The sequence below is a fragment of the Leiobunum rupestre genome, chromosome 11 (assembly GCF_980474605.1).
Source record: "Leiobunum rupestre chromosome 11, qqLeiRupe1.1.hap1, whole genome shotgun sequence".
Taxonomy (NCBI): domain Eukaryota; kingdom Metazoa; phylum Arthropoda; class Arachnida; order Opiliones; family Sclerosomatidae; genus Leiobunum; species Leiobunum rupestre.
In genome coordinates, this window is record NC_143394.1 from 51,872,016 (window position 1) to 52,116,014 (window position 243,999).

Sequence of the window (243,999 nt, forward strand, 5' to 3'; positions counted from 1 at the left end):
AATCTGCCAGCCACTATGTCTCGGCTACCGAAAAACACGATATTTGATTATATTCCGTTTATCCCCTCTGATTGGCCAGATTTTCGTTTCATTCCAATTTCTCCGGAGAACGATGCAGACTCTTGTACAACGACCAATAATAAAACTATGACCGCAGATAAAGATGTGTTTTCTACGCGTCGATCGACAAAAACTACCGCATCACCATCACTGTTTATTGACGCAATAAACTCTAATAATCATCCATCATCGCCGGATATTGGCGATGTATCAGATGATATTAAATTGGCGACTATACTAGGTCCTGATCCATTAAAAATCCCAATCGATGAAGTGACTAAGTTGTTGAGTACCAAATATACAGATTTCGTAAAAATTCTTAACTTAATGAATCCATCTTCGAGTATTTGGGATAATACGAGCGCGGCTATGTGCGTAATTAATCACTTAAACATTGACAACGGAGCTATTAAGGCCGTTTTAGATGGGACTAATAAACATATGAATAAGCAAACTGTTAAAATTGGGATCGCTATTACTTTAGGAAACAACATGGGTCCCGCCCAAATTCTCAAGTTGAATGAAGCGGGTTGCAGAAGATTGGCCATAATTATAACTGAAGCCGTTGACCGATATAATGAAAAATAATTAACCACCATAAATCGTATATATGGAATATATATATATATATATATATATATATATATATATATATATTTATTTTTTCTCAATTAGTTTCATAATTGAAATTATACGTTGGCGTATATGCCGGGGTGTCTGGATACGGAAACCCATCCGCTCTGAATGGTGAAGACCCCTCAGCGTAATCATTTTCCATTTCTACGTCGTCATTATTTTCTACGATCGAGTTCGGATCAATAATAGCGTCCTCTGATAGTGTAGGTATCAAATCGCGCATCAAGTTATCCAGTTTAGCGTACGTTTTTTCGGCAGAGGCCGACCCTACCACAGTATAATGGTCCAATGTGGTATTCACCGAACTATGATTGTTTAAAGATTGAGCTATTAAATGACCACCACCTTCTATCAACACGCTTGTAATATATTTTCTGAACACTGTAAAACCCAAGATCATATTCGGTATAAGCAAAGACGCAGCCAGCTCGTGTAATTTTTTTCGCATGTACGCTTCGGAAGATATTATAATATACTCTTGATCAAGTTTATTTTTTTGGTATTTCGTTTTACTATCGTACTTTCTTTGGTCGATATACTCTTTAACTTTTGGACGTTGCAGTCTTATGGCGGTAAATAGGCTCAATAATAAATCGTTCGGAGCGATCACTCTTACGTTTCTATTTCCTTTACTTCGGATGCCGACTGGTTCGTTAGATTCAATCGTAATCATATGTTTCATTTTTAACTGCTCAATCTCGGAGACACGCAGACTAGTGGAAATAGATAAAAGAATTACCAAACACGCGTCGTACATACCTAAATCGTCGATGCTAGTAGTTTCGTATGCCAGTTTTATAATCACGGATGCGCGTTCTATCATACGTTTTATCGTTAACATAAATTCATCCGAAGCCATCCGCGTCGATTTTTTATCTTTGGCTCTTCCGAAAGGTTTTAAATTTATATCTACATCGGGATACATACGTTTTACGGTCATACCAATTTGCCGTTTATATTGATTTTGTAATTTTTTCCCACGACGATCTCTTAAACCATTCAACACTTGAACTGTATTTGTGGTTAACGTTTCTTTATTCAGTGGTATATTATTCCGTTGTAACGTTTTAACGTGAGACGCTACGCTTTTCAACGTAGATGATGATAACTTGCTAGGATCAAATGATGAAGCGACTCCCAAATCTCGCAAGGCAATAGCAAATGACGCGGTAGCCATGCCTTTGTTTTTCTATTTTTTTTTGTGTGTTCTGAAATAGACCAATTTCGAGGCGTATAATATAGTGGCTCGTTATATAATTTAGTTAAAATCGTAATTTTCCAACATGATTATTACTATCGACTCGAATGTGTCTAAAATACCAAAATTAGTATCATCTATGCTGTTTAAAGAAGGATCTCCTTGGTGTACGGCCGCGCGCAAATGCAATAGGCTTCAGGCTAATGATATCTATTACGATACTCCTATATCTATGGAAGACAATGTTGCGGATCGATCGCCTGACACGTTTTACAGTTTTATTTACGTGGATTTTGGAGTACCGAATCATAGTTTGAATCGCATTATTAAAAACTTGGATAAAATCTCAAACAGAATAATCATCTCAAATGGAGAATATTTGAAAATGGGTACGTATCAAATTGAAGCCGGCAACTGGGACTACAAACTTATAGCTGAATTCATAGCTTTAATCATCAACACTTTTAAATATTATGGTCGTTTATTACACCCTAAAGATATGTTGCATTCTTTACGTCAAGAAGAACTGGAAAATATCGAAGTCGATGATGCCGTGACATGTGATTTATATCAATTTTCCGCGTACAAGTATAAATCGGACCAAAAAGAACGGCCCGATTGCGATTATTGTCGAATATAAATGATTTGATTTTCCAAAAACCCAAAACCTCACATTTCAAAGTGGAAATACATAACGCAAAGCCAAATTAACTATACCGTAAACGCATTTAAAAAGTTACATTTTATAATATCACGTGGCGTATTAAGTTGCAAATTGAATGCTCTTTTATTTACACCATTAAACGTATAATAATACAAAAAAAAAATAAAAAATAAAAGTCAAAAGATATTATTATTTACTAATAATTAATAACAAAGTTACAATTTTTTTTAACTCTCCGAAGGATCAAATATGCCCCCCCCCCCTGGGAGGGATTTTTTCACAATCACAGTGTTGGTTTGTTTGTGTGTTCGCACTTTAGTTTTCTGTGAAATTGTGAGAAAGGTGTTTTCCAATAACCGTTCTTTCTTCTATTTTGATTATAGTACGTGCGTACGTGAAATTTTTGAGTTAGTATTGTGTGGTGACATATGTTGGAGCGTTCATATGTATTAAGGCGTAAGTTGGTGTGTGCATGTGCGTGTAATTTGTGTTGCCGTGGCATATGTTCCGGGGGGGGGTGGTGTTTCAACTCTCAGTCCGCTACAAGTTATAGACTTTTGGGACGGATTGAGCGCTAAGGGCAACGGTAAACCTCTAATTAGCATCCCACTGGCAGGGTTTCCATCAAATGCTAACGGTAGACGTTATATTACCAATATGCGGAAGCCTTTTTTTTAAGTTAATGACCGAGCGCTAATTAGCATCCCAGCGTCAAGGGCTACAACCCAATGCTCGCGGCATACGCCTGATTAGCCATTTCGTAAGCGTAACCGTCGGGCGGGATCTGAACCCGGGCCCGCCTGATTGAGAGGCGAGTGTTCTACCATAGAACCACCGACGCTTATGACGCTTCACTAAAAAATTAGAAATTGAGCCCAAGCGGAAGGGTATATTAATAGTTAATATAGTTTTAACATTTTGGTTTTTATTGAAATATAACGAGTTTTTAGGTTCTATTTAAATTTTTTGCGTAGAAGATATTCAATAACATTTCGGCCGATCTATTGAATAGAAAAAAAAAGAAAATCAAAACACAATTCGACACGCGATCGCGAGTTGAATTCGCGCCTTCTTGCTTGCCAAGGCAAGTGTTCTACCACTGAACAACCGACACACACATATTACGCTACGAAGATATTTAGAAAAACACACTTTGGCCGAAAATCCGTTTTCCTTTACGCTTTCATAAACGCATCAACGTCAATTTATTTTATAATATTTTTAATATTTATAACTTAAATTAAAATTAATTAATTACTTTAATATAAAACTCGGTCGTAGCCAGTAATCAAACCCGGGCTACATAATTTTAACAATCGGAGTGCTAACCACAGAGCCACTGACTTTTATCGACCCTACAGGCTTCCCGTGTAGTTGAAACTTTGGTCAGAAGTATCGCCGCCTACCGACTGAGTTTTAAATTGAATGTGCGAAAGCTGTCTGCTCATTCAAAATTCAGTCGATATAAAAGCTGAACGTTTCAGCACGATTTATCTACACAGGTTAGAACTCAAAAGCGATATAAGGGGGGGGGGGGCGTTATGAACTGCAATCCCGCGGCCCAGGGAAATTATGTCGCTCGACGCGCCATCTATCTACGAATTGTTGAAACTATTATTTTATCTTGGTTTCTTTTAATTTACATTTTCATTTCAGTTTTCTGTAAATATTATTAATTATTTGTAATAATATAAAACACATGAAATGTTTAGGTCTTAATATTTTGTATAATTCAATTATTTCTTTAAAATTCGAGCTATTTGCGCCTTAGGAATAGGGGCCCGTTAGTAGCGCCACCTGCATCCTAACTTTAATTATTGATAATTAAAATATAATTTTAATGAGTAATAAAATTTTATTTTAAAACATAAATTTTTATTTTAGCTATTATTAAATTATGCTTACATTGAAAATAACATTAATAATAATTAGTATTTTTTTCGCAATGAAGGTGGCGCTTGGAAACCTATAATTCCAATGGGGATAAAAGTTGCAGTACGTAACGGTCCCCCTTCTTTAGTATAGGCGAAAGTACACCGAGTTCTAACCTGTGAAGATAAATCGTGGTTTCAGATAAACAATATTCATATCCTAAAGGCACCGGCTATTTCTTCACATAGTTAGCGCCATCTACTTTAATACCTGGAAACTATATTTTCTGAGCTCGAAGATTATATATCTGTCGCCTACCGTCTGAGTTTTTAAAATTATTCCTGCGCGACAGCTAAAATTTACTACCTAAAATCGTAGAAATTGAAAAGTCGTCTCCTATTTCTTCCCATGTAACTAATTGACTAATAATAAAGCAGATGGCGCTAGATTTCCTAAGCTCGAAGCGTTCTTGCTTGGCAAGGCGAGTGTTCTACCACTAAACCACCGACACACACATATTCCGCTACTAAGATATTTAGAAAAACACACTTTGGCCGAAAATCCGTTTTCCTTTACGCTTTCATAAACGTATCAACGTCAATTTATTTTATAATATTTTTAATATTTATAACTTAAATTAAAATTAATTAATTTATTAATTACTTTAATATAAAACTCGGTCGTAGCCAGTAATCAAACCCGGGCTACATAATTTTAACAATCGGATTGCTAACCACTGAGCCACTGACTTTTATGGGCCCACAGGCTTCCCGTGTAGTTGAAACTTTGGTCAGAAGTATCGCCGCCTACCGACTGAGTTTTAAATTTAATGTGCGAAAGCTGTCTGCTCATTCAAAACTCAGGCGATATAAAAGCTGAACGTTTCAGATAAACAACATTCATATCCAAAAGGTGCCTGCTATTTCTACACATAGTTAGCGCCATCTACTTTAATACCTGGCAACTATCTTTTCTAAGCTCGAAGATTATATATCAGTCGCCTACCGTCGTCCGAGTTTTTAAAAATGGAATATATGAAAGCTGTCTACTCGTTCAAAATTATCCCTGCGCAACGGCTAAAATTTGCTACCTTAAATCGTAGAAATTGAAAAGTCGTCTCCTATTTCTTCCCATGTAATTAGTTGACTAATAATAAAGCCTATAGCGCAAATATAAAATATCGCAGGATCAGGCTTGGAAATAAAGGTTTATTTCTAAACTGGTCTATTTGTACAGTGACTTCCAACTCTTGAATTATTTAAGTGGGCACGTAGACCATTTGGTTAATAATACGGTAGATAATTTTGAATTATAAAAAAAACTGGAAACTGGACCAGTGAAAAAAAATGGTCCAAGCAATTAATAAACTGGTCTTTGACCCAGTGACCACCGCTCATTTCCAAGCCGGCACAGGACATATCTTACGAGGAGAGGTATATTTGGGCTTGCCAATTTGTCTCTTAAGTATAATTGTCAAATATTTTTTATTCCCAAAGAAGAATTCATAAACCCGAACTTTCTGGGATTTCTTCCGGTAAGCGGCTCCGAGTATACAGCACCACGCATCGGGCAAAAACGGAAACTATATCGATATAAGCGCCGCATATTGGAGAAAAATGGAAACTTACATTAATGAAAATAAAAAAATTACCAAAAAAAAAACTAAACAAAAAATTGGAACCGACACCCAAACACACACATACACACACGCAAACAAATAAAAAATGAAACATTCTTCTACGACTAACTACCGCTACCACCCCCGCCCCGCCCCACCCCACCCCTCTCTGCTGAGATTAAAATTGAATCCTATCCAATATATACCTTTTAACAAAAATAGGTGGTGGTGATGGTGGTTAAACCGGGAGGAAATTTTAAACATTTTTCGCATTAGTTACGTCTACGCCTTTTCGAATAGTTTCTGAAGCTTTCGTAAAGAACATTCGTTTCAAATTCAGTTTCTAGTTCCGCGTCGTTGTTATTGTTGATGACGTTTACGCTCCACGACGTACTACTACTACTACTACTACTACTACTACCACCAGCACTAGTACTTGGCTCAATTTCTTTCCCGGAGCCCCAATTATCCTCTCGCTCTTCCCACTCAATATTATGATTATGATTATTATTATTATTATTATTATTATTATTATTATTATTATTATTATTATTATTATTACTACGCTTCTCTATAGAATTCGGATCGTAAACTTTTACTATCGTTTCGATAAAACCGAGAAAAGGATTTTTTTTTCGTCGACGCGTCTCGCGTCGCCAAAGAAATTCACCGAGATGGAGGTCGAGTTTTTGGTCCGGAATTCCACCTCGAGTCAATCCTCTTTTCAAGGCTCGCCAGTTGGACTCGATCGTTTGCGTGTTAGCGCCGGTGGTCGGATCGACGAAATTTTCGGAATGGTTCACCGTTTGGTGGATATATCCGATTCGGGAAAGACCCAAATAACCCTTCCAAAGGTCCGTTACGATGGTGGTTCCCTTTTCCACGTGTTCTTCGATAAGAGTCGTTAAAGTCGCGGCGTCGCGTTTATTCTCCGGGAGGATTTCAAGCTTCAATCGCCCTTTGACGCCGACGCCGCCGCCGCCGCCGACGCCGTCGGGTTCATTGCGTTCGATCATGCCTAAAATCCAATGACCGTCGACTTTGCGTCCTCGATGATATTTCATTTTGCCAATTTTCGTTTCGTCGATTTCCACGATTTTACCCGGGCCGCCTATTTTACCGCGTTGTTCGAAATGTTCGATTAGCCACGTCACGCACGCTTCTCGGCAATAGCTTAGCCAATCGGCGACGGTTTCCGTCGATGTCCGGGTATTCTCGTCGGAGGTTTCCAAAATTAGGTCTTCGTATTTGGTATGCCCGTTCGCGAACATGTAGGTGATTATTAGGGTTTTGTCAATTCCAAATTTGTGATTGGAAAACCAAGAATTGGAAAACAGACTGCGTTTAAAAAAATGGCGTTGCTTATTGGAACTTCGTTGACACCTGAAGAACGCGTCTCTCTTTCCTCCTCCTCCATCATGAACGTCATTATTATCATCACCATCATCACCACCACAACCGTGACCACGATCATTATCACCAGCAGCATCGGTCGTCGCCTTCGTCGAATCGACGGACAGAGTCGTTGGTTGAGAACAAATATCGCAATTGAGTTCCGATAAGATAATTCCTCGTTCTTGCAACCATTGTATTACTCGTTCTTTTCCTTGAGAAAGAACTTTCATTAGCATTCTAAAATTAAAATGCCGCTGATCCATCTATATATATATATATAAAAAAAGCGCGCGCGCGTTCCTTAATTTGTTGGCTTTTTTTCTTCTTCTTCTTTTCATTCGTCTCTGCGCTCTCTATGCTCTATGTGTGGTAATAGGCTCTGTGCGTGAGTACACTAAGTTAAGCGGAGTGTTATTAAAATAGATTCGCATACATATATATCCTAATTCAATATTTTTTCCTTTCAAATATCGAAATTGGAGGGGGAGGGGGGGGGGGGTAAGATTATTCTCCCCCCCCCCCGGTACGTCTCTCTCTCTCTCTCTCTACGTATTAACCCGAGATATATAAGTGTAGTTGGCGGGGGGGGGGGGGGAGGGGGTCGATACGGGTGCAAGAGCGCGTGTAGGTAAGTAAGAATAGGCACTAATTACGCATGTAATTCCCCCCCCCCCCTTCCCCGAATAGAAGAGATAATTCAGAGCTAACTTATAATTTAAGTAATAAAACGCACGCCTTTATTCAAGATCATATGTGTACCAAGCAATATCACAATTAAACTTGGGAGTTATATCAGCTTCTCATTTCAACCAAATAAAAAATCGCGACATTTTCATCTCACCCCCCATTCGCGTGCAAAAATTAAAGTGGCCGAGAAGTAACGCCCGGAAAACCGAGAACACAATTTCATATTAGTCATAAGGCCGAGAAGCACGATACTTAACAGAGTATAAGGTTTAGTTTCGTATTCGAGATATGGTTATAATTGGCACGGACGATTTCCGTTAATATGCCTCGAAACGCGAAACTATCGAACCCTATAAGAATGACAGAAAAACGTTATTTTCACGAGAGTATATCCCAGAAACGTACAGTTTATTCTTAACGATTACGTCGGTTGATACAACGTCGAGGAAGTACTTGAAAAAAAAATCCCATTCGACCAATTATACGCGTCACTGTAATATATATTTATATATATATATACAACCCCTTTTCATATTTTACGTGAATATCACAATTCTTATAGATTAAAAAAATCCTTCTCTCTCTATATCTCTATCTCTCTAGAGAGGGGAGGAGGTGGGGGATCGAGAGTTGTCGTTTTTGGAAAGGGTTCTTGTCATCGCGAGGCAGAGAGGTGGGGGGGGGGGTGGTTCAATTGGAGGGTTTTAAATCGCCTTTACAAAAATATCGGATTGTCCAGGACCTGGGAGCGTCCTACGCGTTTCTCCAACACGTAAAACATCCTACGGGCGCAACTCCCACGCCAATTACCTCCTACGCAGACCTCTTACGCGTACCTCCTATACGCGTAACGTGTGTCTATCGAATTAATTCCTCCTTTCCCCCCTCCCCCGCGCTGGTTAGTTGGCTGGTACGTTAATTTCCGTTCCTACCAACTTTACTTCGTCCTTTGGGGCTTAATGTTTATACTTTTTTTTAATATATCAACATCGGTAAAGCGCGAAAAAAAAAGCCCCAAAAACAAAATCAGAATAACTTTCCTCACTTCCATCCCCTCCCCCCCCCCCTCCCCCAAATTGTTTTTATTTGAATATTTACAAACATAAAAAACCGCAACGATGAATGAACGCTTTCCGGAAAAAAATTTAAACGTAGGTATTTTTTAAAAAAATAATAATAAAATAATAGTGCTCGTAATTTCCGTGAAGTGGCGCTGTCGACGCTGAGCCGTGATACGGAAGGACCCCCTACTTTTTTAATATATCAAAAGAAATTCGTGGAATCTAAAGTGGAATATTTTATGGGCTGGCCAAGTCTTAATTAAATATACCAAAACCATGGTAGAACATTGGTGTTTTGAATAGCAGCGGTGAATTAAATATTCTGAAATATAATTAAGAACATTTTATTTTAGAAGGTTCGGACTTTCAATGGCTTTGCAAATTTCTAAATCTTCGTCAGTGAATTGTCCTTTACCTTGCAAAACCCAATGGTTATCATATTTGGACAATTCTTCATCATGGTCCTAATCCCAGTGAACAGGCCATTTGAATTAGAAACACTTTGCCTGCAAATTTTTGCAGCTAAACTGACTTCCATGTTAGAAAATGGTGGTAACTTGATATGTTTACGTTTCAGCTTATGTGTGCTTTGAAACTTACCAATTTCTTGGTCTATTTTGATAAAATGTTCTAGGACTGCCCAAGAAACTAGATTGCCTTCCACTATTATGGGATACCGTTTGAAATTGTTCCTCACACTTTTCAAGAGATGTGGAGGATCAATTTCAATGAATGGCTTTTCCACTGATATCCCCATACTTTTGAACACATTTTGATTGCCTGTTCCTTGGTCACAGACTACAGCTTTGACAATAAGGCCAATACGTTTCAGGTGAGTTACACAATCATGAAGCAATATCTACAAAGTCTATTCGTGACAAGCATCTTTTGTGAGGAAGTAACCAATTGGTGGTTTGAATTTCAGTTTTATGTCATTCACCATGAATAGTAGGGCCTGATTTGCGTACTATTTTGACCTTCCATATGGACCGAAGTCTACGAAACCTTCAATGTTATGGTTTTCATTATTGTCAAAATGTTTAGTTGAATGGCTATAATTATGTTCAGTACAAATATATTTAAATGGAATAGAATTCAATAGAAAGTTCTGGGTTTAAATTCATAGGAATTGACTTTATCCACTGTAAAAAAAAATTCATTTAAAGCTAGTGTTCATCATTGTGAATATTTTATATAAATTATCATTTTCTTCGTTGAATTGATTTTGGAGGGCATAATTTGGCATTTGTAGTGCTGCGTTTACCTTACACCAGATTGTAGTTGTAACATGATCTTCAGGTGCATTTTCATTTGCTACTATTTGAATTAATTATAAATGAACATAAGGCAGTAAGAGACCATGGCGGGATATGTTTTTGCCTTCAGTTTACCTAGGGAAAACCGTGGTTTCATTGCAATTTTCCAAAAAAAATAGTAGGTGTAGCTAATGGTGTAAGCCTGTTTTTGGTTTTGATATGCATAAAACAATCGTCGGTGAAATGAAGACCGCAAAATACGAGGTTAAAGTGTAAGTAATCTGTAGTTTTATTTTGGAGCTGTTCACTGTTACATTTTGCAGCCACTGCAGAACTATTAAGTTTTAACTTTTTTAAGAAATGTTAATGTATTAGAATAGGCTTATTAAATCAAAACGCGTATTCACCGGTCTTTATCCCTTTTTATTCGATTTACAATTTTAAGCCGAACAAGACATTTCAAAATAAATTAAACTCGCAAAAATACCTAAAACACTCTTCCTTTTTTGCGTCTTCTCAAACTCTAATCTAGCGCGCGCCGGAGATACTACTAGCGCCATCAAACGCCCGGGAATTGTGGACATTCTCGGCGAATAAAATCGTACCACGGATTTTTTAAAGAGCGGCGCCTCTCTGTAGCGAAGCGACTTTACACTCTCTGGTTAAAGTCTCCTATTAAGGATGTTGCCGTATTCTCCCAGAAAAGGTTTAAATTTAGTACCTGGTCTATAGATTACACATAAGCTAATGTTATCAATTTTAATACCATACGATTCTAGATGTTCATTGTTTATACTGACACTGTTAATTACATCGAAATTTTTATATCTTTTAATATAAAAGCCCACACCTCCCCCCGTCAAGTAAATACGCCCCCTACCGGAAAAAAGGTAATTTTCGTAAAAGTCACCATAATCTTTGTTAAACCCAGTTTCGCTTAAGGCGTATACATCTATAATCTCAGGGATGTAAATCCGGCAATTACCTATTAATTTCGGAAAATTAGTTGAGGTGCTTTTAGGGCTCGGGGATTGATTAACTTTTATTCATAAATAAGGAAGAGCGCCTTTTATCAAAAATAAATTATTTGAATAAAAATAACTTCCATATTTTCCGATTAATTTTATCCGAATAAATAAAACATTATGTATTTTTAAACATGGTGCCCTCTTATAGGTTTTTTATCAGTTCATACTTTCAATTGCTTCGGCTCTGTGCAATCTTTAATCATATACAAAAATTTCGTCTACATACTTTTTTCCGCAAACGAAATATAATAGTTCTACAATTTATAGAAAAAATCATCATTCAGTGATTTTCCTTTTTGATTATTTTTTTACTAAAATTGAATTATAAAAATATATGTTTAAATATTAACGGAAAAAATACCTACTGAAGTTCAGCATTTTTTATTAAACGTTTAAAACCCGAAACTCGCGCAATCGAATTGACTTATCATAAGCGCCTCGCTATTTCACAAATATTTTTCGTATAACTTTCGTGATTAATCATGATCGAAGCGGCTGAGAATGACGCGTCTACCGTAGCCATAGAAGGTAGGTCTCGCAAATTAAGAAGCCTGGTTTGGAGTAACTTCATCGTGCTGGAAGATACAAGCTGTCAAATATTGTGAAGTAAGTTAGTAATATTGCTCAGAAACTCATCGCCGAATTAAGGTTTTATTTTATTTTAGGGTATATCAAACCCCGGCGGACAGTAAGATCATAGGAACGAGTCATCAACGCTATCACCTTGAACGAAAACATCCAGAAATCTTCTGCGCGATTAAGGAGCCGTTCACGGTAACTTTTATATTTTATTTGAAGTATTTTTATTTATAGTAAGGGGCGTTGAAGCGGGGTGAGCTGCGAGCTGTTAATATCGAAGACATCATCTTTACTATCTATTTCAGGCTAGCAAAGCCGAGACGGATTACGCTATGGCATGCCTTAAAAAATGGGTGGTTGCGACGGATCAACCCTTTGCTTCAATTGAAAACGCTTCGTTTAAGCAAATGCTATTAGGAATGAGTCCGAAAAACATGACTATTATAAACCGTGTACCGCAAAGTGCTCGAGTAATCAAAGACGAATTATTGGATTCTTATGAAAAAGAATTTTAAAGGATCGTTAAAACTAGCAGCAACAAACACAACAACCCATACAAGGAGAACGCAACCCGTCAAAAGTCGTGCATTTTCTTTTGTACATTTTTCATTGGCTAGACACTTTAGCGCCTGCTGCCGTCGGAAGGGGAAAATTCGGAAATTGTCTTCCCCCCAGCCCGTAAAACGTTCAGCGTAAAAGCTCGTGACGCTCGTCCAATGAAATTCGTACACAACCCTTCGTTAGCGTGTTTAAAGGCTAGCTGCGTTCTCCGTGTGTTTGTTGCTCCTAGGTTAAAATATGCTAGGTATGTTTGCCATTCAAAGATCTAGCACCCTGTAGTGGCAGGCCCGTAATTACGATAGGGCAGTGGCGTAACCAGAAATTCGTCCAGGGGGGTTCAAGTATGTGAATATTAAGAGGGGGTCGCGAAGGGGCGCAAATTTAGGACCATCAAAGGTAGGCCCAAGGGGAAGGGGTCTGTACCCGGCAAAGACTATATATACGCTACGCTTACTAGACAGCCGTTTCCATAGAAAAATACTAGGAAGAATGTTTATGTCGAGACGTTTTTTAGCGTTTCTTTCGATCTACCCGTCAGTACGCTCCGCCGTTTAAAATAAATCGAAAATTCCGAGTATTCCATTCGCTCGGTAGCAGCAAGAGGAGCCGCGTTCGATCCCAGCTAGTGGCATTGGGTCCAATTCCAGAAACTCTCCTTTTGCTTAGAATTCTATCCCGATATCTTCGGTTTACCGTTCCCATAAAAACCTTCTCAGGTTAACGGTAATAGTAAGTGTAGGGAGCTGATGGTTATCTCGCGTGGCATGAAGGGCTTGCCACCACCCTCCTATGCGTTGTAACCCAGTCACTGGTTAAAAGGCAGTGGCTGCTTTCAGCAGCACTCATCGGACTCTCCGATTACTAATCAGTAACATCGGCTTCCTAATGTAGGTTTTTTCGCGTTTCCGGTTATGACGTCTTGATAGTCATCGGGTACTCACGGAAGTCATCGGCTGGAAGAATCGGTTTTTCCGATGACTGACGTCATTACTGACGTAAAACTACAATTAAAGCTACGCCATTTAAAAAAAAACACAGATGACTGAATAAAAGCGTTCAGCAAATTACGACGTCATTTTGACGAAAAAGCTCATCAGTGGAAATTATCAAATCCATCGGGTTTTTTCCGTTGACTGCTACTGAACGTACCCCTTATAAGTTGCAAGCTTTAGTGGTGTATGGGGTATTAGCCTATGTCTGATTATGATTATTGTTAAGTTCCACGAGATATCGAGCTGAAACTTTCGAAATATTCTGACAAAATACAGAAGAATGTTTCTGTGCAATTTGTAGCCACGCATTTGTGCGCCATTTTGAGATATTTAGGGTTAAAGTAAACAGAAATGAACAAATTTCAGTTATTTTCATTGCAAGGTTCGATGACGTCCAAATACAACGTTACTTCGTGTAAAAAAACCTTACGGTAGGTTTATCATATATCAATAGAACGAACTTGTAGCGCCACCTGTAGACGAAGTAGCTACCAGGTGGCGCTATCGTCTTCAAAGTTATATTTTTGAAATCATAATAAGTGTAGGGAGCTGATGGTTATCTCGCGTGGCATGAAGGGCTTGCCACCACCCTCCTATGCGTTGTAACCCAGTCACTGGTTAAAAGGCAGTGGCTGCTTTCAGCAGCACTCATCGGACTCTCCGATTACTAATCAGTGACATCGGCTTCCTAATGTATGCTTTTTCGCGTTTCCGGTTATGACGTCTTGATAGTCATCGGTTACTCACGGAAGTCATCGGCTGGAAGAATCGGTTTTTCCGATGACTGACGTCATTACTGACGTAAAACTACAATAAAAGCTACGCCATTTAAAAAAAACACAGATGACTGAATAAAAGCGTTCAGCAAATTACGACGTCATTTTGACGAAAAAGCTCATCGGTGGAAATTATCAAATCCATCGGGTTTTTTCCGTTGACTGCTACTGAACGTACCCCTTATAAGTTGCAAGCTTTAGTGGTGTATGGGGTATTAGCCTATGTCTGATTATGATTATTGTTAAGTTCCACGAGATATCGAGCTGAAACTTTCGAAATATTCTGACAAAATACAGAAGAATGTTTCTGTGCAATTTGTAGCCACGCATTTGTGCGCCATTTTGAGATATTTAGGGTTAAAGTAAACAGAAATGAACAAATTTTAGTTATTTTCATTGGAAGGTTCGATGACGTCCAAATACAACGTTACTTCGTGTAAAAAAACCTTACGGTAGGTTTATCATATATCAATAGAACGAACTTGTAGCGCCACCTGTAGACGAAGTAGCTACCAGGTGACGCTATCGTCTTCAAAGTTATATTTTTGAAATCATCTCACGGAAACAAAGCCAAATATCTATAAATATTGTAGGTAATTACGCTGTGGATTTTTAGCCACAAATTTGGTCTCCCAGTACACTGTGCAACGTCACGGTGCCATGTCCTTATACTGACACTGTTTATTGATAAGCTAGCTTTTTTTTGTAAGTCGAATTTACGGCACATTTTAAAATCGCTTCCCTTTTACCATAGATGAATAGATAGAAGTTTATCGTATATATATTTTGGGTTTCATTCCACTTTATTTACTTTCGGAAAAAGAAATATTTGAAATTTACTCTTAACCATCGAACAAGTTTGATAAAAAACATCTGCTGTTTTCCGAAAATATACAATTTCAGTTGATTTAAAAAGCTTTAATTTCGTCGTTTTTTCTTTGATTAAAAATTAATTCCCTAGTCCAATTGCTAAAACCTTAGAATCATTTTTATGAAAAATGTATTTTTGAAAAGGTTTGGCGATGTCGTACTTCTAACGATTAAAATGTCGGATGTATTTTTTCATACTAAAAGTTTATTAGATAAAATATTTCAAGATTTTATTGATAAATTTTATGTAAAATTTTAGATTAATCGTATAATCAGGAATTTTCCGAAAAAAACGATCAGAAATCCCCGAGCCCTAGGCGCTTTGAACGATACTCTAGGCTATATTTATCATGATTGAGAAAAAAAAATACCAACATTAAAAAACCAAACTATTTGTCTAAGACTACCTTCTCCTGTTGAAAGTCATATTTAAAGGTCTCATTGCCTATACTTATTTTTGTAGCTCCTTTAATTTTAGTTTTCTCGGGGTGTTTAGACTTGGAAAATACTCTCGCGTGGTATCTGGCTGAAAACTAATACGCTACACACACTAGATAAAAAAGACTGAAAAAACGAAATAAATTACAAAAACCCAGCGGGTTCTACCCGTTAACCATCTTATCTGCTGACTGCGCTAAAACAAGATTTGACCAATACATTTTCATACGTAAAAAATTTAGACTTTAAAAACTATTAATATACTCTTCCGCTTAAACTGAGCTTATAATTTTCTTCGAATCGTAACATGTATTGGTGGTTCTGTGGTAGAACACTCGCCTGTCATGCAGGAAGGCTCGGGTTCGAATCCCGCCCGATGCGATCGCATATTGATACTAAGACGAATACCGTAAACAATTGGTGGAAACCCTGCCATTTGGACGTTGTGACGTTTATCGTAACCCTAAGCACTCGGTCCGTCCCAAGAGTCAATAAGAAGAAGTTGAAGAGGAAACACCCGCACAAACACAACAAACTCATCACCCACAACCGCCATAACACAAACTCATAATTCCCACACTAAACATAAAAATTACAAAAAACAAACTTTGCAATAAAACTGAGTTGAAACCGTCGCGACGGTGAGCGTTAACGAAACAAAACAACCGCACCCAACGTAAATGCAAAATCGTCCGTTAACGCTCACCGTCACACCGTGGTTTTGCCTCCCTTTAAACTGCAAACATGGTTTTTGACTTTGCCCAATAGTCCAGCGACCACCGGCATTATTTAATATGAATCGTGCGTTTGGTGATAAAAGCGTGAAATTTTGCATATTATTAGTTTTTGACGGTAAAAAAATATCTAAGATTGAAGGCACTCGCTATCGGCTAATTGTAATTGACATTAGTTATACGCGTTTAAAATTAATAGAAACTTGGGAATTTACATTTATGAATTCTCCTTCAATTTTAACCGGCGCGATTGGCCTGGCGCATTGAGATCCCGAGTTCTCCGTGGTAGCTTGTTTTGAGGGACATTACTAAAGCGGATTTTTGGACGCACGCGGCTTAATATTGGCGGTGAAGTAGCTATAACTTTTAAAAATATCAAACCATTAGTAGTAGAAAAAAGCAAGATATTTTTCACGAACCACCTAATCGAATTATCGGTAGACGTAAATGAAACCTGGAAAAAAAATTACTTGTCTTTAGAAATGCTGGGACCAAGTTAAAAACTAATAAAATCTCAACTATGAAACAGAATCGCAACCTTTTTTCGAGGCTCTACATTGCGTCTCAAAATTAATGTGGAAATCTCGAAGACGTTTTTCGACAAGAAAATCAGCCATTTCCGCCTTCGATTTCTGAAAACGGGGATTTGAGATTTGGAAATAAAGATGATCTTGCTCATTGTCTAGAAGCAGTTTGCCAAAACGATGCAACAGTTCCTGAAGTAGACATAGTTCTTGGCGGTGCAGTAATTGTGAACTTTATCGAACCAAATAGTTCGCAAACATTTAATGACTACGCAAACTCGTTTATCAGCTACATTAATCAACAATATGTCGGGAGCGTTCGACAAATAGACATTGTTTTTGACGTTGCAAACAGCTTCAAGTTAACAGCTAGGAAAAAATAGAGGAAAGGGCATAAGGAGTTGAAGGTCCAAAAAATGTACCGAGAAATTGGGCAGCGTTTCTCCGCTTGGACGAAAATAAATCAGAACTCTTCACATTTCTCTCTTCCGTTATTACCGAAAAAAACTACCCAGGAATCGTGATAGCTACAAATGAAAACGTATTTTCTAGTAATTCAAACATCGATGTGTAACATGTTTCCTTGTATCAACTCCAAATCTAGTGTTACGCGAAGCTCTCGGTCTAAGTTCAAAGCGGCGGTCGAATACCCTGTCGCTTTGCTCTCGCCTGAACGCAAAGCTAAGCTCTAATCTGGGAGACAGGCATCCCAATCCTTATGTCGAGCGAAATTATCATTAGCTAAATAGTTCGATTCATCCACTCAGTCCGATTTGCCTGAGCGTGATAAGGGCCGTCGTTTTAGGGCGTATGCCGAAATCCGAACAAGTCCTTTCGCACTTTTTACTCGAAAATACGCAAGCATTATCATTTATCGACTGAAATCTTCGTACATTTTCTCCCATAGTTTTTTTTTCAAGTCATTTCCGTAAGTGGATAGAGTTCTGTCCCCTTTGTAAAATGATCTACTATGACGAATAGGTACTGATCAGCGGTAACCAATTCAAATGACCTTTCACTGGGGATGCTAGAAAGTAACCTGGGCGTTAACTGCTGGGATGGCTTAGTTTTCTGGCACACCCCGCCACCCCTCAAATACTTGATAACGTCGTGCTTCATCCCTGACCACTTGACTCGGCTAACGGCGTCGGGACTTCCTTTTTCACCTCTCCGTAGAACATAGCTATTCTACGGTATCTTCATCAAGGGCGAGTGTTGAAATAAAATGAGCGAGAAAAATACAAATACCCTCTGTAGATATTTCTTTCATTAAAATTTGCTTCGTATTATATTTAAATGATAAACTTGTTCTGTAAATAGGGTTAAATTCCATTATGCATTGTTTTAGTACGGCTAACTCGCTGTTGTAACTACTTAATTTATATTATTCTGAATAAATTAAACTCGGTTGTTTCGTCTCAATTATTTTAATTAAAATTAAAATTTTATACCGGGCGGGATTGAACCGGGATTACGTTTTTAGTAAATATATCTTTAAGGGTCATCTCGAGAAATTAATACCACTAGGGATAATTCTTCCGAGGAGAGGTATATTTTGGCTTACCAACTTATTTAATTATAATTCGATGGTAATAAATAGGGCTTCGTGTTTAAGGCATAGTGTTTATTATGTTATAGACATAATACATAATTTTAACATTCACCATTCCATTTGTTATAGCATTAAATTACAGTTGTAAATTTATAAAAAAAATTATTGTTTATGTTTATTAAAGAGGAATAAGGCGAGTACAGTCTTCTTGTCGGTACGATTTTAGCTCACTGGTTATGCTCGAATAATTATGTATTCCTATGACTTTAAGCTGAATATTTAGAATAAGATATTTAAAAAAAACCTTCGGTCGCCGGAAATTCGATAAAAAATGATTTTGCTATTTCTATAAAACTTAGTACAACTTCGCTTTTTTTGCGTCGCGAGTCCTTTTATAATCCGAACTAGTTAAAATGTGTATTTGCAGTGTATATTTATTAAACAAATGTTATAGCAGGATATTTTCAAAAATATCTCTATTTATATTTTGATTTTTCGACAAATTTAAATAGCAATACTTTAGAAAAGGTGTCATCAATTATCAACTTTTGTATGATACGAGTGTCTTATTTAGGAAAAAATATTCAAATTGGGCTAGTTCCGTGAGTTCGAAATACGAGATTCCTGGGTGGCGCAATTTCAAAACGAAGGGCGGTTTTTTTTCAACATTTCCAAATATCGTAAATTGGCTTTTTATGGGGGAGTTATTGGATTATAACTTTCTTTGCCATGTTTTGGAATATCGTTACTTGATATACTCTAAACACTACAAAATATCCTTAGTTCTCGGAATTCTACATCGCATCTGCCTTTTGGTTAATAGTATATTGTTATACCTACTGTGAAACAGCTGTAAGGTCGTTTCTAATAAATCGTAAGATCCTAAGGACCAGAATGTAAATCGCGTAAAATGTTGTGCCTCGTTTTGTCACGGAAGTTGGATTTGCAAATGTAAGTTTATTGTTAGCCAAGACTTCTTAAAGCTTTGCTTTATAGACACGAATCAGAGTGTGAAAAATCTGTTAACACTCTTTGAATTAAAACTTTCTGTGAATACGAATTTAAAGCGAATAAAATATTATCAATTTCTTTACCTTACACACCGGTCTACGTAACGAAACAACGCAGTTGTATTTGTCCCATTTATCTGTCCCAAAAATTTCACTATTTAACTAGATTATTTTTTTAAATATTTGAAAAATGGCAGCTGTTGTACCTCAAATTTCAAAAATCTGGGTTTTTTATGTTGTCACTTTTGTTAAACATGTTTCCTTCCAAACTTAAGGTTAATTTTCCCCAACAGTGCGTGAAATATAATCAAATTGATCTCAACTCGACGCCGTTGCTTTTGCATTTGAAGTAGGTTTAATCCCTTCTCCAAATGCTATTGATATTGATGCCTTGTGAATAAAATGCAAGTGTACCGGTCAAGGTAAGAGTGAGGACGATTCTCTTATGGTTGCTGTCCAAAACACTTCCCTTTCATTTGGATATATTTTTCGGTGTAAAGCTTACCAAGTCCGTTATAAGTAACGGAAAAGTATGACGTCTTCGAAATCGAAAATACCAAACTGGTTGTTAGAAGAATGTTCCAAGTCATTCTTTATTTTCAACAACACCTGATGCTCTAATCACTGTGTTCGTGTGAATGAAAATGTATCTATGGGTTTTGAACAAACCTGTTTCACAGGCTATCGTTCACTCCAGTTTATTCCCGAATACTGTTGTGAACTTTTATTCATATTGCCGAGAACTAACGGAAATTATTATTTCAAACCGTACAGAGAGTTCAGATTGGGGGTAGTGGGTTAATTGTAGAGGTTGATGAGACCTATCGCACCAGAAGGAAGTATCACAAAGGCCGTAAATTTTCCGGAGAAAGTGTATGAGTTTTCGGTATTTACTGCCACGATACAAAAGAAGGTATAATTCTAAAAGTGAAAAGTAAATCAAGAGCAATTGCTCCCAAATGGCGAAATTTCAAGAGCATTTGAGAGTAAATCACTCGACTAATTTTGTTAATCCTGTCTTAAGTCGTGCTCACATCAATAATATTGAAAATCGTAACCGGTATGTCAAAAACACCAACAAATCGTTTTGCACTGACCGTGCCTTAAATAGCTATATAACCGAATATTGGTATAGGGCACTGTTCTTTAAAAACCAAAACCAAGAGTGGTTTTCTACAGTACTCAATTTCAAATACTTTGTAAGTGACATTACACTTTGTTATCCAGAACATGGAAAGAAAGACATGCTTTGAGAATAAGGTGTTTCTGAGAAAAGTTACAAATCAATGGACCCTGTAAATGAGCCTGCTTTCATATTGCAAGGGCAATCAGAATCCAACAATTTTTCTGAGGATGGAAACCTTAAAATACAGTTTTGCTTGCTAATTAAATTTGTTTAAGAATTGTATTGTACTTTCTTCGAATAAAAAACCGGATGAAATATGAAAAACTTTAATCTCGGAAGAGATTGAAAATCGTAGAAAGAAGAATATCGGTAAATATGACTTTTAACCACAATCGCGTTGCAGCCATAAGAAGGTTATTAAATAGTAAGTATGTGTGATTATAGTTCCGTTCCTGAACATATACTTCAGGCGTTTTTTGACGATTGCATCTATTTAAAAAGAATGCAGCTCTGGCATTCGGTTTATTAAATGGCATTTCAGAATTCGTTGGAGAAGTGGCTCTATGAAGGACAAATACAAGGGGCTGACCTTTTTATATAAATGCAAAAACCCGAACATTGTGCAAGATTTTATACGTATGATAATCATTCCAGGCTTATTAAATATTTCAATGGTACAACAAAGTTTTTTGGCACTCTAATGCATAACGGTTAATTGTCAACGGTTTTTTTCTTTATTTTTAAAAATATTGCTATTAACATTTAGTTCCTGCCAAAACAAATTACACCTTTTCCAAAATATTGCTATTTAAATTTAGTTCCTTCGACAACACATGACACCTTTTAGAAAATATTTATATTTAAATTTGTGGAAAAACTAACCTTAAACTAGTTTAGATTAAAGTAGGACTCGCGACACTTAAAGAAACAAACGAAATTGTAATCAATTTTATCCAAAAATTTTTATAATTTTTATCAAATTTCCAGCGAACCAACATTTTGTTTAATATTTTATTAGGAATATTGAGCCCAAAATCGTTGCAAAACGTTATAATTGTAGCTGAACTAGTAAACTATAATCCTACCTTCATGTTCAAGACTTTTAAGATTGACTGTGATATCAATTTGGCATTTAATGAATATCTCTCGAGTTGCCTTTTCTCTGGGGCAACCACAAAATCTTAAAAAGGCCGTGCATTTCTGTTAAGTTTTCCAATCGGTATTCGCAAGTTTAATTTTTTTTATTTTAATACAGCTTTAGCAGAAAAGTATTAATTTTGCAGTAATTATCACATATCCTACATGCACAAATATGGGAAAAATATTTTGTGTTTAGGAAAACCGAATGGTTAATCCTCGAAGGGGTGAATGAGTTAAACGGGTGCAACCAATATTTAATCGATATGATACTTTTGTTTCAATTAGAGGTAGCTTTGTCATTAAATACTTTTTTATTTTGACATCGACTAGATATATTTCGTGAACGTTTAGTAAGTAACGTGTTATTGCATAATAATAATTTTAAATATTTAAACCTTTCTATATAATAAATTCTCTTTGCATTAAAAGTTTGGAAATTCTATTCAACTAAACTTTCAAAGAGCCAAAATTTTAAAGTTGTCCAAAGATAAAATGATGTAAACATTTGAATTTAAAAAAAAACAAAATGTAAAAAAAATATTTAATTAAAAATCTTGGTGATGATTTTTTTAAATAAATATATATTTAGAGTATTTTTTAATTATTGTTTTAAGAGTTTATCCTAATATGAAGTAGTTTTCAAAACGAATGATTTAATTGGAAGTAGAGACGCTGGACAAAAATTCCGATTGAAAACCGTTTTTACCCATTCGGGGCTTCCCATTGTGTGGTAAGAACTGTGACTTTTTCTCGAGAAACAATCTCTATTATGTTGCCAACTTGTACGACGTGAGCGGTCTAATTCAGAATTTGCTCAGCTTATCACACAGTGCAAGTTGTTTATATTTTTATAGTAAACTAAACATAAGATATTTAAACACCGCATAGAGCACATGTAATCGGGTAATCTATTTAATGAAGGTTTAAGAAATTGCAAAACTACTTCTTATACAATAAAATAGTTTTATTAAACTTTAAATTTCAAAAAAGTTAAAAATTAAAGATTTAATGACGGACGACTAGTTTCGCCTCCGTTCGGAGGCTTCGTCAGGTCAGACGCTGTTGCTCGCGTTACAGAGTCTTATATAGCTTTCACACGGCTTGTTTTTTAATACAATTGAGCGCAAAGGGTAATTATGTAAGTAAATAAACATGAAGTTAAAATATATTCTTTAGCCAATTCTGGGCAATGAAATGGCCCGGGCCGTCGTCACGGTTGAGTATGTTACCATCTCTACGCCTTTTTTGGATTTCCAACGATTCTCTAATGTTAAGTTTCAGGTAATGGTCTGTTTTATATATTATGTCTATTTCATGAAAGTTAATTTCGTGACCCGTTTCGGTGACGTGCTCGGCTAGTGCGGATGTCGTAGTTTTTTGGTTTCGGACTGCAAGTTTGTGTTCGTTAACTCTAAATTTCAGATTACGTTTGGTTTGACCAATATATACTTGGTTGCAGTTACAGGATATTTTATATACCCCATAATTTTCAAGGTTGTTTATAGGGTCTTTAATGGGTTTTAATTGAGAGTTTAATTTATTAAGGGGCTTGTACACTGGTTTTATATTATTTTTACCGAACACGTTGCCGATTACATCGGAGACGTTTTTAATATAGGGTATTACAACGATTTCTTTTATGTTAGGCTTGTTTTTGAAGGCAGTATTAGATTCGATTTTATTTCTGTGTACAATGCGGTCTATGCCTCTGTTTAAAATGTCACTATTAAAGCCTCTATCGGTGGCGATGGCCTTGATGAATTTTAATTCTTGGGTTAGAGTAGTTTCGTTTGAACACAATTTAACTGCACGATCGATAAAAAAAAAATACTCTAAATTATTTTAATAATCTATTTAATGTACAAGCTCTAGTAGTTTATAAAACTCATTTTAAGTATACGGCTTTTATTTACTAACGGTGCGTTAAAATACTTTTGGTAAATGTGTTATTGCGAATTGGATTTATAATTTTTACTATACATTTCAAAATGGAAACAAAAGGAATATTTCTAGAGCAAGTGCGCCGATTGATGTGATCCATCCGCCTAGTAGGAAGGCGAATACATAATACACCTTTCTCAAAGGTAAGGCTTTAATATTTAGATTGTCATGAGCGAGTAAACTAGGAATTACTGAAAATATTCGACCACGAATCCAGTTTGTAATTCCATTTTCCGTAAAACGTTCAATCCTAGGATAAAAAAAAATATAATGAACAAATCAAAAACTTAAATATGTCATTTAGAATTAATCTACGAAGAGTAATAAATTATATTACACCTTAATTTCGTTTCCCTCACTAAAATGGGTTTGTAAATGATAAATTTATTTTTACCGTGTATGCTCTTAGCGAATACTATATGCCAAATGTCAAGAAGCACATCCACTTCAAACTGAATTTTTTACGATGTTTTTTGAAATATTTAGAAGTCAACCACTCTACATGTATAGGGCATGTATGTCATACGAGAGATGGTATAAACCTCTATCAGTAGAGGCAGTGATTAATGTTTTAATGATTAAAGTACAATTGTATTAAATAATAAAATACCATTTAAAAAGCTTTAATTAAATTAAAATAATTCATAAAATTTAAAAATAAAAAAATTATAGCCTATAGCGATGCATAACAGGAAATCTCATCCAATCATTCGTTTTTAGAATAGAACAATATATAAAAGATGTAAGACTTCCAAAAACATGATTATCGTTAAATTCGGAACATAAAATTTTTATAATGAAAGTTAACAAATCGTTTATCACAGTAATTTATATAAGCCGCGTTCGCACATACTCTCTGCAACTTTGCGAGTGCTCCGGTCACGTTTGTATCCCGTCGTGTGAACAGGTACCCAGCGTTTCAGATCGCTTCGGCTGAACTGCTTCGTTGACCATTTTGGCAGTGATTCGTGAGGTCATGGAGTCGGGTTTTGTGAATCAATCGTGGTTTATATTGCGCCTAATAAAATTGTTATGCCTTTTCTTAGAAGAAAAAGTCTTGCAACTTTTTGTCTATTTGTTTAAAAAATTCAACAAGTATCTTCTGGGTGCATTCATTTTGAAACGTATCTCAAATGCGTGAGCAGACAAACTTTTAATTATATTTATATACTACGCTTTCCCAATTTTCTTCAAAACTCCCTGGAAATCAAACGTGTGAACAAACAGATTCCCAAACGCTAAGAACCGCAGCGAGATCGAAACGAGGCAAAATTTTTCCGAGGATACGTGTGAACGTGGCTATATATACTACAAGAATCGTCATAGTAAAAACGTTTATTGTTTATGATTGTTGTTTCCATGACTGATAAAAGAGTAAAGACTGGAAGCCAGAGTACGAGTGAGGAGTGATTCGTTGATACCGTATTTATACGAATCGTAAACGGGGTACAGCCAACAGATAAGAGTAAATAAGAAGTAACATGCGAAGTTCCTTACAAGGGACGTTCCTAACAAGAGGGGTTCCTTACAACGGACGTTCCTAACAAAGGAACTGTCATAACAGGAACGTTCCTTACAAGGGAATAGGGACATTCCTAACAAGGAACTGTCATAACAAGGACGTTCCGGAAAAGGAACATTACTAAAATGGCACTTTCTTTACAAGAGTCGTTCTATACAAGGGGCGTTCCTTACAAGAGACGTAATAAACAAGGGACTTCCTTTGCATAGGACTTTTCATAACAAGGGATGTTCCTAACAAGGGTCGTTCCTAACAAAGGAACTTGCATAACTACGGATATGCCTAAAGAGACGTTCCTAACAAGAGACGTTCTATACAAGGGACGTTCGTTCCCAACAATGGACGTTCCTAACAAAGGAACTTTCATAAGAAAGAAACTTTCATAACAAAGGATTATGCATAAAATAGGAGCTTTCATTACAAAGGAACTTTCATAACAACGGATTTTCATAAGAATGAATGTTCTTAATAAGAGACGTTCCTAACTAAAGGATGTTACTAACAATGGAAATTCCTAACAAGGGATGTTCCTAACAAGAGACGTTCTAAACAAAAGACGTACAATTCAAGGAACGTTCCTTACAAGTGTCGATCGTGGAAAGTGACGTTGCTTACAAGTGTCGATCCTTACAAGAGACGTTCCTTACAAGTGACGTTCTTAACATGGAAAGTTCCTTACAAGTGACGCTTTAAACAAGAGACGCTCTATACAAGGGACTATCCAAACAAAGGAACTTTAATAATAAGTTACGTTCCAAAAAAGACAGTTTCTATACATGGGATGTTTCTAATAAGAAACCTTCCTAGAAAAGGGGTTTTCCGAACAAAGGAACTTTTATAACAAGGGACGTTCCATACAATTGGCGTTCCTTACCAGGGACGTTCTATACAAGGAACGCTCCTTACAAGGGACAATCCTTACAATGAAAGATCTTAACAAAGGACGTTTCTAACGAGGGACGTTCATAACAAGGGTCGTTCCTTACCAGGGACGTACCTTGCAAGCCGCAAGGGACGTGCATTCAAGGAACGTTCCTTACAATGGACGATCGTTAGAAGTGACGATCCAATCAAGGGACGTTCCTTAAAAGGGATAATCGTTATAAATAACGTTCCATTCAAGGGATGATCGTTAAAAAGTGACGTTTAATTCAAGGGACGTTCCGTACGAGGAATGATCGTAACAAGGGTCGTTCCTAGCAAAGGAACTTTCATAACAAGGGACGTTCCTAATAAGGGACGTTCCTAATAAGGGACGTTCCTAATAAGGGACGTTCTAAACAAGGGATGTTTCTAACAAGAACGTTCCATACAAGGGACGTTTCAATCAAGGGCTGTTTCTTACATGGGACGTTCCATTAAACGGACGACCGTAAAAAGTGACGTACCATTCAAAGGACGTTCGTTATAATAAACGATCGTTACAAGGGACGATCATAACAAGGGACGTTCCTAACATTTTAACTTTCGTAACAAGGGATGAACGTTACAAGGGACGTTCCATTCAAGGAAAGACCGTAATAAGGAACGTTTCTTACACAGGAACTTTAATAACGAGATACGTTCCTAAACAGAGACGTTCTATACAAGTGATGTTACTCATAGTTCCTAAAAAAGGGATGTTCCTTACCAGGAACGTCCCTAAAAAAGGAAGTTCCTAACCAGGAACGTTCCTAAAAAAAGGATGTTCCTAACAAAGGAACTTTTAAAGCAAAGGACGTTCAATAGAATTGGGACGATCTATACACGGGACGCTCCTTACAAGGGAGATCTTAAAAAAGGACGTTCCTAAAGAGGGACGTTCTTAAAAAGGGACGTTCATAACAACTGACGTTCTATACAAGGGATGTTCTTAACAAGAGAAAAAGGAACTTTCATAAAAAGGTACGTTCCTCAAAAGAGACGTTCTATTCTATGAAGACATCTTCAAATTACATAGAAAAGTCCAACACTTTTCCGATATAGCAGTTTCAGTTGCGATTTCTACACTAGTAGTAGATATGGAAAAACATACATTTCGTCCATTTCAGACCGAAATGACACCTTGAGGGAATTTTCGTCGACGGGAATGAAATTATGATACCACTGCGTGCCTTTAATTGTCTTTGTTCGGGAAAATCGTTCTTTCAAGACATCTGATGTCTCTTTGACTTGGCCATCAGAAACATACATGAATTCAATGTTTTTGAAAGACTTTTCGCAGAAGTTGAACATATCTTGTGGCGTTAAATCTGGTCGGAAATAGGTCTTTGACTCCAAAGACCTATTTCAGTTCAGATTTTAACGACGAAATGAAAGTTTTCCATATCTACTACTAGTGTACAAATCGGGTAAAAGGTAATTTGACTTAAAAAACCTTGGCGGGCATTTTTATAATTGGAACCATTCTCCTAATCCTAATGGTTCTCGAGATAAATTTTGAATGACCTTGAACTAATGTTTCAAGGTCATCATATGTTACAAATTACAAACTCCCTCACTCAGTTTAGAGTTTCACGACAATTTTGATCCATTAGATCTGGTAGTTTTCGATTTATAAGCCCTTAAATGTCATGTCTTGATTAGAATACCACACACGACCTTATGGTTTTTGGTCTAACATTTCTCAGCTTCCCATAGAACAAATTAGATCAGGTCAAAATTGTGTAGACTTAAAATTAAACGTAGAACACATTTCTCATTGGAACCATTTTTCTAATCCTAATGGTTCCCGAGATAAAATTTGAATGACCTTTAAGGCCTGGTTCAAGGTCATTAAAACTTTCATTAACATGTGTCCCCCTGCACCCTCTATGTAACCTGCAAATATAAAATTCTTACTCAAAACACATGTTGAGTAATTGGCTCTATATCGTTTTTTAGTTAACACCGGGTTTATATTTTTTAAATTTCAATATATTTTTTAAGGAGGGGTATACAAAATAATCTTTCTCGAAAACAAAAATTTATTAATAAACTGACAAATTCAACCATTACCACTACACTATAGAGGGTTTTATTAAAAACAATTTAAAACCACGTAAAAAAATTATTACCCTCGCAGTTTTTTGACTGCAACTAAAGCTCGTATAGGGAATGCAGAAACAAAATAAATTTTGAATATTAAAAATGAGCTATTTTCAGGGTCAAAGTTCAACTATTTAAATCTTGATTTATTGTATTTTCTCTTATACATAGCATGAACTTAGGTGCTTATTTATATGGCGCTAACCATTAGGATTAGGATTAGGAGAATGGTTCCAATTATAAAAATGCCCGCCAAGGTTTTTTAAGTCAAATTACCTTTTACCCGATTTCTACACTAGTAGTAGATATGGAAAACTTTCATTTCGTCGTTAAAATATGGACTGAAATAGGTCTTTGGAGCTAAGGACCTCTTTCCGGCCAGATTTTAACGCAACAAGATATGTTCAACTTCTGCGAAAAGTCTTTCAATAACATTGAATTCATGTATGTTTCTGATGGCCAAGTCAAAGGGACATCATATGTCTTGAAAGAACGATTTTCCCGAACAAAGACAATTAAAGGCACGCAGAGGTATCATAAGTTCATTCCCGTCGACGAAAATTCCCTCAAGGTGTCATTTCTGTCTGAAATGGACGAAATATAAGTTTTTTCCATATCTACTACTAGTGTAGAAATCGAAACTGAAACTGAAAAAGATTTCTTGACTGCGGCTTACGACAAAAAGTGCTACATCGGAAAAGTGTTGGACTTTTCTATGGAATTTGAAGATGTCTTCATAACGTTTATGTATCCTGCTAATTTGTATTGGCCCAAAAAAATGGACCGATGCTGGGTTCCACTTGAAAATGTAAAAGGCAAAATACAATGCCCATCGCTAATCGACCAAATCGGTAGTAAATACTGTTTGAAAAAGGAAGGTACTTCGAAAATAGAACAAGCTTATTTTATGTCTCAAAATAAAAACATTGCATTACTCTAAAATATATATTTTTTAAATTTCAATATATTTTTTAAGGAGAGGTAAACAAAATAATTCATTTTCTCGAAAACAAAAAATATTACCCTCGCAGTTTTTTTTCTGCAACTAAAGCGCGTATAAGGAATGCAGAAAAAAGTTAAATTTTGAAAATTAAAAATGAGCTATATTATAATTCCTTTAAAATGAGCCCTCGTTCGAATTTTTCGGTTAAGTAGAAGCTAAGATAAAAAATGATAAATGGTAGGGTTCAAGGTCATTTTCAAAAATGTGACTACACCGTATCTCAGCAACCACTCAACCAATCTGAAAATTTTAGAATCGACTTCTACGGCCAAAATAACCCTAAATCCAAGTTTTCACGAAATTTGGCGATGGTCGTGTGAACAAGTGGGAAAATCTGCCCTGGAATGACCCTAACAAGGGACGATCGTAAAAAGGGACGGTCGTAACGAGTGTCGTTTCTAGAGACGCTCTATACAAGGGACGCTCCTAACAAAGGAACTTTAATAACAAGGTAAGTTCCTCAAAAGAGACGTTCTATAAAAAAGGGATGTTGCTAATAAAAAACGTTCCTAAAAAAGCGATGTTTCTAACATTGGTACTTTAATATCACAGTACGTTTCATACAATTGACGTTCCATATAATTGACGATCCTTACCAGGGAGTTCTATACAAGGGACAATCCTAACAAGGGACGATCTTTACAAGTGAAATTCCTAACGAAGGACGTTCCTAACAAGGAATTTTCCTAACAAGAGAAGTTCCTTTCAAGGGACGATTCTAACAAGGGACGTTCCTTACAAGGTATGTTCTTAACAAAGGAACTTTCATAACAAGGGTCGTTCCTTACAAGGGACGATCGTTACAAGTGACGTTACTAACGAGGAACTTTCCTAGCAAGGGACAATCCTAACAAGGGACAATCCTAACTAGGGACGTTCCTAACCAGGGTCGTTCCAAACAAGGGACAATCCTAACAAGATATGTTCCTTACAAGAGCCGTTCCTAACAAGGGACCATTCTAACAAAGGATCTTACATGACAATGGACGATCCTTACAAGGTTTGTTTTTAACAAAGGAACTTTCATAACAAGGGACGTTCCTTACAAGGTATGTTCTTAACAAAGGAACTTTTCTAACAAGGGACGTTCATAACAAGATACGTTCCTAACAAGGGACGATTCTAGCAAAGGAACTTACATGACAATGAACGATCCTTACAAGATATGTTCTTAACAAAGGAACTTTCATAACAAACGTCGTTCCTTACAAGGGACGGCCGTTACAAGTGACGTTTCTAACGAGGGAGTTTCCTAACAAGGGACAATCCTAACAAAGGAACTTACATGACAACGAACGATCCTTACAAGGTATGTTCTTTACAATGAAACTATCATAACAAGGGTCGTTCCTTACAAGGGACGAAGGTTTCAAGTGATATTTCATTCAAGTTACGACCGTTACAAGTGACGTTCCTAGCAAAGGAACTTTCATAACAAGAGACGTTTCTAATGAGGGACGTTTCTAATAAGGGATGTTCCATTCAAGGGAAGTTCTATTCAAGCAACGATCGTTACAAGTGATGTTCCATACAATGGACGTTCCCTACAAGGACGTTCTTAACTAGGGACGTTCATAACAAGGGACATGAATTCCCAACAAGAGACGTTCCTTATTAAAATTTATGTTAAGAAAAACTAAACCACATCAACATTGAATATTTTAAAATTTAATTAAGATTTTATAACAATAACATTATTGATTACAATTTTTAATTTAAGAAAAAGGTAAAATATAGTAACATTCTTTAACGGTGAGGGATTTGAACTGTAAACCCCATTGTATGATATATTACCAAATAGTGATTGCAACCTCGTGCTATCACGCAATAAACGTTCTCCATTATAACTATTATAATTATTAAACGTTTAACCAAGGCTTAGCTGGAAATGAAGCTTGTGCATCAAAGACGGCCATTTTATTTTTCGCAATGGAGCAAGGGCAACCAATTCTAAGAGGCTTGTTCAATAATAAAAATATTTTTGTATGTTATAGCACCATTCAAATTGTACACAATATTTTTCTTCAAAAAAGTTTTGGTCGCTTTAATTAAAATTAAAATTCTTATAATTAAAAATCCCCTTTGACCATGTCATACAGAAACTCCAAAAGAAATTTCAGCAGTTAAACAAAACACTTATAGAAGGACAAACTCACTAATATTCATACCGCATACCCACCTTAATAGGTCAGACTCTCCCACTTCCAAAGTATTTTAAATTTTAGTCCTTCTACAAGTTCCTCCCTCGCTTTCGGACAAAATTGAAACTCATGCTAACGCGGTTGCATCCATCAATTCCCTAGACTCGGTACGTGATGAGTCTGTCTTTATTGCATCCCGCCGCTCCAACATTATTCTATTTAATTTTGCTGAATCTACAGAAACGAAAGACTTCACTGACGTCTCTCATTTCCGGTCGTTATGTGTTCCGTCTCGGCAAAATTGTTCCATCTCCTACCTCACGACCCAGATCTATCAAGGCTGTTCTTCACTCTCCTCACCACAAGGAAAAGGTATTTGCCTTCATTCGTCTTCGTTCAATTGAAGACCCAAGCTACCCATTTGCTGCGCGTAACGACTTAACCCCTCTTCAAAGAGGGAGATATGCCAAGGCTAGGGCCAAGTTAGCAGAGTGTCAAAAGGACGGTTCGAATGACCTGCCTTCTCTTCAAGATTCAGCTCCCCATAACCCTGCGGACATCTCTGTCCGCCCAAAGGTGCGGCCTAACGTGTGGGCTAAAGTGTGGTCAACAGTGGAATTTAAGGCTGCTGCATGGTCTCGGTTCCTTCGGGCTAAAAAGAGTCTTGCCTCTCTTAGTGTTTAAGATACCCTTTAAAACCTATGTCTGAAACGCTCGTTAGTGATAACACGAAGTCCTTCTGGACCCATATTAATAAATCCCGCTCCTCTCGTGTCCCCATCTCCGAGCTTAAGAAGCCAGATGTTTCTATAACTACTACTTTATCTGAAGCAGCTTGAGTGCTGTTACGACTTTCAACTTAAAGAAGCATTTAATTTTAAACTTAATTTCAAACTTAATATTTAATTATGAACTCTAACATTTTCTAAACTTAAGAAGAATTAAAACTAAACTATGAACTTTATATTATAACATTATATCTTGTCGTGTGCCGAACCCTTATTTTACGACCTCTGACCACCCGTGGTGAGAGTTTTTTCTTAGAAGTCCCCTTTTGTGAGTCACGCGATTCTATGGTGCTTCCCGGCCCAATTACCGAAAGGGACGTTGGAAAGGGAAGGGGACCAAAGAAGTCCAAATTTTGTAAGAAAAGAAGAAAGTCGCACTTCGCGCTAAAACCTGTATCCGTTGTCATTTTTAAAATTTGAATTGTTGAGTTTGATTAAATTTGTTGTTTTTGTGCGTTAAAAGTCTCGATTTACTCGTATAAATACAAAAAGTGCTTAATGATTTTTTTGCCTCCACTGTTGGAACCAGTGGCCCTTTAGCTCCACCGCTAGCTCATTGTGCTAATGTTAATGTACAATCTCCTACTCTTTCTAAATTCTAGTGTGAACCTGCTGATATTGTCATCTTTTTGGGTAAATTAAATGCTTCTAAATCCCCAGGTCCCGACGGTCTTCACCCTCATTTCCTAAAATCTCTAGCAAATGCCCTATCCTTCCCACTGTATCTCCTTATTTCTCGTTCTTTTACTCATTGTGAGCTCCCCCCTTCCTGGAAGAAGGCTCATATTACCCCATTCACAAAACGTCGTCGGAGCGACAAATCTACCTACGGCCGCCAAAGTGTATAATATTTAAGTTTTACAATTTCCTATAAATTTAAATAAAATATTTTTAACGTCATGAGTTTATTATTAATTAAACTAAGTAAAAGTATCAGTGATAACTCGACAAGAGTATCGCAATTGACGTACATATAGAAAGGTATATGCTAAATCCTTAAATGTTGTTAATGTCAACACCAAATATTTATGATATATAAACGAATTTAAGGGAAATTTCCATTACTACGGGTGGTGTAAAATAAAAATTAATTTCAATACCTGTAGTCAATCGTCTCTTTAAGGTGTGATGGTATTCCTTTGGAATACAAACATCCACTTAATTCATTACTTATTGTTTCACTTGAAAGATAAAAATCACCATCGCTGCCAATGTGAAATCCAGCTAACACTGAAACGACAATAGTTTCCGAGCCTATTACAACCGCTTTGCCGATCTTTATGTCATCGAGTTCATTCCATATCTGATCAATATGTATAATGCCTCCTCTCCTTAGGCTCTGTTGAACAACTTGGCGGTGAACAAGGTTCAAGCTTTGCTAAAATTTTAAAACACGCGAATATCTTATTAAAAATTAAATTAATTTTTATGTGTGAAACCAACTCGTTTCAAAAAGGTAACGACTATAGCAGAAATGACAAAAACTACTGCTTTTAATGGATATCGGGTACATGAACCACCAATGACAGATTTTTTGGGTCAGATCAGATATCGGATTCGGATTTCGACATCATTATGCACAGATCAGATTTTCTTTTAAGTTTGAAAGTTATAAATATTTTTCTTTTAAATAATAGATACAGTATCACAGTATCTGTGGCACTGTCGGATGAGATCTAGAATATGATTATTAGAAGGTTTAGGCCATTGACCTTGACCTCTATATTTTTCGACAACTTTTTTTTGAAAGAAACCTTGTATTATTTTATTTATACCTGCCGCAGTTTTATAAAAACTTTATAAAAACAGTAGTCTGTTCAGATATTGTTTTATTGCAAAGATAACAGCTAAGAATGTCTATCAGTTATCTCTAACGGATATTTAAAAGTTACCGAATTAGATAAAGATTTCAAAATTAAACTTAACTGTTTACAAGTTTTAAAAGCAGCTATCAAAATAAGATGTAGTATTAACTCCAAAAGATAAAATTTTAAGAACAATCGAAAGCTATCACTAAACTGGAGATAACAAACCGTAAAGAAAAAGGACCAACAATTGATGTCGAACTAAGCTTTATAACGAAATGAACGCTGAATAATTCAGCCGAATAAATTTCCGAACTAATAAAAAACGTAACACTTTGTAATTATGGGAGAAGTTTCCCAAATTCAACAAATTCGCGTTTACCTGGTCAGAAGTTTTGTTTCATCAAAAAATTATCCCAAATGGTCTTTATTGGGCTTTAGTTGAACCTTTGGGTTAACTTTAAATTTTTTTATGAACAGCAAAGATTTAGTTTAAGAAGACCTAGCAAAGTGAAGCGATTTTAGAAAGGATGATTAACTTTTTAACATTAACTAATTTATTTAACGTGCACCTTATTAACTCACGCTAGGGAAAATAACTCTCGTGACGTAAGTATAATCCCATTTAAATACAGCAATATTTAATTTTTTTAAACAAAATGCTATTGGCTTATATACTAATATAAAGTCGATTAGCCCGTAGTAGAACGCCTTGCTCGTTCGAACTTGTAATTTGTGTATTGAAAGAAATAAAATGATGAGCAGTAAGATTACATAATACCACCTATCACTTATAAAATGTGTTGTCGGCTTTTATAAGATATAAAACCACATAAACAGTAGGCCAAATCCTATATAAAATTTAGTAAATCATAACAAAACATTTATCCTCGGATCGATTTTACCGTCCAAAATTAAAAACATAGCAAGTAGCTTTTCATACAGGTTTACTTAAACTAAACATCTTAACTGAAAGAAATATTAAAACTTCCAGGTGTTAGGAATTGGTCTGTCATTCGAACTAATTAATTTCGAAGAACTATGGACCGTAAGTTAACCGTCTTCGAGATATGGCACCTTTCCAACGAAGAGTCGAATGTTGTTTAACCATTTGGTTGCAAAATTTAAATGACCATTTTAATTTCTTTCTAACAAAACAAATGTTTTTCTAATAAAACCAGTCAGCCAAGGCCAAAATTTTACCTCTCCTCAATTTCATAGATATAGGATTTCATCGATAAAAATTCCTCATAGTTGATAGCAAAGCGTGCTTAATGGTTGATTAGATAAGATTCTAATCCAATACCTGTATTATCAACGAAGAAATGTCACCAGTTTGTCGCCGTAATTCCTGGCCACATTTTTACGACAGTAATGATGGTGGAGCTTACAGAAGCTGCAGGGTTCATAGAGTGGGAACAACTATAAGTTTGGAATGAAGGTACTGTAGATGAAGAAGGCTGGGCTTATTAAATCGTCAAAGAATAATTAACCATCCCTCTTATTTCTTCGGTGGGCGCTAGTGCAGCAGACAAAGGAGAGTCTGTCAAGAAAATGGTCACGCAATCGACCAGGTAAGGTCATCATAGCAAAATTGGTACACTTGAGCTATTTTCCTATTAATAGAAGGCATTCTCTCGGGATTTCTGGCTTGCTTCACATATTACAATTTGCACCACCTTAGGCTTAAGTCATCAAACAACAATTGAAGCCTTTAATTTAAGTGGCTGGGTTAGAATGCAAACTCAATGCCGAAGGAGTTGTTCCGAGTATTCACCCAGCTCCTCTTGCTGCGTGGCGAAAGTGCTAACCACTCTTCCATCCCACTTTTTCCAGTTTTGGTAGTCAAATGTAGAAAGTAATGGATATTGCACACGTACCTTCTGTAAGGCATTTTCAGTAGATCGCTATCTCGGATCTTGTCTTCTACTACTCACGGCGGAAGTAGTTCAATAACAGGATGACACATTAACTGGCAATAGAAATACATCCGTTCAGAAAAACAGCGGAGCTTGAAATGCTTAAACATTGTCAATGTTTTTGTCGGAAGTAACCCAGCAAAAAACATCGACGCTGCAAGCAAATAATTTCCATATGAGGTGAATCCAAACATTGGCTGGCTCCTCCACTTGAAAGTATGGCCATCCAAACACTCAGTTGTAATTGGAGCATTGATCCAACCACTCTTCGTTTTATACTAATTACGGGTTTTTGATGGCTTATATAGCACATATTGAACAGTAACAGCAAGCAAGATGAAAATACTATATATTTTTCTTGAAGGTGTGGGGGACGATATCATCTTTTTTAAAATCATCCCTAGGTGAGTAGATTATTTTATATTAGTGAGCCTATAATTTCGGTTATTATTTTCAGTACTCAATCTTGAGAGCTTCAATATCTTCGTGTTTTAGACTAAATTCCACACTTTCACTCGACGGATCATAATATGAACCAATCAGGAGAGTGAGAAACTTCACTAAAACTCGAAAGTGACAATAATGGAGAATTTATGGGTTCTGCCACTGGTCTAGGAGTTATAAACGGACTTGCATCATCCTCTGAATCATAAAAGATCTCTTCAGTGCGACTAGATTTACTTGACTTTGTAGGAGAGGAAGTTGAGCTTCTCAAAATATCACAATGGGTACTATGCGACAATCCTAAATCTAATAAAAATTCTAATTTTTTTAAAATTAAGATTACTATGCAAATTTCTAATACTCTGAATATTTTACCAATTGTATTCACTTGAACACCAATATCCCTAGTTTTAGGTTTGACTTGTGACGCAGTTTCCATAGTGAGTTTCTAAAATAAAATTTATCAAAAGATATATCTAACGAACAATTAACATCAAATATTTATAACCACTTACTTTAGTAGCGTAGGTATGAAACTGGGTTGGACCCAGGGCCGGACTTAGAGATCCTGGGCCCATAGGCAGATAAGGAGTCTGGCCCCCTTTCATGCGCTGCATTTACTCTTATCCCTAGAACTTTGCTGTGCCTGAATTTCCATGATTCAGAGTAGAATTCTGAGCTCTACGGTTATATTACTAAATAAAAGCTCAGAACAATCGTCGACTAAATATGCAATAATTATGCAACATTGCGATTTAAGGCTGCGTCCGTAATCTGCGGGGCAGGAATTTTGGTAATTTTAAAACAAAATCTTCTAGCTAGGAATTTCTCCAATATAAATTACGAATTATATTATAGATTTAATCCTTCAAATACAGTAATTACGGTCACTGGAGGGCCCCTTCCGAGGATGGGCCCCTAGGCCACGGCCTAGGTTGGCCTAGGTGGAAATACGGCCCTGGTTGGACTTGGACCCTCACTTAAAACTAATTCGGGAGCACCTGGTGCTTCTGAAGATGTACCACCTAACTCAATTCCTTCCTCTCCAGGAAAGATTTCAGCATCCAGAAATGTGCAGTCAACTAATCTGGCTCTTTTAAAATCATTTGGATTGAAAATGCTTGGAACTGCATTTCTCTTTATCCGACGTAGCTTAGCAGTACGCGGATGAAAACTATCTGATGTGAAGTGAGCAGAACATACTCTCAAATTTGGAGGGGATTGAAAATCATCTGATTTTCCTTGAGCTTTAAGCCATACCGCCCTTTTTTGTTGATTTTTCGGAAATGAATGAAATGTTTAACCCACGACAATTGTCAAACGTATTATCGCGCAGTCCTACAGCACACACTACACTGCTCGCCATTTACTGTCAATTGTCAAGTGGCAATCAAAACGCTTCTATGGTGGTTCAAATCTATAAACAGGCCTAAAAGCGAGGGGCTAACCACTCTTAGAAAGTCTGTACACCGGATTACGCTTAGATTAGCACTGCCAAAGGCAGGGACTTCAGAGATTACTCGTAATCCCATTAGTACAGTCAAAGGTACGGCTCTGTACACCGATTACGCGGAGTGATCAGCCCCTCGCCTAAAAGCCGGCTCCTGCTAGCCTGAAAACCAAAACCCACATTAAGCCTTGGCCTTATATATTGGAAATCGTGGTGAAAATGATTGTATGATAAATGTAAAAAAAATATTTCTACAGTAGAACAACCGATCAAAACGTTTATATAAATTAGTTATCCGAATTTATTTATGAAGAAAAGTGTCATAACAAACATTAGGCTAAAAATCGCAAAATGAGTGTGCGCCTAAATTCTCTATCATTGGTTGGTGTTATAAAAGTTGAAAGAGGTTTCTCATTCAACGCTCGTACAGCCGCGGAATACACAAATTCCCGATAACTTTTTGGGTCGACGCGTTAGGCCCGAATTTCTCAAAGTTTTTATTTTTAAAAAATGGATTTAAAGTATTTTAACGAATGAAATATATAAATAGGCTTAATTATAGATGGGGAATCGAAGAAGAGTAAGTTATTTATCGTCTTCAGCATCCCTTTAAGACCCAATGTTTGATGGAAATTTCGATTATTGAAGATCAAAACTAAATAATGCAGATATGATTACTGAAAATAACATTTACAAAGACTTTTTGGCCTCACCAGAATGAATGAAATTGGTCTAATTTAGACAAGTTCAATTTCTGAAGGTATTGAAACATTCCATTGATATCCATCACTGTTGATGAGGGCCACAGCGTAGTAGGTAGAGTACTTGAAAATAATTTTGCAAACCATCCTTTGGTCGAGATGCCAGAAACTATTGTAACCGCCTCAGTGGTGCCCCCTTGTCTTGTTATGTAATATTTTATTATTTTCATTCCGTTTTATATTTTATGTAAAGTGTTTCTAATTTTTGCGTACTCCTCGGGAAGTAAGGCTTTATGAATGAACCCTCGAACTTTCGTCAGTATGTGTTTAAGGTGAAGCTGACGTAACTAACGTAATATCGCTATAATAAATTAGCTTCCTACGCAATAATTCTATTTTTATAAATAAACTAGGTAAAGTATCCCCCCTGTTATAATATGGAAATATCTAAGAAATGTTAACTATTTTAAGTACAAATTTAAGTTTAAGTCATGTATATAATAAAGGTTGGCCCCCTAGTCATTTCTAAAGTATAAAGTCCCTAAGGAACTATATGACCTGATGGCCCTAGATTAGAAATGTAATTTAAGTGTGATACCCATTAAAGTAATGTATATTTCAGTGTTAAGCCTAGGCCCCAAAGAATTTAATAAAAGGAGGCAGGGAGGAGAGTTTTAATTGTCAGTTTTAGAGAGCCCCACGCAAAAAACCTTGAAACTATCATAAACTTCTAAAAATAGCCATAGTATAAATCGTGCATTGGATCCCTCAGCAACAAGGCCAAGGTTACCAAAGATGCGATAAGATGAAGGGACCCCCAACTCCGCACCGACCTCAAATTCGTCAAGTCACGTAGACCTGAAAAAGCGTAAGCCACCCCCCTACGTCCTAGGGACCCAATGCCCAAAAAGAGCACCATCATTCAGGAATGAGTGACAAGACCGAGAGTATAAAAAAGCCCCACACCCTAGAAACAAAAAAGGATACCAGAAGGGAACCCCTAGAGACTCGCAGACGGAAGCTCTGCTCCGCCATGGTCCGACCCTTCACTTAGAAACTTCAAACTTTAAACCAAAACTTAGAAACTTTAGCGAAGACAAAATGAAATCATGAGGTCCCCTATCATTTAAAATTCATAAATAACGACGTTCAGCAAGTCCCCAGACGTATCCAGCTACGAAAATCAATGAATCCAGAAAGAAGGCCAATCCAAATCCCAAGAGAGTGAGAGTCGTAAATAAAATCCAGAGTTCGAGAGTCCCGTTCATGTCCGAAAGAGTTATCCCGACGAAGACTGCTGGGAGCCTACTTGCGTAATCCGGAAATCCCGTAACCCGGAAGCTCCCGTAACCCGGAACCCCGTAAACCGAAGAGACTACAGCAGAGTCGTCAAATTCCAGAGAAAGAGTCCACAGCCTACCATTGCAAATTCGAGTCAAGTGACGCATCGTGAACCAGGAGAGAAAGAGGGCTCTGGGAGCCGCTGCGATCTGATGCCTGGATTCATCCCTTGCCGTTCAGGGAGCGTGCAACCCTTCCGCGTGCGTTTGAACGAAGTGTTGTGACTGTTTGTCCCCCCCCCATCGTACTGTGAGAACGAGACCCCCGCGCGAAAGAAGAGAAGAAATCCCTCCTCTCCAAAGAAAAAACGAAGACGCCGGACAAAAGGACAATTAATAAGTAGTAGATTCTCCTTAGTTTCCTTCTAAAAATTCACTGGGTCAAAAAGCGAGTCAAGTAAAGTCCCCCACCTTCAAACTGACAAAATCAACCCAAATCTATGGTTTCCCTTCTAAGACCCAACCAAACAAAGCAATCAAGTCCCCTAACCCTACGTAAAGTTCCATTTTACCTGCGAGTTCCCGAGCTATCAGTCACTAAGGCCGAGAACCGAAAGAAAAGAGTAAGTTCCCTTTAAGATTTTGCCAGGTCCCCTCGTTTTATTTCATTATTTTGGATTATGTCTCCATTACATTATTTTTAAGAGTGTATTTTTGTTAAAAAGATTAATAAAGATAATTTTGATTGAGATCATCTTGTTTTTCCGTCTGAGATTCCACAACCTCCCCTTTCGCTTTAGCCCTTTTATAATCATTATCGGTGGGAGCGTATAACACCGGACTAGTAACATCATTTGATTACTTTCCATCTAATCACCAAAACGCTCCGACCGGAGAGGGGTTATACTATATCTAGCGCATATCCTTTCGCTGAATTCTTAACAATAATTAACCAGTTTAAAATTTGCCAAGGTTTTAAAATTGTTAGACCTATTAAAGGCTAGATCTCGGAGAAATTACAGCTTTATTTTTATGCGAGATGTTACTTGCATAAAATAAAATAAAACATGTATCCACTGTGCCAAGCTAAGAAGTTACGCGTTAAAAACCATTACTGAAGGAGATAACAAACGAAATCAAAGGAAATACAAGTCACTATCTAAAGAAGAACTCGAAGACAGACGAAAGAAAAGCAAAAGGCAAATTAAGCAAAAAAAAAGCAAGGATCCATATAGAAGCTACCAGTGATCGACTAGAGAACGAAGAGGATAACAATTTTTAAGAATAAATTTGGAAACAGTCTATACCGAACCCACAGGATAAATAAACCGAGTGAAAAATCGGAACAACTCCTTCTGCGTTGAGTTTGCAAGTTCTCTCCCCACTGTTTTAAGGGGTTCTTTGGTTTCCCCTTCCATAAAATTTTGTGGAGGTTAAAGTTAATACTAAGTGTAGGGAGCTGTTTGCTCACGTGGCATGAATGGCTTGCCACCACCCACCCACGCATTGTAACCCGGCCACCTGAATTAATGGCTTTATAAGTCGCTTGAGGACTTAGGCCTAAGGTGGTGACTTGAGTATTAGCTTAGCTGACTATTATTATTATTATTTTTACGAGAACAACTCAAAGTCATCAAACGAAGACCCTCGTTGACGAAGTTGGCATTCTTACATCATCCAGTGTCTTTATCAGTATCATTATCATCATGAGAGGCACAACGACCCATGAGAAATACCCATTTGCGCATTGTGCAACCAACGGACTAAACTGAATTATATCGGAAGCAGTGGAGAAACTCGAAGCAATTGTGATTAAAGTGTTAAGGGTCATCGGGGATGGTGCAGAAACCAATCATAGAAAGCAGCGGTAAATAACCTTATTTCTCAATCCATTTCGTGTGGATGAAGAAAGGCCATTTTTTTCTATTTTGATCCACCCGATCTACTCAAAATGTTCAACAAGAAATTGTTTATTTTCAAGTAAAATATCGTGTCAAGTTCACCTGATGCAAAAAAATGGACAGAATATCACTTGGGAGCCGGTTAAAAAGTTAAACTAAAATGAAATATCCATGCGTAGCAATATTAGAAAAGCCCACAAACTAACAATAGATCATATATTTCCTAATTCATACAGCAAAATGAAAGTTAGATACGCTGCACGAGTTCTCAATCAAACAGTTGCCAACGCAATAACATCCGAGTTTGGCACTTATAGTAATTGGAAACTGTTAAGTTTATAGAGATGTTCGACAAACGGTTCGACATTTGTAACACAACCAATTTTGACGAAGCTTACCACAAGCGAAAACCAAAAAAAAAACCATTAAAGACAATCAATAACCAACGAATGCAAGTAAATATTCCATTTTTATGTACTTAAAAATAAAATATGATAACTTTAATCGTTTTTAGTGGTTCGAAAGATATTTCCTGGGATACCTGGATGACTGGGAAAAAGAAACGCTGGCTAGACCTGGTGATTTTACAGTTCAAGGCAGGAAAAAAATGATTATTTCGCAGGAAACTATACCTCGCTTGAGACAAACAAGTAAGGAAAAATCATTTGAAGTATATTTTAAGTTAATGTATTCACTATTCTTTTCTTAATGCAGCGAAGGCAATGGTTGCCATGATACAATATATCCTCGGAAAAAGTGCTCGAACAGGCAACTTTAAACAAGACCCTCTTGAACTTGAATTTTCAAAGCGTCGTGGAGCCAATAGGAAAATTGATAATCCAACAATTGAAAATGTTAGAAATAACCGTGAAGCACTTCTTACAATGAGACGTTACAAAATCCCTACGCTTGATGTTAACGGAAACACAACTGTGTGAGCCCTCGTACCAGCAAAAGCTAGAGTGAATAATTTTGAAGCTGAGTAATATAAGAACCCTTACATAAAAACACAATTGTATTAAAGTATTGTATTTGCTTATAATTTTATGCAATTTAGAAAAGTAAAATACATCTCAGTTCAAAATCTCACTAATAATCTGGTCATCACAATATTATTCATTACTTGAAACTTTTGTACGAAATTTCATAAAATAGTTTTTCTACTTCGGAAATTGCCGTGAAGAAAGTTGTTGTAACTGCTTTCTTAATCTCGCTTTAGAACTAGAATTTAAGAGATATCAATCTATTTTTGGTTTTGAATTCCTCTTAAGCTTTTTGAGATGTCCATTTACGAAATATTTCAAGCAGTGTTCGAACAACTTAGGCGTTTCACTTTCTGGAATGCAATTTTCGCACAACTACATCTAAGATCCCATAATCATTACATTCGCCTTAATAGCAGTTTTGGCCTTAAGAACTCTATTTTCAACGTACATTTTGCTATAGAATGATATAACAATTTTGTATATTTCTACAAAGAGTTCGTAAACCTGCTGCATTGGATATATGAAATCCCTCTGTTTTGATCATCTACCATTTTCTAAGAGGCGTGGCAATGCTTTCTTTGATCGTTCGCATCTTTGGACTTAGCGCAATTACAAACTCTGTCTTTTTGCATAGTGATTGAATCGCCGAGCCTAAAACATACATGAACACCGAGGGCCATTCTTCAATTTGGTCATTTACATCAATTGGCACGATAGCGAACCACTTTCAAATACTCACTTCAAAAGAAGGTTCACCCCCATTATTCTTGCCCTTTCGTGGAGGTCAATGTTACCCTGGAATAACATAAAAATATAACATTTCACTAAAAAATAAGTAGAGTCATCTTATCGAAGTATGTTTGAGGGAAATTACAATTTGTTCCTATTGTTTTTGGCCATAGTTAATCAGTTGCATTACCTTTGGTCTAACTTTGCTTTCAACTGTCTTTACCAAAATTGGTCTAACAACCTTTTAAGTTTGTTCAAGTCCCTGAAGTGTAGCTTTGTTATCCACAAATAGGTTTTCTTATGGCTTTAATCATCGTTTAATGATCCTAATTCTTAAATTTGTATTTCAAAAACCAGCCCTTTAAAGGTTTCATCGAAGTCTTGATCTAAAGAATTATTTGGTATTAAGTTATTTAAAATATAAACAGTCATTAAAGCCCAAAGTAAACCATACCAGCAATCATAAAATTTCTTGGTGCGGAAATCCGAGTAACCGTCTTTCTCTTCTTCTTGACGGGTGTTTTTTGCCAATTGGCTGAATGCTAAAAGTCAATTGTTAGTGGGAATTTCTAGCATTTTTGATTTATTGTTGTTGAGGGTTTACTTTGTTATTGTTCCTAGATGATTTAAAGTGGAAGCGGAAGAAACTTGTAATACTGGATTTAGGTCCAATAAGGCTATTTCGATGGCATCGTCATCAAGCATTTTTTCGAGTTCATCCTCTGAATCACCTTCGCTACTATTTGTACTGTTTTTATCTGACGAATTAAAATTAAAAAAAAATTATACGTATATGTTAAGGCCTAAAACACATACCGTAAAAAATTTCTGGGGGTGTAGTACCATTTTGTATAGCAGTTGATTTGGAATTTCCCTCACCTGTAATTAATAATTGTTATTTGAAGGATTATATAAAAAGGAAGATGTTGATAAAATGCTATACCCATCTTCGGAGTCTGATCCAGAACAACTACATTGTTCGGATTAGCCTAGGGTTTCATTCGTATTTAATCTCCAAAAATCCATTCTAAAAATTATTCATAATTATTTACGGTAATTAATAGAAATAAATGTGAACTATTCATACTTACTTTCTATCATAACTTGCCTTAGACCGTACATCAGTTTTAAAAAAAATTAAATTCATAAATTCTGCTAGCGAGAATGCGCGAAATATCCGTCGCGTAATTTCCCCCCAAAAAAGGATGTGACGTAGCGCCTCACTTTCGCTAAAACGACAATCATCGTTACCAGATGGTCCAAGTTGACATGACGAATTCTGTGTATATTTTCTCGGAGTGCAATATCTATTACTTTCTACATCCATGGTGAAAGACCAATCGCAGAGTACATCACGAAACTCCCAGCATTTACCAATTAAGTCGACGGTTTACAAATCAAGTCGAACGAAAACGGTATTTAAGTGAAGATTCTATATCACCTATATGCGGAGTTTAATAGGGAAAATTAACTCTGTTTCACCAAACGAACATCTCTTAGTGGTCACAGCGGATAAAAAATAGAGTTTGAGCACAGTGCAACGAGCAGGAAAAGCCGTTTAGCAAAGAATTTTTTTCTGAAGTAACTACTGTATGCAAAAGCGGCACTCAATTACTAAGTAAAAGTTTCGATCAGATCGCAAGTAGTACAAACAAATCATCCAAATTGGATTTCCAGTCAAAAATCTACCAGCTGAATAATTTCTTGGCACCTGGATCCATCCTTTGTAAGACGCGTCTCATTTTGTCAATCAAGAAATTTATACGAAGAGAATATTGGAAAGATTCAAATGGGAACGTATCAGAATAGCATCTACATCGTCAGCATCCTGGACCATTATCTGGCTATTTGACCGAAGCGAGAAAGCACGTTTGCTGTTGACGTCCTTGTCACCTGTTCTCAAGTGATTTGGAAAATGGTCACAATTTCATTGCGTTAGTACAATGATACGATGCAATGAACTATTATCTTAAAAAATTATCCGTAACCAGGGATCTTGGAAATCTTTAACCATTCTGATTATTATGGCAGTCGATCAGTTAGTGGTATGGCGTTCGTGTACAGTAGAGGAGTCATTCTAGGCAAACCATAAGCAGACGCCACACTCAACTTAAACGGCGGGAAAGGAAGTAGTTTGGCTCTCTAGACGCTTTAGTCCCATTCGACCGAAATCCCATTCGACCGTGCGGTTTTTATGTGTCCCATTCGACCGAACGCTGCTATATAAATTGGCTTTTGCTATGTTTTCAATTTAGTTACTGAAGTCGTTTGCAATGGAGCGGATAGCTAATAAAGGAAGGTATTTATACATCAATAATAATTATTTATTCCGTCTTAATAAAAATAAAGATACAAATTGCCATTTTTCTTGCCGAAACGCGATGTGTAAAGTCAAGAAAAGTAACTGAACCAAAACTGAAATAATAAACTTAACCAACTCTAACCTAAAAATGGATATTCGATAGTACATACCTTATAAATAAAATACCAAATCACCCCGCCAATTGGGCTACATTTTAAAATTCTTTCGTTCGAATGGGATTTCGGTCGAATGGGAATAAACGCTCTAGACAGTTTACAGAGATGAAACCTCTAAGAGACGTAGAAATTTACAAATTAAAGTTTTAACTGCAAGATTAATTAACCATAAAAATTACGCAAATTAAGTTTTTTTAAAAGTGTGACACTATTTTCATTCCCTTGTACTCAATACGGTAAATAAATTGTTTTACTAAATATCACTTAAAGTTTTTAATCCAAAGTTCCGCTATAACCGCACCAGGCCCATTGTCTCTATTTAGTATAGTTTTTTCTTTACTGTGTTTTATAATTTCCAAAGATTCGCGTATTTTTAATTTTATAATATTATTTTTTACATTTATGAAGTCAATTACGTGACTTGGGTTTAAATTATAATGTTCAGCAAGCGCGGAGGAGTAGAGCTTTTGGTTTTTTACGTCATTTTTATGTTCGTTGGTGCGGAATTTCAGATTGCGTTTTGTTTGTCTGATGTAGGACAGGATACGGTTACAGCTTATCTGGTAGATGCCAAATTTGTTACAGACTGAAATTTTGTCTTTCTCGACCCTACTATATCTTTAATTTTATTAATTACACAAAAAAGAAAATCTTGATAAGTATAATCCAACGTAAACGACGGGATATCGCTGTACTTGAAAGTGAAACCTACCAAATGCACCTGGCAAATTCCCCCAACTTCAATATCGTAAGTTACGATGATTTCTCTCACTTATGGAAAGACAACAATCTATGGCATAACTTAAGGGAAATTGATAATACAACACAACTTACCCTTAGTGCTAAATATGAAAAGTTAGCCCAACCTCAAAAACCATACAATGACGATAAGTCCTTGACCATCGCAAAATTATAGACAACCCTAAAATTATAAACATATCTACTTTTATTCTTAACGAATACCGTGAGTCTATATTAAAAAAAGGTCTACATTTTTCAATTTCCCAAAAAATGCCTAATAGAAATGAACTCATAGCTGAGATTGAACTGAACCTGAGCTGCCTAAAAGATACTAACTTAGTTCAAAAATTACGCGCTGATTGCATAAAAATCGTCAATAATTTTTCCAAAAGAAATTAACCCGGAACATTAATAATAAAGAATATAATACCCTACTGGAACTTAAAAAGAACCAAGATCTTATCATCACAAGATCAGACAAAGGCGGTTGTATTGTCCTTTTGGACAAAATAGATTATGAAAAGGGAATCAACTAAATACTTAGTGATAACACCAGAGCAGTACCTAGTCCAAATGGCACCCTTGGCCAAAAAACAAAATGGCGCCCCCAGAAACTTAAGTAGAAATTTTTAAATTTTTAATATCTAATTTATAAATGAAAATCATCGATTTTGCGCCCCTAAAATTTTGGCGCCCTGGTCCCCTGCCCCTCTCGCCCTACCCAAGGGACGGTTCTGGATAACACCACCTATACCGAAATTAAAAAGGACCCAAGTTACATTGTTCAAGATAAAGTGAAAAAAATGTTAAAAATTGTTTTACCCTAAGTGTAAAAATCAAAAAACAATAATTGCGACACATTTTACTATACCTCGTATGTATGTATGTATGTATGTATGCCTTACCAAAAATTAACAAACCAGTTCTAAAATTCCGGCCAATAGTTGACAGCATGAACTCATCGACCCATTAAATAGCTAAACACCTAACCAAGACGTTATCGTATTTGAGCGCAAAGCATGAACATACCCTTCATAATTCCTGCTAGAATTAGAAAAATTGGAAATTGGCCCTAACGACATTTTCGTCTCTTTCGACATCGTATCTATGTTCACAAACGTTCCAGTAGATGGTGCTATTGATGTCCTTAAGGGGGAAGAGTACTCAAAAATATAGTTTTTATTTCTAGTCTTACAGCTATAGTTTTATTTTTACATATTTAATCTTGCTTTTTTTCTGAAAGAGCAACCGTTTACCTAGAACCTAAATATGTTTCATTAATTTTTACTTAATATTTATTTAGTTATAATTTTAATTAGTAGACGACGTTTAGTTCCAGTACAGCTCAAAATTGACCAAAAGCATGAAGTTACTTTTTTTGTAACACATAAAGCGTAGACAAATCTAGGACCTAAAATATTTTTCATTTCGAAATTTAATTTGTGAATGGTAAACAATCAACTTTATAAGCAATTACTCCAAATCCCACAGAGGGCGCTTGAGAGATGGTTCAGCAAAACGAGGGCATTTCTCAAGTGCAGTAGTTTTATGGTAGGCCGTTTTCCTACCGTGGGATGGAAAGCAAGAAAAAGGGGAAAGGTCCGACACGAATCTCTTGAACCCTGGGGCGTAAGAGCTTCGATAGATACAATAGAATTTACTTTTATTTTAGACAAGCCTTACCCACGAAACGATCGTCGGTATACACTCTTTTTCGCGCCTTTATTTTACCCCTCTTACTTGCCCCCGCTCGTTGGCCATGGCCTCTGCCCTCAACGGGGAGCCTAGCAAACACTCTTTGGGTATCCATAATGGAGGATGGGGCTGAAAGGGGGAAAACCAAACATGGAGGCGCCCAGGAAACACCGCGAAAAAGAGTGTGGATGAATACGTACATTGTAAATAGCAGTGTCAGTACAGTTACCTGAAAGTGCTAGTTTAGGCCGGGGATAAGGCTGATTGACGGTCTTTCTCAAGTAACTAGTGAAATGTGTTTGCAAAGATTAACCAAAAAATTGACTTGCTATAAATTTACTATTAATTCATGTTTTTTGTCTATAAACCTAAATATACCTTAGAGCAATTATGTTTTCAAAGTAAATATAAAGTTAGCTATTTCTATCGAATCATTACTAACCATACGACATCTTGGAAGTTAGTTCCGCGAATCTAATATTGTTATAGTTGGTTGATTTTGTTAAAAAACGACATAAATTGAACGAATAAATTTTTATTTACTGGAAAAATGACCCCAGCTCACTCCGTATTTAAAAAATCTTAGGATTTCAAACAAACCAAAATTTAAGAAATTTAAACCAAATGTGAAATTTTAAATATATTGATCAAATATTTCGATAAAAATTAACAAATTTACATTACTGGTAATAAAAACTAACTTTTTACATTTTTAAATGGGAATAACCTTAATTCGCTTGACTTTATTTATTGGGGCTGTTTCGGTTTTTCCAGTGTCATCGGTCAATTTTCGTTTCTTAGTATTTGCCAATTTTCGTGTTTGTTTAATTTTATTTACTGACACGGTTTCCAATAAACAAGGCGTTTTCTCTATATTTTTCGATTTCTTACTTTCTTTTACAGGGACAGTTGATCCCGAGGTTGATTTATTATTTTTCGTTCCTTTGATTGAGTTCCCCTTTCTAACTCCTCTCTTATTCCGTTCGGTCGTTTTCCATTCTCGGTTGCTACGTTTAGTTGTTCCTTGGTAGTGACATCGTTTGATTTCTGTTTCTTGTTGGATTTTTCCAGCTTTTGTTTTTCAATTGCATTAGTTATAAATTTTGGCTCCCTATATTCCATGTTTCTCGTTTGACGAGGGTCAATGATTTCCGGTAGAAGGCATTCGATATAAAACCTTTCTAGCAATGGCAACATCTTATCTTCCCAAAACGTATCATTTCTGTATATTCTTTCAATCGACATTCCCTTTGGGCTCCAAACGATAAAGTCGCAATATTTTTTTCGTTATGTGTAATTGTCCAAGAACTTGGTAATAATAAATATGGGATCTTTTAAGCTTTAATTCATTGTTTACTTTCGTGCACATAAAATTTCTAATGAAATCTGGCGCATCCAATGGCTGCATTTTCTCAATGGTTTTTGGGCATTTAACTTCAATTAATCCGTCATCTTCAGTAATTCCGTCTGGAGAAGCAGCCAAGAATCCAGTCTGTAAATCAATGAATATTCCACATTCTTTAACACTTTTCCCCGTTTCAACTTCGTATTGCGCAATTGCAATTGCTTCGTTGGCTTTGCCATATTCCATGGCGTCTGTAATAACCATCGGAGAATAAAGCAGACGTTTTACCATGTTTTGGCTAAGAGTTGTAACCCGTCTTTTACATACAGTACCGAAATTGGATGCTGTAAGACGGTGTCTCCGTTCCTCCATCCAAAATGTCGTCGGAAATAAGACGGTCAGATTTTGCAGCCAAGGTACTTGTTGAAGAAATGACCTTCAAATAAAGATTTCGTGGTACTTTCTGTAAAACGTCTTTATCTTGATTGTCGTTGCCTTTGCAAAAATAACTTCGACACTGAGTATGGTTCCCAAAACAGTGTTTAGGGATATTGAGGAGATCAGCTTTTAAGTCTATGGGTGACTCCTTATTCTTGGCCGCGTGGAAAATAGCCCCTTTGGCAGCTCTGGTCATTCCAGGGCCGTAGCTAGAGAAAATGGCGCCAGGGGCGAGCTGCAATTTTGGCGCCCCCTAATATAATAATATGGACCAAATTTGGCGCCCCTATACCCTATCTCGCGCACGGCGCCCGGGGCGACCGCCCCGGCCGCCCAGCCCTAGCTACGGTCCTGGGTCATTCTTCTTATCCTTGCTGGATTCAACCACCTTTTGAAATCTGCAGATAAAGCTGAGTGTTTGTAGAGGTTTTTCGTAAAACACTTTACTGCATGATTGGAACATTCTATCTTGGATACCGAAGTGCCATACGAAACGCCCTCCATAATCTTTTTGTATACGGAGGAGTCACCTACAAATTTTCTATATTGCAATCCATGCATTGCTTCACTTTGTCGGAATCCTTCGACAAGAATGTCCGCCTCCATACTTGCTGACGGACCAATTCAATTTTTGTAGCAAACATGCTTAGAGATGTCCTTATTCTGTCTTTTGGCAAATTCACAAGCCGCACAGTATTTATTTCTGACGCCAATGTAAAGAAGTTTGCCAGTTCTTTTGCCAATAATTACTGCTACGCCAGAGTTGGCCGTATACCTGTGACCGTGGCTCCTATGTGACCATCCACCGTCAACTATAACCGTAATATACGGTTTTCCATTGATGTATATGTCTCTCGCTTCTAATGCTAGTCTAAGTTCTTCCCTTCCAGCAGCTAGCATCTCTTCATAGAACACCTGTTCCCATTTCTAGAAAAAAAATACAAAAAATATTAATAAATACGGATGATCGAGAAAGCTGTACGGAATTTAAATTAGTAACCTGTGAAAGCTTTCCTGCTGTTTTCATAAAGGCTTTTTTGGATAAAACTGGAAGTCCAATAATGGAAAAGGATTCGTCCACTTTTGAATGTCCTCCGCCGCTACTCATGGCACCCCAAACTTCACCTTTTTGTTTTAATGGTATTGGATCAAATGTAACCATTTTAATTTCGTGACAAAATGGGCATTGATATATGAAGGTGGAATAAAAGCCGTGCTGCGTTTCTTCAAGTAGATTAAATGACCCTCTGGTGTCTTTGACGCAATGATGCCTTTCTAGAGCCCTCATTTGGTTCATAAAATGCTTTATGTCGACAATTCTTCTTGCTCCTTTTCATCCTTAGTAGCATCAGGAGGAGTCAACTCGACCGACAAATTTGGTAGCACTTCTGTTGACGAGAATTCCTTCTCGATGGTTTGAAAATTCAATTTTCTAAGCGGAGTAGAGACTTGATTGTAGAATTTCAAAGTAGACGGTGTCATACAGTTAGTTGTTGATGGTACAACATTATTGGAAGATTTTGGGGTACTAGTAAATCAAGACGGATTCCTTGTGTATTTTTTTGCTGATTGAACTACCATTGATGTTGAATACGTTCCTTTGGAAATAGTTCGTGCGAGTAAATGCGTAGGGGATAGCGGGAACGACGTTTCTTCTGAAGTTGAGGCACCACCCACAATATCGGAAACACTAGTTTTGGCCCTAAATAATGACGATTCTGTCCCATTATAAGCGAATGCGTCTCTATCCGGTCAATTCAGCATTGTTTCGGAGGAAACGGTTATATCATTTGGAAACGATGCAGTCATATTGGCGCTGGCACCCTTATCGTGTAAGTCCAGCGTGGCTTCCGAGGCAGAAGACACACGTAATGATTTAGTGACATCACAATTCATTATGACATTTGAGTACAACGTAATATCAGCATCACTAGCGGTGAGAATCCTACAATTATACATAAATCGTTTCCATTTTATTTCTTAATAAACATTCCTTATTATACTAGCAAAATAAATATATAATTATCCAGCGGTAGTTTAACTGACCCATGATTAAGTTAGTAAAAGTAAGAATGATAAATAACCCTATTCCTAATAACTAATCCAATATTAATTTTAACAATTTAAACAGAAATTAAAAGGGAATCAGTTTTATTTGTAGAAAATAAAAACCACGTAAGGTAACAGAAACAAATAATTATTTGGTATAACAATAACTATAGCACTCGTTCATTATACGTCAAAATATTTTAAATTAGATTAACCGAAATATTATGCTTACTTCTTATCCAAATTGTTCTTCCTAATATTTTGGTAACGCCTTTTCCTAGAATGTGTTTTACTTGGAGGACGCGGTTTCGCTAATCTACCCATATTGTTAATAACGTTTGATTATACAAATTCAGATTTTATTTGATGAAATTAAGTTAAAACGCGATATATATTTCTAACTCGGAAAGTCAATTATAGAAAATATATGCGAAAGTGAAAAACTGGACAACTGTTAGCTAGCTGAGAACACTATGAGAAGGACTATGCTTATTTGTAGGTGTGTATAGGCCTCAGGGTCTCCCACTTCTAGATGGACATATATTACTTAGAAAAGGATTATCTCTCCAGGGGTCCCCCTTCCCTTGGATTCGAGCGCTTTTGAAAACTTTCTGGACCCAACTTAGTTCCGTCCCTCCCTCGATAAAATAGGTAGGCTTCAACATCTGAATAGACTTTACTTTATTTTCGCCTTTGGTGATTATACCAGCTTGCTTCTTGAATTTATCTCATCTTGGAAAAAAATTTTAAAAAGGAGTATTTAGAAAAATTCCCCTAAACAAATCTCCTAACACGTTTTCGAGAAAGAGGGTAAAAGAAGTTGATACTAACGCTATCTAGCTTCAGAGAATCGAAACACAGTAGTACTCTTCCCCCTTAAAGAAAGACTATTAACTAATAACACCAATAGGTTAGAAATCTCGGACATTGTTTCTCTAGTAGAATTATGTGTTGTTAACCCCTGCTTTAAAATTAATAACCAAATTTTTATCCAAAAATTAGGTTTAGCAATGGGTAGCCCCCTCTCCCCACTCTTATGTGACCTTTATATTAATAAATTAGAAACTATAGCACTTCTCAATTCACCCTTCATAAACGACTTCCGGAAGTGATACGTCGATGACGTTTTATCGCTATGGAAACACGCCCTATGTTACATTAATAATTTTCTTACCTATCTTAACAACTTAGACCCAAATATACAGTTTACCTTAGAATTAGAAAATAACAATAAAATCACTTTTCTTGACATTTTAATTTCCAGATCCAATAATATATTTACAACTAGCGTCTACAGAAAACCCTTTTCAGTTGCTATGCCCCCACACGCTAATTCTTGTCACCCCTACTCCCAATAATTAACTGCATTTTTTACATATATAAACAGAGCAGCGATAATTTGCTCCAACGATAACATACTTAAAAATGAATTGTGTCTCATCAAAGCTATTGCTACCGAAAGAGGTTTTAATCCTACGATTCTTAATAGAGGTATCGATCGAATATTATACCGAAATAAAATCCTCAAGCAAACTAAACTTCAACTAGATTTCAAACTGAAAGACATTGCAGTCATCCCTTTTATACCGAAACTAGCAGACTCTTTAGGAAATGTATTTAAACAAGTAAAATTGAAACCCGTTTTCAAACCCCTTAATAAAATTAAATATATAGTGGGGTCCTTAAAAGACAAAATTTCAGTCTGTAACAAATTTGGCATCTACCAGATAAGCTGTAACTGTAACCTGTCCTATATCAGACAAACAAAACGCAATCTGAAATTCCGCACCAACGAACATAAAAATGACGTAAAAAACCAAAAGCTCTACTCCTCCGCGCTTGCTGAACATTATAATTTAAACCCAAGTCACGTAATTGACTTCATAAATGTAAAAAATAATATTATAAAATTAAATATACGCGAATCTTTGAAAATTCTAAAACACCGTAAAGAAAAAACTATACTAAATAGAGACAATGGACCTGGTGCGGTTTTAGCGGAACTTTGGTTTAAAAAATTGTTTGACGCCCACTGTGCAATCATGTGACGAAGTTGAAAACGGAGCTTCCACGGCCACTCCAGAATTTAGACCTCAAGATGCGCCTGTATAGACGCGAAACTAGTCGTCGTAATTAACTGCATATATACATATATTTTTAATTCTGTTTGTATTGCGTAAATAAAGTTGTCCATTATAAAATTGTGGTTAACATATAATATCTTCACGATAGATGGCAGAAAAATTTCTATCAAGGCCTATAATGCAAAGTGACACTGGAAAAAATGAAATGAGTTATTTTATGGAACGCAGATACGAACTCTCGAGACTTAAGCTGTTAACTCCTTTTAATACCATTCTTGGATAGCCACGATAATCAAAAGACTAAGTCAGATCGGAAACTGGCGAAAAGAAAATTGAGGAAACTACTCTCACAACCGTTACCATTGACAATAATTAATTGTTATTAAATCTTCATAAAATATAACATAGTTATTCATTTGACAAGATTTTCTTGTAAGCAGCTAGAACCAACAGAGGTTAAAGGTAAATCATTGGTGCGAATGCAGGTTAATCGCTTGCTTTTACAGAAATAAATAATAACACGGTGTTTTTATTCGTAAGAGGTAGTATTTTACTTAGGCCAAAGTGGCTTTTTTAGTTCGAATGGGAGTATTATAAATGTTAGAATAGTTGAATTAATTGTCTGGGATGTAATACCCAAAAAACCAGGCGTTGGCAAGTGCAAGTTTTGTTGAAACAGCCAACATATAAATTCAGACTATGCATGTAGCAGTCAACCAGGTAGGACATTTGAACTCTTCAAAAAATAAATTCTTAACACCATTAGGGTGACTAGGGTAGGAAAACCTAAAAATTCGCCGGTAAAAATAATGAAGAACTTTCCCTTTCAAAAATATAATTCAAATATGTAATTGTAAATACAGAAACGTTCAGCTAGAACGAAAAAGATGCTTTGACTGTATTCTTCCCCCTTGAATTTCTTACTTACCTGAAAACTAGAAAATTGTTCATGAAGAAAAATTGGTTTGAGCTCCGGATACTTCAGAACATCTTCTAAAGTATTAATACGTTGTGGTTTTCCTTGACGGGTAGTTTCTTCCACGAAAGAAGATTGGAGATAGCTGAGAGTCAGCAATTTATAAATACACCAAGCGGCAAAAAGTACTTTTCCAATTCCATATCCTGGAGTGCTAGTGCTACCTAAAAGAACATATAAACAGTTGCTTAAAATGAAATTAATAACCCAAAAATATCTGACCTGGTATAAATATAAAGTAAGCAAATTTTATGTTAATTTATTAAAATTCTCCAAGATGGTAAGAAGTGTAACAATACTGATTAGCATTTAACACATTTTAGTCAGTACTTTATTCAGAAATGTGGGTAGACAAACTTTATGGGAAGTGACTTCGATTTGATTTTAGGATCTGTCTATTTCAGCGTAGGGAATTATATACGAAATAGGTTACCAAAAGTTTGTGTAAGTGAATATCTCGGAATATTGAAATATATTTGAATTAAAAATGGTATTTTTTGGAGTATATTTACTTTTGAAAAACCACATTGGAATCCATATGTATAAAGTTTTGCTAAATATATTTGCACATTGAAAGCTACTTGAATTGGTTTTCGAAATGTCGTGCCTCTCTGAGTACCTATCAGAACAGTGTGTAATCGTCGTTGACACCAGAACTATAATAATTTCGAAAAGTATAATCTAAAATTTTGAAAAAAGGTTCTTAGTAAGAGTTTTCATTTAAGACACTAACAATTGTAAATGAGAGCGCATGGTGATTAATCGTTCGGAATTGGTAAACAGCTCTGAAAAAAATAAACACGTGCCTTGAACTAGAATTTCGACTTCCTAATTTATATTGTTCAAAAAACCTACTGGAAAATAACCCGCTTGTTGCCAAGGACTCGCGCATCTTCGTTAGTTAGTGTTTTTACAATTTTACAGTCTAAGTTGACATAGCATCTTCGCAACTTAACGAATGAAATTGGTAAATGCAATTATTTCTTTTAAATTAAAAAGTTACAATTATTATAAATTTATTAAACATTGTAACGAAAAATTTGGTATATAACGTAAAATTAGGACTAAACACCGAACTTGGAAATTATAGTTTTAACCAAGATTTTGAAATCGTTCTAGAAGGAGTTTTTATCTCACGCCCTCCTTTGACCATTGGTCGGGGACAACTCCACCTTCAGCCTAATAATTAAAAATCACATTGACGTGACCCGTAGGTCACGTGGTCTATTGGTACAGAACCATGAAGCGTGCCCAGAGAGATCACCTTTTTCAAAAACTTCGTCTCTGAGGTTTGTCAGAACAACCTTTCGATTGTCTACTGAACCACAGCCAACTTAGATCTGTTCTCGCTGTACTCGCACAAGAAGGCCAGCCAGCTTCAAACGACTCAAGTAGGATGTGCTACCATCTTTGCCAGTTTTCCATGTAGAGGTACACCGAAAGTCCCCGATTCCTCCTCCCCTGTGGCCTTAACTAGGTTACCCCCACAAAGGGGGTCGACATTGTGGGCGTGGCCACGCGGTTACCCCGCGGCGCGTGTACTTCACGCTGATTAGCTGGCGCGAAATTATTAAAAATGGCGTCAGTGGCGCTGACTTGTTGGTGTTTTGGCGCGAAATTGTAAAAAATGGGGTCAGTGCTCCTTTAAAGGAATGCCCGTCGCATAGCTATACTCGGGCTTTTCCCCGTTTTCCATTGTTAACGCTGTGACAGGTTTTGATTGATTAAGAGCAGGTGTTTACGGGGAGACTCGTGGAATGCGCCGTTGCTAGGATACTCCGCGCGCTGTAAGAGGAACTTCTAGATTTTTATTCGGAGCGATTTCGTTGTATTACGTAAATTGCGAAGGAAAAATGGCTGCGTTAAATAGTCACGATATTCCTTTAAAATTTCTTTCGGAAAAAAAACGATTACTGAGTTTCGTTAATTGGAAGGTACCAAGTGTACATAAATCAGACTTGGCCGCGCAAGGGTTTTATTCGTTACCGGACAGCGTATTGGTCAAGTGCGCCTACTGTCCGCTAGTCATAACCGATTGGAAAAGCGTAACCCTCATTCGACACTTGGAAAAGACACCGCTTTGCCCTTTCATGAAAGGAGAATCTGTAGGAAACGAAACGAATGTCGAGTAGGGGTACGGTAGCTTACTTGGTAGGACGAACAACTTTGTAAATAGCAAATTAAAATAGTCACGAGTTCGAATCCCCTACAAATAAGAGACCGTCATTCTTTTTATAAAAATGGACGACTTTTACGTAACTCTACCGAGTAACGCCTCTAGCGACCTCTATCCGGCAAATACTCAGTCAAACTTTAAAGTAAACTTGGGTCGTTCTATAACACTACCGGACAAATTTGTTGTTGGCGTGTCGGAAGTAATTTTGCCTCCCAACTGGGAAAATATCACGGATAAACCTAATAATTTTCAATTAAAAACGGTAGCCGCTGACTATTATAAAAAACGACCTTACATTTATAAAATCTCATTAAAAGTCGCTAAATTGGAAGCCGAAAAGACACTGCCGGATACGTCATCAAATATAGTCTGATTAAAAAAGTTGTACGCGCTATTAACGAAGGAATAAGGGAAAATGGACTTAACGCCTAAATTTCGTTCAAAATCTGGGAAAAAACCCGATGGACTTTATTGGATTTACGATCCGACAATACATAACCCCGCGGAACCGACCAAGAAGAAGACCAATTTCGACTTATTTATTCCTGACGGACCTTTGAAAGAACTGTTATGTTTCGAGGGCAAGGATGACACGGGGTATCAATCGGGGGTATATCAGCCGTCAAAACCGGTAAACCCCTATACGAGGAGTATAATTTTAAATCATCTAAATTATATTGAAATCAAAGAAAATCATCTACGCGATATGACTTTTACACGCAACGTAGAAGTTGACTGTAATATTCCGATTGGAACTTATTTAAGTATTTAAGCAATATTAGACGCTATGTCAAACGCTATACCCAATCACGTGAGGAACCTCGTTCATTTCAGTATAAACCCCAATGGCACAATCCATGTAGGAGTTGATCACAGGGCTGTGACTATTTTCTTCAAATCGAGTAAGAAAAGTTTAGGCGAATTATTAGGATTTACGGTTTTCGATTTCGACCTGGTTGGTCACGACAGTACTTATCCCGCCGATTTATCTAGAAGAGCGAGTACGCTTTATCTGTATTCGAATTTAATATACCTCCAGTATACTGGAGATACTTTCGCTCCTCTCATGAAAATTATACCGTAAGCGAGCAATGATAAGCCTCGTAATAATTCTATTATATACGACAAAATAGACTATTACCCGGTTAAATCTAGAGAGTTAGAGTTGATCGAGATAGACTTAAAACTGATTTTGGAGAAAATTTGATATTTAACGCGGGGAAGACGGTCGTTCGACTTCATTTCAAGAAAGATGTCAGAGAGTGACAGTTATTTCCGTTACTATAAGTCTCAATATGGAGGAGGAGTGTTTGCCGGCCCCGTTTACCAGAGCGGGCGTGGTTAGGGTGGAATATTTAAGAAATTAATGAGATATATTACACCTATGGTAAAAAATTTACGCAGCGAAGCGCTAGGTGTCGGAAAGCGTATGTTCGGTGATTTGGAATCCGGTGTAGATCCGAAATTGGCTATCCGCAACAATTTACGATTAGCCGGAAGCAATTTGTTACATAAAGCCGCTGACAGAATGAGTAAGCCCCAGTCAGGCAGTGGAACTCGTAAGAGACGCGCGCCTCCTAAACAACGGAAAAATAAAACGAAAAAAGCAAGGACGAAAGACGATTTTTTGGGATAAGACACAATGGCGCTACGAGAAGGCATGCTAAGTTCGTTAGACTTGTTCGAGCGACCCGTGTTAAATACGAACATACTAGCTACGACCGAAATACGATATCTACCCACGAATAACTTGACCGACAATGGAATTTTTTATTCCGGCATCTGATGATTTATACGTTGATTTATCCAAAACTATGCTCAAACTAAAAATGAAACTCGTGCATTTCGATGGTACAGACGTACCAGCCACTGAAGTGAAAGTCAGGGTCACGAATAATCTTATTGGAACTCTTTTTCGCAAATCGACGCTTATCTGGGCGACACGTCTGTACAATCTACAAATAATCTTTCGGCGTATAACGCGTACTTGGCAAAATTGCTGAATTTTGGTGAAGACGATAAAAAAAACGCAACTGGAGAATGGAATGTTTTATATGAATTTGACTTCTAAACCAGAAGACATGTGGGAACCTCTTTTTAACAATGATCGTAACTGAATGCTGAAGAGATGCGCGCGAACGAAAGAATCGACCACGTTTGAGTTAATGGGCCATTTACCCCTCGATATTTGCTACATGAATAAGTTTATTGTCAATCAACTACCCGTAAGATTCCGCTTAGTAAGAAGCCCTCGTTTAACTTGTATAATAGCTTTAGAGCAGGGAAAAGATTATAAGCTAATTTTAGAACAGGCGTATTTATACGTTACTAAAGACAAGGTGGCTCCGCAGATAAGTTTACCCCACGCTAGGATGTTAGAAAGCGGAATACCAGCGATTTATCCCATTACGCAAACAATTGTGAAAAGTTTTTCTATCGCTCAGGGTCTGAAAAACGTAAATCGCGATAACGTAATACTCGGAAGAATACCAAAAAGTGCCGTTGTAGTTTTTTTTTTTCAAAGAAAAAGCTTTCAATGGGTCATTCACCACAAATAGCTTGCAATTTGAACATTTAAATATCACTGACTTATCTTTGTTAGTCGGACCGGATAGATACCCTCCTGACGGCTTTCAAATGGATTACGCAAATTCAAATTACTGTTTACCTTATCAATGTTTATTCGAGTCAATGGGCATAGCTTCCGAAGATAGAGGTAATTATCTAAATTGTGCGAATTTTAAGGCGGGTTATACGGTCTTCACTTTCGATATGACGGCGGACAAGAACACCTCGGCTGATCATACGAGTATTACTCGACAGGGGTCTCTACGTTTAGATGTTCAATTGAAAGACCCCCTACCGACTAATGTCGTTTGTATAATGTACTTTGAATTTGATAACGAGATTTTAATTACCCGGGACAGAAAGGTGATTTATAGTATCGAATAAAATGAGCCACCCTATTTTCTATTCGATTAGTTCAACGCGCGCTTTTGTTTGAGAATGACACGCCCCCATTTTCTCTCTAACCAACTCGACATTTTTTTATCGGCGAATCTCGCGGAGCCTGAAATTTTAATTAACCGTAAAAAAAAACGCGAAAAAGTAGATTAGTCCATAATTAAAAGGGATAATATAGCTAAATCCTAAACAAATTTGAAGAAATTAAAAAACTTACTAATAACTCGTACCAATAGGTCTTCGAGCAAACGCGAAACTTCGAGTAATAAACTATTAAAAATAAGTAAAATAGCCAGAAATTCCAACGGTAAACCGGTTTCGTTCTATTTGGAAATCATCAGTACCGTGCGGGAAATCTGGCTGGCGACTGTCAAATCTAAAAGATAAACTAAGCCTAAACATTAAAAATTTCAAAACGCGTTGCATATAGCAACGGAAAGCCGAAAAGGGGGGAGTGTGGTGGAGAATAGTATATACGATAAGTTAAGTTAGAAGAAACCACGTATGGACTGTGAGAAGGATGATAAAAAACGCGAAAAGGTAGATTAGTCCATAATTAAAAGGGATAATATAGTAAATCCCAAAGTAATTAAGGTGTTTTACGTGAACTTTCCCGACTATAAACTGGGGGTAGAAAATTTATATCATAATATCATGCAAAATGAATCTGAAATTTTATCAGAGTTGATGTATTAAAAATTTCCATTAAAATGTATAAAAATGTAAACTTTGCTGGTCTTTCATTTAATAATGTAGCACACTTTGAACTGTTAAGACATGAATATAGAATCTATTTATTTTGACCCAGAAAATCCCGGAAGTCTGGGAGGACTAAAACCTTTATCCAAACAATTACCCTCTATTTCCAAGAAAAAAATTAAAGATTGGGCGCTCACCCAAGACACGTATACGTTGCACAGAGATAGAAAATTTAATTTTCCTAGAAATAGGACTTGTGTCACGAGCTTGGACGAAGAACATCAGGCTGATTTAATCGAGTTAAACGAATTAAAAAATATTCATAAATTAAATTATATTCTTACTAATATCGATATTCTGTCCTATATTTATTCTCTATTCCCGTGAAAACCAAGAGAGCGAGCGATATCTTGGAGGCTTTCAAAAAAATCCACAAACAACGTAAGCCTTTGAAAATTAGCACTGACCAAGGCTCTGAGTTTTTAAATCGTACCGTGCAACGCTATTTCAAGAACCATGGGATTAAGCATTTCGTTTGTTACGGCGATAAAAAAGCAGCGTATGCGAGAGAGTGAATAGGACGCTTAAAAATAAAATTTACAGATTTCTTACCAAAAGTAGGTGACAAAAATTTATAAAAGAACTACCAAAAATTGTAAAGTCCTATAACGACAGCGTTCATCGCACGACGGGGTTTAGACCTAGCGAAGTAACGTTTGCCAATGAGCATCTTGTTTGGCAAAAACTATTTGGAAAGAAAGTGAAAAGAGAGGAACCGAAATTCAAGATTTGTGATCACGTGCGCCTATCAAAAACCAGCAAAGTATTTCGTAAGGGATTTAGAGGATATTGGGACAAAGAGGTTTTTACTATAACGAAGGTGATAAATAAAACCCGCCCACTCTACCATATCAAGGACAAGAATAACGAGAAAATATTGGGTTCATTTTACCCAGAAGAAATTCAAAGGTTTTTGCCGTGAATACTTTTCAATTGGACGCTTTTTTAAAATGCGACCCCAGAACCAAACCTTTTTTCCTGGGCACATTTTAAAAAGATACTTTACCTCGAAATTGTCCGAAAAAAAGGCCCTTTTGTTTGGTGGCCAATGTACAAGACTCATCCATGCCGGGAAGCCATTGGATAGGAATCTTCGTCAGTGCTTAAAATAAGAAAGGACAACACACGGGAGATTTTTTGTTCTTTCGGTCAACATTTTGATGTCTACGGTTTTAAATTGGATCATTTAGCTCAGAAATGGTTTTATAATAAAAATATAATTCGAGATATGAACCAAGAAACTTGCGGTTTGCACTTAAGTTAAGTGGGTCTGCGGGGTTAAGCTATAAGAAAATTTTAAAAATGTATAATAATGAAATATATATGAACGAAGTAATTTCGCTATTGGCATTGTGTGTACATTTATTTAATCACGAAAACAGATTTTGTAATCAATAGTGTTTAATTCACGATCTTTACAATACGCCCGGCGTCTTTCTTTACGACCTTGGCGGGTTGGCAATTCTTTTCTTGTCAAGAGCGGTCCTACGAAAGGCAAGGAAACAGGTTCGGTCGTATTACGAAGGCTTGATTCCGAGGGCTTGTAGCTGCTGTCTTTGAAAATTGGCGTGCTATATTCGTCGAGACTCGTTTCGCTTCGAGATTTACGTATCTCAGCTCGAGCGGGCGAAGTAAAAACGTCGCTGGCGCCGTTCTTCCATTTCCCATTTTGGTAGTCTGGAGTACTCGCAAAGTCAAGCTTGAATGGAATATTTCGTGACGTCACGAGATGCAATTAAAGTTTTATGGGCGTAATCGGGCGATTTACTTTCGTCCAACCCCGAAATGCCAGAGACACTCTGCCATGGTGTAGAAATTCAAGGATTTATCGGTGATTCTGGGAGGGGCCTGTTAATAGCCCTTTCCAGTTCGCGGAGAGGTTGACGACTCTTTGCACCTGTTGTACGGGTGGCGTGGCCAACAGTTGATGGAACTGATTTGGCGTTTGCGGAGGCAAAAAAACACTTGGCGAGGCTAGCGGCGGGTTACCGAATAAAACGTTAGGTACAGCGGGAGGCTGGTAGATCGAACAGTGTGGAAACTGTATCGGCGCTAACGTACTCGAAGAAGGAGGCAAAGGGGGCGGTTTTATTTGAACGGCTGGAGCGCCGTCGTAGTCTTTAATTCTGAGGTACCGCGCCAACATTGCCAGATATTCTCGTAGTTTTTCTTCTTCACTACCGTCTCGAACGGATTTGTTAAAATACTATTCATGTGTTCTTGTATTAAATTAAGCAATTTTTCGGTATCGGATAAATAGCTATCAGCGGGTAGCAAGACAAATTTCTTCATCGCGCCGTATTAATTATACGACCCAAGATTATTGGGATAAGCGATGCGAGAATCGCCCCCCCCCCCAAATCCGCCCCCCCCCCCAAATCCGCCCGTTTGCGAGACTAGAATTCTTCGCCGATAATTATTACTGAGATCTCTTTGACCTAGTTTTCTAATAGATTTTTTTATAGCGTTGCAATTGCCGTCGTTTATTCTTGCCAATGGGTAAAGCTCCGCGGCAAATATTATGACAGATATTCGCGATTGAGCCAACCTGATCTCGCGTGGCGTTCTTTAGTAAAAATCTTCTTTGATTTGGGGAAGCCTTTTTCAATAGGGTTAGATACGGGCGGCTTTCTATAATTGACCTAGGCAAAGGCATTTTACAGAATGACGGAAAATTCGAATAAACACTTTGTTATATATTCTGATTATTACAATAATGTACATTTTCCTCCACCAAAAATGATAAAACAATACATAATACAAAAAATACAAAAATTTTAATTTTCGGTAAATACTAGCATCGGTCCTTCCTCAATTAGGCATTGCGTTCTAACTTTTAGAAATTCGGGAGTTTTTTGCTGTAGGTCAACAACCACGTTAGAATAGGGCATATCCGACGTTACGTAATTATTATTAAAAATTAGGGTTATGCGGAAAAATCTGTCGACTTAAATGTTTTATTTGTGATGGATCACGAGGGCTCCGGAACAGGACTATAAATGAGGCGTTAAGCGAAATGTCGCGCGAAAATCTGCCCTGACCAAAGACGTTCTGGCAAAAGAATACAATACTCAGATTCAGATGATGCGAACACACGCGAAAAAGTTCGGACACCAGTGCGTTGTCTAAGCACTCGCTCGAAAGGTCGTTTAGCCAAAGAGGTTGTTTTGTCTTTTGTCAAACTAATCTTCGGGTTTTTCGCTAAAGAGCCCTTTATGGAATTCAATTTCGGGGACGAGGGTTTTTAATTCGTCAAATTCATCGTTCCAAAGATTGCAGCAATATAAAAATTTTTGGGGTGGATTGTCGAACATTAAATTTTTTTCTGGAGATTAAAGGTCCAGTGACTTTTTCCCGACTTACTGGGGCCAGCCAAAAGAAAGGTACAGGGGGTTTGAAATTTTAGGCGTGTGAGGGAAATGAATATCCGTAGGGAATAGAAGTACCGTCTTTGAAAAATATACGTTTCGTCGACGTAAAGCCCACGACTTTTTCGGTTTGTCTGAGATACAAGTGCCCGGTTTTTTGTCTTTTTACGTTAAAGGGAATCTCGACTCGGTATTTTAATTCGCGGTTCTCGAGCGCCAACTGCTTTATCGTGTCAAAGTTTAAGATGGCCTGATTTGTTTTAGTAAGAGTGAGGCCTTTTATCTTGGTTAAAATTTTGCCCGATTCGAACAAGATAGAGTAACCCTTGGGGGCTATATAGATCTTGGGGTGGGACAAGAGTCGCTTTGATAAGCCCGAAATAGAAATCGGGTTCGTAATTAAAGTTGCTAGTTAAGATTTCGGGGAGCCCTTTAGGGTATCGGCAATTTTTGGACATTGAAACGGAGGGATACATGCTGTTAAAGTCGTAAAATTTAATAGGCCTCTCGGGGGTGGATTCTATATACAGTAAAAAATTTCAACGCGCCCGCCCCTCAGAGCGCTTCGCGAATTTATCGGGTCGGAGAAAGCCAGTTCATCGCAAAAAGAATTTATTTCGGGAATTTCTTTTAAAAAAGCGTCCCATTCACACTCCCATATGGTAATTAAACGCGCGTTGGGGTAATTTTGACGATAAAACTCGTTTTTAAGTAATTATTGATATTAGATTCTTTAAGTTCGTAATTGTACCCATTATGGTCAGTGTGATTGGACACCCGTGCCAGAAACACCCGAAAAATTCCCCAATTATTAAAGGGTCAGCGCTGTAAATGTCGGGGTGGTAGGGGGCTAAAAACTTTTCGCCCTCCAAAGATCGCGCCGTTTGAAACTTTACGTGCATTTTTTGCTCCAAGTAAGCCGCCCATCTGAGAGCTTTAACGGAATGCTTACCCCTGTACCCTGCTGGCGGGATAATAGCTATGGTATTTGGTTTCAGATACCGACTCAAAAATAAATCGGTTAAAGCTTCTGGTAGAGTCACGCTTTTTCCCGCCAAAATGTCGAAATTGACCTTTTCTCTAAAAAGATTTCTGAACCGGTCAAAGCCCCTCTGTAACAGCTTGACGTCATCAATTGCGTACTTTGTCAATACTTCTTTTAAATCAAAAACGATAAATTTTTGGGTGTCGTACCAAGTTTCGAAATTTGCCAATTGGTCTGGAGTGGATTTACCTACTTCGAAAAAGGATTTTTGAGGTACGACGCCGATATAGTCTAAGGTCTCTTTTTTAAGAAGGAATACGGGAAAAATCCCTTGCTTTCGCTTAAATTAAAGGTTTTGGAGAAGCTTCTGAGAGGGGCTGTAAAATAAGAAAATCTATCTATAAATCGTATATTGTGTTTGGGCAGAAACATCGCGAGAAGTTTGCAGCCTTTAAAGATAACTTCGGGGATTATTGACCGGGCCAGAACACCTTTTAATACGAGTAAACTGTCAAAACCACACCCAAAATGCGAAATGCACGTAATGTTTTTAAATACTGGTTCGACCTTTGAATATTTTGTCTTACCCTTTTTTGCAACGACCTGACTCTCCAATAAGTAATCTAAAAACGTCTCGACGCAATTAAAGCCGGTAACGGTACGGTAATCGTACGTTTCAGAGTAAGGACAGTCTTGCATAGTGGTAATTAGCAGAACGGGCTTGATCTCGTCATTGTCGACAAAAGTTTCAAAATCAAAGTAAAGGATTCTGGTGGAATTTTCTGGTAAAGTTATAGGTTGAACAAAACACGAATTTTGCGGGTACTCAATTTTGCAATAGCGACATTTCAAATCGAATACGTGGTCCCCTTAACTCTTTCCCGCAAGTCAGGCAACGTTTGAGTTTGTCGCACGTGCCTAATTCTATATGCTTTTGGAAGCACGTATCCCCCGAAAAATATCTAAAGCAGCTGGTGCAACGTTGACTTGCTTCGGTATGGGAAACATTCGTGTCGAGACAACGCTTACAACTAGCGGGAACCTCGCAATTGTGCTTTTTTTTTCATTGATATTCCAAAAACTTTCAAACAAAATGGGCAGTACCCTTCCCCCGAACATGGCGGCGTAAGACCTCACTACGTGGACGTGGTTTCTTAATTTAAGGATAAAGATTTTTTGGGTTGAAAGTGGCCTAAATAAATGGGGTCAAAATTGGAATCGGAATCGAGTAAGATAATTTGATAATCTGGCAAGACATTTTGGAATTTAGGAATATCTTTTATTTCAACAGGACCTGGGGGAACGTTTGACAATCTGTGTAACGCCAAGGCCGCTTTTTTTGTTTTGGATGGTTGACATTACGAATGTACTTTAGATCATAGCTATTAAAATTTTTGGATTGGCCTTTATTTTTTAATTCTTGGTAGTCTGCGAGGCATTTTCCTACAGCTACAGCCCTGGCAAAGCACAGATTATCAGAATTGCGAATCGGAATAAAGGTATTGCCCTGTTCAATGTAATTCTCTAAGCACTCAATAGTCCTGTTACGAATACTTTTTCGACTATCACTCATATTGGTGTCTTGCAGAAGAATTATGTCGAATTTTAGGGGGGCTTCAAAGTATAAATTCTTATGGGATTGGGCTACCTGCTCGATACCGCTTAAAATTCTATCGGCCGTAAACTCGTTTAGGTTCATAAATTGGAAATTAATGGGCTCTTCGAGTTCGTCCGAACTGACCGCTATTCTGATTCGACTATAACCCTGATTTTCATCTCTAATTTCGTTTAATAAGGATTGGAGAATTTCGTTTAATTGAGTTTCTATTCGCGCGTGGTTGAGGTCGTCCAAGTTTTTAAACTCGCACTTGAATTCTAAAGTTTTACATTTGTATTTTTTGGAAGTCCGAGAGATAATTTTAGTAACCGAATAAAAGTTCTCAGGTCGAAACCTGGTACTTAAATCGAGAGGGGCTTCTTGAGTCATTGTAATTTACGAATTTCGTCGTAGCGTTGAGTCACTTCCCTAAATAACCGCAGGACGTCGTGAATGTCTCTTCTTCCATATAGGGTCAGCGATTTTGCAAATGAGAAAACAGAATTTTTGGTCAAGCAAGTGTGACCGGTGGCCTGGCTATGGCGAATTTCTAATTTATCGCCCTCAATTAGGTAAACGGCGTCTTGGTCCTTGACGTCTTCTAAGGCTGCTTTAAGCTGGGGTCCTGATTCTAGTTTAACGCATACACCCTGTTTAGTCGATTGCGGACGACTGGATGCTACGTGAGAGGCGTAACGCCTTATATCTATATATATTTTTTGGTCAAAGGTCGTTATTTTAACGCCCAAATCTCCGAGCTCGGAGAATTCTAATACAACATCGTGCCAAGTGGTATTCTTTGTTAATTTTTCTTGGTCTTGTTTAGCCCCTTTCCCCGCGAATAATTGTCGAGGTTTTTTTTTTTTTAATTACTTCACCGACTTTCGATTTTCTAGCGTATACTTCGGGCAACTGCACTGGTGCTGTTGGTGGGGTGTCATAATCGAGCTTAATGTCGTCTCGGGCTGCCTAAGACATATAGAGATTAAAAAACTAATCTTGCTTAAAATTAATAAAAACATAATTACCATCTTGCTGATCTTCTTGAGTCTCTGAGTCGTTGGGGAGAGCGATTCCGGTGTTAGTCGCTTCTGCGAAATTGACCGTTGCGCGATTTCTTTTATACTGTCAAGGTAAGGGGGTAGGAACAATATAATCGCGTGACAGTTAACGAATGAGTCATATTAACAGGTGTTTCAATAACCATTTGAGCTGTCAAAATGATTAATTACTTAACGGTCAACGAAAGGGGAATGAACCGGTTTCTACCATGACTATGCGAATTTTGCGAAAGGATTGCTCACCAACGCGGCCATTTTGCCTAATTTCGCTACAAGCGAATAAAATCGCGCGACCTCAATTTGACAGACGTAATAATTCGAGAAATATGACATAATTAATAGGTGTTTGCGATTCTCTCGGTATTGTCACTAAAGGTATTTGCTAAGTTTCCTCTTAAACGTCGGGCCGAAGTCACCATAGCAACGGGGGATCCTCGTACTTTCTACACCTGTTCTAAATCAATCAAAACCTGTCAGAGCGTTAACAATGGAAAAGCTCGAGTATAGCTATGCGACGGGCATTCCTTTAAAGTAGCACTGACCCCATTTTTTACAATTTCGACCCAAAACACCAACCAATCAGCGCCACTGACGCCATTTTTAATAATTTCGCGTGAAGTACACGCACCGCGTGGTAATCGCGCGCGCCACTTGGCGGCGGTGACCCCGTGACCACGCTCACAATGTCGACCCCCTTTGCGGGGCTGACCTAGTTAAGGCCACAGGGGGGAGGAAGCGGAGACTTTCGGTGCCGACCCCCACGTGTACCTCTACATGGAAAACTGGCAAAGATGGTAGCACATCCTACCCAGGTAGCAAAATAACGTTTGTAAAATGGTTAATATTTGGTTTAAGGTCAAAATAACGTTTAATGGTTATTATCCCACTACTTATAGATGTTTATATTTAGTAAAATATTGACCTCTTTTATCAAAATAGTTAGGTTAAAAAAAAACGTTATTTAAATTATTTTCACCACATTCAAAAACGTAACTTTTAATATGGATATTTAGGTTAAAATAACGTTATATTATTTAACTTTTTTAAGGGTATATCTTTTGGCAAACATGAGACGTTTTTATGTTTGTTAGCTATCAACTAATTTTTAATTCCACTAATAATAAAATTTTATATTTAGTTAAATATTAACCACTTCTTAAACATGTTTTAATAAGAATATTATAATTAAAACATGTTATAGAAGTGGTTAATATTTAACTAAATATAAACTTTATTTATTTGTTTGTTTGTCAGCTATGGGAACCTACAGTTTTCAACTTAGGTCGGCCACATTTGGTATACTATCTCATGGTACCCTAACTGTGGTTTTCGACGGTTACGGTCGGCAAAACATCTTTAATTAATCGGATTAATTTAATAATTAGGTATATCCGCTATACACAAGATACTACACTTTGGTCTTAGCCAAAAGACCGAGTTTCTTCATTCTTTGGCCCTACACACGGAAAACGATTAAAGTATAGTAATGTGTTTTAAAAGCCTTCTTCTATAGACACTAGGCCGTTTGATAAAAGGGAAATTATTGTGTAATCAACGTATAATTGTTTGAAATTTGCATAAATCAGTTGGTTATATAAAATACGGTGCAATACGTGGAGAGAGTTATGGCAGCGGTGTACTTTCGTATTAAATGCGAAGGTGTTAGTCATTGATGCTATTAGTGTTAATTATCTGCACTGTTATAAAACAGGTATGCTACTAAGGGTAACAAGTGCTTTTACTCCGTAACAGACATACTTCCCGTGAGAAATACTGGGTTGCTTAATAGTTTTAAAAATGTTTATTACCCATGTTTAATAGACGTTAATCCTACAACTCTAACACTTGGTGAATTTGACGTCATTAAATTGTTTGGTTTTCGTTTAATATATACGTTAAATAAACGTCAAATCATATAACGTTTATGCTTGGGTTTCTGTTAGTACTAAAAGACTTAATATCAACCGTTTTATAAACCGTCTATTTTGGTGACATCGTCAACCATTTCATAACGTTTATATCTCAACATAGTTTCAACGATTCACAAACGGTTTATCAACGAGATTTTGCTACCTGGGTACTGACTCATATGTTATCGAGCGTTTGAGAAATTCACGTTTTACGCGAAAATATTCCGATTGGAGCGCCAAAATACGGGAGTACCTTCGTAATGCTTTCCCATGGGAAAATATTTGGTAAAGTGGATCACTTCTCCGAATCTTTTTCGTAACTTTACCGATTTACGTCATTGCCGATGTTCTTATATGATTTCAAGTAAGTTTCATTAATAACTTCAAGCCTAATATCGTAATTTTCCGTCATTTGGTTCGCTCACAATCTATTTTTGAAATCGGCGATATTTTTAAGGCGAGGAGGCGTTTCCGCATCGGATTTTAATACAGACGAGTCGGGCCCACTTTTTTTTTCGGCCCAACCCGACCCGACCCGACTCGAAAAACGTAAAAATAAATTTTGCGCGATCCGACCCGACCCGAAATAATTAAAATAAAATTTTGCCCGACCCGACCCGACCCGTAAAAAATGAAATAATTTTTGCCCGACCCGACCCGACCCGATAAATTAAAAACTCGATTTTGCCCGGCCCGGCCCGGAAACCCGACAAGACCCGAAAACCCGACCCGACCAGGAAACCCGATAAGACCCGAAGAACCACCGCAACCCATAGCCGAGGGGCTAACCACTCCCCGTAATCGGTGTGCAAGCCTGTACCTTTGACTGCACTAAAATGATTACGTAAATGAGTACAGATTTAGCACTACCAAAGGCTGTACTCATTTTCATATTTATGTAATCGGTGTACAGATTTTCAGAGAGTGTTTAGCCCCTCTCTAATAGCATAAAGCTTTTTTTATTTTATTATATAGTGTAGATGTAGATATGCAATACAAAATATAACAAGAGGCATTTATTTATTTAAACAATTGAACCTTTTAAATTCGTTTTTCGAGGACCACGTGTCAGTCCCGTGGTGGAAAATTCACATTCGTCACTCGTTTGCGACGCGGGAATATCTAGAATTCTTTTAGCTATATTTTTTCAAAGTACGCCGAGACACAATTTAACGCCGTGAAATCGAAAGTAAAACCAAAACAAAACGTAAGAGTAGTTTAGGCGAATCGGATGACCTTGAAATAGACGCTAGTCGCGCTGCTCGCAGAACTCATTACGTCTATCTCTCTCCCAGCCCCTCTCTCTTCCTCTATCTCTCTTCGTACAACACCCGAAGGGCCGAAACATTTCACACGACCTACGCAGTACGCAGTCGCGGGTAAGGGTCGGTCGGGTCGAGCCTTTTTTAAAAGCCCGGCCCTTTTGAAAATTGGCCCGGCCCGACCCGGTCCATTTAATTTTAAAATATTAAAAACCCGGCCTGACCCGGACCCGATTGAAAATTAGCCCGGCCCGAAATTTTCAAAAATTAAATTTGCCCGACCCGACCCAACCCGTAAAAATTTAAATTTATTTCTGCCCGAATCGTCTCTAGATTTTAAGCCTTGGAGTCGTCTCGCGCGTATCCAAAATTCCAAATTTCCTAGATCCTATACGGTGCCTCCCAACGGGAACTTTGTAATTAATTCAAACCAAGTAATTTAAACTTTAAAATAAAATTTAATAACTTTTATATTACATTAAATCTCCTAGTTATGTTATATATTAAATCTCCTAGTTATGTTATATATTAAATCACCTAGTTATGTTATATATTAAATCACCTAGTTATGTTATATATTAAATCTCCTAGTTATGTTATATATTAAATATCCTAGTTATGTTATATATTAAATCTCCTATAGTTATGTTATATATTAAATCTCCTATAGTTATGTTATACATTAAATCTCCTTGTTGGGTTAAAAAGTAAATCCGCTTGTTGGGTTAAATACTAAATCTCCTTATGTAATATATTAAATTTCACCTAATATATATTTTATTTTTAAGTTTCAAGACTTTTGGTCTAATTGGTTTGTATTCGATTTGTTTAACCTTTTCAAATTATTTAGAGATGTTATGCATCAAATTGTCCAAAAGAGGGGGAACTAGCTGATTTACAATATTTCGGTGTGTTGGTGAATTTTGGAACTCTTCTACAGTTTCAGGATTTTGGGTGGTATATTTTATATATATATATAAGTTGGCTATTCAACGACATCTCATCAATTGCGATTGATACCACTTTCTCGTGATTGTTTAATTTTTCCGCTTCAAGAGTTAACCTTGCTTTAATTAGATCTGTTATTCCACTCTCTCCATCTATCTTGCCCATATAAGTCTTTAAAGTTGAATTGTATGGTAGCTTTAGCAATGTTCTAACATATCTGTATATCTTCGGAGAACTATAACTCCACAGAATAAAAGTTTTGAATTAAGTCTAATAAAAATTGTGCCTGACTAGAATCATCTTCATTGGCTGCCCTCTCAATAGTTTTTAACGAATCAATATTGGTATTACTCTTAAAATGCTCTAATTCAGATTCTTGTTGAATTTGTTTCTCATTATTATGTTTAGTCTCTAAATTGTAGAATTGAGTTTATTTACAGTTTTCTTTAAAAGCCCACCTGAGGCTTAATGAGCAATTATTTTTGTCATAAATAAATAAATATTCTATGGTTTCCTCAGTGGTTTTTTTATGAGGAACACCCTTCTCAAGTTCTTTATTTAATACTTAAATTGAGTGTGCTTCTGGATTTTCAATGATAAAAACTTTTGAATTGATCGTAGTTTTTTCACTGTTTTCGGATATAATTAGAGATAAGTCATATCTCTCTTCGGTTTTAATTGTGTTCTTGTTTTCAGTTATCTCAGTAGATGTGATCTTGAGACTTTTTCCCCTTGCTTTTTCTAGACATACTTTTCAACTCAAATCAAATTTATTTTATTTATTTTTTCTTTGGTAAACTATTTTCCTTGCAATGGATTTAAGCCATTCATTACATAAGATAGGATCGTTAGGAAACTCATGGAAGGACCCAGTGGTTTTATTTTTATCTGTAGATTTAAAAGAACGGTACGCAACAAACTGTTACCATTTTAAATGTTTAATACGGGTTTTTTATTGAAACATAATAATTGAAGTTAAAAAAAGAGGCAAAACTGTGTTTTATTTACTATTTTATTTACTGTTCTCAGTTTTATGTTTTCAAATCTCGCGCGCGCGAGACGACTCCAAGGCTTAAAATCCGATGCGGAGACGCTTCCTCCCCTTAAAAATATCGCCGATTTCAAAAATAGATTGTGAGCGAACCAAATGACGGAAAATTACGATATTAGGCTTGAAGTTATTAATGAAACTTACTTGAAATCATATAAGAAACTCGGCAATGACGTAAATCGGAAGGCATTAGGAAGGTACTCCCGTATTTTGGCGCTCCAAGCGGAATATTTTAGCGTAAAACGTGAATTTCTCATACGCTCGATAACATATGAGTCGTTTCAAGCTGGCGGGCCTTCTTGTGCGAGTACAGCGAGAACAGATCTAAGTTGGCTGTGACTGAACCACCGAGCTCGAATATGCTCTAAGTCATTTCATCGGTCGGAAAATCTTTATTCGGGTATTAACATCCAGATGGCTTCGCCCCACGAATCTTCGACGTATCTCGCTGAACGAAAAACTCACAACGCTCCGAGCGTCGCCTAAGACGTCTACCTCTCGAGCACAACGTTGTCCCTTCCCCGTAATGGGTTTGGCCACCCCTTCGATGGACCTCGCATCATAGTGAGAAGACTTGTGATAATTGATAAGTTTAAACCGAAGATCTAATATCAAGGCAGATGGCACACCATTAGGTTAGGTGAAAATGGCATCTAAATGGGGTTTAGCTTAGAAGGTTTATTAGTAGTTTTTAGTGCATTTAATAGTGTGCATGTTTTAAACCATTTCTATTTCGTGGAAGTATTTCAAGTTATTTCTCAAGTAGTAATTAAATTTGGTCTTTTGGTATGGCAAAATATATTTCCTTATTTCATCCCTACCCACAAATTCGAATAGTAGCGTACTCCGAGTGGTCGGTTATAGAGATTCGCAGTAGTAGTAAAATAATAGTAACAATTGGCAACTGGTAGGCTGACCCTGATCTAATAGAACGGTCAGGGGATAAAAATTGTTATAACATAAATATGAAAATATTGAAATAATTATTTTGCATTAAGGGAAACTGCATTACTTGAAAATATTCTACGGGTAAGACAGAATGTAAAATGTTCTTAACTATCACAATTTCCTCCACTCGCGCAAAAAACGGTACATTTGAGGTAAGCCTTCGCACATTTGCCGGTTGTGTACGAGTAGGCCTAACCGCAATATTTGTCTAAATCAATCTCGCAACAGCAGTTTGAAAACAGCGGAATTAGGCTAAGTTATGGTTGACATGGAAATCTGATTTTAAAAAATCAAATTAAAGCGGGAAAAAAATGGAAAAAAATTAAATATCTCGATGGGGTTCCATATCAGGTTTTAAGTAGTACAAAGATAATTCAATTCTTAACCGCCTTTACCACCCGAGCTTCAAACGATTTTTTTTTATTATTTAAGTTGTGGAGAAAAGCACGTCTTCGGCAGCAAGCTGGTTATTTATTTATAAACCTTTTTTCAGAAGGTTTTTTTAAATCAAAATTAGGCAGTCGAGAATATAATTCAAGGCACGTGTATATCAATTTTCAAAGCTGTATACCAATTACGAATAATGCGCTCTCACTATTACTATATTGTGGAATTGATTCAAAATTGTTTCTATCAATTCCAATTTTGAGGTCAATAGATATTTTCATTTAGCATTTGCCCTATTAATAAAATTTTAAATTATAATATACCCTGGAAAGTGAAGTTATTTATACTAGTATACCACCCAGCAATTTAAAAAAAAAATTTAATTTCAAAATTAATCTTACGGTGAATGGATATAAATGTATAATTGCCCACAGGTCGACGACGAAACCTTGCGGGCGTCCTGAAGTTATTTTAGTTGCGCTATCAAATAAATTTGAAGTGAACGACCAAGCACTCAAATTAAAACTTTTTTGGACAAACATAACCGGATGAAGATAAACAACGAATTCCTGAAAGTATCAGAATCTATTATAAATTTGCTGAGCGGGATTATAATATATTTCATGTCTTCTCGCGGTTGGTTTGACTTTGGTGCTTCCATTGAAATTATTAATGTTAAACGTACGCTTTTATTTTCTAATTTACTCACATTTTTATCTTCATTTACTTACATTACTTTGTGCAAATTGTTCGTAGTAATTGATATCGTATTTACCCCAATTAGTGGGTATAGTTTCAATACTATAATTTTGGAAAAATATTTATTATAAATTTAATTTTTAAATTTTCAGTATTTGGATACCTCATATTAATTCCTTTAATTAGTGAATTCATCATATCAGAGAACAATAATGGGTCTTCATAAGTTGAAGGTACAAATGTATTGCTTACTACATCCATTTGTACGCAAAAGGGAATCTACAAAAAGTTAAAATATCAAGCAGTTAAAGGCCTCGAAAACATTTAAGGTTATATCATTTTCAAATAATTGTAGAATTAAATTAAATCCTTCTCTAGTAAACAAAAAAGCAAATTTTACACATTTTACCAACTGGATATTACCTTTCTTATTGATTTTAAGCGGTTGGTCATTCATAGTGGCCGATAAAACAATATAATGAGTAATTCTAAGCTCGAAGTGATTCTGATGGGAGCGTGATAAAAGGGACCGCTATTTTGAACAATAGCCCCGCCACCTAATTTCCACTTTTTTGTTACACATTACCAACGTACTTATTAAGGGGAATCTAATGGTGCAAAAATTATTAGCCGTAAATAATTAATTTTAAAGATATACGAATTTTAAAGATGTACGAACCGAACAGACGCCACGGGGGGGGGGGGAATGACGTTACACTTTTCGTTTAAGTAACCATAACTTTTTTAATAATGCTTTGCGGGGAAAAAAGTACTTTAAGGGGGGTTCGGAAAAGGGGGGGAAAGGGAGTGGCGGGACAATTGTTCCAATTTACCGTCAGGACCTAATAAAGCTGAAGCTTAGGATCCCATTTGGAAGTTTATCCTCCTCTGTTGGTTAAATCGCTTGTTCTTCCTTTTAAAACGAGCAACATAATATTTTCTAACTCCTGTTAGTCCTATTAACTTATTGAAACCTTTCCGGCTGCGTTAAATCCTCGTTCGCTAAATACTAGTCCATAGAGTAATTCACTAACATAGAGCGAAAATTGTTCACACATTTCGTGCGCAACGTCTTGGTTCCGAGGCGTGAAATAAACAAGTGGGACTAAAGGTCATATACAATATCTGGATAAAAAAGTAAGTTTATAGTCACCATCGCTCTTCGGACTATATTTATTCATGCCTCGAAAACCAGTTGGGCCCGTTAGGATTAATTTTTCATGCGCTTCAATAGGGCCTTCCACTCTTAGTGAGTGGGTTACTCTATGTACTAGTCCTAGCACATCTATTACTACCGGTTATAGCCAAAGAGTTCAATTGATTATTTCCAAAAAAATAAGTTTTCGCAATTTTGGGATTTTTATTTTTTTACCGGTACGTGGTTAACAAAACTTTTTAACCACAATTTTGTAGGGTATACAAAACCTACAAATAATCTGTGTTCATTCAAAAGGGTGTCTTCAAACTTGGATATTATGGAAACAAAACAAAAATGTACTACCTAAAATCACCGTTACCAAGTATTAAAAACAAGTTGGCAAGCTTGCCAAAATATACCTCTCCTCGGAAGAATTTGCCCTTGGGCGTATTAACTACTGGACACGGCGGCTTGAGTCTATTTGATCGATTCCCAAATGATTGAACGGGTCCCATTTGATCGAATTCCCATTTTATCGAATTGCATTTGATCGAATGGCATTTGATTGAACGAAATTTGATCGAAAGCTTCTGTAGGGTAAGACTACTAGTTTTTGGGAGTAAATCAAAGAGGCAACGGTGCATACGCGCCTACGATGCATACGCGCCTACGGCGCGCGTACATCAACCTAACCTAACCTGACCCTATTTATATATATCAAAAACAACGGGCCGTTATCGTCGATGTCATAAAAAATTCCATCATATAGTGTATAAAGTAAAAATCTCTTCATCTTTGTGACTTAATACAGTTAAAGCAATGAATTATTCCATCATTATTCATTCTGCACTTAAGCAATGAATTATTCCATCATTATTCCTTCTGCACTTCATATTGACATTCGGTAAAATAAAAACATACCAACTGGTACTATAAATACTTTTGAATTCGATCAAATAGTATTCGATCATTTGAAGGTTCGTTCTTATGAAACAAATGACAAATGGGATTCGATCAAATGGAATTTCGATCAATTGCAACGTATAATGATCGACTGTCGATCACATATTTTTCGATCAAATGGACCAACACCGACACGGCACTCAACGATACTTCACTAAGCGTCCTCCAGATAAACCCAATATTACAAATTTATGTTATTTCCTTAAACAAATTTCCAATAATAGGTAATAAAAATATTGTTATTTTAATTTCGCAAACTATTGTTAAAGAAATGAAGTTCAAAAGTTTAAATAAATCGAAATAAAAAGCCTTCACAAGTATATAATAATTGCCCTTTATGCCTCGATGCGGTATAGGCACGAAAAAGCATATTGTAAAATGACTTCATATCGGGGGTTCGGAGACCGCAATGTTTCTTTGGTTTAAGTCATCAAAAGCCATGACATTCGTTTAGATAAAGACGCGTAGAAAGTAGTCGAGTGAGATCTCGTCTGTCAATTTCGCTGACCAGTGAACTAGATTATTTTCTAACAAACATCAGACAATAGTAGGAGACACGGGTAATTTGGATTTCCCTGAGACATGTTAATAAGCCAAATATAAAGAGGTTAATTTGCTCGATATCCCTATCATAACGTCGCTTGGTATAAACAATAGTGGTGACACTTTAGAACTATTCACACATCCCTTAAATAGGGAACTGTTATTTGGCTGAAAAGTGATCAATTTCAGCCACTTTGCAGTCTGCGATTTACAGACTACAGCAGCCAAAAGTAACTTTATTACAGTTTTGTTGAAGTCTAAATACAGCTAAATAGCAATTGCTTTAGAGCAGAATTACAGTGAAAACAGACCTGTACTACAGGTCAATTGCAGTATCATTACAGATATTCTGCAGTTTACTTGTAGTAAACTTGCAGCGCTAAAACAGCGAAAAAAATAGTTTAATTACAGACTTAATGCAGTTTAGTTACATATAAATAACAGCCCCTTTACAGTAAAAATAAACAGACTTGTATTAGTGACATTTCAGGGCAAATGCAGTCCCATTACAGTTATTCTGTAATCAAATTGCAGTCGCAATTCAGAATCACTACAATTAAAATGTACTAAAACTGCAGCTTTTGAATACAATCAATTTGTATAGTTGCATTACAGTTAATAAAATTTTTACTATTGAATATTTATTTTCAATTTGATTATTATTTCATTTTAAAATAAGCTTTTATGAAACTTCTTTACAAATGTGGTTATTAAAAAATAAAAACAAATTAAATATACTTTATTTAATTTAATGCTTGCAGTTTTATAATCTGCAAATGCAGCTTCATTACAGTCGTTTGTGAGGCATCAAAATCTTTTAATAATATAAGAACCGATTTTGCAGATAACTTTCAGTCATATTACAGCTCATACTAAGACTACATTTGTAAGCTATTTACAGTCAAGTTGCAGAATTAATCATAGCAATTTTCAATCTTTTTTTAAGCCAAATTACAGTCATATTACAGGCTTTGTGTTATTGCAGTCAAAAATCTGTAATTGTAGCTCGATTACAGTCTCAAATTTGGTTTTCGAAATCTCAACTGTAATTCGAGACAATTCCATCTACTTTGCAGTTTACGTTTTGGACTGTAATTAGACTGTACTCCATTGCAGTTCATTGTAGACCAACTGCAGCTAAATTTCATACAGCAGTTATATAAAAGCCAAATAGCATCAAATATACAGCCATAAATAGCACCTAAGCAAACCCAAGGCATTATTCATTGACTGATTATTGACTGGGGTAAGCGATTAAGCAGGCGAAAAGGGTATCTTCAATTTTATTATAAGATAACCTCGTCCACGGAACCTCAGACTTCTATTTGTAAAATATTCAGTGTTGCGATAGGGTGTGTCATTACAAAAGCCTTTTAAACAAATGTCTTCCTGTAGTAGCGTTACGATTTTTTCTCAAAAAAAAAGACGCGCAGTATTCGAAGTTTTAACAAAGCGTACTTGTTAAGAATTAATAGTTAGTGAGAATGATTTTAAATACAGGAATTGTTTTTAATACTAAATTAAAAACTGATAAGCATTACAATGCGCCAAAATATGTTAAACGTTTAGCATAAAATTAGCAATAACATGGGCACGTTTTACCGCCGGAAAAATGTGGTAAATAGTCTTTATCGCGCTGGCAAGAATATTTACCACCTTTCTTCGCTGCGAGATAAAATTTGTGGAAAATTGCAATTGAGAATATTTACCACCTTTTTTCGCTGCGAGATAAAATTTGTGGAAAATTGCAATTGAGAATATTTACTACCGAAAAAAGGGAGCCTCTCATTTTCGGTGGTTGATTGTTCGAGTAGCGGAGCAGATGCAATTTTCCACCAAAATTTGGCAAACACCGGAAAAAGGTGGTTAATTGTGTCTACTAACAAGGAAGACCATTTAGCACAATAGATGATGGCTATTTCTGTTTTGATGGTAAATGGTCTGGGCCGCGTGAATTTAGCTATTAACAAACTTAAATCGGGGCTGTCGATTCTATGAAAAATAAAGTAAATGGTGAAATCAAATATATTTGCCAGTGAAATTCTAAAGGTTTTTTAGTTTAACAACCTAATTATCTGCCTTCTAAACCATTAGTTAAGTAGGGGGACATCATTTAACAACTAATTATTTTTACTTTTCACTATTTATCTGTTAAAAATTAGTCGTTAATATATAATTGAATTCTGTACGATGTGTCATATAATTAAAAGCCCATTAGGGGATGTATGAACAAAAGCAAATGGTAACTGTTTTCCCCAACACCACCCCTTTTAAAATAGCCGTAGCCCCTTTTCAAGCGTCTTGTCGACAAGACCCTTGAAAAGGGGCTATGGCCCGAAAGCTTCCGTAGTTTTTGAATAAAAATAGTACCATAAAGTATCCGTCGTTGTGAAAAACTTTTATTACTTTTAAATCACATGAAATTTATTAAAATGCGAATGAATGGACTTTGGGTTTTTAGCAATAAGGGTAGTAAGGGCAGCCTCCGATTAGCTTTTTAAATTTCGTTATTGTTTCACTTGGCCGTTGCGACCCTCGCAAAATGTGTCTAGTTGAAAAACAGAAGGGGGGAGAGTGGCACGACGTTTTTTGGAAAGAGCGAGGCGATGCCAGGCTAGCAATTTGGCTTCACGACATAATAACGATCGTCGGAGAACTTACTTCGATGTTTGGGTTGGCAAGCAGGGATGAAATATACGATACAAGCTTTAAAAATAGTGTGAAATTAGCTCCAGGAATCAGTTAGAAACAACTAGAGATAATAAGGGACCAGTTAATCGAGGCAAAAAAGTAATTTAGTGGCCTTTGAAAATATTTTGTTTCGGAAGAAAAATTGGGGAAGCACAAGACAGAGTGGTCCCTTGTACCGGATGGGGTTGAATCCTGGTGGTCGGAAAAAAAGTAGATTTTTTCACGTCATAACATACCTTCAAAATTGAGTGGAGAGTATAACAAATTGGGAGAACGAGTTATCATTAACACAGTCAAGAAAAAGTTAAGATTCTGAGCAAAGTTTATTAATAACAGATATAATGTACAGGTTATTGCTATAATGTGTATTATTAGAAAGGTACAAGACCCAAATCATAGAAGTTAAATAAGGGGAAGTACTTAGAACAGCCACAATTTCGACACCATAACAATCAGTACCCTCATAAGTCTGGAAAAATAATATAACTCACTTATTTTAAAAAAAGGTTATTTACTTCTGGTAAAATAAGCCTAATAAATGCAAAACAACAGTAAACCTCATTTACTTCTGCTAAAATAACTTAACAGGGGTGTTTCAGAGAAGTCTGGCAGAGAGTTAACGTCGCGTCGTGTTCTTTTGGTGACAATGGAGTGAAAAAGGTCCTAAGAAACATTTTCCTAAATCAAACCGTATCCGGGTAATAGTTGATTTTAAAAAATAAGCTCTTTAGTGGGAGAGAAAACGGATCCACAGCTGAAGCGAGGAGGCAACATTTCAACAATATGGCCAAGGTTATTTTATAAAAAGAACTATTGGCCTTCAAAATGTCGAAAAACGCGCAAACGTGCAGTTTCTATTATTTCTTCAACGCAATTATTTCCTTTTACTAAACATTTGGTTTTTTATCGAAGAAGATAAGAAAACTATCACTAGTATCAAAAGTTCGTTATAATCTGAAAGAAGTATTCACGTTTAAAAATTAACAATAACAAGGTGTCAATTGAAAGAAGGTGACTTATAGAATCACGGTTTTTTTTAAAATGCCATAAGTACAAATTTGTCTGAATTTCAAAAAATGTACAAAATGATCACCTGGCTCAAACGCAAATAATTTTTAAACCCGTTCGAAGATTCGGAGGTGGGTGGAACTACTCATCGGAGGTCAAATTTTATGTTCTGGGGAAGCTAGCAAGTAAGGAACTAAAGCACGCGCTTGACGTAATTAGACCCCTTATACGGTTCGGCACCGTTGCGTCATTTAGACCCGTGTCGGTTGCGGAAAGTTTCACAGCGATTAACAATGCGTTGTCGTAGGTCTCAGTGTGGTGGACTTCAGTGTTGTGTACCAATTTTTTAAGATGTCCCCAGAACTAAAAGTTGCGTATGGGTAGAAATTAGTGTTATTTGAGTGAAAAGGAATCAAAGCTTCTTATGAGATATGTGAATAACAATTGCTACTAACAAAAGCTTATTAAGCGTTCGCATCTAAAAGAATGCTATCGTTACGATTTAAATTAATGACATGGTGATTTAAATTACCAAAAGACACAGTAAAAAAATCCATATTTTTGTATTATGGTTTCTCAGAGGTTACATGTAGTGGTACATAACAACATTACATTGATCATTGTATTTAAAAAAGTTGTTCGAAATGTTCCCCATTGGCGTTTAGGCAAGCTTGAACGTGTCTTTGGAAAGATTCTCGAACTCGACAAAAGATTTTTGGCGTATTTTGGATTGTGTCGCAGGCGTCAATTATGCGTTCTCGTAGGTCTCCAACCAATTGTATACCAAATCCTTGATATGGACCCAAAGATTGAATTCACATGGGGTCAAATCAAAAGATCTCGCTGGCCATGCAACCGTTCCACCTCGACCTATCTACCTCTGAGGAAACTCGGCATCAAGATAAGATCTAGCCCGAAGGATAAAATAAGGTGGTGCTCCATCGTGCATAAACCTCATTCATTGTCTTCCAAGTAGCTCTGGTTAAGTGTCTTGTAGAAAGGCTAAGTACGACTCATCTTGGTGGTACAAAAGGGGTCCAATTAAATGGTCGGCAACAAATGTGATCTAACTTTAGTCGCGTGGAAATTTTCTTGTTTCCACTCTTGATGATAATGTAAATTGAAGATTCTGTCCCGGGAAAAATAAGCCTCGTCAGAAACTAGGAACGTACTTAACCAATTGCCGTCGTTAGTCTGCTTCTGAAACCACTGAAAAAATTCGACTCGTATTAGATAATCGGCCTCATTTAAAGATTGAACCTTTTTTAAATGGAATTGGTAGTACTGGTGTCATCGAAGGATACGTTAGATAAGTACGTGGTCGATTCGTTATTATCGTCCAACTTGTCTCGTACTTGTCGATGGAACATCCCACATTTTCTGGGACTTCTTCTTCGATTTTTAAGCTGACTTTGAGGAAATTGCTCACTATACAAGTGCCGCGCTTCCCCCGCATTTTTTGAGCGAGTCCATACATAAAATGCAATTCGGCATATTCTGCATTCGTGAAGTACGCCATAGCATAGAATGTTTAAGATACGAAAGAGGATTTAATTATTGAGGCCCCTCAATTTATTTTAAATTCGAGCCTAGTACCCGTTCAAAAAAATATTAGAACATACGTTGTAGACTAGACATGAGGATTAAAAACACTGTTTTGTGGGTGTCTATTTAATGAGACCATTAATTACACAAGCCAACTACATTAAGTGTACTAGCATTCGCGGAAAAAACACAGAGATACATAAGTTCGAAAACGCCTCACAAGGTGTTAGATTTGTACTTACTTATGGCATTAGAAGAATATAAAAACGAAATTCAATAATTCCCTTTTTGTAATAGGAGTAGTCACTTAGAAACAACATGTTATTGTTAAAAAGTATTTCTACACGTAGCTTACTTCTTTCATTTTAATAACGCACTTTTTATAATATTTTTGGTATTTATCGAAAAAGATAAGAAACCAAATGCTTAGTTAAAAGAAACAATTGGTTCCAAGAAATAACATTTGCGCGTTTTTCGATGTTTTGGAGGTCGATTTTTGACGACCAATTACTTGGAAACGGTTCAATTTAGGAAAACGTTTCTTAGGACCTTTTTCACTCCTTGTCACCCAAAAAAATTCATGAATAAATTGGTGTCAGACCTCTCTGAAACAGCCTGTATACTGATGGGGAACTTATACGAACCAAAGCTTTTGTCCCAATGACCAAAAGTAACGATTTCGAATTAACCTCTTTTTAAACAATATGGTGGAGGCATGTATGCAGACCCGTTCGAGCCCCTATACCGTCGGAAATCAACAATCAGCACTTGACACTACGTACGGAGTAGTAAACAAAACAGGCCCATCGCTGATTTGAGCTATAGGGGACTTAAATCAAATAGACGTACCATTGTAATTTGGTTTTTCCGCACATGAACAAGATGAGCGGGATAGCCTCCTCTTTTATACTAAGTTCACATTTGTTAGACATCTAAACTTTCGCATTCCAAATTTCCAATATGGTTACGAAGAAATATTTCTATTAATGTCGTATTGCTCCGCGTTTAAGAGTTAATTAAATTTTTTTAACATTTATTTTTTATATTCTGGCAGCCATAATTAAATTAGCCACCTTTTTTATCTATTACCGGTCACATTCCATTCTGGTTACGAAGAACTTTTTTATTGATGTCGCATTTTGAAGAATGATTGTCGCATATTGGTTCGCGTTAACGATGTTTTTTTCATTTTTTATCACTTTTTTATATTCTTGGGGCTACTATTAAATTATCCCCCTTTTTTATTTTATCTATAACTGGTCACATTCCAATTTGGTTAACATAGAACTTTTTAACTTTATGTCGCATTAGTCCGCGTTAACTGACGTAGTTTCTTTTTCATACTTTTTTATTTTCTAAGCAAACTTGTCGCATTCGTTAAAAAGAGTGACACATTAATTCGCATTGACGTCTTATTATAATAAGGGTGATTAAAATTACTAACTATTTTGTGGGGGCTACCGTTAGACCCTCCTTTTCTCCCCTTTTTTGCATTCAAATTTAAATATGTCGCATTTATTTGCATTGTTGTGTAGTGGCTAGGATAATGTGTCCTTTTTATTGAACGAAATTATGGGGCTGTCGTTAAATTAGCCCCTCCCCCTTAGTTTTAACTATATCTAGTTCATGGTTAAGTCGGATCTTTTTTTTCGTTGTCGCATTTTGTCGCATTGTTAAAGATAAATTTCCCGGGAAAAAAGAGGGGCCAACCTAAATCTGTTTAAAAATATTGAAAATCAAATTAACTGCTTTTGAGGACAATTTCTTGGAGTCACTTACGCTGAAATCAGCGAAATCACAAATGGGCTTATGTAATGGAACTTGGTTTGGCAGGTAGAGGGAAGCCATTTAAACAATTTCAGTTATCAGTTGTGTTGCAAATGATGACGACTAACGCAATTTCCAAGAAAACAATACTTCAACTTCCAAAAGCTTATTTTTTTTCAAAAGCTTGAATATTGAATTTTTATGGTAATTGCTTAAGCCATAGTTTAAACGTTGCTCTGTATTATGTAGAGGGCAGAAGAAATCTAACCTTTGTGTGCAGAATGGCGTCCAAATAGGAAACCATCGGTAAGCGCAGTATTATGGTAATGTGCAACCTACATGTATGTTTCGTGGTTTTGTACAACGTGATTTTGACTTGGAGAACACTTTTCTTGCATATTTTGCTGCATACCCTCGCAGTAGCTGTTCCGTAGCAAGTGATGATTTGGATTGTTATAAATCTCGTATTTGGAAAATATTGAACAAAAATCACTACCACTCCTACAGAGCTACGCTGCATAAAGGCTAAGGAGATGAAGATATCCCACTGGTTACTCAATGCTGTTGACTACGATCTGCAATTTTTCAGCAACCATTTGTTCACAGACGAGTGTTCATTTTCCAAAGATGGACCTCACTGGAGATTTTCAAACCACCACCAAGTGAAGTTTGAACGGTTAAGTGTTGGCGATAGTATTCGTAGAAAATTTCCTCGTTGCTCCCAGATTTTAACCTCGAAATCTCAAGGTCAGAGCTACTGTTTTTGTTTACAGAACGAACTAGCAGAAGAAATCGATGACTTCCTTTAGCTCAACGGCGAAGGCTTTGGTTTCAATACGATGGTGCCCGGCCTCATTATCAAAGAGACGGGACCAATATCCTGAACCACGAGTTCCTTCAACGTTAGATCGGAAATAACGGTGCTGTTCATTGGCCACCAAGGTCCCCATAACTTACGCCACGGGATATGTTCCTTTGGGGATTTTTAAAAGAAAGGGTTCACGCAACTCTTATTCAAAGTCAAGAGGAACTTCGTCAACGAATAATAAATGCTTTCCAGGAAGTAACCATAGAAGATATGTAACGTGCGTTTAATTACAAGCCTGTGTGGCAACCGATGGGGGGATAATTGAACCGTTGTTGTAAAATGCGGTTAAAATTGTTAATAAACGATTATCCAATGTACGACCAAATAAAATATCATGGCCATTTACTTCAATTATTTCATGAACTTACTTTTCAACACCTATTTTTAAGAAAAAAACCACAAAAGTAATAGAAATACAAATGAATCTTTCAAAAAAAAGCTAAGTGATTTCTGAAAAAGGAGTTTGAAAGAATGGTTAAAGGAAAAGTCCATGTTGGGTAAAACTTGGGTCTATTCGAAAGATCATGTTTAAATATACTCAAAAATATCAGTCGTAAAATTGTATCTTTTTTTAATGACGAGAAATTAATTTTTAAACGAGCCAAATTTACCCGCCAAGCAAGCTGCCATTTTGTTTCGCAGTGACGTTTTAGGACTTTAATCACGCGCTGTTCGCGCTATAACAGCGCTCTGTTCCCTGCGCGCGCTTGCTCCGCGTGCGGTCTGTCTGAGGGAAGGCGCAAGAAAATGGCCGCTCGCTTGGCGGGTAAATTTCGCTCGTTTAAAAATTAATTTCTCGTCATTTAAAAAAGATACAATTTTACGACTGATATTTTTCAGTATATTTAAACATGATCTTTCAAATAGACCCAAGTTTTATCCAACCTGTACTTTTCCTTTAAGTCTATCTTAGTCAAAGTGTTTAATCGAAAAGAATTAAAAGTGTACTTCGGTTTGGCCAACCTATTAATTTTTCTAGTCGTGTTTTTTCACTAAAAAATTCGTCTCTTGTCATCACACTAAAGATATTTGTACGTTTTCGATGATGCTCTACAACTTTATCGTTTTTAAATTTGATTGATCACCGAGTAGTGAAAAAACAATTTGAAATTTGTGTAAATATTTTGAGAAATCGATGAAAAGTTTGAGCAAAATGACCCCCGCATATCAAACTTTTAAATTCTAAATTTGTTTGTTTAAAAGTTGTACTTGAAAAGTTTAACTGTTATGTTTTAAACATTTGTTAAACGACAAAAATAACCATTTTTATTTACCTGGTATAATTAAAAACATTATCTAATTAGAGTGTGCATAAACGTGTTTTTACTTACCTGCTCATAAATCACTTTTAATGTCATTTTCTCCAAGAACAATACTAATTAAACCACAAAAAAACATTTAGTTAAAAGAAGTACTCTCAAAGTACCTTTTATTCTAATTCGCGGTTTCATTGGTAAAAATGATCTTTGACCTATAAATTCACATTCGCTTAATCTTTTTAGCCTAAATTTTATACTTAAGCTGAAATGAATATCAACTTATTAGTTAAGTTAACATAATTAATTGAATTATTTCATCAATTCCCTGACAAGGAGACTACCCGAGTTGTTTATCTACGATTTCATTCAAACTCGGGGGTAGGTAGACCTTCGTGTATATTGAAAATCCCAAAAAAGGTGGACAAGATTGGGCTTACCTAATCTTCAGAAATTGATATGGGAAAAGATTTGAATATTTAATTTTATTTATTAGAAACATAATTCACAACATGCGTAAAATTGGTAATGTGATAGTTAATACATCTCAATTTAGGTAAATATACTTAAATTGGGTAAATTGTGGCAAACACACATGAAATGGGTAAGTTTTGGTAAAAATATAACAAATATATAATATATAACAAATATAATATATAGGAAATATATAATATATAACACATATAATATATATGAAATATATAATATATAACACATATAATATATAGGAAATATATAATATATAACACATATAATATATAGGAAATATATAATATATAACACATAATATATAGGAAATATATAATATATAACACATAATATATAGGAAATATATAATATATATGAAATATATAATATAACACATATATAATATATTACAAATATATAATGTATAACACATATATAATATATTACAAATATATAATGTATAACACACATATAATATATAACACATATATAATATATAACACATATATAATATATAACACATATATAATATATAACAAATATTTTTATATTTGTTATATTTTATATATTTGTTATATTTTATATGAAAAAAAATATAACTTAAAATATGTAAAATAATATGTGTAAAATAAAAATAAACCAAATAAATAAAACGAATAAAACGAAAAAAACGAATAAAATAAATAAAATATATAAAGTTGCTGCTACCGCTCCTACTTCACAAAATAGAGCTTTATTTAAAGAGGGCATTCGACATAGTGTAATTTAGATATAAATAATCCATTTTGCTTTGCATTTTTGAATATCAAAACAAAATTAACCAAAATACAAGTTTCATTTTTGTTTATGTTTAAGAACGATCTTATAGCTAACAGACTTGTAATGTTATTTCACGCGAAAAGATTTTTACACCATCTAAAGTGAGCAGCCTAAGGATACTTAACAAAAATATATTTTTAATGAATTGCTTAAATACAAGCCACGCATTTATTTTCTCAGAATATAATTCGTTTACTGCTCTAATTATAATACATTGTTAAGAACCCACCCTACTCCAACTAAGCACATATGTCTCGTTAGGAAAACGTACAATTTCTTCGTTTATTTTTAATTATTTTCAAAAGCGGTAATTATAGCATATTTAAAATACCGTTAAAAGTACGTCTGTTAATCAATCCGTACCTGGTTATACATAATTAAATCGGGTTAATTACGTGAAAACGTAGAAAAGTTCATAATAATAGAGGGCAAATAAAAGCTAAACACTAACAAATTTATTACCTTTATTTTTAACTATAATTAAATCAACGTACTTTCATACAAGATCCAATCTGGTTTCCTCAGAAACAATACTGATTTCTACCAAAGTTGCACTTGCTTAAGATTCACTTTAGCTTAATAAATCTGCAATGCCTAATTCTTTTACCTACACTGAGTTTTTGTCGTGGAATGCAACCTTAAAGAAACCACTTAATCGATTAAATAGTAAAAACCTTACTTCAGGCTCTGATTATTTTCGATTATTTTTACGCTTCGAAAATTTCGCGACGCGAAATGCAGGAATTTGGAGAAAATAGCTCCAAGCTACTAATCAACATAATAAAACTCTAAGCCCTTTCGTCGCATTTTTTTCTGACTTTCATTCGCGACTCTAACGTGGCATCGCCGCAGGTACACGGAGGTACACACCGAAGGTATACCTAACGCTTCGCCTTAATACTAGGTCATTGAGTATATTTTAGAAATCGGGTCTAACGTGACATCGCCGAAGGTAATTTCTCTGTGTATAACCCGTGGTCGTTGCGCTTCGCCTTAATACTAGGTCATTGAGTATATTTTTGGCATTTCGGATCGGATTTCGCACTGGCGCGAATTTCGCATGTAAATTGGGACTTAAGGACGAGCGTATTTTTATTTGTTCGTCATGAGAGTAAATCAGCCATTGGATACAGGGGGTTTAAAGGAGTACCGAGGGGTTTGGGAGGCCTGCGAGGTTTTGAGTTATTTGTGCGGGGAGAAGGGTACCACGGAAATTCTCGCATGAGAAAAGGGTAGGGGAGTACCACGGTAACTATCACATGGGAAAAGGGGGGAGGGGGTACCACAGTAATTATCGCATGGGACAAAGGGGGAGGGGGTCCCGTGGTTATTATCACCAAGATAAAATAGGGGAGAGTGTAGCTCCAGTGGCGGCCTAAGGGGGGGCGGGGGGGGCGGTCCGCCCCGGGTACCAGGGCAGCAGGGGGTGCCATTGGAGAAGCTCGAGGGGGGGTGCAAATCAGAACGATTAAACTTGAAGAAGACGGACCCGTGAAAACCTCTGCACGGTCCTGGGGGGTGTCAAAAAACACTGCCGCCGCCCCGGGGACCCAGCCTTCTTAAGCCGCCACTGTGTAGCTCTTAAAGCAAAAATTACCTTTCCCTTCGCTTGCTACCTTGTTTGAGGGGCTCAATCTTTTCAAACTTCCCCCCCGCGAGCGAGAACCAATAAAGACGCGCGTAAGTCATGGGACCTCAACGTCATTCTTCTCGGGAATATAGTGCCGACCGAGGTAGTCTGGGATACGTTTACCTCTCGTTTTCTATGGAAAGCGCGCTAAAATGTCCGAAATTTAACTCTTGGTTTCATGGTTTTTAATATTTACTTATGTAATAAATAATGCACAAAGTGTTACAAATTTTTTTTAACGCACCAAAATGAGATACTTATGAAAATGTGAAGAGGCTTCTGCGGGAGGGGGGCCGACAGCTATTTTTTGCCCCTCAAACAATCGCGCGTTGGGCGAAGAGCTACACTCTCCCCTATTTTCTCTTGTTATCACATGGGAAAAGGGTGGAGGGGGTACCACGGTAATTATAACATGAGGAAAAGGGTGGAGGGGATAACAAGGTAATTATCACATGGGAAAAGGGGGGAGGGGGTACTACGGTAATTATCACATTTGAAAGGGGGGGGATACCGCGACAATTATCACATGGGGAAAAAGGGGAGGAAGGGCCTTACTGGGGAGGTTCGACTATGGGGATAAGGGTACCACGGTTATTCTCACATGTGAAAATGGGGGAGGCGGCCTTACTGCGGTGGTTCGAATATGGGGAAAAGGGTGCCTCGAAACACACCACAAGCTGTAAGGCGGGCTTCTCAGCTAGTATTTTATAAAAACCTTCTTTCACTTCGCTTTCGTCACGAAATATAAGCTTCACCTAAGTATTTAACACCAAGTTATTTCTTTACTATTTAAAATGATGGAACGTAAGAGGGTTAATGTTCAGTGTTAAATAAATTTAATTTTAAAAATTTTTGTTTTTATTTTTTAACCATTTGAGATTTTTAAGGTATCCAAGTAAAGTAATAAATGCCAAATTTAACATAATTTTTATAGTCCTTAACAATTGCTACAATTTTTAAGTCATATGAGATTTTCTCGTTTGGGCATATGACCGCTTATTGCGCTACATTGACTGATATTAAAACGGATAAATCCTACTAACTTTGAGAAAGGGGCCTTTAATTGAAAATGCCGTTATATTATTAACCTTAATTTTGGTATAACACATACTTGGGACGAATAGCGTAGCTCCACATTTTGTATCCATCCAGTGAGCCGTTGTCGATTTCTTAGCAAAATACAAAATTACTTAAATGAGACTTATTCTGCTTAAACCAAGATATTCGCGGGAATTCTGTAGATTTTCCCAGGAAACTTTTCATCGTAATTTTTCACTGGGTGTGACGTCACACATTACGTTACGAGTGAAACCATTACAAAAAGATAACTTCAGTAGACGTTTTGTTTCCCATTATAAATTATTAGAACTTTAGCAGAAGACAATCCCGCCTCTAGAATGCGTTGTCAGGCTAAGATTCATAGCTGTTCCTAGCTACACTTCAGCCGTTTTCAAAACAAAAGCCTCAAAGACATTATCTCTGAAAATATTAACCAATACAGAAAAATTACAAACTAATTGCCAATTACAAGTTTCACTCTGGTATGGAACAATACGCAGAGGTATTCCTTGATTAAAATGAAACTTGTAATTATATAAATTCCTGCGTAACAATAAAAATAAATTCTCAATGTTAATTGCCAATTATTGTATTTTCAAAACATCAACATGGATGACGCCGTTCTAGCCTATTTTGTTGCGTATCCTCGAGCAAGCGACGATCACGGATTATCGACGAACTACGTGTGGACCACCCTTCACAATCACAACTTCCATTCGTATCGAGCAACCCTCCACCAAGCTCTGCATGAAGGAGATATGGAACGTAGATTTGATTTCTGCAACTGGCTAATAACCATGTCTAATGAGAACCCAAATTTCATCAATCAAATGCTGGTGACCGACGAGTGTTCCTTTGGGAGAGAGGTACCTTTCAACCATCAAAACACCCACATGTGGTGTGACGAAAATCCTCTCTGGGGTTTTCTTCACCATCAACAACAACTCCGACTGACTGTTTGGGCGGGCTTGCTCGGGGATCGAGTTATTGGGCCATTTTTTTTCCCAGCGCGTCTTAATGGACAACGCTACCTGGCGCTTTTGCAGAACGAAGTAGCAGACGCCTTAGAAGATATTCCGCTGGAAGCTTACAGACAAATGTGGTACCAACATGACGGCGCACCAACCCTCGTACCTAGATGTGTAGTGGAGCGTCTTAAACACGAGTTCCCTCAGCGTTGGGTTGGCAGGAACGGTCACGTTCGACGGCCTGCGAGGTTTCCGGACCCAACTCCAGTCAGAGCAATTCAAATCACCCTGTATAGGTTTGTATTCATTGGCAGAAATGGGGAAATTGGGGTTTAAGAGGCGGTTGGAGGTGGTGTTGGTTTTTACGTAAAAACGGGAATTAATTTTGAGATAATAGACGATCTGTGTAAAATAAATGATGCCATTAAATCATTCGTTATCAAAATTGATCGAACGTACATAGGTGTTATTTACCGACCATCGGGTAGAGGTGTGCAAATACCAATTTTTTGGGGAACGAATCGAATATCAAATATTTTTTTCGAGGCCAGTCAAATACCAAGTCGAATATTTAAAACGTCAAATAATTTGGTCGAATATTTTTTGGTCAAAAATCCAAGCCAGTTAACGGATCAAATACGAAATAGTATTTCTAATATCAAATAATTCGTCGTATTTGGTTTTCAAATACCCAAATAGTTTGCATATTTGTCAGAAAAAAATTAAAAGGTTATTGAAATCGCAGGACGTTTTACTAGTAAATAGCAAAATACTAAACCAAAAGTATAATTTTTATTTTATTTATTAAATGCTCAGTAGCGTAACTAGATTGAGGACCAGGGTGGAATTTGATAAAGGTGCCTCATTCAAACATTTTTAACCTAAAATCCGAGGGCTGAGTATTCTCCGTAATAAGTGTCTGTACTAAATTAATTACCATAGGTGTACTTAACTGATAATGTAACTGATCCCAATTTTATTCGTTTCCCGCCAATTGACGTATTATACGTAATCCAATGTATTTAGTTTTATCCACACAGGTAGATAGAAAATATGTTTCTATCGTTACTTCAATACACCACTTAGGCTTTACATGCAGCGCTCGCGGCGGCAAGTTCGAGAAACTCTAGTACGGGAATGTGTATTGCGGGAAGCTTAATTAGCAGGCGATGCCTGACGTAAGGCTGGTGTCTAAGGCTTAGCCGACACCATTTTGTGTTTTTCAAAAAAAAATGCCTGACGTGAGAGAAAACATTTAGGGGCCTTAGACAACCACCAACTTCCAAGGCTTAGTAAACAAAGTTCGTTAGTATGGCAACCGCTGTATCAGGTGGTTATTCTTGTTGTGTGCGTACTGTATTTGTAGAATTATAACAAAATTAAACAAAAGCTTAGCGTGGCATTCCTTTCCAAACGATCGTCCATTAAGAGATATTTTGTTGAGTAAAGTAAAAGGAAAATTCCATGTTAATATCAATATAACGAAGCATACTAGGGTATGTTCATAATATTTTCTTGAAATAATTAATGTCAAGAAAAGGTTTCTAAAAAAAGGATCTGTACCTTGTTTATTTTCTTTGAATACCAATGTAAGTTATTTATAATTATCTCTTGTGATGTAAACAAACCGTTAACGTTTTGTCTCATATTACTTAGAAGACTGTTCCGGTACCATTGGTAGTTTTGGTACGCAACAAATCAGTGAATCTGCTCCCCCACTGATTCTCAAGCACTACTGGTAACAAGGGGAGAGATTTATTTCTACTTGAAGAAGAGTATTTACTTTCGGGTTATCGAGAAGTAAATCAACAAGATAATTGTGTCAAAATTTAAAAACCATTGAAATATATTTATTTTGATTACTTGTCAACATTCATATCTTGATAAAAATTCATTTAAATAGTCCGTTTTGATAACCTTCTTATACGGTAAAAATACTTCATTCCCATTTACTTCATTCGTTCTTTTTAACTCGTTTTAAAATTATCTCAGGTATAAATGCATTCATGAATAAATATGCTAAACTTTGAACCATGCACTCACAAAAAATGTCATATTTCACTGTTCTGATACATATTTGTTGATCTTTTTGATTTCCAGTGTACACGAAAAAATCAAGGGCTTTCAAAAGTTGTATAATAGGCACATGTGTTATTATGAATCGCTAAAGTTTTAAATAACTGAACTATTTTGCCCACATCGAGATATCTACGGTTTATTGGTCTTGTGTCGTACCGAATCTTGAGCGAGTTCTTTACTTTTGTAGGTTTTCCTGGCACACGTTTAGTTATAATTAAATCTTTTATTGACTTGGGGTATGAAACAATGTTCCCTCCTGGGTTTATCCATTTACAGAGCCTCCCAGTACAAGTTACGTCATCAGGCAACTCCTTTAAACCCATGTACTATCTTAACGTATAGAAGGTGGCAGCCGCATGATGGCATTTGCCTGTAATGTTGTAATGATAAATTTAGATTAATGTTAGTCTCACAAATTTAAGAAATGTTGTAATTGTCTTACCCCGCAGGACATTCGCAGTAGCTATGCAGCATTTGCCCTTCTGGCTTGGACAATCCGATTACAATAATGTAGTTGCCCTTCTTCATTGACGGAAAGCAATTTGAACGAATTGCACATACCCTATTACTTTCTTTAAGAAGCTGGTCATTGTACTAGAGTTTTTGAATATAGCCTTCTTCAAAGAACCTAAGCCCCTTAGCTTTTCTGTTTACATCGAATAATTTGGTAAAATAATCTTCACAAGTTCCAGCAAAACGAGGAGGGAAACCGTTTAAACATTTAACCCACGATTTATTCTTTTTATAATTGAAATCTAAAGTCCTCCATTTATTTGTGTCTAATACACAATCTGTAAAACTGGTACTCGCCATAGAAAAATAGGTTTAAACTAAACTTTTATTTCTTTAAATAACTAAGCCTCGGTCAAATTAAATTTTCTGCAATAGACGTTTACTCTAGAGAGCAAAACGCAAGAATGAGGGAAAAAATTTCAAAAGCAAATTCCCGTACTATAGCTTCACTTTATAGGTTATAGATGGCGCTCGTGTATTTTGCTCATGCGCAGAGGATAATTCCGAATCGGTGTATTGGTGAGAAACGAGTAAATACCAAGGTTGTTGACGCCCCCGAATTTATAGAATTATGTTACTTTTATTTAGATAAAATTTATACAGTAGATTTATTATCGTTCATAGATTTTCGGGGTCTTTACCTTGAGGTGCCCAGGAAAACGTATCCGCCTAGCCCCGTGGAAGCAACGCTACTGTAAATTATTGACTTAACCATTTAAATAAGTTCAAAATGTTAAACAAAATGCACTTTTTTATCACAAAGTTGCTTTAACCTTTCACCCAGTTTCGTTTTAGTTTTACTTTGTTATTCTAGAAAATTCGAAAACAAAAAACAAGTCAATAATCTAGCCAATTATAGATGCTAAAATAAATAGCATCTGCTTTTCGCCAGAAGTGTTAATTCACAGACTATGGACTTCAAGGTACTCTTTATATATGGTCCTTGCCGCTGTGGCCTAAAGAGGTGTTAGAAATAAGGAGTAGTTCGAAATTTTCATTGTGTTCTCCTTTGATGGCATTGAAACTCAACAAATTAGAAAAAGACCCGCGGTTATTCGACCAGTTTGCAGACTATTTGAAAATATAAAATACTTTTTCATTCCCTTTTCGAATATTCGACTATTTGATCAGGAAAAACGAATATTCGCGAACTTTCCCAAGTGCTATTCGATTTGACGAATCGAATATTCGATTTGGTATTCGATCGAATTATTTGGTCTAACCAAATATTTTGCACTCCCCTACCATCGAGTAATACAAACGAGTTTTTAAAAGAATTCGAAAATATTATTCATTACTTAAAGCCAACTAATGCTAAGAAAATTATTTTGGGCGATTTCAACATAGATCTCTCGCGCCGTTATACCGATTCGTTAGCACTTGGCGACTTAACAAACTCGAAAGGCTTAACCCAATTAATTAATTCCCACACTAGAGTAACTGAAGAAACGGGTACCTTAATTGATCATGTCTACTATAGTTCATACTTAACTACCAACATCATCGATAATTGGGACATATCGGATTATTATCCAATCCTTATCTTCCTCGACAACCCAATAAAACCTAGCCAGCCCGCCGACCCCACGCAGAAGTTTTTAAAATCTAATATTACTAATTTATTGCTAGCGTTAGCAAAATTTCATTTGACGCACTATACGACATAAAAATATAGATGAAGCCTTTGCCTACCTCCTAAGCCGAATTCTAGAAGCGTATGATATCTCGTTCCCGAAATCTAAAAAAAAAACAAATGATTGGTTTTACCATTAATTAAAAAAGAACTAAAACTCAAAAATCGGTTAAAAACCAAGTCAAAAAATTTTCCCACAGAGGAAAAAAAGCTTATATATAAAATTGCTAAAAACAAATGTGTAAATATAATTAAGAACGCACGATTTACCTATTACAAAAAAACTTTAACGGAGTGTAAAACTATAAGTGATACCTGGAAGTTTCTCAACCGGTTTTTAAACAAAAACAAACCAAAAAGTGACTTAGACCCTTACCCGAGTGTAAAAAACCTCTCAAATTCGCTATTCAGCCGTGACGTGGACAAAGATGAGATTAATAAAATTATCAAGAACCTCAGAGCAAACGCTGCCCCTGGCGAAGACGAAATTCTCCCCAAGTTACTCAAAACAGTGAAACCTTCTATAATTGACCTACTAGTATATCTCATTAATTTAAGCTTTACCTCTGGTGTGTACACAAATTTGTTTAAAAAAAGGTGTAATATGTCCAGTGTACAAACAGGGAGATAAAAATGACCCAAGTAACTTCAGACCGATCACTATCTTATCTGTATTTGCCAAAAACATTTATACTTGTTTTTTAACCCGGCTAACTAACTTCTGTAATAAATACAACCTTATTTCCAATAACCAATTTGGCTTCGTGTCTGGTAAAGGTGTCAAGTATGCGGTTAATTGATTGTATAAAAAAATAATAGATAATTTAGATACTAGTAAATATGTATTGGGTCAGTCCATGTCAAATCGAGAGGTTGGGAGGCACTACCTCACCGATTTGTAGATTAAATTTTGGTGCGTAAGTAGCCTTAAATAATGACAATTTTCAAAATTTTGGCCCTCTATCGATAAAATTGGCCATTTTATGAACAATTGAAATTTTCCCACACCAAAGGCTCCACCGACTCAAAAATCAAAATATTTGGCGATATCTTCCAGCGAAATACCTATAAACTATCGCAAATTTGTTTTCTAGGTGTATTTTGGACAAGAAATCGTATTCTTGCTTCAAAAATTACCTGCAGATATTGGTTTGGAAGATATTAACGTTTTCGGGGGGTCTAAGAAACCCCCAAAAAACGGAAATGACGTAACCTTCGATTTTTTAATTTTTTTATATTTTTTAGCTATTGACCAAAGAAGCACACATTTAATGTTTCAACAATGAGAAATGTTTGGTTAAAAATTTATAAGAAAAATTCTAGTTCGAATTGAATTTTTAATTCTGTTGATAATAGAGATAATTTGTGAATGACCTTGAAAAAGGTGTTGAAGGTCATCAAAATTTACATTATCGCTGAGGCTTTTAAATGGTTAATGCGCCCCGAAAGTTTCATTTACTTGACATTATTAGCTTTAGAATTAGTGACCCTTCTTCTTGGACCATGTCTGTTTAACATAAACTGAACAATGTTCATTGTAAAGAGTTTATTTCGAAATTATATTAACTCTAAATGAATAATGTCTACGACCAAATACTTCAGGTATAATAAGTCTGAAACTACAAGTGCCATATAATTCAAACTTTCAGGTCACATTAACAATTTAAATGGCCTAGCGATAAAGTAAATTTTGATGACCTTGAACACCTTTTTCAAGGTCATTCACAAATTATCTCTATTATCAACAGAATCAAAAATTCAATTCAAACTAGAATTTTTCTTATAAATTTTTAACCAAACATTTCTCATTGTTGAAACATTAATAAAATGTGTGCTTCTTTGGTCAATAGCTAAAAAATATAAAATAATGAAAAAAAACGAAGGTGACGTCATTTCCGTTTTTTGGGGGTTTCTTAGACCCCCCGAAAACGTTAATATCTTCCAAACCAATATCTGCCGGTAATTTTTGAAGCAAGTATACGATTCCTTGTCTAAAATACACCTAGAAAACAAATTTGCGATAGTTTAAAGGTATTTCGCTGGAAGATATGGCCAAAAATGTTGATTTTTGGGTCGGCGGAGCCTTTGGTGTGGGAAAATTTCAATTGTTCATAAAATGGCCAATTTTATCGATAGAGGGCCAAAATTTTGGAAATGGTCATTATTTCAAGGCTACTTACGCACCAAAATTTGATGTACAAATCGGTGAGGTAGTAACTCCCAACCTCTCGATTTGACATGGACTGACCCTATTAGGAGTTTTTTTTAAACCTCAGAAAGGCGTTTGATCTTGTTAGCCACGAAATTCTACTTAAAAATCAATATACTTGGCATTAGACGACCAGTTCACAACACGTTAAGTAGCTATCTAGATAATAAAACTAGAGTAAAAAACGTTCTATTCAAATACACAAATGCGGGGTTCCTCAAGGATCCATACTATCTACACTGTTATTCAACCTGTTTGTTAATGACATTTTTAGTCTTGATCAAAATGACAGCTTGACTCTATACGCGGACGACTCTTTACTTCTCGATGCTGACTTAAATGTAGATATATTAGTAAACAGAATTAACTTAACCTTAAATAAAATAAATGTATGGCTTGAAGGCAACGCGCTGGAACTTAATCTAACTAGGTCTATACGATTTTCTCAAACAAAAACCAAAATCTAATTCAAAATAGTATGTATGTATAACGGACTATACGTTATAGCTATTTCAATTACCTTGGCGTCTGGTTTGACGAAAACTTAAACTGGAACTCGCAAATGGATAAGATTGCAAAAAAATTACTTTCGGGATTTACTTTATATAAGTAAAATCAGAAAAACTATCAATGAAAATTTATGTCTACAACTTTATTACGCTCTAATTTACCCTCATATAATATTCTGTATATCAGCCGGGGGTAACACGTCAGATACCAATCTATCTAGAATCCACAAGCTACGGAAACGAATCGTACGAATAATTAAAAACAAACCATACTATGAACCTACTAAAACCCACTTCATGACACTCGGTCTACTAAATGTTAAAGAATTATATACGTATCACTGCTTAATATTTAGTTAGAAATCCAAACAACAACCTATTAATGTGTTTACGATTGCGTCTAATGTTAACTAGCAACTAAGGTCAAATTATTCACTTTCTGTACCGGTTGTAAACACGACCAAAAAATTAAACTCTTTATTTTATTACGGTATTAAAACCTTCAATAATCTACCCTAATTTGTGCAAAATTCCCCAAATGTCAATATTTTCAAAAAAACGCATAAAAAGTATAAATAGTATTATATAATATGTAAATATCCCAATATTATTTAACTAGGCTATATGTAAATCGACTATTGTATCTATGGAATGAATTGTTTTTAGCTTTTTCATTTTTTCCTTTTTGAACCCTGCCTAATACGAGGCCTAAAAGTCTTAACAGACTTGGCCATATTAACTGACAGTTTCTATATGTATAATGTTTAATAAATAAATAGATATAATTCAATTATATGTTAATTTAGATAAATTTAATCCAACAACGTTCTTAAGTAGATGCAATTTATATTTCGCAATTAATTATTATACTGTTATTTCTTCATTTCCCAAAAAATTATCTTTAAAGTCAAATTAGGCTGGTTAAGGTTAACTAATCTTGGTTACTTTGGTTTTTGAGTGTCTACAAAATAATTATTCAAGTAGGTGAGATCATCACAGTTGTATTACATTATTTATATGTATTAATAGCACAGTTTCAAGTAACACTTTACTTATTTGTAGGTTCTACGTGCAGAGCCCTCTATATTTAAACCCTACGAATTTTCCATGAACTCTAATAATGTAGTTGTGTGGCCCATAAATTTCCCTTTACCAGATTCACTGAAACGTGTACCATTCGTACCTACACTTGTAATGCTTTATTTTTCATTATTCAGAATTAAATATAATATCGAAAGTCATTTAATTTTTCGCAAGGGTAATCTTGGCCAAACGCGAGCGCTCGTTTTAGGCTCAATAAAATTGTTCTTTGGCACGAAATATCAATCACGGATTTAAAACGTTCTGATCATGCTTTATATATTATTTTTTGTGTGTTTAATTTTATCCCGTAACGCTTCAAATATTGCAGCGGAAGATTTTTTTCTGTGGTGGAGTAGCAATTGCTTCGAAGCATAAATAACTTTTATAAGTTGCGCGCAATAAAAATTGGGGCTGTTCGAAGAAATGTTTGATAATCAGCAACGTTTTTCTAAAACGCAATTTTTTTAATTCTTGTAGGCTTTTAAGAGCTGTCTGGAATAGGAAGATGAAAAACCTCTGTTCAAATGCTCAAAATCACTTTCGTCTGTTCAGTACTTCGGTTTCCATGTACCAGCAAAACTGGAATGGCTAGCGACAACCCTCTAACCTTGCAATACAGGTTAAAATCATAGTTTATATTTATTACCTGATTATAAGTGGCAGTTATAAAACCTTATATGGATGGATAAATATATTTTACTTCATTAAATAAAAAAAATATTGGGAAATTGAATAGAGACGTCATATAAAGTACCATAAAACGAAACCTAAACTTTTTAGTATAATCCTATCAATTTTAAGTCTTTTAAGTGGATGTCCAAGTCAACCTGCACATAGAGCTTGAATTAGAGTTCATAATAATGCGGTGGAATTTTGGAAAATAATGTACAAGTTTCTAGATTTTAATCAATATAAAATGTCTTATAATTTATAGTCTTTTTCCATTACTTAAGTTTAGTGAGACGTAAGTCCTTTATCACTTTTCTTCTTTTAACCAATAGAGGTTTAAATAGAACCTGTTCAGCGATAAGCCTAGAAGTAGTATTACGAAGAGCCAGGATATACGTGTTAAAGTATTATATTTTAAAGCGCGCGGTTCTTAATATTTAAATATAGAAGGGCTCGTAACTTTCCCATGCACCTCCTAAAAGAAAACGATGCGCGCAAGCTATCAACTTACAAACAAAACTAACAAATTAACTCAATTAACTCAATGAAGGACAAATCTTGTACATAATTTTGAAATTAAAAATAAGAAAAAACCACTGTTGTACAATTTAAAAAGTTTTATTATAAAAACAGCTACGGCCGTTTCGACGCCAAACCCCAGCGTCGTCGTCAGGCTTTTTTTTTAGATACACACACATCGGTGTCGACCCGAGGCCTTAGACACCAGCACACACACAATAACTGATTAATCAGGGCGAGATATGTGTAACGGCCACGCCAACGGGGGGATACGTGGGGACAGGGGTGGGGACCCCCTTGGCGGAAGTATTCCGACCACCCGTTAGGGGATTGGTGGTCGTCCTCACACGGCCATCCACAAACTCTGCCTCCCGGACGCCTGGGATTACAGGAGTGAGCCACTACTCCCGGCGTCGTCGTCAGGCTAATTACCAATTTAAACAATAACAAGATTTCGTCTCAGGCGATAGACAGAGTAAATACAATTTGAGTAACACTCACAGTGAGTTAACCGTCAGAATAAAACCGCAAAAACCGATGTAGAACGAGAAACCCCCACACGGAATATATTAGCGTTTGGAATTGAACAACATACTATATTGTGACACCAATTCGTGCGCAGGGCCATCTATGTTATTAATGAGTTTGTTTTCTAATTTCAATTTGATGATTTCCACCGATTCCCTAATATTTATTTTGAAAGGGTTATGTTCCCTCGTGATTACTTTTACTTGCTCCGTATTAATGGAATGTAAAGGACCCCCCAATACATGTTCTACAATCGCCTTGGGCCTTTTGAGTCTTAAGTCTGATTCGTGTTCTTTAATTCGAGATGCTAGCATCGTTTAGTTTGTCCAATGTAACCCATTTGGCATTGACATCGGAGCGTTAGCTCATTCCCCTTATGAGATTCAATTTTGGAGAAGGTACGTAGATGACATCTTTGCGAAGTGGAGTTTCGGCCCCAACGATTTGAATGTGTTCCTTGAATATCTAAATTCCATTAATATAAATATCAAATTCACAGTTGAAATAGAATCGGGGGGAAAAATTCCATTTCTAGATATTTTTATTTATAAAAACAACAATGTGTTATCCACAGCGGTGTTTAGAAAACCATTTTCTATCGCAGCGCCACCACACAATAAATCAGCGCACGCTTTCTCCCAAAAGAAATCCGCTTTTTTAACATATACGGAAAGAGCCCTAAATTATTGTAGTGACCAAAACAAGTTCAATTATGAAATAAATTTCATTAAACAACTAGCTATAAACAGAGGTTTCGATCTAAATTTTATATAAAAAATCATTAAATATGTACAAAACAAATTTAAAACATTCAACAATACAAAACTTAAACCCTTCGATAAAAAAGACAATATCATTATACTACCGTTTAGCACCCTTACGGAAAAAAATTGGACATATTTGCTACAACAATGGAGTACAACCCATATTCAAACCCATAAATAAAATTGCAAATGTATTTCCAACTAGAAAGGACAGCGCCACCAAACTTGAAGAAAGCGGTATTTATCAGCTCCGATGTGAATGCCAAATGGGTTACATTGGACAAACTAAACAATGTCTAGCAGCTCGAATTAAAGAACACGACTTAAGACTCAAAAGGCCCAAGGCAATTGTAGAACATGTATTGGGGGGTCCTTTACATTCCATTAATACGGATCAAGTAAAATTAATCACGAGGGAACATAACCCTTTCAAACTAAATATTAGGGAATCGGTGGAAATCATCAAATTGAAATTAGAAAACAAACTCATTAATAACATAGATGGCCCTGCGCACGAATTGGTGTCACAATATAGTATGTTGTTCAATTCCAAACGCTAATATATTCCGTGTGGTGGTTTCTCGTTCTACATCGGTTTTTGCGGTTTTATCCTGACGGTTAACTCACTGCGAGTGTTACTCAAATTGTATTTACTCTGTCTATCGCCTCAGACGAAATCTTGTTATTGTTTTAATTGTTAATTAGCCTGACGACAACGCTGGTGTTTGGCGTCGAAACGGCCGTAGCTGTTTTTATAATACAACTTTTTAAATTGTACAACAGTGGTTTGTTCTTATTTTTAATTTCAAAACTAACAAAAACACGTGAATATTTAATTCAGTTTCTGGCGCGTAGGGCGGGGGAGTAAAAAGGAGCGGGAATTATTATAATTCTATTTATACACGGTGTCCCCTAAAAAATAAACCAGGGCGAAAATCTCAAAATCTGTTTTAGGTACGAGTTGGAAATTTTCAGGTCGCATAGAGCGTGTAGGTGGAACACCTACTATGAAAATGACAATGACCTTGAACCATGTATATGATTAGTTATTAGCTTTCGTATTTAATGTAAGATAATTCTTAGAAATAACTTCATTTTTAATATAAAACTAATTCAACTAAATCTTAATTTAAATCAGCGTTCTTTAATCTTCAAGTGTCGATTACAAATGTAGTCCACTGTTAAAAATATTCATTTAATTGAATTTATTCAAACCATCCGATTCAATATTTAAGTTACAAACGTACCAATGGTTCGCCGCCGTAAAGGTTTTTTCATTGGTTCTTGGAAAACCATTTTTTCAAATTGTTATTTTTCATAATTATTTTGACAAAGTCTGAAATCGAGTGCGGCACTAGATAATGTGCGGGAAAAAAGTCAGAGGGCCATTGTATTTTACTTGGGAGGATGTGCCAACTGATATAGATTAAACAACGTTTATAAAAAATAATTAGACTAGTCACCATATTTTCAGAAGCCTATTTCAATTTTAACACTTTCAATTAAATCGAAAAATCAATAATTGTGGTCGAAACAAGGCGAAATTTACAGTTTTTGATTTACCAGTAAAACGATTTTCTACAACGTAAGCGACTAACCTAATGTTTACAGTAATCCAGCAACAATTAAGAAAATAACTATTTTTTGTTTTGACACTAAAAATTTATTTATCTTGTCATTTATTTTTAATGAAATTGAAATTACTTTTAATATTTAATCTAGACGAGTTTAGTTTGGCACTATAAAAACACATTAACAATTTGATTTAAATCTCACTAATTAATATCACTCAAAATAATAACTGAATATTTATTTAAAAATGTATCATGTTTTAAAAGATTAACCGAAAAATTCGTCTTCAACGTAATCAAAGTCCTTTGTATTACAACATATTTCACCGCACCCACAGAGATCCGTACATTTTAAATTATTCTTAAAACATCCGCAAGCTCTTGTTTTGAACAGCCACATTTTCTTAGAGCTAATATGGCTTCAGGTGCAGGAGGCAAATTGCATTTTCGGGGTAAAAACGTCTATCAATTTCATCCCAGCCAAACTTATTTGGTGGCGGAAAAATTGGCTTACTTTGAATCGACATTTTGATTACCAATGTTTGAAAATAGGCTCTTTCGGTGTGAGGTACCGAAGTAGCCGATGTTGGTGGTAGCTGGCGGCCTTCTTTTCCTGACCTGGCAAACAGATCCCGTCTCAGTTCTTTAATTGAATGGTATTTTTTGTCGTTGCTTTTGTAAAGCAGACCAACGTATCGCTCGATTTGTTTAGTATATTTTGTTCCAAAGAGACTAAAAGCGTTTAGAATGTCGTAGTCACTAGCAATGAAGGCTTTAAAATTGGATTTCAATCCTTTAGAAGCAAAGCAACCAGTGTTATCACAACCTTTAAAAATATACCATCCAATGAGAGCGTCTGCTCTCCCGGTACCAAGCCTGTCGTACATTTCACTAATTTTGAAAATATCCTTGTTCCTAATCATATTTGTTTTCGGTGGAATATGTTTGAAGAAACCTATTAGATAAACTAAAATATCTGTGTCTAGTTAATACACATCTAGCTTTATGTCTTTGCTTTTTTCTGCAACGTCTATGGAGTGAAGAATTATTTGCTGATCCGCCTCTTCTAAGTAATGGTTTGATTGAATTTTTGTGACATTGACTTGGCGATAAGATGAGAAACAATTAAAGTTTTGGAACTTTGACTGTAGTAGTTAAGGAGGCCCTAAACGGGTTAGAGTGTGCAATAACTGGTGGCTTTACCGGGGAGTCGGGGTCCGGCTCTTGTAACCCATAAGGGCGGTGGCGCACTGGGAGATGTTAGCTCTGATCAAATGGTCCTATCTCCACCTCCGACTTCGGTCAGGTTTGGGCTGGATACTGAACTTCACTGAGAGAAAAAATTCTGCTAAAATTACAGAAAATTTCTGGCAGCACGTGATGCCAGAAAACTTCCGTAAATTTTACTGTTAAGACTGCTAGTAGAGTTTTCAGAAAAGTACTGTAAAATAGGCCGATGGGCCGTTTTTCCAAATTACAGAAAATGTTCTGTAGATTTTACTGTGTGCTTCTGTTTTTCAAACCTGTATTTCTTAAAGTATCAACTGCAGATTTTACTGTGGGCTTCTGTTTTTCAAACCTATATTTCTAACAGTATCAACTGCCGAGTTTACTGTGGGCTTCTGTTTTTCAAACCAGTATGTTTTACAGTATCAACTGTAAATTTTACCATTTATATTTGTGTAGGTGTTCTGTATTTTTTACAGAAACAAATGCACATTTGACTGTCTTTATCGCATTGGTATTCTGTGATTAGGACAGAAACAACTGTCAATTTCCCTTTTTTATTTGCGTTGTTATTCTGTGGTTTTTGCTGATACAGTTGTAAATTTTATTGTTTATATTTACATTTCTTACATGTTTTTGTGTTTTTTTTCTTACTTTTTTTCAGAACTATTTTACATTTCACAGCTTTGATCTGTTTTAATTTTACTGATTTATATTCTGTTAATAATTGTTTGTTTATAATAAATACAACGAGTATACTATACTGAAAGTTTTATTTGGTTTTTAAATTTTTGTTACAAAATCCATTTTTTTTCCATTTCCATAATCACATCCACTCAAACTGAACAATTTTATTGGTCAGAAATGTAATTTTTGTATTAACATCTGTGCGATTTTCTGGGACGATCTACAAAAAAAATCAATATTATTACACTGACCATGTAAACCATTTTACGTAATAAATCTGTCCCAGCCTAAAATAGATATTACGTAGAAAATAATAGAGCCACAATTTGTGTAAAAAATGACAAGACTATTAATCATGATGTAGTAAAAAATTACCTCAAAAACTGGAAATATTGTTTTAGGGCACTCTTTGAAATGGTCCATAATAAGCAATATTACAGTAGAAGCTACTGCTTGTTTTTTATCGCTATGCTCATCTTCTCTAAGCGTGGTAAAGAAGGCTTGTAGACTTTTTTACTTTTTGAAAAGAAACCCAAAATTTTAGTGCTAATAAATCGTTCTTGGATATCTTCACCAAGGAGTTTCTTTAAATGGACACTTCTCTCAAAAAGAAACGGCCAATTAGACTTTAGGTCTTCAACAGTCATGTTATCATTAATGTGCTTTCTTTGAAACCCGTAAATGTAAAAACAATATCTGATCTAATCAGCACTATAGGTCTTATTCTTACATAATAAAATTTAAATTTTTGTTATCTATATCATGTACTAACGTAGTATATCCAAGCCAGCCGTAAATTTAGATAATAGCTTTTGATGTATACAAATCTTCGATACCGGCAAGCGATGTTTTTAAAATTTATTTAGAAATACAAAGAAAAACCAAAGTTCATTTGTTATAGTAGATATATATAATTTATATTCGTATTCATATGAACTAAAGGGACTAAAAGAATAATAAATTACTTACCGTTTTATCAGCCATGATTAAATTAGAACTTTTTATCGTCCGAATGGAACTTCTCAATGCGTGTTCAACCGACCGAAGGAGATGCTTATACCATTGTAGCCATTGTTTGAAGAGTGAAAATCCCACAGTCCAGTTACCAAATTTTCAGCCAACCCCCCAAAACGTTTTAAGCTACGCCCCCTCCCAAATCTCAGCGGAAAACATAAAATATTTTCTACTTTCGTAGGCTAGCGCGGAATAAAAAATTATATTACATTTTTTTTTATAAAATACAAAAATCTTAAGGCGATATAAAATACACAAATAGGTAAAATTGATATTTTTTTCGGAAATAGTGTTTTTTTCAAATAATTTAAAGCAAAATTTTTAATGTAAAAAATCCCACAAAATCAATGATTTTCACTTAAAAATCCCTTTAACCAACAAAGCCCAATAAATCGCAAAAAATCCTTTTACCCCACTCACTTGAGTTTGTGAGTTATCTGAGACTTGTGAACGCAGGGAAGGAACGGTCTCATACCCTTTACAAATAGACTTACAGGTAAGCTGACAGTGACTGCGAGTATTGGTCAAGAACGAAATTGGGTTGAACAACGAGTACCATTTTTTTACAAACATTGTTTCATTTATTAACAAACATTGCATGCAATTGTAAGTAAAATTGGCCGATTTCCCATTGTAAAATACTTTTTGAATGGTAAACTATAAAACGTCTGTTTTCCGGGTGTCCTAATAATCTTGTCTAAAAATTTAATTATTATTTAACCATTTTAAGTTTTATACTGCCAAAGGTACAGATTTGATGTTAATCAGATTTAATCATACTAGGGTTTCCTAATAATCAAGGATCGGCCACTCACCCGCCATGTCCTTTCCCCCTTTTTTGTTGCCCCTGAAGTACTTATGAAACTTAAATTACATATATATTTTAAATTATTTGCGGTAAATATAGAATTTTTGTGCCAATAAATTTATTTTAAAAAGTACTTCTATAAGGCAACTAAAAGAATTTTAAAAGGAAGTGGCGCCCCTCTTATAATAAATAGCCATAACTTCCGAATAAGTTTGAAATCATTTTAAGTCAATGAAATATACAAAAGTAATTATTGCCTGCAATGTTTCCGTAAAATCTACAGAAAAAAACGCTTTGACGAAGAAAAAAGTGGAGCTGTATTTTTTACAGTACTTATCTAGTAAACAATACAGTCCACCTGTAAAATATTTATGTGATATTAACAGGATAAAACTGTGGATTAAAGATTACAGAAAAAGTTCTGTAATTCTTACACAATTTAGTGAAAATAACAGTCCCATTGGTAAGATTTACAGACGTTCATTGTATTACGGTAAAAACGACTTTCCTGTTTTTCTTTCTTACAGAAAACACTGTAAAAGTTATTTACAATTCAAAACTGTAAAAAAACCACTGTAAAAACTACAGGAATTTCTCTCAGTGTTCGGTTCAGGCTAACGGAGAGGGTCCAGGCAAACTGGCCGCCTCGGCGGATTGGGTAGCCTGCTGTGGGGCGGCGAGCCTCCATATGCGGGCACGGCGGTCCTGTTTCCCGGCCTTTTGGGGCCCACCGGGATCTCCGGTGCCAGCTGTGCCGGGTTACTTGGGCTGCTGTGTGCTCGTCGTTCCCCTTTAGGAGCTCTTTCCAAAGGGTTTGGCTCCTTACCTTCATAGGTAGGGTGTCGGCTGGAGTTGCTATAGCATCCATTCTAAATACCACTGCTGTGTGCGAAGTGGGGATTGGTCCACCCATTGCTGCACCTTCTGCTGGGTTGAGTGGCTTGCGTCAAAGGTGAGACCATCAGTAGTGGGGTTCTGCTACCCATGCTGGATTTGTCACCTGTCCGGGCTTGGGGACGCTGGCGTAGGGCACTATGATGATAGGCCTCCGGTGGTATGGTCTTTGTTACTAGGTACACCGGGCTATAAATTCTGACACACTGTAGTAGTTAAGGAACTTCTGCGCAATATAGCTGGTAAGTTCCGATGAAATGATTTTACGTTTTGAATCTTGGTGTTATAATCAACAGCTACATTTTTGGCGATTCTCTTCTCACGGGTTTTTTCTTTGAACGAGTTTTCCAAGTACTGGTCAAAAAGAATTCGAACTTCGTCGTATTTTTCAGTCAATTTTCCTTTTTTCTTAAGGAATTTTTCTGAAAAGAGTAGCGCTGAGCTTATGTCTTTCTTAGACTGTGATGACTGAACAACGCACATTGCGTCAACGATTATAACTGAGTAAATGCTATTAATGTAATCAAGAAATTATTGATTCGATAGTGGAAGCCTCAACAATTCTTCAACAAACTCGTGTTTACCAGCCAAAATCAGCATAGTTCCATCACAATTGAAATTAGAGGGAGGAGACACCTGGAATTCATATTCTCCTATCGCATCCTTCGCTGCAAGTTCTGGCCTTGATTTTACAATTACCAATAACCTCGATATTACATTTCTTTCTTGTTTCAGGTTAACGAGTTCTCCCTTCTCGTTAGCTCTTACTTGCGATCCAGCTTCTTTAAAATATTTGTACTGGTTACGTTTCAACACATCCCAGAAGCTAACTTTGCGGACGATTAACCTTTCATTGACAAATTTCTGTAGACTTACTCCCCAAGACTGTCTCTTTTTGGCGTGTTTTGAGTTATTTCTGAATAAGCCACCGCAAAAGTCATTAAGTTACGAAGGTCTGGTTTCGAAAATGGGTTTCCTTCTTTGCTTAGGAACGAAGAGATTGATGATGCATGCTTGGCCATTTTGAAACCTTTGCTACCGTAACTCTCGTGATGTAGTAATATAGCTTCTCTATCACCCGCCCCCGAGTAGTTTATTTTTTAAATCTTGAACTAAGGAGCTAAGTACTGGTGCGATGCTTGCTGAAGTATTGGTCAAGAGCAGTTTGGTTTGTCGTAATTCCAGTTACGCCGCCTCGTATCTTCATTTTTTTATGTTCTTGTTCAAGGGCTTGATCAGGGTCTATGGACGTAAATGGACTTTTTTTAGAAATGGCAACTTCGTTGTCACGAAAAATAAAATTCCAATTACGTCAATAGACAAAGTTGCCATTTTTTAAAAAGTCCAAGAATCAAGATATTCAGTTTGAAGCTCTCGCGTATCAGCAATGTATAATGGTGCCCAACGAGCGTATATTAATTGATCGTGAGCGTGGAAATATTTAGACATTTCTTCAAGACTTGATAAGTGTAACTCCCAATTACCGCTTCGAGTGGCGTATATGAAAGACAGTAACTTTCGAACCTGTTTCATATAGTTCTGTAGAAAGATCGGTGTCGTCGAGTTTTTTTAAATATTCGAATCCTTTAACACTTTCTGAGCTGCAGAAACTTCAGATTTTAGAGATGATGCACTTTCATTGATTTCGAAAACCTTATGAAGGTCATCAGTAAGCTTTTGGGTTTGAAGTTTTTCTTCTTTTGAAAGAATGTGGTCAGTGAATAAATTGAACACATCAAGTCACGTTATGACGTGCACCTCTATACCTCTGTAAACATGACAACCTTCTATTATTGGACGTAATGTTGCCGAACCATATACTTCGGCAACCTCCGAGGCCACATCTATACCACTGCCTTCTATGTACTTCCCTAAACATTTAAGTTATGCAATGATAACGTGAAGAGCTCCAAGGTAAATAATCCAAAGCTTTTGGTAATCTTTTAACTTGACAGCTTTGTCATTTAAGTCACCGTCGATAGTAATTATTGGTCTACTACCGTTTCCAATAATGCGGTTATTAATTTCTTCAGCGTGGCCAAGAATTGTTCGTAAAACACTCAATTCGGTGGAGCTGCGGTTGTACAACGGGGCTACACTGCCAATTTCACATTCGTTCATTGAATCCATGATTTGAGAGTGAAAAGATGCCCAAGTAGGAATTTTTTTGACGCTTATATCAAAAGGCGACTGATGGATTTTTTTCATAAAGGAGACCGATAAAAGGAGCCATAGAAAAGTTAATTCTGTACTTTCCGTGCTCACTGATGTTTCTTAACTTGGGATATCTATGGGTCCAGTATGATAAATTTGTGGATTAATTTATTTCGTGTACTGTAAATACTCTATTTTTATAGAAGATTGCAAGCTTTTACTTCTTTCCAAGTTGTCGAAATTAAGCTTGTCCGATAGTAGTGGGGACGCAGATGATGTTGTTTCAGCAATTAGTAAATCAGCCGGTTTATGCCCACTAGCGCAGTTCCCATTTGCGCAGTTCCCAATAGGGCGGTTTCCCAAAAGCGCGGTTTCCAGTTTGCGCACTTTCCCGAAAGCGTGGGGCCTCATGTGGTTTTCCCATTAAAAAAAAGAGTAAAAAAATTTTCAAGTTTAATCCCTTATTTTATTCCCAAAAATAAACTATACACACCTAACCTAACCATTCCACATTCAAAGTTATAAATACTGAAATTTTTATAATTAATCGAAATTATCGAAATACATTTTTGAACTTAATTTCCACAACGGAGATTCGAACTCGGATTTCCTAAACAGAACTCGCACGCTTTACCTCAAGACCATGGGTGGTTGGAATCCCCTTTAAATTTCCTTTGGTTTATTTTCATTAATTTTTATATACATATACGTAATAATCGAAACCACGCTTTTGTGAAACCGCGCTATTGGGAAACTGCGCTTTTGGGAAACTGCGCTTTTGGGAAACCGCGCAAATGGGAACTGCGCTAACGGGAACTGCGCTAATAGGCATATACCAATCAGCCAAGTGAAAAGATCCAATATCACTTCCAAAATCAATATTGTCTGAGGCAAAAATTGGCCTAACTCCTTTTTTGATAAACTTCGGTATTAACACGCCGGTGGTTTGTTTTTGAGACTCGCTAATAACTAAGTTTCCAATTTGCGTCGTTATCCTTTCAACGTGTTCGTAAGTCGTGGACAGATTCAAATTGTGAAAAAGTTCTAAATCTTGCTTTGATCGGTTATTTTGGTAAAGCATTAAACCATTACATACCGTGAGCGGTGTTTGACGATTTTTCCTAAATTTGTTGTCCGATGACGGTTGGTAGTGTACTTGGCGTTGAGTTTTGAAAGAAGAAACGACCTGCTCAGCCAATATTTTAGATAATAAAAATGCTTCATTATTGCTTCTGCATACCAACTTTTACCGAATCCATAAGTTGTCGTAGTTTAAATGGAGTTTGAAAGTCTGAAAACATAGCTCTGAACTTCCATTCTTTCATTTCGCTTATTTCTCGTCTAATTATTCGAGACGTTTTTAAAATACATGCCATGTCGGTGTCGGGATCTTCACTCTGATAATATTCTTCCAAAATTAGGTTTTTCGTTTCGGAACATAATATAATTTCAGGCTTTTAAAAATTCCAAGTCTGAAATACTTTCCCGAAGAACAGTCTTGATATGACGTTTAAAATGTTGTTCTGTTGAATACGATACGTTTTTTTCGTCTAGTAGAGATTTATACTTCTCGTCCAGAGTGTTCATGTCTATACATGGCTTCGGGCAACTTTCAGTCGGTGTAAGAGAATGTTTGACTATATTTACAACTTCCAGACAGTGTTCAGCGATATCTTGATTCACGATATCTAGATAGGGATCTAGCTACGTTTTTGGGTACTTTTTTTTAGGGTCAAGATACAATTGTGGGTAAAAGATACTAACTTTTTTCAGAAGAACACGGATAAATAAAAAACTGTTACACATACCTTTTTCCGTATCTGCAAATAATGTACCTTATATATCTAAATTATTGCCCTTTGGTATCTATCTTTTTTTGAGGGGCTATATCTGCGACGTTCCTTATCTGTATCTTTCTTGTTTTGGGAGTAATATTTTAATACATCGATAAATAGATATACCAAGTACAAAGAGTGAAAACGAACGTAATTATGTTTTAAGTTTGAAAAAGCATTATCTGGGTTTCTTTGAGGCATCTCTTCAGGGGGAATTTCTACCTCCAGGGCGTTCAGAGCTTGCCAATGGCCATCACACACACGTTTGTCTGGTAAAAACCACCCTGAGCTTAGGTACCTTCCCCAGAGGAATCTTTTCTGAGAGAAACACTGAGCATTAATAACGTTTGTAGCGCAAGAGTCAGACTCAGGGACGGACCGTGCCTTTTTCGTGAAGTGGGTACTGTAGGCTTGCGGCCCCCCAAAAATTACTTTTCAAGCGGTCCCCAGTCGAACTAAAGGATAATTTGGTCGAGGCCACGTGAGATAACGCTCACCAGCCCTCCGGCCCAATCCACCCCTGGTCAGACTTTAAAAGAAACACCTACTCTTAACATGACGGACATCGTCATTTGCCGTGATGAATGTAATTTAATTAGTATTTCGCATAAATGTGTCGGTACTATTAATACGGAAAGTATGGTGACTACCGCTGAGTTCAGTGTTTCTCCATCTTTCCGCTACTATCCTATCATAAAGGAAGAAGCATTCGACGATATGTCGTAGGGGAAGTAAGGTCGGCACTAGGTACAAATATATTTTACCTAGTATCTTTTATCTTTTACCTAGATACCAAATCGCTGAACACTGTTTCCAGATCACATATCGCAATTTCGGTAGCAGAATCTTCAAAAATGTCTTGTAACTTTACACAAATTTCCATATCTTGCATTATCATCGTAGGACAAGCCGTTTTCATTGACATGTTATTTACACTTAAAGAACGTTCCTCGGAATAACACAATTCAAAGTTTTTTATCCAAGCCTCCCAAAGAAATATTGACAAATGATCAAAATATGACATCTCTTCGCCTCCGTAAATCATATTTTCAGAACCACGTCCCTTTAGCCTTGGCCAAGTCTTTAGAAGTAAATAATCCCGGCCATGTCTTAAAAATGGCTTATCGTCTAAATAGTTGTTAAATTCCACTAGTACCTTTTCCTTTGGTATTTTCTTTAGCAATTCTAAGTTATCAATAATTGTAGTGTGCGGCTTTGAAAAATTATCAATCAACTTCTGCTTTTTGGCAGACGAAGCCATTCTTGTAATATTGAAGTACAAAAATCCCTCAGTACATGGCGACGTCGAATGCCCAAATACGAAACCCCGCCCATAAAATAAAACCAAGCAGTACTTGACGCCTAGAAAATATGGCTCCTAGATCGTTCTTCTACATAAACTAGTTCTTTGTATGATTTCACTTTTTTAAAGGGATATAGTTCATTTTTATATATATCATAATAAACGTAAATGTTTATGGCATAACTTCTTCTGCGAAAAAAGCAAGTGTTTATATTTTTTTTCTAATTTTACGGCGACCAGACCAAGGGTTAAGATATTTTTTTAACTATTATACGGCAAAAAAACCAAGGGTTAAGGTATTTTTAATATTTCGCCACGTGGAGAGTTAGTTAAAACATTGTATTCTGTTAATTTTTATTGTTCAATAATTAACTTCATGGCAATTCTATAGTACTTTTTTGGGCTAAAAAAAGTACTTATTGTTAAAAAATCCCGTATTTTCTTGTTAGATTTTGTTAAATCCCTTATTTTCTTTTTCGATTTTGTAAATCCCTTATTTTCTTTTTCGATTTTGTAAATCCCTTATTTACTTCTAAGATTTTGTTTAGTCTGCATTTTTTGTATATCAGGAGCTACCTTTGTAACCGAAGCTACCTTTGCCACCGGAGCTACCTTTGTCACCGGAGCTACTTTTGTCAAAGGAATAGTCTGCTAACAAAAACGATATACTGACGTAGCAGCAGAAGACGTAGGTGCAGATTTATCGGAGAAAAAACGGAACTAATAAAAAAACAATACATCCATCGCAGATATAATCGCTGGGATCGAGCCTGGTGAAACGTTTTTGAAATGTCTCGTTCCGTTGTATTGTGATACTTTTGGCGAGCTAAGCGGCAGAAATTTACATCAATCGCGATTGTGTAGTTTGAATTTCCACCATTGGGATTGGTTGTAGGACATCGGAGATTTAGTAATGACATATCGAGACTAGTCAATTTATTTACTTTTTAGTCAAAACGTTTTTAAGCGACACATTTCCGAACTAGTGCCGAATTCCATACGGGAATTGAGACACCTTTGGCGTACTCGACTACAGTTTTTAACTAGTCCGGAAGTTTTTGACATGTTCAATTTGTCGGGGGAGGGGATAAAGGCATGAGATTTTTTAAGGAGGTAACTAAATTATTTCACGTGACACGTAAAGGCCAATAAAGGCTTTGTATAAATTTTAATAAACCAATAGAATGGCGTTTTTAAATAATTATGTTAATTATATTTCTGCCCAATTACCGTTAAAGACCTCTAGTCCAATGACGATGCGTAAAGAAATTGCCTAATCGAAAGGAAAAGCATTAGTCGAAATGAAGTTTTGACATGTCTAAAATTGATTTTGGATGACATGTATAAATTGTGTCGAGTCAAGTAAAAACGGGACTCCTCCCCAGCTACGCCCAAATGAAGCAGCCAATTTCTAATGGTTGACAAAATAATGAATTTAAATCGTCATAGCTTCGAAGTACGATGGGATTCGCTTAACCGATCCTTCGATTAATTAAAAGCAAATGAATGGTAACGGAATAGCACTAGTCAAATTTTTGACATGTCCAAAAGTGTTGCCTTTTATATTACCAAAGAAGCTTTTCGCTGTTTTTTGACCATTGAAGTAATTGAGCACGTTGTAGGGGTCAATAATAGATTTCTACTATTTGATATGACTACGACCAAAACATGGATGGTTTAAAAGGCGCTTGTGGATTAGATATCCTGATATGCAAATATATTTTGAAATAATTAATTTCTAGTAAATACTAGGGCGTCTCAAAACCCGAAACGGAGCGCGCGTAATGGCTGTCACGAGTTTTTCTCCTTTACTTTGATTCAAACATTTTAAGTATGAGAAAGCTACATTTTATAATGGACAAAACCACGATTACAACTACAGAGCCGGTAATCGACTTTCAATACATACGGAAAAACAAGAATGAAGACGAAAAAGAATTTTTTTTCAAAATACGAAACGCGTCGCAAAACTGACAAAAGTTTTATAAACGAAGAAAACAGAGAAAACTGATGCTTACCTAGTACTGTTATTATAACTATAACCTACAGCTCTCGCCCATAATGTGAACGAGTCGATAATAGAACAAAAGTGGGGAAAAGAAGTTAAGGTCAGTCATGGCATTTGAGGTTTCCTCTCTTACCAAAACAAAATTCGTGCAACCGATGACAATATATAGGCCTAACCCTAAACGGGGGACCTCTCTTTCATACCCATTGATTTGGTACTTTTCTACTGTTTTACATTGTTTTTCAAAAATTGGCGACAACCAGGTGACGATCATATGTGGTTTGGTTAATTTTTGCTGTACGCAGATACGATAGAAAGAGGTATACTCCAATGCTCGCTTTCTCTTGATTCCCTGCAATATTCTCTTTCTGATCAGTTATCGGGATCCTATGGGAATTTTCCGGCCAGAAATTTTATTACGGCTTTTCGCAAGAGAGACGTATCTCTATACTATACATTCTCTGCTATTAACATCAACAAATTTTTATAGAAGGAGAAACCGAAGAGCTCTGGTGAAAAATACCTTAAAACAATGGGAGAGAACTTGCAAACACAACGCAGAAAACATTGTTCCGAGTTTTCACCCAGTGCTACAAGCGGGGAACGAATCCGGCTACTCTTGCTGCGAGGTCCAAAGATTCTATAAGTAATAAGTCGCAACTCAATAAATACATTACAAAAGGAACCGAACCAGTGGAACTGTTCATTTTATTGGATAAATTTTAATGCCGTGGTTGAAATCTGAAAGCCCTTGGTCAGCCACCAACCAGAACAGTCTTCGCAATGAACAGCCTTTGAAGAAAACAAGGTAGACTGGTAGATTATTTCACCAGATGCTTCCTCAGAAGTAGCAGCCATTGACTTCGATTCTGGTAGATTATCTTTTTTATTAAGAGTCGAGGGCAACATAATAGACCGATACACACATAAAACAAGGAAATACGATTTTCCAGGGGTAAAGGCCATGTTTGGCCGATCTAGTAAATACGCCAAGCGTTACTAGATGGCGCTACCAGTCGAAGATTTAAAAGTCTTTTTATTGGCTAAAAATCGCGAAAAAACTTTGGTGTAACGGTGTTTGATGTTTGATTATTTCATGTAAGAGTTTAACTTTTAATTTTTATTTAAAAGATAGCTAAATATAAAGTTTAATAACCTTTTTCAATATATATATGTGAGTATCTTTTTAAAGAGTGCCTTTTTTACCTAGTGTACTCTTTCATAACTTATTTTTATGCAGTAGCAAAACTATGGGAAAATGTTGTGTCCTGAATTGCAAGGAGAAAGGAGTATCAGCAAATGTAAAGACAATAATTGCTCTCATTTTCTATGTTTATAAATTAAATGCATTCTAATTATATCATATCATAAAGTACCTTCCTGCAATGACGAGCCAATGAGACAGCTATGGCTGAAGATAAAAAGACGACGTGATTATATATATAATCCAGTTAGTTATATCTAAGACCGTGGGGTGGCGGAGTGGTTAGCACTTTCGCCTCGCAGCAAGAGGAGCCGGGTTCGAACCCAACTTGTGGCACTGAGTGAAAACTCGGAACCACTCCTTCTGCGTTGAGTTTGCAAGTTCTCTCCCCGCTTGTTTAAGGGGTTTTCCCCCGAGCTCTTCGGTTTCCCCTTCCATAAAAACTTGTTGAGGTTAACGGTAATAGTTAGTGTAGGGAGCTGTTGGCTCGCGCGGCTTGAAGGGCTGGCCACCACCCTCCTACGCATTGTAACCCGGCCAACTGAATTAATGGCTTCAAAAGTCGCTTGATGACTTAGGCCTAAGGTGGTTCCTTGGGTATTAGCCTAGCTGATTATTATAAGACCATTTACACCTGGACTGCAATGAAGGTAGGCGTTGTTGTTAGGCTAGTGTCGCCGCTACCCCAACGCGACCATCGTTATTTAGAGGCAACTCTCGTCCACAAGAGAATTCGGGCAGAAAAAAAGCGTTCACTTCGCGCTCCTCTCCCGACATTTTACTCGGTTGCCCCGCGAGTCGTGACCAATTTTCGCCCGTTATTTACGAACCGTTCGCCTCCTAAAGAAGGGGGATAAAAAATTGGGGGTTGCTGCATGTTTGTGGATTATTATCGCGGATTTTCTCCACTTGGTGGTGTTTTGTAGCGGACACTCTGAAATCGGAGTTATAACGTTGGCATTGTAGTCCAAAAAATTTCAAGGACTCAGATTTTACATCAGCTAGAGTTAATGGTCGAAGGTACTTGAAAGAAAAGGCAATACCATCAAATTTTGATTTAAATTATGATATACCGGAACGCAACAACATTGCCGATGAAATCGTTGTTCAAGTAGGGGCTAACGAAGAAGAAATCAATACAAGACCAACTGCAAATAACATCCTTCTTGAACCTATAGCTGAAAATACAGAACTCCAAAATAATGAACAAAATCTGAAAGAAGAAAATAATATTTTGCTGGCAGAAAATAAAATTGTGAAAAGGAAAATTGAGATTTTACAGGAAACAAAAAAAACTTAATTATTGAGACAGCTGTTTTAAAGAACAATATACAAGATCTCAAGCAGAAATCGGTGAAGGACCTGCATGTCTCAGAATTAAAAATACGACAAATACACAAGTTGGCAAGCCAAAATATACCTCTCCTCGGAAGAATTGTCCCTAGTGGTATTAATTTCTCGAGACGACCCTTAAAGATATCTCCGCAATTATTTACTAAAAACTTAATCCCGGTTCAATCCCGCCCGGTATAAAATTTTTATTTTAATTAAAATAATGAAGACGAAACAACGGAGTTTAATTTATTCAGAATAATATAAACAAGTTCACCAAAATAAAAATATCGCCGTATCATAATATTTCCTTTACTTCAATATTTTGCCTGTGATGTGTTTTGATTTCAGGGAAGTTAGTAGCTCAGCGGTAAAACATCTGCTCAGTACACGACAACCTGGGTTCGATTGTTGGTCATGATCGTAAACAAACTCAACACCTACACCCGTCATAACACAAATCACAAATAACCATGTTTAAAATGACTAGAGCTGAGATACAAGTATAGCCGGCTGCACACATAGCCATCGCGAGCAAATCGAATCGATTCGCGTGATGTTGCGCGCATGATAATACACACCAGACGATGTGAGCGCGCGAACTTCGAGGGCGACGCAAAACGACATCCAGAAAAATGGACGACGCTCGGAATAAGACCATTTTGCTTCAAAGACGTAAATTATTGTTATTCATGATTCAACAACGCCGGAAAAGAGTTCAAAGGGCTACATGGGTTCGTGGTATATTTGTGAGAAGAGAACAGCAAGGAGATTATCATAATTTAGTTGCAGAGCTGAGGCTTGGGGATAAGGAGGGCACGTTTTTTCATTATTAATTTTTTACTTACTTTTTAATTGCTTTCTGGTTTTGTATATAGGTTATTTTAATTTTATGCGCATGACTACAGGTATTTTTGATGAGCTTTTAAGGATGGTTGGACCATTAACTACCAAAAAAAAATACTCGGTGGAGAAAATGTATTTCTGCACCAGAGAGGCTGGCTTGCACTCTACGGTATTTATATTGAACAGGGTGTCCACTAAAAAATAAGCAGGCCTAATATCTCAAAATGCGTGTTTGCTATGAGTTTAAATTTTCGGTTTGTATAGCTTGTTCAAGTGGTCAGTGGGTGGTGCATATTTATATTATCTTGAACCATACTTTCATGGTCATTCAAACATCTCGAACCGTTAAGTTTATCTACTTGGTTTCAAATAGAAATATGTTCTAAATTCAAATGGTTTGAGTCAGACCCAATTTGGCCAATTAGGAGACGATAAATGAAAGGTACGTGAAAAACAAGGATATACATAACATTTAATGCGGTCCTTAAGATCACGTTTCAGTGTTTATAAGTAAAAATGTATTCATCTTTTAGCTAATTTAGGACGGTATTAAGTCATTCGGACTTCAAATATGCAGGGGAACAGTTTTCTCATTGGAACCGTGTCGATAAGATTAATGGTTCCACAGATAGCTTTGAATGGCCTTGAAGATATGGTTCCAGATCATACAAATTTCCACCACCCAATGAACCTCTGGAGGAGCTATGGCTCCCGAAAATTCATAGGAAACACGCACCATTTTTCTGGGTCGTGCAGAGGAGAAGGCAGCAGAGGCAAAATCCCCGGTTCCCGGCTGAAAAAGGGCCCGCTAGGGACTGAGAGGTGGCCCAAAGTGCTAGGGCCCATCGAGAAAGCCCGAGGGGAGAGCAAATCAAAACGTTTTAATGGTTGAAAATGTCTCGGGGCTCGAGGGGGAGGTGTAAATCTAAGGGCCCACGAACAACTTGGCTCAGGGCCCAAGAACACCTCCGCACGGCTCTGCCATTTTTAATGGGTATTCTATATTTCTGGAAATCATATAATATTTTTATGAATATTATATTAAATGGTCGTTATTTTGATAAACAGATTTTTTGCCTCGGGTGATTCTATGATCGACATTAGTTATAGTTTCAGCATTAATCATTCAACCGTTTCCAAAATTGTTAGGGAAACCAGTGAGGCAATTTGGACTGTATTGCTTCCGAAATATTTAAAAGCACCGAATACTGTGGAGTGGAATCAAACAGCCAAAGATTTCTGGGAAATTTGGAATTTTCCAAATTGTATCGGCGCCATTGACGGCAAACATTGCGTTATGCAAGCTCCTGCAAATAGTGGTTCTTTTTTCTACAACTATAAAGGAACTCATAGCCTGGTTCTAATGCCAGTTTCTGATGCCAATTACTGTTTTTCTCTGGTGGATATTGGCGATTCTGGACACCATAGCGATGGAGGCGTTTTCGACAATTCTGAATTTGGAAAACGCTTAGAAAGTGGAAAACTAAGTATTCCAAAAAATTTTATTGGATTTAGGGGACTGGAGATACCTCATGTGTTGGTTGGAGACGAAGCGTTTCCTCTCAAAACGTACCAAATGAGAATATTTCCTGGATCTGATTTAACCTTCGAGAGAAGAATTTTCAATAATAGACTGTCTCGAGCTAGAAGGGTGATTGAAAATGCATTCGGAATCTTAGCATCTAGGACGATAATATTTAGAAAGCCAATTATTGCCGATCCCCGAAATGTAGAGAGCTTCATAAAAGCATCTATAGGACAACATAACTTTATAAAGAAAACCGATGATAAGGAAAAACCAGATGAAAGAAGATATTGTCCACCGAAGTATGCCGACTATGTAAATGCGCTTGGTGAAGTTCAGGACGGTGATTGGAGAAGAGAAAAAACTTTGGGTTTGATTAATGCTGGTCAATTAGGTTCAAACAGATCATCCAAGGACGCTATCAAGATTAGGGAAGAATTTGTAAGCTTTGTAAACAGTCCAATTGGTGAGGTAAAATGGCAAAAAGAATATATTTTAAATGGAACCAAACCACCCTATAGGTCAAAGTAGGATTACTGAAACTACTGCCTGAGAGCTAAAGTCAAGGAAGTCAAGACACCTGATTTTGAAATGAAACCCGAAATAAGAATCCCTTTCAATTGTTTAAGTGCTTTTATTTTTTTGCGCATACTAACATTATTCAACGTTTTCGTTTGGAAAACTGTGATAGTTTTACTTTAAATACTAGGGCTAAATCCAATTTTGAAACTAAATTGCACTTTTATTTGCAGTAAATATTTAATTTCTCGAGAAATAAAAGTACGCATAAAGTAATATAAACGGAAATATGTATACTTAAAATTAATAGAAACACATGAGATAGTAAATAATCGAATTTCTCGGTAGACGTCAAACCATTCAAAAGGGAGAAATTCCCAAAATTAACTATTCTGTATCTCAAAATGGCAGTATGGATCGTTTTGAAAATCTAGAATTCGGATTCTACGATCGAAATAACAGTAGAATTTGAAGGGAACCGGGTGGACAAGTGTATCAATTGTACAATGACCCGTATTATTCAACTATGAGACTGTATTAAAGGGAATATCACCTCTGTTGCCTCCCAAAAATGGTTAAATTTCGCACCCACTTATGGGTTTCGATATTAACGGCGCTCCTTAATGATTCGTTGACGGGGCCGCGTTCCTGCCTAGGCAATATCGCAAAGGCTTCCCAGTCTCTTTTGCATATAGAGAAGGAAATATTAAACGATAATATCAGTTGTGATAAAATGACCGACATTTTTGTTGAAATTAACGCAAGAATACAAAATAAACTAATTTTAATTTTGAAATTGTTATGAAATAATTTTAAAAGAACTACAGTTCTTTTAAAATTATTTATTATATTAATAATATATTAATAATAATAATAATAATAATAATATTAATAATATATTAATTATCGCTATGTGTGCAGCCGCCTTAACTCATAACATAAATGGTAAATAGGAATCAAACACCAAATACATCAGGTACCCTTTCACAGTATGTATCACAGCTAATAATTTTAATTTGCTTGAGAATAATGACTTACTCAAAGGCCAACCGTTTAAAAAAGGAACCAAACACCAGTAAATACCCATAATAAAAAATCCAAAGTAATTTTCAAATGCCAGAGTTAAAAAAAGTAATTACATTTCAAATATAGATTCCTCTAATCTGTAACTTCAGTGAGTTTTTGAACATATGGGTAAAGAAAAATTTGTTTAAAAGCGGTTCCATAGCCCTGCACTTTTCACCGTTAAATCGAATCCTAATAATGATTAATCCCGTTGGGAAGTAGGTAACGTAGTCACACCACGTAAGGCCTGATAATCCCATTTGACCAGTTACTTGATAATGGTGCGGGTGGTTTTCTTTTGGGTGGGGTTTTCCATTAATCATTTTTATATGAAAATCTGGTGTCAACGCTTCTTTAGGAGTGCAACTTTTAAGAAAATAAGAACTCTTAATTTCTAAAAGCCCTCGGGGGAACTCTTCTGTAGGGTCATAAACTAAGCCATCAGGTGATGTACCTAGCCAACACTTTCTCGGGTCAATAATGTTGTGTCCTAAAACTTTCATCTGTTCTTCGCACTTTTGCCTTGCCACTATTTCGAATGTTTTCCCATATTTTATGGCTGCGTTGTGTCAAATATTTTTTGGCGCTACTATATTCCTAACCCCCGCAGATGTCCATTCTTGGTTTCGTCTTCTGCAGACAGTGTGAATTTTAGACTAGCTTAACTAAGTTGAGCGTGCAATTTTCCAAAATTTAGATTCCGCTTGAGCCCTCGTTTTTTCTACTAATTGCTTGACAGCGTGGTGTGCTATTTCATTTCTCTAAAAATGATATATAAAAGTTATAAAATGTAATTAAACCTAAGAGGGATTCCCACTATCATATCATACCTTCATTATTTCTAATTAAGAAGAATTAAATGCTGGCCCAGAGGAGGCTGTTTTCCAGGCAATAAGTCCATACCGTTCAGAGTGAGTGGGTATTTTAAACACTGGGTCAACATCGCTGCTCATAGACTAATAAGCATGCACAGTGTGGTTGTGAATCGTATCAAAGCAAAGTCATTAAGAGAAACTTGAAAACTCAATGTAGAGCCTTTTGGTGCACCGTCAAGATTTGTTTCAACCCACTCTGAAAACTTCGGACCTGGAAGAAGTGCTGCCCAACCATCATCTTCCTTTAGATTTTCAATAAATCTAGGTGTGGACTGAGCCAGAGCGTTTTGATCCCGATAGTCATTTGTGGAGTTGTACATTCGGCACAGAATTGGCTTTGAACTTCCACCTTCCTTTGGTGCACGGGAGTTAATGTCTATGACAGATAATGGCATAATTTTATCTCATCTCGGTCGCCTCCACTGTTGTGGTAGGTCAGTGCATGAGAGCTCCATTGGTGGAACCTCCATATCGTTCATTCTTAAATGAGACAGCAACCGAAGCAATAATATTGAATGGTTGCATGTGCCATTACCTCCAGCCGCACATTCACAATATCCATCTATAATGTTTGGTCTTGAAATTTGCAAAGCAGCAACAACCATATGGGGCTTTTAAATTTTTTTGCAGCTACGAAAGCACCTTGTTTTGACAAATACAACATCATCCTTTTTCCTAGAACAAAATTGTTATTAGCGATTACTTCTAAGTATGAGTAAGTTATTAAACTTGCATCTTACTTATCTAGGTTAGTCATCAAACACGATGATTTCACATAACTTTGCACAAAATACTTATAGCTTTTGTCAAAATGCTTTAAGTGAAGTTTTTCTTGCTGTAATATTCCTTAATATCTTCCATTTTAATTTTTGGGACATGTTTTATACTACTAGAGTAGTTTGTTATGGGAAATATTAAACCCTTATTTAAAGCCAATTTAATATCCATTTGACTTAACGTTTTCACCTAATTACATTTATAGAAAAACACAACGTGACCACGCGGCAGTCGATTAAGTACTGTAACTAGCCAGTTCTAAGTCTATAATAAATAATATAGATCTTTTTATTTGGTAATTCTTTTACTTTAAATCTTTTTCCACGAAATTATTTGGTTTTTGTAGTTATAAATAAGCCAGTATAGATGTTTTAGGCGGTGGCCTACTGGCCTTACCTTATCCAAACTATTTTTTATCAGGGGTAGCTTAACCTTGACCCTGACCCCGAAAACCCCCGACCCCGACTAATTTTTTTCGGGGATAGCTTAACCCCGACCCCGACCCCGACCCCGACTTAATTTTGACCCCGTACGAACACTAGTTAACACTAGTTAACTTTTTTTCTGAGAGCAAAATGTAGAGATTCCCATATTTTATGGCTGCGTTGTGTCAAATATTTTTTGGCGCTACTATATTCCTAACCCCCGCAGATGTCCATTCTTGGTTTCGTCTTCTGCAGACAGTGTGAATTTTAGACTAGCTTAACTAAGTTGAGCGTGCAATTTTCCAAAATTTAGATTCCGCTTGAGCCCTCGTTTTTTCTACTAATTGCTTGACAGCGTGGTGTGCTATTTCATTTCTCTAAAAATGATATATAAAAGTTATAAAATGTAATTAAACCTAAGAGGGATTCCCACTATCATATCATACCTTCATTATTTCTAATTAAGAAGAATTAAATGCTGGCCCAGAGGAGGCTGTTTTCCAGGCAATAAGTCCATACCGTTCAGAGTGAGTGGGTATTTTAAACACTGGGTCAACATCGCTGCTCATAGACTAATAAGCATGCACAGTGTGGTTGTGAATCGTATCAAAGCAAAGTCATTAAGAGAAACTTGAAAACTCAATGTAGAGCCTTTTGGTGCACCGTCAAGATTTGTTTCAACCCACTCTGAAAACTTCGGACCTGGAAGAAGTGCTGCCCAACCATCATCTTCCTTTAGATTTTCAATAAATCTAGGTGTGGACTGAGCCAGAGCGTTTTGATCCCGATAGTCATTTGTGGAGTTGTACATTCGGCACAGAATTGGCTTTGAACTTCCACCTTCCTTTGGTGCACGGGAGTTAATGTCTATGACAGATAATGGCATAATTTTATCTCATCTCGGTCGCCTCCACTGTTGTGGTAGGTCAGTGCATGAGAGCTCCATTGGTGGAACCTCCATATCGTTCATTCTTAAATGAGACAGCAACCGAAGCAATAATATTGAATGGTTGCATGTGCCATTACCTCCAGCCGCACATTCACAATATCCATCTATAATGTTTGGTCTTGAAATTTGCAAAGCAGCAACAACCATATGGGGCTTTTAAATTTTTTTGCAGCTACGAAAGCACCTTGTTTTGACAAATACAACATCATCCTTTTTCCTAGAACAAAATTGTTATTAGCGATTACTTCTAAGTATGAGTAAGTTATTAAACTTGCATCTTACTTATCTAGGTTAGTCATCAAACACGATGATTTCACATAACTTTGCACAAAATACTTATAGCTTTTGTCAAAATGCTTTAAGTGAAGTTTTTCTTGCTGTAATATTCCTTAATATCTTCCATTTTAATTTTTGGGACATGTTTTATACTACTAGAGTAGTTTGTTATGGGAAATATTAAACCCTTATTTAAAGCCAATTTAATATCCATTTGACTTAACGTTTTCACCTAATTACATTTATAGAAAAACACAACGTGACCACGCGGCAGTCGATTAAGTACTGTAACTAGCCAGTTCTAAGTCTATAATAAATAATATAGATCTTTTTATTTGGTAATTCTTTTACTTTAAATCTTTTTCCACGAAATTATTTGGTTTTTGTAGTTATAAATAAGCCAGTATAGATGTTTTAGGCGGTGGCCTACTGGCCTTACCTTATCCAAACTATTTTTTATCAGGGGTAGCTTAACCTTGACCCTGACCCCGAAAACCCCCGACCCCGACTAATTTTTTTCGGGGATAGCTTAACCCCGACCCCGACCCCGACCCCGACTTAATTTTGACCCCGTACGAACACTAGTTAACACTAGTTAACTTTTTTTCTGAGAGCAAAATGTAGAGATTCCCAATTTTTTTTACATCAATTTAAGTTAAAAATTGGTTTTGGTTAATTGCTTTTAATCCATTCCTGCCTAAGAATCTCGATAATCAGCTTTTTTTAAGTAAAATTCACCAAGATTCAATTAAGAGTATTGGATGATATAGGAATATGCTCGATTATGTTGATAAACATTTTCGATTCTGACGGTAGTTATATTTGCCGGGGCCGCTTTCGTCGCGAGCAGCGTGAGTGCGTGCAGGGGGCCGTGCCCCGGCAAAGAATTTCCTCCCCATGTATTTTCGCGACAGCGATTTTCCGTCGCTTGGAGCGCTGGTGTAACAACCGGAATCTATCAAAGAGGCGGGAAGTCCAACATACGTTTCAATGGCGATGAATTTGCATTAGTGAAGTTTTTTCAACTGTTTTATCAAATTTGGAGAAGTTTGCAACAACCAATAAGTAATAAGTAGGTAAGTTTTCATTTAAATTTTTTTTTAATAAATATTTCAATATTTTGAGTGGTAACATTTATTGCTAAGCCTAACCATAAATGGTTCAAGTTTTGTATTGGCAATGAGTTTACAAGTTATTAAAACTGTATTTAGTAGTTATTTAAGACTATAATTATGATAACTACTCATAATTTTTGTCATATTCTCCAAACATAGTTGTTCTTTATAATTTGCCAAAGAAGGGTATGAAAAACTTTAGACGGGTCTCTGTCTTACCATTGTTTTCAAAACCTATCAAACATTTTGCGATTCCGCAAATATATGAATAATTCGAAAGAAATAATCACCTTTATAAACTACAATTGGGCTTCAGACCAGGATACTCAACAATAACAAGTATTCTCTATTTAGTTGAATCCATAATAAACGAACTTAACAAAGGCCATTACGTTGGTGTAATGTTCGCTGATCTTAGCAAAGCATTTGACACAGTGGACCATGAAATACTTCTATAAATTCTACATCAGAAAAACTTTACAAAGATATCACTAAATTGGTTTGAATCTTATCTTACAAGCCGTTGCTTTAGGTGGCAAAATATCCGGAGATAAAACTGTAAAGAGAGGTGTACCGCGAAGGAGTATACTAGATCCAACCCTGCTCAATACATACACGAGTGATAATTATAAACACTTGTCCCTAAGTATGTCCAAGGAATATGCTGATGATAATGCACTCTTAAATTTAAGAGCAAACATCGAGGACCTAATGAATGATCTACAGTGTGAAGCAAAATGCCTCAAATCTATTCTCACTTCTAGGACACTAATACTAAATAAAGTATCATAAGTTCATGATCTTCTGCCCAAATGGAAAATCTTTTAATCAAGTTGACTATCCCAAGATCAATGGGACTGAAATTAAGAAAGTAAGTCACTATAAATATCTAGGGGTCAATATTCCCACTGCTGTGTGCGAAGTGAGGGATTGGTCTTCCCATTGTTGCACCTTCTGCTGGGTTGAGCGGCTTTCGTCGGGGGTGCGACCATCAGTAGTGGGGTTCTGCTACCCATGCTGGTTTTGTCACCTGTCCGGACTTGTGGACGCCGGCGTTAGGCATTCTGATGATAGACCTCCGGTGGTGTGGTTTAAATCTTACCGGTACACCGGGCTAAAAATCTTACACATGGCTCTGAGGTCTACATTTAGCGTTGAAATAATACACAATGTATATACTAATTTAAAGTATTAAATATAATTTATTATTCGTTTGATTCGCTCGCGTTCTACATGTCGAACAGTCTCATCCGAGTCGTGTTTTCTTTTCAAAGCATTGATACTGATCTTGTGAATTTAATCCTTACGGCAGTCAATATGAACTTAAATTGAAGTGACCCATTATTCCGATTTTCCCATCAATTTATCTCACACAACCTTCACAATAGCTTCATTTTAAGTTATTTATTTAAGTTATTTATTTATTTATTTATTAACAGAAAAATATCTACCAAGCCAGCAAGGCTTTTGTGTAGATTTCAAATACATATGCGTGAAAAAGATACAGTAGGATAAACTATACAGAAGGTGAGATCATAACGCGCGGTTAAAATGCTCATTTAAAAGTGCACGGAATTTAGGGAGGGAGGGTTCGGATACAATAGATTGGGGAAGGGCATTCCAGTCATTGATTACAGAATTAGAGAATGAGTTTAAACGAACAGTTGTGCTTGCCCTGGGTTTTGATAATTTATAAGAGTGGTCTCTAGTACGAGAACCCTCATTTAAAACAAAAAAATCAGAAAAGTTGTGCACGATACTTTTATGGAAAAAATTGTGTAAAAGGCATAAGTTAGTTATTTTGTGGCGAATAATGACTGGAAGAATGGACAGGGATTTTAAGCGCGACGGGGCTGGTAGCTTATCAATTTTAGTAGCTAATTTGGTAAAACGGTTTTGAGCCTTTTGCAATGCCAATTGGTCAGAAGCTAAATGAGGGGTCCAAAAATTGGGGAACAAAAATCGAAAATCGGGAGAACTAGGGCATTATACAAAGTTTTAATTAATTTTGGGGAACGGAAGTTTAGATTACGGCGGACACACCAGCCCAAACCACAACAGCGTCCAAATCCGCCTGAAGCTCCCGGCAATTAGCATGAGAACCAATCTTATGAAAGAGCTTAGAATCATCCGCAAACAACAGAACAACCTCGACAAGAACAGACTCAGGCATAGAGTTGATGAGAACATTGAAAAGGAGCGGCCCCAGGACAGAGCCCTGAGGCACACCCCTGTCCAAATCAGCCCAGCCAGACTGCTGCCCGCCGACGACCACCCGCTGCTTACGCCCACATAAGTAGCTCTCGAGCCACGCCAGAGCATCGCCGGAAATACCAGCCGAACGGAGAGCGTTTAGAAGGCATGAGTGGAGAATAGAGTCAAAGGCTTTTGTGAAATCAAGGTAAATGACGTCAACACTAAACCCCTCGTCGAGCCATTTGGACCATAAATTTGTGGCCTCCAACAGGTTAGATAAACATGAACGATTCTTAAGAAAACCATGCTGGGAACGGGAGAAAAAGTTAGTAGAATATAAAAAGGCAGTAGTTTGTTAATTAACTAGATTTTCGCATAGTTTGGGAACTTGGTTCAAGTTACTAATGGGCCGGTAAGTAGTGGGGTCAGAACGGGAACCAGATTTGTGAATGGGGGTGATATTAGCAATTTTCCAGGAGGGGGGAGTTCAGATTGGTCAAAATAGCGCGAAATTAAAAGATAGAGTGGGAACGTAAGCGCATTGACAAGAGATTTGAGGAGAAAGGGGTGGATACCGTCTGGACCAGGGGACTTAGATACCTTGAGAGTATTTAGCAGACGAAAAATATCTGCAGGTTCACAAAAAAAGCGAGAAAGAATATGGGAGGGGGAGACGCTGGCGGGAGCGCCAGAGGAACTAACGGGAGCGCTAACTGAACTAGGGGAAGGGCCGGTGACAGATGGAAGAGTAGTGAGGGGACCCTGAGTACGAACCGTGGAGGCGAAGAAGTTATTCAGAACTGAGGCAGCTTCAGCGTGGGAAGAAGTGTAGGTGCCGTCTGGCTTAATAAGGTCAGATATACCTACCCTAGCGGAACGAAACCGGTTTATATGAGACCAAAAGGACTTTGGGTTATCACTAATTAAATCTGAGAGGCCAGCCTCATATTTCCTCCTAATATTTCGACAATGGGAGGTATGTGCATTGCGAGCCCTACGGTACTGCTCGTGGAACCGCCCTAAAATTGGGAGTTTGGCCCAGGCAGAAGATTTAAAGGCCCTACTGCGGGTGGTACGAGAATTAACCAATAGGGGAGGAAGGGAGCTTACGAAAAGGGACAAAGGAAGAGATACCGGCATTTAAAATTGTAAGAAAACTGGACCAGGAATTAGACAAGTCTGAACAAAAGACCAGTGACCAATCAATTTGAGACAAAAAGACATCAAAGGAGGCGTAGTCGCCTTTGAAAAAGTTGGGTCTAGGAACAAAGTGAGGGGATGAGCCCCTCAACTGAACATTAAAGACAACAACACCATGGTCACTAGTACCAAGAGCAGCAAGAGGTTTAGGGTCAGAAACCAGACACTGGTCAGATGTAAAAACTAGGTCCAGCACATTATCGGAGCAGTAAAGACCACCGTTTCGGGTAGGGAAATCAATAATTTGAAATAAGTTGTTATCAAGAATACATTCAAGAAAGTTCTTAGTATGACGACAGGCTAGGGGAGCTGGTACAGCAGAATTCCAATGTATTTTAGGGTAATTGAAATCACCTAGAACCAGTAGTTTAAATTTGAGGTGAATACAATAATCATTAATTGCAGTGATAAAAGTTACTAGTAGGTCATGGTTGATAAAGGATGGGTTATTTGATCTATAGATAATTACAACTACAGTAACAAAAGAAGGGGAATCGGGGTGATTAATCGAAATAATTAGAATGTCAAGACCATGCGGGCTTGGATTAAAGTTCAGTAAATTAACATCAGATAAACTCAAAACTCGCGTGGAAAGGAAATTACTAATCAGAACCCACAACAAAATTTCAAAAATCGTTCTAGTTTGTTATCCGATTTCTATGGGTCAGCGCCACGCTCGGTTTTTATATTGGCTTCAATGTAAAAGCTATTCTAAAAATAATAATCCGCTATGGGCGCTGACGTCATACACGTCTTTTGCTCATAGGTTAGCACAGAAACGTCAACGAAAGAGATGGCCGCTGTAGCGCGAGCGATCAAAGTTGGCCGTGCTATTGACTAGCAGACAACGGAAACAGTTTCTGTTGGGAAAATATCCTCATCCAAGTTTCATACTTTCTTCCAACGTTCAGAAAAGTTGAATATTTAATAACCTTCTTCTTACTATGGTAGTATTAAAATTGATTAAGAATTAAACCGTATTATAAATTTTTAGGTCGATTTTTACTATAAATTATGCCGTTTTGAGCCCTAATGCAATCCATTTCCTACCTTTTTTTTAATTTTAAAAACAAGGTATGAGATATTGCAGTCATTTCGAGCACGTGAATAAAGTTGCATGGGTTCTTATCTTGGGAGTATTACATAATATATGAAAGGAAATGGAACGACTTTATAATTTGGTAGAAGGAACAAAATACCCAAAAATAAATTATTAAGATAATTTAAATATCTGCAACCAATTATTTGATCTTAAATCTAAACTTACTTTTTGCTTGTAATTTTCTTTGCTACCACATTCTTGATAAAGAAGTCTACTCACAATAAAATAAATTATTAATTTGAAAAAGGCTACTGTCTAAGAAAGGTTTTATAAACTAAACTTTTATATTGGAAATATTTCATGGTATTATAAATAAATCTTTAATATTTTAAATTGATTTGCATGAGCTTAGCTGTGTGTATTTTTTTTTAAATTGTGCTTTGTATATTACATAATCCCTTCCTAACCATTGTGCTCTTTAATTGTTTATTTTGAGATCTATTAAGGAAAGAAGTTAAATTTCTAAGTGTTGTCATGCTGCAAATTTTAGATTCAAAGTGTGGTTTTCCTAATGCTCTATCATAACTTTTTTTAACTAATATATTGAAAGGAACCTCATTTGTTTCATTTTAACAAATGTTTTTTCAATAACTACATTCGTAACTCTTAATTTACGTTTCCTACTACTCTTTTTCTTTTCGTACATGTTTGAGAAAGACCACATGTGTTATGTTTTCTATTTTGATAGTTCGCTACCTAATGAGTTAATCTTGACTTGTTAATATTTTCATAGCTTTTCTTATCAATGTATGAAAGGGGTTTTCTCTTCGGATTCCCCTTCCATAAAAACCTATTGAGGTTAATGGTAATAGTTATTGTAGGAAGCTATTGTCTTGCATTGCATGAAGGGCTTGCCACCACCCTCCTACTCATTGTAACCCGGCCACCGGAATTAATGGCTTTAAAAGTCGCTTGATGACTTAAACCGAAGGTGGGGCCAAGGTTATATATTTCTGTTAGAACCAGAGGTATTCATATTTCAGATAGACCTCATTTATCATGACAAGTAGTGTAAGTTTTAAATTGTACATTGCGAGGCTATACACATCCACAGTTGAAAATCGCTCTAATTAAAAACTACCTTGAACCTGTGGAAGTTTGTTTCATTTTCATATCTTAGATGGATACTTCTCTCATAAGAGATATATTATATACTTCTTTATCATTTAATTTTTTGTTGGGAACCATAATAGTATGGAAGCGAGTAATGTAAGAAACTGACAGATAAATGGAACATTTCTCAAAAAAAAAAAATTATTAGCGTGAAAATAATTTTCTAGTTAAATATTACCAATAAAATATTTTATTTATACAGATGGATTTTGGGTGGATTGCGTAAACGCTTGTGACAGTCAAATTTGAATATTATGGCGGGTTGTTTGTTTGAAGATATATTTGATGTCAAGGACATTGATCCGGAGGGTAAAAAATTTGACAGAACAAGTCGACTGCATTGTGAAAGTGAATCTTTCAAGATGGACCTTATTTTGGACGTTAACACTCAGCTCTATCCTGTTGATTTGGGTGACAAATTCAGATTAGTCATTGCTTCTACATTAAGGGAAGATGGATATCCTGATGATGGTGATTGGAATCCTGTTGACAGTGGCTCTTCCAGAGCTGATAGCTTTGAATATGTAATGTATGGTAAAATATACAGAATTGAAGGAGAAGATACTGCTGGAGAAACAACAAAACTTTCAGCATATGTGTCATTCGGGGGACTTCTTATGAGACTGCAAGGAGATCCGAACAATTTACATGGCTTTGAAGTAGACAGTCATGTTTATTTGTTGATGAAGAAATTAGCATTTTGAAATGTATAGTATGAGTATTAAATGTTTTTCAGTTTCATAATATTTTGTTCAAAAATATACTGATTGACAGGATTTTACAACAAAAATCCATCCATAACCACTATTTCAATTTCTTTTAAGGGCAACAAAAGTAGTGTTTGCAGAAAACTTGCAAAATAAGTGTAACTAGCTAGGACTTATTAGGTTTTTTTTTTTTTAAATTTAATATGTGGAGGTTTAGTTGTAATACTAGCAAGAGATATAGAAGAAAAAGAGTCTTCCCCTAACTTCTACCATGGGTTTCCTGGAAACTTCGCCTACCTCCCTCTTACCCCCTATATCAGTGGGCCAATCATATTGTTCAAATTTAAATCATTTTTTTTTAAATAGTACTCGCGACACTAGTAGGAATTTGGGTTAACTCACAAATAACGTATTTTCAAAGTGCTACGGCTGTCAAATGTAATTATGCGCAAGGGGGGGAAGAACACAACGGAGAAGTTGGAAATTTTCATGGCACACAGAGGCAGTTTCTGAGACACTCGTTTTCTTCTGTCTCTTGATACTTGCCCTAAATGGGTTAGAGTGTGCAATAACTGGTGGCTTTACCGGGGAGTCGGGGTCCGGCTCTTGTAACCCATAAGGGCGGTGGCGCACTGGGAGATGTTAGCTCTGATCAAATGGTCCTATCTCCACCTCCGACTTCGGTCAGGTTTGGGCTGGATACTTAACTTCGGTTCAGGCTAACGGAGAGGGTCCGGGCAAACTGGTCGCCTCGGCGGATTGGGTAGCCTGCTGTGGGGCGACGAGCCTCCGTATGAGAGCACGGCGGACCCATCTCCCGGCCTTTTGGACTCCCACCGGGATCTCCGGTGCCAGCTGTGCCGGGTTATGCGGGCTGCTGTGTGCTCGTCGTTCCCCTTTAGGAGCTCTCTCCAAAGGGTTTGACTCTTTACCTTCATAGGTAGGGTGTTGGCTGGAGTTGCTATAGCATCCACTCTTAATCCCACTGCTGTGTGCGAAGTGGGGAATGGTCCACCCGTTGCTGCACCTTCTGCTGGGTTGAGTGGCTTGCGTCAAAGGTGCGACCATCAGTAGTAGGGTTCTGCTACCCATGCTGGATTTGTCACCTGTCCGGGCTTGGGGACGCTGGCGTAGGGCTCTATGATGATAGGCCTCCGATGGTATGGTCTCTGTTACTAGGTACACCGGGCTATAAATTCTGACAAACTGTCTCTTGATACTAGCATATGTACCATAATTAGTGATTATGTTACATATGATACTAGTTACGGTGGTTGGCATTAATAATCATTCTTATAACTTCATTATCATATAACAATAAGTAAGTCAATTAGGAAAAATTATCATCAAACTGATTTTCAGAGCCATTGGGCAATCTAGGGTTAGTTTTCTGCCCAGAGCCCTGTGTTTAGATAGATGAAATATACTACTACCAAGGAAGATATCACACTACTCAGTTTGAGTGCAAGTAAAAGAAAGGCCTTGGCGGGCATGTCCGTGTCGAGAAAAGGTTTGTTCAGGAAATTAGCATTTAAACAGTAGAACGTGTCATACTTGTTGTTATGGAACTTATAATTTTACTAAATGGAATTAGTTTTAGCAAAAGTGACATATATTTGCTGCTAATTTATTTATCCAATAAGCGTCTTCCATTTTTGCCAAAGAATGTGCTGTTTAGCGACAGGGAGCAGCCAATAAAAGGAAAAAATGGCATAACTTCAATTCAATAGTTTAACCCCGCTCGTGGTAATGCTGGCCAGGTATTCCTTAATAGGTATGGGCTAGGTGGTGCTAGTCCGACTCAAATAGGGATGATAAATTAAAAGGTTCGCTACAAAAACTATTCTTAGCCCTCATGCATCTCAACAATTTATTTATAAAATAATTATACATAAAATTTTGGAGGGGGAGGGGGGGGGATCTGATTCCAATAGAAATTTTGTAAAGCAATTTTTAAAACACATTCTGAAGCATAAATAAATTTATTTACCGTTTCACTGTGCCCATTGATACAATAATGGTAGAGTTATAATTTGATTAGAAATTGGCTGTTGTAATGGAAATCTTATTTAAACGCTTAAGAAATTTTGCTGTCCCCACCTTCGCATGTTCCTTTTCTGTGGCTGGCCTTAAAATAGTTCCAATTAGCATCTAGAAGGAAATCCAACTCATGATTTCAGAGGTTCAAAAATTGCTAACAATTTTTATGTTATGATACTACACCATCACTGAAATAGTGGACCTGCTCCAAATTTGGTAATTTAGTTTTCAGATATTCCCAAAATTCTTAGCCAAATAGTAAAGATGATCAAGTGCTTTCACTATGGATAGTGAAATTTTTTTCAGAATACACTTACCATCTTGATGTCCTTTATTGTATTGTCTCTTCTACTTTTTGCTTCTCATAAACTGGTTGTTGACATTGAGCGATCGAATGAAGATTAACAGGATAGTTAGTATTTCCTGAAGTAATTGAAATTTATGGGGGTTCAGAAAATTTACCCTAATTAATACAAATTTACATCAATAAATTTTTCGGGTGAAGTGTAGTACAGCGGCCTCATCGAATTTGATATTAATTTTGGTTGCGCCTGATAGACCTTGTCACGTAGATGCCGAGGGTAATTTTTATTTTGGCCGCAAATGAGTATTTAATTGTTTAATTTAATTTTTTTAATTTAAAAAATTTCTCATTTTCATTGAATTTTATATTAATTTTGGTTGCGCCTGATAGACCTTGTCACGTAGATGCCGAGGGTAATTTTTATTTTGGCCGCAAATGATTATTTAATTTTTTAATGTAATTTTAAATTTCTAATTTTTGGGCATTTGCACGTGTTTTGTTGTACTTATTTCCGTCGTGTGTTCGCCGGCAACACAGTTTCGGTGTCCTAATGAATTCCACGTGATATTCCCTTTTTATATAAAATCAGTTACAGTTTTTGTTCATTTTCTCGGTGTTTTGTATTTTTGGGCCACAAAGTGATATTCCCGTACTTTATCAAATCTTTTACAGTTTTTGTTCATTTACTCGGTGTTTTCTATTATTGGGCCACTTTGTTTCTGGTTGAGATTGAAAGTATATACTTGATGCGTAAGGCTTGGTACTGTCCTCTAGGTCGCGTTATAGATGGCCCATCGCTTTTTTTAGTATGGGGTTGGGGAGGCGCTGCGCGCCCCCAGCGCTTGAGCGAAGCGAGTGCGCGGCGCCGTCAGGCGCCAATACGGGGAGTTTAGTAACGTCTTTTACGTGTTTTGGAAGTAATTATCTTCGTCGGGTTGTCGCCTACACCACGGCTTGTTACTGTTTGTTTAGGTTTCCACTATACTAACGTTTTAACATTAAGTTAATTAATTTAATTATCATTTTCGACCCAAAAACAAAAGTTTCGTAATCAACGCGTCACGCGTCAAGTGCTACATTCTCCGCCACCCAAAAATACAAAACCACGGTAATTCCCTAAAATTAGTACATTTTTAACATTAAGTTAATTAATTTAATTATCATTTACGGCCCAAAAAAATTAGTTTCGTAATCTACGCGTCAAGTGCTACATTCTCCGCCACCCAAAAATACAAAAACACGGTAATTCCCTAAAATTAGTACATTTTTTACATTAAGTTAATTAATTTAATTATCATTTGCGGCCCAAAAAAAATTAGTTTCGTAATCTACGCGTCAAGTGCTACATTCTCCGACACCCACAAATACAAAAACACGGTAATTCCCTAAAATTAGTACATTTTTTACATTAAGTTAATTAATTTAATTATCATTTGCGGCCCAAAAAAAATTAGTTTCGTAATCTACGCGTCAAGTGCTACATTCTCCGACACCCACAAATACAAAAACACGGTAATTCCCTAAAATTAGTACATTTTTAACATTAAGTTAATTAATTTAATTATCATTTGCGGCCCAAAAAAAATTAGTTTCGTAATCTACGCGTCAAGTGCTACATTCTCCACCAAAAAAAACCACGAAATTACATGAGGCCGCTGTAGTGCAATTTTGCCAATTTTTCTTATTAAAGATTGGCTTATTTTTTATTAATATTGACCATTTTAACTTAAATGAAAACCATGAAATGAGTAACTCTGTAAATCTTAGTTTTATTTTATCTGGCAACTCATGTGAAAACCTGGATTTATCAGGGAAATCAGGTTGCCAATGAACCCTACCATCGTGGCATGACTGGTCAAAATGATTAACCGGGTACATTCAACTATTAGCAAACCAATTTCCATGCTACAAAATCACCCATGTTTTAAGATAAAACGTTAGTTTTTTTAAGTTATGTCACAAACACTTAACAGATTTGTTAGCAATACAAATTAATGAACAGGTATAGGGTTACTCATTTCATAATTGACATTTAAACTAAAATTGGTTCCAAATTATTATGTACAAGAGAATTAAAGGCAATTAAGAAAATTTATAAATGAAAATTTTTTCTCTTTAGTCAACATTTTTGAACTCCTAAATTTTCCCAATTATGCCCCAAAAAAATAAATATTGACTTTTGTTGACAATTTCATTGCTTGCAGGTATTCCACATATACAGGGTGTTAACTAAAAAACGACACAGAGCCAATTACTCAAAATGGGTTTTATGTAAGAATTTGAAATTTCCAGGTTACATAGAGTGCAAGGGGACACATTTCAATGACCTTGAACCAGGTCTTCAAGGTCATTCAAATTTTATCTCGAGAACCATTAGGATTAGAAGAATGGTTACAATTAGAAATGTGTTCTACGTTTAATTTTAAGTTTAAACAGCTTTGACCCGATCTAATTTGACAAATGGGAAGCCAAGAAATGTTGGACCAAAAACCATAAGGTCGTGTGTGGTATTCTAATCAAGACACGACATTTAAGAACTTCTAAATCGAAAACTACCAGATCTAATGGATCAAAATTGTTGTGACACTCTAAACTGCGTGGGGGAGTTCGAATTTCGTATTTTATGATGACCTTGAAACATTAGTTCAAGGTCATTCAAAATTTATCTCGGGAACCATTAAAAAACATTGGCGGGCATTTTCCTAAGTGAAATTACCTTTTACCCAAGGTAAATAAACCAATATAACTCCAAAGTAAACGGTATGTTTTAAATCAATTAATTAACAAGTATTTTTACTAACTTTTTTAGTTTAAATGTTTTAAAAACAAAAGAAACTAAATAATTGAAATAAATAAGCAACTAATAAACGTAAGAATTATTTACAAATAATTTAAATAAATAATGTAACAACTGAAAATTAACTTTCAAATAATAATGAACATAACAATGATAATGTAATGTTTCAAGCTCCCTTAAATTCTAGACTTATTTTATGAAGTGTTCAAAAATACCTCCATTGGCTACTACGCATGATTGCGCTCGTGTATTAGTTTCTTACATTTAAACTAAAAAAACTTAATAAAAATACTTGGTACGTCTTAAATCAATATTCTGGTAGTTTTCGATTTATAAGCCCTTAAATATCGTGTCTTAATTAGAATACCACACGACCTTATGGTTTTCGGTCTAACATTTCTCGGCTTCTCATTGGTCAAATTAAATCAAGTCAAAGCTGTTTAGACTTAAAATTAAACGTAGAACACATTTCTAATTGGAACCATTCTTCTAATCTTAACGGTTCTAGCGAAAGATGATTTTAAAAATCTTAACAATCAGTTCCGAAACCTCAAAATCAGCGTAAAAAAACCGGAATCAACACTAAAATAATGCTCTGAAATCACATTGATTCAAAATTCCATACAAAAAATTTGCTGATGTCAGACCTCTCAGCATGAACCCTGTTTAAGTGGTTTTTGTCATCAACCCTTTTCACCAACCCTCTCCCTAACTAAAATGTATTGTCCGTTTTCAAAGAAGAAACGGCAACCTATTGGAGAACATTTATAATTAGCCAGGGTCCCATCATATATTCTTTCCAGCATAGCTCTGACCATATATATCCAGCAATCTCTTGATCCATCAGCCAGAAGCATGCTTATCTTTGGCCTAATCTGCTACTGCTAGTTATTTCTCTTCCTTCCTCACTATTGTTGGATATATATCACCCATTCTTATTATATAAAATTTTACTCCACATAGCCTTTTGACAGTTTCTCAATTAGTCAATTTTTTTGTCTCCAATGTCACTCTGTAAAAAGATCGGCAAAATTGCACTACAGCGGCCTCATGTAATTTCTTTTTTTTTGTGGATAATGTAGCACTTGACGCGTAGATTACGAAACTATTTTTTGGGCCGCAAATGATAATTTAATTAATTAACTTAATTTTAAAAATTTTGTAATTTTCGGGAATTACCGTGTTTTTGTATTTTTTTGTGGCGGATAATGTAGCACTTGACGCGTAGATTACGAAACTATTCTTTTTGGGCCGCAAATGATAATTTAATTAACTTAATTTTAAAAATTTTGTAATTTTGTATTTTTTTGTGGCGGAGAATGTAGCACTTGACGAGTAGATTACTAAACCAATTTTTTTGCGGCCGCAAATGATAATTTTTTAATCAACTTAACTTTTAAAAAAGGCGTCATTTTAGGAGTTTAGTAACGTTTCTCTAATACTTAATTCCCCGTATTGGCGCCTGACGGCGCCGCGCACTCACTTCGCTCAAGCGCTGGGGAAGCGCAGCACCTCCCCAACGGGCCAGCCCCATACTAAAAAAGCGATGGGCCATCTATAACGCGACCTAGAGGACAGTAGCAAGCCTTGCGCATCAAGTATATACTTTTAATCTCAACCAGAAAAAAAGTGGCCCAAAAATAGCAAACACCTAGAAAATGAACAAAAACTGTAATAGATTTGATAAAGTACGGGAATATCACTATGTGGCCCAAAAATAAAAAACACCGAGAAAATGATTAAAAACTGTAATTGATTTTATAAAAAAAAAGGGAATATCACATGGAATTCATTAGGACACCGAAACTGTGGTGTTGGCGAACACACGACGGAAATAAGTACAACAAAACACGTCAAAATGCCCAATTATAAATATAAAATTACATTAAAAAATTTAATAATAATTTGCGGCCAAAATAAAAATTACCCTCGGCATCTACGTGACAAGGTCTATCAGGCGCAACCAAAATTAATATAAAATTCAATGAAAATGATAAATTTTTAAAATTAAAAAAATTAAGTTAAACAATTAAATAATCATTTGCGGCCAAAATAAAAAATACACTCGTCATCTACGTGACAAGGTCTATCAGGCGCAACCAAAATTAATATAAAATTCGATGAGGCAGCTGTAGTGCACTTCACCCTAAAGGATCAATAAAACATTTCGTAAAAAGCACACCTATACCATGTCAATACTATTAAGTTTTTTGCTATAAATTTATCATCCACTTTAAGTAGCACTTTGCATAAGAATAAATAAACACTACTTATGACAACTACTGTTATCAGTTTAATTTTTTAAGATTTGATTTAACAAGAAAAATAAACAAAATTTCAAGCAATTTTTATTAAAGAAAACCCACACTTTCGAAAGATTAAAAAACCATTTATACAAAGTAAACTAAAAATTTTGAAATAAAATGAATGAAAGTTAAAATTTGATAATTAAATTGTTTCTTGTGTTAGTTAAATTTGTCCTTTTAAAAAGGTCGACTAATATAAAACCTTCTGGATATATTAAAATGGCTCAATTTAGTTTAAAGCGCTTAAGCCTTTTATCTGTCTCAAAATCTGGAGTTTGAGGGATGGTAGATTCAATTAAACCTTTTTTTACATGCACAGGTTTGAATTGTCTTATAGGATTGGCTTTGTGAACTAACTGAGCTCTTATTTCTGTCATTTTGACTTTTTCTTCTTCTGCTTTTTCCAATTCCTTTATTACTCTTTGATGTTCCATTTCTTCTTGTTGCTGTTTTATTTTCTCATCAAATTCTACTCGTTCCTGAGCTCTTATTTCAGTATTTAGACAAATGTTCAATACCTCTGTAAAAAGAAGATATTAAGGTCTTAGTCTACAAATCCATTAAGTCTAATCTTTTCATTAATAGATGTTTTTAGATTTTGATAAACACTCTGAACCATGTTTCCATTAAGTACATTATGTTACGATATGCTGACTTAAAAAATTTAAATAACTATTACGCCTAGTTTTTTTAAAGTTATTCGACATATTTTAATTTAGATTTTAGATTTAAAACAATTACGTAGCTCTAACCATTTGACACTTCATATGGTGGAGAGAAACAGATGCTAGCTTTCTCCATTGTCTGAGGAATTGTAAGTTGCTAATTTACTGCATACAACATGCAAAACAAAAGCTTACAATTGTTTAGGACAAAAGAAGAAACATGGGATACGGTTTGGGGATCAATAATAATTAAGACATCTGCTAGGAAACAATTAGGATGGTAAATAGTTTGGCAGCATGCACATATACACTCCATCAGTATCCCCATACACCTTTTCTAAAGCACAGCTGGCATATATCATAAGTAAACCAAGCTTTTGGTGAGTGTGCTTGGTCGGCTCTTTCTTAAATTTCTAGCGAAAGCTAGAAATTTTACTTTTATACCATGTGTGAAAAATTTAAATACTATGAAAGAAGGGTTAAATCTAGTATATCGAACAAAACAATTAAGATTCTGTTGAATAGTATGAAATCCCGCAGTTGCCTTTTAGCAAAGATTTACCGGTAAGAATGGGTTTTTGAGTGGGATAATGAGGATGAAAACATGCAAGGATAGATTTTGTGCCTCCCTGTTCGTGTGCAATTTCCTTTTTCTATATTTGATTTAAAAAAATTGTAGCTCAGATTTTTAATTTCTAATAAAACCTATTTTTTGACATTTTCTATTAAAATATATTGTACGATTTAAATCACTATACCCTGGTTTTTGGCATTTATAATAGTATGGATAACTTTCAAGGAAGAAAACTATATTTGATTTCAAAAAATTGTAGCTCAGATTTTTAATTTCTTAAAAACCTATTTTTTGCCATTTTCTATTAAAATATATTGTACGATTTAAATCACCATACCCTGGTTTTTGGCATTTATAATAGTATGGATAACTTTCAAGGACTTAATTCTAATATAGAGAAATTTAATAGTCAATGTTTGTAGTACTATTATAATCAAGGGTAGTTTTAGTTTTAAGGGGTTGGCCCAATCTTTCCAATTTGTAATTTGTGATCAACCCTTAGAAACCATTTTGCAGCTAAAACATTTATTAAATATCAAATGATTGGGGAAGATTATAATTGACAGCTCTATATTCTTGGTTTTTGAACAACCTTTTACTATCATTAGTAAATCCTGTGGGTTAGATTAAAGGGCGCAAACCATTGTTAATGGGATAAAATCCACTTGGCCTCTTGACCTTTTACGGATTAGGGGGTTTCAACCAAAAAATTGACATACATTTATCACTGCAGGTAGGAAAACTAAACATTTCGCAGAGGCGGAACGAATGAGGCAAGCAGCCCTTACCAAAAAATAAGTTGGATTTCAGTTTGTATTTAGTTTGTATACACATTATTAGTTGATATTAACTTGGTATTAAGTAAGCTCAAGTTGTCAGCTTATTTCAAGTTACTAGTTGAAGGGGTAATAAGTTGTTATTCAGTTGGTAGGAAAATACTTCTTTTGCTAAGTTTGTAATTAGTTGGTTTTTAGTAGTCAGGAAGTTACATATTATTTTTAAGTTGGTTTTAAGTAGTTAAATGTAAAAGTTGATTCTGGTTTAGTTGATTAATAAAGACGATTTAAGTTATTTTTTAGTAGGCATTTGTCCCAAATACAAACTGAAAACCAAGTTGAAATACAAGTTGTCGTAAGTGGTTTTTAGCCAACTTATTTTTTGGTAAGGGAGCCTATAAGTGAATTAGCTCAATCAACCATTGTCACCCACCACTATATGTCCAGCCTCTTTAAAAATTATTGGTCTTTTAATCATTTAGCAGGAAATTCCAAAGCTAACATCCATATAAGCTGAGCAGCGACTGTCATAGCTGGTGGAACTATTTATCTTTTAGCACGTTAAAGAGTTAATTATCCAGATAAGGGTATAAGTACAAATTCCTTATTTGGCATTCCAAACAGTCATTTTTACCCCTGAAATATTTAAACTTACCCGTCAAAGGTTTTTCAGGTTTCCTTGGTTTAAAACTTGGTTTGTAAACCACTTCATTTGGTTGAGCTTTAAATTTCAAGGCCTCTTTCTGGTTCTTCATTTCTGCCTCAACCTGAAATGAATTAGGGACTATTTTATAAAGTTTACCTCCATTGCTTTACATGTACCTGCACCCAAAACAATTGATCAAATTGGACAACACAGGTCAACCTTGCCAGTGTTACAATTTTGGTAAAATATCTTATCAGGACAATAGAATAAAACTATCCACGACCTAGTAGCCATTCCTACAGGAGTCAAAAGGTTACATAACCGAAAGAATCATTTATAATAACATTCTTCTAAAATCTGCCATTTGACTGAATTTTTATGGTGGTGTTACTAAGCTAGGTAAGCACTGCCAATAATATCGCCTCTAAGATTATTGAACTTGAATTTCATAACTAACTTCCGAGATATACCTATTCAAAGTGTGTTTTGCGGCTAGGCATTGTCCCGCATGATCGAAACATTTTGGAGATAGGCCTATTCTTAGCCAATGGCGTTTGAGGATCCACAAACGCCATTGGCTAAGAATAGGCCACGTGGTCTAGTTATAGCTTTTCTCTTTACGGATCATAAGGAAAGACAAGGATAGTAGAAGACAAATTATTTTTTAATTTAATAAGGATGAGTTTATCTTATGTAAGGAATCTTATTTAAGGAGAGTTGCATAATTGCCCCAGATTCCTGAAGTTTGACTTAAACTTTTCATTTTAAAAATTTTTTGCTTACATTTCAGTATAATACACAATCAAGAATGTATTTATTACTCAGGGAGAATGAATATGTCCAATTCCACCCGTTGGGCCCCCCGGTATGCTCCTCCGCTTTAATAAAATCAAATAATATTGCAATCTCATTGGTTCTTAAAAATTACGCTTTTCGACGCGATTAACGCTGCTGCGAGGACGCAAAAAATAAGACCGCCTCCTTTTCCCCTCCCCCCCCCCCCTTAGCGTGACGGGGTTAGGGCCTCAACGTGTCCGTCGATAGTCTCGACATATTCTTTCTCCCTGAGTATAAATAAATACATTCTTGACACAATCCAAAGAATTATCATCTTAGATCAACAAGATTGTTCAATGTGAATCCAAAATTCCTCTTAACATAATATTAGATGACATAATTGAGTATTTAGCCAATTTCCAAATAATTTATTATTACCTGTCGTTGCCACTTTTCAGCCAACACCTTTCCTCTGCGATCAATCATAAGGTCAAATGGCACTGGTTCTGTGGATGGGAAAATTCTTCTTTCGGGAACACCGAATAAAGTTGGAGATGGCAAAGGATGGGCTTGGAATTTAGGGATCTATAAAATACAATAGGTTACATTGTTATACTGCTTTGGACAGTGATAAAGGGGACAGTAAAGGGGCATAACAATTATTTGTTGGGCAAGATAAATATTGTGGGCAGTGTCTGATTAGTGCGGTACCAGAAAAAAAGTTGAGGACAGCCCAACTAGAGTTCTAGCTCAAAAACTTAACAAGATAAAACTGGTATAATGCATCATTAACTGAGTCGGTATTAATCTCATTAAATTTGTTTGATCATTTTTAGCTGTGGTTATTTAAAAAAAAATATTTTGATTGGTGACCATATTCTTCTAACTGCATTTAATATTTTACCCATATTTTGCACTCCTGTAACTATTTGGCTATTTTGTTTGGATTTGTTCATACTTAAGAGTGTCCCCATTACACGTTTTCAATACATATGCAATCCAAAACTAAAAAGATGGAAATTATTTCATCGGAAATAACGTTATAGTTTCCCCTTCCATAAAAACTTGAGGTTAATGCTAATAGTGACTCAGCGAGCGTAGGGAGCTGTTGGCTTGCGTGGCATGAAGGGCTTTCCACCACCCTCCTACACATTGTCACCCAGCCACCTTAATATTTATCTTCCATCCTAGCTTCCACATGTACAACTAAACTTGCACAAAATTCTACAATTTATTGTGTAGCCATTTCATTTTATTGATAAATTATAGCAAATTTGAAACTAATCAAGTTCAATTGTGGTGATTTGGCTACATCAAAAAGGTCTAATTTTCTCAAGCAAAAGTTTCTAGCAGAGCATAATTTATTTAATGAAGAGGGCGAGAGTTTGAAAAAATTGTATTGTGTTCTTAAACTAATTTATTAACATGTCAACCACAATGGAAGCTAGAATATGTTGCCAGTTCAACACTTCCTCAACCTTTTCTCGTTTGGACACATTTGGAAATACTTGATGGTTCGTTTTTAAAAATAAAATTAAACTAGCTACCTTAGCAGCTTCTTCCAATTCCAATTTTATCCTCTCATCTTTTTTGGCAAACCTTTCGAGATCTTTCTGATGGAAACTAAATGGTGCCGGAGCAGTTGGTTTTTTGTCAAATGACTGTTGAACAATGGAGTTATGTTGATTTGAGGTATTTTTAATTTTTGGCTGGTTTATTTTCTTAGATTCTTTTCCTCTGTCAGCCTTCATTTCCCGAATTGTCCATTTACTCTCACGTTCTTTTAAGGCAAATGGCGGAGTTTTTGGCTTCGTTGGTTCAATTTTCAGTTTTTCAGATAAACCCTATAATAGAATTAATTTGTAATGTATGTTATTATGTCTGAAGTGTATTTGGGGCTCGATAAGAGTGTGTACATGAACAGAAGAGGGGAAACATAACTATAATATTATCCTAAAAATTGATTTATTGGGTAGAAAGACTATGTTGAGACAATCCACAGGTATCATAGTCACTAGCATAAACTTAGAATTTCATTGGATGAGTTGGGTTTTAGGTAAGTTTTAAGATACCAGGCTGATTTGATTTTTTTTAAGGGGAAGGAGCTTACTTTTGGTGCATGAGGGAGATTGGGCGCTGCTCTAACCATCATCTCAACACAATCATTCTCCCATATTATACTATAAGTATAACTCTTTGCATGGAAGTCAAAAGGTGCTGAAGCTTGTTATCGCATCAGTGCCAGAAAAAAATCACAGCAAAAGTTTGAAGAGTAAAATAATATATGGTGTTAATAAACATTTTTAGTTGGAGTGTTGTAAAACACTATTTTACATCAAAGCAAACATTGGATACTTTTTCTGAACGTAATGAAATACCAAATTGAATATTTTTAACGTGTAATTGTTTGCTCATATTTTAAGAGAAAAGCTGAAGAAATACTAAACAGTTTTTGAAAAGCAAAGAATTTACCAAATAGTCTACAATTTTTTTATAAAAATTAAAAAAAAACTGGAAAAATTTCAGACAATTACACAATCTGGTTCAGTAATATCTAATTGTTATTGGCTTGATGTACCTACACAGGCTCTTTGTAATTTTTCAACAAACGATTGGGGAAAAAAAATAGTGCCCGGTGAGGATTTCTTAATTACTATTTCATTGGTAGAATATTTTTTATCATTAGGGAAATTTTCCCTATATACAGTGAAATTTTTACACCTTTAGGTGAAGTAACTGACCATGGACGAATTAACAACAGAAACGGACCAGCATGGGGAAAAAAAGTAAAAAGGACAAGCAATGACGCACTCTGGCAGTACTCGCATAACAGGAAATGCTTGTATAGGCTTGTGATTCAAAATAAGTTGGGGGGAGTAAAATAGGGGGTGCTAATATATATTACTCTTTTAAATTAAATGTTTTTAAATTTTCATACGTCAAGCTTTTCCGATTATACTTTTAGTCAAATTTTCTGCTTACCACCCTGAAGCAATTCGCAAATTTGCTACGGTAATTAAAATTATCATCATAATATAATATTATTCATAAATATTAATGACTTTACGCCCATTTTAGTTCTCATTTTTCACCTATAGGCAGTGAACCTTAACTATATGCAACTACAATTTCTGTTGATATCCAAAGATTTAGTATTCATATTTGTTCAATGAAATCGATGCATATCAGATTCTATAAAATTGGTGCTATGGCTTGGCAATAAAAATAGCCAAACAATTTATGTGCCTACCAAAACCATTATTTACCAATCATAAGATAAATGCCCTATCATTTTGGAAACCAACCAGAGACTACCTATTCAGTTCAATGTTCATAATAAATCATGCAACAGGCCTAGCAGTAGATATTAAGTTAAGTAAATCGAAATAATCCCTTGACAATATTGTGTGTACTCTCCGAAAAGTTCATTACAAAAGATTGATAAAAAAATTAACGGTTGTAATAAATTTAAAGTGGTATTTGATATTCAATTGATCCCTATATTTTACATATGAATTAGAACACAAACTCATATTTTACCACAACATGATCTAAAATATTCTTCGGAGCTGGTCTTGCGCGGAACTTGTATTTTCGCTCCTTAATAATTGGTTTTTCTGGTTTCGTGAGTAACTTCTCCGAAGGAAGTTGAAAGTCTGGTAGAGTTAGTTTTCTCTTTCGTGGAACCATTGCATTAAATTTAAAAACCTTGGTATTTACAGGTTGTGCTTTGAATTGGAATCTAAAATAAAAATATATTAGAATTAAATTAAAATGACATTGTAAAAATACAGCACAATATTAATGTGACTGACTGATGGTGTTAAGATTATTTTCCAGGGAAATAGCCTAGTTTCACTACTATTTGAGCTTAAACATTAAACTAACAATGTAAATGCATGAGTGATCATACATAAAATAAGTCAATATTTCCTTAGAATTTAAAATTGCAAAACGATCTTTTAGTAATTGAATAATAAAACATAACTTTCCATTCCTCATGCATAATTTTTTATTTCACTAACAACTTTGTCGTAGTTTTTCACCTTACAAAGCATTGATAATATTGCTCTAACAAGCCTTCTATACAAAACAAATATAACATACTTTTTCATTTCCTCAGCTTCCATAGTTTCTTTTTCTTTTTGACTAATCATGGTAACTTCTCTATGCCGAGTCAGCACTCTCAATTTGGGAGAAATTGGCTTTGTTACTCTGTAGCTTGAATTACTTGACACTAAGGATTTAATAAAGGGTCATTATAAGCGCGTCTATATTTAACAACTACACATGCTTAAAGGGAGTAGAAGCTAAATAAAAAAATTATCCGCTAACACGAACTTTGTTTTTAACGTAACTAGCAAAAATCACTAGTTTCTTAAAGCTGGGGGTGGAAATTTAAAACTGGTTCTCCCTTATATTGCATAAGAGGCCTGGCTCTTAGTCATTCCATTTATTTATTTATTTATTAACAGAAAAATATCTACCAAGCCAGCAAGGCTTTTGTGTAGATTTCAAATACATATGCGTGAAACAGATACAATAGGATAAACTATACAGAAGGTGAGATCATAACGCGCGGTCGAAGGGCATTCCAGTCATTGATTACAGAATTAGAGAATGAGTTTAAACGAACAGTTGTGCTTGCCCTGGGTTTTGATAATTTATAAGAGTGGCCTCTAGTACGAGAACCCTCATTTAAAACAAAAAAATCAGAAAAGTTGTGCAAGAGACTTTTATGGAAAAAATTGTGTAAAAGGCATAAGTTAGTTATTTTGTGGCGAATAATGACTGGAAGAATGGACAGGGATTGTAAGCGCGACGGGGCTGGTAGCTTATCAATTTTAGTAGCTAATTTGGTAAAACGGTTTTGAGCCTTTTGCAATGCCAATTGGTCAGAAGCTAAATGAGGGGTCCAAATTGGGGAACAAAAATCGAAAATCGGTAGAACAAGGGCATTACACAAAGTTTTAATTATTTTTGGGGAACGGAAATTTAGATTACGGCGGACACATCCCGCAATTGAACGGACACGCTTAGTGACTTTATTGGAGTGGCTGGAGAATTTCAGGGTGGGGTCCACAATAATACCGAGGTCACGCTCCGAAAGGGTGGTCTTAAGGGGGTTGCCAGTGATGGAGTAGATAAAAATAGGGTTCTTGGGACCTAAGTGAAGAACCACACTCTTAGCATCGTTAAAAGAAAGGCCATGATCACCAGCCCAAACCACAACAGCGTCCAAATCCGCCTGAAGCTCCCGGCAATTAGCTTGAGAACCAATCTTATGAAAGAGCTTAGAATCATCCGCAAACAACAGAACAACCGCGACAAGGACAGACTCAGGCATAGAGTTGATGAGAACATTGAAAAGGAGCGGCCCCAGGACTGAGCCCTGAGGCACACCCCTGTCCACATCAGCCCAGCCAGACTGCTGCCCGCCGACGACCACCCGCTGCTTACGCCCACATAAGTAGCTCTCGAGCCACGCCAGAGCATCGCCGGAAATACCAGCCGAGCGGAGAGCGATTAGAAGGCATGAGTGGGGAATAGAGTCAAAGGCTTTTGTGAAATCAAGGTAAATGACGTCGACACTAAACCCCTCGTCGAGCCATTTGGACCATAAATTTGTGGCCTCCAACAGGTTAGATAAACATGAACGATTCTTAAGAAAACCATGCTGGGAACGGGAGAAAAAGTTAGTAGAATATAAAAAGGCAGTAGTTTGTTCATTAACTAGATTTTCGCAGAGTTTGGGAACTTGGTTCAAGTTACTAATGGGCCGATAAGTAGTGCGGTCAGAATGGGAACCTGATTTGTGAATGGGGGTGATATTAGCAATTTTCCAGGAGGGGGGGGAGTTCAGATTGGTCAAAAGAGCGCGAAATTAAAAGATAGAGTGGGAACGTTAGCGCATTGGCAAGAGATTTGAGGAGAAAGGGGTGGATACCGTCTGGACCAGGGGACTTAGATACCTTGAGAGTATTTAGCAGACGAAAAATATCTGCAGGTTCACAAAAAAAGCGAGAAAGAATATGGGAGGGGGAGACGCTGGCGGGAGCGCCAGAGGAACTAACGGGAGCGCTAACTGAACTAGGGGAAGGGCCGGTGACAGATGGAAGAGTAGTGAGGGGACCCTGAGTACGAACCGTGGAGGCGAAGAAGTTATTCAGAACTGAGGCAGCTTCAGCGGGGGAAGAAGTGTAGGTGCCGTCTGGCTTAATAAGGTCAGATATACCCTTACCAAAAAATAAGTTGGCTAAAAACCACTTACGACAACTTGTATTTCAACTTGGTTTTCAGTTTGTATTTGGGACAAATGCCTACTAAAAAATAACTTAAATCGTCTTTATTAATCAACTTATTTCCAACTAAACCAGAATCAACTTTTACATTTAACTACTTAAAACCAACTTAAAAATAATATGTAACTTCCTGACTACTAAAAACCAACTAATTACAAACTTAGCAAAAGAAGTATTTTCCTACCAACTGAATAACAACTTATTACCCCTTCAACTAGTAACTTGAAATAAGCTGACAACTTGAGCTTACTTAATACCAAGTTAATATCAACTAATAATGTGTATACAAACTAAATACAAACTGAAATCCAACTTATTTTTTGGTAAGGGTACCTACCCTAGCCGAACGAAACCGGTTTATATGAGACCAAAAGGACTTTGGGTTATCACTAATTAAATCTGAGAGGCCAACCTCATATTTCCTCCTAATATTTCGACAATGGAGGTATGGGCATTGCGAGCCCTACGGTACTGCTCGTGGAACCACCCTAAAATAGGAGTGGGAACGCAACGTTTTTTAGCTTGTAGGAGTTTGGCCCAGGCAGAAAATTTAAAGGCCCTACTGCGGGCGGTATGAGAATTAACCATAGGGGAGGAAGGGGGCTTACGAAAAGGGACAAAGGAAGAGATACCGGCATTTAAAATTGTAAGAAAACTGGACCAGGAATTAGACAAGTCTGAACAAAAGACCAGTGACCAATCAATTTGAGACAAAAAGACATCAAAGGAGGCGTAGTCGCCTTTGAAAAAGTTGGGTCTAGGAACAAAGTGAGGGGATGAGCCTCTCAACTGAACATTAAAGACAACAACACCATGATCACTAGTACCAAGAGCAGCAAAATCTATTTAAGATTACCAAAAAAGTGCATAATATATCTCTTACAAGGCAAATATCCATGTAGTATTGAAATATATACCAAAACACCTGAATTCCCCAAAAAAGGGAAATCATAGCCATTTTAATCACTCCGATTTGGAATTTAAAATTACAGTGTAGCCATATTTACTGGTTTATAAATCATCTTGCCTCAGTAACGGCTTTAGAACATCACTATATGACACTTTGACAGGCACATTTTTTTTTTCAAATTTAATTTAAAATAGCAAAATAAGTGAAGGTAATATAATCAATTAAAGTTTATCACATAATACTAATATAGGGTGATGGTTACTTTGCTTTAAGAGATATAGTATGCACTTTTACTACTAGTTATTACATTACTGGTATTGCAAGTGTTACAGCAGCTTATGTATAGCTTTCATCACCTTTATGTCATTATGATAGAATAAAATTTTTGGAGATAAATTACGATCTATATTCATGAAATTTGTTAAGAGCATTTTTTACTAACCCTTTAGTTATTTAAAAAAAAATCACTTGAAAAACCATCTCAAAACCCAAAAATTGAGAATTTTTAAATAAATTTATTATAAGAATAAAGATAGGATAAATGGATGAGAAAAACATGAGGCCGCTGTAGTTTAATTTTGCCAAGATTTCTTAATCTGTTTGTCCTTATACAGTGTCGTGTCTCCAATCCTTTGTTGGAGAAACGACTTCCAGACTCTTTGAATGGCTTCATTTGCTCTTATGCATTCTCTGACTCCCACAGCCATATGGGTTAAAGGTATTCTCAGCTTCACTTTGATCAAGTAAGATTTTGAGATTTTTTCAAATTTAGTAGTATCAGTCCAGTTGAATGGAATTATAGGAATATGCCAAGAGTTCAACCAATATGGTAATTAGCAGGGTAACTACACGCTGCTTCCAAAAATATTATTCAAACTATACCCTTTATTTTAAAAAATATATGTAGATTAAATCTGCAGTTTAGCCATCATTTTGATACTAATAGCAAGTAATTTCTAAATGCAGGACAGCTTATTTTTTATTAGTTTATTTAAAAAAAAACTTTCAAAGTGTGCAGAATTTTACTATGGTTCAAAACAATTCATTTGGTGTTCAGAAATTTATTACCAATACCTGAGCTATGTATTGATGGTTTTATATCAGGTGTTCCTCTTTCTTTTTGGAATTTTAAAACTCTTTCTGCCATAGAAATGTATGGTTCAACAGGCTCTTCTAACTTCCGTTTCCTGGTTTGAGTAAATGTGAAAGGTTTCGTGACAGTCACCTTTCCTTGAACTTTTGGCTGTCAAAAAATAAATTCAAATACAATAATAAATACATTTGATCCAAGACAGCTTTAACTTGTATTTGCAGGCAAGCAAATAAATGGGGTTGTGGTTTCTCCTGCACAAACTTTAAATTATCTGTCAAATCCTCCTGATTAAATTTGGTCAGTGTTTTAAATATTTTGTTAACAATTGTACCATAAAATTCTTACCATATTTCCTTCTTGCGTATTACTTCTAAGCATCGCTTTGAAATCGATTTTAGTGTAAGGATCAGTGCTTTCTGTTACAGTAAACCTTGATGTTGCACGCAAAACACTTTTAGCATATTTGTTGTTGAAGCCTTTTTTTCTAGATTATTGAAATAAAATCAATGAATAAGACTTCTCATTTTATTACCGATATAAATTTTTTTAATAATTGTCATGTAGTCTTGATCAAGGACATCTGTTATAAATTATATTTATATTAATAATATTCAGTTTGACAAGAAATGATAAGTTAATTAAATAAGAAGCAGATGGTGAAAAAAAAAACAAATATTAATGAGTTGTAAAAATCGGTTTTCAAAATTAAAAATCCAACAATTCTTCTTTCAGGCATTTTGAAATAGATTTTGTAGTAAATTTTTAGTGTGTACTTTATTTCAAAACACAAGTGACTTTAGATCTATGATTTATTGATTAAATTATTTTTGGGAAAAGATTCAGATTAGTTCCAGGGTTGTAATTTTCTTATTTAAAAAATAATTTTTGATTTTTATTGCTTTCATACTTAAACATTTTATGCTTCTTTCTTAAACATGATTGATTAATATTTGAATATAGTGGTTATGTGAACAAAAAATTTAAATATTAATATTAATTCAATTTTATTAGTACTATAGTAATTTAGTTTTCACTGAATTTTCATTGACAGAGAACCAACATTTTTAACTTTTCATCAATGATTTAAATAAAAATAACTTTAAATTACTAATAGTTTTAGATTAAATTGCTCTATTCAATACAGAATACAAAATTGCCTATTGTGCATTTTTGTGGACAGAATCCTGCTTTAAGTATGATTTTTCAGTAAAAATTCCCCCAAAGAGCATCATATTTTAGTTTCCACTAGTTTCGAAGTCAGTAGGTGCGACTTTTAAATACACCCACGATGATGTTAGAGAATTTGGTTAGGTGGAGCTGCATGCCTCCAGCATGAGAAAGAAGATTCTTTGAACAATCAATAATTTCATAAGCTACAATGCTGTTTAGCTGTATATACCCTTTCATACGTTAATCCAAATACTAATTAAGGGTAAATAAAGAATCAAAATAACTGCAGACAGGGTTGCCACAGTTTATTCCCATTAAATTCCCTGACCATCTCCAGAGATTTTCCTAGACTTATTTTTTGATAATATTGAATTTTTTTTCTATCTATTAGACCAATATTCAAATTTCCTGACTTTTCCTGGAATACCAGGTTTTCCAGTTACTTGGAAAATATTGACTTCCTATTTTCTGTTAAAAGCGAATTGGCTAGTATAGTGAGGTTGAAAAGGGGTTGGTGGCCACTGTGGGAGAAAAGTTTCAATAACTGCCCCACCATCTATCAGGATGACAATTTTAACAACAAAGGGAAGCCTAAATTGATGTCAACCTCATCTGCTATTTTTTGCCTAACTGCCCATACACTGAATAGTATTTTAACTCACTAATTGCTGGAAAGGGAGTGACTTTCTAAAGGCACCCAACCCCAAGTGTAAATGTGCAATGATTTGCATCAGTTATGAGAAACATGTAGCCATCTAGGAGCAACAAACACAGCACACCACACAAGGAGAACGCAACCCGTCAAAAGTAAAGCTTTTTCTTGTATACAGTTTTTATTGGTTAGACGCTTTAGCGCCTGCTGCCGTCGGAAGGGGAAAATTTGGAAATTGTCTTCCACCTTTCCGTAAAATGTTCAGCGTAAAGGTTTGTCCAATGAAATTTGTACACAACACTGCATTAGCGTGTTTCAATGCTAGCTGTGTTCTCATGGTGTTTGTTGCTCCTAGTTACCATCAAATTATCATGGGATAAAACTAAATTGTGCAGAAAGCAGGCTGTAACTTAATTCACTCCAGCTTTTTTGGCTCCATTAAGTTGGCCCCCCCTCTCTACAATCTTAAAAACTTTCATTTGCGATCGAATGCGACCTCGATGCGACGTTATGCGAAACTAAAAAAAAAAGATGCGACATAATTGTTAAGTTGGAATAATTAAAACAAAAGGGGGGGCTAACTTAATGACAGCCCCCCCACTTTCAACTATCAACCCGGAAACACAACCAATAGAATGCGACCTCAATGCGACGTTATGCGACACCCTTACTTTCGAATGCGACATCTTAGTTAACGAGATAATCGCTTTCGTAAGTGGGGGGGCTAACTTAACGCGAGCCCCCCCTATAACAGTTGAGGCCTCCAAACACCTTTATTCGATTGCGACCTCAATGCGACGTTATGCGACACCCTTACTTTCGAATGCGACAGCTTATTTAACGAGATAATCGCTATCGTAAGTGGGGGGCTAACTTAACGCGAGCCCCCCCTATAACAGTTGAGGCCTCCAAACACCTTTATTCGATTGCGACCTCAATGCGACGTTATGCGACACCCTTACTTTCGAATGCGACATCTTAGTTAACGAGATAATCGCTTTCGTAAGTGGGGGGGCTAACTTAACGTGAGCCCCCCCTATAACAGTTGAGGCCTCCAAACACCTTTATTCGATTGCGACCTCAATGCGACGTTATGCGACACCCTTACTTTCGAATGCGACATCCTTACTTTCGAATGCGACATCTTAGTTAACGAGATAATCACTATCGTAAGTGGGCAGGGCTAACTTAACGCAAATGAATGCGACCTCCATGTTAAATGAATGCAAATGAATGCGACCTCATTTTAAATGAATGCAAATGAATGCGACCTCATTTTAAATGAATGCAAATGAATGCGACCTCATTTTAAATGAATGCAAATGAATGCGACCTCATTTTAAATGAATGCAAATGAATGCGACCTCATTTTAAATGAATGCAAATGAATGCGACGCCATTTTAAATGAATGCAAATGAATGCGACGTCAATGCGAAGCAATGCGACACCATAATTATCGAAATAATCACCGCTATTCGAATGCGACAGCCGTGTTAACGAGATAATCGATTGAACCAGATCGAGAATCATCAAATATAAATACGGAAACACAGGTCGATTAAGTTGGCCCCCCCTTTTTTGATTTCCCAGAAAATTTCTCTATCAATTTTATGCACCCACAATGCGACAGCAAGTGAAAGAGATGTGACTTAACCATTATCGAGATATAATTAAAATTAAAAGGGGGCTAAATTAACGTCAGCCCCCATAATTTCGTTATTCAACCAGAACAGAATATCATAGCCACTACATGGCAATGCGAAGAAATGCGACAGATATAATTTTGATTGCGAAAAATAGTTTATGAGAAAATTAATAGAGAAAGGGGGGGGTGGCTAACTTAACAGTAACCCCCCATATTAATTCATAATTTTAATTAACCTTAATATAAAGAGACGTCAATGCGAATTAATGCGACACTATTTTTAACGAATGCGACAAATTAGGTTATGAGATAATAGACAAATGAAAAAAGGGGGCTAATTTAATGGCAGCCCCTCCCCCCCGAAATATAAAAAATAAGTTCTATAAAAAAATAAGTCGTCAACGCGGACCAAAGCGACAACCATTTATCCAAATGCGACATCAATAAAAATAGTTCTTCCTAACCAGATTGGAATATGACCAATAATAGATAAAAAAGGGGGCTAGTTAAACGGCAGCCCCCAAAATATAATGAAAAATTAAAAAAAAATAATTTGCGAGTGTAACGCTAATTAACACGACAATCGTTTTTTCAAATGCGACATCCATAGAAAGAGTATTTCCTAACCAGAATTTTTTTTATCAGATTTAGAAAAAAAAACAATCTAAGGAGACGGCGATCAATTTAATGCAACACTGTTTTACACGAATTCAACAAATTAGGTAAAGTAAAAAGCTAATTTATTGGTAGCCTCAGAATATTAAAAATTTAAAAAAAAATTAATTATGTTTTTAACGTGGACTAATGCGACAACACCTTTATTAATTGTGACAATATTTCATACCTGCGAAACTGACTACTAAATGCACTCCATTTATGTTTTAAAAGCGATAGTTTTATTCAAGAAAACTGATAGTAGCGACTGCGTATGATTACGAATCATCTCTTTTTGATAGCAGCATGTGGGTGACTGCTTGAGACATAATTTTAATGAATGCGACATCAATATAAATGAATGCGATATCAATATAAATGAATGCGACATCAATATTAATGAATGCGACATCAATATATATGAATGCGACCTCATTTTAAATGAATGCGACCTCATTTTAAATGAATGTAACCTCATTTTAAATGAATGCGACCTCATTTTAAATGAATGCGACCTCATTTTAAATGAATGTGACCCTATTTTAAATGAATGCGACCTCATTTTAAATGAATGTGAATGAGTTTTTCATTTAAGCCTGGTTCATTTTTTAAATAGCGATTTAATTAAAGGCATTGTAAAGTTACAACATTATTGTGGCTAACGGAATAAATTTGTTTGTCACAAAAAACGGGCAACCAGAGGTGGTGCTAGTATTTTAAAATGTTTCAAGTATTTTTATATACAAATTTGGCCCAACTTCCAGGGGGGTTGGGGCTTCACCATATCAACTTTCTGGGCCTTCTAACAGTTAATAACTGGGCCCCAATTTAAATTTAAAGTAATATCCACTATTTTATTTTAGATCGTTCTTTATAATCTCGTAATATTGCAGGGGAATCGTCAAGCGAAAACCACGCTAAAAACATAAAGCGGTCGTTTTTTAATTATTTTTTATAGTTTTCTTATTTTCACTTCTGAGCGACTGCAGCGTCTTAGTTTGATTTTGTGATGAACAACCATTTGATCTTTGAGAGGGTCTCTGCAAGGAGTAGAGGTCGGCGTTTGAATAAGAAATTATACGATTGTTAATATTTATCCATAACCGAGAATTATTCAGAAATATTCGAAAAAAATTATAAATTGTGCATGTTAAATCGTTGTTTATTCGTATAAAACAGATAATACTAATTTTAATGATTAATTGAAATTGTTGCGGTTAATTTATTTGTTCCGCCGACCTCTAGCAAGGAGGCGGTACAAAATGACTTGAGGGATTACAAAATGGCGGTGATTTTATAGCCATTCAAATTGACATCGAAACGGAAATAACTATTTTGGAGCGTTTAATTTTAAAAAACATGAATCCCTCTTCAGAATTACATTACTTCTAAAGGTACAATAATGATTTTTTGCCACATATTAAAGTATTTCATTTCACTGATAAAAAATATCTAATCACTTTATGAAATCAAAATTGGTTTAAGGAAGAATACCGATTATCAGTATTAAGGCTGTGTTGGGTTTTCCAAGTAATTTTTTAGGAACCCAAATCTCTGAAACAAAGCACTTTACAACTCATGTTCATTAGACAAGTTCAACTCATTAGGATCCATAGAAAACAGCTCCTTATCTGTGACGTAGCCGGAAATACGTCAAAGGTGTCAACGAGTGTCAATGTTAAGAAGGAGTTGATATATAAAACAGAAAAAGGTTGGCTGAAAAGGGGTGGGGCGTTGGACACAGAAACCCCTTGTCTACGCCACTCCTCTTAATATTTGACAAACTTATCTTTAACACCCTCAATAGAATTTATTTACGTCGTACAATTGCGGTTTGATGACATAAATATGGTCCCGCGTTCAATTAAATTAAAGTCACATTATTTAAAAATTATATCGCATTCAATTCAAATTATATCGCATTCAATGCTAATTATATTGCAATTATTTCAATAATGTCGCATTCATTTGAAATGAGGTCGCATTCATTTAAAATGAGGTCGCATTCATTTAAAATGAGGTAGCATTCATTTAAAATGAGGTAGCATTCATTTAAAATGAGGTCTAATTCATTTATATTGATGTCGGAATCATTTATATTGATGTCGCATTAATTTTAAGGTTTCACATTAAAATTGTCGCATTAATTTAAAATAAGGTCGCAGTCCATTTAAATGAGGTCGCATTCATATATATTGATGTCGCATTCATATATATTGATGTCGCATTCATTTATATTGATGTCGCATTCATTTATATTGATGTCGCATTCATTTATATTGATGTCGCATTCATTTATATTGATGTCGCATTCATTTATATTGATGTCGCATTCATTTATATTGATGTCGCATTCATTTATATTGATGTCGCATTCATTTATATTGATGTCGCATTCACTTAAAATGATGTCCCATTCATTAAAATTATGTCTCAAGCAGTCACCCAGATGTCGCTATCAAAAAGAGATGATTCGTAATCATACGCAGTCGCTACTATCAGTTTTCTTGAATAAAACTATCGCTTTTAAAACATAAATGGAGTGCATTTAGTAGTCAGTTTCGCAGGTATGAAATATTGTCACAATTAATAAAGGTGTTGTCGCATTAGTCCACGTTAAAAACATAATTAATTTTTTTTTAAATTTTTAATATTCTGAGGCTACCAATAAATTAGCTTTTTACTTTACCTAATTTGTTGAATTCGAGTAAAACAGTGTTGCATTAAATTGATCGCCGTCTCCTTAGATTGTTTTTTTTTCTAAATCTGATAAAAAAAATTCTGGATAGGAAATACTCTTTCTATGGATGTCGCATTTGAAAAAACGATTGTCGTGTTAATTAGCGTTACACTCGCAAATTATTTTTTTTTAATTTTTCATTATATTTTGGGGGCTGCCGTTTAACTAGCCCCCTTTTTTTATCTATTATTGGTCATATTCCAATCTGGTTAGGAAGAACTATTTCTATTGATGTCGCATTTGGAAAAATGATTGTCCCATTGGTTGGCGTTAACGACGTAATTTATTTTTAATTACAAATTATAAATATAAAATTTGGGGGCTGCCATTAAATTAGCCCCCTTTTTTATCTATTATTGGTCACATAACAATCTGGTTAGGAAGAACTATTTTTATTGATGTCGCATTTGGATAAATGGTTGTTGCTTTGGTCCGCGTTGACGACTTCATTTTTTTATAGAACTTATTTTTTATATTTCGGGGGGGGGGCTGCCATTAAATTAGCCCCCTTTTTCATTTGTCTATTATCTCATAACCTAATTTGTCGCATTCGTTAAAAATAGTGTCGCATTAATTCGCATTGACGTCTCTTTATATTAAGGTTAATTAAAATTATGAATTAATATGGGGGGTTACTGTTAAGTTAGCCCCCCCCCCCACTTTCTCTATTAATTTTCTCATAAACTATTTTTCGCAATCAAAATTATATCTGTCGCATTTCTTCGCATTGCCATGTAGTGGCTATGATATTCTGTTCTGGTTGAATAACGAAATTATGGGGGCTGACGTTAATTTAGCCCCCTTTTAATTTTAATTATATCTCGATAATGGTTAAGTCACATCTCTTTCACTTGCCGTCGCATTGTGGGTGCATAAAATTGATAGAGAAATTTTCTGGGAAATCAAAAAAGGGGGGGCCAACTTAATCGACCTGTGTTTCCGTATTTATATTTGATGATTATCGATCTGGTTCAATCGATTATCTCGTTAACACGGCTGTCGCATTCGAATAGCGGTGATTATTTCGATAATTATGGCGTCGCATTGCTTCGCATTGACGTCGCATTCATTTGCATTCATTTAAAATGGCGTCGCATTCATTTGCATTCATTTAAAATGGCGTCGCATTCATTTGCATTCATTTAAAATGAGGTCGCATTCATTTGCATTCATTTAAAATGAGGTCGCATTCATTTGCATTCATTTAACATGGCGGCCCATTCATTTGCGTTAAGTTAGCCCTGCCCACTTACGATAGTGATTATCTCGTTAACTAAGATGTCGCATTCGAAAGTAAGGATGTCGCATTCGAAAGTAAGGGTGTCGCATAACGTCGCATTGAGGTCACAATCGAATAAAGGTGTTTGGAGGCCTCAACTGTTATAGGGGGGGCTCGCGTTAAGTTAGCCCCCCACTTACGATAGCTATTATCTCGTTAAATAAGCTGTTGCATTCGAAAGTAAGGGTGTCGCATAACGTCGCATTGAGGTCGCAATCGAATAAAGGTGTTTGGAGGCCTCAACTGTTATAGGGGGGGCTCACGTTAAGTTAGCCCCCCCACTTACGAAAGCGATTATCTCGTTAAATAAGCTGTCGCATTCGAAAGTAAGGGTGTCGCATAACGTCGCATTGAGGTCGCAATCGAATAAAGGTGTTTGGAGGCCTCAACTGTTATAGGGGGGGCTCGCATTAAGTTAGCCCCCCACTTACGAAAGCGATTATCTCGTTAACTAAGATGTCGCATTCGAAAGTAAGGGTGTCGCATAACGTCGCATTGAGGTCGCATTCTATTGGTTGTGTTTCCGGGTTGATAGTTGAAAGTGGGGGGGCTGTCATTAAGTTAGCCCCCCCTTTTGTTTTAATTATTCCAACTTAACAATTATGTCGCATCTTTTTTTTTTAGTTTCGCATAACGTCGCATCGAGGTCACATTCGATCGCAAATGAAAGTTTTTAAAATTGTAGAGAGGGGGGGGCCAACTTAATGGAGCTCCTATTTTTTCCCCTGCCACCGTGCACCTTGAGCTCTACATGAACATATGCCCTACTCTACCTAAAGGCAGATACATAATATTTATCTTCAGCAATGTCCCTAGGGTGGTGACAACCTCATTGGATGGCACTCTCAACACTGTTGACAATTTTATTATCTTTTTTAGTAGTCCAGATGGTGACACCAGTAGTTACAGGCTTACAGCTGCCAGAAACACCTCCCTTATATTTGCCACTGTTTACCTTCACAGTGAAAATTAATGGCACTTGAAAAAAGTTTTCAAATACTTACATTGTGAGTTTAGGCACAATATTTAACTTTGCAGTTTTTGGGGCTATAACATCTGCTGGCCTTTTAATCAAATTTGCAACTGGTATTGCCAGAGAACCAGTAGAATTTCTAGTCTTTTTTGCTATAGGAGACGTTTCATCTTGTTTTAATCTCTCGACTCTGGAAGGAGTTGGTCTTAATGAATAAATGTTTTTGATGGGAGCAGATATTCTTCTCGATCTAAAAAAAATATATTAATAAATTAGAAGGCAATTAAGACATTTTCTGGAAAACATTTTTCACTGCTTTTTATATGATTTTCAAGAGCAAGATCCTAAAGCATTTTCTGCCAAAGATATATTGCCATCTTGATCGTTTAGTGTTTTTATGGTATTTTAAGTGAAATATCCAATTTTAAGATTTTGAGTTGATAATAAATTCAATTTTCACAATAAGGAGTTTCCAAATATATGAAACCAACAATGACAAACATACATGTACCAAAATAAAAGAAATTTTTTTTTTGGAAAATACAAGTTAATTTAATTAATATTTGGATGAATAAAGGTTTCAAAAATTTACATTTAAAACTCATTTTTCAAAGAAAGTCAGTTTAATAATAAGTGATCTTTTTAAAATGATCGAATGGTTTGGAACTTGAATATAAGTGTGGCAAAGACCAATATCATTTTGTTTGGTAATCTATCCAACTTTAGTTATATTTAAAACACGTAAGAACACATGATAGTTCTTTAGTTCATCACATCGAGACACTACGGATTTAAAAAGTTGCTTCGACGTATGAATACAGTTCCTTTCGTAACTGAGAGCTATGTGGGATTGCTTTAAAGTGCTCTGGCATAAAGCTCCAGTCAGAAACATAAGAGGAATGATGTACAAAAAATGCACAAAAAAATGTTGAAATAATAAGAAAATTTAATGAAAATAGAGCAAGAGAGAATTGAAGGGTTCAACTTCATCTAGATATAAAAAGTTGTACTTAGTATTGCTTGTTGTTGGTTTTAGTATATCCTTTGGTTGCGCATTAAATATGAAAGGACCATTATGCACAGGAAAGTGTGTTGCATCTACTGATGGACTAGCTGTGGCACAAGTTGACACTGATGAATTGACATCAAAAATTGATTTTTTGCTTCTTTCGTGATCAATAACTGAAAAAAAAAACATTCAGTCATACAACACAAACACGCATTATTATAATTAATTCATATTATATCTATCACAAGAGACTTGCCAAAATGGAAATAATTAAGTGGCATTTTGCTTATTTACTTTTCAATTATATCTAGTTTATGTTGGAAAGCAGGGCTAACTTTGAGTATGTCCTTGGCCAAATCTGCAATTAAAAGGTATGGAGGAGGAGATTTTCACTCAAAATTTTTCAATGATACCATCATCCTTTAAAATTCAAAATATCATTTTAAAAATGGACACTTAGATGAAGTTTAGCCTCTTATGTCTTAACCTACAAGTTCCACATTTTATAATCAGCTAAAATATAGATGATTGTTTCACTCATAATCTGGATTTTTCCAACCAAACCCCAGAGAGGCACCATAAGTTTATAAACATGTTCCACATAAGTCCATCAGTTCCCTACCATCCACATGATACTATTTAATAGAAGGCAATTTCTAAAAATTTCAGTGGTCTAAACACCCTAAACCTTGTACTCAAAGTTAACATGCTCAGGAAGCCATTCTAACAAAACTGCCACACTTATGTAATAAAATTAAGGAGTGGTGTACTGCTACCGGGTCACAACTGCACGAAGAGTCGGTTCCCTTTAATCTCAGATAGCTTGCAAGCCGGCTTTAAGAACTAACAACATGTGAATACCTTTAGTTTAGACTATCAGCGGAAATGGGATTCGCGTACATACGTGTGAGCTGGCACCTTTTAGCAATACATCACTTGGCTTATAGTAGCAACAAACTATGTGAAGCTTTAAATTTAAATTTGAAAAAATATATACCAAAATATTCTTCAAGATTTTCATCCTGAGGCAAATCTTTAAAATCTAAAAACTGTGGACAATCATAATCTAAATTCCAAGTTTTTTCCATTACCAATTGATCATTTGTTTTGGAACCTGAAATTAAATATACAAAATTATATTTTATTAAAATTTTGCTCAAAATATAGTGTATGCAAAATTTGAAAGGAAAAAATATGCAGTTAAACTTTGGTCAGGAATTTTGAGCATTGGGTCAAAACTTTATATATGAGTGCTCCAAGCGAATCAAAAAGCCTACAACACCTCTGGTCTCATCATAATGCCCTACACCAGCGTCCACAAACCCAGACAGGTGACAAATCCAGCATGGGTAGCAGTACCCTACAACTGATGGTCTCACCCTTGGCGCAAGCCACTCATCCCAACAAAAGGCGCAGCAATGCGGCGACCAGTTCCCACTTTGTGCACAGCTGTGAGATAGTGGATAGTATAGCAACTCCAGCCAACACCCTACCTACGTAGTTAGAGAGCGACACCCTTCAGAAAGAGCTCCTTAAGGGGAATGACGGGCACACATCGATCCACAGCTGGCACCAGACACCCAGTGTTGTACCAAAAGGCCAGGAAACAAGACCATTGCGCCTCATACGGAAACCCACCGCCCCACAGCAGGCTACCCAATCCTCTGAGGCAGCCAGCTTGCCTGGACCCTCTCTGTTAGCCTGAGCCAAAACACAGTTAACATCTCCCAGTGCGCCACCGCCCTTATGGGTTACAAGAGCTGGACCCCGACTCCCCGGTAAAGCTACCAGTTTGTAACGGTCACACTGACCCATTAAGCGCCAGGAATTTCACCAGAAACAGTATTCTTGAACTGTTCGGGCACAGACTATTGGCTACTGCGAACCATTTCATGGATTATTCGAGAGTGTCTGAGCAGTACTTACTCAAAAGCAGGTATCATCAAGAACTCAAAGCTGAGCTCTCTTAAATTCATCTGCAATAGTTTTTAGGCTAGTTAATACGTGCTTTTAGGATTTAATTTCAGACAATTTGTACAACAAGTTCTAAACTGTCCGGGATGTTTTGGTGACATCAAAGGTTGGTCCAAATCAGTTCTTTGGGTGGTTCCTGACTTACAAATAGTTTTTACATTAAACTTACACAAACCATTACTTTTCCCACAGAAATAAAAATAAACTTTAGAACTGATAACTGACCATCATATTAAAAATATAACTAGTTAAAATTGTATAAACGATCAGTTACTGCATGAATTTAAAATCATTGTTTATTTACACGGAGCTTTCAAACCGCAGTCCTTCCTCAGCCAAACAATTTTTACAATTTTTGTAAAAATTGTTTAGCTTAGGAAGGGCCGAAAGCTCTGTGTAAATAAAAAATGATTTTAAATCCATGCAGTAACTGATCTTTTATACAATTTTAACTAGTTATACTTTTACCATGGAACGGAAACTTAATATTTATGATAACACATTTCTGTTAATGTGGCTCACCCATTGTGAGAACCCCCAAGTTCCATTTGCACACCGCGTTTCATAACCTCACTAAACCAAATGAAGTAATTTCGTATCTCTAAAAGTCAATAATACTTATCAATAATTATCAGCTAAGCTAATACCCAAGGAACCACGTAGGCCGGGGGGTACAATTAAAGTATAATGAATCCGACATTCTAATCACTAAAGACCAATAATTTTTTTATTGGATGTTAGAATATTTTATTTGGTTCACTATAAACCGGCACTTCTGAAGAAAAAAGATGAGTGTGGTTAAATTTCTCAAGGGAATAGTTGTTTGGACTTCACTAAAAGAATAATTTGTTCCCTTTAATGTACATTGCGGTACTAAAAGACACTATTTTACGATAGAAAAGTGTGTTTTAATCCCAACATGCTAACATTTGATTAGGTTAGTTTAGCACTTTTACACCCTAGATTCAAAAATGTTTCAGGGAAAAAATTAATATTTCATCAAAAGCGGCATTTTATTTTGAACAAAGTAAGATACTGCAACGTTCAATTGAAAAATAGTTGGCATTTAGTGATTATAATAGCAGATATATTATACTATAATTCTACTGGCCTAAGTGATTTGTGAAGCCAATTGCCGGTGGTTGGATCAAATTGCTTAGGAAGGTGATGGAAAGCCATTCAAGCCATACACCTACTATTACTGTTAATCGCAGCTTTTTTTATTTACCTCCCCCTCCAACACAACTGCGCATCCCATGTGGAAAATTATCAACATTGCCACAGTTATTCAGGTTAGAAGATTGATATAAACCTGTGTTGCCACCTATGCATTTCAGGGTGTAGGCTGAATTTGAGGCATAACAAACATTGATTGTAAATCAATGTTTTGTTCAAAACGTAAAAAAATTTGCTTAACAATAGCCATTTGTATTATCGGTAAAACGTTAAAATATTAATAAACATATATTATACCTTAAAACTAAAAACCAAAAAACTATTTCTTAACTTACCAAACTAGAGAATCACGGTAAGACTACTAATTTAACTGTTTATAAATGACCGACAAGACAGACGCCTATGGAAAATGGTATTTATTTGAAAGCTGAAATAATGGTAAACGAACGTACAAGTCAATAATTTAATCAAAACTTCACAATTTAAATAATTTGAATTCCAATCTCACCTCGTTGAATGCTGTCAGTTTCAGCCAGATACTAAAATAGCGCCAATTTTCCCTCTGAAATTCAAAAACCCAAAAAATCCAACAGCCGTTTACAGTGTTGCCATTTGAACTCTCGAAAGCCATAGGGCTAGAAGAGGAGGTGAGAAATCAATGATTTCAAAGAAGTATTAGATCCCGAAAAATATCGTTACTCTCTCTTTTGGTTGCTGTCTAAAACTAAATAGGTAGCTTATTATATCATCCATATTCAGTGTGATAAATAAGGCACTATCACAGGCCAGTCGCCAGTTTAAAAGTTAGCTGGGCCAGTTTAAAAATTAAATGCTTGGGGGTGTTAGTGGCCCTGGTGACCACTTAATTAATTCAAAGTTTTTTCCCTTCAAGATATTTGTTCATTTAAAAAATACTATATTAATCCATAAAATTGTTTGGTTTTTGCTTCTAGGCTGTGTGCTTGGCCTTGTGTCAATTGTGTGTATGGGTGAGTGAGTCTGTCTACTCGACACTCTACACACAGTATAGAAGAAGCGAATTTAGCAGTTAGCAAAAATAAATATAAACAGTCTCTCTCTCAGTAGGCTTGTTCGGGTTGGGTCTATGAGAAGATAACATGGAGTGCCTTGGGAGCCGAGTCGCCAACTCAGTCGAGGTTAGGGGCTTCGGGTGCGTGCTGCATTGTAATTTGTGAACCTCCAAAATATTGAAATACCCATAATAACTAACCTACTAAGCCTATGCCCTGGCCAATATTGTCAAGAATAGATAATTTGACCATAAATTATGAAAGCCTAATTTTAAGGTTAAAAATGCTAAGTGGCCTGTGGCCAGTTTTTTTATTAAACTACCTAGGCTCTACTGGCCACAGGTGCAGTTTAAAAAAATTCCTTATTTCTCAGCCTGTCCACAGTGGCGTCGCCAGGGTTTCAATTTTTTTTGGGGGGGGGGGGACATTCTGGGCCAACGTAGTTATAATATCCAAATCCTTTATTCCTTAAATAATTATTCTTCAACTACTTACGCTTTTTATGTTAAATGATTTACATTTGGTATATCAATTAGTTTAAATTATATTTAGATGTTTGCACTTCGTCCATATTATATCATTGTTTTCGCATCGTCTGGTTTGTTTTGAAACATTTCTAAATTCTTTGCGCCTTTTTCCAAAATGACTCGTATTTGTTTGGAGGAATAAAACAAACCAGACGACGCGAAAACCATGCTATAAAATGAGAATAGTTGCAAAATTCCGTATGCAGTTGGCGCTAGTCGCGTTTGAACCCTTCCATCTCGCACAAGTTCACGGTCACTGACGAAACCGATTTCGCAGCTCTCCGCAACTCCTGTATACTTGTTTTGTTCCTCCAAGATGAAACCGAAGGCTCCTCGTAAATTCTTCTTAAAACGTCGGGTCGCGCGCGCCACGTAGCGCGCGCGTAAAAGAATTTTTTTTTTTATTTCGATAAAAAGCCTAATATTATGATTATAAACCTCTGGTTTGAAAACTTCTACAAGTAAACAAAATCCCTCCACTTCAGTTCCTTCTATTTTAGAAATAAAACTACAGCTTTGATTTACCCCAAATTGCTCGTGCTACGGAGGAGAGAAATTCGCCTAAAATTTCAGTATTTTGCGGAGCGAAAAAGGTCAGTTTCGGACTCAAAGTTAATACACTTAGGCTTGGAAATTTGTTTCGACAATGACATTTTGGAAAGAGAACGTCCTGGGCTTCAAAACAAGCCCGCATTCATTCGTTTTTATTACTATCGAATTTTCGTGCAACCAACACTTTAAATTGCGTTTGTACCCCTTTACAATTACCGCTCATGACGCTAGCACCATCGTATCCTTGGCCCACGCAAATGGCGGAATCAAAGCCTTACTTTGATATTATATCACAAATGCATTTTTTTAATCCAGCTTCTTGGACTTCTTGAAAGCACAGAAATCATTCGACAATTTTACCATTTGAAAAATAACGAACGCAGAAGCTCATTTGTTCGAGTTTACTAATATCCCGTATGTCATCCGACATTATTTAATAAAATTGAGCTTCTTTAATTTCCGCAACAATTTTGTTCAGGGGCGTAGGAACCGGGAGGGGCAGGGGGGCAATGCCCCTCCCTAGAATTATGTTGAGAGGGGCAACTAATGTTATTGCCCCCTCCAACATTTGGGTCAGTTGAAATTTTCAAAAGGCTCAAATTATTATTTTAAAAGCATATACAGTTTATAGAACCTCAACTGTGTTTAAATTTCAGTCTTTTCCCGCCAATTTACATGGTAGTAAACAGTACACATGCATTCGGAGAAGCTACACCCCATTAAAAATTCAAAACCATTCTCCAGACCCCTTTTCGTTTCTCTTTGCCCCCTCCAACTTCTAGAACGTTCCTACTCCCCTGATTTTGTTAGATATAATACTAGTAGAAACTTCAATTAAGTCGTTTTGACTAGATGGCGACAAATATGAAGCGTTCCCTGGCTTGTAGTCTAAGAGTGTCTCGCCAAACAGACCATCAAACTTTGAAAACGTTTTAAGAATTTCCAGAAAATTTCCTATATTCAGAGAGTCAAGAGATTCATCGTGTCCACGTTGAGCTATTCCTTGTCTAGCAGTTAAAAGTATTATTTCAACGACTCTTCGAAGGTACGAACGGATCTTCAATATTTGCTGCAAATTTGCGGTAACCGTTTGTGTGACTACCGATCCCGACTTACGAGTGTCCTGGAATCCTGTCCATCTCTCCAGCGCAATCAAATGCGTCTGTGCAGTTTCGTGCTCTTAGAATTTTTCTATGGCTCGTTTCCAGTTTCTCATTCCAATTGACTGAAATGTTTCCTCCGGTTTACCGAAATTAGTTTTAAAATGTCTGCACGCGAAACAAAATGCTGCATCTTGGCTTTTGCTATATTCCAACCATTTAAAATATTTATACTAGGAACCGTTAAAAGATTTTTTTCGCTTGCCGAATTCACTGGATGGAAACAGAAATAGAATTGGTTGTCGAGGATCCTCATATGGAGATTTACTTAAATCTTTCAATTCACTCGCTGCCTTGCACTGTCCCGAAACACTGGTGTCCGTTTCGGTAACTGTAACCCTTCAGGTTCATTTTCCCCCGCATACTTACTTTTTTATTTTTTTTGTATTATTTACTTTTGCTATTACATTATTCCCTCCACTCTCGGCCATCTATAGTAATTGTTAAGTATTCGTAAAGCCCCATATGTCAAATTTCTTAGAATTCCGAGCTGTATTTAATGAAACTAATCACACTGTTAAATATAAATTAAATTTAATGATAAACTAAAAACTTAAATAACTTTTGAACCATACATACAAATGAAATATAGTTTTAATCCAGTAACTTTAGGAAAAAAATCGACCAAACTTCGGAAAAAATGCCCATGGGCTGAATTTTTGCATATACCTTTATTTAGTGTTTATAAACGTTGTGTCAAAAGTCCCCATCATTGGGGTGTATGGATCTTTTTTATTTTTTCCTCATTTTATTACCGTGTTACAATACTCTCGGAACCGACCCCACCCAAGGTTTTCTCAGAAACTTTGCCGAACTAAACCAATAATATTCCCTCAACTCACAGCGATCCCATGGAACCTTTGTCATGTTAGCGGGCCTTTAGCCCACTATCAGGTAACCCGAATCCAACAAAAAGCGCACGTTTTCCAAGGCCAGGTCATATGTCAAAAGTGTGCCTGGGCATTTTCGCTTGACAACAAAATAAATATAACCTAGTGATTTCCTGGCACCTTCTCCCCCACAAACACTGAGACCCCCGAAATCACGCAGAACCAACCCCAAGGGACCTTTCGCGGGTCAGACAACGTCATACATCCCATGACAGGACCCGAGTCTTAGGTGCACCAATGACCCAAATAAAATGGGAGGTCACCAATTACTTTTTGTTTTCAACTCCGCCCTAAAATCCCCGGAACAAAACCAAGAGACAGAATTCTGACTCTGGAGAGAACTCAACTTGTATAATATGCTTTTAGTAGTGTATACACACTTTTACCAGAATTGAAGATAACTTAGTCTATTGATGAGTTGAGGGGGCCACGACTTCCTTTTTGGGTGGGCCCTGGGAAAAAATACCTTGTCATCTCTTCCCTTAAATAGTTCTGTAATAATACCGAGTTTCCAACAATGTTTTGGAATTAAATCTTGCTGGATTAATACGACTTCACCTATTTTAAAACTATTACATTTATTTTTATTTTTAGCGTGGTGGGCCGTCCTTAATTGGAATAAGTAGTCGGTCTTGACGGTATTTATAGCGTTTAGTTAACTCTACGCGCGATGACGCGATCTTAATTTTGGGGAAGGTTTGAGGGGGTAGGCAAGTTAATTTTGACCTACCAAAAAATACGAAGGGATTAATGGCTCGGGCTCATCGGCTTCGTTGAATACATAAGTTAGGGGTCGCGCATTTACAGCCGCTTCGGTTTCGGCTAAAATGGTTTCTATTTCTTGATAATTTAAATTTGCTTGGCTAAGACTTCTTTAGGGATGGTTTTTGTATTTGACACTAGTCTTTCAAAAAATCCTCCCCACCAACTAGCAGTTTCTGCATTGAATTGCCAAGAGATTCCTTCTTTACTAAAATATTCCAATAATTCCTTATACCTCAATTTTCCCCAAAGATTCACGAGATCTTTATTTGCTCTTTGAAAGGTCTTGGCATTGTCAGAGTCATAGAAATCTTATATTCCTATACTCTTATACTCCTATGGTCAGAGTATATAACTGAAGGTGTTCCCCGTCTGGCAACCATGCGTCTAAACGCCAATAAGAACTCTTCCGTGCGAAGGCATCAATTCCAAATGTAACGCTCTTGTTACCGCGCAGGTGATCAAGCATATGTATGCTTTATCTAAAGTTTTAGATTTACCTTGTAGTATTGGGGTCCTTTTATGTGTATGGGACCTGCAAAATCAATCCCCACTACCTGAAATGGAGGGGTCTTTTTTATTATATTTTGAGGAAGAGGGGCGGAAGGAGCTACTCCTGGTTTAGCTTTAGAAACCCTGCATTTCATACAGTTCGAAACTACCCGATTGGCTAATTGTCGGCCGGCGATAACCCAATATTTTTCTCGGACTCGAGTTAAGGTAGCTTGATGACAACGTTAAATAATTAATTCGGACAAGCGTTCCTTTTGGCTTAAAATTATTGGGTGTCTCAGACTGTTTGTTTGGAATTTTACATTGGTCGCATAGGCCTAACTATTTATGATACCCTTGATAATAGTCTTAGTCGATAATTCAAAATAACGGTCAAAAACGCCGCCGATCAGTTTAGTAAAATATTTGCGGCGGCGTAATCGTTGGCCATTTTCGGTATGGAGATACAGGCCGGAAGGCAGGCAAGGCTGCCAGATTTCGATAGACCGAAAACAGCCAACTCTCTCAAATATTTTCGTTTTCAAAACGAAAATTTTGCGGCATAGCTATCGACTAAGACTGTACTTATGGTTTATAGTATGTTTTCAGTTTGCTTCTGTTAAAATTAGATGTACATTTGTTTAGAGAAACTGTCTTTGCTAAAGGATTATATAAGCTATTAACCAAGTTTATTCTGGCTGGCTCTGAGGTCTACATTTAGCGTTGAAATAATACACAATGTATCTACTAATTTCAAGTATTAAATATAATTTATTATACGTTTGTTTCGCTCGCGTTCTACATGTCGCACAGACTCATCGGTGTCGTGTTTTCGTCTCAAAGCATTGATACTGGTCTTGTGACGGCAGTCAATATGAACTTAAAGCATAACCTCTACTATTTTGATCGCCCTCCAACGGTTTCGCCGTTGTCCGCTCCCTCCTATGGCTTTAGAGGTTTCGGCGCTACTTAGTGGTTTACTGGCGAGTTAATCCCAATAATTGTGGGGGTCTTCAATACAGATCGCGCTGGAGGTTGTATTCCCTTAACCGAATATTTTTAGAGTAAACTTACCCGTTCGATAATAAGGAGAAACCCTATGAATGTTTGAGTAAAAAAACCCCGCTAGATGGCGATAGAATCTCAACCTAGAAAATCATTTTCCCTTGGCTTCACCGACTTTACTGTAGTGATTGAATATTTTTCAATAGTAGGTTAATCTAGGAATATAATCGTTCTAGGGTTAATAATATAATAATAATAATCAGGCACCACCTTAGGCTTAAGTCATCGAGCGACTTTTAAAGCCTTTAATTCAGGTGGCCGTGTTACAATGCGTAGGAGGGTGGTACCAAATAACAAAATTTTATTATTTCATATCTCCATAGTAAAGTTCGTAAATTTAAATAAACTAGCTATAACATGTTCAGAAGTGTTTTAAGCTTAAAGAGAGTGTTAGAACCTAATTTATTTGGCGATATAGACATCGGAAACAATGTGATTTTAAACCGCGATATAAATTAATTTTTATGAAATTATTATGGGTCTAAATTGGAAATGTACTCTGAACCAAGAATGTATTTATTTATACTCAGGGAGAATGAATATGTCGAGATTATTTTTAGCGTTTCTCCAATTCCACCCGTTGGGCCCCCCGGTATGCTCCTCCGCTTTAATAAAATCAAATAATACTGCAATCTCATTGGTTCTTAAAAATTACGTTTTTCGACGCAAAAAATAAGACCGCCTCCTTTTTCCCTCCCCCCCCTTAGCGTGACGGGGTTAGGGGATCAACGTGTCCGTCGATAGTCTCGACATATTCATTCTCCCTGAGTATAAATAAATACATTCTTGTTAATACCTAATCAGTAAAATAAACCAAACCCCATCCTTTCATATTAAGCCATTCTCATAAAAAGTGGTTTTCAACGGTTTTTGAGTTGGTTGACCAATTTCAAGATTTTTTTAAAAAAAAGTAACTAAAAGATTCAACGAAATATAACTCCGAATAGATTTGAAATTTCATAGCAAAGTTTTAATTCCAAAAACAGAACTATTCTACCATAGGCCAAACGACCAGAAAATTGTTACGAAAACCAGTTGGCAAGCTTGCCAAAATATACCTCTCCTCGGAAGAATTTTCCCTTGGGTGTATTAACTATTGTACACGTCGGTACTCAATAATATTTCGCCATATTCAAAGCGTCCCCCAAAAATTTTTTATCCCGGTGCTATCCCAACCAGTAGATTATTTTTATTATAATTATAATAAATATTACAAATGTTATTGCATTAAACAAATTTCCAATATCAATAGAACAAAAAACCAACTTAAGCCCAAAACTTTATTAAATTACCAAAGCAAAAAAATGAAAAATAGAAAAAACAAAATTTAAAATTATTAGAACGCTCGCGAAACTTAAAATATACGTGCAAGAACCTATTTTTTAGAGAAAAACCAACCCATTGTATTATAGGTCTTAAACAATCAAATTTATATGTAAAAACCAAAGTTAAAGCGTAAACCAAAACTATAAGTGAAAGCACTAATAACAACTGCTTGGGCTCATGACGACAACCCAACGAAGTTGATAAAAATCAATGGAAACAAAAAATCGTACACATGAATTATCCCCCACATTATCAACATACAAGAAAAATAGCCATAAAAATATATCATAATAACCTAACTAAATAACAAGTTAATTAAAATACTCAGAAATCAAGAAAAAGTCAATCTAAATACCCACAGTAATAAACATTGTATTAACAGAAATATGCAATAAAAATATATAATAATAACCCAATCAAACAACAAGGTAATTCAAATACTTAGAAATCCAGAAAATGTCAATCCATATACCCACGGTAATGAAAATTGTAATAGAAAATACCAAAAACACCTTACCGTTAACAATTCCCGGCTTATAACGCACACAAAAACAAGTTAGCAAGCCAAAATATACCTCTCTTCGGAAGAGTTTTTAATTTTCAGCGAAGCTTAACTGTATCCGTGGTTCTGCGGTAGAACGCTCACCTGTCGTGCAAGAGGGCTCGGGTTCGAATCCCGGCCGATTAAAAAATAATACTACACCCAATGACAAAAAGAAGGCGCTTTTGGAAAAACCTTTTCCCTGATTCTAAGAAACTGGGTACGCAGTGATTACCCTTTGCTCCGAAAATGTGAACATTTGGTGGAAACCCTGCCATTTGGACGTTGAGGCGTTTACCGTATCCCTCAGCACTCGGTCCGTCCCAAACGCCGAAGATTCTTCACGTGCAATCACAATTCGCAAAAGAAAATTATAATACACACAATGACAAAAAGAGGGCGCTTTTGGAAAAACTTTTCCCTAATAGGTGTTTTCATAAAACCCCCATCAAAGAACTGCCTAGGAGGTGGTAAACTCTAGGAAGGGACATGTAACGGTCGGTAGTCTTTGGTTTTTATTGATTTTTCAGGAAACGTGTTTGCCAGCTTGTTGACGTACATTAATTCGAGTCGCGCCGACGGTTTTAGAACTGGAACGTACTGAACTGAACTGCCATCAAAGACTGAGGGGGCAATTTTTGTCGGGGGGGGGGAAACAACATAGCCGAATTTTATGAAAACACTTATTCTAAGAAACTGTGTACGCAGCGATTACGCTTTGCTCCGAAAATGCGAACGCGTTCGCAGCCCAGACAGACAGACACACGCACACCGACAGACACGGTGATTGTAATACCCCTCCTAGTATTATACGGTCGCCAGGTGTAAGAGTTTAGACCCTACATGTAGGTATACGATTTACGATCCGAAGGTGAGATTCAAGTAAATTTTAGGATTATCTCAGCAAGGTCTTATGTTAAAAATTTTACTTCCACAGTTAGATTTTTTTTATCATTTTACATGAGTAGAAAAAATATAATACAAATAAAAAGTACACAATTTAATGAAAAAAAAGAATTATTTTATTGCAGGTACAATCTTTTTATTTAATTTTAAGTTTTTATTCGTCCCCATTTACTATTTTATTATGCGTTTTATTTCAAAGTTTTAATTTAATTTTATGAACATTAACTTATTAAGAATTTGAAATTTAATCTAAATCACAGGAATGATTTACCGAGGGGCTATTCCACGGTCAGTCAAGGGTACAGGCTAAGTCAGCGATAATTTCGAGCTCATTTTTCGGACGTACGATATTTTCAGTGGCGTACTATAAAAATTAAGTCCGTCGAGAAAAATACACTATTGGTACTATACAGTAGGCATTTATCGATAATTCAGCTTGCGCTTACAATAATGTACTAGAATTTTTAAATTGGCGGAAAATATGAGAATTTCAAACGTTTTTAATTCGTCGAACTTTAAGTGTTATTTTTTTTTTTTTGCTCGTTATGAGCCATTGTAACGGGTGGGACAATACAGTCCGCTCGTCCATTTAATTAATCAGGTGCGAGATATGTGTAACGGCCACGCCAACGGGGGGATACTTGGGGATAGGGTTGGGACACCCGTGGCGGAAGTATGACAACCACCCGTTGGGGGATTAGTGGTCGTCCTCACACGGCCATCCACAATCTCTGCCTCCCGGACGCCTGGGATTGCAGGAGTGAGCCACTACTCCCGGTTTTAAGTGTTATTAAAAAAATTTATTTAGCAAGTTTAACGAAATTAACGTCAGTATTTCACAGAAAATTTAGCGCCAGTTTTCAGGCGTACGATAATGTAGTTTTGAAATCGAAAAATCTTTACGATAATTTGAGTATCAGAAACTGGCAACGCTGACGGCCTTGGACACCGATTGCGCGGAGTGACTAGCCCCTCGGAATTTATTTCTAGATTACAAAGTATAATTAATAAAAAGCCGTGTTAAAAGTCCGATGATTTAAATTGATTTGTTGGTCTCGATTCAGGTTTCAACAGGCGAGAATTTACCGCCACATCAGTCCAGTGTTGCCCAAATTTTTGATCATCCTACATTTTCTTATTCTTCTTAAAAACTTTTTAAATCGTTGGACGGCCAGGACGGGTCATCTACTTTTACCCCCATTCCTGAATCATTTCAACTATCTTATGGCGCCGGAATAACTGGGCGACAACCAACGGTGTCATATTTCTTCCGTTTCTAGCCTCGATGTTTGCACCAGCTTGCAATAAAAGCCAGACAATCGTTTCCTCCCCACGAGCGCATGCCAAATGCAGAGCGGTTTCTCCTTCCAACGTCACGACTTCCGGGTCCAGCCCTTTTTTGAGCAACAGGGATACCAGCTCGTCGTAACCGCTTTTGGCCGCTACGTGCAATAGCGTGGCACCGTTGAATGGGATATTCGGATTGGCTAAGTAAGCGAACATAAAATCAACCACGTCCACGTGGTTCTTTTCCGCGGCCTTGTAGACTGATGGGAACAAGTTGTCGGTTTTCGCCCCGTATTCAAGCAGGAGTTTCACGATATTCAAGTGTCCACCTTCGGCCGCTATTAGCAATGGTCGGAAACTATCGTTTAAATTTGGATCCACGAGAGCCCCCATTTTCAAAAAGGCGGCACATTTCTCTAAACTACCTACTTCGGCCGCCAAGTAGAGGGCAGTTTGACCAACGAAATCTTTCCTATTGACTTCTATTAGGCTGCAAATATCGCCACGACCCTTGGTTTTGGCGAGATCTACCGGTGTGTGTTTGTCCGCATTCAGGGCGTTGGTGTCGGCTCCGTGTTGAAGAAGAATCGAAACCGTGTCGAGATGCCCTTCCTGGCAGGCGTAGTGCAAGGGCGTGTTGTTCTCCCGACCGGATTCGTTGACGTTGGCGCGGTTGACGAGCAAAATCCTTAATATCTCATTTCGTCCGTTGAAAGCCGCGTTGTGCAGCGGGGTACCTCGGGTGGAGGTCTTTAAATTGGGGTCGGCATCCCTGTCCAACAGAAGCAGGACGATTTCTTTGTTACCTCGACGCGTGGCCCAGTGCAAAGGCGATGCTCCATAAACATCCAAGATGTTAGGCGTGACAGATTTATCCAAAAAAGTAAGGCAGACCTGACGAAAACAAATACAAGTTTTTTTTTTATAGCACAACGTAAGTGTGCGAACGTAAAGAGGTGCCAAAAGTGGTCAATTGGGGCGCCAGAGTAATTATTGGCGTATGATAATACTACAAGTCGATAATTATGTTCCATACGGGCGTTTAAAGACCGATTGTTAGCTATGTGTATAATGTCTTAGAATTTAAGCTATACCCAAGAGATTCGTGCCCCTAGCAAGAAAAATACGCATTTTGAAACCGGAATATCGAGTCAAGGTGGAGATAATTATCGACTGACGGTTCCGACGCTTCGCACGAGTCCCTGCACGACCTTAACTTTTCCCATTTTGGTAAATAGCTCATATTAGCTCTAAGGACTGAAGTCCACCAAAACATTTAGTCGTTCTCAGCGTTGCCAACCTTTGAAGAAGTGTTTATCGTACCAGGGGCTATAAATTATCATATTTTTGGTAAAATTATCGTACGCTTTAAAGGGCTCGACAGAAGCGAACCATTTCCCGATTTCTGTTTTTTGTGCATGCATCTATCCGAGCGAGCGGGCTTTTTAAAAGATGAAAAACATGTAGTTAATAAACATCTGCACTTGGGTTCCTGACGATCTCATCTGCCTATGAAGTATAAATAACAACTTCCTGGCACCGAGCCCCCGACTGCTCGGTGTGTCGAATGTTCGGAGCTTCGAATCAGCTGTCGGAAAATAGGCCTTCTCTAGGGTCATTTGATCATCCTTCTCACAGTCCATAGGTGGTTTCTTCCAACTTAACTACTCTAGGGTCAAGCCTCTAAACTCTGACTAAGCATACCTCACCCGCGTTTGGGTTTGACCGTGAATGCAGAATTAAGGCCAAAAATATGTTTCGGCAGGAACCCATACCTCTACTAATTGGTATGCTTATCGCCGTATCGCGTATGGTAAGATCACTGTGACGGCTTTGGCCCCGCCTACGAGAGAAAAAACCCTCTGCACGCGCTCCCGTATAACGTAGTTCTTTTTTAAGTTAACATAGTGACGTCAAAAAAACCGTCAACGACATCGAGACGAAAATATGCCGCGATAAGCATTCCAAGTAGATGTGTGGATTACTGGTTTCGGATATAAAACACAGTTGTGAGGGTAGAGGGAAAACTCTAGTGTATAAATCACCTTTCTCATTGTTTTTTTGGCGGAATCTAGATAGCAATAGTTTCAGGTTTTTTAACGAATAAATTATTTTATTTGAAAGTTTCAAATTATCGTACGTTTTGCGTATGGTAGTCGACCACTATCGTACATCGTATTTGAGTCCTAAATATCGTACAAATACGATAGTTTTTGACAACGCTCATTCTAGACATGCCTCTCAGAAATACGGTGTAAGTTTTTTGCGTATTACAAATGCATTCTGTGCGCTTAGATAATTTTTACGCCTGTTCCAAACGCTCTCGGTCTGCTCGGATCATTTGTTCGCGTGTTCCAAACGCTCTCCGTCCACTCCCAGTATATTTTCACGTGTTCATTATCAGCTTGGGAATAAGGAGCTCGAATTTTCAAAACATGTTCTATTTCTCGCTTGATCGTTGTTAGATCAAATAAGTCAGAGACAGATTCGGAGCCAATCTCGAGAAGTCAAAAGGAAACCGCTATTTGAGAACTGACCGTTATATGGCTTGAGAAAATACTCGTTTACTATAAATGTAGCTACAACTTTGACCGTGCGTTGGTACATTTTATAATTAAAACAAATTATATTTTGCAATTAGTTATCGAATAAGTGTCAGGTATATCATGGATACTATTTCTGGGATTAATTATTATCCGATTCCTCTCCCGCTACAAAAAGCAAAACGTACAATGCGCATAAGGAGCGGCCATTGTTAAAAAACCGGAGTTGTTTATGTTCGCGTCCACAAATTAAGAGTTCAATGCTGACCATTTTAGTCATGGGATAAAATTTTTCTGAGTTATCTTAATTTTTATTAACTTTTTCAGTTGGATTATGTACCTCCTCTTTGAATTTTGAATTCTGAAAAGATCCTACAAATGGCAAAAATTAATTTCGCTCCCTCCAAAAAAGGCACTTAAATAAATAAATAAATAAATACGCCCCTAATTTAAGTAGATATTAAAGCAACTGTCGGCTCTATCATTTCCACCTGTATTATGAAAAAGGCCCCTGTTATTAGAGATGGCCATGAATCTATTCGATTCTTTGAAAAACATCGACTTTACTTGAGAGCGTGGTGCCATTAATGACAAAATAGCCCAATGATAACGTCGTCAGAGAGCAGAGAGCCATTGCAGAGTATTATATTTAAATAACTTATACTCTTTTTAGTTGGATTTAACCTAAATAATATATCCCATTAAAATTACTGTAATTCATGTTATTGACCAATTTACAAACGATTCAATCAACGCGAGGGGTACCTATAAGTATTTCCTTTTGGGTCAAAATTTGACTTAACTTTCTTATTTTGATCTGTTGAAAAAAGAGCACCTTGACGTCTAGCCGACACTTGCTTTTAATGGCAACACTGGTAGTTGGGAAAATAGTCGGTGTACACAATTCAGGTACAGGTTGCTTTTTCCCAACGGTAGCGCATTCGCGTTTTTGCCCGGCGTTCCTTTTGAGAAAACTCGCTAGCTCTCTTTTTACCGCGCGAGTGACGTAGCTGGTTGACGGTTTTCCCGTAAATACGGAGAGAAGGGTGTCTTATAAGTACCGTGTAGTTTGTCTGTCATGGGTAAAAAAATCTTTGCAAAAATGTGGTGAAATTGCATAATCTTGGGAGAATGTGAAAGAATATAAATACGTTGGAATTATTTTTGGGCTTTTCAATTATTGTGGTCGGACGTGGTCAGAAGAAAGAACTATATTTTTTAATAAAACTTTTATTAAAATAAAAAATAGGAACATTTTAATATTGAAAAGGCACATTTTGAAATTAATTAAAAAAGGAACATTTTGTTCCGTTTAAATCTGTCAACTGAACAAAAAGGCAGCTTATTTTTAAAACTAACTACTTAATTTTTTAGTTTTCTTATATTTTTCCCGGTCTTGGGCCTCAGTAATAGTTTTTGAATTTAAATATTTAATTCTAGATCTCATTTTTAAATAACAAAAAACAATCTATCTTGGATATTTTGAAAATAATGGCATAAGTTCATTAGTTAGGTTATTGATAAAAATTTAAATCTTAATTTCCTTATTCCTTTCCAACTTTACCTTAAAAACTATCACTTTTACAATTTAACTATTAATTAATAATAATTTTTGGCCTAGGCCCTATGCTAAGGCTTATGGAATCGAACTTATTAATTAAGCTTATAAAAGTTCTGGGTTTAATGACAGCTAATACTGGAAGTTTTAATAATTTAGAGAATATAATATTTACAGAAATTTATATGAAGTGCCAAAAAAGTGTAAAATTGAAGCGAAAACGACCGCACGTATTTATTTTCTATGCCGCATTTTTTGAATTTTTTTCTGGTTTCTTTTATTAGGAATTCGACTGATTTCTCTAGTCTCTCTCTCTCTCTCTTCGCGCTCTACTACCCTCCCCGCGGCTTGTTTCTGGTTTCCTGTCAACCAGCGACGTCACTGAAGGTGGGCCGGTAGTTGCCAAGCCCCCCAACGTACCCGCTGAAGCACTTCTCTACAGACCCCCTACAGACCCCGTCGAAAGAGCTAACCTTATTATGCGCAGTATTTTACCAACTTTGGCTTTCCCCATCGGAGAAATTTCGACTGTTTTCAACGACAGATAGTTGGAGACGCGATTCCCACAACTGACCCAAAAAAGTAGTTTGGAAAATCACTCCCCTCCCAATCATTTCCTACCATTGACCACTTTTCACGCCCCCCCCCCCCCCCCTATGTCCGACCACTTGCGTTGCCGTTTAGTTTCGAGTACAGTTACTCGTTCAATACATCCAAATGTTCGTTCCGCGCTGCCCAGTGCAGGGCAGTTAATCCATATTTATCTTTCGTTTCCGGCTTTGCTTTGCCCTTAGCCAGCAACTCCGTCACTATCCTGATGTCCCCTTCTTGCGCCGCTTTTCTAGTTGCATGTCAGTTTTCCATTGTTGTTTTTTACCCATGCTGTAATCGGAAAAAAGATTTGGTTGCGAAATTTTGATCAAAAGGTGTAAAAATGTACTAGTCAGTCTAGGCTAAACGACAATCGGAGTCAAGGTTATTCTGGCCATCTCTGCGCGGTGAAGAACATGTCTTATCACGCTAGTAATAAGAACTAAAAAACATACTAATCTATTTAGTTGGAGAGAAACCGTTTAGGGCAGTCTCGTTCTCATTATTATTGAAGTTCTACTTTTTCTGTTATAAATGTAACGTTAAAAAAAAGTTTTTTTTTAACAATAACCACCTAGTTTATCATAATGCCCTAATGCTAACATTACAGGACGCAATATTTTTTTATTATGTTAGAGTTGTCTCCATCGCGTAGAGATGGCGCCAAAGTCAATTAAGCCCTGTATCACAGACGGGATTGAAGTCGAATGCCAGTCACTGATGAAACCAAACTCCTCACTCGTTCGCTATTACTGCAGTGTGTATTCCTTCAAAGTACGACACCCTTCGGCTATGTATAATAGTGCTACATGTATGTTTAAAATGGCTCATTAAATTTCTGGTGTTTGTTGAAATAAGCAGGTAAAACGCCGGTATTTTGTTGAAATAACCTGGTAAAATGCCGATATTTTGTTGAAATAACCTGGTAAAAAGCCGATATTTGTTCAAATGACTCGGTAAAATACATTTTACGGTAATAATATTTTTAGTTTCACTTATCGATTAATCGTTAAAAAATGACTAGCGGTAATTTTTGTCGATAAAGTAGTAAAAATCGCAAATTTTGAAATCAATCGATTAATCAGCAACAACACCAAACCTACGTTATATTGGTTTGCAACTAACATCCAATGCTTTTAGTGCTACTTAAAAATTTGATTAACTTCGTAAAAGATAATATAAATTAAATTTCCTCGCATAATTAACAATCTGCAAGCTTACCTTTTATCCGTTTCACGCGGTTCCCAAAAAGCTGTCTTTTACGAGCTTCACTTAGTTTTAGAATGGCATCCTTGCTTATCTGCGATGCTCAGTGTTATCTCACAGGTCGAATACCGTGAAAATCCCCTGACATTTCATCGCGGTCTCTAACCAAATTTTATCAAACCGATAATATCAGACTTGTTGCGTATCGACGAATGTATTTATATCTACTTAATGAGAATGACTATTTTGAAGCGTTGCTCCCAAGCCCCCTCACGCTCGATAAGTAATCTCATCTCAATTACTTTAAACTGACGTCTTCCTAGGCTATTGAAGCGCAGGCAGTTCACGCTGGCGGGAAATTCGTCTATGATCGGCTGCCGATCATCTGATCATAGTCATTATATTCAATAAATATACATTCTTGGCGTAGCAACGAATTTAAATGGAAAAATAACGCTTTGGTCCCATTCGATCCAATATGATTAACATTGGGTCCCATTCGATCGAAAATAGCCCAATTGTGCGGTTTGAATTCATATTAATTGTTACGTAATTTTGGGTAATATATTTAAGAAAGCGCGCCACCTTAGACCAAGTGACAGGGTAACCCCCTCAATCCTCACGTCACCTCACCTAACACCATGGAGATATACACAGAGTAAATAAAATTTGAGTAATGAATATACCGGGTGTTTCAAAAAGTTATGAAAAATTTTAAGGGGTTGTAGGCGGTTAGTTGAGAAGTATGCCTGTTTTTCCCCCACTTTCCTACGATGAGTTAAAAGAGCGCCAGAGAGCTTCAAAGTGTACCCTACTAGCCCTTGGAAGTTCTGCAACAAGCGCCAAACTAAGCAGCAGGGAAATGTGAACATCAAGGTTTAGGTTTGTGTGATAGGTGCAAAAGGTTTTTGTGAACAAATTGAGGTAACCAGCGTAAAAAAGTAAACTTAAACAGTATTTAAAGTCCCGGCGACTTGGTTTTGAACTTGTTGCCTTGGGTATTAGCGTAACTGATTATTATTATTATTATTATTATTATTATTATTATTATTATTATTACACCGGCCAAGGCGAAACGTGTTTGGGAAAACCTCTGCGGTGACGTCCAATTTTCACCCCCAGAACGCGAGGACATCTTCGAGGAAGGCTATCCTCCCACGCGGTCGGAAGAACTTTTCAAAATATCCGAGAAGTTACCCGCAGTCCACCGGTATATAAGATGCCAACTTTGGACAACGAGGTCATTACGGCAATATTCTAGCGAGAACAACTACAGAAAATAGGGAAAGACCTCAATAATAGCATTTTAAAAATTAAAAAGTGTTGAGCCAATGAAGAAATGTGGACGGGAGAGAAATTAGTTCGCTGGAAAGGTTATCCATCATCGTTCGACAGCTGGGTGCGGTAAATTGTTTTATTATGAGTTTCTACTAGTGTTTGTACGGGCTCAAAATTAAGTCGGGGCCAGGGCCGGGGTCGGGGTTAAGCTATCCCCGAAAAAAATAAGTTGGGATCGGGGGAAAATTTCGGGGGGTTTTCGGGGTCGGGGTTAAGCTAGCCCCGAAAAAAATAAGTTGGGATCGGGGGAAAATTTCGGGGGGTTTTCGGGGTCGGGGTTAAGCTATCCCTGAAAAAAATTAGTTTGGATCAGGTAAGACCCCCCGCTGAAAAAAAAATAATACTAGCTTATTTATAACTTAAAGAACCAAATAATTTCGTGGAAGAAGGTTTATAGTAAAAAAAAATTAACAAATAAATAAGCTCCTTTCCAATTCCAAAGCTCAAACTTCAAACATACATTCCCGAAAATTAACCCCGAAATATAACACCCCGACTTTATTTTTTATCTTCGGTACCGGAGTCGGGCTGGGGGGAAAATGTCGGGGTTTATTTGTGGTCGGGGTCGGGGTAGGCACACTAGTTTCTACATCACATGACCTTCGGACTCGTCTATGAATTATTTTCCCAATTATACGACTAGTAAATTTCGTACTTATTTACCGGAAACGGTTTTAGCGGAGATTAGTTATACTCGCACACAAAAAATGTCCAGAAGTGGATATCAAAGGAACTGTGAACGGAAAAGATTAGTCAGCTCAGTCTCGACCTCTAAGAAGCGAACATCGTTTTTAAATCCCTCGGACAGGGACGTACAGGGAGGCTCCCCCCCAAAGTTTTGTAGAGTTGGCAAATCGAGGTGGACTTGGCAAAATGAAAATTATGAAACATGTTAGTTAATTAAAAAAACTCCTAAGTCGATAGTAAACAAATCATTTAGAATTTCGCAGCAATTTACTTCCCTAAAGTCATTAACTATAATTGAGATTTCTAGGTAGTTGTTTCTTCTTATGTATAACTTACAAGACCTGATTTCTACGCTAGGCAGCTAGTGTGTCGGAACTTTAGTTCAGCCTTGTGGTAAAAGCTTTTTAAATAGTCATTTTTCCTACAGCACCTTATAAAATTGAAAGGCAGATAGACGCGTGATAGGGAATATCGGTTGTTCGTTATTATTTCAGTGTTCATTTTCTACGTTAAATTGGCAATCTGTATAAAATTTATAAAAATTGTTTTAATTTCTGTTGCATATTGCGAAATGCTCCCCGAACCATTTCTGGAGTCACCCGGCGACATGCTTCGATGATTCTTTGTCGTAAATCTTCAACGCTCGTCACAGGTGTTTGGTATACGTAGTCCTCTACGAATCCCCAAAGAAAAAAGTCGAGTGGTGTTAGATCAGGGGATCTTGCAGGCCAACGAACAGGACCAGTTCTTCCGATCCATCTTCCAGGAAACTCGTCGTTTAGATATGCAACCACGTCACGATATTGCTGAGGTGGCGCCCCATCTTGCTGGAACCAGATGCGTCTGTAACTCGGCCAGAGGAATGTCGTCCAACACGTTGGATATTTCATTTTGAAGGAACTCCAAGTAGTTTTGACCGTTCAGACGATTTGGCAGGAAGAACGGGCCAATAATTCTGTCACCTAACAGACCAGCCCACACATTTAAGCGAAACTGCACTTGGTGGCGGTGAGGAAATCCCCAGTGTGGATTCTCGTAGTCCCACATATGTTGGTTTTGACGGTTGAAAGGCCAATCTCTTCCGAATGAACATTCGTCGGACATCAGTAGTTGATCGTGAAAATCCTGGTGTGCGTCAGCCATGAGGCAAAACCAATTGCAGAAGTCGAGTCGGCGCTGTCTATCACCGTCATGCAGTCCTTGGTGAAGTGTCGCTCGATAAGCATGAAAATGGTGTCTTTTGAGTGTTCTCCAAACGTAGTTTCGATCCAACCCCAAGTCAAAGCTGGCAGTCCTGACGCTCGCTCGAGGATAGGCGACGAAGAAGGCAATTATGGTGTTTTCCATGTCGATGTCCTGGAGACCACCACCACGAAACCTCGGATTGATATTACCCCAGTTGTCGAAGTCGCGGACCACTCTAAGAACCGTCGTATGACTTGGTCTGCAATTGGGAAGTTTTGTCTAAATAACTGACTTACTAGAGTAGCATTACGACGACCTTCTCCGTAAAATAATTCTAGCATATGAGCGCGCTGATCTCGAGTGTAAAGAGGCATTCTGGACAACCATCGGCCAAGCTGAGATAATGTTTTAACTTTGAAATGTAAATGCTTTAAATACTACTCGGACAATTGATATTTCAAGTTAAAAAACAACAAAAGAAAAATAAGCGTAATTTTTGGTCTACAAATCTTCGTTTGATGATCTTACTCGTAACCACGTCGAAATGGAAGACGCGGTCTTTGTCTACTTTGTCTAATTAGGTGTTGTACGTAATAATTTTCTTTTACAATAACTTTTGGCAGATCTGATTATTAACTACATAGCTGAAAGCATAAGTTCCCTAAAATAAATGTACATGTGTGTTGTGATTATGTACGATTGTTTACGTTAAAGGCTATTGCCTGCTAGTACAACTTGTTTTTTCCCCCGACCTCCAAACTCAGTGAAAAATAGGTCTTTTTCAACCGAAACAAAATTATTTTTACACTTTCGACTATGCCCTACAACTTTTCCATTGAAACATTTTGCGTGACACCTACCGGTGAAAAAATAAATTTTCCAAAACGGCACAAAATCTTTAGATTTTTCTGAAATTTAGTAACCAAAGCCTTCCATACCTAAAAAATAAACCCGGAAAATTTCAGAACCCTAGCATAAATACATTTTGAGAAAAATGGCCTGATCGAGCAAATTGAAACACCCTGTATATAAAGAGAGTACGCAAACACTTCACTCAATATAACTAGACGCCGAGCCGTTTTCGCCATTGAATTGGAAATAGTACCGCTAGAATGACATAGGTGCGTTCGGTAGTCGTGGTTTCGCGAAACAAATTCTGAAATTTCCAGTCGGCGCACTCAGCCGTCAACTCTATCATAATACGGGTGGCGCCATCTATAACTTTCAAAGTACATTAGTACCATTAATTCAATTGTATAGTATATAGTTCCCGCCGCTAACAACCGATGGCGCCACCGATTATAATTTTAATGAAACATTTAAATTGAAATCTACCGTAACAATCCAAACTTAGACGACTTGACAAACTTTGGTTTTTACTTGGCAAATTTCACTTACCTCCCCCCCAAACGTACACTCTTCGGTACGCCCCTGCCCTCGGATATTTTCTCTTAATATAATGGCTTTTCAACGTCCCTCTAACCAACACCAGTATCGTGAGTGGAGAATGGGTTGAGCACAGTCCCATTCAGTGTTTCCACTCTGCGGTAGAGATTTTCGCCTATTTTAGGGGCAATTTTACCAGTTTTCGCCGGTTCTATAGTCGATTTTCGCCGCAATTTCCCCCCATAGATTTACCTTAAATTTTTTTAGTGAGTGTCACTGCATATTTTACTTCTCTTTATTTCCAATCTTAGATTTAGGCAATATTTTTTTATATAAAAAAAATACATTTTATTTCTTTAAATGTTATAGATTTTTTATTGGTATATATAAAAATTGAATGGGCGGTCATAGGGGCAGAGTAGAGGGACTACAGAGACGACGATTTTTTAGTTTTTCTGACTGAAAATATCGAAAAATATTTTCGCCGCAATTTGCGCCGTTTTCAATGGTTTTCGCCGCTTTTTCGCCTTTTCGCCGGTTTTAAAATTTATGGTGCCCACCGAGACAGTTTTCGCCGAAAACGCCCTTTTTCGCCGCAAAGTGGAAACACTGGTCCCATTTCTAACATTAATGGAAACTCGACAATTACGTTTAACGTGGCCGGAAATTCTGAAGCTTATATTGACCTGTCAAAACGCTACACCATCTTCAAGGTCGACATGGCGGACGTCAAGACTATCCCGGCGGGGGCTGTGTATTCACCGGACGGAAAAACTATCGTCACACCAGCGGACGTGGTTGCACCAGTAAATCTAATTAATTTAAATCAATAAACGCGTCTTCATTATTTATTTTTACATTCAATCTCCTGAAAATAAAAGAAGCGGCTTCCCATGGAAGGTTTTTGGAAATTCGGAGTAGGAGGAAACGGGAACATTTCGTGACAGCAAGGCTACATCCGACTTCACCAGTCATTTCTGCGATTTTTACGTATATCATGATTCATTTGAACTAATAATTTGGGTTTTAATTTAAGCAGTTTAAAGCTAGTTCATTTTCTCCAATAGCGCATTCGAGCGCTTGTAGGAACCTTGCATTTTCTCTAGCCTTTATTTCCGAAGTATAAAGGGGAGTTTACTTAGATGGCGCCACGTTCTCCATGATGGATCGGGATTTACGTCTACTCTAGATATTTTTTATCGGCAAAAGACGAAAGAACGGTCTCTGCGCATGCTCAATTATCACACCTTCCGACCCTCAAATCAACTAATACGTTGATCCTTATTCCCTAGATACTAGATAGCCTCCTGTTGTATCATTTTAGTTCGCCAAGTGTATCCAGTAGCGGCGCTAAGGTTTTTTCATCGGTGGGCTAATTATTTTGTGGCCCCTAAGAATTTTGTGGCCCTTAGCGGGAACCTTGGATTGACCATATTTCTCAAAAGTGGTGAAATCGAAAAAACCCAAAATTTACCAGGAAGCGAGAAGAGCAAGGTCGTTTTATTCAAGGATAATAGCTAAAGGATACGAAATAACCCGCTATTTACTCTCCCCTTCCGTGATAGTTTGACTCCCACAATTTGAGAGAAAAGGGGGGACTAAAGAAGGGGGAAATGTGTATGATCCTGGTAAGACCACTTTGTAGCGCCCTCTCTACTAAGGATATTTGAAATTATCCTTAGTTTTCCCGCCAAGGGCTTTGGACCACGCTTTTCTTTTATTAATAATGAGATATCAAGGATAATAGCTAAATATGGATCGCAATTATTTTAAGTTAAAAGCTTTGAAAAAACCAACTAAAGGCTAGTTCCCACTTGGCGAATTTTCGAGACGAATAAAATTTTCGCGCAACTAAAAAAGACGCGTTTTTTCGGTCGCTGGGGAAGCGGTTCTCACTTTAGCGCGAAAATTTAAAAACGCTGAAAACAGCTCGTGCGGGTTTTTAGTAATGTTTTAGGCCTAACATAAAACATCAGTTCAAAATAAACCAAATGGATGTTCCTGTTGATAATTTCAATAAATAAACGATTCTATTCGTGAGATAATTACCTTTACTTCAAAATCTTGGTCAAGTTGGCTGAGCCGATTTTCTAAAGACCTAGGCTTAATAAGTGACGGACGGGAGCGGAAGAGATCAAGGGAACGCGTTTTCTGATTGGCTGAAGCTTTTTATCGCCAAGGTGTGGACGTCAAAAAATAGAACAATCGCTAGATACCGCGGAGACGCGACTTGGCGGCGAATTTGAAAAAATTCGCAAATTTTATTCGTGGGCGTCAATTTTCAGCGCGAAAATTGGTTTTTTCGCTAAGTGGGAACTAGGCTCATGGAAGAAGTAGTAGAAGGAACGGCGGCCAAAATAGGAAAGCCTGTACCGAAAATGTTGTTGTCTTCCCTCATTTCCACCCCCTTTTGGTAGGGCACTCCGACCTTAATGCGCATTATTCGACGCGCACTACGTCAGGAGGCGGAGTCTAGTCAGCTGTAAACATTACAATAGGGAGTTTACAGTATGACGTGCCACTACGTCACCCGTGCTTTTTCCTATTGTTAAAAAATTTCCCCCCACAATGGCGAGCAGCTACGGAGTGATATTTCCCTATATATCTTCCGCGTGTTTGCGTTGAGCTTCACAAGGCGCAAAGGCCTAATTTATTTAAATTTTTTTAAAATAGTTTTAAGTTTAGCTTATGAATAATTATGTACAATGGTATATACTTATTTGTTTGGTCATCTACTGCGTACTGTTTTTAAAATTTTAACGGATTTTTTTTATGTGTAAGGCCATAAGTTAATGATACCTTAACTTATGGTAAGGCTTACGTAGGTTAGGGGAAATTAAATTGTTGATTTAACTTTTAATTATAATGGTTATTATTGATGTAAAATTAAATAAAATAAAAGTTCTGCTACTACATGGAGGTCAAACAAATAAAATTTATTATCGGTAGCGTTATTTAATTTTACATCAAGTTATATCGACCATGGAACGAAATTTTAGTATATATATATATATATATATATATATATATATATATATATATATATATATATAATAACCATTATAATTAAAAGTTAAATCAGCAATTTAATTTGCCCTAACTTACGTAAGCCTTACACATGAAAAAATATCCGTTAAAATTTTAAAAACAGTACGCAGTAGATGACCAAACAAATAAGTTGTACTAGAGAGCATTGAATACGGACATTCAGACCAATAACATAAGGTAGGATGGGCGTGAGGGTTGCGCAAACGAAACTTGATGCCGGGTAAAAGTATGGGGGGAATGAACAAAAAGGGGAATTTCTAAAGCTTTTTGCGGCAGGTTTTTTAACATGTCGCCGCCGTTCCTTCTCTACTTCTTCCATGCTAGGCTTAAGGCGCAGCAAAAAAAGATTCAAGCAGGTAAGAATAATTTTGTCTCTAATGTAGTGAAACTTGTAAGTGACAAAGTGCTAAATGAGAGTATTTTTTGTTCACAGGTATAGGGTTTGATAAACTATTTTTAACAGAAAATTTAAACACTATTCTGGCTAATGCTTGTAACTTGTAAAGGTCACATACATTGGAAGAACCAAACCAGTAATTTTAAGTATTTATGGCATTGAGTCTTGCAATGGCAAATGATTAAACAGGCTCCAAGCTTCTGGTTCTTGTTTCAACAAGCCTTGGGTTCAAAAATCAATCTGGATGAATGAGTATTCTAATAATTTATTAGTGTTAATTTTAAAATTGATTATTTGTGTCAGGATGCATTAGAAGAAATTAAAAACCACAAAATTACATCGATAACGGAGGAAGCAGTTGACTATTTATCGTTGTTAGCAAATAATGAGACCGGTCTACTAGATAAAGAAAAGTTTTCATCCAAGCGTCATGAGCTTTTGGAAAGCGATGAATTTAGGGAAGAATTAAAAAAATAATTTAAAACGATGATCCCCTTCACGAAAGGAACAAGATCTTGTCAACACAATTTTTTCTCAGCGGCTCTTTAATGAACTAAATAATGTTTACTTGGAAAAAGAAAATAATAAGGTAATTAGTGGTAAGCACGAGCAACCGAGAACTGGACCTGTCAACAAAGAAATTGAAACTCTGAAAACACGACAGGAACAAAAAACCATTCACCATATTATCGGATACACAGTTAATTGGTATTTACGAGTGCCCCAAATTTTGTGCTAATACTTTAGTTAAAAAGAAAGATGCTAACCAAACCTTTCATGAATGGACAATTAGACAAGATAGGGGAGGGTTATTATACCTGTTAGAGATAGCATTTAATTATTTTAAATATATCTGTGATAAGATTGTCCCATTCGTAAATTATGATTCTCCATTAAAAGATAATGAGAAAAGGAAATAAAAAATTATTGAGGCGTTACAAAATGATACTTTCATAACAAGCACATGGGATCAACTATGGGAGGACGGAAAAGAGAATTCCAAATCAGTATATCGTAACCATATCAATGTTTAGCGTTTCAATCCAGGAAATAATTTTCACTTAGCTTCACACTGTATAGACTTTAGTGTACCGATTGAATATTTATCAATCCGAGGTTACTAATATCCTAAACAATACCAAACATCAAGTAAGTTATTTAATTGAAATTAGTTTTAAGATGTTTATAAGTGTTGAAAGCTTAAATGGAGTGTAAGAACCTAATTTATTTGGGGATATAAACATCGGGAAATATTTGATTTTAAAACCCGACATAAATTAAATTTTATAAAATAATTAACGGTATAATTGGAAATAAACCCTAAACCGACTCTAAGTTAATATCTATTTATTATTAAAAATAACAAAACAAACCCCATCAATTTACAGTCGCGTAAAAACATTAAAATTCATTGGTACTATAAATTCACTTCAAAATAGGAACGTATTTTGACAAAACATTAAAATTCATTGGTACTATAAATTCACTTGAAAATTGGAAGGTATTTTGACAAAACATTAAAATTCATTGGTACTATAAATTCACTTCAAAATTGGAACGTATTTTGACAAAACATTAAAATTCATTGGTACTATAAATTCACTTCAAAATAGGAACGTATTTTGACAAAACATTAAAATTCATTGGTACTATAAATTAACTTCAAAATAGGAACGTATTTTGACAAAACATTAAAATTCATTGGTACTATAAATTCACTTCAAAATTGGAACATATTTTGACAAAACTTTAAAATTCATTTGTACTATAAATTCACTCTACTTCAAGTTTCTTTAGTAAACACTAATTGTCCAAAATTGAAATATATAAAAATTCAAAGTAGGAACATATTTTGACGAAACATTAAAATTCGTGTGAACTATAAATTCGTCGATTATTCGCTTAACCTGACTTTTAGTGAAAATTGTGCTTTAGTAATTTGGAACCCTTATCGTGTAACTGATCTTTTTTATCCATCTGAGATTTTAGACGCTTTAGTCCTTTCTTTAATTGTTTGTTGGAAATGCTAAGTATATTTTTTCAAATTTCATTGAATTCACTTTGGTTTTCTTCGTCAATTTTTCATATTGGAGTACCTAGTTCGCCATAACTTCTTTAATTTCTTTTGTTTCTCTAATTTATAACAATCACAAGACTTCTTCACTACATTTTGATTATCATCATTCTCACCAATAACCAAATGTGCAATATCTTCAACCTGCAACTCTAACCTACTAGAAGTCACTTTTGAGCTTAAAACATCTTTGGCACACTTTCTTCTCTCCCTTTTAAGGGCTCTAAATGGCCTTTCATTTCCTGATGTATTATCACAGCCTGCATGTTATAGTCGTAACTTTTGACTTTGTATTGCAGTTTGGTTTAATCGCTTAGGTTGATAGCCTAACAATTCCGCTTTTAGATTACGTTCGTAATCTTTTTTTTTTTAAGAAAATGACTCGAACATTTGAGGACGGATTAAAATCATCTTTTCTTCTACATTTGTAAATCTAAATTTTTCTTCTTTCAGTATCATCTTTGGGAAACGCGTGATAAACAATTTGACATTTTAAAGAATCTTTCTTTGCAAGAAAACTATTTTTGCCAACAGCCACAGTACTGCACATCTCAATCCAGGAATTTTCAAATGCAGTATTTAACAAGTTGGCAAGCCAAAATACACCTCTCCTCGGAAGAATTGTCCCTAGTGGTATAAATCTCTCGAGATGACCCTTAAAGATATATCCGCAATTCAGAGTTATTTACTAAAAACGTAATCCCGGTTCAATCCCGCCCGGTATAAAATTTTAATTTTAATATAAATAATTGAGACGAAACAACCGAGTTTAATTTATTCAGAATAATATAAATTAAGTAGTTACAACAGCGAGTTAGACGTATTAAAACAATGCACAATTGAATTTAACCCTATTTACAGAACAAGTTTATCAGTTAAATATAATACGAAGCAAATTTTCTGATAGTTTTAATTTTAATTGTATTTTACTCTTTGGAGTTTCGTTATCTTTAACCCAAGGGTTAAAGATAATTTATGACTGTCAGTGAAGTGTTGTCCAAAAGTGCGTAGTGTTTAACCTTTGACCGAAAGGGGTCACCAATAACTGGTGCCCCTGTATCATAAACACTAGGTCCAACCCCACGTGGCCGATTGGCTTAAGTCAAAGGGATGCCAAGGCCTGATTGGGTCCCTTTGACATCACCAGCGACCCGGATGAAGAACAATCATCTGACTCGTTGGTTAAAAACCAAGATTCCGTCAAAATTCCACAGAGAGATCTCAGATGCCCTACTTGGGTTATCAACTCACAAAATAGTGCTCTGAATAGACAGAGATGTGCGGCTTTGGCGGCTTAGTCTAAATTTGTGCGCGGAGCATAAAACTTAATAAAATATGTAAATAAAAAGAGATCTGAAAGATCCACTCATTCTCGCGCTTCGTTCAACAATTAGTTGGCGCCCTTCAACTTCATTATCACCGTCCATCCATTTGATCTACAGGACTCTTGACATTCATGGCACATAAGTATTTTTGAAAATAACCTTCCCTTCGGGTGACCACTTCTGAGTAATTTATAACTCTTATGTCCTTCGGACAAAATGTTTTTAAAATTTATGTTTAAGGAAACTCTCAATTTAAAATGATAATACCAGAAATACATGAACCGAAATTATCAGCGTCCTATTCCTCTAACACGGGAGGCAAGTTCCCCGTTTTCCCCCACCTTAGTGGCCGCGTGCCACCTTCCCCTCCTCGATAAGAGAACCTACCCACCTCCGCGGCGAAGGTTTGAATACGCTACCTGGCGACGGCCGAGCGAAACTTTCTCGAAAAACAAATAAATAAAATATGTTGCTGGGGAAAAATTACAAGTGCATCATGTGTCAGTGGAAGAAAGGCTGTCACTATTAGAAGAAACGTCCAAGGCAAGAATCGCTCAAACAAATATCATCGTAATCAGTTGTTATTAATTAATAAAGCCCAGTTAACGACTAATAAAAAGTAGACTTACTTGACTACGTTAAGAATTATAAACAATAAATATTTGTATTAATTTGTTAAAATAATTGTACTTGTTTTATTTGAAATATAAAACTTAATAACAAATGGTCTGGTAAGAATAGTTAAAAAGGTTTTAATTTATCTACTTTTAGCTGCAGCTACCGCGTTCAACAGTTCCACTGACCTCTATCAAAAACAAAACACGGCTAAGCCTAGGTCTGCAGACCACGTTTCTCAAGATTTTCTTCGATGAAATAATTTCTCTTAGCCTCACTAGATGGCGGTCTAGTTACCCGTGGTGCATTCGAAATTTTCCCTGTAGTCGCGGGAGGCGGAAAATTAACAAGGCCTCCCTATTTAACCCTCCCCTGTCGCACGGGGAAATTGCCGCCCGAGAAAAATTTGTTCGCTGATAATTTCGGTTCATGTATTTCTGATTATACTTCTTCTAAATATATTATTTGGAATTCTCAATCGCACTCTTCTGATTTAGTATTAAATATAAACTTAGATTTCCACTAGACACCTTTAAAATTAGTCATGCCCTCGCTAACACCAATAGTGAAGTTAAGCGAGTTACCCGGGACTTGATCAAATATTGACGTATTTTACTATAAGCCTACTAATGTATATTTTCTCATTTAGGCTTACTACATTTTAGAATTAAATACGTCACAACATCATCGATTACTCGACATTTTTTGAATAAATCTGCACTTCCCGATTTATTTATTTATTATTATATTATGTTAAACGAAGGACAACTTGAATTTATTTTTGACAAAAACAAACGCAATGCCCTTATTGAGGAGCAAAGAATGCTGGAGTACAACACCGCAGTTGTTAAAATCTTATTTGATGTTGCTAGAACTCTTGGCCGTCAGGGATTGGCATTTCGTGGATCCGGATCTGATGAAAATGGAAATTTTTATCAAATTGTCCAATTGCTTTCCAGACATAATTTAACACTAAATAGATGGCTTAGGGACAAGAAAATGAGGCCATACCACGTCACTTACCTAAGTCCAGAATCTCAGAATGAATTCATTAAACTTCTTGGAGCAGCTGTCCGTAAAAGCGTTGTTAATGAAGTTAATGAGTCTCCATTTTACACAGTTATGGCCGACTCTACTCCCGATCAATCGCATAAGGATATTCTATCTGATGTCGTAAGAATTGTTAATGAAAATGGTATTCCCAGAGAGTGTTTGTTGGAAGTAAAAGTAGCCAAGATCAAAACGGGATTTGGCACTGCTCAAGATATTTTGGAGAGTTTAGTTACGTGGGGATTGAAGTTAGCCAACCTTGCTTTCCAATCTTACGATTTTGCAAGCACAATATCCGGAGAGTTTAATTGCGCTCAAGAAAATGTTTCGCAGTTAGTAGGACATAAGGTCCTCTACATTCCCTGTCAAGCGCATCGAACTAACACCGCAGTAGAACATAGCTGCAAGGCCAGTCCAATAATATCAGATATGTTCAATATTTTGGAACATCAAGCACCAAGCGCTTTCAACCACTAAAACTCAAACTTCATGAAGTTGAAAATTCTCTGCAACTGAGGAATCTATCAAAAACCCGTTGGACAGCACGGGCCGAAAGCGCTGAAGCGGTGTCTACCTCAATTGAGCCAATAACTGATATTTTAAAGGAAATCTCGACTTCATACAGCTTTGACGCGAAAACTAAAACCAAAGCTTTGGGGCTGTATAAAAAAATGAAGTGCTTTGATTTAATTATTTCTTTAATTTTTATGAATACAATTTTACGGAAGATGAAACTTTTAACGGAGGCCTTAGAATCAACGGATTTGAACATTGTGGATGTCGTAATTCTAATAAAAAGTGGGCTTAAATCGTTGCAGGTGATATCGACAGACGCCGAAAATCAAAACAATCTAATTGAAAGCGCTATTGTATTTGCTAAAAAATTAGATATTGACGCGGAGAGCGATTTCATCAAACACCATCGTCGTAGAGTAGCTCCTATAAAGTTAGATCAAAACAGAATGCCGTGGTTTTAACCTTACACCAGCTTTTCCGAAAGGAGTTTAAAATAGTTCTCGACAAGCTAATTTCATTTCTGGACTGTAATGCGCAGAATTGTGTTCAGACCCTAAGCCCCCTTTTCCGCCTATTCGAAATTCCTGTTTCCCGAGAAAAATTGAACATAGAAAATGTCACAAGTGTTTTGGACTTGTTTCCATCTCAGGACGAAAAACCTGACGTTTATGCACTTCAAACGGAATTGGAAGTTCTCTTTGACAATTGCGGTGAAGCTAAATCAATGAGAGACATTTTAGAAAAATCAATTGAACTTAGAAATATCCTTAAATTGGCTTTTAAACTCGTTCAGCTAATAGTAACCGCGGGCTATTCTGTAACCAGTAACGAAAGGAAGTGCAGTAAATTGAAATTTATAAAAAATTGCTTAAGAACCACTATGGCGGACGACCGGTTGGACGATTTAATGCTCATGAGCAGTGAAAATGACATATTAAATGATTTAAACCTTTCCGAAATAATCGAATCGTGGGCTAAATTAAAAACCCGACGAATCAAAGTTAGCAATGAAAGCGATTAATTAAAATTAAATACAGGGGTTTTTTTCGGACAAGCGTTTTATTTCAAAAACTATTGTAGCTAGAAAGCTTAAATTTTTGTGGTGGAGTTAGTGTATCGGGGACAGGTTTCAGTGAAATTTCGTCGAATTCTGTAAATGTTTAACAATTTTAAAAAAAATATTTTTCACCACTAGGTGCTAGATGAAAAATGTCAATTAGAAAGTTGTAGAGCGTTAACGAAAACCTAAGTATACCGTTGGTTCTATGAAATTAGACCAATTTCTTATGACTAAATACGACATGAAAAACTGACAAGTTGCTCAAGCTAAAATACACTTTCGTTCTTTTTTGATTCGGTAGTTTTTCTGGGATTCACTTTATCATTCATTTATTATTACATTTTTATCATATATTTATTAATTCATTTTATTTAGACACTTACCTTATTTTACAAGACAGACTTGCACTTGGTCTTTCAACGGTATGGTTTGGAAATGTACAACTAAGACTTCGTACATACGTTATTTTCGCTGATCAAAGTCGTATAAATATTTTCTTATCGATCCAATGACATTTGTAATTTTAGGTAGAGCTTTACGCCTTTGATTGACAAAACATACCTAGCGTGTAATAGTTATAAAAAACCTTTTCCGTGGAATTTTCAGAAATCGTTGAAATTTTACTAATTATTGTTTACGTAAATTGGTTTTTCAAAAACAAGTGTTACATTTAATTGCCAGGTCCTTATTCATCAGAAGACAGTTTTTCTTATATAAACTTTATTTAAAAAAAAACACACAACATTGCAGCTGATGGATAAATATTGGAAACAATTTTGTAACATTTTGTTTTTTTTTAAATAAAACTTATATAAGAAAAACTGTTTTCAGATTTAACACATGCATATTAATAAGGACTTGGCACTTAAATGTAACACTTGTTTTTGAAAAACAATTTACGTTAACAATAATTAGTAAAATTTCAACGATTTCTGAAATTTTCACGGATAAGAGTTTCTTTTATAAATATTTCACGCTAGGTAGGTTTTGTCAATCAAAGGCGTAAAGCTGTATACAAAGTTAACAAATGTTATTAGGTCGATAGGAAAAATATTTTTTATGGATTTGATCAACGTATGTATGAAGTCTTAGTTGTACATTTCTAAACCATAACGTTGAAAGTCCAAGTGCAAGATGTCTTGTGAAAAAAAGGGTAGTCTCTTCATGAAATGTAAAAAGTTTGATAAAAATGTGATAACAAATGTATGATAAAAAATGTAATAATAAATGTATGATAAAGTGATTCCCCTTGGGCCTAAATTTGAATGTACTAAATTTCCCCCCTTTTCGATCCCCCTTGACGAATTTCTGGCTAAGCCACTGGACGTCGCTAATGTTGAACTTTACCAGTACCGATCCACTAGCACCATCGTATTTGACCACTAATTCTACAGATATCGATATTGAATTGAAGTAGAAATATAAATAATCAGCCATTGACTCTAATTCACGACATACGTCGTAGAATTTTCAATCATGGAGAAATCAAGGGTCCAGACGGGTATTACCATCGAGGGCGATTTCATTTTCCTCTCTTGACGCGTAACATTTCTCGTCTCAATGACTTCGGATATATCTCATGAGAATTACGATCGCCTTTTTTAGAAATTCCGCTGCCTTATGGCTCGCTACAACAAGAATTGAAATGGGTATACAGCGGCTTACCTTCATTAGGACAAAAAGACTCCGACAATTTGACTGAAGGGACCTATATGTACCCAAAACAGCCACCCAAATAATGGCCATATTATATGAACCCAGTGGCGTAGTTGAGAACTCAAAGGCCTCCCCGCCAAAATCTCTATGGGGCCCCCCTTTTCAATTTTTTTATGGTGAGCACGGCCCCCAGAAGCTCAGCCCCCCCCCACCGCGCCGAGGGCCCTGCGGACCATCAGCTACGCCACTGTATGAACCCCATTCTTACAGGAATTTTGCGCCACTAAATGGACGACCACTAACTATCGCTACTTACTAATTAATTAATGAAGCTCCAAGGATGTTGATTAATGTTAATGTTATATAATCATTTAAAATCTTTGATTTGGAGTTTAACAGTGTGAAATGATCATATTAAGAACTTCGAAGAAAGTTTTTATTTCCAATGAGTGATACATTGTTTTACGAGGAAATGGGTTTGACTTTGTGAACGTAGCAGACACATCTGTTTCTTACGGAATTGAGGAAGGTGCAGTCTCCGCTCAGGCCACTGTGCATAGTTCTGCAAGCTCTTCTGCAGGTTGGAGCCTTTAAAGTCGGGTTTGGTCCGTAACATATTTCGCGGGTTCCTGAAGAAAATCAACCCGTTTCACATCAGCCAAATTGACAGTTAGTAGGTTAAACTTCTATATTTGTGTTGGATCAAAGACTTTTACATTTCTGCCAACAGGTTTAACGGAAGCTTGAGCTATAGAAGTCGTCTTAAGGTTTTAGGCAATTTTAGGCCTTTTCCGCCTTTGCTCTACTTGCGCGCGGCCTTACAGTAACATAAATGAGTCAAATTTTTAAATCTAGTAATTAATTTTTATTGTAATTCTACTTCCTTTCAAGTAGAGGTCGGGGATGGTTAACTTTTATTCAATAGATAAAGCTCTCAAAATTATTCGAAAAATGTTTTGATCGAGTAATTTATATTTATGTATTATCCGATTAATTTGTTGATAAATTTGTAAAATTAATCGGAAAAACGACGTTTTTTTCGATAAAAAGCTCAAATTGTTTTTTAATCACTTCCCGAAATATTAACCGCTAAATTTCTTTGTTTACATTTTTTCCCGAAAAAAATCAATTTAAACATGGATAATGGTTAACCGTCCCCGACCTCTACTTTCAAGATCGAGTTACGCTATTAATGTAACAGGTGAATAGTTTAATTTGGATTAAAAAGGAAAGGGAGTTTAATAATCAGCTAGGCTAATACCCAAGGCCCCACCTTAGGCCTAAGTCATCAAGCGACTTTTGAAGTCATTAATTCGGTGGGCCGGGTTTCAATGCGTAGGAGGGTGGTAGCAAGCCCTTCATGCCACGCGAGCCAACAGCTCCCTACAAAAGATAGGGTCTAGCTTGGGGGGTGGCGAAGTGATTAGCACTTTCGCCTTGCAGCAATAGGAACCGGGTTTTAACCCGGCTTGTGGGAACGGGTATAATCTTAGAACCACTCCTTGTTGCTAGTTAAAGAGGCTTTTACTCAGGCTATTCGGTTTCCCCTTTCCTTAAAAACCTGCTGAGGTTCATCGTTGAGATCTTTCAAATTGTCGAGGTTACGGTAATAGTAAATGTAGGGAGTTGTTGGCTCGCCTTTCATGAATGGCTTACCACCACCCTGGCCATCGGTAATTGGCTTCACAAGTCACTAATTAAGGTTCCTTGGTTATTAGCTTACCGGATTATATTTCGTAACAATTTTATTATTGTAACAAATCGCCGACGACAATAAAATTATTATTATTAACTTTCGGAATTTACCTACCAGAAAATACCGAAAGGTGATTCTAGGTGGTATCATAAGTTACATAATACGTTTAAGTATTACACTGAAAGATTTCTGAAAATTAAATTCAGTCGTAGATCGATATAGTGGTCGTAAATTTCAGGAAATACGTTTCTTCCTTTTCCTTTCTTTAGCGCAATTACTACCAGGTTAGTTTGATTAATAATTATTTGCATTTTTAATTAAGCCTTTGTTGACCCGTTAAAAAGGTTAGCGCCAGGTGACCTTTCGGCTGTAGTTAACTGACATTTCAAAAGACTTGGGAAGTGTTATCAGTCCTTATGTTTCATGTGGCCATTGGCGATTCAAACCATCATTAAAAAAATAACATTGGGAGAATAGTCAATGTCATACTAACGATTATTATTATTATTATTATTATTATTATTAATATTATTATTATTAATATTATTATTATTATTATTATTATTATTATTATTATTATTATTATTATTATTATTATTATTATTATTATTATTATTATTATTATTATTATTATTATTATTATTATTATTATTATTTATAAGAAATGTTAATTTTTACCGGCTAACACAGCGCTGCAAATCCTTTGCCTCGGTTTGAGAATGTGAATGATGTGGGTCAGGTTCCTCCTGCAATAATTTCCCCAAACCAAGTTTCTGTTCTTCATCATCCACAGCACATCTCTCTTTTTGTCACAGAAATCGGCTTTTGCAAAACCCGGGCATATTCCTACCAAAAGGATAACTACTCTTCAATATGGATTAAAACACTCATTTTTTTCTTATTTAAGACTGATCGAATTAACCTCAAGGCAAATTAAATTGCATAGTGCTTATTTTTCAAGGGGGTTGGGTGGTTGGGCCAGGCCGAATCTAGCACTTCGACCAGAGGTCCATTGTGCTACCCCATAGTGCTTTAGTGTTTCCACTAAAGCGTTTCAATTTTCGCACGTACAAACGCTTTTAAGCGTGCCAATAAAAATAGATTATGACACGTACTAGTGGAATCTAATCTTAATGCTTAATTTCCCCTAGCGGACGTAACGGCTTGTCATTCAATTCTGGCACGTACAAAGGTTTTTACGTGTGCTCTAGTAAAAACTAACAATAAGTCGCGGTGTTTTTGCTTTAGTAGAAACCATACTTTATTATTTGAGAAATATGCAATTTTGCGGTGTTTAATGTTGCCAGGTCCCTAAATTTTCGATTTCAGAAAAATTGGCAGTAAAATTATCTATGTCGGAGTATATCATTTAAAGTTATTTTTATAAAAAAAATTAAAATTTTAATAACCACGACGCACGCATTGTAGCTAATAATAAAAGTTAAATTAGACAATTACATTATTGAGAATATCGTACGTCTGACAACGTAGGTGATATTAGCTTCGAACGTCAAAACTTGATCGACGCAAAGAAATTGTAAAAAATCGCGTTGACATGGTGTTCAGTCTTGAAAACCGCGTAAGACAATAATTATTGAAAGATGAGAGGGGAGTGACTAATTGTGAAAAATCGAATTCAGTTTAAAAATTATGCGTTTTCTTTTATGTATTTTCTATTTTAATTTCCCCTATGAAAATACGCACTTACTTAAATCAAATTCTTTATCTTCGTACCCAAACACACCGTAATCACAGTTCGCAACTGCAATAAATCCAAGAAGCAAGAGAGTCAATAGTAATATGAACCGGAAATTTCCAACTCCTTGAGAACTGTTGAAAAGTTAAAAGAAATCACATACAACAAAGTGTGACTATAAACTTCAAATTTAATTAACTTTTTAAAAATAATTAAGGGTCTAATTTTGATGTTTTCCGATCAGATGTTAAATCATTTTTAATTGATCAAAATAAAACGAAGCCTATCCATTTGTTTTACCCCATTCTCATAAAAATGGTTTTACAAATTCTCCAAATATATGGATTTGACTAAGGATTTTTTTTAAATAACTAAATCAAAACATTGCTCTGAACGTCTTCATGGTTTGGATTTTAACACCAGATGTTTTGCGGTGTTTCCACTGGTTTTTATGGTTATTCGTGGTACTACGTTCAGTGCCTTCACGAAAATAATATGCCGGGGAAAAATAATGAGCTAACCCCATTTGGGCACGAACGAAGCTGAAAATAGGAAAACCCCTCCTAAATGTAGTCATGATGAAATGCATAAATTATATCGTGCCTACACTTGTTCGACGCCTGATCACACACAGAAACCAGATCTAGTTCCATTTTGCATACACTAGTTAGAAGAATTTTCCTATTACATTTCGTCTCGGGATGACGTATGTTCTCACTCCGTGCAACCACGTCTACTCGAATTCATAGGCTGGACGCCTAATTGGTTTTTAAGCTCCAATTATATTAATTTGTTTATTTTACCTACCTAAAATTCGCCAATTTAGTTACTATCAGTGAATAGAATGAATTTGAACTATGAGGTCGAGTGAGGTTGAACGTCTTGCCACAAAATATTTTGAAAATTTCCAAGCCTTCTGGGTAAAACTTCGACAGTTAGCTTGGTCCAAAATGTTTTCGGCCCGCATTGTAAGCCAGTCTCGCATCGCAATATTAAAAGCCAACTAGGAGGTACTTTACGGTGTATGCGCTTATTTAGAAATAGCACTGTTTAAACAATGGTAGACGACTTGTGCTATCTACCGACTGGCGAATTGTTATTAATGGTCAATGTTGCCCACTTCCAGGTATGTTCAGGTAACATAGACTAAATCTTTTGGTAAAAATCGAGACTTGAAAACTCACCGTATGTGGTTCCCGAGAGAAAGAGATTCCATGGCGTTCTTCGGTGTCAACAGATCAAAATATGTCAAAAGATAACTTCTTCGAGTATAACAACGAGACGCTCTTCAGGGTCATTACTTTCCGAATAATTCAATTGAGAACGACAGCGCTTGCTCTTTTCAGTCCGGCGCGGCCATAGATGGCACCAGTTTTATACTCCGATAAAGGGACGCGTCTCATATTAGAGTTGTAAGTTGGAAAATTGAAGAATTACATTAAAATGAAGAATTAAATTAAAATGAAGAACTAAATTAAAATGAAGAATTAAATTAAAGTAAAGAACTAAATTAAAATGAAGAATTAAATTAAAATGAAGAATTAAATTAAAGTAAAGAACTAAATTAAAATGAAGAATTAAATTAAAATGAAGAACTAAATTAAAATGAAGAATTAAATAAAAATGAAGAACTAAATTAAAATGAAGAATTAAATTAAAATGAAGAAATAAATTAAAATGAAGAATTAAATTAAAATAAAGAATTAAATAAAAATGAAGAATTAAATTAAAATGAAGAAATAAATTAAAATGAAGAATTAAATTAAAATAAAGAATTAAATAAAAATGAAGAATTAAATTAAAATGAAGAATTAAATTAAAATGAAGAACTAAATTAAAATGAAGAATTAAATTAAAATGAAGAAATAAATTAAAATGAAGAATTAAATAAAAATAAAGAATTAAATAAAAATGAAGAATTAAATAAAAATGAAGAATTAAATTAAAATGAAGAATTAAATTAAAATGAAGAATTAATATTAAATGAAGAATTAAATTAAAACGAAGAATTAAATTAAAATGAAGAACTAAATTAAAATGAAGAATTAAATTAAAATGAAGAACTAAATTAAAATGAAGAATTAATATTAAATGAAGAATTAAATTAAAATGAAGAACTAAATTAAAATGAAGAATTAATATTAAATGAAGAATTAAATTAAAACGAAGAATTAAATTAAAATGACGCATTAAATTAATATTATAAAATTATGATATTATAATATTGTCGGCGCGCTTTACTCGCCAAATGTTCGGTTTCACGAATCTAGACTGCGATTTAAGCGCCATCCTAGAGTTTGCCTTTGGCCCACTTGTTGGCAGTGATCGTTCTAGCGGGCGCCGCCGTATTAGTTATGCATCGAGTCCAAAGGAACGGAAGGTCTGCCGTTGCGACACTCAATTGTTTGGCGACATTAATTCTCACTGAAGAGCACTCTCTTTATTGGCTTCTTCCTCTCTCGTGGCACTCTCCTTCGTCGCCCCATTTCAAAGACCGCCGCCCACTCGACGCTCTGATGGTCCGTTACCGTTTTAAACACAAAAACTAAATGAAAGCACCAACAATTCAGGTTTTGAGGCCTTCTTCGAAATTTAAATATTACTGATATTTTATATTTTAAAATAACATCATGTAGGTATGTATTCATTTCTGGTCTTGAATGTCAAACTACAATTGGTCTGCCATTAAAGAAGGGTAAATGTTCTTATAACGTTGGTCACGTGCTGCATTGAGCAACGATCCGCTTGGAGCTTAAACTACGAATAAAACTTAACGACTAATTTAAATAAATTGGCAAGCCGCAGCCCGATAACAAAAATGGACGACGTTCACTTAGAAAATGTACTTTAACGAAAAGTGATTAAAAATACCCGATTCGTTCAGACAATATAAAGTTAAAGACACATTTATAATGATTTCTACGAAACTAATCTAATTACAAATAAATTTACGTATTTAGCTAGTTAAAAGACTTAAAAAAAACATTCTAAAAAAATCTTTTGGTCCTCAAATGCCTCAATTTCATTTAGAAGTTTCATTTAAACCAAGGAATACCTCTGCGTATTGTTCCATACCAGAGTGACTGAGAAAAATCATATCACCTCAGGCAGGAATCGAACCTACGACCTTTGGGTTAACGTCCCAACGCCACTACCATTGGGTGCACTTATCCATGTTAAAGGCTTGCTAAATTTTGTCTTTCAATAAATATTTATGAAAAAATAATGGGTGGTTGTAGCTTAAAGTGTTCCAAACAAACCGGGACATGGAAACTATCAATGTCAAAACGATTTTAAAAATACCGACATTTGCCAGAATCTACAACAGTAGACCGGAGTTCAGGAATGCTGTGTAAAAAATCTGGCTTGTGACTATTAAACTGAAAAGCTGGATAATTAAATATATGAAAACGTGTTGCGTAGCAACGGAAATCAGAATACGGTTTTGTAATGTCTATACAATCTCTAGGTTTTACTTTTTCCCCTGGGTTATTTGTTTTTTCAAAGTTAATGTTAATACCCAAAATAAAATGAAATTTGCCCATTTGGTGGTCAAAATATGCATTTCGGAATTGTGGATGTTTCCATATTCAATAATAATTTATATTCAATAGAGAGTACGAAACATTCAAGAGACTGATTACGAAAAAAGAAGTGAAACTTGTAACACCGAGCTAGGGCTTCTACTATTATTGACAACAGATTTATCAAATTAGTGGGTCAAGGAGTCAATTCAATATCTCATACATGATGAGTCTTATATATAGCCGAGTCGCGGTTACCCGAACAGTAAACGGATGAGGTTAAGCTTAAGCATTTCATAAAGCCGCCTCTCCTGCAGCTACGCGATAATCGACGCCAATTGAATAAACTGTTTATCTTAGTAAAATTGATAAGATTTGTCTTCTCCGTAACCTCTCTCGCCTTAAAAGCTTTCCCAGATTACTTCACCAAAAGGAAAACCATTCATTTTGTAAACAATTTCTTGTAGGACATAACGTCAGGAATTACTTTAGTAGCAACTGTTTAAAATTGACTAAAATTTGTTGCGAGGTTGACAGTTTAAAAAAAATTCCGTATGGTCGATATTTTTTTAAACTAAATTGGCCGGCGTAATTTTGTCGACTGTTAAAAAGGGAATTTTTTCTGCGTGGTCAACGGTTTTAAAAACCGGACTTTTTCGCGTGGTCACCATGAGTAATTTCGAAAATGTTCGCTTCGTTTGGACCATCAAGAGTTTCCTGCAGCAGTTGGGCGTAGCTGGCGGTCAAGTTCCGAGTGGAAAAATGGCGGAGAGCCCCGCGTTTCCATCGGTCGAAACAACGAACGAAATCAACAAATGGAAAGCGTGGGTCGAAGCCAATAAGATCGCCGACCCCAACGTCCCCTCAACGAACGGCCAAGATCTCTTTCTGACTTTTAGAGTTCGAAATCAGTTTCTGAAAACGGCTTCAACCGGGATATACTGCAAAATCGAGATTTTCACCAGCGAGAAGAAGCTCGTCTTCACCATTCTCAGTCAAACGACCGCCAGAGGGATTTACTCTAACTTGACCAGTAAGTTGCTTTTGCTTACGACCTTTGGCCTATGAAGGTGTCTTGGGTGTTAAACTTAGCCACCAGAAGTATTATCAGAAATTTATGATGTGTTAAACGTAGCCACCAAAAGATTATAGTACATCTCATAAAGAGAGAAGTTTCAACTGAAGCACACGCCAGTGACCGTTTTCCTTCCCCCAAGGGGGGGGGGAACTGCTCGTCCCAATGTAGTGATTCTTCATAAGCATAAATAAATACAATCTTGACAATTCATAGTGTTCATTACCAGTTTCTGTATACAATTGCTCCGATGAAATAGGTTTAGTAAGCCGCGGGAAAGATTATCATGTTCGTGGCAGTGGGGGCTCTGGGGCTCGAGCCCCCACAGGAAAATACAAACGGGGCAAAGCCCCACAGAAATAACTTTGAGGAGTTATTTTGATATTGCAGATAAATATAAGCGTAAAATTGATTTCAATAGATTTGTACCCAACAGAAAATCGCCTCGTCATGTACCCTATTTTATGCAATTATCTTAAATTATACCAAAAGCCTAACATACCTTCGTACAGTATGTGGCTTAATGATCTGGACATGTACACCGAGATTTTTCTGAAGCTATCGACTTCACTTTCGTTATCAATGTATTCATTGACGGATGAGATATTAGAAAGTACACTTTTCAAAAAAAAATATATTCATAAAAAATTTAGAGCTGTAAATTTTTCTGTTTAAAGTTAAATTATATGAATTTTTGGATAACTAATAATAATAATAATCAGCTAGACTAATACCCAAGGCACCACCTTAGGCCTAAGTCACCAACCGACTTTTAAAGCCAATAATTCAGGTGGCCGGGTTACAATGCGTAGCAAGGTGGTGGCAAGCCCTTCATGCCAAGTGAGCCAACAGCTCCCTACACTAACTATTATGGTTAACCCCAACAAGTTTTTATGGAAGGGGAAACCGAAAAGCTCGGGGAAAAACCCCTTTAACCAGTGGGGAAAGAACTTGGAAACTCAACGCAAAAGGAGTTATTCCTAGCTTCAACCCAGCTCCTCTTGCTGCGAGGTGAAAGTGCTAACCACTCCGCCACCCCACTTATTATCAAGATATAATTAAGGAAAGTGAAAATGTGTGAATATGGAGCATGGTTTTTAGGCCAGCTACCTTGATCTATTACCTTAGCAGAGGGTTAGGGAGCAACCTTTTGAGCGGGATACAAATTATGTAAATCATGTAATTTTTATAATATATACGGTGCACATTTTTGGCTTACACAAGGAAATTGATAAAGTATACTCTGTACGTCCCTATTTAACGGAAATTCTCCATTTTTTCAATTGTATAGCGCCATCTAGTACCCGGCGATAGAACGTTTTTTAATTAGTTACTTTAAACTAAAAAATATTTTTAACAATATCACATATTAATTAACCTTAAGCAAAATAGCTTTTAGTATTTAAGTCATATGGTGTTTCTCTTTCGATTTTAATTGTTTTTTTCCGCCAGATTTAAGTAGTACTTCACTAAACTTACATATTTTCATTAAAATTAATACGTTCTCGGTATTTTGTGTTATTAATTCAACAAGCAAAATCTCTACCATTTCGAATACAATTTCGTTCATATTAAATTGATAAAAAGACAAAAATACTTTTGGCCAAATATATATCATATATCTCTTAAGAGTATCCAAGTTAAACCAAATTATATATTATTTTGATTTAGAATAATGGGTTTTTACCGCTTTAACCAATTTATTTTCAGCATTTCAACTGCACAGAGTATGTAACATCAGCGAAATCGAGCGTCAGAATCCGGATCTGTACAACGACGGAAGTCTAACAATGGTAATCTCTCTGGGACCGATTCAGAGTCTGGAGGAGGAAGCGACCACGGACCAGTTGGTACGGCTACAAGTAGAGTCCGTGACGAAAGACGCGCCCTTACTGGAACCGTTGAAAATGATGTGGGACGAAGGTGTCCTCACGGATGTCGTGGTCAGAACCAAGGAGAAAGACTTCCCTTGCCACAAAGTCATCTTGGCCGCTTCTTCGCAGATGTTCAGAGCCATGTTCGAGAGCGAAATGAAAGAGAGTGCCAACAACGTCGTGGATCTGAGGAACGTCTTTGACGCCGCCACGGTCAAACACATCCTCTATTTCATGTACACGAAACGTCGTCCGCCCTACATGGAGGACGCTTGCTTGCCCCTGCTGACGGCTTCCGACTACTTTCAACTAGATCTGCTCAAACGATACTGCATCCAGACCCTGTGTAAAATCATCAACGTCAACAACGCTGCCGAGATTCTTCAGATGGCCGAGAAGTACAACGTGGATGTCCTGCAGAAAGTGGCCATTAAGTTCATCGTCGGACATTCCAAAGAAGTGGTCGCCACTCCTGGATGGAAGAACATCCCGGCGCAAATGACCAAATATCTACTGTCTACTTTTCTTCTGGCGGTGTCCGCAAAGAAGTAGGCCTTTTGACCGGTCCGTATAATACGCGTAGGCAATGGTCGGTCAAGGGTTCAAATTCCATAAACAAATACTATCATAAGACTTTAAAATTGTTCCATTTGTGAGTTTATTGGTAGTCAGGCGGCATATCGATAAAATCATGAGTTTTCTGAAAAAAGAATTACACTTTCAGGGTAGCTTACTTACACGACGAAAGTCAATTTTTTTAAGGATGCATTTCAAAAAGTGTGGGTATCTATTAAAACGATTACATCTCCGCATGAAACATGAATCCTAACGGGCGAACTTGTTTTCGAGGCCTAAATAAATACAGTCTGAAGGGCGATGATGTTGTTTTTACATTTTTTAGAGTATAAACTTACTTTTTTGTCCAGATATTGCACATTTACCCTTAGGCCATCTTGTTTATTTCACGCCTTGAAAACAAGACGTTGCGTACGAAAAGTGTTCACAAGTTTCGCTGATAGCCTTCCACTCTATGTGAGTGGCTTACTCTATGGGCTAGAAGCTATTCTTACTTCATACATCAACTAATGTCTGTCTAAATTAAATTTTAATAACTTAAAATTAATTAAAGTATTTTTTAAATAAAACGTGTCGTTTTTTTTCTCGTTACTCGTAAATTGGGTGTCATAAAAGTTATTTAAATATTGCATTAATAAACACTTTTTTAGCTTTTAAGTGATGTATTAATTGTTAAAATTGGTTAATTACAACTAAAGATAATTAATATTAGAAACATAAGTTTCTAAAGGCTAAAATCGCTATTGAAATAATTTGGTAGCATTTGTCCGAATTTCATTGGTCCGAATACTCATTTGTTCGAACTGTAAAAATATGGCTCAGATGGCCGAATTACGGTTTCATTTGTCCAATAATTATTTTGTATAATTTGTTGGCAATTTAACCTTTCTCTCCGTTTGTCAAATGTACGAAATGTCATTTGTCCCAACGTTATACATTAGCTAACCTAACCGGTTTGTTTCCTCGAAGACCTATCGGTACGATCTATTAGTAAGTTTTTAAATTTCTTCAAATTTGTTTAGGATTTAGCTTTATTATTCCTTTTCATAATGAACTAATCTTCTTATTCGCTAACCTAACCTAAGCTAAGCTAAAGCAAACTCTGAATTAACACCAAACCCAGCCAATTTTTGGTTAAAAAATTTGGACATAATGCATATACGAAACACTATTTTTGCGATGGAAATTCGAACAAATGCTATACTACTCGTTCAGACAAATGAGACTCAAGGTCATTAAATTCGTACAAATGGAACAATTTCGGTTTTCGAGTTCGGACAAATGAGTTTTCGGACAAATGCTACGACCCCATTGATGTAGGGTTTCTATTGCTGTTCGTGGGAAATATCTGTTCTTTCTCTCGAAATATGGTCAGTTTAGCGATTAGAGTCTAATCTTACTTAGTTTCTCACCTAATTAAAAGTTAAAAAAAAATACTTTTAAAATAAAACGTATTGAGGTTTTTCTTCGTTTTTCAGAAAGTGTAAGTTATAAAAATACTACATTAAGAAGCACCTTTCAATGGATATATTAATTACAAAAATGGGTTAATTAGAAATTAAAAATAAATTGGGTTCAAACAAGTTGCTTAAGCTATAATCAATGCTGAAAAGAGGTGTTTTGTTGTTGTTTATCTGAGTAGACGTTCGAAATATCTGTTCATTGTATAGAAATACGTGTATTGTAGCACTGCACTAATGATTAGATCCTACTTTTACTTAATTAATTGCCTAATTATATTAATTAAATTAAATAGCTAAAAGTTAAGATAATAAAATGTAAGCAAAAAAATAAATCATTATTACATTGAGTAGTACACGTCTCAACCTTTCAAATGATAAAGTAATTATGAAAATTGGTTAATTAATACGTCGCCGTTGAAACAAAACCACGTATCTTTTCGGTGGCCTTTTTGAGAAAAATGGATTTTTAATTTTGCAGGGACTTGCGAAATTGCGTGTTAGGTTTTTACACGCGAGTTAATTTTATAGTTAAATAATTTCGTTTCAATATTGAATTTATGAGGATTTTAATTAAAAAATATTTTGCCAAAGGGGAATTTTTAGAGATATGTGGTTTCGCGTCATGAAGTGAGATAGGAGCTGAAAATAAGCAAGATACGTGCTTTTGCGCGAAATGCGTTGTGAATATAAAAGATACGTTTAAATGTTTTCTCGATTTAAAAAAATAAATCCAATTGCAACCTATTAATGTTTTTAATGTTATATTCGTAAATTGGGGTGTAGAATCTAAATATGTCAATTTTGACAAAACCACGTATCTCAAGTTACGTGTTTTTGTTTTAACGGCGAATAATAACCAAGGTAATTAATCTACAGAGTACTTTAAAGCGAGCCTGTGCTATATCAATATGTAATATTATTCCCTTGGAATTAAACTACTGACAAAAATTATTTTTGTTAATTTTCTCTTTAGAGACTGGCATTATCAATAAATTATCTACAGCCATTTCGATTATATACAGATAATTTTATAATTTTGATTAATTTAACCGTTAACATTTTTTTCATAAATACAAGGAGCGTGGTGGAAAGCCCTTCATGCCACGCGAGCCAACAGCTCCCTACATTTACTATTACTGTTAACCTCTACAAGTTTATAGGGAAAGGGGAAACCGAGGAACTCAGGGAAAACCCCTTTAATAAATATGGAGAGAACTTGCAAACGTGTGTTTTCACCCAGTGCCACAAGCTTTGATCGAACCAGGCTGCTCTTGCTGCGAGGCGAAAGCGCTAACCATTTATTGCTCAAAATCACAAAAAGCCGAGGGGTCGGACACTTGCCATTATTTTGTACGGATTTCGTAGAGATTTTGGCGATTTTATCATTACTTTTTGAAGTGATTTTGGGATTTCAATGTTAATTTACCATAGAGAGAGTTAAAAGATTTTGCGATTTTAGACAAAGTGTACGAGATTTTGGTAAATGTCCGACCCCTCGCAAAAACCTCATCGCCGGTTAAAAAGGTGATTAACTTCAATAATTTTGCAGATTCAATTAATTATATGATTGTATCAGCAATTTTTGTATCCGCCCTCCCCCCCCCGAAACGAAATACTAACCGCGCCTCTGAACTTTACTTTTTTAAAACTAAACATTCCTGATTTAGAGTGGAGGTTTGTGTTTGGTCGGTTTAAAAATACCCTGACCTTTCCCTGAACTGTGGCAATTCTTTAATAACTATACTGTTATATCGAAATAGAGGCCCAGATTTGAGTGCACTCGGGGCCATGTGCCAAATTACCCAATCAAGGTACCGCCTAAACACTGTATTTCTAAGCATTGAAGATCTGAAGTGAATTTAATTTTTTCATCTTTTATTTTAAGACAATTGTATTCCGTAACCGATTGGAAAATGGGACATAAATGTTAAAAAAACCCAATAAAGCGAATAATTATAATCGTTCGTCTCACGAGCTGAAATCCCTTATTATAAGTAACGTAACAGATTAAGTATGATACTTTTTTACTTACAATTTGTTTCACCATTGATCATCTAAGTCATAAGTCCGGTTATACTCCGTGAGTTGTGATTCTTCTTTGAAACTCCCAAACATCTTTGCCCCAAGCTTTGTTTACAGAAAATCAAGGCTTGTTGGAAAATTAACCGGTTTTAAAAGTAAAAATACTTATAATTTTGCAAAATATAGATGAATTATTGAAACTTGACATAAACACTCGCTTTTCATGAAGGAAGAGAGAATCGAATACTGTTACAAATTGTAATCAAATTCCGGCCCTGATAAATCTGAAACGTCTTCTTTTTTCAAAGTTTATTTTTGTGTAAAAAACATTATTATAATTAGCCTATAATTACGCAGTACGTTACAACGTATTTTAAAGTTTTATGTTTTCTTTCAATAAAAAACAAGTGACGTCAAACCGGAAACCGGAAACAAGAAAAAGCGTGTAGTTCGAAACCAGCATGTCCTCATCAGTGTCAACGGTGAGAGTAACTGAACGTACGTATATAGCGAAACTCTGTTGTTGGCCACCAGTAATTGGTTTCAAAAATCACTAGTTGACTCTAAGGCCTGTGTGGTTCGTTGGCTATTAGCTTAGCTGATTATTATTTTAAAATGGCGGCTATTGGAGCTTTGATACTTCCTCGAAGGAAGGTATTATTCGCTTCTGACGACATCAAGCAGTGTCAATCTTTAGTTTCCTATAATAGTCTACTTCGAAATTTGCGGAAAACGAAAATTGATGTATAATTATTTATTTCGTACAGTATATAAATATACTGTACGAAATAAATAGTGAAATATTGGGAATTTCCAATATTTAACTAGTCAGTATGTAAAGATATTTACAAAGCCTTTTAACATGGTTATGCAATTATCCAGAGAAGGGTGACTTTTTCTTGAATGAAAAATCAATTTAATTATCATACGAGTAAATAAAATATAAGATTCATCCCAATATTTGTAATTGATTGATTTTCGGAAAGTATATTATATCTTCGATGTGTTCGTGTTCATTTGAGAATTAGGACCGCGAGTGAGTGGACGTCTTGGCTTTCAAAGTGTTGGTCTCCAAATATTAGTATGATTAACTTCAATGGATATCTCCAAGGACAGTTTCTGAGACTAGCAATTCTACCGGTAAATAAAACAATTTTTAGGTTAAAGATGGTGCCATAGCTTCAGGACTATAATACTCTTTTCATAAAGAGTGAAGTTTAATAAGTGAAATTGCCGGAATTATTTATTGAATGCAACTCTTAAATCTAAGCCATTGGTTATTTTATTATTTAGCAAAGAGTTTTTAATATAAAAAGAGCTTTATAATTCCGAAAGTCTCATTTAACTGAAACCCTCCATTTTTTAGGAAAATATTCGGTCCAATGGGCCTATAACATTAATTAAAATTTAATTTAACAATGCACGCAAATTATTAATCAATTCCCAGGGAAAGAGATACGTTAATTGTTTGTCTGTAAAAACGAACAGAAACAACAGCCCTGACCAAGTTTATGTCATGATTGTGTTTTTTAGTTGCCGCCATTCTTGAAGGTGTCGTCAGATGGGAACACCACCAGGGAAGGCTTCTGGCCGTACCTCTGCAAAGTCTTGGCGGACAAGTACAATTTCACGTAAGCTCTTTCAATAATTAGTCTTCATTGGAAAATGTTACAAAATCGAGAGTTTGAATATACGCTAACGCGTTAGACCCTTTTCAGACAAGGCTTATAAACCAAAGCTAATTTTTAGTCCAAAATATGTATGAAAAATTATCTTTAAAATTGCTGAAATCCCTAACAAATCTATGCAACCTCACGCTAGCTGTCCGAGTTCCGTCGGAGTTTTGTCGCATTTTATATGGGGCCTCCTTGTGCGTCGTCGGCAACACATTTCGCCGTTTGGTAGCTACATGTAAGTTGAGGTGCGTGCATATCGCCAACTCTTGGGTTTAAACATCGTCTTACGCAGTTTGGGTTTCGTACTCTGGGCGGAGCCGAAGCAGCTTCCCACGCTGCCCACCGCTTTGTCAACCATCCCCATCAAGATCAAAAGGTTCTGCTAAAAATTGATTTTTTAAATGCCTTCAACATGATCCGCCGCGACCGCCTCCTTGAACGCGTTCACGAGGACCTTCGGGAATTGTATTGGTTTTTTGAGTCAATGCTAGAAAGGCCCGTCACATCTTAACTTTGCCTTCTCGTGCAAAATGTAGCATACAGTATGCAATCCGAGTTCAACACATGGTACCTGGATAATTCATCTTTGGGTGATCTTCCTAATGTCGTCTTGAACGATCTACACGATCTGCAGGAGCATTCGTCCGACATTGGGCTTGAGGTAAACCCGTCGAAATGCGAGCTCTTAATTCTGAACTTTCGGTTTTCGCAAAAATATTTGATAAATCATTCTATGTGCGGTTACAAAGTTTTGTAAAAAAGCAGTATGGATAACTGTAGTGTTGAATATGCTTTAGACAAGTAAACAAAGGCATCATAGATGCGATAGATAATAGTAATATTGCTATGGCTGTCTTTATCGATTCAAAAAGCTTTTGATTTTATAAATCACGGTCTACTTCTTTATAAATTAAATCTCATGGGTATTCGTGGAATTACCTTGTACTGGCTGAAGAGTTATTTAAGAAATAGAAACATTCAAACTTAAGTAAATATAAACTATTCTTCTGAAAAGGAAGTTAAGTAAGGAGTCCCTCAGGGCTCAATACTATCGCCTCTGCTATTTAATCTATTTATTAATGATTTAGCCCTTCTTGACCATATGATAACTTAACTTTATATGCAGATGACACTGTACCTAGATTCGAACACAAATTTCGAAACTCTTTATGCAAATACCAATACTAAATAAAACTATATTAATGATTGGGTCAAGTATACTCTACTAAAAACAAAGATAAAACGAAATATATGCTATTCAAAACGAGAAATAAACCTATTGTTGACAGATATAATCTGAATATTGATGGTAATATTTTACTGAAAGTACCAGAAGCGAAATATCTTGGGCTTATATTTGATGAATTCCTAACTTGTAATGCTCATATAAATTATATTGCCAATAAATTATTTTATAGTATTTATATCATGAGATGAAACTGTGAATTATTTAATTTTACAATACTTAGAAAACTTTATTTGGCATTTGTGTACACCCATATTTCTTATTGTATATTCATTTGGGGAAACACCTCAGTCCATAACATAAATAGATTGTTTGTTCTCCAGAAAAAAGCTGTTAGGATTATAAACAATGCTCCTTATCTAGCTCATACCGAGTATATTTAAAAAAAAACTAAAACTGTTGAAAATTTATGAAATATATACTTATAGTATGCTGATGTTTATTTATAAATCGATTAATAACCCCATTTTTAATGTTTTTGTTAATTATAAGGGTAATAATTACGATCCAAGGCAAAAACCAATTTTGGAGGGTACTCACCCACATACTAACATAAAACTTAATTCTATCTTTTAAAAGGGTATAAATTTGTTTAATACGTTAAATTTAACCGAAGCTTCTAGTATCAATAAGTTTAAAGGAAAATTCCAGGTCGGGTAAAACTTGGGTCTATTTGAAAGATCATGTTTAAATATAGTCAAATATATCAGTCGTAAAATTGTATCTTTTTTTAATGACGAGAAATTAATTTTTAAACGAGCGAAATTTACCGCCAAGCGAGCTGCCTTTTTCTTTCGCCTTCCCTCCGCAGACCGCACGCGGAGCAAGCGCGCGCAGGGAACAGAGCGATGTTATAGCGCGAACAGAGCGTGATTAAAGTCCTTAAACGTCACCGCGAAACGAAATGGCAGATCGCTTGGCGGTAAATTTCGCTCGTTTAAAAATTAATTTTTCGTCATTAAAAAAAGATACAATTTTACGACTGATATTTTTGAGTATATTTAAACATGATCTTTCAAATAGACCCAAGTTTTACCCAAACTGGACTTTTCCTTTAAAATAATTGTTCGGGAGTCCAATTGTAAAGATTAACAAATTATTGTTGGTGTTAACTATAATCTTGGGAATTGAAATTTTTTAGAGCATTAATTTTTTGTAAATTATTTTTCTTCTCCCATATAATGTCTGCGTGCAGCTTAAAAGTCCCCTAATGACTTCGCCGATACTTCTTCTAGTAGGAATGTAATCAACTAACTAATAAATTATGTTATTACTATTAAACCAGGCGGCTTTAACGACCAGCACTTTCGATATATGTTCGCCGCGGCAGCTTCTGGAAGGAAAATTATCGCGCGACCTAATTACGCGCTTCTTGGTGCGCCCCTGTCTACTGAAGCTTTTTCCTCTTGCATAGCAAGTAAGTCGAGAAAATCTCAGCCCATCACGGTTTCTTCCTCCTCAAAACCTCCTTGGCCATTCCGAAGGTGTCGTATCTTCTGCGCAGCGCTCCTGTGTGGATTTGTGAAGATGACCTAGGGTCTTTCGACGAAACTCTTCGAAAGTCACTTTAGAACGTAACCAATAAGCTTATGTATGAAGCTTCTTGGGAACCGTCCTCTCTCCCCGTAGCCAAAGGCGGCTTAGGAATACGTCATGCTTCAAAACTATAGCTCTCCCAGCGTTTTTGTCGTCCACTTCCAGCGTCGCTGATTTGGTGAAAAGTATCCTCCCGGTCTATGTTTCTTCTTCTCCTGACCCGGATTTTAGCGATGCACTTCGTCACTGGGAAATTTTGACGAAGGCGGCTTTGCCTTCTCCAGACCATTGGAGTCATCAAAGAGTATGGGATTCCCCTATTATTGAAAAAACAGTGAAGCATCTTTCAGATGGCGGGTCAAGTGATCGCGATAAAGCTCGGCTTCTCTCGGTTGGCTCCAAGGAATCCGGTTCATGGCTAAACGCGCTTCCGTCGACTTCCCTCGGTGCCCACCTAGACGATGATTCCTTTCGGGTTGCGATTGGCCTCCGTTTGGGTGCCCGCATCTGTGTGCCTCACACACGCAATTGTGGCACCTAAGTCGACTCCTACGGGACACACGGCTTAAGCTGCAAAAAGAGTTTCGGTTGGCTTTCCCGGCATGGCGCCGTTAATGACATCCTAAAACGCGCTCTGGTTTCAGCCGATGTTCCATCCGTTCTGGAGCCTCCAGGTCTATCCCGTGACGACGGAAAGCAACCATTGGTGTGGGACTGACCCTTTGGCTCCGTCGTATTTGGCGTCTTCTTCTACAGCCCGTGTCGGGCTTGAAAACAGATATCTGTTTAAAGCGGTGGCGGGAGAATGTCTCGGATCTTTCGGCCGCCATAGTTTTGCTTTGGTCCATACCATTGATCGTCGTATTCGGGAAGCAACCGGAAAACCACGTCCCGCGGAATATTTGGCTCAACGCATCGCTGCCCGGCACCTCCCTTGGGCAATATCTCTATTGCCTAAACGGTACTTTTTTTTACAGTATATTCCTTTTTGTAATTTGTTCATGAAATAAAAGGAATATTACATTCATACATACATACTTCTCTGAAAAAAATGTTAGTGCCTTTGGATTTTAAAATTAAATATTTGGTTCACAGTGAACCAAAGATTCTTATCAATACCGTTGGCCATGGCCGCCATTTTGGGGGCAAATGTTTTGGTCTATAGGAAAAAGCATTTGTCATCTCGTGTCACGTGATACTAGTATTACTTTATTCTTAGAACTTTTTACGATGCTCTAGATTAAGTTTGTCTTATTAAAAAACCTCATCGAATAATAATCTAATATATCGACGAAATTTCATTAACTTAATGACCTCCTGTATAATAACAATATTTTAAATGTTAACAGAAATTTTATTTAGAAAATTTACTTCAATCATAAATTTAACTTGGTTTTATATTATAAAATATCCCGTAGATACGCTCGGTTTATAACGCGCATTGCCCCGAGGAAAAATTGAACACCGTTGGAGGGTTGCGACTACATGTAGCACTGCCACAGATAACCACTAGCGTCCCTACACTAACTATGACTTTAAGGTCTCCGCTAGTATCTTTGATATGCGGAAACTGAAAAACTCGGAAGAACATCCGTTTACAGACAGGGAGATAATTTGCAAACTTAACGCAGAAAGGGCTGCTCCGAGTTTTTCACCCAGTGCCACAAGCTGGGATCGAACCCGAGCCCTCTAACTGCGAGGCGAAAATGCTACCCACTTCGTCACCCTGAAAATAATTGGGGTGTATTGTATTTCAGGTTTAGCATTGTACTTCCGAAAGATGGAGAGTTTGGAAGACCAAAATCGCGAAAGGCATGGACTGGACTCGTTGGCATGGCTTTAAAAAATGTAAGTGAAATGTTCAATTCAAATGTGAGAATTGTCTAATATATCTCTTCGAGATAAGTATCCATCTACCACATGAAAATGGTACATGTACCTTCACTACCTTGGCAGGATCAAGAGGAGTCTTAAATTTTTATTGAACGTGAATTTTACGCCAAAACGAGGATGCGGACACCACATCACTGCTTAAAATTTACATATTTAGTACTCCACTTAGCAGTATAAATTGAAGAAATTACAATTCATAGGGATATTTCACGATTTATAAACCATATTTTCCTTATCTATAATTCATTAGCAGGTTAAGAAAGGCAAAATATCAAGAACATGTGGCGGATAAATTCTATCACGAATTTCCGGTAAATCTTCGGCGGGAATCTCGAATTTGGCCTTTTACGGTTGAATTTCTAAGTATATACTTGGCGCGTTATAAAATATTGCATTATATTTCAAAGTTATAATTAATTAATTAACATAGATCAGATCTAAAAGCCGTTGTAATAATGTATTTTTAGTAGTACAAGCGAGGCATACCTAAAAAAGAACCGTTTGGCGAATCCAGGGTAAGTATAGAACAGGTTATGCCGAGATTTAATCTACATTAAATTTTTAAAGATCACTTTGAAATTTACGCAATAGACATTTCTTAAATGAATTATTATAACACGCGTAGGAACCATCAGGAATTCCACGGAAAATAGGCGAAATTCGAAATTCCCGCCGATGATAAACCGGAAATTTGTGCTAAGATCTTTCCGCCAAATGTACTATAGATAATTTCTGAGCCTGCAACTTAGTATAGATTAAAAAGTAAATACGTATTGCGCCACGAACTAATTTTCGCCTTCGACTCTATGCGAGTGGGTTACTCTATGGTGTAAAATTTCAGTTTCAGAACAGGTAAAAGTCCGGAACTAAATTGTACACTTCAATTCGTAGTACAAAGTAAACAATTTTAGTACCAGAACCGGTGAAAAGTATTGGGAATCCACACGGAAACTAACTGTGTACATTTGAATTATATATCAGTAGCTTGAGCGCCTAGTGCCTAGGATGGAGCATGTTTCAATACTTTTGATGGCCAAATTTCCTTTATTTTTACTGAACGTCTATTACTGTGTTCCATTTAATCGAAACAGGAAACGGACGTAATAATTGGACCCCTGACTCGAACATACCAGCGCTTCAAGACACTCCCATTCGGAGCAACGTACACGCCCATTTCCTTGGTGATGCTCAGTGGCGGAGCACCCACGCGTCCTCAGGGCGTTTTCAGCTTCTTCAGGACATTCGAAGGAACGGTGAGTAATTGATAACGAACGGACAAATGATAATAATAATAATAATAATCAGCTAGGCTAATACCCAAGGCACCACCTTAGGCCTAAGTCATCAAGTGACTTTTGAAGCCATAATTTCAGGTGGCCGGGTTACAATGCGTGGGAGGGTGGTGGCAAGCCCTGCATGCCACGAAATCGAGCCAACAGCTTCCTACACTAACTATTACCGTTAACCTCGACAAGTTTTTATGAAAGGGGAAACCGAAGAACTCGAGGGAAACCCCTTAAACCAGTGGGGAGAGAGTATTAAATCGGAAAAAATAATCTGAAACTAGAAGAAGATGAAAATTTTAATTCTATTGTATGGCGAAGGCTGCGAAAAATTATTAAACACCTGTTTTGTACAACTTTGAATAGCGACTAGCCTAAACCAAATCCAGTCCGTAGCCATGGCAACTCAGTACGCGTGTTGTAGCTCGTGAAAGTAGCGTGCGCTACTAAAGATTGTTTTGCGTCCTCCGCTGGGTTATACGAATTAAAATAAAATGGAGCTGAATTTATTTATAGATTGAAACATTTAAGCGTATTAGCTATTTACTAAAGTTACCAATGGCCACCTCCGATATGAAAAATCCGTTAGAAAATACCCAATTCAATAAAAATACTCTACCCAAACCCAATTATGCAAAAACTATATATTTTTAGTTAATAGTTTTCGAAATGTTCGAGCAGAGTGTATATAAAATGTGTATAGATGAAACTATCTTGGTGAAATAACCTCTTTCTCTAACTCATAAAGATAAAAACAAAATATTTTAAACAGCGAGTCGTTTTTAGGCTACCCGGCGTTTTGGCGGCGGGGTCTCACCTCAAGTAATGACCATTGACGGATTAATTACCACCCGGCCCTTTCGACCCCTCTGACCGTGTTCCATTTATAAGCTCGTCTCGGGCCCCCTACCGTACGAGGATGGTGGCAGATAATATTAATAATAATAATTAAGGCTTCTTCTAAGAAGGGATATCCACTTCAGCTCATAGCTGATTTTCAAGAGGGTCCCTTTAAACTGCGTCGGTGGGTGGTGGCATGCCAACCGAGTTTATTGGGAATGGCATGTGCTTTTTATATTATTGTTCAACTTATATAAAGGGAATACGGTGATAGCTGATATTTCCTCTTTAAATATGTGGTTATTAGAAAGCTTCTTTACTTTCTAAATATTTTATTGAAATTGTATAAAAATCTAGAAAGAAAGAGTTTCTTGTGGATCCCTTGTCTACAGATACAATCATTGACGAATTCCTGTTGGTTCGAAGGAGCTAACACAAGCCTTATCTACTGGGCTAATATCGCATTTATTTTATGTTATGAAAATAACAGTTCTTCGTCGTCGTTTTCTTCAACATCCACTTCATTGACGTCTCGTTCTTCATCGGCGTCTTGTTTTTCAACTTCCAATTCATCGGCGTCTTGTTCTTCAACTTCCAATTCATCGGCGTCTTGTTCTTCAACTTCAAATTCATCGGCGTCTTGTACTTCAACTTCCAATTCATCGGCGTCTTGTTCTTCAACTTCCAATTCATCGGCGTCTTGTTCTTCAACTTCCTTTCTTCGTCATCCTTTGCGTCAACGTTTTCTTCTTTATCCTCTTGTTATTCGATTTGATTTTGTCAAATCTTGTTGTGATTTGATTTTGTCAAATCTTGTTGTGATTTGATTTTGTCAAATCTTGTTGTGATTTGATTTTGTCAAATCTTGTTGTGATTTGATTTTGTCAAATCTTGTTGTGATTTGATTTTGTCAAATCTTGTTGTGATTTGATTTTGTCAAATCTTGTTGTGATTTGATTTTGTCAAATCTTGTTGTGATTTGATTTTGTCAAATCTTGATGTGATTTGATTTTTTTGAACTATGGGTGTAATAACAAATCATCAAGTCACATGGTGGGGGGCGCCCTCCCATTGCCGTGAACCGCGCTTGGTGCTGGGCCGCCCACGTCAAGGGTGTATCCGCTATCCGCCCCTAAATTTTATCTAGGAGATACAAATATAAATCGTATTTGACAATAAAATGAATAAAACCAAAATAGAAATTGATATCCTCTGGAATCTTGTTTTCTCAGGACTAAAATAAGGAAAGATTTTGTGAACTTGTAGAGGTTAACGGTAATAATTAGTGTAGGGAGCTGTTGGTTCACGTCGCGCGAAGGGCTTGTCACCACCCTCCTACACATTGTAGCCCGGCCACCTGTTTAAAGCATTATAAGTCGCTAGATGACTCTAAGGTGGTGCCTTGGGTATTAGCCTAGCTGATTAACGATTAACGACCACCGTAAATATTTTTCTCTGTTATCGGACCAAATGAAATGAATATACGGTTCTGTTTGGCTTTTTATAGCTCTGGGTGTCGTTTCTGACAAGTGCCATCATTGCCATTGTGTGTTTGGCACTTGTAGACCATTATCAGAATACCAAGAAGGCATCAATTGCTAAGAGAATTTATTCATACTTCTGGGATATATACGGAACCTTATTTTGCGAATGTATGTGCTGGAAGCGAGTTTCGGCTCTAATAAAAATAGTTTCAAAAGAGCTGAGAAAACCCACAAAAGAGCAGCAGATTGCAAACGTTTGTTTCCAAGGCTATTATAGGGTCACGAATGGAGTCGATACTTGCTTCAAAAATAAACCTTCCAAAAATTCGTACAATTTTTTATTTGCAGCAATGTCATCGGATGTGTCACGAGGATCGTCCCAGTTGATCATGGCTAGTTGGTGGTTGGTCATCCTCGTCCTGATGAACTCTTTCACGGGTCAAATGAAAGCCGCCATGACAGTCCTAACGGAGGTCGATCGGCTGAACACCCTAGATGATCTGCTGGCTAGGCCAACCTTACCAGTATTTGTCGCGAAAGGTTCTTGGGTAGAACTGTTTTTCATGGTAAGAAAATGGCATTTACTGATTTTATTGCCGACCAGTTATTACCTTGAATAATATGGCCTCGTTAAAAAGGAATACCACCTCAGTTAAATGCATAAGCAAGAATCGATTTACGCCAGGATGAACCTGGGACTATAGTTTCGGTGATATGCAGTTATGCAGAAGCCTCGCCCTAATTCATTGTTGATCTTGATATTAGGTCTAGAGGCGCCATCTCTTGAACGGAACACGATAAATTTATCATAAATATTTTTATATTTATAATTATAATTTTATCATCTTTATAAATTTGATATAAAATATAATAATTGTTTATTAATTAAAGTTATAATTTAATTTATATTTATTTATTAATTATTTCGTAATTTTTTACTTATAATACAATTTTATTAATTATTAGGCCGTGTCTATTTTGGCCTGTTTTTCGGGCTTCAACTTTTTTCAGGCGGCGGACGTAAGACATATCGATGTGGAACTAAAAATGAGATAAATTAGCTAAGAAAAAAGATAAACGACTTCACCACTAAAGTGGTTCGAACTTGTCGGAAAATTAGCAGCTCGTGTTAGGACCAAGTTTCAAAACATTTAGTGATAAATTGTAATTTTTAGTTAAATTTTAAATTTTTCAAAAAAATAAAAAAATATTTATAAATGAGACACCACTGAATAAGAAATTGTTTTTAGTAACATTTTTACCACTCTTTAGAAATCCGCAATTATTGAAATTTTTAGAAACAAAATAAAAAAATTGTTTCGTGCAAAATTGATACCAAACATGTTTCATATACTTTTACCACTCTTTATATGTATCTATAAAAATGTTAGTGATAAATTGTAATTTTTAGTTAAATTTTAAATTTTTCAAAAAAAATTTAATATTTATAAATGAGACACCACTGAATTAAAAATATTTTTAGCATCTTTTTTACCACTCTATAGATATCCACTATAAATTTTATAAAAAAAATATGGGGTCACCCTTAAAAAAAACAAATGATTGAAATTTAAAAAATAAAAAAATAAAAAATAAATTTCGGGCGAAATTGATACCAAACATGTTTCATATACGTTTACCATCCTAACTTTAGCAGGGACCGATGAAAGTGAAAAATATTTATAAATAAAATAATTTATTTTTCATTTATTATCTGCCTAAAATAATGACCAATACATTTTATAATCTTTTTCACTAGCTTTTCAACATCTATGACTTTATATTACATAATACGTTCAGCGGGAGCCGAATACAGCTAAAAAATGTTTCATGATTTCAAATTCTTTAAAAAAAAGTTAATTTTTCAATTTGGGATAACACCAAATAAATAATTTTTTTCACATTTTTATCACTCTTTTCAAGAATGTATTTATTTATACTCAGGGAGAATGAATATGTCGAGATTATTTTTAGCGTTTCTCCAATACCACCCGTTGGGCCCCCCGGTATGCTCCTCCCCTTTAATAAAATCAAATAATACTGCAATCTCATTGGTTCTTAAAAATTACGTTTTTCGACGCGATTAACGCTGGTGCGAGGACGCAAAAAATAAGATCGCCTCCTTTTTTCGTCCCCCCCCCCCCTTAGCGTGACGGGGGTTAGGGCCTCAACGTGTCCGTCGTTAGTCTCGACATATTCATTCTCCCTGAGTATAAATAAATACATTCTTGCTCTTATCAAAACCATTAATATTTTTTTTCTAAAATATAACCCTTTAAAATAACTAAGGCGATTTTATAATTTTTAGTTTCACTCTTTTCACTCGATAAAATTAAAAATATATATATATATATATATATATATATCATTTTCCTACCAAAATGTAGCTAAATTCTTTTGCATTGCATTGTCACAACCTCGAACTTGTAAGGAAATAAATATTTACTAGACTAATCACGCATTCGTTAAAAAGCCTAGATTTTAAATGTCCAATTTTTAGGGGTGTGCAAATACCTTTTTCTGGGGACCAAATCAAATATCAAATATTTTTTTTAAGATCATCAAATACCAAATCAAATATTTGAAAAGTCAAATAATTTGGTCAAATAGTATTTGGTTAAAAATATTTGATCAAATACCAAATATTATTCAAATATCAAATACTAGATCAAATATCAAATAATTTGGTTTTCAAATAGTGTCAAATAGTTGTCTACAACCAGTTTCAATTTTAATAAGTAAAATAACTTAACCTCCATTTCATTTATATTTAACAATAAGTCAATTACTCAATGAAACTATCTTAATTATCATTAATCAATTAATCATCAAACTATTCAGTTTAACTATTTATAATTATAGATATTAAAATTACGATCCATGGTTTTAAATTTTAAGTAATATAAATTAAAAAGACAGATACTTTATTACCAAGTCATAAAAAAGGTAGCTTTCGGCCCAAATGATAACAATACTAGCACCTACAATATTTACAATTACATCGCTGACAATAAAAAATAATATCATCCCTTTTTTATATATTTTTTTTATACAACCTATTTATAGTTTGTTAATTATAAAGTGATTCCAATGTAATATCCAATAACTACTTTTATAGGTTTAATTTCCTCCAACCAAATATGTTAACCGTGCCTTTATCTAGATTTATAAGTATTAAGTGACAATTAAGTCTAATAGAAATGGAATTTTAAATTGTTTCTTACCATTAGTGTAAGTTGCTCAAGTCTTAATCTTGAACTTTTCTAATTAACTTAAGTCTCAAACTATTTAAATAAAAGCATTTATTAATGCCGGTTTAACATAAATAAATTTAAATAATAATAAATCTAACTAAAACAATAGACTAACTAGTAGTAAAGAACCAAGTTTCTTTTACACTGGTCCAGCTTATAATGCTTCTTACTTTGTGTTTTAGTTTCGCTTTCATATTTCCATTGTTCAGCCAATGGCCAAAGCGCACGAGCTTTAAAATTTTTGGCGGGAAAACCCAGACAACTTCTAGCGGTTAATTGATTATTTGACTAATTTATCTAATATTTGAAATCAACAAATTCTATTTGAAGACGCCAAATTATTTGATTTTGGAACTATTTGACCAAATACCAAACTATTTGATATTACCAAATACTTTTTATAGCTATTTTCAAATATCAAATTATTTGGTCAAGAAATAAAATATTTGACAAATAGTTTTAAACACTATTTGATTTGGCAAACCGGTTATTTGATTTGGTATTTGGTCCAAATAATTTGGTTGTACCAAATATTTTGCACACCCCTACCAATTTTGCTTTCGTCGTGTATCCAACTTTAGGTAGAGAAACGGTCATTTTACGATAGTTAATGCTACTTCATTGCTACTAAACCAGTGAAAAGTAAACAATTAGGAACTAAAATTTCTTAAGTCGTTACTACTTTGACTAATATCGGTTAATAGTTAATTAGTAAGCGAGTTATTTTAAAGTATTTCTATTAGCTCAAACTATTCTTAAAATCAAAATAATCTAGGCAGTCTATTGAGAAAAGGTATTCATACACGACGGTGAAATTGTAAGCATATTTTAAAGGGTTCATATTTTAGAAGAAAAATATTAATGGTTTTCATAAGAGTGATAAAAATGTGACAAAAAAATTATTTATTTGGTGTTATCTAAAAATAGAAAAATTAACGTTTTTTTTTAAAGAATTTGAAATCATGAAACATTTTTTAGCTGTATTCGGCTCCCGCTGAACGTATTATGTAATATAAAGTCATAGATGTAGAAAAGCTAGTGAAAAAGATTATAAAATGTATTGGTCATTATTTTAGGCAGAAAATAAATAAAAAATAAATTATTTTATTTCTAAATATTTTTTCACTTTCATCGGTCCCTGCTAAAGTTAGAGTGGTAAATGTATATGAAACATGTTTGGTATCAATTTCGCCCGAAATTTATTTTTTTATTTTTTTAAATTTCAATAATTTGTTTTTTTTAAGGGTGACCCCATATTTTTTTTATAAAATTTATAGTGGATATCTATAGAGTGGTAAAAAAGGTGCTAAAAATATTTTTAATTCAGTGGTGTCTCATTTATAAATATTTAAATTTTTTTGAAAAATTTAAAATGTAACTAAAAATTACAATTTATCACTAACATTTTTATACATACATATAAAGAGTGGTAAAAGTATATGAAACATGTTTGGTATCAATTTTGCACGAAACAATTTTTTTAATTTGTTTCTAAAAATTTCAATAATTTTTTTAAGGTTGACCCCATATTTAAAAAAATATTGTGGATTTCTAAAGAGTGGTAAAAAGGTTACTAAAAACAATTTTTTATTCAGTGGTGTCTCATTTATAAATATTTTTTATTTTTTTAAAAATTTAAAATTTAACTAAAAATTACAATTTATCACTAAAATTTTTATACATACATATAAAGAGTGGTAAAAGTATATGAAACATGTTTGGTATCAATTTTGCACGAAACAATTTTTTTAATTTTTGTTTAAAATTTCAATAATTTTTTTAAGGTTGACCCCATATTTTTAAAAAAAAATTATTGTGGATTTCTAAAGAGTGGTAAAAAGGTTACAAAAAACAATTTTTTATTCAGTGGTGTCTCAATTAAAAATATTTAAAAAAAATATTAAAATTTTAAAAGTTATCTAAAAATTACAATTTATCACTAAATGTTTTGAAATTTTGTACATTTTGTGCGTGTGAAAAAACTCTTTCGAATGATACCCTAATTATTCAAATCAGCAGCGTAGATGTTGAGAAAATCGCGAAAAACTAAATAACCCATTTTTGAGATTGCGCCCCCTGGTGTTGAGATAGGAAAACAAAAATTTCCAAAATTTGGCCATGCTCGATAGGGAACTGAATGACACCAACAACAACAGATTTCAGGAGAGGGCACTTTTTACATGCTTATCCCGCTATGCTCTTTAGAAGTTTTTATTTGAGACAGTTGCCATTATTAATAGGGACAAGGCAGTTGGGGGAGGTAGAACGTCACTACGCTCTATCTCACACTCCTGCAAATCCACCCACTGGGGGAAAAGCGCGCGAAATTAGCTATAACGGTACGATGTCGTGACGTTTCCCTCCCTCAAAATGGCGTCAAGTGCCTTGTCCCTATACTTTAGATTCCGTTCACTAGATGACGGCATCTGACTATTAAAAAAATAAATAAAACAATAGACGCTTCATTAAAACATCTTCAAGGAAATCGCCAAAGAGTAATATTTCCGAGAACCAAGACCAGAAAGTTACTGAACGGTATGCAAAACTGTTTCCTTTTAATAAGGTAGCTTTTTTGACATTTTAAAACTTAGCAAAAACACGACGTTCTGTTTACAGGTGAAAGTGTCCATTATTCCAAGAAGCAGTAACTTGCAGGTCCTAGCTCTAGGATATATAACTTCTTGGTGATTTCCTCGAAGATTTAGACGCCTATTGTTAAATCTACATGGACATGAAAACTGTTCCGGTTCCAAGTTCTTCCTTGTGTTCCTGACGTTAAATAGTCTTCCCTCAGTTGTTACGCGATGGAACACGCTGATTTTCATCGCCGAGTTTTGAGCGAAATTCTTTTTTAAATTTCAATATACATGTACACCTTTTCGATTGAACGAAAGTAGGTTAAAATATGAACAGCAAATACCTGTATTTATGGTTATCAACTGATTTTGTAGTAGTACAGGAAATGTTGTAAGAATTACAAGTAATTTTATTTACCAGTTAGAACGCACATTTCCGAAAATGTTTCATGAATCAAGTCAAACAAACTCCTGTTTCTTGATTGGTGTGATTACGTAAAACTCAGAAAGGCACCGACCATCTTAGCCTCAGATGGTAGAAAGGGTAATGATATAATTCGATATTCATGGTTATTCATGGTTGAAATGAATACATTCATGCAGGGAATATGTATTTCCCAAATTATGGTTTGTGAGGGCGGGCTGCGACTTTCAAATAAAATTTCAGACGCGCTTGCACTCCTTCGGTAATAGTTAGTGTAGGGAGCTGTTGGCTCGATCTCGTGGCATGCAGGGCTTGCCACCACCCTCCTACGCATTGTAACCCGGCCACCTGAATTAATGGCTTCAAAAGTCGCTTGACGACTTAGGCCTAAGGTGGTGCCTTGGGTATTAGCCTAGCTGATTATTATTATTCATTTACAATAGGCGTTTTACCCAAGTTTACGCAGTGAGTCACTTAAAACCTAAATTGTTTTGAATCAAGCTTAGAAGGAACCTTTGTGATGAAGTGGGATACGCGATGAAACAATGCCACATAGACAATAAACTTGACTAAATGATTCATTTTAAATATGCGATTAACTAGCGATTGTAAACTATCGCTAGAGTTTGCTTGCCTCCGAAAACCTTTAGCAGACGCTATTCTTGTTGTGCCTGAGTTTAAGCATTGTTACTGCTTATTAACATGGCGAGTTTACCAAGAGATCTTAGTGAGCTGGTGGGTTTACAGGTTTAAAAACACGGGCGTTTAGAAATAGAGGTGCTGGCGCCATCTAGAGTTATAATCAAAACATAACAATTCTCAAATTTGAGCATGGCAGACACTAGACCCTATAGGCACTACGTCGGAATTGCGTGGCACCGCTGCCAAACCTATACTCAGGGCTGGCACTAGGATTTTCGGGCCCCAGGTAATTTTTACTCCAAAATTTGTTTTTTTTTTTGGAAATAGTCAGATAGTTTTAATTAGGCACTTTTACCCCGCTTACCCCCTAACACCGGCCCTGCCTATACTCGTTTCGGTCGCGTCGCGATTTCATTTTTTGAATAACCTTAGAATTTTTCCCAAAATCAAATGTACATGAAAGTCTTATTCACGAACATAATTTCTTTGAACAAACAAGAATGTAAGCTTTTTTCCCCTAAAAAATTAAATCAGTTCCTAACGTCTTTCGGTGGGCTTAAAGCACAAGCCTGTTACCATTATCCTTTCCCTTCTCACTCGTTCTAGGGGAAAATTTAACCGTGGTGATCGTCTCATCATTGTCATATCATTAACGACAAATACATTCTTAAACACATTATAAAAAAAGCCATTTTCCTAAATATTTCGAAAGATTATTTTCCCTTTGACACAAAAAGATAATTTGGGTAATATTTCTTGTTAATTTAACTTCCGCCAAAAGTCAGGAAACAACCCATGTGTTTATAATCGCTTTTGTTTGCTTGTTAATTATTTCAAGTCAAGCTAGGCCTAAGGTCATTTCAAACTCTTTTAGAATCAAATCTAACAATTTCTTTGACAGAAAAGTTGTGAACGCGTTTTCCTTAAAGTTAATCAACCTTGATTTTATGAGTATCTCGGATTGACTGAATTGGATTTCGGAAAATATTCATTTTATAATACTTTTACTTATTGGTCCGTCGCGAAGAATGGAGGTACTTACAAAATCCATGGCCAAGGTTACAAGTATCATGCTTTTTGTTCGGTCTAAATTCTACAATTTAATAATTAACGCTGTACATTTTTATCATCAGTCTATAATTATCTACCACAAGTTAATATTTTAGAAACAGTCTTGGCCCTAACAAAGACGACCAGGCTAAGAGCACGTATTATAAATTATTATTTAGTTGAAGTCCACCAAGATGAGAAGTCATTCTTGAAATGGCTCTTACGCCGTTAGTTAAAATTTAACACACGACAATGAGACACTAAGGTGAAACCTAATCAGAAACTTTTACTAAACACCCGAAATTTCGTAGACATCCAAGACCGCGTCGTATCGAAGTGTCTGGGACCAATCGGACCAAACTAATGGCCTCGTTGATGCCGAGACGCTGATGTCGAACGAAAGTTTCGCGAAGGTGAAAGCGGGGCAAGCCGTCTTGTTCTGGGAAGAGTCGAGCACCGTCTTCAAGACGACTTTGATTCCTCGGACCTTTCCCGGAAAGTTCCATTTCAGCAGCGAAAAGTTCCTTATTCTCGACTCTGCCCTGGCTTTTCGCAAAGGATTGGACCAGGACGTCATCGACACCTTAAATCACGGGTGAGGTTATGGGATGGTTATTTACATCAGTTCTGAGATTTCCAAACAGGGTAGCTGCTAGTGTAGCCTTTGACGTCACTTTACTCCAATTCTGTCCTTCTGAATAGTTCGCGTTGGTGCCGGGGTAATACAGATTTCCATAAAAGAGCAAGATTTAACCTGGTCTAGATTAAAGGGATCCCTCACTCACAACAGGGGAAAGCATAGGGGTCACAAAAAAACTGGTCTTGAAGCACACTGCCAGTCTGGATTTTATGTTACCCCTATGCCTCCCCCTGTTGTGAGTGATGGATCCTCGATTTTTAAGCAGACAACTATTACTTTACAGACGACCAAATCCTATTACTTATTTTTATTCTCGTTTTTTACGAGGAGAAGAAAGTGGAGCCCAAATAGCCTGGGCACTTGGGCAATATATTAATTTGTAAAGTAAATAATTCCCGTGGAACAGGGAAATAGTGCGGTTTTGAAAAGTATCCACTTAGGATAATCACCCCAAGTTTGCTGAACGGCTGACATCATACTAATAATTTTAGCATATATTTTCGAGATAAACATTTTGAAGGTCAAGATCACCGTTTTCAAGGTCGAGGTTTATTAAAGAACACCATTTGGACACGACTGATCTAGAACCTCGTGTAGTATAAAAAAAATTACTCTATTACTTACACTTTTTATTGATTGGTTTTCTTTAAAGCGTGACTTGGCTGAGGAACAGTGGGATAATAGAGAAATGGAAAGCCGAAATTTCTCAGTACTGGAAACTGGAGGGTGAAGAGGGCAGCCACGAGAGCTCCATCACCATCCACGAGTTCCGCTCCTTCATGCTGCTGTGGCTCATCTCCTTCTCGCCCAGTATCCTCGCCTTCTTTCTGGAGATATTGTACTTCTACTCGACGACTTTCATTTCTAAAGATGTTTAAGAAATTATTTATTGATATTACACTTTCTGTCGTCTTTAGTGGAAACTATTAGCTACACTTTTAGCAAATAAACTAATGGACTCGACTAATAAGCCAAAACCCCATTCTTCAAATTACATTGCCCATCAGCGCACCAATCGAGAGAATCGCGAAACCTTTCCACCCAAAGTCAAACCAAGTGCGTTAAAATGTTAGACGAACAAAGATATTATACCCAAGGCACTTCGCTTATTATATCGCGCACTTATTTTTATATTAGTCCAGCAGTTTATTTGTCCAAGGCTCCACAAACTTTACTTTCCACCACAACGAAAACTCACTAGGTGAGGTCTTTTCTTGGATTTCGGAGTAGGGTAAGAAGATATTCCTTACGACGTCATTTTCCTACGATTCTGTGGTGGCGAATATTTTGAGTCGGGGTAAAAACGTTTTCCAAAATGGCTGTCGGTGGCTATTCTGTGGCATAATTTCTGGATAAGCCGACGTTAAAAGGAGTACACTTTTTGGCCGAGAAGAGGCGGGAAAAATCCACCTATTATTATCCCAAAGTGTAGCACCGAGAAATTGGAAAGTATTCATTCGTGCTTACGCTTTTTGAACTGTGGCTCGCACTTATCAAAAAAAATCTTCACTGACTCGTTTCTAAACAATAATTTAACTGCTTCAAAAAACCCAAATTATAATTAAAGTGGTTAACTTTCATTTCTGATAAATTTTAACTACTTACCTAATTTCTAATAGAGAGTAGACCAACATAAAAGTTAAGCCTAATCTATATCTAAACTGAAATTTCGGGAAATCAAACAGTTCACATTTTTAGGGAGAACTACTGTAAAAATACCCTAGAAAATGTGGACTACACTTCCCGAGACATTGAATAGCCCAGAGTAGTAGATAAAGGCTCACTTATTATTTCCATTGCACTTGAATTCTTCAAAATAATTTTCACGTAAATAGTACCCATGTAGTGCTTAAAATAATTCTTATAATTTTCACGTAAATAGTACCCATGTAGTGCTTAAAATAATTCTTATAATTTTCACGTAAATAGTACCCATGTAGTGCTTAAAATAATTCTTATAATTTTCACGTAAATAGTACCCATGTAGTGCTTAAAATAATTCTTATAATTTTCACGTAAATAGTACCCATGTTGTGCTTAAAATAATTCTTATAATTTTCACGTAAATAGTACCCATGTAGTGCTAGTTCAATAGTTCATTAGTTATAACGTATTAAAGCTAAGGAAGCAGTATTTGAGCAAAAATTATATTTTACTGGAGAAAGTACATTTTATTATACACCTTAATTTACTTCTGATATCAAACCATCACGATATTTTTTTTACAAAAAAAAGATATAGATGTCTGATATACATGCTGTCTAAAATATCTCAACACAAAATCCACGTGGACATATTTGATGTTTGTTGATATCACGGTGCAGATAAAGATCATCGAGTCATGAGAAGAAAAAGCAGGCCCACTTTGAGGCCTGCTCGAATGAAGAACTCTATGGCCCCACCATATTGGTTACATTTAACTACCAAACGCCATCTGTAGAGCACCAATGCAACCGCTCCAAAAGCAAGCGTTAACTGAAAATGAAACAAAATTTTCGGACACAAATAGTTGGCAGTTATTAAAATTATATTTTATTACAAAATTTAAACAAACATCACGATAAGTCAATTGTATTCCATAATAAACACGGCAAAAATTAGTATAATGATAGTTAAAATTAGCAATACAGTCTGAGCAAATTTGTAGGGCTCCTTCTTGTAAAACAGTTCAGTGAATGACACCTACGAAAATGTCAAAATCTGGTTCAGTGGCACACTCCGGATTTAACTAGGGGTCAGATATGCCGGAAGGAACTGTGTAAAAACCCAATTGGAAAGGACCTTTTAGCACCCCTACTGGGTGGACTACGAACCTCGTTTTCAATTCCTCCAATAATTATGATTCAACCATACTAAAGCATGTTGTACACTATTTCGAAATTAACTTTTCAATTTAATTTATTGACATCTACCATCAGAACAGAAAAGGCTTGGTATGTAAATTTATTTCATCTCGTTTCTTCAGAAATTAAATAGTAAACGATTTCGAAACCTTGAAGTAAAAACAAAAACAATGTGTCGTATTCATTGAGTTGGGAATATTCATCTAGAGGTCCAATCAAAACGTCGGATTTCAGTATTTCGCGAAACAAGTTTTTTAAAAATAAGAATACGGCCGTCTGCTCCCAAATGACGAGAAAACTTTGTCATTCTACCCGTGGCGCCGTCTATCTCTCAATGGTTCGTTCAAATAAGACGCGTTTTCAAAAAGATTTTTCTTTCAAAAATAACGGATGGCGCCACGGGTCATATGATAACGTTTTCTCGTCATTTTAGAGGAGACGGCACATTCGTAATTTTCAAAAACTTGTTTGGCGGGGAGCAGATTTGATTGGATCTCTAGATTAATATTCCAAACTTAATGGTCGTATTCCGTTTAACTACAGAGATATGGTGAGAAATCAACTCCAGCGGCACCTAGTTTGTTCGAAATTAACTAAAATTTTGCGTTGTTTCTTCATTCCCTGTATTAATTACTTTTTAAAGCAACCCAGTCAGTCCCCTTGGGTTATTTGTTAATGATTTAGTAGACAGCAGTGCCTACAGTCCTGAAATGAAGGCCACAGCGCCTTATGTCTAAATGCATCTGAACCAACCGCATAATAAAAATACAAAATATGACAAGGTGGGAAAAATCTGTTTATCAATGTTGCACTCATAGTGTAACCCACTCGCATAGAGTGGAAAGTCCTATAGAAGCGCATGAAACTGGTTTTCGAGGCGTGAATAAACATATTCCGAAGAGCGATGGTGTTGTTTTTACATTTTTTTAGAGTCCAGATATTGCACATTACCTTTAGGCCAACTTGTTTATTTTACGCCTTGAAAACCATATGTTGCGTACGAAAAGTGTTCACAAGTTTCGCTGATAGACTTCCACTCTATGTGAGTGGTTTACTCTATGATTGCACTCTTGCTTAATTTGAAAAAAGAATGGTGCCTTGTCAAGTTGCAAAAAAATCTTAAAATATCGCGAACTTAATGGTTTTTTTAAAACACGGTTGATTTAAATATTTTATTTTTGCTTTCAAGGTAGTTTGAGGACGATATCCACAAAAATAAACTTAAAAATTAAAAATAAACCGTTTTTAGTTAAATTATTGCATGGATTCAATCATATCTCTTTCATACGAGAGAAGGCTCAAGGCAGCTTTAAAAGGGTGAGATTTTCTGGTCAAAACGAAAAAGCTAAATTTATCATAAGTAACGTAATTACTCATGTGTAATATCATAAGTAACCTAATATCTCATGTGTAATACCATAAGTAACCTAATTTCTCATGTGTAATAACATAAGTAACCTAATTGCTCATGTGTAATACCATAAGTAACCTATTTTATCATAAGTAATACCATAAGTAACCTAATTTCTCATGTGTAATAACATAAGTAACCTAATTGCTCATGTGTAATATCATAAGTAACCTAATTGATCTAGTGTAATAACATAAGTAACCTAATTTATCATGTTTAATAACATAAGTAACCTAATTGATCATGTGCAATACCATAAGTAACCTAATTTATCTTGTGTAATACCATAAGTAACCTAATTGCTGATAAATATACCATAAGTAACCTAATTGCTGATAAATATAAAATAAGTAACCTAATTGCTGATAAATATACCATAAGTAACCTAATTGCTGATGAATATACCATAAGTAACCTAATTGCTCATAAGTATACCATAAAAGTATTTTGATTAATGAAAAAAACACGTGATCAACTTAATAGACAGGAAACGGAATTTAGGTCATCTGATTGTAAGCACACGTGGAGTACCTCGCGCTCTCTGGCTTTGAAAATTTATAGATTAGCGTGACTCGTGATCACGAGATTTCGTTTCCATGGTAACCTTTTCAATAGCGCGAGTAATGTTAGATTCTCATAATTACAGTCCATTAATTGTATGTTCCGTGTGAAATACGGTCTTACTGAAATTGTTTCTATGAAAATGTATTATTTCGCAAAGCACTCTTCTGTTCTTGGGAAACTCGCATTATGAAAAATCAATGGGAGCCTGCGAAGGTTCATGTGTCAAACGAATAAAATAGTGTTGTAAGTCGGAAAATTTCCCGCTCGGAAAATTTTCCGGAAAATTACCGAGGCCTTTTTTCCGGAAACTTTTCCGTATTTTTCCGAAAAATATTAAAAACGTTTTCATTCCATGATTCGTCTAATATATTGTTTGCAAACTTAAATAAAGCGGCATTTTCACCTCATTTTTTCTAATCTAAAAGTAAAACTAAACCTATAGACTAGTTTAAACTGGTTGAAATGTAACACTATTATTGTTTTGTAGTAAAATTACTGATATTAGTCATTTTAAATCGATAAAAAGTTTAAAACATTAAAAACCCTTGAAAAGTAATTTATGTTTAGATTTTTTATTTTTCCGATTTGCGGAAAATTTTCCGCAATTCGGAAAATTTTCTGGAAATTTTTCCGCATTTTATTTTTCCGGAAAATTAACAACCCTAGAATAAAACGAGCAAGATCTTGAAAGAGATGTGTAGTGGATAAAGCTCTAGGCTTCAGATATTTAAACTATGGCACATCATCAGGAATCCATTATGCTACTTGGAATGAATATCTCCCCACCCCATATCCCCTGAGGTATTTTGTGGCGGAACATTCTGGGTGGGGCCAAAAACCCTTATACCGCGATAAATGACGTAATATAAGGTCACGAAAAGGCCTCGCGTTTGATTGGTTATTACAAATATACCGGTATTTGTAAATTTAACCCATGGTTTTTATTAGTCATCTGCTAGTTTTCAAAATCGATAAAAATGGCAGAACCCGTCGGATTAGTTGATTTAGACGTTTTTCCGGTATTAGAATCCGCGATAGATGAGTCATTAAACTAATTCATGGTTTCGAAAAGACAGTATTTTGTGACCAAGCTTTGAAAGAAAAGAGCAATAATAATTGTCCGTAAAGATCAAGTCTATACCATAGGGCTTGGCACAAAGTGTTAAAATTATTAGATCTTTCCTTGCAGGAACTGAATAGTCTTTAAAGCGTCGGGAATATTAAAAGTATGTTGACTTAAGAAACAACTTTCTCAATTAATACTGTTTTCAACTATTTTTTAAGTTCTTTAATAACTTTTTTCTTATTCATATTTTGGACAATCAGTAACCTTCAACTCTGCCAAAGACCCTAAATAACAAGCAGATGACAGAGCAAACGACACATTAGTCACGTGGTTTTATGGGAGGAGGAGCTAACACTCTCGGCTTATAAGCTCCGGCTGTTATGTTTCGCCACAACGGAATCAGAGCCGTTATTCATTCCAAGTAGCGTTATGGATTCCTGTTATCATATATATTCCATAAATAACATTAAAACAATGAGAATGACCCTTTCTATTGTTTTAGGCCAAAATTTCTGTCGCTTAGCTACGGTTTGGACTTGCAACCGAACTGAGTAGTATAATATGGTCCTGGGGGGCAGTTTATTATTATTTGGGAACATTTAGCTCAGTAGCCAGGATTTTGGTTCGGGGGGGGGGGGGGGGGGTTGGACCACAACTGAAGCAAATGAAACACAAGCATTCATTTCGGGGGCGGTGTAGACGTGCCCCATATTTCCCCTGGCTACACCTCTGAATTTGCCCAACTAAACCTTGGTTGAGCAATAGCTTTAAAAATAAGTTCCATGATCCTTTTTTTATTGTCATACTTTTAGATATTATGTTACTTATGATATTTATGATTATTCTTGTTGATCTAAGTTCGCAATTAACAGAAAACAGTGCTGCCTCTGTCCGCTGTAGTTCTATAGGTGTCTTAGTTCTATAACTAAACAGTATTACCCATCCTCCTTGTTGTGCGATCCACTGCGCCAAGTTCAGTTCGACGAAACTCCCCAAGGATTCGATTAAGGAGTTCAAGAATTCCGCCTTGCCCATTTTAATGCAGTCTTTGGCCAGTGCGCCAGCGATAACGTACATGGCGACAATTCTTCCCCACGTTATGTCATTCCTGAACAATTCGCGGCATATCGTCTGCATCAAATATTCGACGCCGTCTGCTGTTGTGATTTCTTTCAGACCGACATTCTTGAAAACACTGTCGTACAGTTTGGGTTCGATTCGCTCCAATTCGGCGCCAAAAAGACGCATTTCGGACGTACCGGGCGGGATGTTATCCACCGTGTTATTCTGAAGGACGCTCTTAAGCCTTTGCAGTCCCAATTTCTTCCTCGAAAAGACGCAAGTCTTTAACTTCGTCCTCAAATACAAACGGCACAGCGTTTTAGATTGGTCCACGATTTCTTTGTACTGACTGGAACGGTTGAATTTGGTCCACGAACCAATTTTGTTCCCCAATTTCGCTTTCATCGTCGACAAACTGTTGTTGCTGTTTTTGCGGCGTTCGTTGGCGACAGAATCCCCGCGAACCGTCTGCATCGACTCCGCGTAATCCGACAACGATTCCCGAAGAAGCAGAGGTGGCATACTCATGTTTCGGTTTCGGAAGACGCGTGGCAACAGGTGCTGTTGAGGCACGTTGTTGTTAGTAACCTTATTGTTCGTCATTTTATTTCTATAATTGATCGCTTCAAAGGACGCTCACTAAACTGCTGCGTGATTTGACAAATTCAAATATTTTTCTGGTTTATTAGACAGCTCGCGATACGATAATCTAAAATACTTCGAAAAGCTTCCGAGTCATTCACGAACTCGTTATTAACGCGTATTATCCAGATACGCGATTGTCACGCGCGGGGTTGAAGATCTGAGCAAACAATTGAGTTTTCCCGGGAATTTAATTATTACGCAGCCAAGTGATAATGTATTTCAAGTACAAAGTGTAGCCCGAGTTCATTGAAGCTCTGGTACGCGCGCAGGAAGTATTATATGTACAGGCGTACGTCTACCGCTTTATTCTATACAGATGGACGACCGTAAAGGTTGCCAGGCAGCTGTGGCTACCTTGTCGTCGCTATACGTTTATACTTTAAATTTACGATCTCTCTCAAAAGCAGGTGCGCGTGTTATCACGGAGAAAAAGAAAGGAGTCGTTTTGTCACTGTGATGAGCCGGGGATTTTCATACACGTCAAAACATGGACGAATTACTGAAGGACACTTCCCGGGCTGCCTTCTACCACGCTATCTCCAAAGTTTGACTCATAGAGTCAGCCACTTACCAGTGTTGTTCCGAGCGTTTTCAGGAACGTACTTCCTCCAATCACAGAACGTATTTTCAAAGCATTTTTGGGGAAAAACGTACTTTTCGATTTTCCACTTCGTGCGCCATCTATGAAACAAATTTCCTTTTTTTAAGATTGAATCCGGCACTGTAACTGCCAACAACAATGGCAATGCCCTTGAAAACAGCGTGAATGTCGCTTTCAATAGAGAGCGATACAAGAAGAATTCGGAGAGAGCCAGCTGCTTTGATGGTGAAATTAGACCACATTCTATTTATACAACTTTTAACAAACTCCAAAAAGTTTAAACGTACTAAATATATGCCAAAAAATATCAAAACGTATTTTTGTATCATAAATTTTCCAACGTAATAAATACGATTAAATAAATCCAAAACGTATTTTCGTACTAAAAATTTTAAAAAGAATTAAAAATGTACAAAAGTACCACTCGGAACAACACTGCCACTTACAAAAAGTGAAACTTTGATTAATAATAGTAGTTCCTACCTGGATATATCTGTTGGAAAAAAACCTGACAAGCAAATGGGTTTTGCGACAGCAGCGCCGCATCGGCGAAGTTAACGGAGAATTTCCGAAACTCCCGTAACACGTAGCCTTCTACAAGGCAGAACCCGTAACAAACACTTAGCAAATGCACGCGGAACGCTAGACTGATATATCCATGTACGAACTACTATTATTTATCCAAGGAGGAAGGCTATCAGGGAAACTTGTGAACACTTTTCGTACGCAACGTCTTGTTTTCAAGGCGTGAAATAAACAAGCTGGTCTAAGGGCCATATACAATATCTGGACAAAAAAGTAAGTTTATACTCTAAAAAATGTAAAAAACACCATCGCTCTTCGGACTATATTTATTTACGCCTCGAAAACAAGTTGGCCCGTTAGGATTCATGTTTCATGCGCTCCCATAGGGCCTTCCACTTTATGCGCGTGGGTTACTCTATGACTTGACATCTGTATCGAGGCAGATTTATCTCACTGGGGGGAAGACACGGGTTCGGGGGGTAAAAACGGACTTTTCCGGGGCAAGATAAAAGAACACTCTATTGGCGAATTTCGGAACTATTATAAATAAAATACTGTCTGCACTCGAGATAAATATTCAAACATTTTATTTTACGTTTTTAATAGAGGTATTAAGTGTTTTTAGACCTTTAAAATTAACACGCTGGCTTGTTTAAAAAAAAACATGGAGATTCAGGGGTCACGTGACGTTTTATTTGCCCCTGAAGTCGAAGCCAGCGCGCCCTTCTGAGAGAATCGTAAATAAACCCGGTCTCTAGTTGCTACGGAACGTAAGCGGGAAATGAAAAGCGGCCTGAGAAGTGTCCTTCAGTAATTCGTCCATGGTCAGAGCTAGAGCATAGCGCCGATTTAATTTCGTTCGGCGGCGGCGTTTGGCGAAAAAAACCCTGTGACGGCGGGCCCGCCGATTTTTCAAAAATCTTCGGCGGCGTTGATTTTTATCGAGGCGGTTGCGTGAAAGGGAAAATGTCTCTCCCCCGGTGTGTATTTATTTACGATACGGGGGTTTATAAATCCTAAGTGCGTGTCCCCCCCCCCCCTTTTTTTAAATTTCCATAAAAAAGTTTAAAACGTTTTTAAAAGAAAAAATAACTCAAAACATTTTCGCGGTGGGAACAAACTTTATCTTCGGTGGCGGTTGGGAGCCACATAAAATATAGGCGACGGCGGCGTTGAATCGGCGACGCTAAGCTCTAGTCAAAGACCCCTAGTTCAAACACGCGAGCAAAAGAAATGCTGTTCACCCCCTTTGGTCCACCTCCATTCTCCGGCTGGAATAATAGTGATGCGTTAAATTAATTTACACCCCTCCTGAGTCCAGATAAAACTATTCGCGACCGAAACGAGTCTAGGTGGCGTAACGGCGCTAGCTTTTCCGAGGTTGCGCCTATGACCTAGCGTCTGCTACAGACAAATTAAAAAGTCATAAGAACGTTTTTTCTTAAAGGAAAAGTCCAGGTTGGGTAAAACTTGGGTCTATTTGAAAGATCATGCTTAAATTTACTCCGTCGTAAAATTGTATCTTTTTTTAGTGACGAGAAATTAATTTTTAAACGAGCGAAATTTAACCGCCAAGCGAGTTGCCATTTTCTTTCACCTTCCCTCCGCAGACCACACGCGGAGAAAGCGCGCGCAGGGAACAGAGCGCTGTTATAGCGCGAACAGCGCGTGATTAAAGTCCTAAAACGTCATCGCGAAACAAAATGGCAGTACGCTTGGCGGTAAATTTGGTTCGTTTAAAAATTAATTTCTCGACTTCAAAAAATATACAATTTTACCACTGATATTTTTGAGTATATTTAAACATTATCTTTCAAATAGACTCAAGTTTTACCCAACCTGGACTTTTCCTTTAAACAAACTTATCAAAATATAAGCAAACGATGCAAAAATTATATTAAAATCAAAGTATCAAATTTTATAAAGTCAAATTTACGAATAACGATGAGGAAAACTAATAGCGTCTGCATTAGCATCTACCTATCTAGGTTTCAATGATAAACTACCAGGGGGCGTAGTGGTAGTATTCGGTTGCGAATGGTATCACCGAAGGAGAGCTATTTCACGCTATTTCATTGAAGATAATAGCAACAGATGCGTTGGCTAAGGGATTAAATCATGGGGGTTTCTTTTCAAGGGGTCTAGATTTTCGCTGTGTTTTAGTTAGGTTAGGTTAGGTCATGGATTAAATAACCTTACAGGGATAGTTCTATGGGTTACAATATTTGCTCCAGACGTACCCTGGTGGCCAGAATTGTCAACGGCTGGAAGTCTCGATTTTACCGATACACGGGGGAAAAATTGCAAAGGGGGTGCAATCGCGATTGATGAAATTATTATTTTTGTAGGCCAAGGCCTACCTATTGACAACTTGTTTACAGTTTGAAAGCCTATAAACAATTTAACGAAAAATTAGGTGATACACATTTAATATTTCAATTTCAAATGTAATAAAACAAGCCGTTGGAAAAATATTAAATTCGCCAAAAGCCGCCGCGAGATGGCGACGTATCAAAAAATCTTGTTCCGTATTTGTATCGGTAAAGGGGGTAAAATTGAGGCGATGGCAAAAATATCTGGCAGCCTCGTTTGAAACAAATATCTTCAACTCGTAGTATAGTAAAATGTATTAGAGAGAACTATCCCTGTAAGGTTATTTAATCCATGGTTAGGTTAAGGTTTTTTTAGGTTAGGCTAAATCAGGTTACTATATGAAAACTAAAGTTACAGTCACTCTCGATAGGATAATTTAATATAACTAAGTTGCAGTTTAAGAAAGGCGGAAAGATACTAGCGCAAATTTACGGTAAATCGGAGGCGGGAATTTGAGTTTCTGTCTCTATCCCACAGCTGTGCGCGAAGTGCGAACTGATCGCCCCATTGCGATTGGGGGGGGGGCGGAAATGAACGTTTGCCAACTCAAGTCAAGGGGTTGATAACGGTAGCTTTCATTGTCAAAAAATCAGGGGGAGGGGGGGGGGTACCAAAAGTCAATATGACTTCGTGCATAAAGTTTCGCTCTGGCTGTCGCCTTTGGAACGTAATATTTCTACCGCTCCCATAATCAAGGCGGATAAATACAACTTTCCCGCCATAGCTGAAACCAACTTACACAGGTACATAGCAGTCCACGAGTTCGGCCCCGAAGAAAAATAGTCCCTCGAAGTTACTTCTCCAAAATAACCCAATTTGCACAGTATTGATAATTTACATTAAAAATTAATAATTAATCAATTATATAATTATTATTTATAACAATATTACTTATATCTTTATTATTTTTGGTGTGATGGTGATTCGTTAATGCATTAGTATAAGCGGCAAATTCCAAGACGTGTTAACATATGCAACGAATAAGGTACGAGTATATTGTTAAAATTAACCGCATCGCAAATTTTATAAATTTAATTTAATTTAAAACTTTTTAATGTGTATAATCTATTTGTTGTGGCCAAAAAAGCCCAGAATGGAACCGTAAAAGACACAAACTAAGGCTTAGTGACTCTGCCTGCAGACCTAGAATTAAATACAATTCTAGCTGAGTGTAGTTATGTTATTTAATTACATTTAGTTTTTTGCAGAACTTGGAGATAAACTTAAAGATGAGAGAAGACCATATTCCAGTTTTCTGTACTTATGGGCTGATTTCTTAAGGAACTTTATTGAAGAACTTATAGGAAAGGAACGTAACCATCATTTTAATGCCAATGAAATAGTTTGTTCCTGAAATTTTTGGATGCAGTCGCAGAGGCTAGAAGGCCAATTCAAGATGAAAGCCTACTACTAAAATATTATCTGAAAAATACCAGAGCATTAAGCCAAGGTAAAGAGACTCAAGAAGACAGACTCTATTCCATCTAGGACAACAAACAGCACCCGACACAAGGAGAACGCAACCCGTCAAAAGTCGTGCATTTTCTTGCGTACATTTTTCATTGGTTAGACGCTTTAGCGCCTGCTGCCGTCGGAAGGGGAAAATTCGAAAATTGTCTTCCCCCTTTCCGTAAAAAGTTCAGCTTAAAAGCTCGTTAGCGTGTTTAAAGGCTAGCTGCGTTCTCCTTGTGTTTGTTGCTCCTATAGATTCCATCAATAGAAAGGGTGTTGGATGTTTAGGCGAAGTTTGGGAAGTCAATAAAGGAAAATGCATATTCGGTCAAAATTTTAATATGGAAAACACCTCTAAGTCAAAAACCACGAGATGCTTCCCACCTACTCTACAGAATTAGCCTTTCACAAAGGAATATGAACCAGTTTCCCAATATAACACCACCAGTCATTAAAATGATAAACAAATGAGGTTTGTTA

At 36.3% G+C, this 243,999-nt stretch overlaps 9 protein-coding genes and 1 long non-coding RNA gene across 18 annotated transcripts; 5 read left to right on the forward strand and 5 right to left on the reverse strand.

The window, feature by feature from the left end:
- Positions 1 to 120,723: 120,723 nt before the first annotated feature.
- LOC149923266 (uncharacterized) lies at positions 120,724 to 121,482 on the forward strand. Its single transcript, XM_090162386.1, has one exon. It carries the CDS (start codon positions 120,724 to 120,726, stop codon positions 121,480 to 121,482), a length of 759 nt encoding a protein of 252 aa, XP_090018512.1.
- A 9,726-nt stretch (positions 121,483 to 131,208) lies between these two features.
- Polr2H (DNA-directed RNA polymerases I, II, and III subunit Rpb8) lies at positions 131,209 to 133,307 on the forward strand. Of its 5 annotated transcripts, none has more exons than XM_090162862.1 (2): positions 131,209 to 131,295; positions 132,766 to 133,307. In XM_090162862.1, the coding sequence occupies exon 2, from the start codon at positions 132,818 to 132,820 to the stop codon at positions 133,265 to 133,267; it is 450 nt and encodes a 149-aa protein (XP_090018988.1). In that variant the 5' UTR covers positions 131,209 to 131,295; positions 132,766 to 132,817; the 3' UTR covers positions 133,268 to 133,307. The 5 variants fall into 5 exon arrangements, with proteins under 5 accessions (XP_090018988.1, XP_090018989.1, XP_090018992.1 ...); XM_090162863.1 differs by lacking the exon at positions 131,209 to 131,295 and adding an exon at positions 131,323 to 131,451; XM_090162866.1 differs by lacking the exon at positions 131,209 to 131,295 and adding an exon at positions 131,404 to 131,422.
- Positions 133,308 to 135,270: 1,963 nt separating this feature from the next.
- Positions 135,271 to 135,898, reverse strand: LOC149923268 (uncharacterized). 2 transcript variants are annotated; one of them, XR_016477373.1, is made up of 4 exons: positions 135,793 to 135,898; positions 135,628 to 135,733; positions 135,494 to 135,556; positions 135,271 to 135,421 (listed from the first exon to the last, which is right to left on the reverse strand). It is a non-coding gene; the product is annotated as an uncharacterized LOC149923268 (long non-coding RNA). The 2 variants fall into 2 exon arrangements; XR_016477372.1 differs by having other exon boundaries at positions 135,628 to 135,898.
- Positions 135,899 to 140,748: 4,850 nt separating this feature from the next.
- On the reverse strand, positions 140,749 to 166,291 carry LOC149923269 (targeting protein for Xklp2-like). The gene is made up of 13 exons (XM_090163504.1): positions 166,242 to 166,291; positions 166,069 to 166,160; positions 163,581 to 163,697; positions 162,585 to 162,756; positions 161,606 to 161,824; positions 152,806 to 152,944; positions 152,442 to 152,610; positions 148,263 to 148,392; positions 147,696 to 147,897; positions 145,703 to 145,999; positions 144,594 to 144,740; positions 143,388 to 143,499; positions 140,749 to 141,237 (listed from the first exon to the last, which is right to left on the reverse strand). Exons 3-13 carry the CDS (start codon positions 163,669 to 163,671, stop codon positions 140,942 to 140,944), a joined length of 1,974 nt encoding a protein of 657 aa, XP_090019630.1. The 5' UTR covers positions 163,672 to 163,697; positions 166,069 to 166,160; positions 166,242 to 166,291; the 3' UTR covers positions 140,749 to 140,941.
- An 8,822-nt stretch (positions 166,292 to 175,113) lies between these two features.
- On the reverse strand, positions 175,114 to 194,927 carry LOC149923270 (uncharacterized). The gene is made up of 4 exons (XM_090162387.1): positions 194,921 to 194,927; positions 192,308 to 192,545; positions 181,085 to 181,214; positions 175,114 to 177,166 (listed from the first exon to the last, which is right to left on the reverse strand). The coding sequence occupies exons 1-4, from the start codon at positions 194,925 to 194,927 to the stop codon at positions 176,177 to 176,179; spliced, it is 1,365 nt and encodes a 454-aa protein (XP_090018513.1). The 3' UTR covers positions 175,114 to 176,176.
- A 48-nt stretch (positions 194,928 to 194,975) lies between these two features.
- On the forward strand, positions 194,976 to 195,752 carry LOC149923271 (zinc finger MYM-type protein 1-like). The gene has a single exon (XM_090162388.1). It carries the CDS (start codon positions 194,976 to 194,978, stop codon positions 195,750 to 195,752), a length of 777 nt encoding a protein of 258 aa, XP_090018514.1.
- A 3,176-nt stretch (positions 195,753 to 198,928) lies between these two features.
- LOC149923272 (uncharacterized) lies at positions 198,929 to 203,358 on the reverse strand. The gene is made up of 4 exons (XM_090163450.1): positions 203,084 to 203,358; positions 201,912 to 202,033; positions 200,882 to 201,049; positions 198,929 to 199,136 (listed from the first exon to the last, which is right to left on the reverse strand). Exons 1-4 carry the CDS (start codon positions 203,113 to 203,115, stop codon positions 198,970 to 198,972), a joined length of 489 nt encoding a protein of 162 aa, XP_090019576.1. The 5' UTR covers positions 203,116 to 203,358; the 3' UTR covers positions 198,929 to 198,969.
- A 2,726-nt stretch (positions 203,359 to 206,084) lies between these two features.
- On the forward strand, positions 206,085 to 209,547 carry LOC149923273 (speckle-type POZ protein-like). The gene is made up of 2 exons (XM_090163128.1): positions 206,085 to 206,456; positions 208,209 to 209,547. Exons 1-2 carry the CDS (start codon positions 206,093 to 206,095, stop codon positions 208,922 to 208,924), a joined length of 1,080 nt encoding a protein of 359 aa, XP_090019254.1. The 5' UTR covers positions 206,085 to 206,092; the 3' UTR covers positions 208,925 to 209,547.
- Positions 209,548 to 213,385: 3,838 nt separating this feature from the next.
- On the reverse strand, positions 213,386 to 238,875 carry LOC149923274 (bcl-2-related ovarian killer protein homolog B-like). Of its 4 annotated transcripts, none has more exons than XR_016477364.1 (3): positions 237,801 to 238,875; positions 231,602 to 231,841; positions 213,386 to 213,567 (listed from the first exon to the last, which is right to left on the reverse strand). XR_016477364.1 is itself a non-coding variant. In XM_090163748.1 (2 exons), the coding sequence occupies exons 1-2, from the start codon at positions 238,524 to 238,526 to the stop codon at positions 233,309 to 233,311; spliced, it is 870 nt and encodes a 289-aa protein (XP_090019874.1). In that variant the 5' UTR covers positions 238,527 to 238,875; the 3' UTR covers positions 233,144 to 233,308. The 4 variants fall into 4 exon arrangements, 2 of the variants coding, with proteins under 2 accessions (XP_090019874.1, XP_090019875.1); XR_016477365.1 differs by lacking the exon at positions 213,386 to 213,567 and adding an exon at positions 223,418 to 223,432; XM_090163748.1 differs by lacking the exons at positions 213,386 to 213,567; positions 231,602 to 231,841 and adding an exon at positions 233,144 to 233,452.
- On the forward strand, positions 219,867 to 231,929 carry LOC149923275 (glutamate receptor-like). The gene is made up of 5 exons (XM_090163747.1): positions 219,867 to 220,037; positions 222,415 to 222,559; positions 222,740 to 222,957; positions 230,649 to 230,932; positions 231,630 to 231,929. Exons 1-5 carry the CDS (start codon positions 219,969 to 219,971, stop codon positions 231,853 to 231,855), a joined length of 942 nt encoding a protein of 313 aa, XP_090019873.1. The 5' UTR covers positions 219,867 to 219,968; the 3' UTR covers positions 231,856 to 231,929.
- Positions 238,876 to 243,999: the final 5,124 nt, after the last annotated feature.

Bases quoted from the DNA above. Each gene is read 5' to 3' on its own strand.
- LOC149923270 (XM_090162387.1), bottom strand. The intron at 181,215-192,307 runs GTACTCCAATAT...ACATGCAACTAG, and splicing joins AAGAAGTTATGGCGAACTAG to AAAAGCGGCGCAAGAAGGGG. The intron at 177,167-181,084 runs GTATTGAACGAG...TGTTTTCGTCAG, and splicing joins CGCGGAACGAACATTTGGAT to GTCTGCCTTACTTTTTTGGA.
- LOC149923274 (XM_090163748.1), bottom strand. From the start codon at position 238,526: ATGACGAACAATAAGGTTACTAACAACAACGTGCCTCAACAGCACCTG. The intron at 233,453-237,800 runs GTAATACTGTTT...TTTCATTTTCAG, and splicing joins TCGCACAACAAGGAGGATGG to TTAACGCTTGCTTTTGGAGC.
- LOC149923269 (XM_090163504.1), bottom strand. From the start codon at position 163,671: ATGGAAAAAACTTGGAATTTAGATTATGATTGTCCACAGTTTTTAGAT. The intron at 144,741-145,702 runs GTAGCTAGTTTA...TGTATTTTATAG, and splicing joins AATTGGAAGAAGCTGCTAAG to ATCCCTAAATTCCAAGCCCA. The intron at 143,500-144,593 runs GTAATAATAAAT...AATTCATTTCAG, and splicing joins CTGAAAAGTGGCAACGACAG to GTTGAGGCAGAAATGAAGAA.
- Polr2H (XM_090162862.1), top strand. From the start codon at position 132,818: ATGGCGGGTTGTTTGTTTGAAGATATATTTGATGTCAAGGACATTGAT.
- LOC149923275 (XM_090163747.1), top strand. From the start codon at position 219,969: ATGCTCAGTGGCGGAGCACCCACGCGTCCTCAGGGCGTTTTCAGCTTC. The intron at 222,560-222,739 runs GTATGTGCTGGA...TTTTATTTGCAG, and splicing joins CGGAACCTTATTTTGCGAAT to CAATGTCATCGGATGTGTCA. The intron at 222,958-230,648 runs GTAAGAAAATGG...GAAATTTCGTAG, and splicing joins GGGTAGAACTGTTTTTCATG to ACATCCAAGACCGCGTCGTA.
- LOC149923273 (XM_090163128.1), top strand. From the start codon at position 206,093: ATGAGTAATTTCGAAAATGTTCGCTTCGTTTGGACCATCAAGAGTTTC. The intron at 206,457-208,208 runs GTAAGTTGCTTT...ATTTATTTTCAG, and splicing joins GATTTACTCTAACTTGACCA to CATTTCAACTGCACAGAGTA.
- LOC149923272 (XM_090163450.1), bottom strand. From the start codon at position 203,115: ATGGAATCTCTTTCTCTCGGGAACCACATACG. The intron at 202,034-203,083 runs GTGAGTTTTCAA...ACTTTTCAACAG, and splicing joins TCTCTCGGGAACCACATACG to TTCTCAAGGAGTTGGAAATT. The intron at 201,050-201,911 runs GTAAGTGCGTAT...TCCTTTTGGTAG, and splicing joins AGATAAAGAATTTGATTTAA to GAATATGCCCGGGTTTTGCA.
- LOC149923271 (XM_090162388.1), top strand. From the start codon at position 194,976: ATGTTAAACGAAGGACAACTTGAATTTATTTTTGACAAAAACAAACGC.
- LOC149923266 (XM_090162386.1), top strand. From the start codon at position 120,724: ATGCAAGCTCCTGCAAATAGTGGTTCTTTTTTCTACAACTATAAAGGA.